This window comes from Sciurus vulgaris (genome assembly GCF_902686455.1).
Source record: "Sciurus vulgaris genome assembly, chromosome: 1".
Classification (NCBI taxonomy): domain Eukaryota; kingdom Metazoa; phylum Chordata; class Mammalia; order Rodentia; family Sciuridae; genus Sciurus; species Sciurus vulgaris.
Genome location: NC_136461.1, coordinates 200,589,643 through 200,878,000, shown reverse-complemented (window position 1 = coordinate 200,878,000; position 288,358 = coordinate 200,589,643). Strand labels below are relative to the sequence as shown.

Genomic DNA, 288,358 nt, shown 5'->3' with positions numbered 1-288,358 from the left:
CCAAGAGCACACAGCTCTGCTGGGAGCCTCACTTCCCAGCCTCCCCCCCTGTGTTGGCCTCTGGCCTAAAAAACTCCTCTACTCTTCCCTTGCTCAGTCCTACTCATCGCTCCAATCCCAACTCCAACGCCACTTCCTTAGGGATACTTTCTCTGGCTTTCCAAATGAGTTTAACATCCCCTTTATGGAGATTTGTAGAGCACCCTTGAATTTTATTTCTTACTTTTCATATTTATTTGTGTGATAATTTTATAAATATCTGCCTTCCTCTAGGTTGTCCACACTGAGGCCAGAGCCCATGTCAGTATTGCTCAGTAAGATCGCCAGTCCTTCCCACAGTGTTTAGCATATAGCTGACACTCTAAAAAGGTAGTTATTATCGTTGGCAATGCAATATATCTGCATACATACATATTTACATATACATGATAGATATTTGGCCTTGTCATTCACTAGCTGTGTGGTTATACACACACACACATATATAGATATATCTCTACATATATCTAACATCATTAGGTTCATCCAGCTCTTTCTCATTATTGCATTAATCACCGATATGTCAATTAGCAGCATGATTGTTGCAACTCCCTGTTACTTATTCTTGGCAGCTATTGCCAATTGATCATCATTCTCTCTCGCTGAGACCCAAAGGAGCCTTAAAATCCTTCTCAAGGCATTGGTCCAGGCAGCCTATCAATTAATTGGACTTGGCCCAACATGAGGAAAGCTTCTCTGATATTATGGGCAGCTGTAGTTTTCTGCAGTAGAAATCACCTGGGGTGCTGGGGGTATAGCTCTATGTAGCTCATTTGCCTAGCATGAGTGAGGCCCTGGGGTCTCTCTCCAGCTACACACACACACACACACACACACACACACACACACATCACTGGGGAACTAAAAAGAAACACACTGATGCTTGGTGTCCTCTTCCAGAGATCCTAAGTCACCCGTGTTTCTAATGGACTGAAAACCATGGCTAACCAAAGAGTGTCTATTATGATCGATGCTCATCTAGATTCCATTTTTCTTGTGTCATGCAAATTCTGTTCATGTTCTCTTATGTGTAGTGTGTGGTTATTCCACCATGGCAGCCTGGGCATTGAGGATACAGAGATGATGGAATGATCAGTCGTAACTGCCCAGCAGCTCTCACAGAAACAAAGGAGACAGGCTGGCAAAAGGAAGCATGGAAAGAGGCAGATTGTTAGGAGTTATTTGTGGAGGTATGGAAGTGCCAGGGGAAGTATGGCAGAGGAGGTTGCAGTTGAGCTGACTTAAGGGACAAGGAACCTGAACCTCACAGTGAATCTAGATCATGGAAGAGTTGGAAGGCCAAAGTCATGAGGAGTCAATAGTAAAGGAAAACATAATTTTTAGCATTGATCTTCAGGAACTGAAGTTTGGCAGCAGGGCAGAGGTGTGTTGGAGAGGATGCTCCACACCAGAGGCATGGTGGAGTCCTGGTCTGATTCGTGGCTGTGGACATAAAGGGGAAAGCTTATACATGAGTTGGAGGCGGAAGGAAATGTGATGATGTGAGGCAAACACTGAATATGATTCACAAGGGAAACCCATATTGCGTGCTCCCTGTGAGCTCCTTGGAAGACAGCAGTCACCATTTATTATATTCCTAATCTGGTACTTTTAAAAGCTTTATGTAATATACATATACCTTCTGTAATATATAAATATTACATATGCCTCCTCATTAATCTTCACAAAAATCCCACAGAGTATTCTCTTGTGTTATTTTCATTTTGTGAATGAGGATACCAAAGTTAGAAATATATTAAATAACTCTCCCAAGGTTATGAAGCCAGGGAGTGGCAGGGTCAGGTTGTAAACACAGTGAATTTAGCGCCAGAGCACATAATGAACTGTTATGATTCTGTCTTAATTGTTGCTCTATTGCAGTGGTTCTCAACCAGTGGGAACATTAAGCGATTTCTGTGGACAGTTTTGACTGGGCACGGGTGCTGCTACTGGTATTTAGTAGGTAGACACCATAGACACCAAGGGTCCTGCTCAAAGTCCTACAATGCATGGGATGGTGTCCATCTCAACCTCTTCAACAAGAGGGAATTACCTGGTCCCAGACGTCAATAGTGCTGAGGTTGAAGAATTCTGTTCTATTCCCAAGGCCTAGCTCAGGGTCTGGCACATGGTAGGCCCAATCTACGCTTGTTGAATTAAGTAAAGCTGCTAAATATGTGTTCATTGGCATATATTTATGTAAATTTAAATATGGATGAGAAAAGATCCTTACAGATTTTCATACTTTAATCCCGACCTGTTCTTCTGACCACACTAGTTTCACTGTGTATGTCATCTTTACTTCTTGCCAATTCTGTAGCTTTGGGTGATGTTTCGCATTTATCCTATTCCAAATCTTACCTCCTGTAATTATGCCGTCTCCTGGTGTGGCTATCATCCCCTGGATAGGAATTTCATGTTAAATCCTCCAGTTGCTGGACTGACTTAGAGAAGATTTGGGGTGTTTTAGTGTTTTTCTTTCTTGTTCCTACCCTATCCGGTTGGAATTCATTCCATCATTCCTATACTTTTCTAGCACGATTACATGATATGGGCTAGTCCAGGTGGGGGTGAGTATTTCCTTTGGAGGATGAGCTGCCTGCTCTGGCTCACCAAAGAAACTCCCTAAATAATCAGATCCATGTCAAAGTTACTGAATGAGGTGGTTGTGGCTAGAAGTCTCAGTTCCCATACAGAAGATTACACATTCCTAAACTTGGTTATGTGGGCTCAGAAAGTACTAACCCCTGCTGTAAACCAAATGGACTTTGCAAATCCAACCTGATCACGTTGCCCTATATCACATTTCCAGTGGACAGCTGTTGCTCAATCATTCCTACCCCCATCTGTGGTTATGCTCTTGGATTTGTTAATTAAACTTTTTTTTTTAAAGTGATACCCACTTAAGAGCTTTGCTCATTTCCTCACTTCCTAAATTCCTCATTTTTGGCCCATTTTGTCATAAGTGCCTTAGGTGCAGCTGCAGTTAGAGAGAGGAGAGAGGAATACCTACTTGCATGATCTGTTTTAGCAATGGAGACCTTTTTAGGAAAGAGCTGGGGTGTAGGCAGATCCAAATGATTTCCCTCATGATGAGAGGTGATTTTGTTTCTCCACTGAACCCTAATGTCTGCTTATAGTGGTGGGTGTTGATCTAGCCGGATTCTCCAAGATGCTCAAGAGGAACCTAGTGAGAATGAGTTTCCTACGATTCGTTCATCGCTGCTTCTTCACTTCTGTTTGACATTCTTGATCTTTTGAGCTGTTGGACACTGTTGAGTGGCAGCTCACCTGGGACCACTCCCACCAATTGCTCCAGATAGGACTTTATTTGATAAGTGGTGACAATATCAGTTTGGATTCATAATAGGATGGACAACAGGAAAACAAATAATATTTGAAAAGTTTAGAGACAAAGTTTCCATCTTAGATAATATTGTTACTAAAGACTATTTTCCCAACACATTTCTGCCTGGTTTCATGTTAAGTCTCTTCTCTTTGTTTCCAAGATACATATCAACAGATGGTTCCCAACTTACTGTGGTTCAATTTATGATTTTTTAACCTGGCAAAACACCAGTGAGGTGTTAAAGGGATAATCATTCAGATGAAATCATACTTCTAGTAGTGGATTTTGAGTCTTCTTGGGCTAGTTAATATAATGTACAATGCTCTTTCATAATAAAAAATTATGAAAAATGGGCAGTGAGCCACAGGGAAAGTAAGCTATTTACATTCTACAGTGTGCCATCTTACTGAGCTGTGATGTTCAGTAGGTTAGGTTTGTTAAGGACTTTTTTTTTTCTCAGTTCTGGGTATTGAACTCAAGGCCTCACACATGCCAGGCAAGTGGTCAATCATGGAGCTAAATCCTCAGCCCTACTAACTGCATTTTTGACTTAATATTTTTAACTTGCAATGGTTTTATTGGGATGTAACCCTTGTAAGTGGAAGCATCTGTAATTTCATTTCCTGTTTCTTCTTTCCTATTTCTTTCTTGTTTTGTCCCAGTCTACTCTCTGTATTAGAATGGGTCATAGTGGTGAGCAAGCTTTAGGCAGTGTCTTTTAGCATGGATACTATTATTTATCGTGGGATGTAAATGACTAAATAAATACTTATTAAAAAGTTTAAAATATATATACAGCCTACATAATTTTTATCATTAATCAAGTATGTTGCTATGAAAATGAACATAGCAAACGATGAGCCAGTTATCTTCTCAAAGTGACATATTTGAGCATATAGCTAATGAAGCTCTCAGTGTCCTAGTTGGCACTGCCCTGTTTGTAATGTTAGCAGACCCACAAAGAAGTAACTGTTGTCATTAAATGTAATGAAAGAAAACATTTATCCAGCAGATTCTATGAGCTAGGGGCTGTGCTATGTGCTTTCTGCTTTCACATATATATATTTTTAATCCTCTCTAATAAAATATTCTAGATTCTTGGACCTCCCTGTAAAGAGAAGAATGAGATATTGCTTATGCCTTTGAAGACTTTTCTGTTTCATTGCTGGTATCTTCAGCAGTTGTTGTGGGAAATCTCTCCAAAAAGCCAGGCATAACAATTGGTAATGCTTCACACATAATGGGCCTGTTTGCAGATGGAGTTACAATTTGCTTCTCACATCCGTTCAGAGAAATGCCAAGCTTTGCATCGTCTGTTTACGTATCTGAACTTCCACTTCCATGTTTATTAAACAAAATCTGAATTTGTAGCAATTTCTAAATATCTACTCTGTTCACAAAATACTATACTTTATAAGGTTCCCATTTCAATCATTTTATTACTCCTTTACTACAAATAAGGCAAATTCCATGAATTTAGCTAGCACCAAAGTTCTATGTTTCTTTTTTTCCGTCCTTTATGGTTCTTGCTGCCTAAAAATGTCTCCTAAATGTATTCACTTTTCTCCCTTCTCTCTGCTGCAGTTTTCATCTTTTTTCAGCTTTTATTTCTCACCACACTACTGCAATAGTAGAGATGTTTTGGGTGCATACTATGTGTGAGACTTGTTTGGGCTATTTATGCAAATACTTGCATTTAATTCTAATAACATCTTTGAAGATAGAAAGCATTTGCATACACATCTGCAGGTACAGAAACTGAGGCAAAACCCCAGTGAGGTTTTGATTTGCATTTCCCTGATTTTGACACTGAAATTTCATCTCACCCTACTTAGAATGGCAGCCATCAAGAATATAAATAATAATAAATGCTGGTGAAGAAGCGGAGACAAAGGAACACTTATACATTGTTATTGGGACTGCAAATTAGTACAACCAGTGTGGAAATCAGTATTCCACAAAGCTGCAAGGTGGAGATTTGAGGTTCCTCCAAAGACTGGGAATGGAAACCCAGCTATCCCACTCTGTGGTATTTATTCCAGAAGAACTGAAATCAGCACACTATAGTGATACGGGCATATCAATGTTTATAACAACACAATTCACAATATCCAAATTATGGTACCAGCCTACGTACCTGTCAACAGATGAATGGAAATGGAATGAGGTGTGTGTGCACGCGCACACACACACACACACACACACACACACACACACACACACACACCTAATGGAATCCTATTCAACTATAAAGAAGAATGAATCTGTCATTTGTTGGTCAATGGATGAAGCTGGAGAACATCTGCTAAGTGAGATAAACCAGACTCAAAAAGTCAAGGGTCAAGTTTTTTCTGTCGTATGTGGAAGCTAAAGAGAGACAAGGATGGCGGGATCTCACCAAAAGAGAAGGGGGGTAAGTAGAGTAGAGATAGGAGACCAAGAGAGGAGGAGGAAGGGTGGGGAAGAGGAAGAACTGGAGAATAAAAGTTGACCAAATCATGCTATCTGCCTGTATGGCTGTATCACAATAGATTGCACTTTTATGTGTAATTATAGTGTACCAATGGAGGAGTATATGTAAATAAATAGAAGGAAAATCAGAAGAGTAGAGAAGGGAAAAGGAAAGGGAGGAGGGGAGGGAAAGGGGAAGTACTGGGGAGTGAACTGAAGCAAATCTTGCTATGAGCTTATGTTACCTGAGCCCCACTATTATACATAAATATGGTGTACTAATGGAGATATAAAAAAGAAATGGAGGCACCAAGAAGCAACTTTTTTTTTTGCTCCCAACTTCTAAGTGTCAGAGGTGGGACTTCAACCCAGGCAGTCTGACCCTAGAGCTTGTGCTTTGGACAATCACCCACTTTTATCCCTTCAACATTCATTCAGGAGTCTCCCAACAGTGGGCCCTGCATTCGTACCCTTTGACATCTTCCTCCCTATTGCCTGCTTCCTGTGTTCAGAGAGTAGATTTTAGGTGCTCCTAAGTAGCAACCACTACTACCACCAAAGTTAACTATGAAAAGAGGTAGATAGGATAATTTGCTTGATGATAGCCATCATTGCATTATGAGGATTATTATCCAAACAATATGTTGTACACCTTGAATAAGTACCATAAAAGCTTTTATTCTGATGACATCATTCTCTTGCTTGAAACTCCTAGTGTCTTTTCTTTGCTTTAAGTATACATTTCAGATTCCTTGTATTATCATTAAGTATACATTCCTTGTGATTTGCTCCCCCCACAGCCTCTGCTTGCCATGGTCACTCTTCCCATGTGTCATGCTGACGTGTGAACTTTGTCATGCTCTGTCTCCCACAAGGACCATGCAAAAGCAGGTTTTCCACCTGGTTCCGATCACTCTCCTTGTGTTCTGAGTTTCAGTCCATACTGTCAATGGCTCTCTCCCAGTCTTGAACATCAACGACTCTTCTCTGTTTGCTTAACTCATACCGCCCCAGCTCTTCCTTTCCATCTCTGTGACTTCTTTTCCATGTACCCCAGTCCCACTCACCCCTTCTCAACTCATGAACTCTTCTGGGGTTAAGTCAACCTATAGCTTAACCTGATGCTGCTATGGATTGCTGCCAAGCCCATTGTCAAATTCCACCCTGGCCTTCAGACTCTAATATTCAGCTCACCTCTAGATGTCTCTCCTGGAAATGTGCCCAGGGACTTCTTGTTCAATGTGTCCCAAGCTTTGTCCATTATCTTCTCTTGCAAATTGCCAACCATTCTTATATTTCCACAATTATTGGCTTTTCCATTCACCCAGTCCTTCATACCAGAAACCTCAGGGTAGTCTTGAACTCTTCCCTTCTACATAGCAGGTCTTTGGGGCCCTTCAAATTAACCTTTAAAGTTTCTATTGAGTAAATCTTGCCTTCTCCATTCCTATTATCTTTGATCTGGTTCACACATATCGTCTCTCATCTGAAACATTGCAAAAATCCCTCAAGCGGCTTGTCTTCTGTTTCATTCTCTGTACTACTTATAACAAGAGACATCAAATTAATTTAGCATGATCTATGTATCTGCAAGGCAGGAGCACACCACTAAATTAGAAGTGGTATTGATATGCCATCAATGACTCAATGCAAGTTCTCCTTACCCAGTCTCGGTTGCTTCTTGGAGCCCTGTCACTTCTGTGTTGAGGATGACAAGAGGAGGAAGACAGCAATCCCAGCAGCTGCTACCACCACTTTCCTGCAGCAGTGTCTAGAATTGATAGCGCTCTCTAAATGGGGCACAATTCAGACTTTTTAACATCCCACTTAATCTATTCTTCACATGGAATTGACCTTTGAGGCTCTGGTGGAGCCTGTCTTTGAGAACTTGCTCCCACAGTGTGCAGCGTGAACCTGGACAAATTGGGCACCCTTCCTCCACTGGCAAGGCCGGGTAGACTTTCCAATGGGACTTGAAGTCATGAAGTTTAATGTAGAATAGAACATAACTTTAGGGGTTCACTGGCTTCTATGGTGGCACCCAAATGAGATGCCTTAGTGGTTTCTTCACCCAGACCCTTGGTGCTGTGCTGATCCCTGTCCTGATGCATGTTCTGCTACCAAACCTGGATCTCAGCCTCCAACATTCTGTCTATTCCGTGAGCTGCCAGAACATCTTGCTAATGTTCCTTCCTCCTTCCCTTCTTCCTCCTGTTCTTCCTTCTCTTCCTCTTCTCCTTTGGCTTACATTAACTGAAGTGGATTTCAGTTTTCTGTAACTGTATTACCCTAACTATACTAAAATAATATTTGATCAATTCTAGTCCAGTGGGCTTTGTAGAATAGTGGCTCGAGAGTGTCTCTAGGCCTGGAATGCTCTCGTCCACCATTTGTTTCCACCATTTGCGTCCACCCCTATTTTTCTGTGTGATTTCGGGCAAGTCACTTAATCTCTTTTTGCCTCAGTTTTTTTCACTTGCATAATGGGGATAGTAATAACTCACACTGTAGGGTTGTTGTTTAGATGAACCCTCTTAATATTGCATATGAGAAAATGAATTTATAATAGCTGGCATATATTAAGAAAAAAGGAAATGTTAGTAAAGGCTGCCGTGGTTATTTCCACTGGACCCCACCGACCATTTATGAACATTGTTGTTGTTTTAAATATTTGATTTCCAACACTGGTAAAGAAATACTTTAATTGTACTATTTGAGTTCTTTCTTAGTCTAGGAAGTCTAATTCAGATACCAAATGTCTCTTCAGCAGTTCACTAGGAAGGGTGCTTGTGGCTTGGTAGTTGACAGTTTATTCGCTCTCTCTTTACTTTGAAAAAAAATCATTAAAAAGACTTATTTTATTCTTTTTTCTGACCAATGTGAAGGACATCAAAGTATAACAGAGTGTTTGACAAGAGGGCCAGTTGGCTCCATTCAGGGACACTTTATGAGTTGCTCACTTTTGACAGGGGGCACAATTCATCACATTTTGTTTATGCTGCACCTCCTGAGGCTCCATTGCTAAGTGGTTCACAAAAGCCTTGTTCTCACTTGAACACACTTGTCCTTCAGCATTCCCAGGGCTTGAAGATCGTGTGTGCAAATAAAATAAACTCACCCTGAAGGCCAGTAATTGAGATTAATAAAGAGCTATGTTTATACAACTCTGTTAACAAAATTCTATGTGGAAAGTTAAATCCAATTTTCTCAGGCTGCACAACCACTTCTAAACCAGACTTCATGAAGAATATGTAGTTTGTGGGTATACAAAAGAAGGGGAACGTCTTTTCATAGTCTTAGACCCCTGAGACTAATTTTGTGAACTTTGTTTCTCAGGAGACCACTCAGGGGTTGAAGCAGCTTGAAGATGGATGATTCTGTAAGTGTAGGAATTAACTCAGGTCTGCCTATCTGTCTGTCTGTCTATCCGTCCATCCATCTACATACCTACTCACCCACTCACCCACTCACCCATCTATTCATCTCCATCCACCCGTCCTCCCATCCTTCCTTCACCCATCCATTCATGTGCTTATTTTTGAAAACGGCTCTCAGGTACATGGCCACACAAGCACCCCAGATCTTTTGTTTCTCTCTGACCCCACCAGTTGAAGAATCAGGCAGAGAAAAAGCATGTCAGGGTGGAGAGACACCTGGGTTACATAATACCGAGGAACTTTCATACCTGTACTCCTGACAGCCATGCGAGATAAGTAGGGCTTAGTTTTATCCTCTCTTCATTCCTAAAGAATAGAAGTTCAGAGCCTTTATCACAACTTTGAGCAGTTTTAAGACGTGCCCGAGGAGAGGATGCTCTGATTCACTGGGTACCTATTATATACTAGTCATGGCACCAAAGGTTTCCATGTTCGTGAGCCTGTTGCCTTGTCCAGAAAACACTGAGATTTATGTGTGTGTGTGTGTGTGCATGTGTGCATGCACACACAAGTGTGTCCTACCCCAGATCCTCTGTGACATCCTAGCTTTCTTCCTCTTTTCTTCCAGAGTTGCAATGAGAAGGAAAAGAAAGGAAAGCCACAGCACCGACACAGATAGCTGAGGAAGGGTCAGGGGAGAAGGCCTCGGGAACCTGTGGCGGCAGGAAGACAGGCTTTCCCTCCAGGCTGGGAGCCCTGGGCATGCGTGCCTTCCCAGCCTCCCTTTCCACTGGCATTTCCTCACCAGCTCTGGGCAAGCCCTCCCTTTCCATTTACACAGACTCAACAAGGTGGGACTTTGTGCTGACGGTCTTCACAAATTCCTCCTGCAAACCCAGTTCACCCTCTTTTGGCTTCTTTATTGGCTCTGATTATTTGCATTTCTTTCTGGATACGTGCTTCACTTGATTTCAGTTAGCATCTCTAGAAAGGCGATTCCAGATCTGAACTTCCAGCTTACATCAGTCTCTTGAGCACCACGCATTCCACCCACGAAGGTGCCCGAATGGGCCCTACCTCTACTGAAGTGCCCTTCTTTTGTACTCCCTTGTTCTGATAACTGCAAACTCTGCACCTACTGTCTTATTGCCATTGACATTTCTTCATTGACTGAGGTAGCTATTGATTGACTTATTCCACAGTCCTTTTTTAATTTTTTATTTTAAGCACCTAATTGGGTGTTTGGTAATGTGCTAAATGCTGGTGTACAAGACAGAAAATAACACCCTAATCCTCATGAAGCTTCCAGTCCATGATGTGTGTGTGTGTGTGTGTGTGTGTGTGTGTGTATAGATGGCACAAAGCAGTGAAGACATGCTTTAGTACTGTGTAATTGGTGCTATGATAAAGGTGAAGTCAGGGTTCACAGCAGCACCAGTATATCCACCCTATTACTAATGTCCAGGCTGGACAGAGATTCAACAGCACTCTTGACCAGTGAGATGTCGTTGCCTGGACATTAGTAATAGGGTGGACATACTGGTGCTGCTGGAATAGAGAGGTTTGATTATGCTACCCAAAGTGGTTGAATTACTGGCCACCACATAGCCACCTCTAATCCAGTGACTGGTACACAGCAGGCACTCCATAGATGTTTGAATAAATGAATGTGTTCAGAGATGAAAGCAAGAATGGGTAGGAAGCCCTCACTTAGGAATTGTCACTATGGCTGGAGTAGAGCCACTGGTCCCTTACTAACTCCCACCACCAGAAGGTTTGCCTTGATTTTAGGTGTGCTTTAAAAATGCTGCACATTTATACTATTTCTCTGGAAGGAATGGAGGACTGGAAACACAGCTAACACCTTTTATTTTTTATTTTTACAGTCTGCATTTTGATTCATTGTACACAAATGGAGCACATCATTTTGTTTCTATGGTTGTGCACGATCTAGATCCATACCATTTGTGTAATCATACATGTACACAGGGTAATGATGTCTGTCTCATTACACCACTTTTCATACCCCCCTCCCTCTCATTTCCTTCTACGTGATCTAAAGTTCCTCCATTCTTCTCTCACCCCCGACGCACTCACCCCCATTATATATCATCTCCCACTTATCAGGGAAAACTTTCAGCCTTTGTATTTTTTGGGATTGGCTTATTTCATTTAGCATGATAGTCTCCAACTCCATCCATTTATCTGCAAATGCCATAATATTATTCTTCTTTATGACTGAATAATACTCTATTTTTAAGGTCTTGTACTTATGTTAGATACTCTCTAAATACTCTTACATTAGGTCTTTTGATTTTACTACAGATCATAGGAGGTGGAGTCATTTATCCTTGCTTTAGCAGTAAAGATACTGAAGTACACAGAAGTTATCAAAGCCACGCAGGTATTGTGCATCAGAGCTAGAGTTTGATCTATGGATTTTCTTAACCCAGTGCTTACATGTTTTCAGGTCTCATCCTAAAAAGTTTCTAGTTCATTAAAAGCCGAAGTATCTACTTGGCTAAAAATCCAGCCATCATTTCATTTTAATGTTATTTTATCCCCCATCTTCCAAAAAACCTTTAATTGTCATGGTGAAGGAAATCTCAATTTTGTTAGACATGAATTTATTATCTCTAAATGTTACGTATTTGAAGCCACAAGTTTCCTAAGGAATGAGACAGACTTTTCAGCTCTCTGTGGGGACTGTGTATTGGCCTGGATGGTGCTGATTTGTTAGTATCCATGGGATGTCAGTTCTCCCCACAGGCTCTGTTTGTGGCCACCATCAATAAAGCCCTTTAAGCAAATCTGTACATTTGGGGGCCGGCTGGTGAGGCACGTGCCATGAAGCACCCCTTCCCAATAATCAAACTCTTGTAAGCTGCATTGAATGAGATTCTTTCTCCTGGGACCAGTATATGTTTGTTTGTTGGCATGTCCTAATGACTTAAAGAAAAATGCCGGAAACCAGTCCCGCGCTCTTCCCTGAAAGGAACATTGGCCCTTTGTTCAAGCAATGCATTTGCAGAACGTCTTCTGAGTAAGTCCTTGGAATTCCTCATGGTTTATATGTCTTTGTAAGCTCCTGGCATTGAAGAAGCAAGGTTTTTCTTTTGCTTTTTTCTCCCCAATGAATCCAACATTGTATTGAACACACTCACTCGATTTCAATAAAATCAACAACTCACAAAGCTAACTTGGGTGGAAAAAGCAGGAACATGAATAAAATTTGATATGTTGTAGACTGTTTGGCTTTAAAAGGTTAAGAATGTGGATAACAAGACTGGAGCCTCATTTCACTGCTGTGTGCTTACATTCTCTTTGTTCCGGAATAGAATCACATTTGTTATAATAACTACAATGCTGTTCAGATATACAGGGTTTAAAAATATTTTCCATGGCACCTACCCACAGTCTGCATTTTGGCTTTTGTCAATAGGCCCATTGGCCAACTTTGAAAGAGGCAATAAGGGGTAGTTTGGGCCATTGGGGATTTACGGTAGGTGGACCCAGACTACAAACCTGGCATCCTTGACTTCCATCTTTGGGATGTAGGCAAAGTTCTTTATTTTTCTGAGCCTCACTTTCCTCTATGTACACAATGGAAATACCAAGGTCACCTATCCTATGTGATGGTGGTGGGGATTAAATAAGCTAAGGGGAGTTGCCTAATAGGATCACACCTCAGTGTTTAACAATATCTGTTTTGCTTTCCTTGAGAGGTGAGCACCCAGAGTGGCAAAGAACAGGCCAATTGTGACAAAGTCACACTGTAGCTCTGAGCTTGTGTTTCACCAGGTGGGTGCCTGAGCAACACTTCAGAGTTGGTTCATTTTGCTCACCAGAGTATCCTGGGTGCCTTAGACACCAGACACTGATTTGCCCATCCTTCCGGAGGCTGGGAGTCCAAGATCAAGGCCTTGGCAGGGTTGTTTTCTTTAAGTGGCCTCTGTGGCTTGCAGGTGGCAATCTTCCTGCTGTGTCTTCAGATGTGTGTCTGTGTCATCAATGCCTCTCATAATGACACTAGTCGGACTGGATTAAGGCCCATCCTCAGGCCTCATTTTAACCTGATGACCTCTTCAAAGCTCTGTCTCTGAACGAGGTCGGATTCTGAGGTAGGGGAAAAACTTCAACATAAGCACGTGGTGGAGGGCCCTCAGTGTAACCGACGGGACCTGCTTGGCATGAGTGAAAATGGAGAAGATTCTCCACATGAGGTCCATTCATTTTCTCTCTCCCTTCTTGGAATTCTCCAGGTGAGCAGCTTGCCAGCGGCACGTGCTCTTCTCCCCAGTGACCACCTGGCCGGAGCATCTTAGGTCTTGTTGCCCCATCACACGGGCGTTCTCTGAGGCCAGCGTGCTTCGGTCACACTGTAGCTCTAGCCTGTGCTTCACCAGGTGGGTGCCTGAGCGGTACTTCAGAGTGGGTTCATTCCAGAGTCCTGGAAGGTAGCTAGACTCTCAGCAAACGCTCCTGCGTTCTTCCAGCAAACCGTATGGAGCATGCGCAGTGTCCTCCTCGCCCTGGAGGGGCTCACGGTCTGCTGGAGAAGGCAAACAAAATCACAGGATTTCTGATTATCAGACACCATCCCCGAAAGGTGGCAGAGGCAGTATTGTAGGCGGCCACAGAGGCACAGATGGGAGGGAGCTGGAGTTCGGGAGAGGAGGCAGGTGGTCCAGAAAGGCTAGAATCCTCAGGTCAGTCCTACAGGTGGGATCTCTGGGGTCTCCAGAGAGCTTGTTATGCACACAGAATCACAGGCTTGATCCAGACCTATGGTACCAGAGTCTTTGGTTTCTGGGGAATATAAAGTACCCATAATGAATAGAATATAAGTGAACACATAAGTGAAAGGTGTGTTTAAGGAAGACCATAGAGAGCTCAGTCTATATTTTATTTTCTCACTTTTTTTTTTTTTTCAGTTATGGGGGATCAAGCTCAGGATCATATGCATGTGAGGCAACTGCTTCACCAGGCCCTTTCCCACACTTTCCTTGAGCAGTGTCTTGGCAGAGATGGATGGCAACAAACTGTGACTGTTTCCCCTTCTGCATTCTAGAGTTACTGTTGGAGGTGGCTATCTAATGGAAATTCACATTCCCCTGTCCACCTTGCTTCCAGAGGCAGTGTTCAAGGGGGCGATGTATGTCTCCTCTGGGCCAGGCTTTTAGGAGACAGATGGGGTCTTTACATTCTCCTTTCCTTATTCTCTGGCCGAAGCCCTAAATAATGGCAAAACCACAAAATGGAAGGAGATGGGGTCCTGGAATTGCCACATGGAGAAAAGCCCCTGTCACCTAATGAAATAAACATTTATTTGCATTAAGCTCTGGATATTTGGGGGTTTGCTGGTCATAGCAGCTAGTGTCTCCTAACTCATGCACAGGGAAAATATTTACTATAGGGACAATGACAATATAATCCCAGTAACACATGGAACAGATCCTGAGCTGCAGTGTTGATGAGGCAATAGGGAGAGGTGGAGACTACCGTGAACTGGCCAGGAAGGCTCTGGTGGCCTCTACTTGATATTGCCTTGTAGGTAGGCTCGGTGTTTTCAGACTTCCAATTTTAAAATCTGGGCTTTTTTTTTTTTTTTTTTTTTTTTAATGTGTCAAATAAAACACACCGACGGGATCAGTCTCTCAGGTTGACAACCAAATTGCATACTCTGCAGTAACCAGTAGATAGCAATGAGACCATCTTTGGCGTCCCGACTGCTAGCCCCAGTCCTTTTCAGATGGAGCTATGAGGGTTCTGGAATAAGGCACTGCTCTAAGAAGCACACGTGAAGGATTTGCTGTAAGACTGGTGGAAGGGCTCTTGGTAAGATTGCTGCTCCTCCCTTTCTGCCAAGATGGGAGGAGCTATCTCCCCGGCCATTGTTTTCTTTCATTTGATCCTTCTGACACTCTGTGAGGTTTCGTCAGCATCCCCATTTTGCCAGGGAAAAATAGGGCACAGAGAGGTGACTTATGAAGTCACTTGGTTGCTTCCCTCGTACCTGGTCACTTGAGCATGGAGCTTCCTGGGTCACCTTATGTGGAATGACAAAGGCCAAGCCGAGTGCTTTGGAGCAGCATGGCATGGTATGAGTCTGGTCACCTTGAACTGTCAACCTGGTGACACACTCCATTTTTTATTTGATGGGATTATTTGATGTTGAGTTTGGTAAGAAGGGATTTGGGGGAGGGAAGGGAGAGTCAGTTATTTCTTCCTACTCATCCAGATGAAAGGTCATGGTGCCCAGCAAATGGGATGACTCCTCTGTGGTTTGGCTGAGGATAGGTATCTTTTAGAGGCCTCTGAACATCTCTGAAGCTGCCAGTGCCCCTGCACAGATGTCCGGAATGTTTTATCCATGTTGCCACATGCAAGTGACTTGACCATTTTGAGACTCAGTTTCCTCAGCTGTATGAAGAATAGTCCAGAGCCATACTCATGGTGGAGTGCAATCTCGGGGCTCAAGGATGGCTGGGCCCATGCTGGGCACAGAGTAGGTCCAACAGAAACGCTGGTCTAATGAGCCAGCAGTTCTGAAAGCGTTTTGTGAGGGGACATGAATGAGCTGTACACACGCCAGTGATGATGATTCTCCATGGGCTGGGGCATCCGCCAACTCGCCATGAATCTGTCCCCAGACAGCCAGGCCTGGGCTGTGGATGCACTTCTGGGTGCCCAGAGGCCGGCTTTGCAAAAAGAAGTGAACAACACCATCTATTCACAGGACCGCCAGCTTGGCCTGCCAGAGCCCACGGGCTTTGGACTCAGAGAGCGATTGAAGGGAAGCCACAAAGACACGTTCCCCCTGCGGCCTGGAGTGAAGACAGAGTGGGGCCGGCACAAGAAGAGGGTTGTTTTGCATCCGCCGGCGGCCGGCAAATTCTGTCAAAGCAGCTGAAGGAGAGAAGTCGTCAAAACGCCCAGGAAAACAAGAGCCGCGGCCGTGCCGGGCGGGAGATGGAAGATAAGGAGGCCGGCCAGGCACAGTGGACCCTTCACTGGGCGCTGGCAGCCACGCTCCTGCCATTGTCCCCACCCGCGGGCTGGGAGGATGGGGCCTTTCTTCTTTTTCTCCTTAAAGAAGGAATTTATGTCTGAGGAAAGAGAGCGAGCGTTGTATGAACAGTGACTGCCGAGTGAACGTCTTTGGTGTTAAAATTGGAGGCCGGAATTCAAACTGGCCCTTTGTCCCAGGGATGGAGAAGATAGGAGGGGCCCCTCCGCCTCAGACACCCCTTCTGCTCCTTGCTGAGCCCCGAGGTTCTTGCTGCTGTTTGTGCTGCTACAACGTGGAGGTCGAGGCGGCTTCCCTGGGTCAGGGCCGCTGGTGTTTCTCTGGGCACCTTCTCGCTCTTGTCATTGCTGTCCACTTGGTGCCTTCCTGGAGAGAGTGCTCAGCTCCTGGCCTCTCCAGGCATTGCCAACTGGTACCTCAAATTCACAATCTGCACAATGACCTTGGTATTTTTAGTCCCCCTTACCTGTGCCAGAAGCATCTCCTATTTCCACGCTGGAGAGGGTTAGGAGAAGCCGTGCATGTTGGCAAAGGGTGGGCTGGGGAGCAGGGGATCTCCTTACGTCTGTGCACAGCACCCTACTGGGTGCTCCCCACCCTGCAATTGGCCATATCAAAGAACTGGGGAGGAAGTGACTGAGGAGGATGGCTGAGAAAGAAAGGAGGGCTCCTTCTAAAAAAATCCATTGGAAATGATAATCCTGTCGCCATAATGGATCCTCCTGTGTTTCTTTAAGGCTGATGATATTGATTTGAGTGGAATCTGTGCAGAGGGGATGTTAAGCAAACCAGCTGGGTTTTTCAGCAAGCATTTAACACTTATTTCCTTCCTCCCTTCCTCCATTCCTTCCTTCCTTCCTTCCTTCCTTCCTTCCTTCCTTCCTTCCTTCCTTCCTTCCTTCCTTCCTCCCTGCTCCCTTTCTTGCTTTCTTTTGTTTGAGATAGGGGTCTTATTAGTTGGCTAGGCCGGCCTCCAGTTCCTGGGCTCAGGCCATCCTCCTGCCTCAGCCTCCCAGGTAGCTGGGACTACAGGTGTGCCCAGCACAGCAAGCAACTAACTGAAGGCATTCTATATGTCCTTTACCATCAGCTGGGGGAGGATCTGCAGACAGGTAAGCAAGGCCATCTGAACTTGGAAGTGTTCTGCTTCCTGTCCATGGAGGGCCAAGTTCTCAGAGTGTGCCTTGGGAGCAGAGGTGGCTGAGCAGGGGGTCTTCTAGTTTGGTTTGGAATCCAAACATTTTGTGAAATCCCTTAAAAATTTTTTTTTTAAACAAGGATAAAATCAGCATTGTAATCTTAGGATATAACATTTGCAGTATGTTCTTTGACTTCCGTGGGCAGACGAGGGGAGGAAGGGCAGTTCAGGTCGAGGATCTACCTGTGCAGGGAAGAGAATTATGTGGGGTGGTCAGGAGGCAGCATGTCACTGTGTGCTAAGAGCCTGGTGGTGGTGGTGAGAGGACACTCACACAGACGTGTCTGTGGCCCAATGGGTGACAAGTGAATCAGAGCTCTTTCCCCTTCTTTTCTTTTTCCCAAACCCTGCCTGACACTTCCCTGTCAGTCTGACTGATCATCAGCCTAACTGCTTCTTTGGTGTACAGACTGTAGTTAAGGCTTTAATTTTTTGAACTAGTATTTTAAATTATAGCATCATTGAATATGTTTGGCCAACAAAAATTAACCAATGCAAAACCTGTTATCATTTTTCCCAGAATAAAGTGCTACTAAAGTGCATATATTTTTTCTTTTCAAAGAAATCATATTATAAATACTCCTCTGTCCCTTGTGCTTCATTTGATAAAGTAACAGAGAGCTCTTTATTATCAGCACATAGAAATCTGCCTCATTCTATTAAACAGCTGCGTAGCTTTCTGTAATATATTTAGTTAATCTTTTGTTTTCAGTGATAGTCCATTAAAATTTGCATCGGTGAATATCATTATGCATATTTCTTTGCAAACGTATCTGTACAGAATATTTCAGGAAGTGGTATTTCTTGGCTAAATGGTTGTGCATTGCCATATTTGAGAGATGTGGCCAAATACTTTTCCAAGGAAGGAGTCTCTCACAGTGAATTGTTGTTTCCTTATACTCTCTGCAATATTGGGTATTATCTGACTTTTTAATTTTTTGGAGGGGGGTCCTGGGGGATCTAATCTAGGGCTTTATGCATGCTGAGCATGTGCTTTACCACTGAGCAGCACCCTCAGTCCAGATTTGAAAATTTTTGCCGATACGATAAGTGAAAACTGGCACTACATTGTTTTAACATACATTTCTTAAAATGTGAGATTTTATATCTGGGTTGATTGATTTTTAACCATATGTTTCTGACAGGCAGGGGCTCGGGGGTCCTTGCTTCCTGTTCTTCCCGATATTCACCATCTTGTGTAATTTTCTCCGCTTGAGTATAGGATTTGGTGATGTACTTGCAAGGAGTTCAGCAGCATAAAAGTGATTTGCTCTCATTGCTGATGTTGGGTTATAAAAAGACTGTGGCTTTTGTCTTGGATACTCATTCTGACTTGCTGTCATGCCCCCTAGCTCCGAGCTACTATGTAAAGAAGTCCAGATTATCCTGAAGGAGAGGTCAGGTGCAGAGGATGACCCTGGAAAATGGGATTCTCCAGGTACTCAGGCACCCCAGCTAGCCACCAGCACCAGACCTGCCATGTAAGTGAGCCTTGGAAGAGAGTCCTCAGCCCCTGTCAAGTCTTCTGAGGCCTGCAGCCCTCTGGCAGTCTGACGGCCAAGACTAGAAAGACTTTTTAAAAGAAGAATTAGGTTCTTTTGTTTATATTTGCAATTATAATCCCTTTAAAGTGTAATGTAGTTTGGGGGAATCCAGAAAAATACTGGGAAATAAAACAGATCTGCATTCAATCCCTGATTCTTCAATTGGCTGTATGACCTTAGGCAAGTTAATTAACCTCCCTAAACCTCATGTTCCTCAAAATGTTATTGTTGTGGGGATTAATAAGCAAACGCTAAACCTATTTCATATATACCCATTAAAAGACAGATCAAATGCATCTTGCAAGGGTGAAGACTACCTCCTTAAAGTTAACAATACTCCCTGATAGAAAAGGTGAGATTTCAGATCAAGGCTGGAATGAAAATATCATTTTAAATCAAGGAATGCTCACTTCTTAAGAAACAAAACCTATTTTGAGACTGGTACTGTACTGTTTTTTATATTCAACATTTTATATAATTCTCACCATAATTTTTCTAAATGGGTTTTACTGTCTTCATTTAACAGAGGAGGAAACTGGGTCTCAAGAGACTAATTAATTTGCTCGGGGGGGCCCCAGAGTACTGACCCTCTGCCAGAGTTTGAGCCTCATTCTGTTTAATTCCAAGCCCTCTGTTCCTTCCCCTGCCCTTCGTTCCTTCATTTAATGGAGACAATTCCATATTGACTTGTCATTCATAAGGCTTTATCCTCAATTCACTGTTAGTACTTCAGCCCTTGGTTTTCAGTGTCCCAAAGTCCCCCTTTCGGCATAGCATCCTACTTTGTTCTTCAGGTCAAGGGTGAGTACCTGAGGCAGAAGTTAGGGCGATTTAACTCTTGCCTTCCCAGGGCTTTGGACCAGCTACTAACACATTTCTTCCCATCCCTTCCTTCCCCTGAACACTTTGAAAACTAAAGGACTGCAACCTGACCTGCCTCTTCCTCTTTGATTCTCATGGCATTCTTTTTGGATTAAGGGTGTCCAGTTTCCTTGGGAGGAATAAATATGGCCATCTCAGCCAGCAGTGTGCAAGCCCCTGCCATGAACTCCTCAATGGGAGTTTTTATGGGATGTATTTTCACCTCATTGAACTTTTTATTTCACTAAGATTCTTTCATCTACACAAGCAGGTGAAGAAAATGGGAAAATGGTGGCAGAGGACAAAAAAAAAAAAAAAAAAAAAAAAAAAAAAAACTTTAGGAGCTTGAAAAGAAGGGGGAAAAAAAAAAACTGTCCCCAAGTTTGTTTACTAAAAGATCTGACAAATCATCATACCAGTAACAAGTGCTCCTTGAGGAGCACTGTGGGATATGAAGCAGGCCATTTATTAAGAGACCTGGTCAATTGAGTTAGCCATTCATTTCAACGTGCACTTTGCATCATTCATTCATTCACTTAATTGTTTGAGCATCCATCTGAGAAGTCCTGCCTTCACAATGCACAGGACCTCTATCTGACAGGTCAATCAGAATGAGTTGTAGAAAAGAGATTCACTTAACAAACATATACACAAAGACAAAGTTGTTTTAGAACCTACAACTTGCATCTGTTTATCCATTTATCCACCTTGTGATACAAGCCAAAGTTACATCAATCAAACCATGACAAATTACGTACCCATAGTGCACGGTCCATGTTTCTGGTTCTAGTTTCTTTAAAGTGGATCAGGAGTTTGGAGATATTTTCAAAACAATTTATTTTCAGACTTCTAACTTTCAACAGTTTTTTCCTCTGACATAATTGTTTTACCCACAATTAATTCAGTGAAGGATTTTTTGACCAATGTACCTTTATGGAGTATGAACAAGAGGTTGGGTTTGTCATTTTACTCAATTTCATTTTTTAAAAATTTAAGTAGTCAGTGACATGTCTTATGGCGGCCACAATTGACAGAACAGGTCTAGCCCGTCAAAGGGGCGACTCAGGTAGATGGGCTCATCAGTCTAAATTCTGCAAGAGATTTCAGTTTTCAAGGGATCACAGTGGGTATCAGAAAGATTTAAGTAGACTAAGACATAGATGGAGTCCAGCCTAATGAAACTTATGATTGGGGCAGGTTTTATGCTAAAAGCACTAAGAGGATATTAAAAAGTCAAAGTGTGCAACTACGTGCAATTTGTCATTGCAATTCTGGTGGCACACAACCCCAAATGCAACTGTGAAGACTGACCAAGAAAATGCTAGCCTTCATCCATGCAGTGGAATAAAATAAACAATGCAAAAGTATATTTAACAGAAAGGTATTTATTACCTTTGATGGAAAAATACATTTTAAATTGGTTAAGGAAAATATGCTTAAAGATATCACACACACATATATATGTGTAAAATATAAATAAGTGGTTAATTCTGAGGTGAGGGCAATTGTTTCATTTTTCTGTCTTTTTTTTGTCTTACCTATATTATACACATACTTCCGAAATGTATGTGTTACTTTTGTGAGATTAATAAGAAAACAATAAAAATACATGACTTTTTAGTGCGTGAAGGGGTAAGATAGTGAAATCGACTGTAGCTGGGAGAGAAGGGGTCCCAGTGGCGAGGGCTGGGGCCGGCAGGAAGCTCTTCTCCCTGGAGAGTAGCCTGATGTGGAGAGGACTGGGGCAGAAGGGAGCAGACACTTCCTGAGCACGTGCGTCTGGAGTGTCGATAGGTATTAGCTCCTTTCCCCTCACTGTGGCCAGATAAGGTCGGGGCTGTCATATCCCAGTTTACAATGAGGAAATCAAGACCTGTAGGTTAAGCAACGCTCTAGGTACAATTGGAGATCTTTTTTTCTTTGATTTATTTTTATTTTTTGAAGACTATATTTTGATTCACTGTACACAAATGAGGTACAACTTTTTGTTTCTATGGTTGTGCACAGTGTAGAGTCACACCATTCCTGTAATCACACAGGTACATAGGGTAAGGATGTCTGCCTCAGTCCACCATCTTTCATAGCCCCGCCCCCTCCCCCTCTCATTTCCCTCCACATAATCTAAAGTTCCCCCATTCTTCTCTTACCCCCCACCTTCCCACTCCCATTATGTATCATCACCCACTTATCAGGGAAAACATTCGGCCTTTGGGTTTTTGGACTTGGCTTATTCCACTTAGCGGGATGTTCTAGAATTGGAAATCTTGGAGACAGAAGACTGAGGATTTGCTTACTGGTGGGTGCTAGCTTTTGCTGCTGGTTTAGTTTCAGAAAGCACTGGCTCTCATTCCTTTTTTAACACGATGTTTGTGCCACGACGAGACCAGGAGCTCCATGGGGGCAGAACCTGTGCTGAGCTCCCACAACCCCTACCAGAGAACCAGACATACAGCAGGCTCCCCGCTAATACTGCTGCCTTGTGAAGCTGTATCTGGCTCCGTATTTCCTGCACTTTTAACCTCGTAGATTGTTTGGAGAGACTCAAGTGAGATAATAGGTCTGACATGACTCTAAACTGTGCAATAGTGTACCCACATCAGGGGTTTCTGAAGATTTTCCTTTATTGATTTTTTTTCAAGCCAAATAAAAATGTTTTTGGGTCAATGGCTCTTCTGCAAGGTAGAAATTTAACTTACAAATTCTTGGAAAATAGTGGGAAAATATACAGCATTTATTTGGTCCTAAATTAAGTTCTTAAAAGCCTTTTTAGAAATTCTTAATAGGAATATTAGGGCTTACTATTGGGCATTTTTTGAAATGTTTCTGAGTCATCTCTTATTTTAACCAAATTATGAGATAAGTTAGGACTTGTGAGGTGAGATTCATGTGTTCTTGTTGCATAATAACTTATCATCAGTCCCTAACACAATTATTAGGAAATGCTGGCTTTCTTATTTCTGTGGCCAAGCTACAGGTAGTCGATTGTCCTTTTAAAGAGACGGACAAGGGTGGGTGACAATGGGAGATATCCTGGTTATCAAATGGCTAATGGCATTCTGAAAAACTTAATTTTTGCTTGCTCAAGTGGCAAAAATGTTCTTTGTGTCACGTGGACTTGGCTTGAAGCTGACTTTGTCATTTTTGCCTGTATGACTCCAAAAGAGCTTCTTGCTTGCCACCAGCCTCAGTTTCTCCAGTTGTGAAATGAATCAAAATGCAGTCTTTTAAAAAAAAAAAAGCTAACTACAAGCATTGGTGAGAATATGGAGAAACTGGAACTTTTTACATAATGCTGGGGGAATGTGAAATGGTACAGTCACTTGATCTAGCAGTTCCTCAGATGGTCACACATGGAGCTACTGCAGGACCCAGCAAGTTCACTCCCTGCAACTTTATACCCAGGAGAAATGCAGACAAACATATGCTCATACAAAGACCTGTTCACAAATGTTTCTAGCAGCAGTATTTTTAGTATTCAAGAGGAGGAAATAATCCTAAAGACATCAAGTAGGAACATACAATGGGATGTTATTTAGCCACATAAGCAATGAAGAATTGTTGCTTACTACACCATGATGAATCTTGAAAACCTTGTGCTATGGAAGCCACACATGCTACAGTTCCATTTAAATGACACATTCAGAGCAGGCAATTTATAGAGGCAGAGAAATCTTAGGATTGCTTAGGGATGGAGAAAATGGGGAGGTAGGAGGGTGAGAGCAAAAGGGTATGGGGTTTCCTTTTGAGCTGATGAAAATATTCTAAAATTTACTGTGGTGATGGTCGTATACCTGGGAATATACTACAAGTCATTGAATTGCACTATTTTAAGAATTTTTTGTCTCCATACAACTATTAGACAAAGATAAATTCGTATGATGAGGAAGACCCAGAAAAGGGATTGGGTAGTGATGACTAGTGAGGTAGAAGAATATCCAGGGGATTGATTTGACCTAGAAGCTGCCTGTAACAGGTTCAGGAGTATTTTCCAGGATTTATTCTGAAAGCAATGAAGAGCGTCACTTGATTGAAGTATTGCTTTGAATATGGTCTATCCCTTCTGAAACTCAAGTTGAAGCTTAGTTCCCATTATGAGGCATTGCGAAGTGGACCAGGTGGGACCTGTATGAGGTGATTAAGATTCTGCCATCATAAATGTGTTAAACCATTCATGAGTCAATGGGTCATGTCTGATATAAACACCAGTTTGGCTAACTATCCTATCCACCTTGTTTCTCGCCATGTGATGCCCAGTGCCATTTTGGGATTCTGCCAGCAAGAAGGACATCATCAGGGTGTCTTCTTGACCTTTGACCAAAACCATGAGCCCAGATAAATCTTGCTGCTTTTAACTTATCCAGTCTGCACTATTGTGTTTCAGAACATATACTAAAATGAATTTTAAACACTGAGGTCAAATAGATTCCTCTTTTGAAGATTGCTGTAGAGAAAGAAGGAGCAGAAGCTGGAGGGAGAAGGGAATACATAAATTTTCTCCTCTAAATGCTTCTACTTCCTCAGTTCAGTAGTGTGCTAAGTGTTAATAGAGAAATGTACAGTGTGCTACCTGAGTTCAGAGGAGGGCCTGGGGATTTACAGATTATTTCCTAGAAAAGGTGATATCTGAGTCCAGTTTTCAAGGTTGAGTGGGAGTTTGCCATCAAAGAAGTGTGAAAAAATACCATGAGCAACACTGCAAAGTAGGAAACACTATGACATTTGTGGGAATTAAAAGAAGCTTGGTGTTAACAGACTAAAAAGAGCAACTGTGAGGTGCAGAGGGGTGAGGTCAGAACAGGCTCAAATTCCAGTAATGAAGAGCACATATCCTGGTTTGAATATGAAAGTGATGTGGGGCAACCAGGATGTCTCAAGTAGAGAGGTCAAGTTGACAAGTCCAAAGGCTGCGGAGGATGGATCTGCAGTGGGAAGAGGTGAGCAGGGTGGTGTAGGGCTAGTTATGGGCTTTTGTGGGATGCCCTAAACTAGGTCAGTTAGTCAAGAAAAGAGAATAAATAGAGAGGTGAAATTGTTAAGGTTTGGTGATTGAGAAGAAGCAGCGATGGCTGGTAGAGAGGATGGGTTTGATGGAGGCTAAGAAGATAGGAAGAGGGGCAAGAGTGATCCTGGGGAGGCTGTGGTATATCAAACTGGAGGTGTAGTGTGCCATTGAATGCAGGACTTAGGGAAGAGATTGGAGTGGGAAATGTGGTCTTGGGAGAAACCAACATATAGGTGGTTGTTAAAATAATGAGTGTTTTAGTTAGCCTTTTTGCTGCTGTGACTAACTGATCAGACCCGCACAATTGTAGAGGAGAAAAGGTTTATTTGAGGACTCACAGTGTCAGAAGTCTTATCCATAGAAGGCTGACTGCATTCCTCAGGGCTCAAGGTGAGGCAGAACATCATGGTGGAAGAGTGTGGCAGAGGAAAGCAGCTCACATTAACAGGAAGCAGAGAGTCTCCACTCTCCAGACACAAAATATATACCCCAAAGCCACACCCCAATTCCCACCTCCTCCAGCCACACCCCACCACTTCAATTAATCCTATTAGGGATTAGTTCTGATTGGGCTAAGACTTTTACAACCCAATCATTTCTCCTCTGAACCTTCCTGCACTATCTCACATGTGAGCTTTTGGGGGACACCTCACATCCAAACCATAACAATGAGAGTAGAGTATTTTACCTGAGCAGAGTGTCAATGGAGAGAAGAAAGTCAAGAACCTAATTCTTGAAGCATTCAAAAAGTGGATAGAGGAGAAGAGGCCTATGAATAACAATGGAAAGCAACAATTAGCAGGATATGAGGAGGATCAAGCAAGGGAAAGAGAGGTTCAAAAAAATCAGTGAGTCAACCACAGTCCAGTGCAGTGGAGTCTAGCTAGAATAGGACCGAGAGGTGTTTACTCTGTTGCTACTATCAGGGTCACTGGAGACTTTCATAAGAGCATTTCCATGGAGGGGTGGGAGGAAAGGGAGAGTGTAGTGGTTTGGCTCGTGAATGGCAGGTGAGAAGTAGAAACAAGGGAAGAGCGCTCCTTCCAGACTGTTCTAGAAGAAAAGTAGAGTAGAGGTTAGAGGTTGGACGGAAATGTTAGATTCAGACATAGTTTAATATGGAAGGTGCTTAATTACATTTATAGGCTCATGGGAACAAAACTAAATGTAGAGGTCAGGAAGAGGGGAGAAGCAAAGATCCTGAGGAGAGCAGGTAGAGGGGTGGTCTTGAAGATGTGGGGCCATACCTCACCTTCTGTGCTAGGCCAAATTATGGACCCCAAAGATATCGTGTCTTTCCAGAACCTACAAGTGTTTCCTTAGGGCAAAGGGGGCTTTGAAGATGTAATTAGGCTCTCCCATAGTGAGATTATTCTGGATTCTCTGGGTGAGCCTCAACTGTCGTCACAGTGTCCTTACAGGAAAGAATCAGAGGGAGATTTGACTGTAGAAGAGAAGGCAGTGCGACCATGGAGGAAGAGCTCAGAGGGACATGACCCTTAGCCAGGGAATGCTGGCCACCACCAGAGGCCATTGAAATGAGGAATGGAGTCTCTGCTGGGCCTTCTGAAGGACCCAACCTCCCTGGCACTGATTTCTAGTGCCCTTTGACTCATTCAGATATATTTGTGTCATTTTTACTTTTTGGGAGGTGGGTGTGCTGAGGATTGAACCCAAGGCCTCATGTGTCCTAGGCAAATGCTCTACTACTGAGCCACATCCCAGACCAATTTGTGTTATGTTAAGCCACTAAATGTAGGGGAGTTTGTCATAGCAGCAATAGGAAATTAATATGTCATTTGAATATGAGGGCAGAGAGGGAGTAGATACAGGAGTAAGAAATTTTGGGAGAGGGTAGGCAAGAATTTAAGTAGTGTGTTACTTAAACATTTGGTTTAGGAAGCCAGGTCATGTTCTAGAATGATGAGGATGAGATAAGAAAGATGTTAGAAGCAAATGGAAGAGGCTGCTAAGTTAGCAGAAGAAAAAGAATTGACCAGAGACCACGATTCCCAAACACTGAGTGTGTTACAGATCATTCCTTTGCAGCCGAGCTATGGAGATGTGGCGTTGCTTCACAGCTCTGGGATTTCCCCTGGCTCTGTGTAGCCACCCAGACTGAAGAGCAAAGAAGGTGACTGAACTTGACTCAGCTTTGAGATTTTGTCAGGCTGTGGAGTAGGGAGACGGACAGTTGTTCTGGGGACCCTCCTGACTCTCTGCCACCTGAGGCGCATGGGGTACGGAGGACGGGGCTGCTGCAGGGAGGAGAGGAGCAGCCGCCTCTGGGACTCTGGGTCAGGTTTAAGCGAAGGAAACAAAGGAGGAAGAAGAAGTGTTGGATGGAAAAGTTGAGGTTAAATGGAAATATGGCTCTGGGAACAGGGTGGGAATTGTGAGGAGATTAGAGAGTGGGAGGAGAGGACAGATCCAGGGCATGAACTGGTCAGGGCAAGAGAACAGGAGAAGACAAGACTGAAAGGGCTCACCTCGGGAGGTAGCCAGCAGACAGGGAGGAGAAGTGGCTGACTATCAGCACATACTCAGGCTGGAGACAGGACGGGCATGATGAGCATGTCCAGCGGGCAAGTCCATCATGGGCCCCAGGGGAATGAAGTGATGAGGCTTGTTTTGGTGGTGGGATGCCAAACCCTGTGCTGCTTTCATAGGGTTCCAGGATGGCTCACCCCCGCACTCTGGGTTGGATGGAATCCAGAGAAGATCCTGTCCATTGGATTCCATGGCAATGTGCATAGAGGGCCTTGATTTTACTGTGGCCATACTCTTCCTTTTCGCATGGCTATAGACCTTTTCTGGGCTGTGTTCCGTCTCCTTTCCTTGGCACAGGCTATCCACTCCTGCCAGAACAGCCTTTCCAACCTTGTCTGCCTGGTGAATTCTCCTTTCTAAACCCAGCTCAGCTGCCCTCTGCCCTCTGGGGAGGTGGTGGTTCTGCCTTCTGCCAACCTATGCTTTGCTATACTCCAGCTGTTACGTAGAATTTCAGGGTCTACTTTTCCCTCTCTTGACCGACCCTAAGCTCATTGTGTCTTGGTCTCCTGTGTCTCCAGTACTTGGCAGAGAAGATCCACAAACTGAAATCAGCACTGAGGGCTGCTTCAGTGAGGGAATGCTACTCCCTGGCCAAGGTTGGCAGCATAGAAGCTTCCAGCTCATTTGAGCCCTTCTTGGTGGAGTTGCCTCTTCTCTTTTTAAAAAGTCAATGTCCAAAGTGAAAAACCGTGGTGCTGTTTGGTTTTCCCAGGACCAGCCTGTCCAATTGCCAGGAAACTTCACTTTCTGAGTGGAATTGCCTCCATGTTCCCACTCTTCCCCTCGCCAAGCCAATGGCCAATATACTTATTTACTTGTCCCCACACCAGCGGACAATGTCCCCCACTTCTTCACATGACTTTGCCCTCCCAGATCTTGCCACCTGTTTCTTCTGGGCGTGAAAGAACTAAATTTTGGAGAAAGGCCTAAACTCTCTGTGAACCTCATGTCAAATCACATGGTTTTAGAAAACCCAGATGCAGTTTGAAATTACAGTTGAAATCCCATGGAAAATAAATGACACGAACAGCTGAAACCCCGCCCCCACCACCCTCAACTCCCCTCCCTCTGTTTTTTCATGCTTTCTCCCCTCTTGTCTCTTTAGAGCAAAATTTGTTCACTGGGGACATGAAACCGGAGCCTTGCACAAGAGTGGGGTGTTGATCTGGCCCATCCAGGGGTGGCAGCTGCTCAGAGCCAGTGGGGAGGGAGGGAGGGCCTGGAGGAGCTCACGGAAGTCCTCAGGAGAATTGCTGTTGGAGGGTCCTTGGGGGCTGCCCCCTCCTGTTTTGCGCAATCTATCTTTAGAGAACTGCAAGTTCATTTCTCAGAAGGGCCCCAGGGCTGAGATGACTTCTAAACGGACAAACCACTTCCTGCAATCTTTAACTGAATTGAGGCTGGGGGGTGTGACCATTGGAGCGGGGGGCTCCATTCAGACTTGTTCACACTTTTGTCTTTCCACAACCCACCCTGGCTCTGCGCCAAGAGAGATGGAGCAGAGTGGGTCCCAGAGCACAAATGGGAAGTCACAAACTTGAAACGCAGCTTGATACAGGCGCTGGTCACTCAGGGGACCTGGGAGAGGGGAGGATCCTGTCCTGATTCCCCATGTTGGCCTGGACCCTCCTGTAACGAATCTCTCAGGATCAACTCTGGACAGTCCTTTCCAGCTCTCAAGACCCTTCCTCAGGGGTCAGGAGGTTATTTCACACAGGAGTGGCAGACAGTCATTCAGAAGTGGTTTCTAGTCTGTCTCGCCATGGTGTCAGCACCTAGCGTGTTATCAAAAGGTGAAGATGCCCAAGGGATCTTTCCAAACAGGTGGGCACTGTGCAGAAGATAGACTTTCAGCACGAGCAGAGCAGGGCTCAGAACTCATCTCCACCACTTAGGATCTGAGGACTGGGGGAGGTGTCAACCTTTCTGGACTCTAGAAAGCTGCAGCGGTTAATGGTGGTAACATACTGAAGGATTGGTATGAAACTGGTGTGAGATATTATAACAGAGTGCTCATTTCAGGACTGGGGGTACACAATATGTGCAATGTATGCTTCTTCTCATTCTCTTGAAAATAAGAATAATAACAAAATCTACTTTAGATAGTTTGCTAAATACCAGACCCTAGCACAACACCTGCATTCTCTCATTTGATCACTGCAATGACCTCACGAGGTTGGTGATGTCAGTACTGAAACTTCATGCCCTCCCAGGATGGAAGAGGCAGTATGTTGGTGTGATTCTGGTTGTGACTACAAAGCGCTGTCCCCTCCTTCCCACCTGGACGGCTTCTCTTCACGCCTTTCTGGATGCTTCTTCCTGGGAACCTGAAGCAACTCTTCTGTGGCTTCAGGGATCCACACTTCCTACCTGGTGCCATTCTCTTCTTCCTTTGCCCCTCTGGCTTTCATGAAAAGTGCCTCCTGCTGAGGGCTACGGTCAGCGAGGTGAGCTGGGTTGATCTAAGTCTATGATGGAGTCTGGGAATAGAACTGCCACATTCAGAAAAATATACAGGACACCAGTTAAGTTTCAGATAAAAATGCATCTATTTCCATTATTGTGTTTGTCCTAATTATTGCGCAGGACACACTTTTGCCATGTGATTATTTGTGGTTTATTTGAAATTCAAATTTATCCAGGTCACCTCTCTGGAGAAGATACTTGGTATCTCCTATCCCGTGGAAGCAGGGCTGACCTTGGCTCGGGAGACCCCAGGCACCTTCTGGGCTCCACTGCCAGCTCTCTTTTCTTAGGAGAGCTATCGCTCCTTCCTAACCCTCACTGTCACTTTTAAAAGCGACATCATAAATCCTTCCTGGCACTAACGTTTAGTCACTAGGCAGTCATGTTTAGTACAATCTCAAGTCAATGACTTCAGCTAGCATTTATTGAATGATCTCTGCTGAGTGGTGGAGATGGAAGGATTCCTGAGATATGGCCCTTGCTTTGAGCTAATCACAGTCCAGTTGGGGGATTGTAGACAAGTAAATAGATGGTTCTAATGAAAGTGCTCTGTGTATTAAGAGAGTTCCCACTCAGCAGGGAGAGCCACAGAGGTCTGCTAGGCTATGCCTGATGGGTTTCCCAAGGAGATGATGTTTAAGCATATAATCACAAGGCCACAAATTTCTTATGAAACCTGACCTTTCTTTTCCTCAGAAGTTGTACTTATCCTTTAACCATGCCTGCATAAACCCTTCCAGGTGATTAGCATCCCTCACTTGCACATGTGTAAGCCTACGTTTGAGCTCGTAAATATCATTATTCCCATTATACAGAGGAGGAAGGAGAATCTCAGAGAGCCCTCTGCCAAATAACATAGTTAAAGGTGGTGGAATAAGAATGAGTGAGACTTGGAGTCCTAACTCTGAGAGCCTGTGAAGTCCCTAAACTTTCCAGTCCAGCCTGAAAGCCATAGCTGAGAAGAAATAAGAGAATTGAGGAGTTTTAAAACAAACTGCAAGTGGAAAAGCAGCTGGGTGTCGTTCAGAGGCCTGAGCTGCATTTCTGAGCCAGTCTGAGCCTTTCAGCATTCCACAGACCCCCTCTCCCTAGCAGGCAAGGGGGAGGCAGGCGCGGTGGCCTTTATTGTGTAATGAAATGTTATCTGATCACATCAGTTATTTGATCACAAAGCTCTCTGATGTTTTACTTTAAGCCAGAACCTTGGAAATGCAGAAAATAGATCCAATTGCAAGCCTGACCTTTTCTACGCACCAAATGCTGATGGAGGAATGAGCTAGGATTGTTCCTGAAAGGCAATTCCTCTCTGCAATTCAAAGTGAGGGCTGTCAGCTTAGGTGTGGGAGGGGCTACTGCCCAGGGAGCTTCCAGGGTTCCCAGGTCTAAAAGATGGGTGCATGGCATCCATCTAAACCGAGGGAACTGCTAACATCATGGTGATTGCTTTTATCTTTGTCGATTCCATGGTCCCTCTCTTTTGGACATGCATGCATGCGTTACAGTTTTAAGTGCACATACATTTAATATTTGAAACAACCACATTGAATTTGGAGAAATATATTTTTGACTTTAGGAACTATCATGTTCCTAGACAGTATCTGCAAATGAATCAATTTTAGCTCATTCATCCTCTGATTCCTGGGTCAGTTCATTCAATTAATGTGTAATGAACACCTATTGTGTGCTGAACTCCTCACTAAGCACTGGAGGATGGCAACAAGGGATGCGTGCAGCTCGAATAACTGGTATCAAACCCAACACTTTAGTGAAGACAGGCAGCATGGAAGGGCCTGAGAACGTGCAGCCACCTGTACCTGGATTTGGAACTGGACTCTGCTACTCACTGAGTTGTCCTTGGGAAATTCACTTAGTCCCTTGAGTCTGTTTCCTCATTTATAAACTAGGGCTAATGAAAACTATTTTATTAATATTATATGACAACTTGAAGAGTATTTGCACATTACCGTTGTCTGCACGTTATAGATGACAACTGTGACTATGAGAAGGTTGCCATGTCACTCAAGTTCACAACACTAGTAAGCAGCAGGACCTGGGGTGGAACCATAATCATCAAGTTCTAAGAATAGTACTCTTCCCAACTCAATTTTTAATACTAATTAATCAATCCTAATTAACCAATACTAATTAATACTTAATTAATCAATACTAATTAATAATTAATTATCTTTTTCTCCCTCTAAGCTGTTCTGCCAAACATTTCTTTGTTAGGGAATTATTGTCTGTTAGGAACAGAGCCTCTAGAGTCTGTTTATTCTAGAACTTCAGGAGGACAACAGCCATCACAACAGAATTGGCTTTTCATGCCAAGCACGGCCATGGTAGAACATTAAGTCAGGCAGACGTCGCCCATGACTGAGAAGTGCAGTTGGACAGTAACAGTCTCGGTTGGAGTAGGGGTGGGGCTGGGGCACCTACCCTCTTCCTCCACTGGAGTGCCACCTCCTAAATTTCCTGGTTCAGTTTTTCTTTTTCTTTTTTCTTTTTTTCCCCCTCAGCATTTACCTTGCGAAACCATAATCTCTTGGTGTTCTAGGGCAGAAATGGCAGTTCTAGATGTCATCAGTGCAGGTAAGTGAATGATGGCCTCTGAATGTCTTTGCGTCTCTGGATGATGGAAGAACCAGCAGAACCTCACTGTGGAGGCAGGTTGTTTGTCTAGTTGGCTACAGAAGCCTGTTCTTTTCCCACGACATCAAAGTCTGATGTCGGGAAGAGTTCCACATCTGTGCCTGTGCTTCCATGTTAGTTTTATCAGGCCTTGGTGCAATGGTAAACTCTCTGCGTTGTTATGTCTTTGGAGTGGAGGGGACTTCAGGGTCATTTTTGGGTCCAACACACTAACTGATATTTGGGTTCATATTTCTAAAACCCTGTCAACTGTTTGAATCCACAAAGGGTCCCATTTTGGAAGTTTTTAGCAGTGACTCGTCCTGGAAAAACAGAAGCTGGCTGCATGTTCCAGTGGACATTCCAAGTGTCCAGTAGAAAGGTAGTGAATTATAAGAAAAAATTAATGGCCAGTTACATATTTAGTAGATAAAAATCATTCTTATGTGGAAATACAGTAAATGGTCACAGGTCAGGTTGAAGTCCCTTTTAGACATTTCTCTGAGGAAACCACTATGAATATTTTGCCACGTTTCCTTCTGGAGTATAATCTGGGTCTCTGTATACATGTTTGGGTTTCTCAGTATGTAAATGTTTTAACATAAATAAAATCATTTTATCTTTTACGTCACTGAGACTTCTCTTTGAAACGACATCTAGATCTGCATTCTTTTAAGTAGATACTAAGTATTTATTAATGGGGATGTTATCATTTATTCCACCATGATAAATATTTATGTCAACTTTTCTTCTCCCATTAAAAATAATCTCGTATGTGACTCCTTGTGCAAAAAAGTGTACCTGTGTTTCTCCAAGGTGCATGTGCAGAGATGGAATTCCTGAGACGCGCTTCTGCCAGCAAGCTCCAGGGCTAGGAAACCCACTGGTCCCTGAGGTGGCACCTGTCCTCCCCTCCTCTCTTCTCTGTGGAAATGCTCCTAGAGTGAGCGGAAGGATTGACTCCTGGGGTCCTGAATCTATGCCCTGTGTGACAGGTCTAGGAGGTTTGCTCTTCAGATTTCATAGTCTTTTCCATCCTGTTGCTGTCACTGCGGGAAGGGAAAGAAGAGCAGGGAATCATGGGAAACTGAAAAGACAGCTCTGGGCAGGTCATAGTCCAACAGGAAAAATAGCCAAGTTTGTATTTTCAACTTCTGAAGATGCCATTGTGCGTAGTTCCTGTGACTACTTCCCACGCTTCCCGGGTCCTTGCCCCAGGACGACTCAGAACTGCACATCTCACCTATACTGTTAGGGGGGCAGGAGGCTTTAGGGGGAATCCTTTGCAGTCACTGAATTTTAAAGATAGGGACACTTTAAGGAGAGTCTTTCTGACCTTGAATAAGCCACTTTACTGTAGACTCACCTGTTTCAAATCATCTGTTAGAGGGGACAGTGACTGCTGCTCTGCTAGGCTATTGAGATTGTTGAAGGTATGGATTGAGATAATAAAGGTGAAATATTAAGTACTGGCTTGAAGCAATGGTGGCACAGTGTTTAAAAAATGTGTGCTTTGGAGGCACACGTGTGCTTGGTGCTTGATTTCAGACTATCTTGAGGCTGAAAAGTGGGAAGGGCCAGTAGAACAATTCCAGCTCTGGGCAGAAGGGGGCACTCTTGCACTTCCTCTAGATTGTCTTAATGCCATGAAGGGAGGGGCCAAATTTTTGTCTCCATTGTCCAATTTGGTTTTTGAATCATTGTGGGGATGGTGAATTACATAGTGTCCATTCCCTGGGATTGGTCATTTCATAAGTCCAGAAAATGCAAAAGGTCCTGATTCAGGTTGATTTTATCCATGTTTTGTCCAGGACAGACAGGAGCTGACCACATGGACCCAGAGGCATATGAAGAGCCCAGCGCAACAAATGACCATTATATGGTGCAAAAAGCACTAGGGACCAAATGGCCACCTGATTTCTGCATGATCTATGTGTGGCATGGTGCACTGCGGTAGAGATGTGTTCTGCTGCCTTTCATCTGTAATGCAAGAGACGACGTGGACTATGGGTTCCAGGAGATAAATTTTTAAGATCCTGGCTGGCCGGGCAATGATAGCTGGTTCTAACGACACTGCTGTTGTGTGGATGGGTAGTTATGGGAAGCCATCAATGAGGAAATGGACCCATTTAGCATCATCTCACATCTTGTCTCAAATATTGGACGCCTTGAAGATGCAAGATGGATGAGACATATTAGATATTTGTGGTTTCCAGAGGGCTCAGCCAGGCCTCTCAATTATACTTTGTGCTGGTTCTGGGCTGGGTAAGGGTATCAGCTTTGTACCCCTCTTTTGTTATTGTTTTAAATTATAATTGAAATCAAATTTTAGGCTTATAGAAACATTGAGACATCTTCTTCTCTAACTAACTAGTGCTAATCATCAAAACTAGGAAATGAACATTAACAGAAAAGCTACTCCCTAATCTGTAGACCTCATTTGGATTTCACCAATTATCCCAGTCACATGCCATATGGCAGAAGAAAATACAAAATGAAATGTTGACTTTGTGTCTCTTTAGCCTCCTTTAATCTGGAACAATTTTCCATCTTTTATGACAGTAGTATTTTAGAAAAGTATGGATATTTTGTAGACTGCCTGATTCTGAGTCTCTCCGCTGTCTCCCCATGATTAGATTCGGCTCACATGTTTTCGGCTGGAACATGGTAGAAGGGGCGCTATCTCATGTTCCATGTGTTTTAGCAGGAGGTGCAAGAGCCTGCTTTCCTCATTACAGGCCTGTTGGCTTTACTCGATTAAGGTAGTACCTGCCACTTTTCTATACTATAAAGTTACTGTTTTTTTCCTTTGTAATCAGTAAGCGTTTTGTTGGAAAATGCTTTATTATGTAAACTTCTGTTACTTCCCTCAGTTAAGCCACTAGTTTACCATACAGTGATGATTCTTATCTGAATCGATTACTATTATCAGAATTGCCAAATGGTTGTTTTCTTCCACTCTTTCACATTTATTAGCTTTCTGCTATAAGGAAGAGATTTCTCTTCTTCCATATTTATTTCATTGGAAGTTCTTTCCACAAGGTCCAAACCCCTTTGGCACAGGTAATTCGAGATGATAATCAGGTGCTAAAATTGTGCTTTGTAGTTTGTAAAGAATGTCAACATCCATTTTTCTCATTTGTGCCGCGTAACCAGACTGTGTGGAAGTTAGTGGAATCCTTCTGTTCATGAGGACGCTGAGGCTCAAGAAAGACCCTCCATCTCTCGTGTTTCACTATATGGTCAGAATTTGATTTTGTGGATACCATCAGAGAACATAGCGGGGTAAGCTGCTTTTAGATCTTCTAAATACCCAGCCGAGTAGGTGCTGAGTCTTGGTTTGTTATATGAATGAATAAATAAATGAGTAGAAAAGCGTTCTGATGCTATAAATGCTCCCTTGCCTCCTGTTGATCCATGGCGCTCTTTCCTTCCTGTGATAGCAAAGGCTAATGCTGGAACTTCCCCTGGGAGGCACCGAGCGTTAAGCACTAAGATCTAGAGCTTGCTGACGAGGGTGGGCATGGACAAACAGCAGAACAGCCTGGGTCTCTGTATCCAGGAAGGGGCCGGTGACATCATCCCCGTGGAAGCACAGAGAATGGTACTTCCAGGCCCCACAGATCTGTCCTCGTCTGGGAGAGCAGAGGGCACACTTATCACGTTTACTTGGGTCCATCCAGTGCCACTGGCCAGGCTGGAACCCTTCCTGGTGGCGTTGTGGTTTCTGTCTGAACTCTAGTGAGGCTTGGGGCCTAACTCAACTTGTGTAAACCTTCACCCCAAGGCAGCTCCAGGTGGGACGTGGCGTGAACAACCCAGTCAACAAGAATAAAAGTTAAAAGTCATTCTGAAACTTAAGCCAAAGCCTGGCCCCAGAGTACACTGGAGGCTCGGCTACCAGGGTGTGTTAGGAGGAAGGACTGGTCTCTGTAAATTTTATCCCCGTGAGGTTTTTATTTGTGGCTCACCCATTTCTGGAAGTGACTGATCTTGTGATCGAAGACTCAACTGCCTCCTGTTGACTAGGCCTTGGCCTTCAGCATTAAATAGAGGAGACCACAACTTGACCACTTCGGAGCCTTCATAAGGGAGATAGGATGTATTTCTGAGTGGTAGGCATTGGGGTGGAATGAATGCCATCTGCCCAGTCTACAGGGATAGTCGCATTTAGCTCTAGCCACATCGGAATACAGATAGTATTGCCAGATATCCTTGTTTTTAAAAAGAAGTAGGAAATGTAGCTTTTTTAAAATGTAAAATAGCTTTATATGCAAATGTTGGCAGCTATGTGAATATTTTTAAAAATTCCATACAGTTCAAATAAAACACATCTGCCAGTTTTATTTGAACTGGGGGACCATGGGTTAATGTCAGGATTGGTCAGTCTCTGCATTGACTCCTTGCTCTGAAGTTCAAAGGTCAGTGATTTTCCTGGGCTGATTTCCCTACATCACCTGTAACCTCACCTTCTTGCTATCATCTGTTGGAATTGGGGTGAGGGATGCAGCCGTTGTGGTATTTCTGTTCACTATGTCTGTACCCCCTGGTCTCATGCTCTGGGGAACATTGAACTTCCCCTTTCAGAGGCTGAAAGGGTCTCTCAAAATGAACTGATAGCTTTAAAAGAATTCTTCTGAAATAACAGTGCCCTGACTGTGTCCTTACTTTCAAAAAGAGAATGCATCCCATAAAGCACCGTGGGTGGCCAGGTCAGAGAGCTAGAGCGTGAGTTAAAGTCCCCAGGGTCCTGAGTAGACATGTAGCTTTGCTGTTTTGTGTGTGGAGAGTGCATCATGCTGTAGTCTCTGGAATCTGACTCTTCGGTCACCAGGAAGTTTGAGGAAAGGAGAAGGGAATGACTTAAGGTAAAGCCATTCCTTCTGCACCCTCAAAATTGCTTTCTGAACTCTTGATGGTGGTTGAATGATTTAAGTCTTCTTGTTAAAAGCACGGCTGTTGCCCACTCTCCCCCCACGCCCGCTTGCAGGCCAGCGAGGGTGGACTTGGCCCATAGGTCATCTGGCTTGACCCAGAAGCTTAAAGGGGTCTCCAGAGTGGACAGCTGTTAATAACATTTAGAGGATGTTTCTGTTTGCTCTCACCCCAGAGCGAGCTTGAGGGTGAGTGATCTGATTCTGTTACTCTGCTCAGAACAGCAATGACTACCACTTTATTTACTCTAAAAGCAAAGTCTGCACAGTCACTTGCCAATCCCACCTGCCCTCCCCCTCACACCACCCTCCCACCCTTCTCTGCCTCCCTCTCTGTGCGCCTTGGACCCTGATGCACTGGGGATACTGCTGCCTGGGGCCTGTGCTGCCCGCCACCTAATCACATAGCCACCCTCCCCGTCTCCTCCAGGGAGCCCTCTGGACTTTGTTTAAAATCGCAACCAGCCCTCCCCGCCACCCCTGCCCGCCTCTCACTTTGCCCATCCGCCTTTCTCGAAGGCACTTATCACCTTCTAACACACTTACTTATTATGGTTCCCTGTCTGCCAGCACCACAACGTGAGTTCACCAGGGTGGAGTTAATTCTTTCTTTCTTTCTTTTTTTTTTATAATCTATTTATTTTGATTCATTGTACACAAATGGGGTACAACTGTTGTTCTCTGGTTGTACCCCAAGTAGAGTCGCACCATTTGCGCAATCATACATGTACGTAGGGTAATGATGTTTGTCTCATTCTGTTATCTTTCCTTCCCCACCCTCTCCCCACCCCTCTTTTCCTCTATACAATCCATCCTTCCTCCATTCTTGCCTCCCCCTGCCATTATATATCATCATCCACTTATCAGAGAGATCACTCGGCTTTTGGTTTTTGGGGAGCTATTTCTTTTGTTTCATGATGGTTTCCAAATGCTGACAAGGGAGGACACTCGGTAAACATTTGCTAGATGAATGAATGGCTGCCATTTCCTGCCCTGCTAGTCCAGAGACTGTTGCAATAATACTACCACAACTGTAGGGGCCCTGCTCTGCCTCCTAGGGGTGAGCAGCCCATTCACCTTTTCATGGGAAACCACCCCAAAGGAAGGAGATTATGTAACCCTGAAGCTTTTCCTAATCAGTTGTACCCTAGAAGGGTGAAGAAACCCGACAGATCGGAAGAGTGTCTCCCTCCTAAATTTCTCCAGCTTCCTGTTCTAGGAATGGTCCACCACAGCAGTCAGAGAGAAACCAACGGAAAAACAAGTTTCCTCCAATCTCCCTCTGCACCTTGAGTATTGAGGTTTACGAAGATTATGGTAAAGCTTATCCAAGAGAACGGTGACCACTGCCAGCCACGGCTCCTTCCCCTGGCTGGTGGTGATGCAAGGGCCAGGGCTGAGCAGAGGGCGCTGGGGTATCCGGAGTGGGGGACCTCAAAGAAAATGCATCTTGAAAAAACACGAGTTGCTCTCAAAGATCCAGCCTAGCAACTTCCTGAAAGTGAACCACAGTGTGTTGGTTTCCCATCCCCTAACTCTCCTCCTTTCCAGTGCTGTTCTGCCACTTTCCTTAACCCTCACTAGAAAAAAAGAGTTGTCCTGTTTCAAAACGAGGTTCTGTTGCAAGGGCGTAGTCTCAGGGGCTAGGAATCCAGGGCAGATCAGATAGACATTTGGAATGGTGTCCCTGCTGAGCTTCCTTGGGCACATTAAACAGCTATATATGGGCTGCCCAGCGGGTAGAGGGTGCGGCAGGGCTTCAGATGAGAGGAGAATTTGGTGCTCTTCTGTGCTTAGGTGTAGAAGACTCTAGCTGCTGCTGGGGCATGCCTGCTAGTCTGCCAGTCTGCAGCCCCTGCAGGAAATGAGCAATTTGCAGTTGAGGACTCACTACTCAAGGAGCAGAAGAGACGATATCCTGACTTTACTACCTTTTCCTTCTTTTAAAATTTTTAGTGAGGTCCTGAATTAGATCAGGAGAGTTGAAGCTAGGGGTCCCAGCACATAATTCAGGAAAAAACACTTCCACAACTTTAAAAATTTCTGCATATTGTTCTTAATTTCCTAACATTTTTTACCATTTGTTGTTGTCCTTTTATTAAATCTTAGCTTTTTAGAAAAATATTACTTTCCATGCAATCTTTTAAATATGCAGGGTAATTGAGATATTGAATTTGTTCTAGGTGAACACAGTTTTCCATTCTTTACAAAATAGTTATGAGACCCTTTCTCCTACTTAATAGCACAATAACACCACACCGTGGATTTAGTTAGGAGGATGTCTTGAACAAAGAAAATTAAAAAATGGATTAAACGTTAAATAGTCCCAGAACTGGACAGTAGTTTTGGTGAGGTTTTGCAATGCTACACAAATTTATAAACCATTTGCTAAGAAGATCTTTTTATAAAACAATACCAGAAAGTTACACAAATCAAAAGAGTATGGTTTTGATACTGGGCAATGGTACTTGATAACTCAGATCTAGTACTAGATACTAGATCAATAAAAAACCTGCGGCCAAAGCTCCAGATGACTCCTCAAACTTCCTTCCCATCGTTACATCTCCCAAGGGAGAGAAACACTCCCCTGGCTTTTAATTTTGCTTGTTTTTGAACTTCACATAAATGGAATCATGGAACACATACAGTTTAGTGTCTAACTTCCTTCGCTTGACTTTATGTTGGTGATATTTAACTCTATGACTGTGTGCAAAAATGGATTTTGTATCCTCCTTACTACATATGATTTCATTATATGAATACATGACATTTTATTCATTTGTTCTATTGTTGAAGACATTCAGGTTGTTTCCAGTTTTTTACAACAATTACCATATGGACACTGTTGTTCACATTCTTTAGGGTACTCATGTATTCATTCCTGTTTGGTATATAGTTTGATAACCTACTAGAAGTGAAAATTCTGCATCAGAGTTCATGTGTGTTCAGTTTTGGAAGACAGCACTGAATGGTTTTCTTAAGTTGTACCAACTTAAATCCCACCAGTCTTGCAGGAATGTTTTGCTGGTTCCATGTCCTCATAGTGGGTATGCAGTGGTATCACATTAAAGTTTTTTTTTTTTTTTTTTTTTGGGTGCTGGGGATCGAACCCAGGGCCTTATGCTTGCAAGGCAAGCACTCTACCGACTGAGCTATCTCCCCAGCCCCCACATTAAAGTTTTAATTTACATTTTCCTGCTGATTAATGAATTTCAGCACCTTTTCTTATTGGTCTTCCAATTGGGGATCTTCTGCTGTGGAGTGTCTGTTTAATATTTTATTGATTTTTCTATTGCTTGTCTTTTTCTTATTAACCAAGGGAGGTCTTTACAAAGTCTGAAGTGAGTCCTTTGTCAGAAACATGAATTGCAGACCACGGGTTGGCTCCAAAGCACTCTTTATGGCTTTGTTCGATGCAAAGATTTTAAATTTTATTGCTTTGCGTGAGTTGAACTACCCTCGCATCCCTGTAATGAAACCATCTTCATCGTGGTGCATGAGCTTTTTGATTTACTGTTGAATTCAATTTGCTGGTATTTTGCCACAGAATTTTGCATCATGTTCATCAGGGATGTTGGTATATTATTTTTTCTGTTATATCCTTGGCAGGTTTTGGCAACAGGATGATGCTGATCTTATAAGGTGAAATTAGAAGGATTTCCTTTCTTTCAATTCCTTGGAATAGTTCCAGCAGCATTTAGTTCTTTAAAAGTTTGGTGAAATTCAGCACCGAAGCAGTTCAGTCTTAGGCTTTGCTTTGCTGGGTAACTTTCTTACAGGTCTCCTCTTGATTGGCTTATGCAGGTTTTCTGCACCCTTTTGGTTAAATTTGGGAAGCTCACATGTGCTAGAAGTTTGTCCATTTCTTCTAGATTTTCCCATTTCTTAGCATATTGTTTTTCAAATTAATCCCTAGTGATCCTCTGAGTTTCTGTGGTATTGGTTATAATGTCTCCTTTTCATCTTTGATTTTATTTGTGTCTTCTCTTCCTCTCAATTAGTCAGTCTATCTAAAGTTTTGTATATGTTCATCTTTTTAAAGAACCAACTTTTTGTTTCATGAATTCATTGTATTGTTTTTTTTTAGATTGTATTTCATTTATTTCTACTCTAATCTTTATTGTTCCTTTTTTCTTTTAATTTAGAGTTTGGCCTGTTCTTGATTTTCTAAGTTCCTGTGATACACCATTAATGGTTTATTTGAAATCTTCCTATTATTTTGATGTAGGTATTTGCATTTATATCAGGAAAATACAAATCAAAACTACGATGAGCTGGCACAGTGCACACCTGTAATCCCAGTGATGGGGGAGGCTGAGGCAGGAGGATTCTGAGTTCAAAGTCAGCCTCAGCAACAGTGAGGCACTAAGCAACTCAGTGAGACCCTGACTCTAAATAAAATACAAAATAGGGCTGGGGATGTGACTCAGTGGTTGAGTGCCCCTGAGTTCAATCCCTGGTACCCCCTCCACCCCCACCCCCCCCCAAAAAAACAACCCAAATTGCAATGAGATACCAGTTCACTAATTAGATTGGTTATTATCAAAAAACCAACCACCACCACCAACAAAGATCCAGAAAATAAACCCTGCTGAGTATTTGGAGGAAATGTAACTCTTATACACCGTTGGTGGGAATGTAAATTAGGATAGCCACTATGGAAAATAGCATGGAGTTTCCTCAAAAAAAAAAAAAAAATAGAACTACCATATGACCCAGCTATCACACTCCTGGGTATATGTCCAAAGGAAATGAAGTCAGCATACAAAAGAGACCAGCATGCCCCATTAATTATGACACTATTCACAACAGCTAAGATGTGGGCCAGCCTAGATGCCCGTCAACCTATGATCACTCTCTCTCTCTTTCTCTCTCCTTCTCTCTCTCTCTCTCTCTCTCTCTCTCTCTCTCACACACACACACACACACACACACACACACACACACACACACACTGGAATATTCAGCCATAAAGAAATATGAAATGTTGTCATTTACAGAAAAATGGATGGAACCGGAGGTCATTATGGTAAGCAAAATAAGTTGGACACAGAAAGAGAGTTTCACATGTTCTTTCTCAAATGTAGATACTCAAAATATAAAAAAATCAACAAGGAAGTAGAAGAGTGATAACTGGGGACTTGAAAAGGGTGGGGGCTGGCTGATAAGAATAAAGGAAGTTCAGATGGATATGATCAATGCATGCTATATGCAAATATCATAGTGAATTCCATTGATTTGTTAATTAACAAAATATGTTAGTTAATAAAAATATATAAATATTCAAAAGATTTAAAATTTTAATTCGTCAATCTTTTCTACATGATTAATTTTTGAATGTATGTCCTGTAGTAGAAATTTTTGTCCAGTGAAAGTGTCAACATGTTTTTCTAGGTTATCTTGTAGAAACTGGTGTTTTTACCATTTTCATTTAGGTCTATAACACATCTAGGAATTTCATACCTTTTTAAAGATAGGGAGTCAGGATTATAAAGGCACAGGCCATTGAACTGTAGTACCAACTTTGTAATGAATTAAGGAACTACATATGGAGTCTGTTTCTGTGTGCTATTTTTGGTTTTATTGGTGTGTTTGTTAGTATTGACTTAATTAACTGTAACTCTGTCATCAATCCTAATATCTGTAATGTACTTCCTTTAACTGTTCTTTGTGAGTATCTTAGTCCTTCTCAGACTTTTTAATTCCCTATAAATTTGCAATCAACTTGTTAATATTCATGAACAAATCTGGAGTTTTGATAGGAACTGCAGAGAATATCCATCAATTTGGAAAACTTGATATCTTTACATACTGAGTGTTGTGGCCTATAACTGTGGTCTATCCCTCTACAGAGGTCTTTCAAAATTTGTCTAAATAACATTATGTTGTTTTCAGCTTTGAAGTCTGTCACATCCATCATCAAGTTTACTACCATGTATGATTTTTTTTTTTTTTTTGGTAAATGGTATTTTAAAGACTTTTATGTAACAAAATCTATTAATTCTAATAGTTTATAAATTTTAGATTTGAATATACTCAATCACATTGTCCATGAATAATTATATTATCTCTTTCTTATAATCTTTGCCATCCATTCTGTTTTCTTGCTTGAGTATATGGCTATAGGTCTCCCAGTACAATGCTGGATAGAAATACTGACTGTGGATAATTTTGTCTCAGTTTTGAGATCAGAGGTTATCTTCTAAAATCTCACCATGAATATACAGTTTTTCAGACCAAAGTGGTAAAGCTACTTGTGGATTTTCATAGATACTCTTCCTCAGATTAAGAATAATCTTGCACATTTCTAGCTCACTGAGAGATGTTATCATTTTTTTCATCTCTACAGAGATAAACATAAGATTTTTCCATTTTGTCAAGGTGACTAGCATTGTTAATTCCATTGATGACATCTATAGAATAAGAAATTTGGTTGTGATATATTATACATTTCATACACCTTTGAGTTTGAAATGCCATTAAGATTTCACAAGATTTTTTCTTCTGAGAAATGATTTCCCCACAATATTATTTATCTTAATATCCTCTCAGGTTTGAGGAATAAATTACACTGGTTTCATAAAATATGCTGGGAATTGTTTTCTGTCTTTCTGTTTTCTGTTAGAGTTTATGTGAAATTGGTGTTCTTTCTTCCCTAAGTGTCTGAGAGAACTCAGAAGTGACCAATCAGGTCCTACAATATAAAGGCTGCAGACTCTTTTGTGAGATTTTTCACTTATGAGTTCCATTTCTTTCATGGTTATATCATTATTTAGACTTTCTATCTTATTTTGTGTGTTTTTGTAATTGGTTCATTTTGTTTAAACTGTTAAATTTTTTGTCACAAAATTCTTATAATTTATTGAATTTTATTATCTTATGTATAAAATGATATCCATATTTTTATTCCTTATCTTGATAATTTGCTTTATGTCTTTGTCTCTTGATTAATCTTGCTGTGGATTCATTATTTTTTTCAAAGAATCAACTTTTGAGATTATTGATTTCTCTGTTCCATGTTTGGGTTTTATTTTGTTAATTTTGGTGCTTACGCTACTTCTTTTTCTTTTCTTTTGTTTAACTGATATTCATTTTAATATTTATACTTCTTGGGTGAATAAACTGCTGATTTTTCAACCTTTTGTCCTTTATAATATATGCACAGATTTAGCTGATTGCCACAAGTTTTAAAATGTCATATTTTCAGTAACACTCAACATATTTTCTAATATCCTTTGATTTATCACTGATGTATGTGTTATTTAGTAGGGTACTGCTTAATTTTCAAACATTTGAGGATTTTCTGGTCATCTATTATTAATTTTTTATTTATAACCGGTGTCATTATAAAACATATTTGAAGTGATTTAAGTCCTTCAGAATGTGCTGAAGCTTGTTTTATGACATGGTATAACATCAATTTTGGTAAATCTTTTGGTTCTTGAAAGAATGCTATTGTTGCTTGCAGGGTTCTATAAATGGAAATTAGGTCACAGTATTCTTCTGGTCTTTAATATCTTTGCAGATATTTCGCCTGCTTTTTCCATCAATTATGGAGAGAGGGTGTTTTAAATCTTCTACTATGATTGCAATTTTGCATGTTTCTCTTTATAGTTCTTTTGGTTTTTGTTTTATATAAAATAATGTTATCTTTTAGTATATGTACATGTAAAATGATCATGTTTTTCTGGATTGATTTTCTAATCATTACAAAGTATCATTTTTATCTCTAAGGCTGCTTCTTGCGGAAGGGAACCCTTGGACTAACTTAGGATGGCTATAACATCTAGTTAATTCATTATGGTGTTTTTTTTTTTTCCTCAATTCCTTTGTTGGATTTTCAATACTTTTCCCTCACTATAGGTTTCAATATGGCCATATGTTTACTGATGTGTCTTCCAGGTCACTAATTCTTTTATGAGCTGTTTTGGATCTATAGTTCCTAGTTGTTTTAACATTTAGCAATTGTATTTTTCAGTTCTAGAATTTCTTTTTGATTCTTACAGTATCAGTTTTCTGAGAATGTCCTACATCCTGTCTCCTATATTCTTGAGCCCATTAACACAATGAGTTCTATGTCAAATCCAACAGTAGGTCACATGTATTTGTTTCTGATATCAGTTCCTTTTTTTCTTGTTCCTGTTTCTTATTCTTCCTAGTAATTATTGAATAAAGGCTGAGCAATTTGTACCAAAAAAAAAAAGGAGTACAGGTTCCAACTGCGTACTGAGTTTGTGTTTTTTCTTCTGCTTGAACTGCTTGGCAAAATTAACAATTGCTTTGGGAATATTGTGTTAGGGAAGGAAGGTAAAATTTCAGTCAATCCTGGAGATAAAGAGGAGTTATTTTACTTGCACATATTCTACCTTTTCCCCATCTTCACTGCTTGCTACCCTTGGTTGGACCCTAATTATATGTTAGCTGGATTCCTGGCCCATATTTCCCACCTTCAGTCTTTCAATTGATTGCAATTTTGCCATATTTATTAGATCCAGATTGGCTAAACTCCCCTCTGGTAACTTCATTCCTTCCATTCAAAGCTTTTGATGACTGAATTCAGAGGACTAAGATGCAGCAAGGAAAGATCCACCATGTTTTCCTTCCCAATGAATTTCCATGTATGAGGGGGAAATAAAGGAACAAAATTAGAAGCTAGACAAAGTCCTGCTGTCCAGCTTTGCTTTTTTCCATGCAATCATGACTGGAACTAGTCCATCCATATCATTTCTGATTATTTGTCCAATAAAAATTCCTACTGGAAATTTTCATTTGATGTAAAATATCATTATTCAAATTTGTTATAATGAGTATTATTTTTAAGTAATGACAAAGAAAAAATTTCCTAATAAAATGTAGGAATGTCTCCTCATTGCATAGATCATATAGAGTTTAGAACAGTTCCATGATTGCACGTAATATCTTGATTTTAATGTCTCCCTCCCCCAAGTAATGGGAAGAGTTGTACCGAAGGAAAAAAAATGCAATTCGAGGTAACTTTTTCCTTTTCATAAAAGCATGCTCCTCTCCTTACCTTTATGAGTATAAATTTGGTGCTGTATGTAAATGTGCCTTGTAAACTCTAAAGTGCTATAAAAATGGAAGCTATTACACTTAATAATTAACATTAATGCTAATAAAATATTGTTCCCTATTAAAATGCAAATGCTCTTGGGAGACTGAGACATGAAACCAATTATGCATGACTTGGTGAGAAATATTTCATCAGCAACTTTCCCAAGCAATAAATGAAGTGATGTGATGGAGTCAAGGAGGGTGCGTGTGTGGGGGGAGGAAGGAAGGGCAGGAGGTCAGGCCCAGTGATCCTCTTCCAGGCAGACCTGGACTGACAACCTGGGTTCAGTGATTACTGTGACCACCTGGTAGGTTGCTTTGCTGAAGTCCCTGCGAAAGGGCCTGGAATTCACAGCCTGCCTCTAACACTTCAGTTTTTGTCTTTTGAGGGCTTCCTACCCAGGAAACACCCTGAGAAGGTTTTTTTCCAACATGGGTCACCTGCTTATTGTCCATGGGTCGAAAATGTCAATAAAGGAGTCAAAAATGGAAGCTGCTGGTGCAAAGAAATCTCACCTTCATGATTCGCCCCCTCCCTCCTTTCATTGTCTTATTCCCTTCTTTCTGATTACCCTGGGTTCTATTTTCCCCATATTTCTACTTTTGATAAATTCTGAGATATAGTAAATATTGAGCAAAACAGGGCACTGAGAGTTGGATGAGAGACAGAGCAAGTAAAATATTCTGCTACGATGCTTTGCCCATAATCAGGAAAGCATGGTGTCCATGGGATGGTCAAATGCAGCCCTGATTTCCCAAGAAAGGGGAAGCTGAAGCTCAGGTCTGAAAAGGTGGTTATTTAAGTTAATGTGTGAGGGGGTGGGACACCAGGGAGAGGGGGAAATGAGAGAGGGGGGAAAGCATAATATCGTGTGCGTCCAAAGCATGCAATATTAAAGGACCAACTGGTCAAAAACAGGAGTTAGAAAAGGTAAGTAGGGACCAAATCACATCAGGCTTTTGGGTTATTGTAAGCAGTTGGTTTACAGTCTAGGAGAGGTGGTGGACTGTGTGTGGCAGTGTTTTGAAATATGGAATGATTCAATCCAGCTAATTAACATATGAATTACTTTACATAGTTATTATTTTTGTGGTGAGAACATTTTGCATCCATTCTGAGTATTTTTCAAGACTACCATTGCCATGCTGTAGAATGGATCTCTTGGCCACATTCCTCCAACCTAAATGAAATTTGGTACCTTTGACCAGCATCTCCCCACCTCAACCACCCACCTCTTGTATCCACCAGTCTACCCTCTACTTCCATGAGTTCAACATTTCTGTATTCCACATACGAACACAGATCGACTGTGCCTGACTTATTTCCTTAACCATGGAGGACCAACGTTCTCCAGGTTTACCCATTTTGTATGTTATAAATACATATAGTTTTACCCATCAATTGAAAAAGACAGTACTACCACATTAAAAAAATGATGAACCCTGGTGGGTTTCAAGTAGAGGCATTTGGCACTATGGGACTCATTAAGGGGATCAGAGTGATTGCAATGGAGAGCTGTCATATTTTAATATAGGAATAAAATTTTCATATTTTTGGGTACAAGTTTAGAAGTCTTCTTTCCTTTAATAATAAAAATTAGGAAGTCCTAGTTGTGGTCCATGACTCAAATGTAATTAGGTTAAATAAAATGCTTAATGTCAAAATAAAGTTTAGTGCTTGTTTTATAAAAGTCTTTCAAGAAAAGACAACAGACCATGAGGGCAGCAAGTGGAGCCACTTGGTCCGTCTCAACCTCTACCCTACTTCTTGCCTCTTACCCCTCAGGAAGGCAGGGAGGACTCATTTTGAGGATTCTTCCTTCCTCTCTTTGGTTCTTAACATTCCTGACCCACACATTTCTGTTCCTTAACACCTCTCTCTTTCTTCAAGGTGAAGACTTCATATGAATTCTGTGTTAAAACCTGAGAATGTCAGACTCCCAATTTTCTGTGTAAGTCTTCCTTCCACAGGGGCATTAACACCTCCCCACCCCCAGCACACCTTGATTTGGCAATGGGAGAGGGTAGTCACTGGGCAGGCCATTAACCGTTATTTCCCCTGGGAGCCTGCATGGAGTGAGAATAGAAATGTCTGGAAAAGTTACTGGTTCATTCCACTCCCATAAGCACATAAGATGCTTTCAGTAGAATTTTAGAGAAAAGGAGGTTGATAAATGTTTGAGAAATGTCAAAGGGAAGTGATATTTCTGATGCAAATTTATGTGGGTTATAACTATTTTCAGCTTTATCTGCTGCTCCCTATGGGATTTGTTTGCTTTGTGGGTTTTTATTGACCGATCAATGTGAACTTTATTTGGATTTGTGGTCACAGATGATTTCAAGTGTTGGTGGCTCTTTTGGGAGGGATTGTAGTTGAAAGACAGACACGACACCCAAACCTTTAGGTCTTATACATAGCAGACCGGCAGGCAAGAGGCAAGGGAGAGGGAAAGGAAGGAACACATTGTGTCTCTACTACCACGTTCATGTTGAAGCTCTTAACATGTGTTAGCCTGATTAATCATTACAACATCTGGGAACGTGGATGCTTTTACCCATTCATTACAGATGAGAACACGGGGGTTCAGACAGGTTAAGAGACAGCCCAAATTTACATAGGAAGAAACAGAAGTGGGATCTGATCTGATGTCTGTTTTGAGTAGAAATCCATGTTCTTCCACTGTCAATTTGGGAAGAACCATTTGGATGCTAGAGAAGGAGATTTCTGTGCCAAAAGATGGGATTCAACTATATATTTTTTACATTTTGTGGGGGATAATATCCCATCATTTAAAAATTATTTCATTGGAATTCAATTAAAGTTCCTGGGATTCTCTGAGTCTCAGTTTTCTCATCAGTGAAAAGAAATGGTGGAATGAAACTAGTAATTTTTAACCTGTCTTATGTGGAATGCTCGTTGACCAAAGGCCCTCACAGGACATTAGAAGAACAGGTGTGCACGTGAGGAGGTCCAGGAATGGGAGGGCTTAGTGACTCTCAGGTCAGCAAGAGCTTATCTTCCCCTGCATACATTAGAAGTGGGTGACTTTGGAGACAGGGTTTCATGACTATTGAGAAGGAAAGGGGACAAATGGTCTACATAGTATCTCATATTATCTTGCTTACACCCTTTACCTTTGTTATGACCCTGAACTGACACACTCTCAAAATCTTGGAAACTCCGAAGAGACTCCAATGATGCAGACATGTGATCGTCAATGGACCCATTTATGAGGACAGAGAATGAAGCTGCAAGGAGCAGGGTGTCCAGGAGGATTAGGAAGTTGTTCAGTGGCCCTCGGTCAATTTACTAAAAATCCATCTGCCAAAAAAGCAAGTCACCAAAACACCAATTCCCTGAAAACGTATTCAGTGAAAATAATTTTGCCAAGATTAATTGGGCCTAATTCCATGAAAACTGGTAAGCAAGTACTTTAAATCAGACCTCGGACACTTAGCTGTAACAAGGGTGGGTGAGATTTGCTTAAGGACTATGCAGAGGAAAGGGGTGGGTGGGGCAGGATCAAGCAGGGCAGAAGTCTGCAAAAATAACTGTCAGTGAGAGAAAAGTTCAATCTTTTGTTACATTGCTGAAGATTTCAAGTGTTCACAAACAAATGTAAAATGCAAGAGAAACTGACATTCAAATTGGTGAGATCAACAAATCCACGTAAAGACTGTGCAGTGATATTTGATTTTTATCCATGTCTCTACTATTATGAATAATGCTGCTCTAAACATTTGTTTGTGTGTGTGTGTTTTCCTTTGTAGACACGTCTTCATTTCTCTTGGTCAGATACCTAGCAATGGCATTGTTGGGTCACATGGTAAGTCAATGTTTATCTTTTTACTAAACTGTGAAACTGCTTTCTGATATGGCTGGGCCATTGTCTGTTTTCACAAACAATGAATGAGAGTTCTGATTTAACATCCTTGTCAACATTTGTCTTCTGACTTTTAGATTCTAACCATACTAATGAGCATGAAATGGTATCTTGTGTTGATTTGCGTTTCCTAATGACTAATGACATTGAGCATATTTTCATGAGTTTATTGGCTACTTGGATATCTTCTTTGGAGAAATGTTTATTCAAATACTTTACCCATTTTTAAATTGGGTCATTTGTCTATTATTATTGAATTTTAAGAGCTCTTAATACATTTATACACAATTCCCTTTGCAGGTATGTGATCTGCAAATACATGTCTATCTTCTATTCTGTGGTTGTCTTTCACTCTCTCTGTGGTGTCTTTTGAAGCACAGAAGTTTTATGGTCCCTTTCCTCTACCGATCTCTCTGATTTTCATGAGTACCCCGTCCCCCAACCCCATGATGTATCTTAATCTTTTTTCAGGTAAATATTCAATTACCCCAGCAATATTTGGCAAAAAGAATACTTCTTTCCTCTTGAATTTTCTTGACACCTTTGCTGAATTGGGATCCCAATTCCATTGATCTATGCTTATCCTTACCCTAGTACTACACTGTGTTGACTAATTTAGCTTTATAGGAAAATTTCAAATTGAGCAGTGTATTATCTCCAATTCCGTTTTTATTTTCCAATATTCTTTCAGTATTCTGGTTCCCTTGCAATCTATATGAATTGTAAGATCAGTTTGTCAACTTTTGAAAATAACCCACTGGGAATTTTAATCTATAGAGAAATTTGAGTAGAATTATCATCTTAACAATATTGAGTCTTCCCATACATGGGATATCTTTCCATATATTTAGATCTTTAACTTCTTTTGCCAATGTTTTATAATTGTACATGTATAAGTCTTGCACATTTTAACTATTTTTCATAAGTAATTATTTAGCCCCACTGTGTATTCCACTGTTAATTTTATTTTCAGATTGTTCTTTGCTTGTATAAATACAATTGATTTTGTATGCTGGTTTTCTATCATGCAACCTTGCTGAACGTTACTATTTCTAGTATTTTTTTAGAACACCTTGGATTTGGTACACACAGGATTATGTTATCTGTGAATAAAACAATTTTGCTTCCAAACTGGAGTCTTTTATTTAATTTTCTTGCCTGATTGCAATGACTAGAAACTCTAGTATAATGTAACATAGAGTAGAACAGGTGAGAGCAAACCTGGCTTTTTTCTGGATCTGATGGGGAAGTACATACTCTTTCACTACTAAGTGTGACTTTGGTTGTGTTTTTCTTGTAGATGCTCTATTCTTGATGAGAATGTCTCCTTCTATTTCAAGTTTGAGTTATTATTATAAATGCATACTGAATTTTGTCAAAAGTTTTTTCTGTGTCTTTTGAGATGATTATGTGTTTCTAAAATTGTCAATGTTAAAAAAAAAACTCCTGTGTTCCTTGGTAAATCCCACTTAGTTAAGATTTAATCCTTTCTATATGATGCAGTTTCTGGTTTGCTCATGTTTTATTGAGAATTTCTTCATTACTTCTTGGCAAGTCTTTTCTCACTTAACTTATTTCTCTGTGCTCTTAATAGTATCCTCATGAGAAACTAGTTGAAGATTCGCTGAGATGATCATGCTGAAAGAAACTTTTCTAGAATACCCATGAGCACTGAGGTGAGGTGCATGAGACTGTGTCATAACTTTTCAGAGCCTACCTCTCTCAACCAAATTAAGAGTCCTGGGCTTCCGGGAAGTGTCCTGTAGTATGTAATGCAGAATCATAAAGGAACATTTAGGTAAACTCTGCTTAAAGATGAATGAGTGACATTGAGCAGATTTTTATTTTTCATAAAAATAATTTTTTTTCTTCTTCATCTTACTTGTGGTGGGCCAAGTACTCTGTAAATGCTTTATGTATCTGATCCATCAGAAAACTTACACTTGGAGGCTGAATAACTTGCCCAAGATCACCTAACCTTCGAGCAATGAGGCAAAGGTTCAAATTTGCCTGACTCTAAAACTTGAGCTCTTATCATGTGACCAAGGTCTTCTTTCTCCTTCCCTTCTTTCCATCCCCTCTATTTTGCCCTTGCTATGCCACTAAAATTAATATTAGCTAATATTATTAAACATTACAGTGAACCAGAAAATATGTTTTTTCTTTAATACTTATTAATGTTTTATAATTATGAACACCCAGAAAGCATATACTTTCAGATTGCAGTTGGGATAATGGATACAGTTTTCCCATAATCTGTCCAATACCAGAATGATAATAAATGGTGATATAAATCCAAGTATTTCCTTCAATGACACATGCTATCATTATAAAGAAAATGTGACAAATACACTAGACTTAAACTGGGTAAATATTTTTAAATACTATTAAAGAGAGTGAAGAAAATGAGTATATATAGAAGTTTCCCAGAACAATTAACTCTGCTTGGAGAAGCTGTGGAAGGTTCTACCAGATTGATATTTATCTTTGATATTAAAGGAAGAGCAGGAATCTGCCAATACCTGGGAGAGGGAGGGAAGGGTGACACATTTCATGTCAAGGAGGCAGCATGGACTAAGGCAGAGGAAGGTGGAAATGGCCCTCACCTTCAAAGACAGGTGAGAAGCTCAGAGCAAAGCAGTGTGGGGTGTGGTGGGAGAACAGTGAGGAAGGCCCAGTGGTGGCTGCTGGAGTCAGGCTGCGGAGGGTCAAGCAAGGTTTCAGCCCCAGGGCACTGTTCTGAGCTCAGGAATGACACTTCGATTTGCAGCACCTGCCCAAGGCAGGGGCCAGGAAGCCAGGGGAGCAGACTCTGACCCCAGGAAGATGGGAGGCAGGAACAGGTGAGCCCAACTTTGGTATGGTGATTATACTGTGTGAATCCTGGGCAATTACTTCTATTTTGGAGGTCATGATGAAATAAATTGTGTGCAGGATTTTGAGATGGACACAACTGGATTTCACTTCTAACTCAAGTAGTTTCGGGGTGGGTGTCCCTGGGCTAATCTCATTGTCCCTTTGGAGGTGATTTCAGGAAGAGAGATTAAAGTACCTGACTCCAGAGGCTTATTCAGTGTAAGATAGCTTCAACTCCAACACTTCCTATCTATCTGGATGAACAATAAGTGAAGCACAGATTCCTGATAGCACCACCTTGGTGTGCATTGTGTCCGTGAATGCATGAAGGGGTGTGTGTGTGCTCATGCGTCTGTTTTACTAGCTTCATGGGGCTATAATTTCTATATCATAAAATTCACCCAGTGTAAATATTCATTTAATTATTTTAGTAAATTTGTATAGTTGGTAAATCATCATCACAATCCATTTTTCCTTACTCCATCAAATTCCCTTGTACCTAATTGCAGTTAACCTTTTTTTTTTTTTTTTTTTTTTTTTTTTTTTGAGGGACCGGAGATGCAACCCAGGGACTTATACATGTGTGTGGACAAGTACTCTACCACTGAGCTACACTGACAGCCCTTTTTATCATTTCAAAAAAATTCATTTTGAGCCGATCTTGCTAAGTTGCCCCCAGGCTGTCCCTGAATTTGCCATCCTCTGCCTCAGCCTCCAGAGGCGCTAGGATTACAGGTAGGCACCACCACGCCCAGAGAGCAGTTAATTCTTACTCTTTCTCCCAAACATAAGCAACAATGATTTTTTTTTTCTGTCTCTATGGAATTTGGCTTTCATAGTGGTCTCTTGTAAATGAAATACGTAGTCATTCTAGACATATCATGTAAATGATATGTACAGTGTTTTGCATTTGGATTCTTAAACTCAGTTTACTTTTCTTGAGGTGCATCTATGCTGTGATATATTTGGGTAGTTTGTTGCTTTTAATTGCTGAGTAGCATTCCATTACGTGCAGATGCCACACTTTATAAATATATTCCTTAGTTGATGCACATTTGTACGGCATGTTTTGTACAACATTTTTGTATGCCATTATATAACTCACCCAATTTTTTGATTAAATATCCTAAAGAAAGCAAACAAAAATGCAGCAATGACCATACAAGAGATATAGAAGGGGAGTTTGATGGGTATTGTATCTAGCAACCCACCTATGTATCTTTGAGTACCTATGTATGTCTTTATTTTGACATCGAAGAGCAAAGCAGCAAATAGGCTATTCTATGTCACAAATTATGGAAACAAAATTCTATTAGTCATATGACAACCATCACAGAAAATTCAATGTACTCATTTTGCTAGAACTGTTGATTAGAATAGTGGTCTTGTTCACCCTTAGAAATATTTTTAACAACGGATTTGGAACCGATGACATGGTCGATGTTGAGGAAAGATGGAAATGAAATACAACAGAAGTGTTACATTTTTCAAACTCAAGCTAGCAACATTTGACTGTAAAAAGAAGCATATTCTGAAGAAATTACCTTCAGGTGTGGCTTCCCAGGGTCGCTGAAGTCAGTAGTCTTCGCTTACATCAGACAAAGCTCTCTCTCCTGTGTTCGCCTCCATCAGAGCATCCATCACTCTGTCCTAATCTCCTGCTTGCTTATCTGTCTCATTTATCAGGTCTTTACTTCCTTGAGGACTAATTTTTAAGTTTTTTAAACCTAAAGTAGAGTTCAGTTCCTGACAGAATACATGCTTAATAAAGTCTGCCGAATGAATAGACGTGCATTAAGTAGACTGTTAGAATTTGGAGATTTGCTTTAGGAAGTGATAGCTGTTTCAAATGTATTGCAGGTGAATTGAAGTGAAATGACCACTTCCTGGCCCCATTTATAATTTCCACACTGGTCAGTTGTTGGGAAGAAACACCTTGTGGTCCCTTCATTTACCTAGGGAAGTTCATGGGAACCTGCCACTTCCCACCTCCGGCTTTCTGTGGTTGGAGAACCTAGATCTTGTATAGCTTACTTTTATGCACAGGGTTTTAAAGATGATGTCTGTTTCCTCCATTGGACCTAAAACTTTCACATCCAATTCATGTAATGCTTGACCTCTCAAGGAGGACTCAGAAAAGAAGCAGATTTAAACACTGTGATGGCAACCACCTACTTACTCATTTGTATTCTTACACCCACCCAAATCCCCACAGCTACCAGGACATTCTGTTTCTTTTTTGCAGTGCTGGGGATTGAACCCAGGGCCTTGTGCTTGCAAGGCAAGCACTCTACCAACTGAGCTATGTCCCCAGCCCTACCAGGACATCCTTAACAATGAAGCCAGAGAAGTCTTGACTGTCTCCCTCCCTCCCTCCCTCCCTTCCTTCCTTCCTTCCTTCCTTCCTTCCTTCCTTTTTCATTAGTTCAATTTAGTTATACATAATATTAGTGTTCATGTTGACATAAATCTACAACATGAATATAATTTTCTCAATTCAGTCCCCAATACTTCCTCTTTCCCTCTTTTCCGCCCTCCCCATTTTCTCTTACCCTCTATTCTGCTGATCTTTCTTTTATTTACTTATAGTTTTAAAAAATTAGTGCCTTGTGTATATACAGGAAGGTGAGATTCACTGTGGTATATTCATATAAGCAAGAAGATTGATGGCGGAGGTATCACGATACCAGACCTCAAATTATACCACAGAGCTATAGTAACAAAAACAGCATGGTATTGGCACTAAGACATGAAGATGAATGGAATAGAATAGAAGACATAGAGACCAACCCACAAAACCACATAGCTATAGCCATCTGATACTTGATAGGGGTACCAAACACATGCATTAATGACAAGAGCCTTTTTAGCAAATGGTGCTGGGATAATTGAATATTCATATATAGAAGAATGAAACTTGATCCCTGTCTCTGAACTCTGCACAAAAGTCAACTCAAAGTGAATCAAAGACCTAGGAATTAGACCAGAAACTCTACCAGTATTAGAAAAAACAAAAGGTCAATTTTCCAACATATTGGTGCAGGCATTGACTTTCTTAATAAGACTCCTTAAAGAATCAATAAGTGGGATGGTTTCAACTTAAAAAGTTTCTGTACAACAAATGAAACAACAACATGAAGAAAGAACTTACAGAATGGAAGAACTTCTGATAGAGAATTAATATCCAAAATATATAAACAACTCAGAAAACTTAACACACACACACACACACACAAAAAAAAAACAACCTAATCAATAAATGGGCAAAAGAACTAATAAGACTTCTTTTTAAAATTTTATTTTTATTTTATTTGTTCTTTTTGGTTATATATAACATAGTATACATACATAGAGTACAACTTCCCATTCTCCTGGTTGTACATGACGTGGAATTACGTTGGTTTTGTATTCATGTATGAATATAGGAGAGTAATATCTGATTCATTCTACCATCTTTGCTATTCCCAATTCCCATCCCTTCCCTTCAGTCCCTTTTGTCTAATCCAAAGAACTTCTATTCTACCTTCTCACCATACCCTTTTGTGAGTTAGCATCCACATTTCAGAGAGAACATTCAGCCTTTTGTTTTTGGGGATTGGCTTATTTCACTTAGCATGATAGTCTCCAGTTCTATCCATTTACTGGCGAGTGCCATAATTTCATTTCTCTTTATTGCTGAGTAATATTCCACTGTTTATATTTTCTTTATCTATTCATCTATTGAAGGGCACATAGACTACTTCCATAGTTTAGCTATTGTGAATGGAGCTGCTATAAACATTGATGTGGTAGTGTCACTGTAGTATGCTGATTTTAAGTCTGTATATAAACCAAGGAGTGGGATAACTGGGTCAAATGGTGGTTCCATTCCAAGTTTTCTGAGGAATCTCCATGCTTTCTAGGTAGTTGCACCAATTTGCAATCCCATCAGCAATGTATGAGTGTACCTTTTCCCCCACATCCTCACCAACATTTATTGTTACTTGTATTCTTAATCATTGCCATTCTGACTGGAGTGAGATGAAATCTCAGTGTAGGTTTTAAAAACATTTTTACAGACTGCGATGTGATTCATTTACACAAATGGGGTACAACTTTTTGTTTCTATGGTTGTACATGATGTAGATTCTTGTAATCACACATGTACATAGGGTCATAATGTCTGCTCATTCCACCATCTTTCATACCCCTGCCCCCTCCTCCCTCTCATTTCCCTCTATATAATCATTCTCTAATTGCTAGTGATGTTGAACATTTTTTCATATATTTGTTTTTCTACATATTCTTTGTATACTGATTTGTATATCTTTGTATATTGATTGTATATTTTCTTCTGTGAAGTGTCTGTTCCATTCTTTTGCCTGTTTATTGGTTGGGTTTCTTTTTTTTTTTTTTTTTTTGGTGTCTTTGGATTTCTTTATATCCTGAAGATTAATGCTCTGAGGTGCAGGCGGCAAAGAATTTTCTCCCATTCTGTAGGCTCTCTCTTCGTGTTCTTGATTGTTTCCTTTGCTGTGAAGAAGCTTTTTAGTTTGATACCATCCTATTTCTTGATTCTTGATTTTACTTCTTGTGCTTTAGGAGTGTTGTTAAAGAATTTAGTTCCTAAGCCGACATGATGGAAGGTTGGGTCTACCTTTTCTTCTGGTAGGCACAGGGTCTCTGGTCTATTGCCTAGAACCTTGATTCATTTTAAGTTGAGTTTTGTGCAGAGTGGGAGATAGGGGTCTAATTTCATTTTGTTGTTGTACATATGGATTTCTGGTTTTCCCAGCACCATTTGTTGAATAGGCTATCTTTTCTCCAGTGTAGGTTTTTGGCACCTTTGTCTAATATGAGATAATTGTATTTATGTGTGTCTCTATGTCTTTTAATCTGTGCCATTGGTCTACATGTCTGTGGGTGTCCATACCATGCTGTTTTTGTTACTAAAGCTCTGTAGTATACTTTAAGGTCTGGTAGTGTGTTGCCTCTTGCTTCACTCTTCTTGCTAAGGATTGCTTTGGGTATTCTGGGTCTGTTATTTTTCCAAATGAATTTCATGACTGCTTTTTCTTTTTCTATGAAGAAAGTCATTGGAATTGTAATAGGAATTGCATTAAATCTGTATAGCACATTTGGTAGCATGACCATCTTGACAATATTAATTCTGCTTATCCAGGAGCATGGGAGGTCTTTCTATCTTCTATGGTCTTCTTCAGTTTCTTTGTTCAGTTTCTTTCTTTCCCCTCTTCTGTTAGATTGATTCCCAAATATTTTATTTTTTTTTCGAGCCTATTGTGAATGAGCTAGTTTTCCTAATTTCTCTTTCAGTTGATTCATCACTGATGTATAGGAATGCAATTGATTCATTTGTGTTAATTTTATATTCTGCTACTTTGCTGAATTCATTTATGAGCTCTAGAAGTTTTTGGTTAGTTTTTTGGGTCTTCTAAATATAGATTCACTTTGTCAGCAATAGGGATAGTTTGAGTTCTTCTTTTCCTCTTCATATCCTTTTAATTTCTTTCTTCTGTCTAATTGCTCAGACTTGAGTTTCAAGGATGATGCTGAATAGAAGCCGTGAGAGAGCTCATCCTTGTTTTGTTAACAGACACTTCTTGAAAGAAAGAAACACAAATGACCAATAAACACATAAAAAATGTTTAACACCTCTAGAAATCAGGGAAATGCAAATCAAAATTACACTAAGATTTCATCTCATTCCAGTCAGAATAGTAATTATCAAGAATACAAGTAGCAATAAATGTTGGGAAGGGTGTGGGAAAAATGTACACTCAAACATTATTGGTGGGACTGCACATTAATAAAACCACTCTGGAAAGCAGTATGGACATTCCTCAAAAAACTAGGAATGGAACCACTATATGACTCAGCCATCCTACTCCTTCAGAAGTTCTAAAATCAGCATACTATATTGATACAGCCACATTAATATTTTCAACAGCACAATTCACAGCAGTCAAGCTATGGAGCCAACCTAGATGCCCTTCGACAGATGAGTGGAAAGAAAATGGGGCATATATACACAATGGAATATTATCCTGCCATAAAGAAGAATGAAATTATTGCATTTGCAGGAAAATGAATGAGCTGGAGAGGGTTATACTAAGCGAAGTAAGCCAGACCCAGAAAGTGAAAGGTTGAATGTTTTCTCTGATATGCAGAAGCTAGAGCAAAACAAGGGGTAAGGGGATTCCATGAAAATAGAAGAGAGATCAATGAGTAGAGGAAGGGGATTGAGGGGCAAAGACAGAATGGTAGAATAAATCGGATCTAACTTGCCTATGTACATATGTGAATATACGCAGATCTATAACCTTTTCAAAGCACAGGTCTTACCATGCCATGCCCTTTTGGAAATGCTTTCCAGTGTCTTCCTTCTATCCCAAAGTCAAAATTGCTTAGTCTAGCAAAACAGCTCCTTCTCAAGGTGAGCCCTGTCCACTTCTCTGGTTTCTCACATGGCCTCCCACTCCATTCCCAAGTACATTTGCATCACATATACTCTGCAACAGATAGGTTGACTACATGGATCTTTTCAAGAAAACTGAGAAAGGATGGAAATAAAGAGGAAGAGAGTATTAAGCGGTCTTGGGGAGCACATCTGCAGAAGGTGCCACACAGCCCCTTGGAGCCAAAGAAGGAAGGCAGGACTTTGTTTTCCCCTCAGTTGGTTCCAGTCTCCACTTACTCCTCAGAGTGGCAGCATCTCAGAGCATGCTGCCTTGTACAACATCGCCTCCATGGCTCACTGTTACAAAGTCCATGGGGAAGCAGACGGGCTTACTGAGAGACTGGGTATTGGGTCATAGCAAAGCTCCTTCCCATGAGATTTTCTAAGGGTACTTTTGATTTTGGACTATTTCAGTTCTTGTACTGACTCTGGATCTAAGTGGATAATGATCCTCTCCAATACAATTTAGGCGCAATGGCCAAGCTTTCCCAGAATTCCTTGCACATCCTCCAGTGGACGAGTCCTTCTGCATTCTTGCTTTGCTGACTCTGTTTACCCTTCCACCTTAGCACCCATTGCCCCATTGCCTCTCCTTGAAAGCTTTCTCTGATCCCATTCAGGCTGCACTTGATTATTTACTCTGAAGGTCTAACAGAGGGTTCTATGCCTGAAACAAGAATTTCATTAGGAGTGGTAAATTGCTGACTTTGTAATTTGAACACTTGCATTTATTGTGTGACATTCTTCCTTAAAATGATCTTTCCATCATAAACATATCTGTTTGCCTTGAAGAAGAGTTTTTATTGAAAAGGGAGGAAAAATACCTCATTACTTCTCTTTAATTACCAGTTTGCAAAGGAGGAAATTGTATTAATACCACTTCAAATGATAAAAGTGCATTTTTGTTTCTGCTCTTCTCAGCTTTGAATGTCATTGTGGACATGGCTCAGCACAGACAGCACATTTTAATCCACATAGTCACTGTGCTTTTAGTGTGCTCCACTAGTCACAATTTTGGGCAGCACTGTCTTTCTGGATGGTCATTTTGTCCTTTTGACATACCTAATTGCTGTCTGAAAGCTTCTGAGCATGCCGACACCTGCTAGGCTCACCTTTACCTTCCTTGATCCCATCTCCAAAGCAGCCAGTTCTACACGAAGTCTCAATTCAGGAGAAAATCTGAGTGTGGGCAGTAAGTACTGCTGTGGAGGTGACATTGCTACCAGGTTATTTCAGGGGAATAAGAAAATATAAGGCCAATAAAACCATGTATTCATTGAACTATTATCACATCAATATCAACATTGGTTTTATACTTAAATTTTGATTTTATGATTGAGTGGCCTATTCTCTTAGATCATTAATATAATTCCTCCTTGCTTTATTATTCATATCAATAAAGTAGTTTCAAAATAACAATATGAATGTTAGGTTTACTGTAGGTTTCTGTGTAGTGCCTTTGGTCCAGGGAGCACATCCCACTAAAGAAGTACAAAGTACTATGTTATAAAAAATTTTTATTGGTGCATTTAATTGTACATAATAGTGGGATTTGTTGTCACACATTCCCACATGCATAGGATATAACAGTACTGTTGCCTTCCCTCCCCTCCTCTTCTCCCCAGAGGACTTCTTTCTAAAGCCTCCTGGGGGAAAATAACTCTTGGTCTGTGTGGCTATGTCTCTAAGTTAATGTGTGGTTAGGCTTATTGTCCTCATTTATTTTTGATTTTAGAAATGTTTTTAAAACTTAGCTTTACTTTTACCAGGTGATGAACTTACATTACTAAGAGCACACCTTGGCCCAGAGAGGTCTACACAAGGATATTTTTTTTTTTTTTTTTTTTTTGCGGTACTGGGGATCAAACCCAGGGCCTCATGCTTGCAAGGAAAGCACTACCGACTGAGCTATCTCCCCAGTCCTACACAAGGACATTCTGCTACAATCTCTTTCCCCTCTACACATTCCCAGAGCATTCCTATGAGGTAACCACTCTGATCAGTTTCTTGTTTACAGTTCCTGTGTTCTTATTTTTGCAAATATGGGAAATATATATTCTATTTTATTCCCTTCCACAGAATGTGCCGTGTTACAGCTGTTCTGTGTGTCCTGTTTTCCCTCAGAGGCAGCCCTGGTGAGCTGTCCACATCTGCCAGAGCCGCTGTCCTTGTCCTCCATGGTTCTGCCGCAGTCCGTTCCTGGACGGGCCACAGCTTAGCCGTCCCTGGTGCTGGGCACTTTGGTTGTTCCTGGTGTTTTGATTTATAAGCATCACTACTGTCACCACCTCACACATCTGCTATCTTGCACTTTTGTGGATGTTTCAGTAGCATAGATTTCTATAAGTAGAATGAACGGGTCCAAGGGGGAGTGAGCAGTAACTCTGTCAAAACTCACGGGCATTTTATCTCTACACGGTATCAGCCACCTTTGTCACTCATGACATAGTGAATGAGCAAGTTAATTTAGTTTAAAAAGATATTTTGAAAAAAGGATACAGCATAGCAGATATATAAGATGAGCAAGTCTGGCAATCTAACGTACGATATAGGATAACAGTGGATAAATGGTACTGAATTAGGGATTTTTGTTAAATAAATAGATTTTAGTTGTTCTTGTCAAAAAAGGAAGCATATTAGATGATGGATATGCTAATTTACTTCACTATTGTTTTACCATCTATAGGTATCACATGTTGTAAACCTATCACATAACGTCATGTCGTAAACCTCAAACGTACACAAGATTTATTGAAAAAGAAAGCAGGCATTTCAATATTTGTAATACCTGGTTGTTGTTAGAAATTTAGTCTAGCACTGTTCCTTTTCTAAGAAATAAAATAAAACCAAAAATAAACTCTGTCATACCAAAATACCTCACACCCTTATGCAACTGTTGAGTTATGTAAACATGACACTAATTAATGGCAATCATATCCCAGGGTTGCACAAGGTTGGGGGTACAGGTGAGCTTGCCTCGTGGAGCTGAGAGGCTGAGAAAGGGATCAGACACCCAACGACCCAATGATAGCTTAATTTGAGCTGTGGTGTGGTGCCTGGCCCTGGGCTGGTTCAGCTTGAGTCCAGCACTTTACTGTCTGCATGACCTCATCCAGACACGTAGAACTCTCTGGATACTGTGGCTGATATGTGTAGAGATAAATCCATGGAGTGGGAGACAGGTCCTTGCCTGGGGTGGGCAAGGCCGTCCTATGGGATGTCTGTGCTGAGACTGGAGAGGTGAGTGGCAGTTAGTGAGAGAAGTGGTGGGGGTGCAGGGAAGGGGCAGGAGACACTTGGAAAGAGGAAAGCAAGTTTACAGATCTCCAAGTCAGGAAAGAGGTGGTTGCAAGGAAGCAAAAGGTCAGTGTCGCGGGAATGTGCAGGACCAGGGAGCTGCCTGTGTTGCTGCTGAGGACCAGGCAGGCGGGCCAGTTCTCTACCCAGCTCCAGAGAGACACTGTGCTTTTGGATGGCTGCTTTGCCCACAGTGTCGAGAGCACAGCTGGCTACACAGCTGGAGAGCAGCAGGGCATTGGTGAGCTCACTTGGGGAGGTCATTTGAGCATCAGCCCCTGGGTTACAATTGGGACGCCTCACATCTTCAGCGGGCTCATTGGGGGCACTGCTGTCCAAGTGTCATGCTCTAAAAGTACCATTTCAAGCCAACATAGAAACAAACGTGCATCCGGGAGATCTTGCACACATACTGTTGGAGTGCTGAACCTACAGTTCATGGAGACACTGTCCTACAAATCTCCGCCAGCGCCTCCTGCCACCACCGCTGTCTTCCACTCACTGCTCTTTTCTTCCTCTCTGGGAGGAGCTCAAAGTGGGTGAAGCTTGTCTTTCTGTGTCCTTAGCAAGTTGGACCCTCTCCACTATTGGGGTCAGGAGTAGTCTTGACTCTCCTCTCCTGGCGAGTCAGTGTCTCAGGAAAGGAACCAAAACCAAGAAACAAAAGCCACTCGGTTAAGGTGTGACGGTGTAATCATGACCTCTGGAGGATTATTTCTCCTGGGAGATTTGTCCTTTGCTGACTTACTAAAAATGCCATCACTTTTACCACCAGAAAGACAAGTGACATTTCCTGAGTGCTTCCCAAATAGATGCCTGCATCAACACTAAACGTTTCCTGTGGGCTGTCATTTAATATTCACAATCATTGTGGAAGGTAGGGAGCGGTATTACAGTCATACAAAGATAATAGAAGCTGGCTTCAGAAAGGTTAAATAATGCCCAGCACAGCCCTTTCCTAACAATAGCTTATTTAGCACTTGAAGACAAGTGAGGAGCCACCGCCATCCCTGGTCCACCCACGAGGTGGATGCTAAGAGGCAGGGCTGGCTCTGGACCTAGACCACTGTGATGGGGATTCTTCATAGCAGGAGTGCCACAGCTGGGTGAGCTGAGGGGAGACTACGCTCGCCCTGGTTCTGATGTGTGAGCCCCTGGGCTCTGGCCACCTCCCTCCTCTGAGCTGGCTCCTTGCTTAGGACCTCCAGAGCTCCCCACCAGTTGACCACTTCTGAGGATCATGGGATTGAAGGGAAAGTCTGCAGTGCTGGCCCCAGGCTGCTTCAGCCTGAGTCTGGCACTTTACTGTCTGCATGCCTCATCCAGACACATAGAACTCTCTGGATGCTACTTGCTTGTTTCTTCTGGCACTGCAGAGGGAACTTCCACATTGCATGAATTAGCCACTCACAACTACGCTCTGCACTCTCTGCAATCTCACTTACTTTTCATGCTGTTTATGAAATAGGTCCTATGACAGTATCTATAGATGAGACCACCAACCAGGGAGAAATTTAAGAAACTTGCCCCAGCTATGTCCTACTTGGTATAGGAGCCAGAATTTGAGCCCAGGCAGACCTACCTCCCACCTGCCCCACGGAAACCAGACAACTCCAGGTTTGAATCCAAGCTTTGCCACATAGCTGACCTGTGTGGGGATAAGCGAGTCACCTCTCTGGGCTCCAGTCTGCAGCTCTGTAAAACAGCAGGAGTGATACGGTCGCTGGGAGGAGGCAGGGGGAGAGTCTGTAAACGCTGCCCTTGGAACCTGGAGCACAGCCTCTGATTACGGATGTTACTTCCTTCCAGTTGGAATCTTGGTGAGATGGCTCCCGAAAGGCTGCAGGACGAGAACTGCTTACCTCAGTCCACCAAATGAGACTTCAAGGAATTAAGCCGGGCAGCTTTAATTGATCATCTTGTCATTTCCACAACTGGGTGCAGAGTAGCTGCACTATATCGTAGGCTAATTACATTCGTCATTCCCTGGGACCCAATGAATACCTTGTTGATCTTTCCTATTAAAATGGGGTTCATCTCATTAAAACCACAGAGTTCTGCAAACAGCCTGTGGCGTTTTAATTCTGCCAGGCTGTATTTAATCAGAACAATGGCCTGTGTGCCTACCGAGTGTGCTTCTTTTGGATCAGATTCTCCACTTAATGTGCCATTGGATTACTCCATTGACGGAAGATGATGGGAGACTAGTCAGGGAGAGTAGGACTGTTTCTGAAGCTGAATGGTTACTGTTTCCATGGCTAGTTATTTGGGGGTGCTTGCTTGCTATTTAAATAGAGCCTTACTGGGTAGAGGACGAATGTCCTCTTTTCCCAGTGATTTGCCCCTGAGTGAATCTGTTCACTTATCTGACATCGGTTTACTGGGAATTCCCTATAGACAGACACCATCTGAGCCACTGGATGGGACAGGGATATTGCTTCAGAGCTGGTTCCTGATGTCCTGGGGAAAAGATCTCAGGTTGCAGGTCAGGGTAATGCAACGAGTCACAGTGTTACCACAAACATGAAGCTAAACATTTTAATGACTTTTGGCCCAATGGAAAGGGTCCTACGAGGTGTCAGCCTGACCTCAATTGATATTCCCACTGTCCCATATTTTAGCTCTGTGTTCTTGGGCAAGTTACAACTTCACTTAACTTCAGATACCTCAATAGTAATTTTGGGATGATAATGCCTACTTCATAATGTTGATGAAAAGGTTCAAGGAGATAAAGTAGGCCAAATGTAAATGTTGAAATTTATATATTTAAGCTGGGTGTGGTGGTTCATGCCTGTAGCCCTAGCTACTCAGGAGGCTGAGGTGGGAGGATCCCTTGAGCCATGAGTTCAAGACCAGCCTGGGCAACACATTGAGATCCCATGTCAGAAAAAAAAAAAAATGTATGTATTTACTTCTATTAGTATTGGTATTAACTAGCTAATGCTGGGTAAGCTATTTAATCTTGTGATGTTGCAATTTTCTTATCAGAGGAACATCATTCTTTCCTAGTAGGCATCAGGTACTTTACATATATTTCCCCCTTTAATCTTAGTAGCTGTTTCTATGATGTGGGAGTTAACATTTTCATTGTATTTTTAGGATCATGTGGATAGCCCTTCCTTCTCTTTTCTGTGAGTTCCTCTCAGAACAAGGAATCTCTTGTTAAAGGTGTATGTAATCCCCCTGGTCTAAAACACATAACAAATCTTCCATAAATATTTATACAATGAATATGCTGAGAGGTTTGAGGAAGACCATATGTTTAACCCTTGCCAAGTACTAAGCACTATCCTATGGCACAGTCATTATCTAATTCACTTCTTGTATAACACCAATCATATGAAATAAAATGAAGGTATATGCCTATTTTTCAAAGGGAGAAACTGAGATGCAGGGAAGCTAATATGGCACTGTTAGTTAGTGGCAGAGCCAGGGTTTGAACCCTGAGAGATGGCTCCAGAGAGGGTTTGCTTCCAGTCACTGTAGAATACTCCATGCTATGGATGGGAATGGAGTTTAGAAGGTTCTTTGCATTGGTCTAGGGCTGCAGATAAAGAACGTATCCTCCTGATCTTTAGCAAAGGCATAGCAAGTATTATGATCTTCCCTTGACAGCTGTGGAAACCTATATTCAAAGTTAACTGACGTGCCCGAAGTGATATACATCTTTGCAATTTTCATTTTGGCAAATTATAACATTTAATATATGATTTGGCATCTTGCATTTTTACTTTAGTCATGATAATTTTGCCATGTCATTAACTAATTGTAAAGAAAACATGATGTGAATAAGCTGTATGATGTATTTAATGGACACACCTTAATGTGAAAGCAGTTCCCTGTTGTTGAGCTTCTGGGTCCTTGTCTGCTTGGGAAGATCTTGCCTTTGCTCTCGTTTACATCCTTTTGCGTAGCCCTGGGTCTGGGTCTGCACTGGTGACTGCTTCCCTGGGACAGACTGACACTCAGAAGTGGGTGACTGGTCACAGATCGAGTGCCCTTCCCTGACGGTTGCTCAACAGTTCTCCGAGACAGGTAACCACTTACTCAATGTTTGCTGAATGTTGAACGAAGGAGAATGGTGACTTAGCAGTGTAAGAAAGCCCTTGCCTACCATTTTCTCTGATCAAGAAAACGGAACCACTGCAAGGTTTTTAGGGAAATGAGTTCAGTATGGGAATTAGGGCTGGAGAGAGGGCGGAAGAGTAGGGAGTGGAAGCTGCAGCTGGGATACTGGAAAAACCATCACTAGCATCTCCAGTCCTAGGCACAGGCTCTGGTGAAATAGGTGGAGCTTGTGGAGATGTCCCAAAGTGGTCACAGCAGGTCCCCGTGATCACCAGTTGGGAACTCCTAGAGTGGTCTAACATGCTACGCTCTCTGGCTACGAGAATTTTTGGCTTCTGCTTCCGTCATGCTTTTAAATCTCCTTTGAGTTCTTCTCATTGAGAAACTGTGACTGGACCCTACGGGAGGGAACTGTACACCCTGCAATGCCAGCTTTAGGAGGGGAGGTCGCAGAGCTGAGCCTATCGCTGGCAGCCCGGCCCGTTCCTTTAGTTCCCAATAGATCTTGATGGAACCTGTTATGACCCTTTGCAGTTGGAAAGGGTGTGTTTGTCTTATTTTAATTCTCATGTTTTGATTGTGTGACTTTCTTTCTCGTTCATGTTCTTATTGGTCACCTACTCACTTGACAAATTTCCCCCAGCACTTAGTATGAATCATAGTTTGGGCTTTGGGCCCTTGGTGAATAAGGCAGGCAGTCTCTGCTTTCCTGAAGCTTATTTTCCAGGGCAGAGAGGTTCGGAACAGGAACGAGTAAAGAAGCAAGGTTCTCTCAGAAAGAAAGAAATGGTAAGCCAAGTACTGTGGGTGATTCTGAATGGGCAGGAGAGATCGCTGGACATCCTTCCATGCATCTGGAGCCTCTGGAGGTAATTTGACATTAGGGGGTGTGGGTCTTTGTTTATCTTTAACTAGTTCATTTTATAACTCAGTGAAATAGCATTTAATTTATAGAAAAGTAGTCATATAATTAATTCATGTCCTTAGAAATGTCTGGTGAAATATAGTTATCACCCAAAGATAGTGAGCATTTTTGTCCTTTTGGCTAAGATTTGTAAATTCATTCCTGCATTTCTTATCTGAATATCTGGGTGTGGCTGGTTGTAACCTCTCCTTGGTTACCTCATTGAATTATAGAAAATATTTCATATATGTTCGCATTGTATAAGAATCGTGTCTTCTTTTGAAATGTACCCTTTAAGAGTACATTGGAAACGATGAACAAAACAATTTCAGATAGTAATAAATACCTTGCAGAAGTCAGTGACTGCGAGGAGGATGCTAATTTGGATGGGGTATTGGAAGGCTTTACCAAGGTGGCATTTGAATTGAGACTTGAGTGGATAAAGGAAATGCCCACATGCAGAGGAGGGTTTCATGCAGGTGGACAGCTCAAAGGCTGTGAGATGGCAAATGGCTGTTGTGTCAAGAAACCAATTGCAGTGAGTAAGGAGGAGAATGACCAGAGACATGACCAAAAGGACGCTGGGACCAGATTATATAGGGCCATTTAGGCTGTGATGAGGAACTAGAATTCTGTTCTATACACTGTGAAACTCTATTGTAGTTCTCTGTGGTGAAGTGTCATGATCTGATGTATTTGAGAATGGATTTGTATATAGTTTTCAATGAGTGTTCTTTTCTCATTTTCTCCTCAAATTACCATTATTAAGCCTGACATTTTAATTAGCTTCTCATGTTTCATTAGGAGTAAAATTATAATTTTATTTTGATTAATAATTATAAACAAATATAATCAGGAAAGTAACATATAATAATTGAAGAAACACTTGAAAAATAAAAAAAATGCATCAAAAGAAAATTCTTAAAAGGTGTTTAGCTTTCAGAAATGTGGAACTTAGCTTATGGATCACTGTTTTTAGTTTTGGGAGCATCTCAGGGTCTTGGCCACTTCTTGCAGATGAGATAACTCAGATAATGTCTTCTAAGATGACCAGTCCACTAACATTTAGTGATCCAGTCTTCTGTGACATCTGCTCACACAGCCACAGCATATGGTATGTACCGCCTCCCAGCAACTGGGTCAGAGGCACCTGAGGCTGTCACGCCAAACCCAGTCCCTTTCAGGTCTCACATCTGCTCTTCCTTCCTCTGAGAGGCACCCTCTGGGAAGGCTCTTCCGGCCTGCCAGTCCCAGGGGTAGGTGGTGAACCTCTTTCCCCACCTCCCAAGAGGAACACACCTGGGAAGAAATGAACCAGGGGAAAAAAGGCTTGTACGAAGAAAGCAAGGGGAAATTCAGTGGAGATGTCCAGAGGCCTGTGTGATAGATGTGCAGGAAATGGGCTTTTATGTTCTAGACTTGCTATGAAGTCAAGGCCAGTTCTTTACTCAAGGACTGCTATTGCAGTCAACGGAGTTCAGTGCCTCTCATATTGGAACAGAGTTTGAGATATAAAGTCAGGAAAAGATCTACCTCTTGTTGGGACACTGATTTCATCTTATAATAAGTAAGAACAACCAATGACAAAGGGATAGAGACTCTCAGTGGGACCTCTGGGGTCCAGACTTCTACAGTAGAAGTGCTGCATTATAGACCATGTCCAGTTTCTTTGGACTTGAGTCTTTCAGGCAAGAGATGGCATCTTTCTGGATAATCTTCCCTTGTCTGTAAAGGATGTCATGAAAAGGGAAGCCATTAGCATCAGAAAACTGCGAATGACTGGCCCTGATTATTATTAGTCAGACCTAGGCCATGATTATGAAGAGCTGGGACTCAGCAATTTTAAAAAAAGGGTCAAGAACCTGGGGAATGAAGTTGGGCAGACCCAAGAGGTCAAATCTTAGCTTTTTGTAGTAGTCATAGTACCCTGAGCACCAATTAATTAACTTCTCTGAACCTTGATTTACTCATTTGTAAAATGGGGATACTCATGGTGGGTATCTGTCTCATAGAGTTCCTACAAGGTTAAGCAGAGAAAGTGTATTCTGCATGTTTAGCACAGCAGCAGAACAAACGTATCTGCACTAAGGAAAAGGAATGAAGTTGTCAGAGCTGAGTAAGGCTTGTGTCATCCCATGCAGGAGGCACCCAGAATAGAGTAGGCAAAAGCATTCTAAAGACCCCGGACAAGTGTATTTTATTGTGGTGAGGATAGAATGAATTCTTCAGTTGGGACAAATGTTATGCAGAACTACCAAGACCATTCATTGTACTGATGAATTCTGCATTAAGCTGTTTTCTTATTCCTAATTTGATAATCCAGGAATTTCCACTCAGGTGGGAGGGAGTTTCTGGAGAATGACTCAAGTAATATGGTCACTGAAAATATGCATCCCCCATTCTAAATATATTTATAATGTCAGGTTAAGCAGTGGGTATTGTGACAGTGTCAACAACAACAAACATGCCTTCATTTTGTTTGTTGTGTATGGTAAACTAGAGAGACCCTAGGCACTTGATAGGCATTTGCTCAAATACCTCTAAAGTAAACTGATATAATCCCCATTTTACAGAAGAGGGAACTGAAGCTCAGAAGTCCCATGACTTACCCAAAGTCACAAGAAGCATTTGGAGGAAACAGGATGCTATGATGGGTTTTTCACTAGTGCAGGTTCTATATCAATGTTTTGTTTATGCCTCTACATCAGTCCCTCTAAGTCTTTGGGGTGGTTGCTCACGAGAGCTGACTGTCAGTGACCACAGGCCAACCCCTTTCAGCTGCAATAAAGCCCACCAGGCTAATGGAAAATCCAGCTGATCCTCTGTGGGCTGCATCTTTGGAAGTTGATTTGTTTATCACAAACATCACTACCCTCAGACTAGATGCACTTTGCACAGGCTAAATACTTTGAAGAATCTCAGTTTCCTTATAAGTTTCAGATAAGTTTTCTTATCTGTAATTTGGAAGCTATGTTTATTTCCCAGAGTATCTGTGAGGATTAAGTGACACATAGTAGGTGTTTATTAAGTTCAGCTTCTTTACCTTTTCAATGGGCTACTTCTTTCTATTAAGAATTCTGTTTGGCAAGCACTATACCTTGTGTCCTGGGCGCATAGCAATGGACAGAAGAAATGTACTTTCTGCTTTACTTGTTCATGAAACATATTGTAGAGGAAGATGAACTAAAAGAAGCCATTCAAGAAAATACTTAGATGAGCTATTTTATAAGTGTTATGAAAGATACCATACAAGGTACGTTGACAGACCGTATTTAGGCTGGGGTTGTGTGGAAGTGGTCAGATAAAGTCCTTATCTGAAAAATTGTGATGTTTTAATTAGATACTTGATAATAAATAGGAATTAACCTGATGCAAAAAAATCCAGAGTTGAAGAGGGAATTTCAGGAAAGGAAAATAGCAAAAACTCCACAGTGGGAAGGGACTTATTGGCTACAGTGGAAATGAGCAAGTAGATAGGAGTCCCTGTGGGCTGGAGGGAGATTTAAATCTCAGTAGCCTCTGGAACACAGGGTCAAAGACTCACTCCTAGGTACTGAAAGGATCTCACTAAGGACGTATCCTTTCTCTTCACCCAGGCTCACTACTTGAAAAAATACTGCACTGTTTTCTCGGGACTCCAGATCTGAATTGCTTAAATAGGTCCTGGTTCGCACATCCCAGTCCTGACGTAGCTATGGGATCCTGGGATCATTATTTACAGTACTCTTTTTCATTCTGAAATCTGTCCTGGTTTGGTTGATACATTGTGTGGTCATCCTACCCTTAACACGTGGGCTCTGCCCTGAGCCCGAGGGAAACTTACTCTTTGTGTTTCTGTTTGTCAGTCTGAGTGGAGAGATGTGCCTTTTTGTGCTATTTCTCTTCCTCTTCGGTCAATTGGGATGTCAGTGTACTTAAGGCTTTGAGAACGACAATGGTCTGATAATGACAGTCTAACCGAGTGGCAAGTATTGTTATTTTTGTCATTATGGTCGTCATCGTCTTTCGTGGGGATAAAGATTTTGCTGATGAAAGAGCCTGCAGTATGGCAAAACCACCAATTAGCCAGAATGTTTTCCTTTTCTATGGGAGGAAGGGAAATAATTTTTGAGTGCCTCCTCTGAGCCATGCTCTGGGCTCGGCACTCGTACAGTTCAGTTCCTCCATGTTTTCAATTTTCTATTTCCAGACAAGGCTTAGCCTCCTCTTGGTTGCAGTTATTGCTCCAGCATTTCTTAACTGGGTGACTCTGGGCAGACAGATCACTGACCTCTGAGGACATCAATTTTCTCATTTGGAGGGGGTTGTTTAAATGGGGGTCCAAATTCAATTGAGATGATCAGAGGGTGAGCTGAGAACGGGACTGTAATTAAGGAAAGCTATAATCGGACTGTTTCTCTTGTTGTCTGATAAAAGACTGCAGAACAGGCTTTGAGATAATGTCATTGAGCACCACCTCCAAGACAGCTATTTCATGACCTCGTGTAGAAGACTTCCCACGCCGATCCTATTCGTGAATCATAACCAGAGCTAGGGTCTTAACCACAAAGCCTGTAGCACCCGTGGACGCTGGATTCAGAAGTTGGTGTGAGTGAGAAGTGGTTTTTCTGCTGGCTGCTCTGTTTTTTGCTTTGTGTAGCACATGACAGGATCTGGCAGAGGTAGCAGTCAGGGGAGTATGATGGAGGAAGTAACCTTTTCTCTCATTGGGGAGATTTGCTCCATTGAGAAATAAAGTGCAACTTCACAGGGCTGGCCGTAGCAGGCTGGCAAAGGGCAGTGTGTTGGCAAACAAAAGTGTTCTTATTTTTTGTCAATGAAAACTCAGTTACCCGCAGGAAGCGATGACAGCATTTTTCCCATTTCGTTCACATGAATGATAATGAGCTCCATTGTAGAGCAGGCCTTTGGGCATTATCTGGTGCTGCTATTTTTGCTGGTTAGAGTTTGCACATCTCCCACATGACTTGGGGCCGCACAGCCTCCTTCCCAGTGGGTGACTCTGACTGCTTAGCATTTTGCAGATTCTCAACTCTGGCCTGGATATTCAGTCCCTCAAAATGAGCATAGCTAAGTGGACCTCAAACCTTATGACGTGGGAAATAATTTCAGAGGGGATTTAGGCTACAAAAGTCTTTTCTTATGCTTTTAAATATCCAGTGATTTTCTGGCAAATGAAGTTCACGTGTATATGTGAAGGCGTATACACTCACACTCAATGGATAAAATTTCCAGTGAACCAGAATTCGTAGACCCAGTTCTAGGGGGTGCAGGGAAATAGCAGTGTTTGAGTGTCTACCATGCTACAGCCCCTGTGCTTGACATGTTTGCTAGTTCCCATGTGCCATCTTGTTAACCATTGACCAAATCTTCTCAGGGAGGTGTTATCATCCCTATGGGGCAAATCAAGATCCAGAAAGATGAAATTATTGACTTAATATTACCACAGCTGCAAAGTTTGGGCCAGGAAGTCAGCTTTAACTGAGTATCAATCATATACCAGGCTCCATTACCTCATAGAACGTGCCCAACAATCTTCTGAGGTGGCTAGAACTGTCTTCATTGCAGAGAACAAGTCAGAGTCCTAGGAGAGCAGGTCAAGGTGCTCTTGTTGCACTGGAACAGTCAGGGTTGGAGCAGGTTTCTGTCTACACCACACTGCCTTGTGATTCCACTTTTGGGAGCCTGGACCATTGATAGCAAACAGGCTTATCGCAAGATGTAAGCAAATAAGGGAAGCCAAGAGGAGCTGTCGAGCACAGCTCCCACATGGGGCGGTGTCCCAATCTGTGTCCCATCATGCCTTGACTTCCTCAGAAAACCCTGAAGGCGTTCTGCAGACAAAATATTTTGACAGACGTCATTACCCTATGTACATGTATGATTACACAAATGGTATGAATCTACATCATTTACCATAGAAACGAAAAGATGTACCCCATTTGTGTACAACGAATCAAAATGCAGTCTGTAAAAAAATAAAAAATAAATAATTTAAAAAATTACGTAAAAAATAATTTTAGCCATTTGAAAATAAAAGCATGTAACCAGTTTTTCAATGTGGAAAAAAAAAAAAAAAGACAGTGTTTACTATCCTTCGTTCAAAAAGATAAAACCATGTCTGATAACGCACGCTGGAAATATTTCTAAGTGAATGTTCAGGAAACGCTGCTCCTGTGTCAGGATTTGCACACCCTCTCTCAGGCAGTCAGTGACCCACAGGGAGAGGGAACATTCCTGGTTTCCAGGTCAATGGCACAGGATAGTCCTTTTGATTGTGAGGTTCGTAATGAGTGACCACAGCTGCCAAACATTTCTGGAAGACAGAGCACCATGAGTAGTGTGCCATGGATACACCCCGGCTTTATTTCTGTGCGTGCTAAAAAGTGGAGAGAAGTCGCCCGTGAACACTACACATTGCGTAGTCTGGATTTCATTTTAAATTTGAGGTGATCTGATGCTGCTTTCTGATTATTTGTGTTCATTTTCCATCTAAAAACCTTCAAGTGGATATTTCCAATGTTAAAAATTAGAGGAGGCCTGTGTCTCTGTGTGTGTGTGGCTTCTTTGTTGGGGAGTCACTTGGCAAGCATTGCAAGCTAATGATAGCAGCCGTTGAGATTTGACCACTCTGGCATGAGTTTTTCCCAAAGATATGCAACACTGATCATCCAAAGACTACTCATTTACCAGAAAGAAAAAAAAGAAAAATGTCTTGAAGAGAAGAGCTTAAGTAAGCCATAAGCCTGCAAGGACTTTTTATTGCCCAAATTTCCTTCTGCAAGAGACACCTTCTTGAAAGTGATATGGGAGAGCTGAGGTTCTATTTTTTTCTATTTTTTTTTTTTATACTGCACTCTTGGGAAGTTGAAAAACTGAACAGAAAGTGTGAAATCTGGAAGTTTAAAAAAAGGCACAAAACCTCCCCATCGTGGTCCAAAAGTGGCTGATATTGAGAAACAGGACATTTTTTCTCACTTTTAACTGTTCCAAATCTCATTTAGTTTATTTATTTTTTTTCTTAGTGATATAGACAATTAAGAAAACTTATTAATTATTGTCCTTACAAATTGTTTGTATATCATGCGAATTGTTTTTGTGATCTACCATTAATAACAAAGTTCCAGAAATACTACTTTGAACAGAGCAAGTCCTGTGGATGTTGTCTCTCATGTTTGGGAGATGGAGGCAGATGTATTTGAGCAAGATTCAAGGGACATCCACCCTGAGGCCAGGGAGAGTGCTGGTAACTTCGGCCAGAGCTGGTAGGCTGCAGACACTGAGCTCATCTCAGCCTCATCTCCGCAAGTGGCTGCCTTTGTAGGATCTGAGTGTCATGGTCGTCACAGCTTTGCCACTCACCTGGCTAAGTGAACTTGGACTTCACTTTAACTCTCTGAGCTGTGGAACTCAACTGTAAAATGGAGATGCATAACTTCTAGCTGCCTCACTGAGTTGTTGTGAAAGTTAAATGAGGAAACATAGGCAAGGGATTTGATATGTAGTAAACACTCTCTTTGTCCCTTGCCCATCAACTATTAGCAGACTCCATGGAATTAGGTGGAGGTTGATAGATACTTAAAACAAGAGGAGCTAGTCTAGCTTTGGCCTCTGAGTCACTGTGATATGTCTGAGAACATTGCTAACCTCTTAAAAGGTTCACCTTTACCTCCATGCTGTAGGCCTTTGCTTGTGCACAACTTGTCTACATTTTTACTCTTCTATGATCAGAAGACTCTCAGAATAGCTCCAACTGATGACTATTTTTGCCCAAACTGTACTTTGTTGATGTCTATTCTCTGCCTGGGACTCTTGGGGATTCTGATTTAATTGGTTTGGGCCCTTGTCTCACACAGCGAGATGTTTAAATATAACCAGCACCACAGAAGACACTTAGGCTAGAGCTCTGGGATCCCAGTGTTTGAGGAAGAAACACACATGCGTGCAAGAGAGAAACCATTCATCAATGCTGGGGATGGGGGTGGGAGAGCAGTTGAGAAGGATGTGGAAGCCACTTCCCTTTCTCATGTGAGTAGAAACCCCAGCAGAAGTTATCAGGACTACTTATCTATATGATCATTCATTCATTGTGGATAGCCTAGGCTATTGCAGGAACCCCCTCAGTGGTCTCTTCCTCTCTTCTGAACCCTGTCCAGACCATCTTAGCAGCAATGACCATGACCATTCTATGGTTCTGTTATTCAAAAGGAAAGTGCAAGCTCCTTAGCATAGCATCCAAGATAGCCAATCTAGTTTCTGCTCACCGGTCCCTCTCATATCCTGTAGACCCACGCCTTGCGAAGCTCTAGCAATATCAGACTCGGGAAGATCCCATGAAAATGTCCCCATCCGTTTCAGTGTGCTATTCCTTGTCTTTCCTTTTAGATCAGCCCAGCCTCATCTCTACGGTAAGGCTTTCCCTGAGCCTGCCAATCAGAAGGAGGCACGAGGCCTTTTCCTGCCTGTGGTGCTGCGGGCACACACTGCATCACTCCGCTCACAATGTACTGAGCCTTGCTGACCTTCGTCTTTCTGTCCACTGGTCTGTGGTCTTTTCAGAGTCAAGGCCCACACATTCTTCCAGATAAGAACAGTTTCTGACTTATACCGGTGCTGAATAAATACATGTTGAGTGAACACATTAATTGCGAGCTGTCTGCTAGGGAGTTGAAAGGTTCCTCTGAATGTGAATCAAATTGCCTCTAGGTTCTGAGCAGAGGCAGTAGTGGGGCTGGGCTTGTGCGCAGGGACAGAGTGGAGAATGAATGGGCTGGACAACGCGGGAGGCTGGGAGCCGCCTGTCTTCTCAGCCCCACGGTTTCCCTCCCACTGTTGTTCTGCACTCTGCCTGCTCTGTTTTAACAGTGAGAACATCATCTTCTTCCAGGAGATGTCTTTTATAGTGCTCTCAATGGTACTATAGCACATCTAATATTTATTGAGCTTTTTAGTAAGTGTTGAGCAATTTATACTTAAAAAAAAATCAGTCATCGCAGCAACCCAATGAGACATTATTAACCTTCTTTGAAGTTTCTGGGGCCCCTGAGGCTCCATGAGCTTAAGACTCTTTCCCAAATTCCGCAGCTAGAAGTAGAAGGGGCTGTGACTGTCAGTCTGACTCAGTCACTGCTCTTTCCTGAGCAGTGTCTTATGACGGTTTCTGTTTGCCCACTCCTCCTATTGCAGTAGTGAACCTGGTGGATGCTGTTCTTTTGGCCTTAGTTCTACATTTCTACCAGGTTGGTGGTTGGTGTGGGGGCACCTGAAGGCCTTCAGCTTGTCTGCAGCCTTTCTCTTCTTGGTTCCTCTCCTGTCTCCAGAGTCCTTGGCACTTCTACTTTTCCAGTTTTCAGCTGTGTTGGTCATGTGTCTCCCTTCCTCTGAAGCTTTCTTCTTCGCCGTCTTCCTGCTCCTGTCATGAGGCTGCTGTCCTTTTTGATGATGAGCTGGTTGTTCTGATGGGGTGAGTTGTGAGCCGCACATCAAAGCCAGAGTACCGTGGTCATTTTGATAGCAGGTCCACACTCCCAAATGTTCCTTTTCTGCAAGGCCATGACCTTCAGGCTGAAGAAGAGAGGAAAGTGTTATGTGGGCCAGCAAGTCTTCTAATTCCTTTGCTAGGGCTTAATGGGATTTGGATCCTGATGGACTCTAGACAGGCTAGGGCTCAAACTTTGCCTCTAGTACTCTGGTAAAATGGCAGCATTGAAGCCTGCCTTCCTGAACTGTGGGAAGGTGCGGTGTGAAAACGGGCAAAAGCTCTTGATTTAGACCCTGGCTCCAAGTCCTACTGAGCACCAAGGACTTCCTTTTTCTTCACCATTAAGTCAACTCTGAGAGTCCATGTAACTAGTTATGTTGCGTGGACTAGCTCAGGAATTAGACGCTCATGGGCTAATTCAGGGAAAACTGAATGGTCTCTTTATTTACTATGTGCCAGACACTGACCAGGTGTTTTCACATTTGTCCTGTGTCCCTCAACCTTACTGCAGGATTGGACCAACATCTACAATGGGCCTATAAAGATGGTCAATGTTTTAGCCTTGGTGGGTCATGTGATTTCTATCACTTCTACTGAACTCTGCTTTTGCAGTGTTAAAGCAGCCTTAGACAATACATAAGTGAATCAACATGAATGTGTTTTAATAAAACTATTAACAAAGCAGGTTGTGAGTTAGGATTGGCTTAGAGGTCATAGTTTGCCAACCCCTGTGTTACCAAAATGTTCTTGATCAATTCTCATTCCTTCATATGGTAGCCACCAACTCTGGGAAGACAGCACATTCCTCCAGTAGCTTCATTAGTCTTCATATGGTCATCCCTGTCCTCTTGGTAGGTAGACAACAAACACCATGGTGATTGGTGGCTGGAGCCCTCTCACACAACTCATCAGGGCCTATGTCTCCTCTTTTGTTTGTCTTGAAAATCACCTGCTGCTTCCTGAGTAGGCCCTGCCTCACCCTCTGGGAAGTCTCCTTTTCTCTCTCATTCCAATATGGAAGCCTTCGTGTTCTTTTACTTGGTCTCCTCCTGGTTTTCCTCCCTCCTATCAGGATGTTCTGCTCCTGATTTTCTGCTAGTGTTATTTTTTTCCTATCCCTATCATGTATAAGAATAGTTCATTCTCAAACGGGTTTGAGATTCTGTTTTTGGAGTGGGACAGATTGGATTTAAGTTTTGACTTCCCTACTCACCAGCTGTGTGACCTTATGCAAGCTATGTAATCTCTCTAAACCCCATTTTTCTTATTTGTAAAACAGGAGCCATAGTAGTACCTACCTCATAGAGTGTAGGACACTGTCTGGCCCACAGTAAGCATTTACTCATTCATCCTTCTAGTATCTACTAAGTACCTTTAATGTGCTAGGCACTCCAGGGTCCCCCATTGTATAAGTAGCAGAGCCAAGACAAAAGTCAGATACACTGGATCTCCAAAACCCCATATTTCTTACCAAATAATAACCTTAGAAATAAATATTTTCAGAAAATTTATGGAGTTCACCAGTATTAGAATCTTTGGCAAACGCTCTTCACCAAATCTCTCATGACATCAAGCTTTTGTAGCTTGCATAGCTTTGCACACATGCATAGACTGCAGCCTGGATAAATACTCGCTGAATGAGTAAGTTTGGTGAGCCAGTCAATATTGAGTCTACAAAGCCCTTGTGTATTCTTTGCCTATCCCTACCGTCTCTGACCACTGATATTTCACCCATCATGCATTTCCACTTTGGGATTGATCTTTTCAACCATTTCTCACATTTACTCAAATCCTACTCAGAACTTTTGCTCCTTCCCAAACCATGATGTTCAAACCACACTTCGCACGCCATGCATTTGAATATTCAGTGGCTTAGGTTGGTGCCAAGCCTAACTTTCCAATGTCCATTGCAACCTCCCTCATTGCTTTTGACAGGAGCCAGGCTCACCACATCACACTTGGCCTGTCAGAAAGGCTAACGAAGCTTCCCCAGACCCAAATATTTGGTGGCTGAACTGGTGTTTCTTTGCCTTACAAAGCCTTTAATCGAAGATAACACATGAATTCTAACTTGTTTAAAATGTCTCCAAGTCCTGGCATAAATTGAGTCAAATCAAGGCCCCAAGAGCTATCATCCCTAGAGAAACACAGCATTAGAGGGGACAGACCTTAGGGTGGGGAGACCTATAGGAATGCAGAGGTCTGTAAAATGGATAAAATATGTTCTATGAGGTTTGGCAAAACCCAGAACTCTTGTAGCCAGACACGTTCTGCATGAAGTTTAAACTGAATTGACACTGTGGTAGGGGAAGTCCTTGCTCTCAGGGTCAAATAATTTATGATTCACTCCTCAGGACTGTATTTTGAGTAAGGTGTCCAAGATATCTAATGGCTCCTGCTGAAATTCTGTGAATGCTTTGCTTTCCTTCTCTTTCTCGTCACATATTTGGTCAACATCAAATAGTTTTTGAATCTGGTATGTCGATTTCTATTTAGGAATTGGAAGCCAAATCATATAACACTGTACAAACCTAGCAAGAGCTATTGCTCTCACTCTCAAATGACCAATGCAAAACCCTATTCTAGTTATTCATTTGAGTTCTCCACTTAGGTTCAGATATCTCATGTAATAGAAATCTCAAAAACATTATTCTCCTTTTAAAAATGATTTAACAAAGACACTGTTCTGAACTCCAGGTCTTCATGTTCTGAGGGACTTACACTATATACTATATACTTGTCTTGTTGAGCACCCCATTATACCACCAGTGACCCATGTTGGAAAGTTGGGAATTATTCTTGACTTCCTCTTTGTCAATGTTGAATCAATCTCCAAGACATGCTGATGCCACTTGCATCTGATCCGATCTGATTGCACCTAATTCTCCCAAGCTTATAGCTCATGTCCTTCTTATTCTTCATCTAGAATATTGCCATAACCAGCTGGCTAATCTCCCTGATTACAGTTATCCTTTTCCATTCCATCCCCAGTCGGCATCCATAGGGATCTATCCAAAGAGTGCACTTAGATCATTCAGTTGTGTAAACATCCACAGTGGTATGCTTTGCCCTTAGGATAATGCCCCAAATAATAAGCAGAGCCTATATGGTCCAGCAAGATCAAGTCTTTGCCTTTTACACCAGTCTGGTATTATATCATTAACTCTTTTTTTTTTTATTTGTTGTTTTTAGGTATGCATATCTCAAAATACACCATGAACTCTTCAAGCCAAGACAAAACACACCCTCTCTTGCTGTCTTTGACAGGATTCTCCTTTTGTTGTGAATGCTTTGTCTTGACTTTCTATCAGTCTTACTCAACCTTCAGGATCCTGCTTAGTTGGCAATTTTTTCAAGAAAACTTGCTTTGCCTGGATAAGAAGCTCCTGCTCTGTGCTTTATGCAACTCCTTGGACTCATGCCTACCACATCACATAGTATTTTAAGTACCTTTTCCTTTTTTGGTTTAAGTGATTAGACTACAAGTTTCTTGAAGCCTGGCCTATGTTGCCATTTTATTTCCATGCTCTAGAGGGTTTGAGGGGAAGAATAATTTATTCTACCCCTCTCCACCCTTGCTGGGTCTGTTATGGTACACCACATGGATTCCCTTTTCTGAACACACTGAACTGGATTTCTTTCATGACTTGGTTTGGATTCTTGATGTTCCTTAGCCAGAAATGTCTTTCTTTCTCCATTTGAATTCATTCTGAGACAATCACATAGTGATCACATAACTGTTGTTTTTTTCATATTTTATTTATACTATTTATCATAACCAGATAAGCTGATTATATAAACACTTTACGGGTAGGAGAAATGCTGTATTCTTTCAAATTAGGGGATTTTCAAAGATGGGGAAGGGGAAATATATACTTTGGAAACATCTGTCTATCATCTATCTACCTATCTGTCTGTCTATCTATCTACCATCTACTTTGTGACTGGGGGATTAAACCAAAGGGTGCTCTATTGCTGAGTTATGTCCCCAGTCCTTTCAGTAATTATTTTGAGATAGGGTCTTGCTAAGTTGCTGAGGCTGGCTTTGAACTTGTCATGCTCCTGCCTGGGCCTCCCAGGTTGCTGGGAGTTTACAGGCATACTCCACCATGCCTGGCTGTCTCTGGTAGTCATAATAACCCTGTACGGCCTTATACGTCTTTTCATTCCTGGCTTCCTCCAGCTTTGGAGGAGTTGAACATTCATCTCTATGGAGTAGCTGCCTCATGCCAGGAACTCTTGGAGAGCTTTCCATGAAGCATGTTAACCCTCAGTAAGTCCTACCAAGTACCTATTATAATTTTAATCTTAACATGAGGAAGTGGGTGCTCAAAGAGAGCCCTTGATCTGAACTGATGGATATGCACTTTAATTGGGTCTGTTTATTCTTAAACTCCATTCTGTTTTTATTCTAACATGTGGATCCTTTATCAGGAGTGAGGCTTCTGCAAGAGAAGCTCTGAGGAGTTGAAGGCTACAGGTACGTAGTGAGGAAGTGGCCCTTGGGACCACCTGCAGGTCCAGGGTGTGGTCCTGCACATTAGGGGTGCTTTCCTTTATGGGTAGGTCAGACCGTCTCAGGTCCTTCAGGATATAGAACAGCAAAGGCAACAGACTGATGGAAATGAGGAATTGGGAATTATTCAGTGCTGGTTTGGCATCCAGCTCAACAGCAGATTGTCTATAAAGCCTCACATTATGTACTCACCAAGGTGCTAGAGAGATGGGATTTAGACTCTGACCCCAGCGACCCCTCCCAGGTTCTCGTGTCGGTGAATTTCAGGACAATATAATTCCTCAGCAGACATTATTGATCTGATACTGTGTGCCAGGCAGTGCCTGTCCTCTGGGCATACCCGAAGGAGTTCAGAGTTTATAACATCACTTCTTAATCTTGACTGATACTAGAGTTATCTAGAAAGCTTTGAAAAAGCATCAATATTTAGGCCTCAGTTCCCCAACATTTTTAAAAAATTGGGTTAAAATGGGGCCTGGACATCAGCATTCTTGGAAGCTTCTGGTGTACACCCAGAGTTGAGAGGTTCTGGTCTAACGAGAAGCGCAGGAAGCGGGGAAGAATTCATGGGGCACGCACCGCTTCTCAGATACAGCCAGCTGTGTGTCGCACACATTGATACGTGTACCCACGTATCAATCATTCTATATATCCATAACAGATTTCTCTAAAAGTCTCATAAAAAATCATCTCTTTAAGTAGGAACTTTAACATCCCCACCCTAATATGAGAAACAGTATCACTTGCCATTAATTGAAGACAAAGCACAGAAATATGCACACCAGAGCAGAGGATATCTATAATTTACATATGGTATCCTTTGACGTGCTGGTAAAGAAACCAGGCTTTGGGAGAGGTAGGCAGGGTTAACAAACCATTCTACTGCTCGTCACCTGAATTTCCCTAAGAAAGTGACCTAGCCTCCTAAAAATAATTTTCTTCATGTGTAAATGGGAGCTAATAACACCTATTGTGGAATGTTTTTAGAATAAGTAAAAGATCATTCTGAGAAAGTGCCTTGTTCAGTGCTGGGCACACAGTTGTACTCACCAATATGCTAGAGAGATTGGCTTTAATAAGACATCCATGACCCATCTAAGGGTTCTAGTCTTAGTGAAGTCCAGGACAATGTAATACTTCAACGAACATCCATCTTCTAACATGTGCCAGGCAGTTTGCTCATGAAATCATAGCTTTTTCTTGCAATAGTTGGTCTTCCCTGTAAAAACTTAATGACTAGAGGCCTGGGCCATGCACTGGTTGGGGTAGGCTAACATTTCAAGGGTGGTGGAGTGCCGTCGAGCTCAAGGTGTAATTTGTCCAAAATCTTAGAGAGTAACTAAAAGAGTTCTATCTAGGTCTCTAGGATCAAAGGGGCATGCTGCAACCTGAGGATACCATGACTTTTCATCTAAAACTGGTTACATATAAAAACCATCTTGGAGACTGCAGTAGATTATTACCCAATATTGTGGGTGTGTGTGTATAAATTGAATATACTCCGACAAGTTTCTGTTCGTCTAAGATAAGTCTTTGGACATTACCCCCATTCCTGGAACAGAGGGCTACATTGAGGGAGCTATTTCCAATAGTTATAGTCAGATTTTAGTTTTAGCAAAGATATATATGTATATAATTTATTATTAGAGCGTTATGGTTATACATAGTGGCGTACTCCTTGTTGAGACCCCTCAAGCATGTTATAGCTATTTATGTAAATTCTCATCTCCTGCTCTGGACAGTATCCAGCATCATTTCTGACAGATTGCTTATGTAATAAATGAAAAATGACTTGCAGTGGTATGCTCGAATGGAAGCATGTAACTTGAAAATTTTCTTTGCCCATTAATAACTGTGTCTAGAATTTCATGCATTAAAAATAAGGCTTTATGGATGTGTTTCTATTAGCAGTATTTGAAACGGATTGAATAAATCCAAATCTTTCACGTATTAATTAAAAGTTCAAGCAGTAGTAGAAATGGGATATCTTGAGATAAATAAGAATTTTCCCCTGACCTCAAGAAGCTGAAAGTCTTTTGAGTATACAGATAAGTGTTAACTGTCACAAAAGGCAAACAAAATCAAGGCAAAAATTGAAAAACACAGTCAAAGAACATTGAGTAAAACTCAAAGAAAATTGTCCACAGGATGCTGTGGGCGTAAAGGGAGTGACACACGTTCAGTTTCACTCTGCAGTTGATCAATCCTAGATGCCTATTCAGAGGGGCCGTCCTTTGCCTTTCCAGGGATCATAGTATCTCAACTTGATTATCTGGATGATAATCTGGATGTCACCCCAGCTCCATGCTGGCAGCAGTTGTGTATCCCTCGTTCATTACTGTATCCTCGAAGCTTTGCTTAGCATAGCACCTGGCATGCAGTAGGTGCAGAATGCATGCTCATTTACCAACTGTGAGATTGAGTTAACACTGGCCATGAATGCAGTAATGAGCTATGACATAGGGCATAGTGTTTGTGTGATGTTTAGTATCCTGGAGTACATTCCTGCTTCTGGAAATGAGATTTCCTTTCCAATTTAAATGTCCTGAATGTATGTAGCCACATTGCCACCTTTCAAAAGCTACAGCATTCTTAGACTATAAGCACAATTCCAAATGTACAGACATTCCCGGCAACTGAAGGAACACCCATGAAAATCGGGAACTTTCTCCAAATGGACCAAATTTATAGAGTGAGAAGAGCTATGTGAATCTAGGCCAGAAGCCAAAGTTCCTTACTTACTCCATTGTTGGCAAGTGAGGGCCTCAACAAGATATTAATTACTGACTTCTGCAAGCCTGCCTTTGCACCATGATCAGTCCAGAAAACTGCTTGCACACCTTTCTGTTCACTCTGCTCTGGGATCTGGCTGCTTAAGGCATAGGTCAATCCCTTGGTGTCAGAAGGAATGAAGGCATTGTGAGAGTAGCTTCCTGGTCAAGCTCCACTACCTTCTGGTATGTGGGCCTAGTCTACTGGCTTTACCTCACTTTGGCTGTGTAATGTCCAACTCGGCCTGAATGTCCTGAAAATTGGAAACAAGTCCTCGAGAGCAAACCTTAGCTCAGCCACTCTGCTTTCTGGCTGTGTGATTTACCAGTGGGCAAATACATTCTGTACTTTAGAGGGGGACTGTTCCTCCTTCTGGAAATCAGACCTCACTTCAGACACAAGACTGTGAGCTCAGTGAAGTCAGCGATGGTGTTGTGCCCTGTCCTTGCAGTACCTGGGTCACAGCAGATCCTCACCAAATGTTTGTCAGAGGAGTGGTTTCATCTCTGTTCCAGGTGCCCAGAGTGTCATTGCTGAAGCTTGGGTGTGCCTGCCTGTCTGCTGGTGTCCTCTAGATGGCAAACTCAGCTCAATTTTGGACAAGAGTCAGCATGTCTGGCTGGGCGATGCCCTGGCATGGAGTGAGTTATTGGAAATCCAGTTTCATCCAGTGCGCACGGAATCCTTGGAATGGCCGCAGGCTCTGGAAATGCCAGGCAGCCGGGACAAATCTCTTCTTTTCCAGGGAGATCATGGGTGTGGACTTGTCATCTCCCATCTCCCTGCCAAGGCATTTTTTGAACAGGAGAATTGGATCGGATGGTCTTGTGACGGATGGGGAGGGTGGAGAAGGGTATCACTGGTGGCCTCACATGGATTTTTTCATTCGATTCTCATCACATCCTACAAAATAAGCAGTGTTATCATTTCCCCTATGTAAGTGACATCAGTGCTCCTGATCAAAGCCAGTCAGCTATTTTGGCAGAGCTGGGTTGCCAAGCCATGCTCACGAAACCCTAATGTCTCAGCCAATTTACCTCTTCTCACTGTTTCACTCAGGCAAGAAGAGGGCAAAAATCAGGGGTGAGGGAAGAAGAAGCCCGAGAGTTTCAATCAATTCTTTGGATGTGTGGCAGGACAGAGCAGTCAGCTCTAGCCCGTGAGGCCTGGGTTAGCCTGAGCAGATGGCCAGAGCCTCAAGGTCTTGTTAGGGTGGGGCTTCACGTGTCAGTGGAATTCTGTTGCTGAGTCCAAGGATTCCATTTTGCAAGACACAGTCCACTACAGAAGTCAGAGACTTTCTGGCTTGGGAAACTGTTGTCTGAAATGGGGCTCATTTTCTGCAAAAAACAGACTTCTATTTCTCTCTCACACACATATTTTAGAGCTGGCTGGCCCTTTTGGGAAAAAGGTAACTGGGAAAATTCATCATTCACTTATTTAATATTTATTGAGCTCCCATTACGGTTTGGTCCCTGTTCTGTCAGACATAATCTATGCAAAGTCGAAGTGCGTGGAAGCCCTGCCTTAATAAAAGAAGAACTAAATACATGTGCAAAAACAATTAGAATTTGTGGTTGAAATAGTCAAGAAACTTGAATGAATTTCTGAATTTTGAAGTGGGAGCAATTACATATTTTCAAACACAGGACTCGGAATGCTTCTTGGAGGAGGTGATACTTGAGCTGAGCCTTGGAGGTTACATAGGATAAGGGCTTTCAGAGATCGGTTGTGGGGACAGAAAGAAGCAACACAGTAAGAGCCCCAAGCAAAATGCATAGAAGGGAAATAATGAGCCCAGGAATTCTGTTGGGATATAGAGTAATTGGGGAGTTGGAGTCAGGGAGGAAAGAATGGCTTTGCATTGGAGGGCTTTCTCTGCCATGCTTGGGTCCTATTTTGATAATATGGTTCATGCAAATGTACAATGTCACATCTGGTGAATTGATCCGTGTACCACGAACTACTCCAACCCAAATGATGCTTCTTACACTAAAGTCTGTATTGGATGTTACTGAGATAGCCACACCAGAGTCCTGTAGTTGAATTTCTGTGGAGCTCATTTTTTAAAATTTCTTTTACCTTCAACCTTTCTGTCCTTTTATTTAAGGACATGTAAGCAATATACAGGTTTTTCCAGTCTGACCATGTATCTTTTAATTGGATATTTAGTCCATTAGCCTGAAATATCATTACTGATAAATTCATGCTAAAATTCATAATTTTATTTTATTTTTAAAATTATCCATTTTTGGTACTGAGAATTGAACCTAGGGACACTTTATCACTGAGCAACATCCCCAGTACTTTTTATACTTTATTTGAGGCATAGTCTTGCGAAGTTGCTTAGGTCCTCACTAAATTGCTGAGGCTGGCTTTGAACTTGTGATCCTCTTGCTTCAGCTTCTGAGCTGCTGGGATTACAGGTGTGCATCACCATGCCTGGCTAAAATTTGTAATTTTAAAATTATTTATTTTTCTATTTGACTCACTTTTGATGTTTGATTATTTTTATTTCTTGCTTTAATAAAAATATGCAAATATTTCTAAATCCCATTTTTCTTCTTTAATAGAATTTTAGTCATACATGCTTTTAATATACTTCGATTGGTTACCCTAAACAATATAAGATTGATTCGAAATTTATAAAATTTAACACAAACTAGTATTTTTGCCAGCTTCCCAACAATGTCAAACCTTTAAACCCTTCAAGATTCATTTGCCCTTTATCGATTTTTAAATATTCTTCTTAGGACTGGACTGGGATGTATCCTAGTGATAGAGTGCTTGTGTTGTATGTGTGAGACCTGGGATTCAATCTGCAGCATGACAAAAAATTATAATTTCACATATATAACACATATATACTTATATATAATATATATGTATATATTAGTATATAATATGTATACGTACATAATATATAGTATATATATATGAATACATCCATATTATATGTATATATGAATACATGTATATATGTATATGAATATATAGTATATATAATATATATACTTGGGTACTGAACATTGAACCCAGGGGCATATTACCACTGAACTATATTTCCAATCCTTTTTATTTTTTATTTTGAGGCAGGGCTTTGATCTTTTTCCAACAGTCTCCTGAGTTGCTGGGATTGCTAGCATGAGTCACTGTACCCAGTTTTACATACATTTAACCCTTAAAGCTTAAATTATTTGTATAGTCTGTATACATTTATCAACATTTTTGCCATTTCTATAATTCTTTGTTTCTGTCTCCACTTCTGTGTTTCCATCTGAAATCATTTTTCTTCTGCCTAAAAATTTCTTTGAGGTTTTCTTTTTGTACAGATCTGCTAGATATGAATATTTTAGTTTTTTCTTGTTTGGAAATCTCTTTATCTTACTACCTTAACTTTGAATAATTTGTTTGATGGATATAAAGTTCTATATTTGTGTTTTTATTTTCTTTTAACAGATCTTTAAAGATGTTCTTTCATTGTTCTTCGGCTTAATATTTTGTCTTATTTCTTTTTTTGCCTGTCTTAATTTTTCTTCTTTTGTTTTTTTGCCATTTGACTATGATTTGCTTGGCTTCTTTCTTATTCATCCTGCTGGATTACTTAAATATTTATTCTCTTCAAATACTTACTGTTTCATTATTTCTTGAAAATCTTCTAGGACTTCAGTTATATCTATATTTGAAAAAAACACATATCCTACCCTCTGTATTTTTCACACTTGTTTCAGTCTATATTTTCTACTGATCTACATTCCATTAGACTAATTCTTTCTTTTGTTGCATTGAATTTGCTGCTACACTCACCTATCAGGTTCTTAATTTCACTTATTGCATTTTTAGTTGTAATATTTAAATATAAATTTTATTGGTTTAATTTCTTTGGTGAAATTGCTTAATTTGCTATACATTTCTTTTATACATCAGTTATAGATAAAACCAATATTGGATCAGTTGGTAGGCAGAATTGTAAGATGGTCTTCCAAGATCTTTCTTCCACTTCCTTATCTGTTATAAACCAAACTGCCTCCCCTCAATGGGAGTGCTACCCGGGAGCAATCATGGGCTAAGACTCAATGATTAGGTTATGTTATTTCGCAAAGGCCATGAAATTGTTGCTTTTTCATAGCAGACTAAAGAAAAGGGATTCTCTTGCTATCTTTGAAGAAGTAAGCTGCCTATTTGTGAGAAGGTGACATGGTGAGACCTAAGCAGCCAGCAAGAAAATGGGGTTCTGAACAACTTTCTAACAACTTGAATGAACTTAGAAGAGAACCCAAACTCCAGACCAGAAGGCAATCTCTTCTAATTTCAGTCCTGTGAGATCCAGAGTAGAGAATCAATTATATTGATATGTGGCCCTTGTAACCTTTAGAATCTATGGGATAATAAGTGAGCTGTAATCAGTCTCTGAATTTGTGGTAATTCGTTTTATTAGAAAAGTAATGTGGGTCATTTATCCATCTACTTCTATGTTTTCTTATTCATCTTGTTTTTTGTCACACTTGTTATTTTTATGTTGACACCATGCCATTTTTGTGGACCATTACAGAGGCTCTGGATGATGCTCTTCCTTCATGGAGTTTCTTTCTACTCTCTAGTAAGCATCCATGATGTGTGTGTGGGGGTCATAATCCAATCAAGAATGGAGCCCATTAAAGCTAGGTTGCAATGTTTATACAGCTATATCTGAATTGTATCCACCCCACTCCTAGACACTACTCTTCTGGAGTTCCAACTCTGAGCCAGAGAGACTTTCCTTGAAGCAGATCTTGAGTTTCAATTTTGGATCCTTCAACATCTTGAAATTGCAAAAAAATCTGCTCTGCTTTACAGTGGCTTGCTTACTTGTATACTTAGCTTCCTGCTCTCTAACAGTGCTTTTTATTTCCTCTTCAATTCTTGCTAGTATGGTCTTTAGCATCTGACTACTGACAGTTTGCTGAAGGCAATGTAAGTCTTTTCTGTGGTTCTCCTTGAAATTGCTCCAACTTCTACCCATTACCTGATTCCAAAGCCATTTCCATATTTTTAAGTATTTGATACACCAGCACCCACTTCTAGGTATCAAAATCGACCTCAGTTGGAGGTCAATCAGGGGAGCAGGACCAAAAGAAAATAAATGTTCAGAGATTTATTGCAATGAATTGGCTTATGTCATTATAGAGATTGGCTAGGCAAGTCCAAAATCTGCTGATTATCAGAAAGAAAAAATAGAACTTTTAGACACAGACTGGAGCTTCTCTCCCCAGTTGGGATTTTCCTTTCCTCAAGGAAATCTAAGTACAGATTTTCATTCAACCAATCAAATTATGCCCACCCAGATTCTCTAGGCTAATCTCCTTTGCTTAATGTCAACTGATTAGGAAGTCTAATCACATCTATAAACCAGAACACCTAGATTAGTGTTTTACTGAATAACTGGGGACTGTAGACAGTCAAATTGATACATGCAATAGACCATCAACAAAGTGTGCCTTTGCACATGTCGGATATTTGTTTTGCTTTCTCTGCTTGATGAAATGTCCTCAGCTCTTGGCTAAGTCACTGTCCACTGCTCTACCTTCCCTTTTCTACATAAGGTTACTTGTTTTCTTGTCTGTATTCCTGTGGTATTTCACGTACTATTCTGTTAGAGCATTTACTACTCTTTCTTATAACGAAGCCTAGCTTTTACCCACTCACTGAATTTTGAGTTCTGAAAGGCAGAGTCCAGGCTATTATATTCAAATATCTGACACAAGTAATGTTTCACAAATATCATTGAAATGTTTACTGATCTATACCAAAGTAGAGATTTGCTTTATTATTTTTCTGAAATTTTAATTGAAGGTGGCCAACTTTCTCATGAGTCTTGTTTTAGTGGGTTACCTAATTATGCAAATGTACAGTGAGGGTATAACAGCCATTGTATTGAGGTAATATACATCAAACTTTTATAACTTTATCAAGAGTGTGACTCTCTAGAACAGTGGCATGCAGCCTTGATATCTGCAGAAAATGTGAATAAATTTGCATCAGGATCCCATAGCTTTTTACAAGAGAAGGGGCAATAGGTCTGTCCCTTTTATCTGAGGCTCTCATAAAGAGAATTATTGGAGTAAAGCTGGGTGGGAGCGCTAAAGATCCAGATGCAGGAAAAGGCAATGATACTCTTCAAATAAAATTCTCCTTCAGGATGGGAAGGTACAAACTGATGGCCCGTTTCCTCCAACTGTTGATGTGGGAATGTCTTCCAAAACAGCCACCTCCACACAGTGCTGGCCTGACTTCCTTTGGCTAATCTTGTGGGGTTGTTCTACTTGAAGAACAGCGGTACTCTGAGCGAGGAGTACCAGTACTGCGGTGACCCGTGTTCCACTACAGCAATCTAGAAAGAGAAGAGGTTGTGCAGGTGGTAGCGGCAGGCTAGAATTTGGTTCTCTGCCCCTCTGATGTAATTTCAAAAGAACAACCCTTTTCGATGACACAGTCTTTGGGTGTTAGTGTGATTTAGTGAGAGAACAGAATTTCATGTATTTTTCAAGTCTGGCAAGGGTGGGGATCAAGTATCCATAATTGTATCTGAAGTTGGTAGAACTTTTCTTGACATTTTCAGATGAGGTAAGTGAACTGAAGGAAGACGTGAATGAACAAGGGTGCTGTTCTGTGCTGCAAGGATTAACAGGGAGAACACAGATTTGGGGTCAGAAAGACCAGCGCTGGGAACAGGATTCCAGCAGTCACTGCCTGTGTGAATGTGGGCAGTGGGCAGTGCTGTAACTAGAGTGTCAGTGTCCCCTCTGTCTCATGTGGCTGTTCATGGTGATTTCAGAAGAAATTTAAAAAAATTTTTTTGCAAGACAATCCAGATCTTTTGAATTCCAGCTAGACCCACTTTGCTCTCTTTGTATGTCATTGCCATGACATACAAAGTCCTCAGAGACAATGAGTTTTTCAAATCCCACCCTAGATTAGGGCAAAGCATTAAATACAATTAGACTCTTTGCTGCCCCTATGCAGGCATCTGTTCTGCATTGAGGCGGGCGTGAGAACATCTCCTCACACATCTTCTACCAAGTCCCATTTCCTCTCTGCAGCTAAGATTACCCTTCCCTGTCAGATGGAGACGGTAGTTGGAATCAAAAGAAGATCAGAATTCAGAAGGAAACAAACCAGAAGTTGAAGAGAAAGTGTTCTCAAAAGGAAGTGAAAATACAAGAAGCTCTAGATTGCTCAGGACTGTGGTTCCAGATATTAGAAAATCTATTCATAGGTGTCGTGTCTTATTTATTTTAATAGGGAAAAAGTTTGGTGGGAATTGGTTATGCAGAACTATTTTTGAATGGAACTGAATTCATGGAGTAGCTGATTCTCAAGTTTTTATCCTGTGGTTCTTATGGTTCATTTTGCTCTGTGAATAATGGAACCCATGGAAGGGAGGGGTCTGGTGTTTATGGTGTGATTGTTGGGACCCCTATCAGATCACTGACTCGCCCACTCATTCAGAAATATTTTTGTGCCCCTGCTCAACAATGGAATCGTCCGACATACCATGAAATTACCCTACTGTCGCAGAACTTTTATTGTAACACTGGAGGTAGAAAATGATCTAAAAAAATGTATTTTCTAATGTTACTTCCTAATTGCTATAGATGACTTTGGGGATGGTTTACTTTAGATAGAGTGGTAGTGGAAAGAATCAGAAGTTCAAAACACTTTGAAAAAATACCCAGAGCAGAAGGATCAGGAGGCATAAAATCTTGAGACTGTCAAGTTCTAAGAACAGCAGCACAGCATGGAGGATGTTGGGAAATGACCTGTGGTCTGCCATTAGTACAGACTCAGTAGACAATCTATTATTAAAAACTTTTGTTACTTTTATTTAAAAATTTATTATTCATATTATTTCTGATTGACAAATCATAATTATATACATTCATGGGTACAAAATAACGTTTTAATGTATGTGCATGATGTGGCATGATTAAATCAAGCTACATATCCATTACCTCTCTTATCTATCAGTTTTTGGATATTTGTAATTTACTTTCTTAGTAATTTAAAAATATTATACATTCTTATTGACCATAGCCACCCTGGTGCATGACGGATCTCCGACCTTTTCCTGCTGACTGTCTAAAACTTGGAACCCTTGATCAAAAATTCCCCATTCTCTCCTCCTGTATTCCCTGCCTCACTTCTGGTAATTATTGTTCTACTCTCTACTTCTGTGTGTTAAATTTTATTAGATTCTTCATGTAAATTAGATCACATGGTATTTGTCTGTGCCTGACTTATTTCAATTTGTATAGTTTCTCCACATCCATCCAAGTTTTTGCAAATAGTAGGATTATACCCTTTTAAAGGCTGAGTAGTATTTTACTATGGATATTACCATTTTTAAAAATCTAGTCATTCCCTGATGGACATTAATAGGCATGGTGGAATTTCACGTCAGCTATTATGAATTGTGTTACGGTGAACACAGGAATGCAGATGTCCTTTTAACATATTTATTTCAGTTCTTTGGCTAGGTACCCAGAAACAGGATTAATGGGCTGTACAGTTATTCTATTTTTAGTTTCTTGAAGAAATTTCATGCAGCTCTCTACACTAATTTACATCCTCACCAAGCATATATGAGTTCCGTTTTCTCCAACACTTACCTCTCATCTTTTTGATAAAAGCTATTCTAACAGAGGTGAGGTGATGTCTCATTGTGGTTTCAGTTTGCATTTCCACAGTGATTTGTGATGCTGAGCGTTTCTTCCTGGACCTACGGCCCCTTTGTATGTCTTCTTTTCAGAAAGTCCTTTGAGTCCTTTGCCCATTTTCCAGTGGGGCTCTTTTCTCACTTTTGAGTTGTTTCACACAGTTTGGATATTGATCCTTATCAGATAAATGATTTGCTATTATTTCGTCCCATCCTGTGGCTTGTCTTCTTACTGTGACAATTTTTCTCTTTGCTGTGCAGATGTTTTGAGTTTTATGCTTTCTCGTATGTTTATTGCTACTTTTTTTGGCACGCTTTTTGAATCAATTCCAAAAAATCATTGCCTAGACCCATGTTATGGAGTGTTTTCTCCTAGCACTTGAACAGTTTCAGGTCTTATATTTGAGTCTTGAAAGCATTTTGAGTGAATTTTCTATATGGTGTAAGATAAAGGTCCAATTTCATTCTCCATGTGGATGTTCAGTTTCCCGTTACCATTTGTTGCAAAGACTGACCTTTCTTCTTTGTGTGTCCTGGGCACTTTTGTCAAACATCAACTAAGAAGAAATTCATGAGTTTCCTTCTGGGTTTTCTGTCCATGTCCATGTCCATGTCTGTTTTTATGCCAGTACTGTGATTTTTAAAATACAATTTCGTTATCATTAATTCTGAAGCAAGGGAATGTGATGTTTTAAGTTTTGTTCCTCCCTCAAGATTATTTTAGCTTTTTGGAGTCTTTGGTGGCGCTGCATACATTTGAAGATTTTTTTTTTTTTCTATTTTGGTGAAAAATAACATTGGATGTTTGATACAGATTGCATTGAATCTATAGATTGCTTTAGGTAGTATGGACATTTCTACAATATTAATTCTTCCAATTCATGAATATAAGACATCTTTCCATCTTTTGTATTTTCTTCAGTTTCTTTCATCACTATTTAATAGTTTTCAGTGTAAGGCTTTTACTTCCTTGATTAAAAATTAGTACTATTTTAAATGGGATTATTTTCTTAAAATTTTTTTTGAGGTTGTTTATCATTTGTATGTAGCAACACTACTGATTTTTGTATGGTTATTTAATATTGTGCAAGATCACTGATTTTGTTATTGGATTTAATAGTTTTTTGGTGGAGGCTATAAAATCATATCATTGTCAAACAGAAACAATTTTACTTCTTCCTTTTCTGTTAGGATGCCTTTTACTTATTCATTTTACCTAACTGCACTGGTAAGGAGTGACGAGCGTAGCCATCTTTGTCTTGTCTTTGACCTTAAAAAGATTTCATCTTTTCACCACGGAGAGTGATGCTTGCTATGGGTTTGCCACATGTGGCTGTTACTGTGTTGAGGAAGATTTCATCTATTCTGTTGAGAATTTTATCATGAGAAGGTGTTGAATTTTTTTTCCTGTGTTTTCTGAGATTTCAGATGATTTTCATCCCTCATTTAGTTAATTTGGTGTATCACATTTATTTGCTGGCACCTGTTGAGCCACCCTTGCATCAAAGGCATAAATCCCATTTGATTATAGTAGATGACTTCCAGTGTGTTCTTAATATTAAATAGATTAATTCACTTGATGGAATAATAATTTGTGTGCTAATATTTTGTTGAAGTTTTTTGCACCTATGTTTATCAGGGATGTTCTCTAATTTTGTTTTCTTCTAGTGTCCTTCTCTGGCTTTGATATCAGGGTTCTGCCAGCTGTATGTGAGTTAGCTTTTCATTGCTGTGACCAAAATATCTGATAAGAACAACTTAGGGGAGCAAAAATTCATTTTGGGCTCATGGTTTCAGAAGTTCAGTCTAAGGTTGGCTGACTCTACTGTTCTGGGCCTGAGGTGAGTCAGAACAACATGGCAGAAACACCCGGAGGAGGAGAAATGCTCAGCTCATGGCAGTCTGGAAGGAGGAGAGAGAGACGGGGAGATAGAGTGGGGGAGAGAGAGCAGAACAAGGCATAGTATGTACAAGGCATTCCCTCAATGACCTACTTCCTCCAACCATGTCCCTTATGCCTATAGTTACCACCCAGTAGTCAATTCAAATTATTATTCCATCAAGTGAATTAATCTAATAATTCCACCTCTGAAAATTCCTGCATTGCCTAACATATGAACATTCAGGTGACACCTCATTTCCAAATCATAACACCTTGTAAAATAAACTTGGAAGTATTCTTTCTATTAGATTTTTTGGAAAGAGGCTGGGAAAGTTTAGTATTAATTCTTTAAATGTTTGGCAGAATTCAGCAGTGAAGTTTTCAAAGTTCTGGGCATTTCTTTTTTTATTTTCTGGTTAGGTAATATTTAAAAAAATTTGTTCTAATTAGTTATACATGACAGAATGCACTTTGATACATCATACATAGAGGTAGTATAATTTCTCATTCTTCTGGTTGTATATGATGTAGAATCCCACCAGTCATATAGTTGTATATGTACATAGGGTAATAGTGTCTGATTCATTCTACTATCTTACCTGCCCCCTTCCCCCCTTTCTCCCTTCATTCTCCTCTACCTAATCTAAGGTAACTCTATTCTTCCCTAGCCCCCCATTTATTGTGAATTAGCATCTGCAAATCAGAGAAAACATTTGGCCTTTGGTTTTTTTGTAATTGACTTATTTCACTTAGCATGATATTTTCCAGTTCCATCCGTTTACCAACAAATGCCATAATTCTTTCTTCTTTGAGGCTGAATAATATTCTATCATGTATTATATATATAATACATATAATATAATATATACAATATATACAATTATATATATATATATCTATATATATCACATTTTCTTATTTTTTTTCTTCAAGTCTACAACAATCTTTTTTTTGAGGGTGCCAAACTCATAGCTTTGTGGCCAATACAAGTGTCAAATACCCAGTAAACTTCAGTTCCAATTTCCCCCGTGTACAGTGAACATACCCAGAGCTTTCTGTCTTCTTTGGCTCTTCTTTTTCATTCTATCAGTCATTATCTCAGTGTAACCAGATTACAAAGAAATTGTTTGAATTTCCCAGGAAAGCCACATTTAATGTGATCTCTGTTTTAAGTCATTATACCAAATTCTTGAAAGCCACATTCTTAACCTATTCTTTGCTTTAAGCCAATTTACTCTATTAGGAAAATATTACTGAATATTATTCTGTAAAGATTTTTTCACATTTATTGTTTGTTAGGTCATGCAGCAATTTGTTCCAACACCGGAAGTCTCAGTATTGGGATCTCTCTACCTCTTTACTTCTACTTTCAAACTAGTCAGTTCTACTCTAAGCCATTTTTTCATACTATACCTTGTCAAATATTCTTTTTTTAATTCATTTTTATTGTTTCTTGTTTTTCTTGTTTCTCTGTTTGTACATGAAGTAGAGGCATACCATTTGTGTAATCATACATTTACTTAGGGTGATAGATTTTATTCGTTCTGTTATTTTTTTTCTTCCCCCTACCCCTCCCACCCCTCTTATCCTTCTATACAGTCCCTCCTTCCTCCATTCTTGCCCCACTGCCACCCCCCATTATGTGTCATCATCTGCTTATCAGTGAGATCATTCGTCCTTTGGTTTTTTGAGATTGGCTTATCTCACTTAGCATGATATTCTCCAAGTTCATCCATTTGCCTGCAAATGCCATAATTTTATTATTTTTTATGGCTGAGTAATATTCCATTGTATATATATATACCACAGTTTCTTTATCCATTCATGAATTGAAGGGCATCTAGGTTGGTTCCACAATCTGGCTTTTGTGAATTGAGTGGCTATGAACATTGTTGTGGCTGTATCTCAATGTAGTATGCTGATTTTAAGTCCTTTGGGTATAGGCCAAGGAGTGGGATAGCTTGGTCAAATCGTGGTTCTATTCCAAGGTTTCTAAGGAATCTCCATACTACTTTCCAGAGTGGCTGCACTAATTTTCTTTATCCATTTATCTGTTAAAGGGCACCTAGTTTGGTTCATAGTTTAGCTATTGTGAGTTGAGCTGCTATAAACAGTGATGTGGCTGTGTCATGTATTATACAGCTGCTTCTCAGAAAAGGAGACAATCATGAGAAGAGAGATCGGCAGAATGGAAGAAAATATTTACCACATACACCTCAGATAGAGCATTATCTTCAGGATATATAAAGAACCTCTAAAATCTAAGCCAAAAAACAGCCTTTCTTTGGTCAGTTGATTATCTCAGGTATTATAATAATGGAAAATTGGCTAATGCAGATCTGTCTCCCATAGATCTATCTAAAATGTTTCTTTTTTTTTTTTGAATTTCATTGTAAACAAATGGGATACATGTTGCTTCTCTGGTTGTACATGGCGTAAAGGCATGCCATTTGTGTAATCATAAATTTACATAGAGCAATGTTGTTTGATTCATTCTGTTATTTTTTCCCTTCCCCCCACCCCTCCCGCCCCTCTTTTCCCTCTATACAGAGATTCATTCCTCCATACTTGCCCCCCTCCCTAACCCTAACTCTAACCCTAACACTAACCCTTCCCTCCACCCATTATGTGTCATCATCCACTTATTAGCGATATCATTCGACCTTTGGCTTTTTGAGATTGGCTTCTCTCACTTAGCACAATATTCTCCAATTTCATTCATTTGCCTGCAAATGCCATAATTTTATCATTCTTTATGGCTGAGTAATATTCCATTGTATATATATATACCACAGTTTCTTCATCCACTCATCAATTGAAGGGCATCTAGGTTGGTTCCACAATCTGGCTATTGTGATTTGAGCAGCTATGAACATTGATGTGGCTGTATCTCTGTAGTATGCTGATTTTAAGTCCTTTGGGTATAGGCCAAGGAGTGGGATAGCTGGGTCAAATGGAGGGTCCATTCCAAGTTTTCTAAGGAATCTCCACACTGCTTTCCAGAGCGGCAGCAGTAATTTGCAGCCCCACCAGCAATGTATGAGTGTACCTTTCTCCCCACATCCTCGCCAACACCTGTTGTTGCTTGTATTCTTGATAATCGCATTCTAATTGGGGTGAGATGGAATCTTAGGGTGGTTTTGATTTGCATTTCTCTTATTACTAGAGATGTTGAACATTTTTCCATATGTTTGTTGATTGCTTGTAGATCCTCTTCTGTGAAGTGTCTGTTCATTTCCTGAGCCCATTTGTCCACTGGATTATTTGAATTCTTGGAGTAGAGTTTTTTGAGTTCTTTATAGATTCTGGAGATTAGTGCTCTATCTGAAGTATGATTGGTAAAGATATTCTCCCACTCTGTAGTCTCTTTCTTCGCATTGCTGATAGTTTCCTTTGCTGAGAGAAAGCTTTTTAGTTTGAATCTATCCCAGTGGTTGATTCTAGCTTTTATTTCTTGTGCTATGGGAGTCCTGTTAAGGAAGTCTGATCCTAGACCAACAAGTTGAAGATTTGGACCTACTTTTTCTTCTATAATCTGCAGGGTCTCTGGTCTGATTCCCAGGTCCTTAATCCATTTTGAGTTTAGTTTCGTGCATGGTGAGAGATATGGGTTTAGTTTCATTCTGTTGCATATGGATTTCCAATTCTCCCAGCACCATTTGTTGAAGAGGCTATCTTTCCTCCATTGCATATTTTTGGCCCCTTTGTCTAGTATGAGAAAATTGTATTTATTTGGGTTTGTGTCCGTGTCCTCTATTCTGTACCATTGATCTACCTTTCTATTTTGGTACCAATACCATGCCGTTTTTGTTACTATTGCTTTGTAGTAGAGTTGAAGATCTGGTATTGCAATACCCCCTGTTTCACTCTTCCTGCTAAGGATTGCTTTAGCTATTCTGGGTTTCTTATTCTTCCAGATGAATTTCATAATTGCTTGCTCTATTTCTGTAAGGTACGTCATTGGGATTTTAATTGGAATTGCATTGAATTTGTATAGCACTTTAGGTAGTATGGCCATTTTGACAATATTAATTCTTCCTATCCAAGAACATGGAAGTTCTTTCCATCTTCTAAGGTGTTCTTTAATTTCTTTCTTTAGTGTTGTATAGTTCTCATTGTAGAGGTCTTTCACCTCTTTTGTGAGATTGATTCCCAAGTATTTTATTTTTTTCGAGGCTATTTTGAATGGGGTAGTTTTCCTAATTTCTCTTTCTGAAGATTCATCACTTATGTATAAAAATGCGTTGGATTTATGGGCATTGATCTTGTAACCTGCTACTTTACTGAATTCACTTATGAGTTCTAAGAGTTTTCTGGTGGAATTTTCAGGTTCCTCTAAATATATAATCATCTCATCAGCGAACAGGGATAGTTTGAGTTCTTCTTTTCTAATTCGTATCCCTTTAATTTCTTTGGTTTGTCTAATTGCTCTGGCCAGAGTCTCAAGAACGATGTTGAATAGAAGTGGTGAAAGAGGGCATCCCTGCCTTGTACCAGTTTTTAGGGGGAATGCTTTCAGTTTTTCACCATTTAGAATGATATTAGCCATGGGCTTAGCATAAATGGCCTTTACAATGTTAAGGAATGTTCCCACTATCCCTATTTTTTGTAGTGTTTTGAGCATGAAGGGATGCTGTATTTTATCAAATGCTTTTTCTGCATCTATTGAAATAATCATGTGATTCTTGACTTTAAGTCTATTAATATGGTGAATTACGTTTATTGATTTCCTGATGTTGAACCAACCTTGCATCCCTGGGATGAAACCCACTTGATCATGGTGCACTATCTTTTTAATATGTTTTTGTATGCGATTTGCTAAAATTTTGTTGAGAATTTTTGCGTCGATGTTCATTAAGGATATTGGTCTGAAATTTTCTTTCCTTGATGAGTCTCTGTCTGGTTTAGGTATCAGTGTGATATTGGCTTCATAGAATGAGTTTGGGAGGGTTCCCTCCTCTTCTATTTTATGGAATACTTTGAGAAGTATTGGAATGAGCTCTTCTTTAAAGGTTTTGTAGAACTCGGCTGAGAACCCATCTGGTCCCGGACTTTTCTTTGTTGGTAGGCTTTTGATGGCTTCTTCTATTTCAGTACTTGAAATTGGTCTATTTAAATTGTGTATGTCCTCCTCGTTCAGTTTAGGCAATTCATATGTCTCTAGAAACCTGTTGATGTCTTCAAAATTTTCTATTTTGTTGGAGTATAGATTTTCAGAATAGCTTCTAATTATGTTTTGTATTTCAATCCTGTCTGTTCTGATATTTCCTTGTTTATTCCGAATTTTAGTGATTTGGGTTTTCTCTCGTCTTCTCTTTGTTAGTGTGGCTAAAGGTTTATCGATTTTGTTTATTTTTTCGAAGAACCAGCTATTTATTTTGTCAATTTTTTGTATTGTTTCTTTTGTTTCAATTTCATTGATTTCAGCTCTGAATTTAACTATTTCCTGTCTTCTACTACTTTTGGTGCTGGTCTGTTCTTCTTTTTCTAGGGCTTTGAGCTGTAGTGTTAGGTCGTTTATTTGTTGAGTTTTACTTCTTTTATTAAATGCGCTCCATGAAATAAATTTCCCTCTAAGTACTGCTTTCATACTGTCCCAGAGATTTTGATATGATGTTTCTTTGTTCTCATTTACCTCTAAGAATTTTTTAATTTCCTTCCTAATATCTTCTGTTATCCATTCATCATATAATAGCATATTGTTTAATCTCCAGATGTTGGAATAGTTTCTGTGGTTTACTCTTTCATTTATTTCTAACTTCAATCCATTACGATCCGATAGAATACATGGTAGTGTCTCTATCTTCTTGTATTTGCTAACATTAGCTTTATGGCATAATATATGGTCTATTTTAGAGAAGGATCGATGTGCTGCTGAGAAGAAAGTGTATTCGCTCTTGGTTGGATGGTATATTCTATAAATGTCCGTTAAGTCTAAATTATTGATTGTGTTATTGAGATCTATGGTTTCTTTGTTCAATTTTTGTCTGGAAGATCTGTCCAGTGGTGAAAGAGGCGTGTTAAAATCACCTAGTATTATTGTGTTATGATCTATTTGGTTTCTGAAATTGAGAAGGATTTGTTTGACATACGTGGATGAGCCACTGTTTGGGGCATAGATGTTTATGATTGTTATATCTTGCTGATTTATGCTTCTCTTAAGCAGTATGAAATGACCTTCTTTATCCCTACTGACTAACTTTGGCTTGAAGTCCACATTATCTGAAATGTGGATGGATACTCCAGCTTTTTTGCCGAGTCCATGTGCATGGTATGTTTTTCCCCATCCTTTCACCTTTAGTCTATGGGTATCTTTTTCGATGAGGTGAGTCTCTTGTAGGCAACATATTGTTGGATCTTTCTTTTTAATCCAATCTGCCAGTCTATGTCTTTTGATTGATGAATTCAGGCCATTAACGTTCAGGGTTATTATTGAGATATGATTTGGTTTCCTGGTCATTTGGTTCATTTTTTAAATTTTATTTATCTATTTGTTTGACACAACTTGTTTCCTCCTTTATTTGACAATTCCTTTAGGATAATTCCTCCCTTTGCTGATTTGCTTCTTTGTTTTTCATCTCTTCCTCATGGAATATTTTGCTGAGAATGTTCTGTAATGCTGGCTTTCTTTTTGTAAATTCTTTTAGCTTTTGTTTATCATGGAAGGATTTTATTTCATCGTCAAATTTGAAGGTAAGTTTTGCTGGGTATAAGATTCTTGGTTGGCATCCATTTTCCTTCAGGGCTTGAAAAATGTAGTTCCAGGCCCTTCTAGCTTTTAGTGTCTGGAATGAAAAATCTGCTGATATCCCTATTGGTTTCCCCCTGAATGTAATTTGGTTCTTTTCTCTCACAGCCTTTAAAATTCTGTCTTTATTTTGCATGTTAGGTATTTTCATTATAATGTGCCTTGGTGTGGGTCTGTTGTTATTTTGTGTATTTGGAGTCCTATAAGCCTCTTGAACGTGATTTTCCATTTCATTCTTCAGATTTGGGAAATTTTCTGATATTATTTCATTGAATAGATTGTTCATTCCTTTGGTTTGTTTCTCTAGGCCTTCCTCAATCCCAATAATTCTTAAATTTGGCCTTTTCATGATATCCCATAGTTCTTGTAGATTCTGTTCATGATTTCTTACTATCTTCTCTGTTTGTTCAACTTTGTTTTCAAGGTTAAATATTTTGTCTTCAATGTCTGAGGTTCTGTGTTCCAGGTGTTCTATCCTACTGGATATGCTTTCTATGGAGTTCTTAATTTGGTTTATTGTTTCCTTTATGTCAAGGATTTCTGTTTGGTTTTTTTTCAATATCTCTAACTCTTTATTGAAATGATCTTTTGCTTCCTGTATTTGCTCTTTTAACTGTCGATTGGTGCGATCATTCAATGCCTGCATTTGCTCTTTCATCTCATTGTTTGCTTCCCTGATCATTTTAATTATGTACATTCTGAACTCCTTTTCTGTCATTTCTTCTGCCATGCTGTCATTGGGTTTTATTGATGTAACATCTAGATTTGTTTGCAGCATTTTCTTTCCTTGTTTTCTCATATTGTTCAGGTATCAGTGGACCGCTGAGATATTGTAGGTTTCCTCTATTGACTTACAATGTCCCTGAAGATTTCTATATATATCCCCTCTTAGCCTTTAGTAGGCTGAAGTCTTGGAGGAAGTTGATAATGCAGTGCTCCACAAGGAAGCTGCCTCTCTAGGAGTCGTGGCCTTCAGGTGGGGTATAATCCCTGCTAGTGGGCAGAGGTGCCTCCACTTGTTGACCAATGGTCATCCAAAGGGGAACTCGACTGCAGGCTGAGGCAAGGCCTGTTTGGGCCTGTGTCTCTGGTTTTACCGTCCTTGTGGGGAAACCTCACCCGGCAGGGAAGACTCACCTGGTGGGGAGGTCTCGTTGGTCAGTTCCCTCCTTGAGGTTCCCTCAGTTTACAGCTACCGCCTGGGCTGTGCTGCCTTCCTCTGCAAAGTTCCCAGGGGCCCGGCCCTACCTCCTGTGCCTGGGAGCCTCACCCTTCGCAGATGAATCTCCTTAGGCTGCCTCTCCTCAGAGAATCTGCCCCCAGTCCTGGAACCTTTGCTGCGCCCCTAAGCATGCCTCTGTGGGGCTCTTCCATCAAGAAGCCTCCTAGATCCTGGGACCCTGTTCTGCACCTAATCGCCTGGCTATGCGGCCCCTCCTCTGAGCAGCCACCTGGGGCCCCATACAATCGCTCTGAGTCCCAGAGATCCGCCACACGCCTCTTCCTCCAGACAGCCGCCCAGTATTCTGGTGTGGTCACTAGGAGTCCAAGAAACTCACTGCGTGCCTCCTCCTCCCACCAACCACCTGTAGCCCTGGGCAATCAATCACTCCGAGTCGAAATGACCCACCCCGTTCCTCCTCCTCCTCCTGGTAACCCCCCCCCCCCCGGGTGTTCAGGAGCGGTCGCTCTGAGTGGCTCTGAATCCACGTGACCCGCTGCACGTGTCCTCTGGGCAACCGCCCGGAGCTCTGGTGCGGCCACTCGAGACCAAGCGACCCACCGCGCTTCTCCTCCAGGCAGCACCCCTGTGTTCAGGAGCTGTCACTTTAAGTCCAAACAACTCACCACTCGCCTTCTCCTCTGAGCAGCCGCCTGGAGCGCTAATGCAGTCACTGCGAGTCCAAACCCCCTGCCGCGCTCCTCCTCCTTCTCCTTCTACTCCTCCGGGCAGGCCCCGGTGTTCAGAAGTGTTCTGAGTCCAAACAGCTCGCCACGCAGCTTCTCCTCTGGCAACCGCCTGTAGCTCTGGTGCAGTCACTCCGAATCCAAGTGGCCGTGCTCCTCTCCTCCTCCTCAGGGCAGGCCCCAGTGTTCTGAGTCCACACAGCTCTCCTCGCCTCCCCTCCCCCGGGCAGCCACCGGAGCCCCAGTGGTTGCTCCGAGTCCCAGCGCTGTGCTGAGCGGCCTCCTCTCCGATGCTCCCAGTTGTCTGAGTTCATTGCTCCAGCGGGGGGAGGGGCGTCTCGCCGGCAGCTCTACTTCACAAAGTTCCCTGCGTTCCGGGACCACAGTTCCATCCGGGATGCCTCCCCAACGGGAGAGACTCACCCGGCTGCTTTGAGTTGGTCCCAAGTGTCTCAATATCTCCTCTTTTGAATCCTGAGTCCTGGAGCAACATGAAATGCAGCCACCCTCCAGGCCGCCATCTTGAAACCCTCCCTAAAATCTTTCTTGATAATTAAAAATGTAATTGGTCTCTCCACTGTCAATTGGTCTTCTCTAAGTTATCCTGATGTCTGATAAAAGGTGTATAACAGCCAACAAAACCCAAATTTTCTTTGATTCTGGAATATTCTCTGAGTAGTCTCACAACCAGTTTCTTGCTATGCCATCACTTCTTCCTTGAATGCCTTTGACACCTTTCTCCATCATTTGTGAAAGTCCTATTTACGTGTCAAACTTCTTCACACGTGCAGTCTTTTCTGGATGGTATCCCAGATTCCCTACCACCATCCCTGCTAGGGTTACTCTCCTTGGTCTTTGCCATCCTGTGTTTCTTCCTGTCCCTTCTTAGTTCCTTCACAATCTTCCTGCTGTTGGAATTTCCTGGCGATATGTCTACTCCTGAGAAGTTGCTCTGATGTGGGCCTGTGTCTATTGTGATCAAGGTGGAAAAGTTGTACCTCTAAAAGCCCTTGGTTCATGGGGCTGTTGTGAAGGGTCAATGAGCCCAGATCACTTTATAAACTCAACAGTAGGGTGTTAAAAAAAAACCCTGAAATTAAATCCCAAACCCAACTGACTCCTTCATTTGTTCTGTTGAGATCTTTAACTTGAAATTTCCCCAGAGACTCTATTGCTTACATTTCCCCTTTTAAAAATTTTAGTGCCTTTTAATTATATTAACACAATTGTCTCTGAGGTTTTTTGGTCAGGTTTTGCTCTCACTTCATTCCCTCCTGGAATCAAGATTCCTACCCTACAAGTATGTCAGTCCAAGTAGGCTGGGTTGTGCTGTGGTAACAAATTGCATCCACATTGCAATAGCTTAAGATGATGAAACTGTATTAGTCATTCATACTGCATATCTACCAGCAATTAGCGCCATCTTTACACTACGGAACCCAGGGCCACAAAACAGCTACCACCTATGGTACTGGAAGGAAACTTTCAGCACGGAAGACTGTAACCAGTCTTGCAGCAGTAACGAGGTACTATAGGCTGGCACAGACACGTTCTTTATGCTCACCTTTATTAGTCAGAAATATCTGTGTAGCTTGCTGTGAGCTGAATTTCATCCTCTAGAAAGATGTGGTGTCGTCCTGACCTTCAGTGCCTGAGAATTCAATCTCGTTTGGAATAGGGTCTTCGGGATGTAATCAGGTTATGATGAGGTCATACTCCATGACAGTGGGCCCTAATCCAGGATGAATGGGGTTCTTAGAAGCAGGGAAAACAGGCATAGACACCAAGGGAGGAGGCCCTGTGAGGATGGAGGCTCACACTGCAGGTGCTGCAGCTGCCAGCAAAGGATTCCTTGCATTCCAGTGCCATTGAAAGGCATTCCAATGCCAGTGGAACAACCAGCAGCTTGAAAGAAGCAAGAAGAGGCTCTTCTCTAAGTGTTTTAGAGGGAGCATGGCCTACAGACACCAGAACTGTGAGACTAAAAACTCCCATTGTTTCCAGCTCTCCAGTTTGCGGTAATTTGTTAGAGCAGTCTTAGGAAGCTAATGCACAAAGAGGTCAGGAAATTCATATGACATTTGCCAGCAAAGGGATGGATCTGGAGACTATCATGCTGAGTGAAGTAAGCCAGTGCCCCCAACCAAAGGTTGAATGTTTTCTCTGATAGTTGGAAGCTAACCCATAATAAGGGGGGATGAGGGGGAAGAATAGAAGTGCAGTGGATTGGACAATGGGGAATGGAGGGAAGGGAGGGGGAATAGGAAAAGGAAAGACAGTGGAATGAATCTGAAATAGTTTTCCCATGTACATATATGAAAACAGCACAGTGAATCCCACCACCATGTGCGTCCATAAGAATGGGACTGTAACCAGAATAAGATATATTTCATGCTTATATAATATATCAAAATGGATTCTGCTGTCAAATGTAACTAAAAAGAACCAAGAAAAAAAATAAAAAGAATGAAAAAGAAATCCAGTCTTCAGTGTACCTGGAAAGAAAGAAGACAATATGTCAGTTATGAGCACTAACGACTGTAAAAAGAAGCATCATAAGTCGGTTTTACTGAAGATTTTGAAGGTGTTATCATATGGTGCAGCAAAATGTCAAATTTTCTGCTGGAGAATTCTCTTTTCTCTTTTTCAGTACTTTCCTCAGTGATTCCTGGCTTCCCTTCTCTTACAACCTGCAAACAACCCCCCTCTACTTTTTTGGCAACTCATCTGTCAACTCATTCAGTTAAATTAAAAAGCTCATGGATGAGGCCAACATCAGTACGACGCTTCTCCCATGGAAGCAATCCTCTCATTGGGGGAATCTCATGCTAATCTGGAGCACTCCAGACCGTCACTGTTCTGGGGTTTAATATCCATGTTCCATCCAGTCATGTTCCAAGTACATTTTCATCTTCTGAACTTTGGGTCTTCAGATTTCACCCCTTATATGCATGAGTTAAGTCTATAGCCTAGCAACAACTTCTCCACCATGTGCTCCTGTTACCTTCAACATCACTGGCACATGGTACCAGTTTGACTAAATTATTATCATTTTTATTTTATATTTTTGCTATAGCGCCTTGCCTCAAATTTGAATGTTGTCTAATGAATGAGATTTTGTTGCAGGACACCCATACTTATAATAGATATGCAAGCAATTATGCCGTAAAGTAAAATATTTTATTGATTGCAGATACAGGAATTCTGTCCTTGGTATGTTGAGATTTTAAGAAAGATCTGGTTATTCTTACTTCCTACAACAGGACAACCTAGCATCTGGAGCAGATATCAAGGAGCTGCAGATATGATTTGAGGTCAGGTCTCACATTAGCTAATTGGACATCTGAGGCCAGGTGGTCAAGGGGTGCAAGAGAGATAACCCCTCCTCTTCTTACTCTTTTCAACATACAAAATGTTATTAGCACATTTTTAGTTGAAGGGATAGCTTAGAAGCACAGAATGCTTTAATTTCTTCAGGTAGCATAATACATAAATATTTCATATGTACTAAGCAATCGCAAGTCTTTGCTTCTTTCTAGCATGTCAAGTGGCATAAATTAGTTAATGTTTGACTTGGATTAATATTTATTAGATTAGCATTTACATTAAATTATATTAAAATATCAATTTAAGCATACATCTAACAAATCCAATTCCCAACTGTGGGATATTTGCAATGTGTTTGTTGAGTAATCAGACATTTATAAATAATTATAAGCCATTCATTTATATATAGCCAGATATGCCAAAGGTATCCTTTGAGGAAAACAAATCATGTTCTCTGAAGGTGCTTTTGGCCTCTTGCTACATATTAAAAATGCTAGAAGATGCAATTACTAAGGTGTGTATTGCTTCTAAAAAATGCTAATAGGCTAATCCAAGCATTGGTTTATATATATATGAATGTTCATATATAGGTAACTGAACTATATGTATGCAGTATACACACACATGATACATATATACACAGAGATGGAATTCTAATGCTTTAAGTACCTGTACATGGTAAGCTTTGCCATGTACAAGTTCATACTAGTTTCATCTTAAATACTTATAACACCCCCTTAATGAAGATTTTGATAATCCTGCTTTTTATAAGAGGTTACTAAAGTTTAAAAAAATTAAGTAACTTGGTGAAAGATAATTAGTGGTAAATGATTAGTAATAAAGCTTTACTTGGAACAACAGCCTTTGACTTCACAGCCTTTACTTTATAATAAATCCTCACATATTAAGTCTACTTATCATTTTCTCCTTAATTTGTAAAATGTTCCCAGGAAAGAACCTTAACAATCTTGTCTAATGCTTTAATTTTACAGAGGTAAGACCTGAAGCCTAGAGAGGAATAATTCACTCGAAAATAATTGAAAAGACTATACCATAAATGTAATTCAAAACCTATATAATATAGGGGTTATGTCTTTTTCATATTTCTTTTTCACTCTGTAGTTAAAAATAAAAACACTTAATACAACAAATAGACTTGCTGTTTGAGTGAGTACTTGAATGAATGGGTGAATGAAATAATTTCCTACTTATATTTTTTTGATGATTCCCCCAACACCCTCAGGACAAATCTGAACTTATTTAGAAGTTGATGCAGCCCCTGTGACTGACCAGGGCTGCTTAACTCTCCAAATGATTGTCCTTACCTAAGTACTGGGACTTTCCACTCCAGCAGGTGAGCTCACCACACTCGGAGCAGGTGGTCTTTCCTGTCTTTCTTCACACATGCTGGTAATGCTGAATTGAGGGTCCCTTCCTCCTCGTGTCGGGTTGATGAAACCTCCAACTTCTGGAGATGTTCCCAGACCCAAAGGGACCCCTCAATCCTCAGGGTCTCCATGGTGCCCTCTCATACTTGACCAGAGCTTATAGAGGGCCAGGTTCAGGACTCAGCAACAAGAAAAATAAATATAAACCCTACCTTCTGAGTACCTACTAAGTGTTAAAACCTCTACATAAATGGTCTCATTCTCTCAGAACACTGAAAAGAATGCATCTACCTTTTAACAAGTTGTCTACCTAAACACCAGTGTGTTTTATATCTCTAAATCCAGACACTTAAAACTGTGTTTTTAAGTTAATTAGTAATCATAAATGTAATCATACTATTACATTTTTACTCATTCCATTGATAAATGTGTTCTTGAAAGATATAAGTAGCAGGGTACATAAATAAAACGTGAAATTCTTTCTTTATGAAATGTTTATTCAGCAACCAATAAATGCCCCAAACTATGTTAGACACTGATATTCTTACAAAGGCTAGTTTTAAACAAAGAATGCATTATGGGGAAGAGCTTACTGACAGATGGGGAGAAAAAAGTTGTAGGGTAAGGTTGAAAGTCAAAGCTAGAGAGGGAAAGGAAGAAAATGGGAGTCCAGCCATTTTTGAGCACCTAGAGGGTACTCACCATTTTACACACTTTGGAACATTTAATCTTTAGGAGAATGTAATGGAGTTGACTATTTTGGATTCAATCTTGTCACCTCAAAAAGTTATGTTGAAGTTCTAACTTCCAGCACCTCCAAATGTGACCTTATTCAGAAATGGGGTCTTTGTAGAAGTAATCAAGTTAAAGTGGTATTATTAGGGTGGTCTTAATCTAAACTGGCAGACATCTCAAAAGGGGAAGCTTAGACATGGATGTGCACAGAAGGAAGACAATGTGAAGGAGATACGATCCATAAACCACTGGTTGCTGAGACTATCGGAAGTTAGGAGATTCTCTTTGCCCTCAGAAGCAGCCCACCCTACTGGCACTTTGATCTTGAATTTCTGTCCTCTAGAACTGGTGGTGGATAACTTTTGTTGGATAAGGTATTCAGTTTGTGGCACTTAGTTATGGCAGCCCTAGGAAACCAATGCATTGGCATTTTACAGTCTGTTTTTTAGATGTCTAAACAGAGGTCCAAAGTAATATAACACATACGTACCAAAGCCTAGGTTGGAACAGACTTTTGGAGCTGCTGGAGATAGGCTCTTAGCTGTAAAGAACATGAAAAAATAGGACAAGCATAGAACATTGAAGAATCATGTAGAAGAAGAGGAAGGGGCGGCCCCGGGAGGAAGAAACTCCAGGGAGCATACCTGGCTTTAATCATTTTTCTTTCTTCCAATGTGGTAGATTAGAACCAACCTGATCCTGGGTGTTGCCTCTTAGAGGATTTGCCTCTTTCTGGGTCACATATTGACCCTTTCCTGTGTTTCTGGGGATTCTCTGTGTCAAAGGAAATTCAAGCCATTTATTCAAATGTGACTCATTTGCAGGGGAAGTCAGCCTGAAGGACAGCAGTACAAACCTGAGGAGATCCCCTCCAGTTAATCACACGAGTTAGGGGGGACCTTCCCAGAGTGCCACAGAACAGATCCCAACCACAGCTGTTGGCAGGTGCTACATCTCTAAATGCTTCAAGTGAGAGAAAGGAATGGATCCTGTGTTCTCAATGCCACCAAGTATTCAGACTCTTTAAAGGGTAAGAGAAGTGAACTGTTTATTCAGTTCACTTCTTGTTGAGGAGAATGACACTTTATTTTCTCAGCCAAATGCAGTCTGAGTTCAGTTTTTATTTCAGCATTATCCTTAGGCTATTTATCCAATCTCTAGGATTAAGCCAAGGTCTTATTTACATACTGGGACATTGAGATGATCCCTGTGGTGGTCATCTAATTGCCTCTTTTTGTTCTGACACTTCTGTACCCTTAGCAGGGAGCATATAGCCATATACATAGCAGATTCCTGAAAGAAAGTCATTGAATAAGTGAAAGATTCCAGGATTTGGGATAATGTAGGTTGAGTTCAAGTTAACTCCAGGTATTCTGTTCCAGTCACTGTGCGGAGTGCAGGGAAATCAAGATGAATAAGATTTGATTCCTGTCTTCAGAGAGCTCACACTGGGGGTGGGTAGGTGAGTGGAGGTAAGGAGACAGGTATGCAAATAGACCTCTAGGTCTATAGGTAAACTGAGGGGATTTGTGGGCATTTTAGCATGTCCTTTTTGCTGGTTCATGGAAACTGCATCAGAAATACCATTAAGAGTCTCAACTGTACTTGACTGACTGTACTCTGAAAAGAAATTCCTACAATACTTAGAAATAGGCACGAACACATTGCCAAGGACTGGTGAATAGGTGTTTCAATGGGTCATGGCTAAGAGCTGCTGTCAGCAATCTGGTATCCTTAAGCTCCTGGCGTTTGCTCTTGGTCCTTAGTGTCAGCACTGTTTTTATAATTCGACTTAGCTCTGCAGGAGACTGTGTTGGTATTAGAGCCGGAGCCATTGTTATTCTGTTCTTTCTATGAGGATTTATTACTCACTTCCTATGAACATAGACTGCTTAGGACTAGAGGGACAGAGGTGGAAAACAATTCCTGCCTTCAAGACTCACAGTGTAGTCAATGAATAAATAGTGAGCACGTGATTTCATGTTGCAAGCTTCAAAATAGCTCCTCATGAGGTTAAAAAGGAATAGTTTATGAAGCAGGGTATAAGCACAGTTTATTTCCTACATTTGGAATGTGGAAATGATATGAATCTAGTGAATGACTCTAAATACTCAATTGATATAAATACACACAGTCCTTATTGGAAAATGCTCATTAGAATAATAGACTGCAAAAAGGCATAACATTACATACAGAATATTAGAGGATTGAAAAAATATCTAAGAAAAAAAAAGATGAAAGATTGCAATTAGTTATGCAGAAAAGGTAGCTGATTATTTCTTGGTGTGAGACTATTTTCAAAATTGTATAACTAGCTTTCAATAATTTAAAAATGAGACTAAAATGTCAATCAACTTTTGTTTTCTAATTTTTTGTTTAGTATAAATCAAAAAAGCATTCTAGGTGTGAGGCTGCTTTTGACACGCATGAAATGGATGATGTGAATTTGCTGATCCATGATTATCAGCATTAAAGAAGACTCATCAGACACACATGAGGTCATACTGGGAAAAGAAATTATTTGATGTCACTGTCTCTCCAAGAACGATTGCTAAGCTTGCCATATCAGGAAAAACAAATCTGCTAAGGAGGGAGAAACATGATGAAATCTGCTCTATCCGTTAAATCATGATCTGTCTCACTCTCTCATTCTCTCTCTTCCTCCTCCCTGTTTATTTTCTCACCCTGAAGAGAGGGAGTAAAATATTCAAGGATTCGATATACTAATAAACACCAAGACTTATCTATGTTTAACTTGAAATTGGACATTGTCTAACCAAACTTTTCTATTGCTCACGTACACATTTATTTACTATTGTAAGGGGCATAAAAAGTTATCTCTGAATCTGTGAAAATTGTGGCAAATCATATTTTCCATGCTTTGCTTACCCTGGTTCTTCTGTTTGGCATTCACATTATTTATGACTGTAAGCGTTACCTGAAAAACATTTATTTAGTTTTTTTCTGAGGTGCACAGTGTTGCTCACCTGTTTTCTTTCTTCTGGCTTTCAGACTACATTGGTGAGCCAGTGACAAGGTCAGTGAGTCGAAATTGCTTTGGGGAAAGAGAGTTCTACTGAGTTAAGGAGAGAGCTACAGAGAGGCTGGGTGGAGCTTGGAGATTGATTCTTCTGATATTTGGTCAAATGGGCCCATAACATTTTATTTAGCCTCTTGGCTTCTTGAGATCAAGGAAAATATCATTCACATTTACCTCCTTTGAAAAAACCCTTGATTTGTTTCTGGGACCTAGTCCCAAATATGAGCTGCCCATCATGAAAAGCTGATACCTGATCTACTAAGACATAAGTTTGGATGGGTCCAGTAGGGCTCCATCATTAGTGGAAATGGAAGACTTGGCATTGGGCTGGAGGAAGTCAAGAAGGACAAGAGAATTGTGTACACAGGTAGCTGAGAGATACTTGTTCCAACCACATTTTTGCTCCCCTTCCCAAACCTCTGGCTCAAGGAACATTTCCTATGATCAGTTAAACTTGAATCCTGAGTAATGATGAAGTTGTTTGGCTGATCTATACTTCCAACAAATAAAAACGATAAAATATAGGCCAAAGTGTTTGTGTGTGAGTAGCACTAGAGGAGGAAGACAATTCATAGCAGGCAGAAGAGCCAAAAAGGAAATGGAGAAATCCTGAACTGGAAGCAGCACCAGAAGTATCAAGTCCTAAAATCTGTGCATAAAATGTTCCCTAATCCATAGTAGACTGCTGAACCACACATTTGTGGGTGGGTGTTTTAGCCAGTTTTTTCATGACCGTGAGCCCCCAAGTTTATTTGGGATGTCACAGTTTTAGAGGTCTCAGTTCATAGACAGCCAGCTCCATTCCTTGGGGTGAGGCAGAACCTCATGGCAGAATAATGTGGTGGAGGAAAGACGGTCAGGACATGACCACCAAGAAGCAGAAATGGGGGAGGGCTCTGCTTAACAAGGACAAAATATAAACCCCAAAGCACACACACTCCCAGGGACCCACCTCCTCCAGCCATACCCTACCTGCCTGTAGTTACCACCCAGTTGATCCCTATCAAGGGATTGATTCATTGGTTGGATTAAGGCTCTCTAAACCCAATCTTTTTATTTTTAAACCTTCTTGCACTGTCTTACACATGAACTTTTGGGGGAAACCTAATCTAAACCATAACAGTAGGATACCAGAAAGCCTAGTGAAGAGCTATAGCTGAAAGTTGAAAGTTCTGAATAGAGATTTCAGGGTTTACAATCTGCAGGGAAGATGATTGGGAACTTGAATCCAGCCTAAGTAACTGCCTGGTAGAATAAAGACCATATCATTTGCCATGTCCAGCATTTAATCTGACATTCAAGAAAGGCAGAAAATGTGATTCATAGTCTTTAATCAAGTAATCAGCAGGTGGTTAAGGCTTGTGTTGGTGTTGGGGTTAGGAGCAGGTTGGTGTTAGGATTACAGTGAATGTATGGATGAGAGTAATAGTGAGTTAGGTCAAAGTGAGTGTTAAGGGTCAATGTCATTTGCACTAGAATCAGCAATGGCTAATCTCTCCTTTCACACTCAAGTCTTGAAATAATTGGGTAAAAGGCAAAAGGATAAGGCAAGGGGAGGACTATATTAATGATGAAAGCTGCTGTGTTTGATGATGTCTTGTTCCTGTAGTCAAGCGCTCTTGCTGGCACTCTGCTTGAGAACTAGACACACCTGCAGCAGACACAATTGGTGCCCGCATACTCCAGACCCTCAGCTCCCTGCAACTTCAGCTGAAGCTGATGTTGACCACATGGGACACACTGATGACTTTCCATCTAACTGCCAGCAACATCTCCCAGTTTTTCTACTTATGACTTCTTTTAAAACCTCAGGAGGTCAGGCAACTCTCAGGTTCAGCCCTGAGTGCAAGTGGATCTAACTCAGCTGAGGGCAATGCTCCACCAATGGTCTCAGGCATCATAATAGAAATAGCACTATCTTTTGTATCCTGAAGGACAATTTTGAAACTCATTCTGGACTCTGTCTGCAAGAGTCTGGAGAGATTCAGCTGCAGTGGCTCCCAGTGGTCGATAGTCTAATAATTCAATATCAACCCCCCCTTCCTTTCCCCCTTCCTTCCTTCCTTCCTTCCTTCCTTCCTTCCTTCCTCCCTCCCTCCCTCCCTCCCTTCCTTCTTCTACACCCTCAGCTTGACTTCATGGATCAACTACTGGTATCCATGTCCTTGTCTCAGATTTTCAACTCTTAAAAATCAATGAGGTATATTTGTGTGGGTCTCTTTTAGGGTTCTATATTCTGTTACACTTTCCTGTGTGTTGAAGGCTGTGCCAATTCCACACAATATAGTAAGACTCCTTTAGCAATATAGTAAGAATTTCCATGGCAAAGAAAAGGTCATTTGTTCCATTTTATTATCTGTCAAGATTGTTTAGCTATCTTTGGACTGGGACCTTCTCATATAAATTTTAGAATAATATTGGCCATATTTTTTAAAAAAAGTTTTGTTAAGATATTGATAGGATTGCATTAGGCCTGTGTATGAATAGAAGAAGAATTGAAATCAATAGGATATTCAGGGGAGTTTCAAGATGGCGGCCTAGAGGGTGGCTGCATTTCATGTTGCTCCAGGACTCAGGATTCAAAAGAGGAGATATTGAGAGACTTGGGACCAACTCAAAGCAGCCAGGTGAGTCTCTCCCATTGGGGAGGCGTCCCGGATGGGACGGTGGTCCCGGAACGCAGGGAACTTTGTGAAGTAGAGCTGCCGGCGAGACGCCCCTCCCCCCGCTGGAGCAGTGAACTCGGACAACTGGGAGCATCGGAGAGGAGGCCGCTCAGACAGCGCTGGGACTCGGAGCAACCACTGGGGCTCCGGTGGCTGCCCGGGGGAGGGGAGGCGAGGAGAGCTGTGTGGACTCAGAACACCGGGGCCTGCCCTGAGGACGAGGAGGAGGAGCGCGGCCGCTTGGATTCGGAGTGACAGCACCAGAGCTACAGGCGGTTGCCAGAGGAGGGGCTGCGTGGCGAGCTGTTTGGACTCAGACCACTTCTGAACACCGGGGCCTGCCCGGAGGAGTAGAAGGAGGAGGAGGAGGAGCGCGGCGGGGCGTTTGGACTCGCAGTGACTGCATTAGCGCTCCGCGCGGCTGCTCAGAGGAGAAGGCGAGTGGTGAGTTGTTTGGACTTAAAGTGACAGCTCCTGAACACAGGGGTGCTGCCTGGAGGAGAAGCGCGGTGGGTCGCTTGGTCTTGAGTGGCCGCATCAGAGCTCCGGGTGGTTGCCCAGAGGACACGTGCAGCGGGTCACGTGGATTCAGAGCCACTCAGAGCGACCGCTCCTGAACACCCGGGGGGGGGGTACCAGGAGGAGGAGGAGGAATGGGGCAGGTCATTTCGACTCGGAGTGATTGATTGCCCAGGGCTACAGGTGGTTGGTGGGAGGAGGAGGCACGCAGTGAGTTGCTTGGACTCCTAGTGACCACACCGGAATACAGGGTGGCTGTCTGGAGGAAGAGGCGTGTGGCGGGTCTCTGGGACTCAGAGCGATTGTATGGGGCCCCAGGTGGCTGCTCAGAGGAGGGGCCGCATAGCCAGGCGATTAGGTGCACAGCAGGGTCCCAGGATCTAGGAGGCTTCTTGGTGGAAGAGCCCCACAGAGGCATGCTTAGGGGCGCAGCAAAGGTTCCAGGACTGGGGGCAGATTCTCTGAGGAGGGGCAGCCTAAGGAGATTCATCTGCGAAGGGTGAGGCTCCCAGGCACAGGAGGGAGGGCCAGGCCCCTGGGAACTTTGCAGAGGAAGGCAGCCCAGCCCAGGCGGTAGCTGTAAACTGAGGGAACCTCAAGGAGGGAACTGACCAACGAGACCTCCCCACCGGGTGAGTCTTCCCTGGCGGGTGAGGTTTCCCTACAAGGACGGTAAAACCAGAGACACAGGCCCAAACAGGCCTTGCCTCAGCCCGCAGCCTAGTTCCCCTTTGGATGACCATTGGTCAACAAGTGGAGGCACCTCTGCCCACTAGCAGGGATTATACCCCACCTGAAGGCCACGACTCCTAGAGAGGCAGCTTCCTTGTGGAGCACCGCATTATCAACTTCCTACAAGACTTCAGCCTACTGAAGGCTAAGAGGGGATATATATAGAAATCTTCAGGGACATTGTAAGTCAATAGAGGAAACCTACAATATCTCAGAGGTCCACTGATACCTGAACAATATGAGAAAACAAGGAAAGAAAATGCTGCAAACAAATCTAGATGTTACATCAATAAAACCCAATGACAGCATGGCAGAAAAAATGACAGAAAAGGAGTTCAGAATGTACATAATTAAAATGATCAGGGAAGCAAACGATGAGATGAAAGAGCAAATGCAGGCATTGAATGATCGCACCAATCGACAGTTAAAAGAGCAAATACAGGAAGCAAAAGATCATTTCAATAAAGAGTTGGAGATATTGAAAAAAAAACAAACAGAAATCCTTGACATAAAGGAAACAATAAACCAAATTAAGAACTCCATAGAAAGCATATCCAGTAGGATAGAACACCTGGAACACAGAACCTCAGACATTGAAGACAAAATATTTAACCTTGAAAACAAAGTTGAACAAACAGAGAAGATAGTAAGAAATCATGAACAGAATCTACAAGAACTATGGGATATCATGAAAAGGCCAAATTTAAGAATTATTGGGATTGAGGAAGGCCTAGAGAAACAAACCAAAGGAATGAACAATCTATTCAATGAAATAATATCAGAAAATTTCCCAAATCTGAAGAATGAAATGGAAAATCACGTTCAAGAGGCTTATAGGACTCCAAATACACAAAATTACAACAGACCCACACCAAGGCATATTATAATGAAAATACCTAACATACAAAATAAAGACAGAATTTTAAAGGCTGTGAGAGAAAAGAACCAAATTACATACAGGGGGAAACCAATACGGATATCAGCAGATTTTTCAGTCAAGACCCTAAAAGCTAGAAGGGCCTGGAACTACATTTTTCAAGCCCTGAAAAAAAATGGATGCCAACCAAGAATCTTATACCCAGCAAAACTTACCTTGAAAGTTGACGATGAAATAAAATCCTTCCATGATAAACAAAAGCTAAAAGAATTTACAAAAAGAAAGCCAGCATTACAGAACATTCTCAGCAAAATATTCCATGAGGAAGAGATGAAAAACAAAGAAGCAAATCAGCAAAGGGAGGAATTATCCTAAAGGAATTGTCAAATAAAGGAGGAAACAAGTTGTGTCAAACAAATAGATAAATAAAATTTAAAAAATGAACCAAATGACCAGGAAACCAAATCATATCTCAATAATAACCCTGAACATTAATGGCCTGAATTCATCAATCAAAAGACATAGCTGGCAGATTGGATTAAAAAGAAAGATCCAACAATATGTTGCCTACAAGAGACTCACCTCATAGAAAAAGATACCCATAGACTAAAGGTGAAAGGATGGGGAAAAACATACCATGCACATGGACTCAGCAAAAAAGCTGGAGTATCCATCCTCATTTCAGATAATGTGGACTTCAAGCCAAAGTTAGTCAGTAGGGATAAAGAAGGTCATTTCATACTGCTTAAGAGAAGCATAAATCAGCAAGATATAACAATCATAAACATCTATGCCCCAAACAGTGGCTCATCCATGTATGTCAAACAAATCCTTCTCAATTTCAGACACCAAATAGACCATAACACAATAATACTAGGTGATTTTAACATGCCTCTTTCACCACTGGACAGATCTTCCAGACAAAAATTGAACACAGAAGCCATAGATCTCAATAACACAATCAATAATTTAGACTTAACGGACATTTATACAATATACCATCCAACCAAGAGCGAATACACTTTCTTCTCAGCAGCACATGGATCCTTCTCTAAAATAGACCATATATTATGCCATAAAGCTAATGTTAGCAAATACAAGAAGATAGAGACACTACCATGTATTCTATCAGATCATAATGGATTGAAGTTAGAAATAAATGAAAGAGTAAAACACAGAAACTATTCCAACATCTGGAGATTAAACACTATGCTATTATATGATGAATGGATAACAGAAGATATTAGGAAGGAAATTAAAAAATTCTTCGAGGTAAATGAGAACAGAGAAACATCATATCAAAATCTCTGGGACACTAGGAAAGCAGTACTTAGAGGGAAATTTATTTCATGGAGCACATTTAATAAAAGAAGTAAAACTCAACAAATAAACGACCTAACACTACAGCTCAAAGCCCTAGAAAAAGAAGAACAGACCAGCACCAAAAGTAGTAGAAGACAGGAAATAGTTAAACTCAGAGCTGAAATCAATGAAATTGAAACAAAAGAAACAATACAAAAAATTGACAAAATAAATAGCTGGTTCTTTGAAAAAATAAACAAAATTGATAAACCTTTAGCCACACTAACAAAGAGAAGAGGAGAGAAAACCCAAATCACTAAAATTCGGAATGAACAAGGAAATATCACAACAGACAGGATTGAAATACAAAACATAATTAGAAGCTATTTTGAAAACCTATACTCCAACAAAATAGAAAATTTCAAAGACATCAACAGGTTTCTAGAGACATATGAATTGCCTAAACTGAACGAGGAGGATATACACAATTTAAATAGACCAATTTCAAGTACTGAAATAGAAGAAGCCATCAAAAGCCTACCAACAAAGAAAGTTCGGGACCAGATGGGTTCTCAGCTGAGTTCTACAAAACCTTTAAAGAAGAGCTCATTCCAATACTTCTCAAAGTATTCCATAAAATAGAAGAGGAGGGAACCCTCCCAAACTCATTCTATGAAGCCAATATCACACTGATACCTAAACCAGACAGAGACTCATCAAGGAAAGAAAATTTCAGACCAATATCCTTAATGAACATCGACGCAAAAATTCTCAACAAAATTTTAGCAAATCGCATACAAAAACATATTTAAAAGATAGTGCACCATGATCAAGTGGGTTTCATCCCAGGGATGCAAGGTTGGTTCAACATCCGGAAATCAATAAATGTCATTCACCATATCAATAGACTTAAAGTCAAGAATCACATGATTATTTCAATAGATGCAGAAAAAGCATTTGATAAAATATAGCACCCCTTCATGCTCAAAACACTAGAAAAAATAGGGATAGTGGGAACATTCCTTAACAGTGTAAAGGGCATTTATGCTAAGCCCATGGCTAATATCATTCTAAATGGTGAAAAACTGAAAGCATTCCCCCTAAAAACTGGAACAAGGCAGGGATGCCCTCTTTCACCACTTCTATTCAACATCATTCTTGAGACTCTGGCCAGAGCAATTAGACAAACCAAAGAAATTAAAGGGATACGAATTAGAAAAGAAGAACTCAAACTATCCCTGTTCGCTGATGACATGATTATATATTTAGAGGAACCTGGAAATTCCACCAGAAAACTCTTAGAACTCATAAGTGAATTCAGTAAAGTAGCAGGTTACAAGATCAATGCCCATAAATCCAACGCATTTTTATACATAAGTGATGAATCTTCAGAAAGAGAAATTAGGAAAACTACCCCATTCACAATAACCTCAAAAAAAATAAAATACTTGGGAATCAATCTCACAAAAGAGGTGAAAGACCTCTACAATGAGAACTATACAACACTAAAGAAAGAAATTAAAGAACACCTTAGAAGATGGAAAGATCTTCCATGTTCTTGGATAGGAAGAATTAATATTGTCAAAATGGCCATACTACCTAAAGTGCTATAGAGATTCAATGCAATTCCAATTAAAATCCCAATGACGTACCTTACAGAAATAGAGCAAGCAATTATGAAATTCATCTGGAAGAATAAAAAACCCAGAATAGCTAAAGCAATCCTTAGCAGGAAGAGTGAAACAGGGGGTATTGCAATACCAGATCTTCAACTCTACTACAAAGCAATAGTAACAAAAACAGCATGGTATTGGTACCAAAATAGAAAGGTAGATCAATGGTACAGAATAGAGGACACGGACACAAACCCAAATAAATACAATTTTCTCATACTAGACAAAGGTGCCAAAAATATGCAATGGAGAAAAGATAGCCTCTTCAACAAATGGTGCTAGGAGAATTGGAAATCCATATGCAACAGAATGAAACTAAACCCATATCTCTCACCATGCACGAAACTGAACTCAAAATGGATTAAGGACCTCGGAATCAGACCAGAGACCCTGCAGATTATAGAAAAGAAGTAGGTCCAAATCTTCACCTTGTTGGTCTAGGATCAGACTTCCTCAACAGGACTCCCATAGCACAAGAAATAAAAGCTAGAATCAACCTCTGGGATAGATTCAAACTAAAAAGCTTTCTCTCAGCAAAGGAAACTATCAGCAATGCGAAGAAAGAGCCTACAGAGTGGGAGAATATCTTTGCCAATCATACTTCAGATAGAGTACTAATCTCCAGAATCTATAAAGAACTCAAAAAACTCTACTCCAAGAATTCAAATAATCCAGTCGACAAATGGGCTAAGGAAATGAATAGACACTTCACAGAAGAAGATCTACAAGCAATCAACAAACATATGGAAAAATGTTCAACATCTCTAGTAATAAGAGAAATGCAAATCAAAACCACCGTAAGATTCCATCTCACCCCAATTAGAATGGCGATTATCAAGAATACGAGCAACAACAGGTGCTGGTGAGGATGTGGGGAGAAAGGTACACTCATACATTGCTGGTGGGGCTGCAAATTAGTGCAGCCACTCTGGAAAGCAGTGTGGAGATTCCTTAGAAAACTTGGAATGGACCCTCCATTTGACCCAGGTATCCCACTCCTTGGCCTATACCCAAAGAACTTAAAATCAGCATACTACAGAGATACAGCCACATCAATGTTCATAGCTGCTCAATTCACAATAGCCAGACTGTGGAACCAACCTAGATGCCCTTCAATTGATGAGTGGATAAAGAAACTGTGGTATATATATACAATGGAATATTACTCAGCCATAAAGAATGATAAAATTATGGCATTTGCAGGCAAATGGATGAAATTGGAGAATATCATGCTAAGTGAGATAAGCCAATCTCAAAATGCCAAAGGACGAATGATATCGCTAATAAGTGGATGATGACACATAATGGAGGGGGAGGGAGGGGTTAGTATTAGGGTTAGAGTTAGGGTTAGGGAGGGGGGCAAGTATGGAGTAAGGAAGCACTGTATAGAGGGAAAAGAGGGGTGGGAGTGGTGGAGGGAAGGGAAAAAATAACAGAATGAATCAAACAACATTGCTCTATGTAAATTTATGATTACACAAATGGTATGCCTTTACTCCATGTACAAACAGAGAAACAACATGTATCCCATTTGTTTACAATAAAATAAAAAAAAATATATAAAGGATATTCAGTATTTTAGTCCATGAACTCAGCACATCTCATCATTTATTTGTATCTTCTTTGCTATCCTTCATCAGACTTTTGCAAATGTCAACATACAAGTCCTATATATTTTTTGTTAGATCTTCATCCCAAGTATTTCAAGTTGTCATCTTCTGGTTTCACTTAAATATATAAATATTATTTTCCTTTACTCTCCCTTGTTTAAAATCTTTTTGAAATACTTCCTTGATGTACATTTCAAACCCACATTAACAATTTTTTCCTCACTATTAAACATAATTTGGGAAATTATGTATTTGACCATATTTTCCTGTGTCCTATATCCTTCTCAGTTTTCAAGATTCCTTGTTGTGTTTCCTGTTTAAAGAACTTCCTATACCTCTTTTTTTCTATGCTTATTAGTGACAAATTCTTAGTTTCTTTTCTTTTCTTTTCTTTTTTTAATACTTCTGAGAATATTCTGAGTTCCTCTTCATTCCAGAAGTGTACTTTTCCTGAATATGTGATCTGGTTTGACAATTCAGTTCTTCCACTTGATAGATACAGTTACATTTCCTTCTGTTCCCAATAGTTTCTGATAAGAAATCTGCTGTCATTAAAAAATTTTTTCCATAGGTAAGATGTCATTTCTCTCAACCCTGATTTCAAATTGTTTTTCTTGTTTTCGAGTTTCAGAATCTTGACTAATAGATTTTGTTGTGTGTGTATCATTTGGATTGGGAATCAATCAGCTTCTTGAATTTGTGGGTTTATGCATTTAGCAAATTTGGGATATGTTCAGCCATTATATATGTGTTTTGACTATCTTCTAGACACTACTTTCTCCACCTTTCCTTCCAGAGCTCCAATATCATGGATGCTAACTCTTTTTAAAATAGTCGTACAAGTACCTCAGGTTCTACACTTTATGTATATATAACATTTTTTTTTCTATTGTTCAGATTGGGAAATTTCTGTTCTTTTATCTTTAAGTTTATTGCCTCTCTTTTCTGTCCTCACTATTCATTTGTAGAGTCTATCCGTTATGTAGTTAATTTTGATCATTGTGTTTTTCAGTTTCAGAATTTCATTTTGGTTCTTTTGTATATCTTCTCTTTTTATTTTCTGCCTAGACTTTCTATTTTTTCATCATTTGAACATGTTTGCAATTCCTATTTGAATCATTTTTATAATGATTTCCTTTAAATTTTTTGTGTTTCTCTGTATAGTCAGTGTTTGCATCTGTTGATTGCCTTTTTAAAATTCAGCCTGAGGTCTACTGGTTCTTGGTGTGATAAGTATCTTTTTTAAAAATCAAGACTTTGGCATGTTTGGGGGTTATAACTGGTATTATTTCAATCACTATTTTATCTGGTATCTTAATCAGCTTATGCTGTTATCACAAAAATGCATAGAAATTTATTTCTTGAAGTTGTGGAGCTGGGAAGACCTATATCAAAACTCTGGCAGCTGGACACAATTAGCAAGACCCTATTTCAGAAATAAAAAATAATGATGGATGGGGATGTAGCTCAGTGGTAAAATGCCTCCGGGTTCAATCTCCAGTATCAACCAACTAACCAACAAAAACCCTAAAAAGAAACAAAGAACCCCAAACAAAAATGACAGCCAAGGAGAGTTTAGTCAATGGGTAAAAAGTTACAGAAGTAGTGAGAGTAGTTAAAAACATCATATAATATAAAATAACTAGAAGAAAGGATTGTGGATTTTCTTATAAAAATGACAAATATTTGTGGTTATTGATAATCTAAGTATTAGAGTGATCAATGCACAATGTATAAATGTACTGGAACATTCTACCAAAAAGATGTTCAGATATTATCTGACAGGAAAAATAAGGTCAAAATGATGAAAAAACAAAAACAAAACCAAAACAACAACAACAACAACAAAAACATCCCAAACAAAAAACTCTGGCATACTTGGGTATCTAGTGAGGGCCCTTCCTGGTTCATGTGTGGCCATCTTCTCGCTGTGTCCTTAACAGTAGAAGAAGAAGCAAGGTCACATAAGGAGACTAATTCACTCATGAAGATGCCGCCTGCATCACCTCATCTAATCTGAATTATTTCTCAAAGACCTCTCCGTATAAGTCTATCACATTAAGGGTGAAGGTCCAACATATATGTTGAAGAAGGATGCATCATTTTTGGTCATAACATCTGAATTTCTCTCACACTGTTCAGGTCACTTCATAAATGTCAGGTGGGAGTTGAAGACCAGGTTCCCTACTTTACAATGGAGGGTAAATTCCTTATTATTTCTGGGCAGGAGTGAGAATTCTGAGTCTTAACTAGGCCTCTACTGATACTTCTCCCAAATATTCTTATTATGTAAGAATAATGATACAATTTTGGGGCCAATTCCTAGATTTCATCATAATTGTGAACCCAGAGATTATTTGAAGAGGCCAGGGGAAAAGATGGCAAATTTCGTATCCTGTTTCTTCAATGCATTGGTTACCTTAGTCATGCTTGGTTCCATGGGTTGAAGGCAAGTTGACAGAGTAGGAGGTAGAGAGGGAGGAGTTAAGACATAAGAAAGAAGTGGTGATGATTAACTGAAGACTAAGTTCCCACAGATAGGTGCATAAACTGGAGGCATGTTTTGTGTGACATGTGCAAAGGCAAGAATTGAGAGTTAATATGGAGAACTTGGACTTATAGGCTTAGGAATTCAGGTTTCTTTGGAGAGAGCTAATATTTTGCTGTTTTATTATCCAGTATGTTATCATGTCAGGTTTCATAGGCTAACCTGATCAACAAGGATCTCTGGTCTCAGTGAGTTTTAATGACCTCTGTCTAAGATCTCCCACTTTGTTAATACATGCTAGAAAAGCAGGTAATAAATGATTTCAGTGTATGAGTGAGTTACTTAGTGTTCTGATCTCTCAAGTTCTAGAGGTCTGATAGTCACAATAGTTCTGGTCACAGTGAGTGAAGGCACTTTTTAAAAAAATTATTGTAAACAAATGGGATACATGTTGTTTCTCTGTACATGGAGTCAAGGCATACCATTTGTGTCATCATAAATTTACAGAGTAATGTTGTTTGATTCATTCTGTTATTTTTTCCCTTCCCCCCTCCCCTCCCACCCCTCTTTTCCCTCTATACAGTCCTTCCTACCACCATTCTTGCCACCCTCCTTAACCTTAACCCTAAACCTAATCCTAACCCTAACGCTAACCCCTCCCACACCCCATTATATGTCCTCATCCACTTATCAGCAAGATCATTCGTCCTTTAGTTTCTTGAGATTGGCTTATCTCACTTAGCATGATATTCTCCAATTTCATCCATTTGCCTGCAAATGCCATAATTTTATCATTCTTTATGGCGGTGTAATATTCTATTGTATATATATGCCACAGTTTCTTTATCCATTCATCAATAGAAGGACATTTAGGTTGGTTCCACAATCTGGCTATGGTGAATTGAGCAGCAATGAACATTGATGTGGCTGTATCTCTGTAGTATGTGGATTTTAAGTCCTTTGGGTATAGGCCAAAGACTGGGTTAGCTGGGTCAAATGGTGGTTCCATTCCAAGCTTTCTGAGTAATCTCCATACTGCTTTCCAGAGTGATTGCACTAATTTGCAACCCCACCAGCAATGCATGAGTGTACCTTTTTCCCCACATCCTCCCCAACACCTATTGTTGCTTGTGTTCTTGATAATCGCCATTGTAATTGGGGTGAGATGGAATCTTAGGGTAGTTTTGATTTGCATTTCTCTTATTACTAGAGATGTTGAACATTTTTTCATATATCTGTTGATTGCTTGTACATCTCCTTCTGTGAAGTGTCTGTTCATTTCCTTAGCCCATTTGTTGATTGGGTTATTTGTATTCTTGGTGTAGAGTTTTTTGTTTTTATATATTCTGGAGATTAGTGCTCTATCTGAAGTATGAGTGGCAAAGATATTCTCCCACTCTGTAGGCTCTCTCTTCACATTACTGATAGTTTCCTTTGCTGAGAGAAAGCTTTTTAGTTTGAATCTATCCCAGTGGTTGATTCTTGCTTTTATTTCTTGTGCTATGGGAATCCTGTTAAGGAAGTCTGATCCTAAGCCAATAAGTTGAAGGTTTGGACCTACTTTTTCTTCTGTAAGATGCAGGGTCTCTGATCTGATTCCGAGGTCCTTGATCCATTTTGAGTTGAGTTTTGTGCAGGGTGAGAGATAGGGGTTTAGTTTCATTCTGTTGCATATGGTTTTCCAGTTTTCCCAGCACCATTTGTTGAAGAGGCTATCTTTTCTCCATTGCATATTTTTGGCCCCTTTGTCTAGTATGAGAAAATTGTATTTATTTGGGTTTGTGTCCGTGTCCTCTATTCTGTACCATTGATCTACCTTTCTATTTTGGTACCAATACCATGCCGTTTTTGTTACTATTGCTTTGTAGTAGAGTTGAAGATCTGGTATTGCAATACCCCCTGTTTCACTCTTCCTGCTAAGGATTGATTTAGCTATTCTGGGTTTTTTATTCTTCCAGATGAATTTCATAATTGCTTGCTCTATTTCTGTAAGGTACGTCATTGGGATTTTAATTGGAATTGCATTGAATCTGTATAGCACTTTTGGTAGTATGGCCATTTTGACAATATTAATTCTGCCTATCCAAGAACATGGGAGATCTTTCCATCTTCTAAGATTTTCTTTAATTTCTTTCTTTAGTGTTCTGTAGTTCTCATTGTAGAGGTCTTTCACCTTTTTTGTGAGATTGATTCCCAAGTATTTTATTTTTTTCGATGCTATTGTGAACGGGGTAGTTTTCCTACCTTCTCTTTCTGAAGATTCATCACTTATGTATAAAAATGCATTGGATTTATGAGCATTGATCTTGTAACCTGCTACTTTACTGAATTCACTTATGAGTTCTAAAGGATTTCTGGTGGAATTTCCAGGTTCCTCTAAATATATAATCATGTCATCAGCAAACAGGGATAGTTTGAGTTCTTCTTTTCCAATTCGTATCCCTTTAATATCTTTGGTTTGTCTAATTGCTCTGGCTAGAGTTTCAAGGACGATGTTGAATAGAAGTGGTGAAAGAGGGCATCTCTGCCTTGTTCCAGTTTTTCGGGGGAATGCTTTCAGTTTTTCACCATTTAGAATGATATTGGCCATGGGCTTAGCGTAGACGGCCTTTACAATGTTAAGGAATGTTCTCACTATCCCTATTTTTTCTAGTGTTTTGAGCATGAAGGGATGCTGTATTTTATCAAATGCTTTTTCTGCATCTATTGAAATAATCATGTGATTCTTAACTTTTTTAAGTCTATTGATATGGTGAATGACATTTATTGATTTCCTGATGTTGAACCAACCTTGCATCCCTGGGATGAAACCCATTTGATTATGGTGCACTATCTTTTTAATATGTTTTTGTATGCGATTTGCTAAAATTTTGTTGAGAATTTTTGCATTGATGTTCATTAAGGATATTGGTCTGAAATTTTCTTTCCTCGATGTGTCTCTGTCTGGTTTAGGTATCAGTGTGATATTGGCTTCATAGAATGAGTTTGGGAGGGTTCCCTCCTCTTCTATTTTATGGAATACTTTGAGAAGTATTGGAATGAGCTCTTCTTTAAAGGTTTTGTAGAACTCGGCTGAGAACCCATCTGGTCTCGGACTTTTCTTTGTTGGTAGGCTTTTGATGACCTCTTCTATTTCATTGCTTGAAATTGATTTATTTAAGTTGTGTATGTCCTCCTCGTTCAGTTTAGGTAATTCATATGTCTCTAGAAACTTGTTGATGTCTTCGAGGTTTTCTGTTTTGTTGGAGTATAGGTTTTCAAAATAGCTTCTAATTATGTTTTGTATTTCACTCATGTCTGTTGTGATATTTCCTTGTTCATTCTGAATTTTAGTAATTTGAGTTTTCTCCCTCTTTCTCTTTTCTAGTGTGGCTAAGGGTTTATCAATTTTGTTTATTTTTTCAAAGAACCATCTATTTATTTTCTTAATTTTTCCGATTGTTTCTTTTGTTTCAATTTCGTTGATTTCGGCTCTGATTTTAACTATTTCCTGTCTTCTACTACTTTTGGTGTTGGTCTGCTCTTCTTTTTCTAGGGCTTTAAGCTGTAGTGTTAAGTCGTTTATTTGTTGATTTCTACTTCTTTTGTTGAATGCGCCCCATGAAATAAATCTTCCTCTAAGTACTGCTTTCATAGTCTCCCAGAGATTTTGATATGATGTGTCTTTGTTCTCGTTTACTTCTAAGAATTTTTTAATTTCCCTCCTGATGTCTTCTGTTATCCATTCATCATATAATAGTGTATTATTTAATCTCCAGGTATTGGAGAAGTTTCTGATTTTTATTCTGTCATTTATTTCTAATTTCAATCCATTATGACCTGATAGAGTACAAGGTAGTATCTCTATCTTCTTGTATTTTCTAACAGTAGCGTTGTGGCATAAAATATGGTCTATTTTAGAGAAGGATCCATGTGCTGCTGAGAAGAAAGTGTATTCGTTCTTTGTTGGATGGTATATTCTATATAAGTCGGTTAAGTCTAAATTGTTGATTGTGTTATTGAGATCTATGGTTTCTTTATTCAATTTTTTTTTTTGGAGGATCTATGCAGTGGTGAGAGAGGTGTGCTAAAATTGCCTAGTATTATTGTGTTATGATCTCTTTGATTTCTGGAATTGAGAAGGATTTCTTTGATGTACATGGATGAGCCAATGTTTGGGGCATAGATGTTTATGTCTTGCTGATTTATGCTTCCCTTAAGCAGTATGTAATGTCCTTTTTATCCCTTCTGACTAGTTTTGGCTTGACGTCCACATTATCTGAAATAAGGATGGATACTCCAGCTTTTTTGCTGTGTCCATGTGCATGATATGTTTTTTCCCATCCTTTCACCTTTAGTCTATGGGTATCTCTTTCTATGAGATGAGTCTCTTACAGGCAGCATATTGTTGGATTTTTCTTTTTAATCCAATCTGCCAGTCTATGTCTTTTGATTGATGAGTTCAGGCCATTAACATTCAGGGTTATTATTGTGATATGATTTGTATTCCCAATCATTTGACTCATTTTTGTTTTTTGACATGATTTGTTTTCTCCTTTATTTGGCTATTCCTTTAGGCTAGTGCCTCCCGTTGCTGATTCGCATCATTGTTTTTCATCTCTTCCTCATGGAATATTTTGCTGAGAATGTTCTGTAATGCTGGCTTTCTTTTTGTAAATTCCTTTAACTTTTGTTTATCATGGAAGGATCCTATTTCATTGTTAAATCTGAAAGTAAGTTTTGCTGGGTATAAGATTCTTGGTTGGCATCCGTTTTCTTTCAGGGCTTGGTAAATGTTGTTCCAGGCCCTTCTATGTTTTAGGATCTGGATTGAAAAATCTGCTGATAATATTATTGGATTCCCCCTGAATGTCATTTGATTCTTTTCTCTTGCGGCCTTTAAAATTCTGTCTTTATTTTGTATGTTATGTATTTTCATAATAATGTGCCTTGGTGTGGGTCTGTTGTAATTTTGTATATTTGGGGTCCTATAAGCCTCTTGTACTTGGTTTTCCATTTCATTCTTCAGATTTGGGAAATTTTCTGATATTATTTCATTGAATAGATTGTTCATTCCTTTGGTTTGTTTCTCTAAGCCTTCCTCAATCCCAATAATTCTTAAATTTGGCCTTTTCATGATATCCCATAGTTCTTGTAGATTCTGTTCATGATTTCTTACCATCTTCTCTGTTTGGTCAACTGTGATTTCAAGATTAAACATTTTGTCTTCAATGTCTGAGGTTCTGTCTTCCAGGTGTTCTTTCCTATAGGTTATGCTTTCTATGGAGTTTTTAACTTGGTTTATTGATTCCTTCATTTTAAGGATTTCTGTTTGTTGTTTTTTCAGTATCTCTAACTCTTTATTGAAATGATCTCTTGATTCCCATATTTGCTCTTTTAACTGTTGATTGGTGCGATCATTTAATGCCTACATTTGCTCTTTCATCTCCTCGTTTGCTTCCCTGATTGTTTTAATTATGTACATTCTGAACTTCCTGTCTGACATTTTTTCTGCTGTGCTGTCATTGGGTTTTATTGATATAGTATCTAGGTTTGTTTGGGACATTTTCTTCCATTGTTTTCTCATATTGGTCAGATGTCAGTGGGACTTTGAGATATTGCAGATTTTCTCTGTTGGCTTATAGCGTCCCTGTAGATTTCCAGTATATCACCTCCTAGCCTTCAGTAGCCTGAAGTCATGGAGAAACTTGATAATGCAGTGCTTCCGAAGAAAGCTGCCCCTAGCCCGCTACTGGTTCCAGGGCTTCGAGCTGGCTCTGTGTGGAAAGGCTCTCACTGGGCGTTCTGCTCCGAGAAGCTGGCTGTGAAAGGAGCCTGTTGCCGGAGGGAGCAGGGCTGCTTGGGGAAGTCCCTGGCTGCCCTGTCCTGGTCCCTGAAGTTGCCTGCAGGCCGGAGCTCACCACTGGCTGTGGGACTTGGAGCTGGTTCTGTGCAGAAAGGCTCTCACTGGGGGGCCTGCTCTGAGAAGCTGGCCGTGTGGGAGAAGCCCACCGCCAGAGGCATCAGGGCTACCTGGGGAAGACTCTAGCCCTGCCCTGTTCTGAGAAGCCGCCCCTATCTGGGCCTGCCACCCGGGCTGAGCTTCACCAGGTGGGGGAGACTCACCCCGTGGCTCTATTTTAGTCTGAGTCTCTCAATGCCTCACCCTCTTGAATCCTGGATTCTGGAGCGACAGGAGATGCCGTCACCCTCTAGTCCGCCATCTTGGATTGCCCATTGAAGGCACTTTGTTCTGCCAGGGTTGTAGAACTTCTCCTACATTTCATAAATGACTGAGGAGACTTTGAAAAATACAGTGGTTTAATGGAAATTTTTTTTACCAGTTCTCTCTCAGAGTATGTAGGTGCTTCCATTTATTTTATAAGGTCTTTGACATTTACAAACATGAACAACATTCTTCAACTGAGTGCTGATGTGACACCATACATTTCAGCAGTAACCAAAAATAGACAATTGCAGAGGGTCAGACCAGGGTAAAGTGCATTGCCATCCCTGGACCCACTCCCAAGGAGGAGCGAGTTCTCTGCAGTAAATCCTGAAAACTGAGGGGGCCGAGACCTCAGGGTCCTGAAAGACTGTATGTTAAAAATACATCCGATGAATACCCTTCACGTCACTGTCACCTGCACTTCTGGAACTTGCTTGAAGACAGAAATTTCCTTCAAGTCTTCTTGTAAGTGGCACACTGCACCCCGAGTTCCTCCTGGAGACCCAGGAGCTACCAGCGAGGGAGCCCAGGTCCCGTCATGGTTCTCATCTCAGTTCTCCGTTGTCCACTGTCTCTCTCTCCTGGTCATCATCATGGCCCAGATCTTACATCTGGAACTCCAAGTGCCATTGTGTATTCCTTGCTTCCAGTTCTTTCCCTTTCCCTCTGCCTTCCATCTTTTTGACCTCCAGACCCTGGGCTCTTCTGTTTCCTTCCAGTTGCCTGCTTCTGGCTTCACATTCCTGGCGGTCCAGCTTAGCCCGCGGTCCCCTCACCTCCACGCTCGGCCTTTCCTCGCCCCTTGTCTTTGTGGCAAAGCTCAGCTTGCCCCACTTCAGCCTCTCAGTGTCCCCTTTCAAAATCTGCCCATCTGCACTCTGACAGAAATCACGCTACGATGGGCTTCGGGGTTTGTTACGCGGTCAGGGTCTCTGGTGGTTTAGGCCCGTTCTCCATCTCTCCGTGGAAGCAGCCTCTTTCCTTTCCCTTTTTCTAATTTTCACCTTTTTACCCCAAACTCCAGCTTATCACCACTCTCATCATGCTTCCATGCCTGCACACTCAATTTTACTGAGAAAACCAACCAACCAACCAACCAACCAACCAACCAAGGCCAAAGGTGAGATTTGTATTGGTTTTCATATTTTTAAAAATTATTGATTCTTTTTAGTTTTTCATGACAGAAGAATTTATTTGGATGTAATCATACCAGCTTGTAGCAGATCTTATTCTAATTAGGACCTCATGCCTGTGGATATACACAAAGGGGATTCATTGTGCTGTGTTCATAATATGTAGATAGGAAGATTATGTCAGATTCATTCCACTATCGTTCTTTTTCCTCTCCCGTCCCTTCCCTTCAATCTCCTTTATCTAATCTACTGAATGTCTATTCTCCTTGCCCCCCACCTCTTATTGTGGGTTAGCTTCCACATATCAGAGAAAACATTTGACCTTTGGCTATTGGGGAGGGGCTTATTTCACTTAGCATGATAGTCTCCAGATTCACTCATTTACTGGCAAATGTCATAAAATCATTCTTCTTAATGGCCGAGTAATACTCCAGTGTGTAATACTCCTTGGATTTAATCTCTAACGTGAGAATTCATCTTTGTTTACATTCTCATTCACTTCTCTTCTTTCCTCTCTTGGTGAATGTGGTATCATTCCCTCTGATTCAGGTATTTCTGTTAAACTGTATTTCAGATTTTATGCCCTCCTGCTTCCACAGGAACCTCATACTTTACCAAAAACCCCTATTTTCTTGTTAGTATTTTATGGTTTCTGTCTTCAGAATAGAAACATGCACATATTAAAGAAAAGCAGCCAGTGGACAAACCAACCAAATCTTCACCTTCTCACCTTCCTTTTACCTTCTGTCAATTTTCTTGAAAATTCAGTCTACATTCAAGGTCCTGATACCTCTCCCTTTCCTCTCCTCCCCTCCTCCTCTTTCTCTTTCTTCTCTAAACTTACCAACTATAATTTGGTCCTTGTCCTTGCCTTATCATTGAACTTTCTTTTTAAAGGACGCCAGTGATCTTAATACTATTCCTCAAAAAATTCTTTTTTGTTTTTAATTTTTCTTTATATTTCAGTAGCGTATGGAAGTGTTATATATGCTCCCTTGACTCAATTAATTGACTTATGAAGAGGTAATGAATTCACATAGCTAGAAGTTCACAAAGTGCTGCAAGGGAAGACTGAGGAAGCTCTCCTTTTTGCTCTTGTCCTCTGGCCACTGACTTCCATTTCTGGAGACCACCAATGGTATCAATTTCACAAGTAGCTTTCTCCTGCATGAGCAAACACACTCACTCACACTCATTCACATATCTGCACATATCACCCTGACTTTTTAAAAACAGAAATAAACACTTGTTAGCTTGGCACTGTACAAATGATGAGAGTATATGCATTAATATTTTAATAGATCTTCAAGAAGCATTTCAGGGAATTTGTGCAGTTTATAATGCAACCAACCAGCAATTTAAGAATGCTGATCTCGCTGCTGCCAATGCCATGTTATCAAATTTTGAAATTTTGCTCATCTAATTAGGTAAAAATTCCATCTCAGTGCACTTTTAGTTTGCACTTATTTTATGAGGGAGGTGAACCATTTTTTTCATGTGTTTAAGTGAGATGTACATTTTTCTCGTTGAATATTTGTATATTTTACATATATGTCTAAGTTTTTAATCTTTCTCATATTCACTTGGGAGATTTTCAGAGAAATCCATGTTCATCTGTTACGTGATTCCCAAATACTGCTTTCTTCCCACAATAGTAAATCATTCCTTGGGTCTCTCCTCTTCCTCGTCTTTTGAGGCTCATTCTCTTCTGATTTTTCTCATTGTTTTTTTTTTTTTTTTCTCTCTCTCCCTTGAAGTATTTCCCTACTTTATTCTTGGTGGGCTCCTTTCTTTTGCATGTTAGAATTTCCAGAGCTTCATTTATAGCCCTGTCTTCTTATCCTTTATTAATCTTTCAGAATGACGGTAGTAATCAGGCTTTCACATGGGTTCAGTACCCTCTGACGTGCTGACATCATTTGGATCAAGTTTTCTTGACATCCTTGCTAAGCTTCAGAATTAAATCACCTCCCACTGCCCAGCTGCTTATCTCCATGAGATGTCCTCTAGGCATCTAAGACCCAGCTGGTTCACAGGAGAACTCACCATCCCCAGCTCCCCTCCTCCTCCAAAGCTCCAATAACTAGCCACAAACTGCTGATCTCTTGTACATCAAGTCGATGTGAACATCCTCAATATTAGCCAGGTACTCCAGCAGAACACCGAGTCTTCTCAGGGGTCTACTTCCTTCAATTCCCTAGATTCTAAGTCTGCAGGTCTTCTCCCTTTAGGTGTAAAATCTGTCCTATCAATTCCTCCTCTGTTTCCAATCCCTTTCCTTAGTTAAATTTTCATCCCTTTTTAACCATTTACAGATGGTTAGAAGTTTTGCTGCCCACTTCCCTTCTTGGCCCCTGGATTCAGCCTCCACAAGGTGGCTTCAGGATGAGATGTACATAACAGATAACAAATCTGTTATGTCGCGTTCCTGCAAAAAACTTTACTATGACTTTTGTAGATTTTAAAGTCAAAATTCTCATTTTAGCTCACATCGTTCTTATGGTAAGTGGAATAATGACCCCTGAAGATATAAATATACACATCCTAGTCCTTGGAGCCTGTGAATTTTACCTCACATGGCAAAGGGGACTTTGCCAATGTGATTGAAGTTAGCATCTTGCAGTGGAGAGATTACCCTGGATTGTACAGGTGGGCCCTAAGTGTGATCTCAACTTGGGTTGTATGGAGTCAGAGGGAGGCTTGCCTGCCGAGAAGGCAAAATGATGATGGAAGACAGGGTCGAAGTCCTGTGCCCTAGAAATGTTGGCAGCTTTGAAACCTGGAAGAAAGAAGAAAGGCTCTCTACCCTAAACCTTCCAGAAGGAGCCAGCTCTGCCTACACCTTGATTTTAGCTCCATAAGACTTATTTTGGACTTTTCACCTCCAGAAATGTAAGAAAAGACATTTTTATTTGTTTAGGACCCTAAATTTGTGATACCCTTTAATAATAGTGGCAGGAAATGAGTACAGTCATCTTTGCTCTTAAGTTTTGCCCCTTTCCATCATAAATCCATCAATACCACCATACTGAATTTCTCTTCTAATTCATGAACACGTGTGCTCTTTTAAACCTTCTTTCCTTTGTTTATAAAGTCACTTCCCCGGCAGGCTTTCCCTACCTCTGTCAAAATAAACTTTACTTCATCTCCAATGCTAACTCACTCTAATCTGACTTAAATTCCATGAATCTGGGTTCCCTGGAAGGCACCTACTTCCATCCATCTGCAGGTGTGGACTCACCTTTGTCTCCTCATCAGCCAGGCAGCTCCCTAGGAGCGGGTGCTACTTCCATTCTGGCTTTGGAACCTGTGTACCTGGTGCAGTGCGTTGCTCATACCTGGCCCTTCATTAACATTTGTGGAGAAAAGAAATCAGTATAACTGAGCTGGGTATATTCCGATGCTGTCCTTTATAGCTGTTGTCATCTTCCCTTCTGCTTGGGTAGGCAAACTGGGAGTGAAATAAGTCACCTGTGGCATAAATACACTCACTCTTCCAAGCAGTGGTACTACCATGAGATCAGGTTAAAAGAGAGGCAGTCCATTGTCTGGAATGTCGGTGATCTACTGTAAAATCCAATGGGTCATGGGTAAAGTTATGTAGGGAAAGTGTTGGGCTGAGGGCCAAGTCCTAGTTGTGAATTTGCCATAGGCCTACTGAATAACTTACTTAGGTGAAAATGGTCTCTTTGTTCCTCTATAGCCTATTATTTTAATCTTGAGGTAGAATATAATTTCATCAAGATTTAAGATTTAATTTATATTTATTCTATTTATTCAGCTAGCCTGGGGCATCTGGATGAAATTAAATATTTACATATTTTCCCCAAAGTCTTTAATGAGGCGAACACAGTCGCCCTTTGTTTAACAGATTCTCTCTAGTTTCTTCTGTTTCCTCTAAAGTGTCATGTTCCACCTTCTCCACTTTTCTAATGATTTTCAGAAGTTCTTTTCCTTTTCAATGCCGGGAGATTTGAAGGAGAAACTTTATTCCTGGTTCCTTCTTTTGCATTGCTCTCTCCCTTCTTCCTGTGTCGCCTTTGATCCCCTACACGTCCAATCGAGAACTCATCTCTCAGAAGCCTTGAACTGACGTTCATGTGCTTACATTATTTTATGATAAGAGTACTTTGGGGTATCATCAGGGTTTTATTTTAAATTCCTAGAGGTCTATGTGGTAGGTTGTCTCCAAGACTGTGCTCAGACTTCTTGCCTCTTGGTATTCATGCTGGTGTCCAGCTGAAGTCCTCTCCCTGGACTTGGGCTGGACCTTCTGACGTGTTTCTAATCAGCAAAGAAGACAGGATGCCACTTCTATGATTAGGTTACAAAAAGACAGTGGCTTCTCTCTTGCTTCTGTCCTCTCTGTCCTGCTCACGGGCTCCTTCTGCAGGGTATCAGGTGCTCTGTTGTGAGCTGCCTTGCAAACAAGCCCACAGGACGAGGAACTGGTGTCTTTGGCCAAAAGTCAGTGAGGATCTGTAGTTGGCTAACAGACGTGAGAATGAGCTTGGAAAGGCACCTCCTCCAGTCAAGCCTTGATGTGACAGCTGCTTGGGCATGGCTTCTGACCTAGCACAACTGTCAGGCAATGAGTGTTGCTTTAAGCCACTGTGTTTGGGAATAATTTATTATGCAGCAGTTAATCACAAATATGTGCATATAGCAGTGTTTATTATGGGAAAATACAGGAGTTTCTTGTTCAAACCTGTCACCTAGTCCAGTCTCCTAAGCACTTTCACTTTGTCTGAGAGTCAGTGTTCACGAGTGAAGCAGAAAGAGCCCCCAGTGGGAGACAGAAGACTCAGGACTAGACACTGTACTGACATCAGTCTTGATTTTTCTCACCTGGAAAATATATTGGTTGTCAAAATTGACTGCATGTTGGAATCACCTGGAGGTAGATACTGGGTCGTAACCTTGATTTCCCAGATGCTAAAGGTTGAGCTCCAACTCTGTATCGTCATTGTCCACACCTGTTGACAGCAGCACTCAGGGATTTTGAATGACCTGAGTCATGTGGTGCCTTCCCAGGTCCCCTCCCGCAGCCTGCCTTCTGTCCCTCTTACCAGGGACAATATCCTAGCTTTTCCCCCACTACCCTGCCTCCAGCACTTTTGCCTTCTCCCTGTTCATCTGAGACTGAGCAACAGTCCGTGCCAGGAGACAGTGGGACGAAGTCAATAAAGTTCTGAGAAGAACTGGGGCTGAGGAGTTTAGAACCAGCCAGTTTGTCTTTTTAGTAGCAAGGTGACAGGCAGATGTCTTCAGGCATTTGGAAATGTTTGGAATGCAATACCAATGAGTATTTCCTGAAAAAACTCATCCACCAGTTTTTAACTTGAGGAAAATCCAAACAAACTAAAGGTTCCAGGAAGCAAGGAACCACTCTGAAAAGCCTGCTTTTGGACTCACTCTTCCAGTTTCCCAGCACGTTCTCAAGTTCGCAGACCACCTGGCTGAAACACCACGCCCCACTGGTACCCGCCTCTCTTCCTTCTTCACCCTCTGCTTTTATTCCTGGCCTTTGTCCTACCTGACTTACACACAGACGGGTGTAGATTGTCGTCTGTCTCTCACCGTGGTGGAAGTTCTGGGACAGCTGGGACTTGTTCCGTTCACCAACACGTGGACTAGCCCTTGGCGCCAGGATACCCACTGAATAGTGGTCATACTCATTTTAATATGAAATTAAAATCAGATATGGTTATAATTGTGGTTTTGGAATAAAAGACAAACTCAACCCTGACAAATTAAAAATAGTAATATAGCTAATAAATGTGGGAGGAGGAAAATGGGGTTGAGAAGGGATTATGCTAATCCTCCGGAGAACCAAAGGTGCAGCATAATGCTGAATGCCTGCTTCCAAGGGACTTCTGGAAGTACAGTTTGTAGACTTAGATTTCTTTCACATCTCAAATTTAGAGAAATCTTTCATAAATTAACAAATCTTTCAGGTCAGAAAATGCAGTGTTAGTAGTTTGTTTCCATTTTTCCTTAGGTTCTTTCTTTGGTCTTAAATTCAGGTAAATTTAAATGTAGAACTATTATTCAAAATAGTACTTGTGGTACCTGAAGTAAGTTCCATCAATGTACCTATGTGTTGGTGATCCTTCATCTTCTTTATTGTCTTAAAAAAATCTATTTATATGCATAATAAGAGTGGTGACTGACTTTTCATGAAGTACTTGCAATGCTTATTTTTGGGTGATGTGATACTGGATGGTTTTTCAAAATTATCTTTACGTAGGTGAGTGACCGTGATGTGAATTTTTCAGAGTCAGCACTTTTAAAAATAAAAGACTAAAGTCACTATTCTAAGAAAGCATGATTAATTCATTAACAGTTATTTCCGGGTCAGTAAGTATCAGGAAAGCACTGTTGGTAGTCACTTTGGATATTTGGTTTCCCAAGAGGATGGCAGTCCCTTGAGGTGAACATTTGAGTTTTCTTTTACATTCACCCTAAATGGTAAACTTTATTAGGATATGATGCACCAGCCTCTGCTCATACTAATAGTCTCAAATCATCAAAAAAAAAAAAAATAGAATGATTTTTTTCTTTTGATGAATAAATTTGCAAAGCATTTCCCACACGCATCTCCTCTGTCAGCTTTGGGAAGTGCATAATTTAACACGGCAGCAAACTGATGCCCAAAGACACCCTGTGTTTTTCTCAGGGTCCCCAGCTACTGTGTGATAACCAAAACCTCATATTTGTTTATTACAAATGCTGTGTTCTTTTGTTATATCCACTCCTCAGGGTGTGAGGTTGTGTACGGTGTGTTTCATAAGATTACTTCTAAGACAAAAGATTAGGTCTCAGTTTTCTGGAGAATACAGTTATGCTGAAGACATCATTTCTGGTATAAATATGAAGTTATAATTAATGCCAACATAGCACTTCCTACGTTTCTCCTCTTTAATTTCACATACCCCACATTCCATGAGGAATGTGATATGACTGACCCCGGACTAAAGACAAAAAAACAGAAGGTTGAAGAACTCAAGGCCAGGGAGAAAGGATGTACCAGGGCTGGGATCCAACCTCAAGTGAGCTGACCCTCTTTTCCTGTCCCTTCCCAGGACAGGCATTGCCTCCTTCACGTCACACCTGCAAAATAGAACTTCAACTAATGACCTCTTTTCTCTTATTCTGTGGCTCTTTTCAACCCATCTTGTTGGCTGGATTTGGGAAAACATTCTGAAAGCTGGCCCTTATCCTTCCTTTGGTTTTAATTGAAAATCAGTTGGTCTTCCCTCCCAGCGTCCAGCTCATGTGTCCAGGTTCTTCCTCTCGTGAATGGCAGTGATCGAAACTGAACCAAACCCAGCCTCTGTGCTGTTCTGCACTCTGGAGAAGCGCTGGCTGCAGAGCCCGGTGTGGAGACACTGGCTGGGTCCTGCTGCCTCCCAGAATCAGAGTCTTATTTGGAAGATACTGATTTTCAGTGTTTCCTGGCCTCCAAGTGCAGATTAAGTGCAATTATGTAATTTATTACTGTGCAATCATTTTTTACCTGGGGCTTTCCAAACAATAAACCCTAAATTTCATTTCCCAAAGGTCAAAAGCAATTTTTCTCATCCTTGCAATGTGCTTGATCACTCCGTACAGAACAGAACACAGGTAAGTGAACGTGGAAAATGACGGGTCATTCCGAAATGTGAATTTATTACATCCCTGATTTAAAAAATAAGATCCATAAGAAGTCTGCTATAGGGACGCATCATGCTAGACAATGATGCTGACATATTTCATTTCAATATAGTAAGGATTTATTAATTTTATTATCAATGTTCGATCATCTAGTTTAATGTGGAACATGGACGGGACAAGGAAACTGAGCCCAGCTAGGGGAAGTGGCAGGCAAGCAGGAAGCCTCAGGCAGAGACAGAGTGCCTTGAGCGTTGTTGATCCTGTTTAGAACCAGCCCTGCATCTCCTGGGATGGTGGAGGGATTGTGGAAAGTAGCAGCAAAGAGGCCAGTTCCTAAGAGGAAGTGACGGGTTCGGAATTGGAAGACTCACGTTCCCGCAGGCCTCCAAGCAGAGAATACCTTCAGAAGGAAAGGTGAGGGGGGAGCAGGTGAGCCAGTCATTCCCTCCTCTCACACCTGGGATGGCCACTGCTAAAGCTCTGTGCAATACAGATTGCTGTCACTCCCTATGCAACCGCAGGACAGTTCTCAAACCAGTTCTCCAGCTATTATCCTGTAACAGAGGCCATAGGTGACATTTTCTTGCAACTGGGTCCCAGATTGAGTAAGAGAACAGTGTTTCTGCATCATTCCCTACACAATAACGTGTCAACATTCATTCAAATCCTTCCCTCCTGGTTCCTTAGCAGACTGCTCTGGCCCTGTGCCTTTGCTTTGGGATGGTGGTGACTGGCTGCAGTCTTCAGCTCAAGGCCTCCTGACTTTCAGCATGTCACACTCACTTCCAGCTCTGAGCAAGTAGAATGTTCAGTGCCTTTGAGTCACTGTTTTCCTTACACAACTGCAAGCTCAGTGGTGAACCTGCTGAGCCATGAGAATGCCTTTTACCCCTCCCCTTGCTTTCCCCTGGAATACTAGAAAACAATGAAAAGGGATGAGTAATTAGCGTGACATAGACAAATCATAAAATCATTCTACCAAAAGCAGTTTTTTTAAAGGAAGAACATATGCTGTTTGATTCTATTTCTGCAAAGTTGTGAAAAATGCAAACTAATGTATAGTGAGGAGAAACAGTATTATTTTCCTTGAGATAGGAGGAGGGGCTTGGCAGAGTGGGGAGTAATTGTCAGAGGGCAGGAGGAAACTTTTGGGGTGATGTCATATACATTAGGTGTATATGTTCACCAACAAATTGGTCCTTATGAGTTTTGTTTTTAAGTATTTTTAAGCAAGACAGAATGACAGTTCATCTAGGCTACTTCTCTCCATTACTGAGGTGAAACTATTCTGAATATATTACCCATGACTCCATGAAATATGAAGTTTTCCACTGAGGCTACTGGGAAAAAGAATTATCCCTGGCCCTGTGTCAGCGGCAGGGAATGTTTTCTCTAATCCTTGTTGGTCGTCCTCCCTCTTGCGTGGCCTCCCCAGGAACATCTCTGGAATTCTCTGTGCATGCCATTCTCTGCTGCAATGCTCTGTCCTCCCAACCACGGCCGCTTTGGTTTCCCCATCATCTCAGCTCGGTGAGCTGACGGGCTCTGCTGGGAGTCTCCTTCTTGTGTCAAGGCCTGGAAACCCAGGCCATAAGCTGGGTAATGGTAGGCCTTGCCCAGTTATTTCTTGCATCTCACAGATGTCTGTCCTGCATTACCTTGTGTTCAATGTCCCCCAAATGTTGTTTTATGTACTCTCACACCCTTCCCACATGCAAAACCTACGTGTGTCTGTTTTATAGTTGTTTCAGGTGGGAAAATACATCTCCTCTCTTTGGACTTATGAAGTGGTTTGGACCATTTGATATTTCCTTTGGATTCTGCTCCTAGAAATTGCCTTGAAACAGTAGTCTCCAAATACTTTTTCACTGGGCTGATAGCACATCTTTCTGCTTTTCTGTCTCTCTCTCTCCTAGAGAAGGGAGTTTGGACAAGGCACTAAAAATATCCCTTTTCTTTGAACAGACAGTGTAAGGCAGTATTCTCAAGCTGGGAGTCTGGAGACTAATGCTGACCCAAAGATAGGGTGTATGTGTGTGTGTGTGTGTGTGTGTGTAAGTGTGTGTGCGTTTTTGCCTGCACAATGATTTAAAAACCTAAACACATTTTTAACACTGAAGCATCGGAGTTTTCCCATGGCTTTCTGTGTTTCTGGCTTCCCTTGAGCCGTCAGAAGACCTGACGTTTTTGGCTCATGTCCCACACAGCGCCATTTGTCTCAAATGCATTAGCAGCTGCCCCCTTTTGAAAGGCCGTGTGCTCTCCACTTGGACGTGGGCCTCTGCAGGCACCCGACTCTCATGTCTATGGCTTGACTGCTCCCAGGAGGGAAGGGGATCCGTGGCTCTCAGTGTGGCAGTCAAGAACGCAAACGGGACTTCAAGAGGTCCTGGCTCATGTTTCTGCTCTGACGTTTTGGTGACTTGGCTGCGGTTCTTTCTTCTCTCTGCAGCTATTGCTCTGTGTGCTACAGCTGTTCTCCCGCTCTGTCCCCTTCCCCTCCTGCTTCCCCTCTTCTTCCTCCTCTCCCTCCTTCCAGGCCCTTCCATCTGTTCTCTGCTCCCTTACAGGTTCTGGCCCTGTTGCCCTATAGGTCTGCTTCTGGTCCCTGAGCACTGGGGTGTCCAGTTACTGATCTCTCTTTTTACATATTTTATATCCAAACTCCCTTTGAAAAGAGTTTTTGATGAATTCAGTAAATCATTATTTTCCATTTTGGGCCAAGTCTTGGTACCAGGAGAACTCGGAAGCCAGAAGTCATTGTAGGTGACAGTTCATGGGCGAAGTTCCCATTCTTGGGTTGCTCAGCTCTGTACACAGTATTGTGGGTCCTGTGATTGGCTTTCTTTGGAAAAGACTGGGCTTGCCGGGTACTCGGCGTGCAGGTCTCTCTACATGCTGCCTCGCTTAAAAGTGCACAGATAGTGCTTTATTGTAAGGACGATAACACAAGCGATGTCAACGACTATGGCGGTAGCGACCCTTTGTCCAGCACTTAGGAATTTTCTAGGCATCCTGTGAAGCACCATACTTGAATTTGCTCATTTGATTTATCAGTTATTTAAGAAAAACTCTAATAATTGTGCACCCCTCCCCCATTTCAGGTAGGGGAAAGCACTCTTGAAGAAGTGAAGTGACTTTCTCAAGCTCCTACTTGGGTCAGAAATAAAATTTAACCCCAGACAAGTCTGAAACTCTGTGTAAGAAAGCACAGAAAAACCCAAGGACCAGCCGCAGAAATCTGTGAGGTGAGACTTATCATTTTCATGTGGAGCCTCTTGGGGAAATGAGAGGGCCTTGGGACTGAGACAGGAACAGGCAGGAAGGGCGTCCATGGAATCCAAGTGGCTCCCAAGAAAAACAGCAGTGTTACATCATGGGAATAACAGCCTCTGTTGCTGACAGAGGTGACCCAGCCCTACCATTGACTTTCCCCACAACCTTGTGAGAGTTACTTAACCTTCATGAACCTCAGCTTCCTTTCCTTAAAATAGAGAGAACTGCATTTTTCAGTGAGGTTATGAGGCTCACTTAAGGAGGTTTATGTGAAAAAAAAATACCAGGTAGTGTGTTTTGTATCACTCAAGAGTCAGGAGGGCTTTGAAGGGCTCTTTGGAAGGTAAGAGAGGTTAAGACATGTCAACTTCCCAGGACAAAGTAAACACTCAATAAACTAAAATTATAAGAACCCCAGGAAACCCATATCTAAATTCTAAAACCAAGAAGCCTCCAAAATAGAAAATATCCTGCCAAAATAAAATTTTGGAGCGAAATCTCATTGGAACCAATGTGCAATTGTTGGCAAATCTTATACAACTTAGACCCGATTTGGGGGTTCTGTGAAATATACAATATATACATCACATCATGTCTCTGAGGTCTGAAAACCTGGATTCCAAAGCTCCTCTGGCATTGAGGATTTTGGGTAGGGAACTATGAACTGGTATTATTATCTCACATCCATCTCCCGGTTGTTTTAGGAGTCCCTGCAGAAAGAGTCCCTGTCTTGTTTAGCTTATTCTCTCCAAACTTTAACATAAATGCCCGGGACACAATAGCTCAGTTATAAGTGTGTGCTGATTAAACGGAGGGGAGAGTGATAGGGTCTTGGTGGTGAAGAAGATAAAAATGGAGTCCTAGGGAATGAGCCAGGAAGGGAGGATGTTATCCCCCCACCCTTTTTCCTGAGGCCTTTTAAAGGACTGTGAGCTGTTCCAGGGGCCCCACATCATTAACTGGTGAGTGGGGAGGAGGTCCTGGAGGCTGCCCACCAAATCCTGAATAGGCCGTGGGGGAGCAGAGCTGGCAGCCTCCCTGGCTGCGCCATCCTGTCGGAGCCCAGTGGCCTGTTTTGGAGGGTTGGCTTGGACACAGCTGCTGTGCCGGCTTTGCAACCATGATGCAGAAGAAGCTGGGAAAATCCCACAGAGTGAAATCGTATCTGCTTGTGGTCAAGTTGGGACTCCAAATTTGGACAGTGGAATTTGGTGGGAAAATGTGAAATGCATCAGGGGTTATATGGTGAACCTAAGATTTATCGCTATGGCAAATGCCTATTTCCAGATAGAACCAGCACGTTGTGGTAATATTTCTGTGGGGGAGGGACCCTGGGCTTACTGCTGATGTGATCAACCTGTTAAAATCTTCAAGCAAATGGAAAAATCAAAGTTGTTCCATGATACTCTTCTGATCAGTACACACACCAGGGTATAGATAAACATTTAAAAAGCATGAAACCAATTGATTAGAACATAAAACACTAGAGACAGTCAAAGCAGTTGGACTAGACGCCAAAATTGTATGTTGCTAAGCTTCTGTTTTCAAGCTATTTAAAGTGAGACAGTTGGAAGCCAGAAACCGCCAGCTCAAGCCAGGGCTGGCTCTTAACTGACCACCTAGTTTGGCTTCTCCAGAGAGGTGCAGAGGCAAAGCATTGTAGTATGAGATCATCTGAAATTCAGCCCAGCTCAGCAACTCTCTGTGTGGTGCTGAGCTTGTTGAGCCTCGGTTTCTAATTTGTAGAATGGAGCCCCTAACATCCACCTTATCTCTTTAATGGCAATAGGATCATGAATGTGAAAGAACCTTAGCAAATGATCTTCAGATGTTGTACCCAAGAAGAATTGTGGAAGCTATCATCAAAATCATCTGCTCTTGGGCTGGGGTCGTAGCTCAGTGGTAGAGCTCTTGCCTAGCATGTGTGAGGTCCTGGGTGCCATCCCTGGCATGCTTAGCCCAGGAGTGCCCTTGAGCCTTGCACTCCTACATTAAGTTACAGGAAAGCCTCAGTTAATAAGCCAATGGACTGGGTGCAGCGGCACATGCCTGTAATCCTAGCAGCTTGGGAGGCCGAGGCAGGAAGATCGTCAGCTCAAAGCCAGCCTCAGCAAAGGTGAGGTGCTAAGCAACTCAGTGAGACCCTGTCTCTAAGTAAAAAACAAAATAGGGCTGGGGATGTGGCTCAGTGTTGAGTGCCCCTGAGTTCAATCCCTAGTAATCCCCATCTGAAAAAAAAAAAGATACCAATGGTATGGAGAAAGTTAAAACATCAAACAATTATGAAATATGGACATCTTAACTCAGGTCTGTTGAATTAAAAGGCTGGCAAATTTGCTGGGGTTCCAGATGCAGGAGGCAATAGAAGGCCCAACTTTCACCTAGAGGCTAAAATGGGCTAAAAGATGAGAATTTTGTCGATGGTCTTTTTAGCACTCTAAGCAGCAGTGCAGATTGTGGACTGCATAGTGGAGAACTCAGAGTCTCAGCTTGGACCCAGCAAGAAAACATTTGTGCATTACCCTTACACCAGAATTTTTATTCAAGAACATGTAGACAGTGAAGAGCCCTAACCCACAAATACTCCTTCCCACATAGAAACACACTCCTCTGGCAATATCGCCCAAGTCCCCCAAGCTTCTTCTAGCCCTTCCTGCTATTGTCCCTGCTTCCTGACTCTTGGATGGCTACTTTGAATCTATTTCACTATGACTTTGTGCTTTTGTGCTGGGTTCTTGAGAACCAGTGTGAGGGATGGGTGTTAGCAATCGAAATTTAACTCTTGCTGCAGAGGTTCTAAACCACCTCTTCTCTGGAACATTTTGGTGATCAGCTAAAGTCTATGAACCCCTTTTTAAAAACAAAAATTTTAAATGCATCCAATAATGGCTATTATTATAATAAGTATAAAATTATAGGCATTAGGCTATGTATCATATTAAATATGTGCTACAAAATTGAAAGTAAACTGATTAATATTTAAATAGTTATGCAAATATTTAAAAAGAATTTATGTGATAGTAATATGTATTAATGCATCAAATGTAGCAGCAAGTTTAAAAATTACTATAATTTTGAAGTGGTTATGAGTGTAAATGACATTTGTGGTATGTACTGTAATGGTAGATATGAAAACACCTGTGTGCTTTGGTTTGGATGTGTCTGTCCTGCAAATGTTCAGGATTAGGCGATTGGTCTTTGCTGTGGCCATATGAGAGGAGGTGGAGTGTATCTGGAGGTGCTTAGGTCTTTGAGCGTTCTGCCTTTGGAGGGACTAAGGTAACTCTGTGGGCCCTTAATTCTTGCTAGAAGGTTGTTTTAAAAGAACAAGTCTGGCCTTGCCCTGGCCTCTTTGCTTGGCCTCATCTTGTCATGGGATCTCTCCCCACACTATGAAGCCATCTGCCAGGAGGCTGTGCTTCCAGGGAGGCCCTTGCCAGAGTTGGCACCATGCTGTTGGAACTGTAAGTTAAATCAATCCCTCTTCTTTTTAAGTTATCCAACCTTAGTTATTGCAATATAGTCATGAAAAACAGCCTACTGCACTGTGATTTGTACTGATGACGGTGCAGTTACTGTTAATAGTACTTTGGTTTGCTGCTTACATTCTTGAAGGAAAGGCTCAGTTAGAGGTGAATGAAAAGGAAAATGTAATTATTTCCCACCCAAGAACACGCATCCTCTAAAATTCTCTCCCTTCTCCCTAAGACATAAGACCATGGGCTTTCTGGTCAGTACTTGTGCCTAGCTGTTATTTCTAGCCACATGACCTTGGCTGTGGTGCTTGATTGTGCCTCAGTTTCCTCATCTTTAACTTAGGATGTGGGTGCCATGCCCACTGCAGCAGCTCAGTAGTTACTAGTTTGCTTTGTGTATGCCTGAGTATGATGTTGTGCTCCATTTACAGGAATCCAAGGTGCAAGTTGGCATTAACAACTTGCAGAGCTCACCACTGATGAGGACCTGGGTGTGTGAATCCTCAGGCTGGGTGGATGGTGGGGATCCAGCTTTAATGTGTAACTACCTCAGAGATTCCCGGATGAGCAACTGGAGTCTGTGGGCCTGAATTAAGAATCAGAAATGGTGGGCATTCCTAATGTGCAGAGGTGTAAAAATTAATTAATATGACGTTGCTTTGTTTTGTTTATATCAGACTTTTTCTGGTTCTTTTTGGGGCTAAAGGAAGAAGATGGTGTGTGTGTGTGTGTGTGTGTGTGTGTGAGCACACGATGCATTTGGTGGGGGGGCGGAGAGAAAGAGAGAGAGAGAGAGAGAGAGAGAGAGAGAGAGAGAGAGAGAGAGAGAAAGAACTGTCCCTGCCTGACTGTGGGAGACCCAGGCTGGGACAGCATGGTTCCATTGCAGGAATGGGTCCCTGCCCCAGTGGTGAGTCCCGAGCACTGTGTTGTCTTCTTTGGCTGCTAGAAGAATACCACAGGCATACGGCTTAACCAACAGCCATTTATTTCTTAGAGTTATGGAGGCAAGAAAGTCCAAGATTAGAGGCCAGTGTCGCCGCCCACAGCAACAATCCCGCAGGTATTTATGGGAGGTGGACTGGAAATAAACTACTTCTGTTCCTGAGCTGCTTCCTTGCTTGCTTGCTTGCTTATTCTCTAGCTTATAGAGGAAAAGAGGCTTGCTTGATTTTAGAGGAAGAGAGGCTTTGAGAGGGAGTTTTAGAGAAAGAGGCTTGCTATGCTTTCAGAGATCTATTTCTTCTTAGAGGTGCGTCCTGCATCCTGCGAACTAAAGGTAAGTGCTAGAGGTGCATGCTAAAGGTGCTGTCTATCAGAGGTGCTTCTTAGTGGTGCGTCCCGCGTACTGCGATCTGTGATCTGCAAACTAGAGGTGTGTTCTTAGTCCTCCGCTCTGCGATCTGCCATCTGCCTGCTGCTTTCTGCCTACTGCTGCTGCTGCTTCTTCTTACTACTTTTTGCCTTCTGCCTACTGCCCGCTTATATTCCCTCCAGGAGGCGGAGGGTAGGGCCACACCAGTTAAGTGAAGATCAGGTGAGGAGCCAGCTGCTCAATCACGGCAAAGGTCAAAATGAGCAGGCACGAGCAGGAGCACTTGGGAACACATGTGCACGCGTTGTGTGCGTACACTCACTTGAATACGGCCAATGATAAAGCACCTGAGTGTGTCTATGTTAACCGACTTCCTCACTGCTGATGTGATCAAAACAACTTCTGCCTGGCTGCCAGGTGCCATCTTGGCGTAGTCCGTGTGGCATAGCCGCCAACAGGCTAGCATGGTCATGGACCTCCTCTTGGTCTCCAGGTGACCTCATCCTTGTGGATAGTCACATGGCTGACAGGGAAATGGTCTTTCTCTTGTATGTCCTCACAAGGGTGTCAGTCCACTTCCTGAGCCTGAACAGCTTCCCACAGCCCCACCTCTAAAGGCCAACATGCTGGGGATTTGGGCTTGGGCTTGTCCAGTGTTGTCATTCCTGGAAAAGAAGGTAAGGGAGGACAGAGGTGTCCATGCAGATGAGCACCCTCTCTGTTCCAAATGCATTTGCACATTTTCCCATTTATTGCTCATTCCAGCTCAGGGAAGTAGATATTTCTCATCCTTTCTTTAACTAGGAAAAGAAGGCATGAACTACCCTGCATGAGGTTCCAGCTAGTAAGTGGTGGGAAACATTGGTCTGGTGATCCTCCAGCACATGAAAGAGCTGCTCTGCTCCATGGATGCTGGCAGCTTCAGGAGCCCTGGACGAAGACCTTACCACTCTGCTGGGGCGCTGGCTGCAGAAGCAGCAGCCAGGCCTCCTCTGTGGTTCCACATCCAGCAGCTCGGGCAAGGGCACCCTTGATGGCTGTGGGGCCAGAGGTGTCATGAGCAGTGGAGGTGGCTTCCTTCTAGAGCAGTGTGAGATGCCTACAGGGTCTCAGTCATGACTGGCGGCCTTTTGAATAGAGCTGAAGTACGATGTGCACAAGGAAGGTCATAGAGTGAAACAGGAGTTGTTATTGCCCAATCCCATCTGTGCCCAAGAGAGGAGAGGAGCAGCCAGCTGGAGCTGCAGACACTTAGAGCCAGCTAGGTTAAGTCCTTTCATGGATAATATTTGCTTTCAACCTTAGGACAACACTGCAAGATGGGAATTATAGCCCCCAGTTTACAGCAAGGAAACTGAGGCCCTGATCCTCAGTCAAGTAACTAGGAGGCAGAGAGAGGAAGAAATGCTCAGTTATGGGGACCAAGGGTGCAGGTGAGGAGAAAAGCCCGAGTCTCCCGCTCAGCAGTACCCAGATGGGGCTGGGGCTCAGTGGTGGAGTGCTTGTCTAGCACGTGTGAGGCGCGGGGTTCCATTCTCAGCACCACATATAAATAAACAAAAATAAAGGTCCATCGACACCTAAAATAATATTTGAAAGCAAGACAAAAAGCTCTGGTTTAGTGATGGTTTGCCAGAGTTAGGGGTAGCAGAGGTCCAGACTCTGTGTGAGGCTGGTGGTTTGCACTGGTGTGTGTGTGTGTGTGTGTGTGTGCGCACGCGTGTGCACATGCACGTGCAGAGGGCAGGATGGCTTTGTATCCACCTTGCGATTGCTGTGTTTATATTTGTGAACATACATGGCTATCACAGTATGTGGCCGCTTCCCAGGGAGCACAGGTCCTGGGGCTGTCAGGGGATCTGCTCTGGCTGCCCCTGTGCGTGGCAGGATTCAGATGGTGTGAGTTGACTTGCTCTGCACTATCCTCAGCACGTCCTGCCTCACAAGCAGCCACCTCTTCTTCCCTTTTGCCCTTTGCATTTCCCGCTCCTCCGTGTTGCAGCCCAACTTCAGCACTGCGTCCCACTTCTTCCGGCATCCAGGGACCTGCTGTTGCCTGCTGTCTCCTGATAGCTGGGGCTGTGTGGCTGTCACAGTGGGGAAGGTGGGGTTCGAATGTGTGTCTCACAGGTGGCCAAGTCTGAGCCGTCTCCCTTCTTCCAGTGCTGCGGCTGAAGCACCAACTACTGCGAGTCAGTCATGCTTCTGGGCTCAAGCAGGCAATCTAGCTTTCTGAGTACAAACAGCTCATCACTAACTAGTCAACACAGTTACTGAGCACTGTTTGTTATGTACACACTGTTCCAGGTATGAGGCAGTGACAGTAACAAGACAGATAAGTTCCTATTCCCAAGGAGTTTACCTTCTGATGGAGAAATGCATAAAAATGCCTGTGATGGTTAATTAGTGTCTACTGGGCTAGGCCATGGTATCCAGATTTCAGTCAAGTACTAGTTTAGATGTTGTTATGAAGGTATTTCTTTTAGATGTGAATACAGTTTAAATCAGTAAACTTTCAGTAAGCAGATTACCCTCCACAATGTGTGTGAGGGCCTTGCCCCATTGTTAGGGCTGTAAAGGAAAGGACTGAGGTTCTCCAAGGGAGAAGGAATTTTTCCTCCATTAGAGCTTCCCTGGGTCTCCAGTCTTCCTACCTGTTCAACAGATTTTGGACTTGCCTGTACCCATAATTGTGTGAGCCAATTCCTTTAAATAAACCAGTTTCTCTTTGTCTGTCTGTCTGTCTGTCTGTCTCATATTTGTTGCTTCAGAGAACCCTGATTAACACATGCATATATATGTACACACACATGTGTATATATCATACCTGTTTTTGTGTTGCATATACAAGATTCCAAAGCAATATGAAAATAAACAAGGCAGAAAAACAGAATGAGGGTGAGTCAATGTCAGACGGGAAAATCATGAAAGTTTTTGAATGGAGTGGCCTTTGAGCAGATTTCTGAATGAAAGAAAAATAGGCCTTGAGATAATCCAGTGAAAGCTTTGCTGGATAGCCAGAATATTTAAGCACAAACTCCCAAGCTTGCATGTGCTTGGTCTATTCAGGAAACGGAAGGAGGTGACCAGCATGGCCATGGCAGTTTGAACAGTGCAGCCTACTGTCTTCGCTGATGGACAACCAGGTCAGAAACTTGGCTTTGCTAAATGACTTCGGTTTTTATTCTAAGTGCAATTGGAAACCACAGAGGACATCTGAACCAAGCAGTGACAAGATTTGACCCCCTTTCATCTGCTGTGGAGAGAACAGACCAAAGGAAAAAGTTAGAGAATCAGGAGGCTGCAGCAAAAATCCAGGTGAGAGGTGTTGGCTGCTAGGTCTAGAACAGGGTTTCTCAAACTCTCAAACTCTTGATTGACGTTTTTGGCAGGATAAGGATTGTTCTCTGTTGCAATGCCCTGCGTACCTAAGAATACTTACCAGCAACCTGATCTCTTGCTTCCAGATGCCAGGAATATCCCTTCCCCCCAGGGTGACAACCCAGATGTCTCTAGACAAAGCCAAATGTCACCTAGGTGCAAAATCACTCACTGCTGAGAACCACTGGAGTAGGATGTTGGTTTTGGAGAGGTAGAAAGTGGTTGGATTTGAGCAGTTTCCCCCAAATTAAACAATTCTTTATTTATGTGTTTATACTACAAATATTCCTCAATTTAGAAAAATTTGAAATTATAATAAGAGAATCACTCATAAACCATTACCTTGAAGCAACATTGATACAATTTTTATCTCCAGTATTTTCTATGCATGTGATCATCATAGTAATATTAACAGTGATTATTGAGAATCTAGGACTCTGGCTATGATTATCTTCCCTGATCAAACATCACCATGTTAGCTTCTTATGGCTGCTGTTACAAATGACCTCAAATTTAGTGGCTTCCAAAGGCTCAGATTTATCTCCTTAGAGTTCTGGAGGTTAGAAGTCCATGATGGGTCTTCCTGGGCTGAAATCCTTGCTGTTGGCACGATTGTGTCCTTTTGGCAGGCTTGGGGAGATGCTTCTTTCCCACCTTCTAAAGTTTTCCATGTCCCTTGCCTGATGTATTCCTTCCTCCATCTTCAAAACCATTAGCAAGGGTTGGTCTCATGTCCCATCACTCTGCCCTGCCTTCCAACCTCCTCTTCCGCTGCTAAATACCCTTGAGTAAGCATTGGGTCCATCTGGACAATTCAGGATAATCTCCCCATCTTAAGGTCAGCTAATTAGCAAGCTTAATTCCATCTGCCACCTTCCTTCCCTTGTGCCATTTAACCCATCCATGTGTTCTGGAGACTAGGACTTGGGCATATTCTTCCTGTGTATCGTGTATAATGGGAAACAGGACTGGGTCCCACCAGTTTGATCACTGTTAATATAAGTACATGTAATCCACTATATCCAATTTCAATTCTAAAATATCTTTGAAAACCAATAGGTTGTTTTGTTTTCTTAAACGTGGCAATAAAACTGGCCAAATTCATTTGCAGCAAAACCTGAACTGAACTGATGTGAGGATAATTGTGGTTTGACTATTTCTGTTACACTAAATATTCATGTTTCATTATCAAAATATTGATGCAGCTTCCCAGAGCACAGTGCCCGGGGGATGTGAGGTAACAGGCATCTGTGCCACCTTACCTTTCTAACACCTGAAGGAATGCTGAATCTTGAGACATACCTGGTTCTGACACCAAGACCTGTAAGGGAGGCATGACCCCAGCCTGCTGTTTGCTGCATGGGTGCTGAAGGGGGGTGATGTATTTCCATGGTGTCATGGTTCATTTTATGGGTAACTTGACTAAGCCATGGGTGCTCAGACATTTGACCAAACACTGTGACTGTTGGGATGATTCTGGAGGAGATTAATATTTGAATTTTAGGCTGAGTCAAGCAGATTCCCCTTCCTAATTATATGTGGGAGCCTTATCCAATCAGCTGGATACCTGAATACAAAAAAAAAAAAAAAAAAAAAAAAAAAAAAAATGGCTGAATCAGAGGAAACTCCTGCTGACTGCTCAGTGGGACATTGTTCTTTTCCAGCCTTTGGACTGGACTGAAACATTGGCTCTTGGGTCTTCAACCTGCTGGCTGTTGGAATGGAACTGCACCTGGGCTCTCCTGGGTCTCTAGTTGCCAGCTGCAGATCTTGGGCCTTCTGAGCCTCCGTAATTGCATGAACCAATTCCTTATCCTCCCTCTCTCACTCTCTCTCAAATGACATGAATGAATGATTGAAGCAGGGCTTGTGAGTGCTTGCAAAATACTCCCAGGCTGTCTCAGCAACTTTGCAGTGGATGAAGGCTCATATTGAGTGGTACTGGGGGTCAAAACTGGAGGGCCCATACTCACAAGAGAGTAGTGAGACGTGCAGGACCCTGGCCCAGAGCAGCTGGGGGAAGCGTCTCCCGGCTCCCTGAGCAGGCCCTGTGACTTGGTGATGGTGCAGACCCACAGGGCAAAGCAGCCTTCCCACGGGAGGCAGCGGAGGTCCAGGACTTGGTTCCACAGCCAGAGGACCTGCTTTGAAGCCGAGCTCTGCCTTGAACTAGCCTGTGATCGTGGGCTAGATGGCTAACACCTAAGGGCCTCAGAGTTCTCGCGGATAAAACAGGGACCCAATGTCACCTGCAAGATAGAGAATCTGTGATGTTTCAATGCCACACACAAAACATAGTACAGCACCTGAAACATACTCAGAGAATGGTGAAGATGATTATTACATTTTTTCTCATTCTGTCACTTTTATAATGGTATACCTATGGCACTTGTCTGCCATTTTTTCACATTTCTTAAATTGGAAAGCATCTAAAAAATTGATGGTATCTCAGATATAATGAAATATAGTATTATTATTTGAGTTGAGTCAGGAGAAATCACTTAGGGAAACAGTGATGAGGAACTGTCTGAGGAACAAGAGAAAAGAAAGAAAGATTCTCCCTCCCTCTCTCTCTGGAATTTTATGTTGCATCCTAAGCTTCTATTTATGTTTATATTTATAATTGTAATTTGTATTATTATTATCTACCTATAGATAGGTAGATAAAGAGATACAGTTTTATTTTTTATCCAGATATAGCTGACATGTATAGCTCTATGTATATTTCAAAGACCTATTCAACCTGTTTAAGATTAGTTTTTTTCCCATACCATGGATTTATGGATAAAGTTCACCTTCTAGTTTATACTATGAACTTAATGACTGGCACATCAGAGACATTCAATGACATTCTGTTCAGTGAATTAAATAATGAACCTTAAAAATAATTTTCCCAATAAAATTGTAATTGTAATTGTAATTTGGAATTATAATTTAAGTGAGTGTATTTTCAGATTTTAGCAACAACTTTATATATATAAAAAAAAAATAACTGACCCCTCTTTCTCAGTTCTATTGCTCATTTCTAACTCGCTTTCTTCCTCTGACCTTTCCTTTTCGCCAGATTCTCCTCTTTCCCTACACAATACGCCTCTCCATCCACTGCTGCTGTCTGCCGCTCTCAATAATCCCACACAACTTCAGTTTGTTTTTGAGTCAGGACAAAGAAGATAAAATATGAATGGGCTTAGGAAATGTTCTTTCACTTTCATAAAAGAAAAAAAAAAAAAGTAGCAGTGCTGCCAGGTCACCCAGAACAAGTTCCAATTCCCAAGAGACAGGGAAGAATTTTTAAAGTAAAAAATCAATGGCTATGAAATTACACATTAGTCCAGGGGAGAGCTCTCCGTCTGTTTTCCCAGGGAACATCCATCTTCCTATAGTAATAGTGGCACAGACAATTTGCTGCAGTGCAGTTGATCTGTAAGTGTTTTAATTAAAGTTCTGACAGCCAATTGAAGACTTTTTTATTTTTTTGGATGTGTTGTATCAATCTTTCTCCATCTGTGAACGTCGGTGCCTGGGGAGTTCGATCTATTAGGGAGGTGTAAGTTAATGCCCTGCATGTATTAATCAGGAGGGCAGGTACACCATGGTTGCTTTCCTTCTGCGCTGCTCAAGCGCGAAGCCATGTCTTAATAGATGTGTGTTGAACACAGAGTTGATGGGAAGTGCCTTGGGATGTGGTCGGGGAGGGAGTGACATGGGAGTTTACTCATCTTTAGTCAATGTGCTGGCCTCATCTGTTAGAAGCTGCATACTATTGGGCAAGATACTCACATCTTCAAGTTTGTTTATTTTTCACTTTTAAATGGGAACAATTAATACCTACTTTATAGGATTGTTATGCATCTAGCACTTCTGTCTCTGCCATTGCCCACCCATCCCAGGTTATACAGCTCACGGACTGTTCCTTGGGGACATAATAGTTCTTTATCAGTTGCTAATGTCTGAAATGTTCCCTAAAGGCCCATATATTAAAGTGGTATGGGGTTGGACTCTACAAGTTTTCTTGCCTTTTTGGTTGTGGCCCTATTATTTTCTGCCTGTAGGGGCACTGGAGAGAAACCAGAAGGCAAGAGGGAACTGAGACACCTTCCCCCGCTATTCCTGCCAGTAGCACTTCATCTCAGTAGCAGTAGTTTGTCATGGTTTGGCTGTGAGGTGTCCCCCAAAAGCTCATGTGTGAGACAATGCGAGAAGGTTCGGAGGAGAAATGATTGCCCAATCAATGAATTCATCCCCTGATGGGATGGAGTGGTAACTGAAGGCAAGTGGGTGTGGCTGGAGGAGGTGGGGCATTAGGGGTGTGGCTTTGAGGTACATATTCGTATCTGGCAAGCGGAGTCTCTGCTTCCTGACCATCTGGCGAGCTGCTTCTCTCTGCCATACTCTTCCGCCATGATGTTCTGCCTCACTCAAGCCGGCTGTCTAAGGACTGAGACCTCTGAAACTGTGAGTGCCAAATAAACCTTTCCTCCTCTGCAGTTGTTCTGGTCAGGTCTTCTAGCAGTGGAAAAACTGACTAAAACACAGTTAATTGCAGTTTCCAGCTTCTTGCCCAATCTTTCATTATGCTCCTCAGAGGGAACCTGCAACATCCTCCCTGGGAGGACTGGAAACTGTTCTATGGGGCTCTTCTTACAAACCTGGCAACTCCCCTTCCTCGCAGGTTCTGTGTCCCAGCTCCCTGGAGCCACTTGGCAGTGCAGCTTCTTGCTTTGACGTCCCAGCCTCTTCTCTTCGCTCATCCCACGGCAGTGGTGTGCAGCTCTCTCTCCATTGTATTATTTCATCATTGCCATTTTTATTTGCAAGTTCTCCAAGAATGTTTTAACCCGTTCCGCAAATTATATTCTCTCTGTTCATGTAACTAGTGTGGCTCTGTTTTCTGTAGTGACCTGACTGGTCAGGGAAGTACTGCACACCTAGAAAGCACCTTTGACTTCTCCCAGTAAACGGTGCTGGTGTGCTGCGGCTATCAGGTCCTAGTCCATGAGCTCTATCTCTGCTGCCCTCCCTTCCTTTCTACCCATAACAAGGTCTCTGTCATTTTTTCTGCTGAACCTTTTTCAAAGTTGATGATTTAAGGTTATCTTATCATTTCAAATGGTTATCAATGGCGTTTCTTGCCCTAGGTCAGTTTGGTAAGTTGGCCAGAAGGTAGACAAAAATCAAGCCACGATTTATGCGAATGGCTCATAGGTAGTGTTTGAGCTTCCAGATCACAGCAGACTGTTTTTGGTTGTTCTTAATTATTTTCCTTTCTGTGAATTATATAGCTGTACCATATAAGACTCTTTCTAGTTTAAGTGACCAAGACTCAACTCAGACCCAACTCTTTTTTAATGTAAAGAGAGACCTTTTTTTTTTTTTTTTGTACCAGGGATAGGACTTTTTTTTGCACCCAGGGGTGCTCAACCACTGACCCACATTCCCAGCCCTTTCTTTTGTTTTATTTTGAAACAGGGTCTTGTTAAGTTGCTGAGGCTGGCTTTGAACTTGGGATCTTCCTGCCTCAGCCTTCCTAGTCTCTGGATTACAGGTGTGTGCCACCAGGCCTGGCAAGAGACTTTCTTAACTGAAAATTTCAGGACATTTTACTGAAATGATGCCTCCAGAATTCGCGTCTCATGTACATAACTAAAGCAGGGAAAGAAACACTCTCATTGGCTGAACCTTGGTCCTGTTACTGAGATGTGGAAGGAGTGGCGCATCAAACTGGCTGTCTTCAGAATGAGGAGGAGTGGACTCTGGGCATGGAAATACCTGTGGCGGTTTTTGCACAATTGTCTGAAGAATCTGGGGATTAGCCCTGCAGCTTGAAGATTTTGCTTGTCCGGATGGGATGCCTTACTCCCTGCAGGATGGTTACTGCTGCCCCTGTCACTGGGGCAGAGAAGCAACCTTGATATTGGCTACAAGGAGCAATTGCTTGAGATGGCTCACTTGCCTGTTCTTGTACTCCATAAGGTTCTTTCCTTCCTCTTCCTGGAAAATGATATGGTGAACCAGTCTAGGCTCTGAAGCTGGACTGCCTGGGTTTGAATCCTGGTTCCCATCTATCAACCCTGTGACTTGGGCAGGTACCTCTTCCTCTTTTTGTGCACCTGGCTAACAGTACCTTTCTCCACCTGTGTTTTTCCACTCACTTTCTTCTCTTCATCAGATCCCATAATGGCATATTTCCCATGAGGCTGTAATGAAATGATAAGTGCTCAAAGAGTGCTGGACATATGGTTAATGGTCATATAGTTGGTATTGGTCATATTTCTTCTCACCCTCTTGCAGCAAGGATTTTCTTAGAGCTGAACTGGTGGGTGGGACAGATTGATGTCATGGATGTTTGATCAGATCTCTCCTCCTCTCTTGGCAGCCTCCAGATTTTCTCAGGTTGAAGAAAATCAAGCTCTTTATTCTCAGGAATGAATGCATCTGGTTGAGTCTGAGTTTGGGAGTTAGGCATCCCCTGGAATAAATCCTACCCTTACCAGAAGTAATAAACATTTAACAACTGATGGTTGTTAACATTTAACAGCTGTTGGTCCTGGCCATGAGGCAGCAAACTATGGACTCTTTGATGTTCCTGGTGTTCACCCTTGACTTAGTGTCAGGAAGGTCCAGGTATCCTGGTTTAGGGAACTAAGTATATGTGAGTCTGCTGCTTTTGCATGGAGGAATCCCTCAGAGGCCTGGGACATTGGTTCATTGAAGATTAAAGTAAGTTTTCTGAGATTCCTGCTAGGCATACCTTATGGTGATTAGTCCTGACTATTTGCTTTTGTATTTTGTGATCCTTTTACAGTTTCAGGGTTCACAGCATTCAGCATCAAATGGGTTATCCTATAGTAAGTGCAATACATATCATCTGTTGTTATTAAAATATCTCCCTCTACCCCTATCCCCAGTTTGTATCAGCTTGGACTTACATCCTAGGTTTCCTTTGCCATTTTGCTACCAGGTGGCCTAGCTTTTACCTTAGAGACGAGAATTAATCCCCAATGATGGCAATTGATTCTTCAGAAACAGGAGCTCATGCTCAGTGTATCAAATTTTGGTTCAGTCCTCCTGCATGACAATTAGCATGCACTGCTGTCCTGAGTCTTTGTCCCTCCTGGGTCCCTGGTATACTGCCCAGTCCAAGCTGCATGTGCAGAACACTCTCAAGATAAATCTCTGCCATTGTCGCGCTGTTAGCTGCTAATAAAGAGAGCAGGCAGTCATTGTGGCAGGGCTTTCTCTGGTGAGAGGGAGGCCTAATGGTGTGTCAGGATTATATAATTCACCCTCTAAGAGCATCCAAAAGAGAGATAAATTGTTTGGTTGAGAGAAATTAACCGCGGATTGATCCTATCTGTTTTAATTTAGCACAGGATGGCTTAGACCACTCCAAGGAGCAGATGGGCTATTGATCTGACAACAGGATAATCAGAGCGTCAAAGCTGGGGTTGGGGAGTGAGGGGAGGAGGATTTGGAGCACTTGGGACTTTGCCAGGGTGGCCTTCTTGGAATGAAAGCCTTCCCTTCACTGAGCATATGCCTTGGCCCGCTTGCAGGCCTTATTGTAGGCAAGAGCGCTGCGGCCCAGACCTGGACCCGCTTGGAGCTCTCCTGTAGAGATGCCGCCTTACACTGGGTGTGCTGGCTGGCAGAGAGGCAGCCTGACTGGGGACGGGGATGAGCCATGGGGGAGGGGATATCAGGAACAGACTCTGCTCTGGGCGGGCATTGTGAAAGATGGAGGTGGAGATAGAAGGAGAGCTGAAATTAGCCTCAGCTGGTAGAACTTGGAGACTACAGGGTATCTTTTCCTCCCTCTCTTCCGGTTTGCTTTGTCGTCTTCTAAGAAAAGTCCTGCTTTCCTTTCCCCAGTTTGTTTCACTTCTGCCTTGTCTCTGGGTTCACACCATCCTGCTTCTATCCCACCCCCACCCCCACCCCCCTGCAGTAATAACCCTGTCCTTGGCCTTAGGAAGCATATTTACCCCAGAAACATGGTGAAAAGACCCAAGGAGGCTGAGTATCTCTGGGGGCCCAGAGGTCCAGTATGAGTGGGGTCATACGGTCCCATTGTCCTGAAGCTTTGTTTGTGGGTTAGGTCGGTTTCTCCTCTGGCCCACAGAGAGGGAGTTAGAAATCCATTTTGCCCTGATGAGCTCACATGGGCCAGGCAGAATTCTTCGGATGCCATGGTGACTGCTAAGTCAGGGTGCCCTGACACATGCACCAGCTGAGACCCAGCCAAGGCCTAAGGATCAAAGGGCAGATGGAGACACACAGGGGGCAGGGAAAGGATGATGGATTCCAGAAAGCGACACTTGGAAGGGAGTTTTACAAGTGCTCTCTGATTGGTTTTGATGGGACGGTGGCTTCTCTTATTCTAAGGACCTCTTTTGGGGGATGAGGACAAGAGCAGGTCCCGAGCTGCAGTCCACTCTGGGTGGATGTCCATCAGTGGGTTTCTAAGGAGCGTGCAGTGCCTCTACTCCTTCCAGGGGAATTCAGTCACAGGAAGAGAAGCTGAACTCCTTTGGCTAAGGAAAGTGTCGACAATGAGCTAAACGGAGGCCTTCAGCTGGAGGTAGAGGGATTGGTGGACCCCTTCTTTTTCCAAGCTCTCCTCCTCTTCCTCGCCCCCATCTTGGCTCTCACCCCACACCATCCCAGAATCCTCAGTGATCTCCCTCACCCACCACGAATTTGGTTAGAAAGAAAAAATATCAAAGATAAAATCAACACCCGCTGAGCATTTGGCCTAATATGAGGAGCTGGAGAGACTGATGCTTACTATAAATCAGGCCACATGTATCTGCAAATAAATTTCTAGTTGAGATAATGAGTACCACTCCTCTATTACTGAGAACATCTTGATCTTAGGAGAGGCAGAGGACAGACAAGGCTTCATGGAAAAGATCATTTGTTCATTCAGTCACCTTCCTCCCTCCCTCCCTCCCTCCCTCCCTCCCTCCCTCCCTTCCTTCCTTCCTTCCTTCCTTCCTTCCTTCCTTCCTTCCTTCCTTCCTTCCTTCCTTCCTTCCTTCCTTCCCCCTTCACTATCCTTACTGTGTACCTACTAACTATCAGGCCCCTTCCCTTCCCATTTAAGGGTCTACTATGCCAGAATTCTAGACTCTGGGAACCAGTCATGACTTCACTAGAGTCAAGGAATTTGCATCCCAGAAGAGGGAGAATGACAATAAGAAAATGCATCTCAGATATTGAGTGCTAGAAAGAATTTTTTAAAAAGGTTCTAATTATGTAAGATTTGTGCTCTTCATTTTAATGTCAAAATGAAACTTTGAAATGAGGTAGCGGTCACTCACCCCCAGGACTTTCTGTATCTCTGTTACTCAGGGTCAGTTGAACGGGCAGTTTGGTCATTTGTCTTTCCTGACTCTTAATTTGTGTAGATGGGACAATAGAATCATGATGTAACCTACATATTCAGTTTGGATTTTTCACACAGCAAAGCCTGCTTTTTTAAAATTTAATTTAATTTTTTTACTCAAATGGGGTACATCATTTCGTTTCTATGGTTGTGCACCATGTAGATTCACACCATTCGTGTAATCATACATGTGCATAGGGTGATGTCTGTCTCATTCCACCATTTTTCATACTCCTCCCTCTCATTTCCCTCTACATAAAATAAATTTCCTCTTTCCATTTTGTGTTCATTTGAGGGAAAGTAGGATTTTCAATGCCTGCAATGATAATGATTTCTTTTTTTCCATCTAAGAGAAATATCAACTACAGGAACAGCTAGGTTCTTGCTGTAGTGGAAAAATAATAAAGAATATTAATAGCTGAACAAATGGATCTTGCTGGGAAATATTTTAGACTTTCAATGGTCTTATGGAGATACAATAGTAGTGAATCTAAAAAAGATTTTGTTTTTTGGTATTTTTACAAAAAAAAAAAAAAAAAAAAAAGACTAAAATGCCTTTCAATTAAAATTGCTGAATCATTTGAAGTTAAGTGCTGGAATTCCAGAGGATTAGAAGCCCTGAGCGAGTGGATGACTGAAGGCCTCAGGTTGATGTCCTCTTGTTAGACGGCAGGCCTGGCCTCCCTCTGTTCTTCCTGCAGATGCACTGCTGCCACACTAACTGTGGCTCAGACTCCACCTGTGGCTGACAAAACAATAATTCCTATACAAGCATGGCAGATGAAAGAATTTACCCAGATTTTAAGATGACCTAATAGTGAAGGGGATTGCCGGTCGGATGCTTTCAAGCTTGGTGCTCTAGGGGGAAAATGCCAGTCAAGCCCATTTGCAGGCACAGTTCTGTGCATAAGAGCTTCCTGTGCAATCAGTAATCGGTCTGGGGATCTAGGGAGCGCTGAGGCAGGGGAGACACATTCTGGCCTCAACAGATCTGGTTTGAGTTTTGGCTCTAGACTGACCAGCTCTGTGACTTTGGTTTTCTGGCCTTGGACAGTCTTCGTTGTGTACCATCTTAGGAATGGAAGTAACGGTACCTATCTCTTGGGATTCTAAAGATTATTGAGTTCACATATTTAAAACATGTAATGGTGACTACTACATGGCATAGTAAACATGATGTGACTGTGTGTTAGTAATAACCCTGGATCTTAGTTTTCTGACTCATGAAATGAGATTCACAATGATGTCTTATGCAGTTCAGGTTGTTTAAACATCATAAAATAGTGCAGTGTTTTATAGATAGTAATGTACTCAGTAAATGGAAACCAGAGTAGCCCAGGTGACTTTTTTTTTTAAGTTTGTAATTTCCCATTTAGACAGTCTGATTTTTTTTTCAGTAATTTAGTCACTATTCAATTAATTAAAAGAAAAATAACTCTCAAATAGTCCTCCGTCTATTTTAACATTGCTGGCAGTTGGCTTTGAGAGACTTCAGAAAGGATTTTTATTAAAAACATTATGCAAAAATCAATACAGTGCATTAAAACAATTATGAAAAATATGACAAATAGTAAGGCAGCTCATTATTTATGAGTATACTTGGGAGGTGTGGGAGGTCCTTTTGGAATACCTAGAGAGAGACGATGGAATGATTTGGTACAATGTAATCCAATTTAATTGAAATATTTACTGTGTACCTACTAACTCGGGGATGCCATACCAGCACAGGAGAGGGTGACATTTAAATTCTCTCTCCTTGATGAGTTCTCAGTTTCAGAGGGAGATTAGAGAATTACAAGTATAACTGTAATACAAAGCAGAATAACAGGTGGCCAATTCTTGATGATTTCACTGAATGAATAGAAATATAATCCTAGTTTTTTAAATTTGGAAGAGAATTTCAAAGTGACATCATCTCACCTTTCGTGCAATTAGAAATTCTTTCCATAACATCAGTCATTTATCATTTCATCGTCGAAGTACTTACTTGTTCTGTAATTCCTGAGTGCCCACTGCATCACAGTTGTAGAAGAGACGAAGGTAAGTGCCATTTTATTAGTTGGGGTTCCTTCTTCCTCTGGGGAAGTCAATCTTTTCCTGTTAAGGCCCTCAGCTAATTGGTTGAGGCCTGTTATGGAGATTCATCTGCTTTACTCAAAGTGTATTGATTTAAATGTTAATCTTATCTAAAAATAGTTTCACATAAAAATCTAGAGTAATTATTGACCAAAAATCTGGGTTCTATGCCCTAAGTAATTTAACATATAAAATTACCCTTTCCAGACATCACCTTTGCTCCTGAAATCTTCACAATATTGGGAAAGATCCATAAGTGAAAGAATTTACTGCTCTGTGCAATCGTTGTTAATGACAGAGGGAAATGCCAGGTACTAGGAGGCAGAAAGGAGGAAACAGCTTGTCTAAGCTGAGGGTGTCGGGAGGACTTCTTAGAAAATGAACATCCCAGCTGGATTCTGAAGGCCAAGGTGCATAGGTCTTAGCCAGATTGAGAAAAAAAACAGTATACTGAAAAAACACAAAGAGGATACACACACACACACACACACACACACACACACACACACACCACCACCACCACCACCACCACTGTACTCACAGATTGAAAGCTGAGGGTTGCCAAAGACAGTCTGACTCTTGTAATAGACTATTATTTATTTGTATTTATCATTGAAATTCTAGTTGCAAGTAAATTGTCTGCCATGGAGTTCATGGTGAGTGTATTCTAATTGCTCTACCTGAAAATATCTTTTTCCACTCTTAAATTTCCACCATTATATACACCTTCCTATTGCCACAATTGGTATGTATTCCATTTCAAATAATATGGCATCTTTTAATGATTTTATATATATGTCTGATGCTGTATAAACACTATATGGAACTCTTACAAAAATCTTCCCACTAGATAATTTTATGTTCATATCAAAACTGTGAGAAGATGGAGAGTCTCAGGTTAATTACCTGTTCATGGTTAAATAGGCATCAAACAGAAAAGCCAGATTTCCAGCAGAGCATTTTCTCATTCTGCCTATTTCAGCTATTTCACCTGGAGGGTCACAAGAACATTGGCTACTGGATCCAGACCAAGGACTTGCAGTGAGGGAAACAGGTTTGGTAAAAGCATTTTTACTGCCCAAAGGGCAGGTGCCTCTTAGCTGTAGCCAAATGCTGCCTCTTAGGAGAACTAACCTCTTGTAACCAGATCTCCAGTGTCCCAGAGAAACTGGAATTCCGTTTTTGTTTTGCCTTTCTGTTTTTTAAAAATATAAAATCTCTTTATTTTTAAGTGCTGGCCCTGGTACATAAGAATGTCGTGCAGGCCAAGTGAAACACATCTACTGGCTGGGTGGTTCCCTGGAGTCACCAGTTTGACTTTTGATCCATACTTATTCCTCCCAATATGTAAATATTTCTAACACATTAACATTGCAGCACCTCAGAGTGTTTAAATATGCAGTAATAATATTTGTGGAGCTAAATGTGGTCTCATATGACTTTCATCATAACCATGGAGCAGACAGGGAAATCATCATTATACTCTTATTATCCCTGAAGAAACGGAAGCTTCAGGGAGTTAGAGAACCTATCCTAGTTTGCACATGATGGAAAAAGAGTCCTTACCCTCTGGCCAAATGTAGTCCTCTTTATATTACATAACTTTCTTCAACACTAGATGAGAAAAGAAGATTTAAGCCAAGTGGGTATCTGGAATGAAAAGGAAAATTTTCAATGACTTTTCATAGGCTGGTATTTAAGGAACTTAAAGAAGTAGAAAGGCAGGAAGAAAGCTGGAGAGTCAGGTTGTGGCTGCTCTTAACCTCCATAGAAAGGTGAGGGGCAGGACACGCTGTACCCCAACCCACTCCCGACAGCAGTGGACATCTGTCAGTCCAGGAGTCTGACGAGCTCCTCCGATCATAATGACATCGAAGCTGAAAGAACCTTTGAGGTTATCTGATGATTCATTTGTTGAATACTCAGTTCCCAAGAACCTACTGTGTTGTTAGTGGAAGTGGTTTCTCTGCTTCCCACCCTGAGATGAGAGCAGGAAGCCCTGAGCCTAGAACTGGGTATGTTGAAGAGCCATTTATTTATTTGAAAATATAAACTCTTTGTTCTGTTGACTCATCATGGAAACGGTTGTCCTTAGGAGGAAGTGAAGAGACAGGAATTGGGTCCTGAAAACCATCCATTCTTCTTTTGGAGTCTGTGGTACCTCCAGCGTTTTTTTTTTTTTTTTTTTTTTTTTTAAATCAGATCCTGTAGGCCCAAATGAATAGATGGGTATTTAAAAATTTGAATACTATATAAAAGACAAATAATTCATGGCATTAACTGGCATGCACCCTCATCTCTGCCTTCTGTAAAATATAGTTCGATATGATACAATGCCATACCATATAATACAGGGAGATACGATTTGGGTTATGGTGTTTGAAGAGATGCCAGGGATCTACAGAGGTGACTGGTTGGTTTAGACAACCAAGTTGTGCTAGATGTCACCTATTTTCCACTCCTGTGGATCTTGAGCACACAGTGTGGGGGGGGGGGCAAGACTTCTCTCTACCCTCAAATAGAGGTAGACTGTAAAGCCTAGTTAGTATGACAGACCTGTAAAGCAGGCTTCTCAAAGCTCATAGACTTTGGACATCTACAGGAGGCTGTTGCACCTGGAAGATCAGAGAAGACTTCTAGAAGAGGTAATTCTGGATCTTGGAAATGACAGTTGTGTCATCATTTGCAATTTTGAGGGAGGAGATTGCAACCTTTGGATTGCTTTAAAGTAATGTTGGAGCCAGGTATGGTGTTAATATCTATAATCCCAGTTACCTGGGAGACTGAGAGGGGAGGATCTTGAATTTGAGGCCAGCCTGGGCAACATAGTGGGACTCTATTTTAAAAAAAATGCCTTAGGGACAGTGATGCACTGAGGAGGTAGGGCACGACCAGGGCAAGACAGGGCTGTGTAAGCAAATACGAAGCAGACACAGTGACAGAAGAAAGGACATGAAGAGGCTGGGAGGGGTGTGGTGCTCAGGTGCTCTTGGGTCTCTGGCTAAGGTACAGAGGGTGCTAAGGGGACAAGTTGTCAAGATAAAGAACCATGGAGAAACTAGTAGGGCAGGAGAAATCACAGAAATGGGCACAACATGAGCACAAAGCAACTATTTACCAATTAGACAGGTGGTTTCAGTGTCGGCCTCTCTAGGACCTGATCCTAAGGAATTGCTCCTCCTTATGTCCTTCTCAGGGTTAAAGGAGAGGTGCTAATTCCTTGGCTAAAATCGGAGGAGCTGGTGGGAAGACAGGGCTTTGCAGGCCTGGAGTGGCAGGAGTGGCAGGGTTAAAAGAAGATGCCTAATGTTCCTGATCTAACATGGCAATGATTGATTTCAGGCTGTGTGAGACCTCTCCAATGATATCCCATGGTTTAGCCAACGAAGTATTTTTTTTCTTTAATTCTTTGCCACATGGCATGAACTGTTTGTGGACACAATACCCAAATTCAATTTGTCTCCAGCACTTTTACCCATAAATATCCACAAACGATCCATGTAACTATGGAAGTTGGTCTTCTGAGTTGACGGGGTCTTCATCTCCAGTTGCGCCATGTGCTTACAGATGGAGCACCAAAGCCAACTAACGCCTCCCTCTCCTTGTATCACTGCAGAGGAAAGTTACAGGAAATATACACAGAAAGCATTAAAAATACTGCAAAGGCTAGAGGATGACCAGAGGAGGCAGAGAGTACATAATACGTGCTGCCCTCTCTTCTCATACCAGCTGCCATTTTTTGAATTTATTGGGGCATTTTTCTCTATGTTGATGACTGGAAGTCTTTAAGTTAGAAAGTTTTAAAAACAGCATTAGGTAGTTGGAAATCCTCTCCTAGGGAAAATGTGTAAATTATGTAACTAACATGAGTAATCATCTACAAGGTTGGCACTCTTTTTTTCTGGGGTACAGATGAGGAAACTGAAGCTCAGATTAGTGGAAACAGTACATCATGGGAAAGTTCTAGGACTTTGAAGTTCCACTAGCTGATTAAAGCTCAGCTCTGTTGGGAGGAGGAGAGGGACAGGGACAGGGAAGGTACTGAGGAATGAGATTGATCAAATTATGTTATGTGCATGTATAAATATGGCATAACAAATTCCACCATTATGCATAGTTATAATACACAAATTAAAAACTACATTTAAGTCTCAGTTTTGCCTTCATCAGCTGTACAACCCTGGGTAGTTTACCCTTCACTTAGCTTCAGTCTTCTTTCTTCACATCCACTGTCCTCCTTTCCCCCTCCACTAGCACCCTGTTACTTGAGTATTATTTCCCATGTCAGTTAATGAGACCCCCAGTCACCCAGCTGCTCAAGTTGTCCCTTGGGGGTCATTTCTGCCTTTTCTCCAGAGCTTTCTCATTTCTGCTACCATCAACCAAGTCCTGCTGCTGCTGGTCCCAGAAACTTCCATGTATGTTCACTTCTCTCTGTCCCGACTGTTTCCATCGTGATTGATCTTGTTACTTCTGGTCTCCTTACATCATTGTGGTCACCTTGCTTCAAAGCCATTCTCTACATGTGTCCCAACGGAAGATCTTAAATTTCAAATTGAACCCCATGACTCCCCCATTTAGACTTTTTCATGGCTTTCTAGAACTATGAGGATCAAATTGAAAATTTCTCATATGATTAACAAGCTTGGTACCTAAATCTCTGGCCATGTATCCTTCCATGCTCCTTCTTTTCCATGTTTCAGCTGTTCTGGATTTTTTTAGTATTCAAATAGGCTATTCACTTTTTCCCTGTCACCTAACCTTCATGCTTTCTTTGCCCTCCACATATAATCTTCTGCTCCTCCTCCAGATGTTTTTTTCTTTGCTTAGCTAATTTCTACTCATCTCCTGGGTCTTCAAGTCCAGTCATCAGGAATAATTTCATGACTTTGAACTGACTTAGATACCCACAGGATATGGTCCCACAGAACTTGAACTTCTCCCTTCTGACACTCATCACATTTGTGGTTTCTTGTTCAGTATGTTCTTCTAAATGGATTGTAAGTCCCAGGCTCAGGATCGAAGCTCCAGTGCTTGCCACATAGCAGCTTCTCAGCAAATATTTACTGAATGAATGGATATTTAAATGGAGGTATAGTAAAATTAGTTAGGTAAATAGTACTGTAGACCCCAGAACAGAGTCAGCATTCAATAAAAATTTGCTCTTTTACAACATACTTCCATCTCAAAGTTTGTAAGTGCAGAACTGAGACTGGAAGCTTGGTTTTCTTAGTTCCAACGTTCATGCCCTTTCCACCATACCACCTTTTCTTGCTTGTTTTAGTTTTCCAAACTTAGTGGAGTATAATCCTCTTATTGTTGAAAGATTTCCATGAATTAGGCTTTTTTATTGAGGAGAACAAATGACCTACCTTTAAATAAATTTCAGTAAATTGCTGGGTCCAGGTCAAGATGACCAGATTCCCTAACACACAGACAGAGAATGGCGATATTGTCCAAAACTGTAGAAGATAGAAGTGAGGTTCTGTTGGCCCAAGGAGGGTCAAATCCAAAGGGTTAGGGTCAAGTTGAACAGACGAAGAGTGGAGATAACAATCTCTAAAGCAGACACAAGGATAATTTAAGCATAGCTGGAAGTGTCTGGCTCTCAATGCTTCTAGCAAAACATCTTCTCTGATCTGGCTTGCAATTGCTTAATTGTTCCATGAAGCCTGGCTTCTCTCAGACTCGACAAATGTGAAACCCACAGACAAACAATGAAATCAGTTAACTAAAACTTCACCAGTGTTGTAAAGCTTGGGGCATGTCTCGGGAACATAAGACATCTGAGTGAAGAACAAGGGGTGATGTTGTCGTACACATGTTCAGCAGTTTTTAGTTATAAATAACCTCAGCCTTTCCAAAAAACCCAGGGGATTAGATTCATATAGTCTAAGGGTGCTTACTGGATATTACTGTTTCACTTATGGTGAGGTGGGGTGTGTTCCCAGGAGGGGACAATGGAATGAGCTTGTCATTTAAGAGAGAGCATTTAAAAAGGAGTCTGAAGGCCAGACTTTGGTCCTGCTTTACAGTTTTATTTTAGTTGAGCAGCCCTCAAAGATGACATCACCTCTTTGAAGTTCAATTTCTTCCTGACTTAGGATCATAACTTCCTGACCTAGCAAAGCTGAGATTTGAATAAGTTAATGAATGAGAACCATTTTATAACAGTAAAATACTATACAAAACCCAAATGTTATTTTGGTGATTATTAAAATTATAGAGGATATCTGACATAATGGCAATTCTTATTAATAATTAAAAACAATGACCGGAAATAATAATATGACTGTTCACAAGCATTAATCATTAATTCTTATTCAAGAGAGAGGGAGAAAGAAAAGCTCACCCATTCACTATTCCCAAGTGGCCTCTGCAGGCAGGTGGCTGTGGCCTCAGATGGAGCACTACCTAAGGCAGGGTAGCTGTGGGCAATTAATCCCCAAAAAGAAAGGTGAGGGGGCTGGAGAATGTGGCAGGGCCCAGGGGACCTCCTCATATAGTCCCTGACAAGGAGAGGCCTTTCCTCAAAGGCCCTGAAAGCATAGAAAAGCAACGAATGCTTCCATGAGGAGAACGTGCAAGGGCTGGTTGTGTGGCTTGCTTCTCCCGACTCACTGCTCTTCTCAGAGACTGGGTGGGGGCTCATGAGGAGAGAGTGAATGAGAAGTAGGGAAAGGTCAGGACTGTTACCATAGATGTCCCTTCTAGTTGAAGGAGACAAGAAATGAGGACTTGCAATTTCCCTTTACAATGTTATTTCAACATCTTTGCTCTTCCCATCACAAACATCATGTTTGGAATTTATTTCATGGACAATTAGGACTCACTGCACCATCAACTTTTGTGACCCTTCCTTGGAAAACATTTTGCCAGCCTTCCCTCCCTCTCCCTCCCTTCTCCCTCCCTTCCTCCTCAAATCCTCCTCCCTCCCTCCCACCCTCCTCCCACCCTCCCTCTTCCCATCCTCCCTCCCTTTCTTCCTTCCCTTGTCCCTAATTTCCTTCTCTACTTTCAAAGCACATTCACATTAATTTGATCCCAGTGACAACTCTCAGGAGAGAGAAATTGCAGCTGATATTATCCTCATTTTTATAAGAGAAGAAAATGAGACACAGAATTGAGTGATTATCCTCAGATCATAGAAAGTGGCCATGGCTGAGTTGGAACAAGAACATAAATCTCTGCCTCCTGGTCCGGCATCCTTCTCAGTAATCATGCTACTTCTTAGTGGAATCATAGCTTAAGGACAGTGTGGCTTTAAAGGGAACCCTTATGGGGGAAATCACATATACAAAATGACCTTGATCCCCCTGTGTTTGCATGTAAAAGCACTGTTATGGTTTGGCTATGAGGTGTCCCCCCAAATCTCCTGTGTTCTTGTGGAAATAGTCAAAGGTGAAATGATTAGATTTTGAGAGCTATAACTTAGTCTGGGTGGTAACTGTAGGTGGCTGGGGCATGGTAAGATGGGAGTGTACCCTGGAAAGGTTCATCTTTCCTCCAGTCCCTTTCCAATCTCTCTCTGCCACGGACAACCATGTCCTTCTGCCATGATGTTCTAACTCATCTTGGACCCAGAGCTATGGAGTTGGCTGACCATAGTCTGAATGTCTGATGATATGAGTCAAAATAAACTTTTGCTCCTCTAAGTTGGTCTTGTGGGGTAGTTTGATCACAGTGATCTAAAACTGACTAACACAGGCACAATGTATCTTTAGACCACAAGATTATACTCCCAGGGGTTTCCCTACCAGGAAACAAACTGGAGCTGAGAAAGACTTGAGAGAGCTACTGATTTCCATAGCCTGCTTCATCCTTGTTCAAGGAGTATGATCTTGGGGTAGAATGAAGGTCAGACATCTATGATTGGAATCATAGTAGATGTCCCACAATTTACACGTGGGAATTAAGAAAGAAAAGGTTATGATACCTGTCAGACGGTTTGCACTCAATGGGGCTGAGATTTGTACCCAAAATATCTGGGTTTGGGGTTAATAAACATACTACTGAGCTTTGCTGCTGCATATGTATGTACACACCTGTGTTTGGATTGTTTTTTTTTTTGTACCAGGGATTGAACTCAGGGGCACTCCACCACTGAGCCACCTCCCCAGCCCTATTTTGTATTTCATTTAGAGACAGGGTCTCACTGAGTTGCTTAGCACCTCACCTTTGCTGAGGCTGGCTTTGATCCTCATGCCTCAGCCTCCCGAACTGCTAGGATTAGAGGCATGTGCCACTGCTCCCGGCTATTCTGGATATTTTTGAATTAAACAAATGTAATGTATTTATAATGTATCTTCATTCTTAGCCCTATTGTTTTCCTGTTTTTAAAGGCCTAGATTTCATATTCTTTATGCTCTCTGAATAAATTCGTTGATAATAACTTCTGTGCCGGGCAGCAGTGACCTCTTCTTTATCTTCGAAACCCTATCGGCTCCTCTAACTCTGTGCCTGCCTCATAGTGTATGTGTGTGAGATATTCGTGGGATGAGATTCTGACACTTTTTTCTATTATAATTTTTGCAGACTTTAGAAAAAAATGCACAGATATATTTCTTAGAAGCTGCCTTTGCTTTAAAAAGCTTGATTAGAAGGAAACCAGTCTCCCTTGGAAGGGTTACTTTATTGATCTCTGAAACTCTGGTTTTATTTGTATCACTGCCTGCACCTGGGTGTTTGGAAATAAGCAGAGGAATTATTAACATCTTCAAAAGAATCAATAAATGTTTGATCATTTAAAATTTCTGGGTCTCATCACACCTGTAAAATATGAAATTTAAATTAGATGACAATTTACCAACATTAAGATTTTATGATCTCAGATAATTTAGATATCTACAAACACCCCAATTTTTGGTATTACAAAGCTCAACTCTCTGGATATCAAATTGACTTTCCCAATTTTTTATGCATTATTAATGATTTTACTGTCTAAGGGGTCACACAAGGTGACTTCTGCCTGGATGTGCTTCCTCAGCAAAGTAACAGTCATTCTTGAAGACCCAGGTCTGACGTTGCCTGCTCTGAAGAGCTTCTTCTAGTCCTCTGCATTCACCCATAACACATTCCTCCCTGAATTCTTTGGGTTGTATAGGTTTCTTGTCATCTCAGGTGACCATTGCGCACCGAATGTTAATGTGTTATTGGATTTACATCTTTGCCTAGGAATGGTTTAACTTGTTCGTTAGTCTACGATCACTTGGAAAAGAGAATATTTCTCCCTTTCAAGGTTTCTGAACTCAGGACTTTTGCATCCTAATGATGAAGCTTAAATGAACAGAGCAGAACCAAGAGAGAATTAGAGACTTGTACTGAGAGCACCATGGATCCTTCTGTGTCTGAAACTAGATATTTCCAGACTTTTTGTTTTGGTTCATTGAGCCAAAACATTCTGGTTCTTTATCCTCATTCATGTGTCAGGTATTTATCAGTTGTAAGGAGCCCTGTCTAGGCATATAATCAAAGCATTGTAAAAAAATTCTAGGGGAGACTCTGTGCCCAGAGTACTATAAAGTCTTGGCAGAAGAACCCCTTACTTGTGGTACCCAAACTGTGGACCATAGACGGCACATCAACAGCACTTGAAAAATGTCTGGAAATGCAGACCCCTTCTCAGCCGTACTAAATGGGAATCTACACATTAACAAGATCCCCAGGTGATTTGTTTGACACAATAGTGAGAAGAGCTGCTGTAAAGCACATAGAGAAGGATGTCATAGGTATATGTTTCCATAAAGGGTGACTTGTAAGTTGTATCTTGAGAGCTGATCAAGACCCTCTCTAGAAAGGAGTGTGGGGACAGGGTGAGTGGACCTGAGTTTCTTGGCAGATAAGGTAGTGGTAAGAGAAACTGGAGTAAGAGCAACTTCAAACACAAGGTGAGCAGGGGATGGTGGGAAGGAGGCTGAATAAGCAGAGGAATTGTGGTTTAGCTGTGAGCCACAGAAGGCCCTTTACAATTGCAACACAATATTTTGAGGGGTCTTCAGGCCAATGTGATGACTTCAGTGACTGGAAATCTGTGGTGGAGAGAGGAACTTGCTATGTGAGTCTTAACAGCCATCACCTTGAGGAATGATTCACTTCCTGGATTTACCACCGCCATGTTAGAAAACTACAAATTACCATTGATCTCCCAGACACAAACTGCCCATAAGATAGTCACATTCCTCCTTTTCCAAGATTGCTGGGGTTTTCCTCTTAATGGCCTGGTTTGAATTGATTGAAGACAGGGCATCAGTGGCAAATCTCCTGCCATACCCTGAACCCACTTCCAGTGGTGTTCTGATCTTAACATGGGTTCCTGCATTTCCCTGAGTCATCCTCATTGTTTTCCAAAGAGATGGATTGACAGACAATGTCTCTTCTTAAAGTCCTTTGAACACTTCTTTTGGAGTTAGGAGTAAGATGGGAGAAGATGGAAATTGGAGTAAAACTGGCTAAAAAAATGGAGCAAGATGAGACTACATTAAATTTATGATGTGACAAGGCAGACTCATTTTGCTTCATGAATAATGGTTAATCACTGTTTGAATCAGAGACTATTTACTAGCTGATTCTCATAAATCAAGACAAGGGAATAGAAATATTTATCATGGGCTAATGTCATGTGACTTTAATATAGCCAAATATTTTAATAAGATTGAAGATTTTTAGACACAAATATTTTAAATGATGACAGATCTGAGGACATCAAAAAAAGGACCTCAATTTTTTTTAAACCAAGCACTGCCCTTTAAAATTCAACTTTAATGATTTCCCAACCTGCCTTCTCTGCCCCTAGCACATGAGAGGTGGCCAGATTTATGATACTTAGGTCATTTTCTTGACTACTTTTTCCATTTTATATAAGCTATTAAGTATAATTTATGAGAGTGAAGAACATGTTCCAAATATGAGCACGTTTACAACTACTGGGGTGGGTCAAATGAAGGTGGTAACTTGCTGGAGAAGAGGAATCTTGCGGGTGAGTTGACAGTCAACAGATTTAATTTCAGTCCTGAAACTTGCAGTGTGACCTTGAGCAAGTCACTGCTCATCTCTAGTCTTCATCCTTAAAACAAAGGAACTCGATTCTATAACTATATGTTCTATGCAATTTTTATGCCAATAGGATACTGGCTTTTAACTTGCAAGTGGTACCCTAACACATTTTAGGGAGAAGGGGGCTGTGTATCCAAAGAGCATTCTTGGATGGTGCTCATAGAAGTTAATTGAAGACACAAAAATATGTTGTTTAGGATTTATAGGGGAAAAACGAATTGGATAAGGACTGCATCAGTGAATTAATTTACTGGCTCATGTTCAGCATGCATCTCTCCAACTGCATGCTATGTGCAGGGCACTAAATGAACAAGACATTTGTGTGTGTGATCTAAGGGGAGGTTGCTGGGACATGCTCTATACTATCATTATTTCTAGTATATGATAATTGGTATGGTAGAATTGATTTAACAGGAGCCTGTGGGAACTTGCAGCTAATTCTGGGGAATCTGGAAGAAGCCTTCAAAGTTAGCTGAGAATTGATCTGGTTCTTGAAAGAGGAGCAAGAGTTTATGATCCTGGTCTATGGCAGGAGGACAGAAGCTGGAGCAGTAACTGAAGCTCCCTGCTGGACCAGCCTTCTCTTGTTGTGGTACAGGTGCACTTCTAGAAATGCACAACTGTTTTTGTCTTCATAAAATGTAAGGTGAAAGGCCAACACTGAGCTGGGATCAATTTGCTATCCCTCCAATATAAAAATTCTGCAGCAGTCCTTGTGGGAGCGTAAGAGTGACTTGGACTAGCTGACTGAAAACGTGGGCTATTGAGGGACATCCTGGTGAAAGCAGTGCAAACCTTGTTTCTTCATTATGACCTCAAGAAGTGCAAAGCAAAGGGACCTTACGGTCTTAGACTATGAACTCAATGCAATGAACTTTCCTCTTAGTACTGCCTTCATAATTTTCCAGAGATTTTTGGTATGTTGTATCAGTATTCTCATTTACCTCTAAGACATTCTTTTTATTTCATCCTTGATTTCTTCTCCTAACCATTCATCATTCAACAGTGTGTTACTTAGTCTTTAGGTGTTAGAATAGCTTCTATTTTTTATTTTATCATTGATTTTTAATTTCAGTCTGTTATGACCTGATAGAATGCAGTATTATCTGCATTTTTTTTTTTTTTGTATTTACTAAGAGGGGTTTTGTGGCATAAGATATGGTCTATTTTAGAGAAGGATCCATGTGCGCTGAGAAAAATATGTATTTCTAGTTGATGGATGAAATATTCTACATATGTCTGTTAAGTCTAAATTATTGATTGTATTATTTATTTCTATAGTTTCCGTATTTGGTTTTTGTTAGGAAGATCTGTCCAGTAGTGAGAAAGGTGTGATAAAGTCACCCAGTATTATTGTGTTGTGGTCTATTTGATTCTTGAAATTGAGAAAGGTTTGTTTGATGTACATAGATGCTCCATTGTTTGGGTCATAAATATTTACAATTGTTATATCTTGCTGATATAAAATTACCTTCAGTAGTATGAAATGTCCTTATTTGTCCCTTTTGATTAACTTTGACTTGAAGTCCATTTTATCTGATGTGAGGATAGGAAACCCTGCTTGTTTACAAGATCGATGTGAGTGATGTGTTTTTTCCCATTCTTTCACCTTCAGTCTGTGCCTATGAGGTAAGTCTTGGAGACAGCATATTGTTGGGTCTTGTTTTTAAAATCCAATCTGCCAGTCTGTATCTTTTGATTGATGAGTTTATGCCATTAATATTTAAGGTTATTGAGAGATGATTTGTATTCCTAGTCATTTTGGTTTATTTCTGGTTTTTAATTTGATTTAGTTTCTCCTTTGATTGACTGTTCCTTTAGTGTAGTTCCTCCCTTTGCTGGTTTTCACTTTTTTTTTTCCTACTTCATCCTCATGGAATATTCTGTTGATGTTCTGTAGTGCAGGTTTTGTAATTGTGAATTCTTTTAACTTTTGTTTATCATGGAAGGTTTTTATTTCATCTTCAAATCTGAAACTTAATTTTTCTGTATATAAATTTTTTGGTCAGCATCCATTTTCTTTCAGAACTTGAAATATGTTGTCCCATGACCTCCTAGCTTTGAGGGTCTGGGTTGAGAAATCAGTTGAGATCTGAATTGGTTTCCCCCTTTATGTAATATACTTTTTTCTCTGTCACAGCCTATAAGACTTTATCCTTAGTATTTTAGTCATTCTCATGATAATGTGTTTTGGTGTGGGTCTGCTGTAATTTTGTACAATTGGGGTAGTGTAAGCCTCCTTATTTGATTTTCCATTTCATTCTTTAGGCTTGGGAAATTTTCTGATATTATGTCATTGAAAAGATCGTGCATTTCTTTGGTTTGTATCTCTGCTCCTTCGTCTATCCTGATAACTCATAAATTTGGTCTTTTCATGTAAAAAAAAAACCCCAAAATCCCCCAAAACTATGAATTTTCAGTCCATATATACCACCCTTCCCTTCTGAGATGTTAAAGCCATGGTGGTGGAAAGAGTTGATCTTTCCCCCTCACCCTCTGCCCTATCCGGACTCCTCCATCTCAAGAGAATAGCTCTGTGCCCATGACCTGTGGGTATATAAAGTCTACACATAAGCTTTTGAAAAAACTCAGGTATGTAAGGAAGGAGTGATAATATATCCTACTCAAAAGGTACATGGGTTTGGGATACATTTTTTATTAGTTCATCTTAATTATATAGAATAATGGGTTTCATTGTAGCCTATTTGTCCAGGATACATTTTTTTTTAAAAGATGGGATAAATCAAAATATATTCATATGATAAAGGATCTGGTAGAATATTTCATGTAGGGAGAAAACATTGCTAATAGCATGGGACCATCTGAGAAGGAGGGGAATGAGATCTAGAAAGTCCAAAGAGGAAGTGGTCCTGGATGAGAGGAGCTGCTCATCCATCATGGCAGGAACAGGGCTGAAGAGGATGGCTGGGATGGCCGCTGTGGATCCATAGCATGGAGGTTGAATGTGTTCTCATGGCTGTTGTTTCCTCTGAGGAACCCAGTGCCAGGCCACTTGCTAAGAGTGAATAGGGAAAAGGTGAGGAGTGGGGTCCTTAAGAGAATAGGAGCACTTTGAAATAATTGTGAAAAGTTGGAGAAAGTGTTAGCCAGAGACACATATAAGTGATTTCAAGGTCCAGTGGGGTTGGGAATCATTAATTTAGAGTTGTGGATGATTGCCACCTGCTCACTGTACTTGACAAATGCTCTCAAGCCCCATCCCCCAACCTTCTTGAAGCTGACAATATAGCTGTGTCAACCATCTCTTTAACTCATTGGGATGTTTTATCAGTGTCAAGGACTGGTGGGGGATCAGGGGCAGGAGAAGAAAGTGGTGGTTTTCAATAATAAGATTTTTATAGTAAAATAGAAAAAAGGGACAGAAGAGAAATGAGGGAAGGAAACATTTGGAATTTTATTTTTTGTTCTGAAGTTATTGGAATGATGAGCCATATGAACTACTTAGAGTGGGAAATGAGTAGAAAAATGGCTTGTGGTTTTAGATGATGGTTTTTAGTTTATAGCAAATATCAATATTGAAAAATAGGAGTGGTACGAAGAAGTGACTAACAAGATGGAGAAGTGGTGATTGGGGAGTGGAGTGGTGAGTCATGGTGCCCTAAGTGCCAGAGGATCGCCTTGCTCTTGTGGCAGTGGTGGGCGGAGCACGAGGTAGCTTGAAGCAGAAATTCAAGCTGCTGAGAAGCACACTTGCTGGATAACTCATAGATGTTTTCCATGGAGGCATCTGTGATGAAGGTGGGAATTGGAATTTGAGGGAAAACACTGTGTTGTGTCAAAGTCTTTTGTGAAGGAGATGTAGTAGGTAGTAGTTCAATAGAAGACAAAAAATGGTCAAAGAGACGAAGTAGGAGGCACCAGAGGGAACGGAGAACCACATATTAACCTGTTCTACAACTGTGGGAGAAAAATGGCTGTTGAGAGAGCTGTTGGAGAAGCGAGGTCCTCTGAGGAGAGCCAGGTCTCTGTGAGTGCAAGAAGGTGTTAGAGCTCTGGTGATGGAGTCAAATTTCTTGAGGGCAGAGGAGAAAGATGTGAAGGGAATAAGAAATGGAGGAAGCTGGGCTGTGGAGCAAAGACAAAATTGGAATCTTGAAGGTGTTGCCTCAGCTTGGAACTTTTACCTAAGAAACAGTCCATCTGCGGCAAGATGGAGCTCATTGGGTTGTTATTTGTGGAGGGCATTGAGCATGGTGGAAGGAGGGCCTGGCTTGCTCTACTCTGGGAGCTCTGCTCAATCTCAATATCCAGGGCTTCCAGGGACGTGGGAGTGGAATGTCCTTCCAGGTAGTGGGGCTCCACCTCCAGAAATTAAAATCCTCTCAACTAATCTGCCTTGGGATAAGGCACTCATGCATCAATCCATTTTTTTCCAATTATCAATTTGCTAAATGTATTAAGCATCACCAGGTACTAAGTAAGTTCATTAGTAGAAATTATAGAAGTTTGACTTTGGTTCAACTAAAAACATATCTTGAATTTCACCCACTCTATTCTATCACTGGCTTGCTTTCTGTCACTGGAACAATCCAAGTTTGTTTTCTTTTTAGACTTTTGTATTTGCCATTCCGTCTGTGTGGAATGTTCTCTTCAACTTTGGGTCTGACACATTCCTTTGCTGAAGGTGAAATTTCTGCTCCAATGTCACCTCCATAGGGAAACTTTCCTTGACAAGCCTATTAAAGCTCTCTTACTAAGCTCTCTTTTCTTAGAATGCTTTATTTTTCTTTGCTTTTATTACATATTTATTGGCTCAGTTACTTTTTGTCTGTTTTTCATATCAGAATGCAAGTTCATGAAGTTCCTGAAGATAGGGACTCTTGTCTTGTTTATTTCTTATCTGTCATGCCTAGAAGAGTCTTGATAAACAACAGGTGCTCAATAAATGTTTCTTGAGTGACTATTAATGAATGAATGAATAAACTGGTGCTCTTTTATGAGTTATGAAGTTTGTCATCTCCAGGTATTCAAATCTTCACTTGATCATCTTTGAGGTATTTGTCAATATCACTTTTGCTTTGTGTTAGAGATTTGATGAGATCTTTTAATCTCCATTATGATTTACTCTGAATATACCATTGTCTATTTTTAGCATTATTTCTTAGGCAAGTGGAAACAGCTGTATGAATTTAAAGGAATGCTTGAGATTTGGTATTCTTTTTTCATAATGAAAAAAGAAAGGAAACTAAGAAATAGTCTCATCTGGTCTCTCATCCCATGCAAAAGTCATGTGTCGCTATGGCCAACTGCATGCTATAAAATGTATGAATGGCTTGAAAAGTACTCATGTCTTGTGGATTCTCAGGGGAAGCCTGGAAATACCAGCTCTGCTGAAAACCAGCTACCTGTCAGACATCACATGAGGTCATCAGCTACCAGACTGGCAGTGCCTGAGTGAGCTCTGGCATCACCATGTGAACAGAGGGGAATTGTCCTGGTTAAGCCCAATGCCAGTTGACAAATCACAGACACAGGCAAAAAAAAAAAAAAGTTATTTTTTAAATCTATTAATTTTTGGAGTGCTTTTTAGACAGCAAAACCAAACTGATATAAACTGTATAACTAGGTTACTTATTTTTCAGAACAAAAAGAAATCCAAGGCAGAAAACACCAAGGAAAAGAATGAGTGGGCCTATCAATTGTGAACAGTTTGTGTGAGATCTGTCCTGTCTCTCATGAAAAATACATCAGACAATACGGAAGCATTTTTTAAAAAGAAAACCTCAAGCTACTGGAAAGAATAATCTAAAATACTTGAAAATGAACTTTCAATTTTGAAACTTTGAAATAATACTTTTAATGGGTCTATTTTGCTAGTGCCCACCAAGAGCAAGGAGGATTACTTTTGAAGAGGCAGTGGATTGCTGTTCACTGAGTGTCTCTGAGTCTGCTCACTAAAACAAGGCAAGAAACCTGTCCATGCACATAAGGCTTTTAAAGTAGCAGAAGTAGGATTTTATTCCCAGGAGTCTTTCATTTGGGCATTCTGGGCTGTTTTCTCTTTCCGTGCTCTCTGTGGCATACAGTAAGGAAGTAAGGATGAAATTCTTCCTCCTTCATTCTCTCTGCCTATTTAACAGATAGATGGACAGATAGAGGCACCTGATTCTGAGTCTGACTTCATCACCTCCACCTGGGAAATTTGTGTAACTCATTTTACTTTGTTTTAAAAAGGAGATTAAAATCTACATCAGAGGGTTGTTATCTGGTTTGTACAAGAAGAGTGGCTTGTTGAAAAGTCCTTTATAAACTGTGTCCTGCCATCCAGGAGGCCGATGAGGAACACTGGCTCTGCTGTCCCAGGATCCTTCTTCCACATGCTATCATCACATGCCTCAGTTTCCTGATTTGTTAAATGAAGACAATATTATACCTAACTGGTGGGTTTGTTGATTAAAAAGAAACGAGACAATGGAATAAAAAGTGTACAAATACATGGCATAAAATGAGCCCGCAACATGTTACTATTATCATCAGCACCATTACATGATATTATTGTTATTATTATTGGCTTGATGTGTATATTGATGTTCAAGCGGTATGGACTTTATACAGAACACAATCAAAGCTGTCGCTTTCCAGAGAGAGAAAAACTAAAAATCAACTTGCCTCAGGTCACATAGCTGGTCTGTGGCTAAGCTGAGTCTAGGTGCTGAGGTAGTGAATTATTGTGTTTATTTTCAAACACACACACACACACACTCACCCCACATAGAATTAAACTGGAGAGTTTGATTTTGAAATATACTCAGAAAAATGAGGTTTCTGTTCATGACTGGTTGGCAGTGCAAATGACAAGTACCATAATTGTTACATGCCCCTGTTGAAACTGGAACACAGGCCACCAGGTTTAGAAAAGGCCACATGTCAACAACTTCTTATTTTTCTCCATTCCAAGATAAAGTCTTTCAAGTTATATATCACCCTGGAAAGGCCATCTGTCTAAAATTGCTTAGGCTTGGGAAAGAGGTTTTTAGGTCAGATGTATTACTCTTATTCCACTTGAACTTTAGTTTTTTCTCTCCTCTCGTGATTTGAAACTCCATGATCTTTATTGCAATTCGTGATCCCAAGAAGAATACTTACCTTTCAATGACATAGAAGCAGAACCTCTAGGAGAAAGATTTCTGTATTTGTAACTCTGGAAGGTTCACAAAAGAGAGAGCTGGGCCGTCTTCAGTAGAGAGGGGGATGGAGAGGATTTGTCTGTGTCCTTGCTTGGTGACTCCTTTGGAGCCACAGCTACCATGCTCTGAGAGCTGGCGGTTCCAAGCCCACTGTAAAAAGTGGTCCAGGGTAGCTCCTTCGGAACTGCCAACCCACCTCTGCAGCTAGCCGCTTAGATCAGTGACAGCTGCTTGACATGGATGGCCGGTCATCCTCTCCTGGGGGAACTTACACTCCCTGGGGAGTCACAATACTAGTCAGTCCCCCCGGCTGCTTGAAAGCAGAAGCTGAGTGTCAGTCATCTTCTTTGAGCATCAAGAAGCAACACAAGATGATGAGCAAAGGAGGAGAAGCATGATCTCTGTTCAGTCAGATGATTCTGAGGCTGTTTATTACTGTAGTTAGTATACTCTCACTGTGCAGTTGAAGAAAAATGTGCTAGTAAGTAAGCTAAGGTGATTTCTACCTATAACCCACAATTCCAGTTCTAGGTATACACCCAATTTACAAGTTCTAGGTATTTGTGTATTCTTAGAATGAAATGCAGTTGAGATAAAAAAGAAGAAACTTAGTGTTAATCAACAGAAGAATGGATTCCTAAGTTGTGATGCAGATGGATCGCTGTCCAACAGCTGGATGAAACAGGTGTATCTATTGACTTGATTAAGTGAAAGTAGTTACAAAAAGATATACGAGGGCACTAATTATTAATTTTAATATGTGAGGAACAAGTATACCATAATCAAATATTTCATATCTTAAGAATGAACAAAATAAAGCCATCTTCAATGTTTATCTGTGCTCTTTCTTGTCTACAGTCTCACTTAAGGACAACTCTTTTGGGGTTTGGGTCAATGTTTACCCACTGTATTTTATGAACTATATATATATTTTTTTTTAAAATAATTATCAGTAGTAGAGTTTGGCTCTAGAGTCAGAGTTGGATTGAGGCTGATTTAGACTATTTTGCAAGTATTTGATGACATTCTTTGACTATTCTAGTTCTAATTAGGTCATCATCTCACATAATATGTCGAAAATTAAATATGGATGAATAGATACAGCACATAAGTAAATACTGTGCATTTTACATAATGCATGTATATCATTCAGTGGTTGGTATGCATGTTCAGGGGAGGTTTCAAGATGGTGGCCTAGAGGGTGGCTGCATTTCATGTTGCTCCAGGAATCAGGATTCAAAAGAGGAGATATTGAGACACTTGGGACCAACTCAAAGCAGCCGGGTGACTCTCACCCATTGGGAAGGCGTCCTGGATGGGACTGTGGTCCCGAAACGCAGGGAACTTTGTGAAGTAGAGCTGCCGGTGAGACGCCCCTCCCCCCACTGGAGCAGTGAACGCAGACAACTGGGAGCGCCGTAAAGAAGGCCGCTCGGCACAGCGCTGGGACTCGGAGCAACCACTGGGGCTCCGGCGGCTGCCCAGGGGAGGAGTGGCGAGGAGAGCTGTGTGGACTCAGGACACCGGGGCCTGCCCTGAGGAGGAGGAGGAGGAGCGTGGCCACTTGGATTTGGAGTGATTGCACCAGAGCTACAGGCGGTTGCCAGAGGAGAAGCTCCGCGGCGAGCTGTTTGGACTCAGACCGCTTCTGAACCCCGGGGCCTGCCCGGAGGAGTAGGAGGAGGAGGAGGAGGAGGAGGAGCACAGTGGGGCGTTTGGACTTGCAGTGACTGCATTAGCGCTCCAAGCGGCTGCTCCGAGGAGAAGGCGAGTGGTGAGTTGTTTGGACTTAAAGTGACAGCACCTGAACACAGGGGGGCTGCCTGGAGGAGAAGCGTGGTGGGTCGCTTGGTCTCGAGTGGCCGCACCAGAGCTCCGGGCGGTTGCCCAGAGGACCCGTGCAGCGGGTCACGTGGATTCAGAGCCACTCAGAGTGACCGCTCCTGAACACCCGGGGGGTTACCAGGAGGAGGAGGAGGAACAGGGAGGGTCATTTCGACTCGGAGTGATTGATTGCCCAGGGCTACGGGTGGTTGGTAGGAGGTGGAGGCACGCAGTGAGTTTCTTGGACTCCTAGTGACCGCACTGGAATACTGGGCGGCTGTCTGGAGGAAGAGGCGTGTGGTGGGTCTCTGGGACTCAGAGCGATTGTACGGAGCCCCAGGTGGCTGCTCAGAGGAGGGGCCGCATAGCCAGGCGATTAGGTGCTGAGCAGGGTCCCAGGATCTAGGAGGCTTCTTGGTGGAAGAGCCGCACAGAGACAGGCTTAGGGCGGAGCGAAGGTTCCAGGACTGCGGGCAGATTCTCTGAGGAGGGGCAGCCTAAGGAGATTCATCTGCGAAGGGTGAGGCTGCCAGGCCCAGGAGGTAGGGCCGGGCCCCTGGGAACTTTGCAGAGGAAGGCAGCCCAGCCCAGGCGATAGCTGTAAATTGAGGGGAACCTCTAGGAGGGAACTGACCAGCAAGACCTCACCACCGGGTGAGTCTTCCCTGTCGGGTGAGGTTTCCCCACAAGGACGGTAAAACCAGAGACTCAGGCCCAAACAGGCCTTGCCTCAGCCTGCAGCCTAGGTCCCCTTTGGATGACCATTGGTCAACAAGTGGAGGCACCTCTGCCCACTAGCAGGGATTATACAACACCTGAAGGCCACCACTCCTAGAGAGGCAGCTTCCTTGTGGAGCACCGCATTATCAACTTCCTCCAAGACTTCAGCCTACTGAAGGCTAAGGGGGGATATATATAGAAATCTTCAGGGACATTGTAAGTCAATAGAGGAAACCTACAATATCTCAGCGGTCCACTGATACCTGAACAACATGAGAAAACAAGGAAAGAAAATGCTGCAAACAAATCTAGATGTTACATCAATAAAACCCAATGACAGCGTGGCAGAAGAAATGACAGAAAAGGAGTTCAGAATGTACATAATTAAAATGATCAGAGAAGCAAATGATGAGATGAAAGAGCAAATGCATGCACTGAATGATGAGATGAAAGAGCAAATGCAAGCATTGAATGATCGCACCAATTGACAATTAAAAGAGCAAATACAGGAAGCAAAAGATCATTTCAATAAAGAGTTAGAGATATTGAAAAAAAACCAAACAGAAATCCTTGACATGAAGGAAACAATAAACCAAATTAAGAACTCCATAGAAAGCATATCCACTAGGAGAGAACACCTGGAAGACAGAACCTCAGACATTGAAGACAAAATATTTAACCTTGAAAACAAAGTTGAACAAACAGAGAAGATGGTAAGAAATCATGAACAGAATCTACAAGAACTATGGGATATTATGAAAAGGCCAAATTTAAGAATTATTGGGATTGAGGAAGGCCTAAAGAAACAAGCCAAAGGAATGAACAATTTATTCAATGAAATAATATCAGAAAATTTCCCAAACCTGAAGAATGAAATGGAAAATAACGTTCAAGAGGATTATAGGACTCCAAATACACAAAATAACAACAGACCCACACCAAGGCACATTATAATGAAAATACCTAACATACAAAATAAAGACAGAATTTTAAAGGCTGTGAGAGAAAAGAACCAAATTACATTCAGGGGGAAACCAATACGGATATCAGCAGATTTTTCAATCCAGACCCTAAAAGCTAGAAGGGCCTGGAATAACATTTTTCAAGCCCTGAAAGAAAATGGATGCCAACCAAGAATCTTATACCCAGCAAAACTTACCTTCCAATTTGATGATGAAATAAAATCCTTCCATGATAAACAAAAGCTAAAAGAATTTACAAAAAGAAAGCCAGCATTACAGAACATTCTCAGCAAAATATTCCATGAGGAAGAGATGAAAAACAAAGAAGCAAATCAGCAAAGGGAGGAATTATGCTAAAGGAATTGTCAAATAAAGGAGGAGCCAAGTTGTGTCAAACAAATAAATAAATAAAATTTAAAAAATGAACCAAATGACCGGGAAACCGAATCATATCTCTGTAATAACCCTGAATGTTAATGGCATGAATTCACCAATCAAAAGACATAGACTGGCAAATTGGATTAAAAAGAAAGATCCAACAATATGTTGCCTGCAAGAGACTCACCTCATAGAAAAAGATACCCATAGACTAAAGGTGAAAGGATGGGGAAACACATACCATGAACATGGACTCAGCAAAAAAGCTGGAGTATCCATCCTCATTTCCGATAATGTGGACTTCAAGCCAAAGTTAGTCAGAAGGGATAAAGAAGGTCATTTCATACTGCTTAAGGGAAGCATAAATCAGCAAGATATAACAATCATAAACATCTATGCCCCAAACAGTGGCTCATCCATGTATGTCAAACAAATCCTTCTCAATTTCAGAAACCAAATAGACCATACACAATAATACTAGGTGATTTTAACACGCCTCTCTCACCACTGGACAGATCTTCCAGACAAAAATTGAACAAAGAAGCCATAGATCTCAATAACACAATCAATAATTTAGACTTAACGGACATTTATAGAATATACCATCCAACCAAGAGCGAATACACTTTCTTCTCAGCAGCACATGGATCCTTCTCTAAAATAGACCATATATTATGCCACAAAGCTAATGTTAGCAAATACAAGAAGATAGAGACACTGCCATGAATTCTATCAGATCATAATGGATTGGAGTTAGAAATAAATGAAAGAGTAAAACACAGAAACTATTCCAACATCTGGAGATTAAATAATATGCTATTATATGATGAATGGATAACAGAAGATATTAGGAAGGAAATTAAAAAATTCTTAGAGGTAAATGAGAACAAAGAAACATCATATCAAAATCTCTGGGACACTATGAAAGCAGTACTTAGAGGGAAATTTATTTCATGGAGCACATTTAATAAAAGAAGTAAAACTCAACAAATAAACGACCTAACACTACAGCTCAAAGCCCTAGAAAAAGAAGAACAGAACAGCACCAAAAGTAGTAGAAGACAGGAAATAGTTAAACTCAGAGCTGAAATCAATGAAATTGAAACAAAAGAAACAATACAAAAAATTGACAAAATAAATAGTTGGTTCTTCGAAAAAATAAACAAAATTGATAAACCCTTAGCCACACTAACAAAGAGAAGACGAGAGAAAACCCAAATCACTAAAATTCGGAATGAACAAGGAAATATCAGAACAGACAGGATTGAAATACAAAACATAATTAGAAGCTATTTTGAAAATCTATATTCCAACAAAATAGAAAATTTCGAAGACATCAACAGTTTCTAGAGACATATGAATTGCCTAAACTGAACGAGGAGGACATAAACAATTTAAATAGACCAATTTCAAGTACTGAAATAGAAGGTCATCAAAAGCCTACCAACAAAGAAAAGTCCGGGACCAGATGGGTTCTCAACCGAGTTCTACAAAACCTTTAAAGAAGAGCTCATTCCAATACTTCTCAAAGTATTCCATAAAATAGAAGAGGAGGGAACCCTCCCAAACTCATTCTATGAGGCCAATATCACCCTGATACCTAAACCAGACAGAGACTCATCAAGGAAAGAAAATTTCAGACCAATATCCTTAATGAACATCGACACAAAAATTCTCAACAAAATTTTAGCAAATCGCATACAAAAACATATTAAAAAGATAGTGCACCATGATCAAGTGGGTTTCATCCCAGGGATGCAAGGTTGGTTCAACATCAGGAAATCAATAAACGTAATTCACCATATTAATAGACTTAAAGTCAAGAATCACATGATTATTTCAATAGATGCAGAAAAAGCATTTGATAAAGCACAGCACCCCTTCATGCTCAAAACACTAGAAAAAATAGGGATAGTGGGAACATTCCTTAACATTGTAAAGGCCATTTATGCTAAGCCCATGGCTAATAACATCTAAATGGTGAAAAACTGAAAGCATTCCCCCTAAAAACTGGAACAAGGCAGGGATGCCCTCTTTCACCACTTCTATTCAACATCGTTCTTGAGACTCTGGCCAGAGCAATTAGACAAACCAAAGAAATTAAAGGGATACAAATTGGAAAAGAAGAACTCAAACTATCCTTGTTCGCTGATGACATGATTATATATTTAGAGGAACCTGGAAATTCCACCAGAAAACTCTTAGAACTCATAAGTGAATTCAGTAAAGTAGCAGGTTACAAGATCAATGCCCATAAATCCAACGCATTTTTATACATAAGTGATGAATCTTCAGAAAGAGAAATTAGGAAGAGTACCCCATTCACAATAGCCTCGAAAAAAATAAAATACTTGGGAATCAATCTCACAAAAGAGGTGAAAGACCTCTACAATGAGAACTATACAACACTAAAGAAAGAAATTAAAGAACACCTTAGAAGATGGAAAGATCTTCCATGTTCTTGGATAGGAAGAATTAATATTGTCAAAATGGCCATACTACCTAAAGTAGTATACAAATTCAATGCAATTCCAATTAAAATCCCAATGACGTACCTTACAGAAATAGAGCAAGCGATTATGAAATTCATCTGGAAGAATAAGAAACCCAGAATAGCTAAAGCAATCCTTAGCAGGAAGAGTGAAACAGGGGGTATCACAATACGAGATCTTCAACTCTACTACATAGCAATAGTAACAAAAACGGCATGGTATTGGTACCAAAATAGAAAGGTAGATCAATGGTACAGAATAGAGGACATGGACACAAACCCAAATAAGTACAATTTTCTCATACTAGACAAAGGTGCCAAAAATATGCAATGGAGAAAAGATAGCCTCTTCAACAAATGGTGCTGGGAGAATTGGAAATCCATATGCAACAGAATGAAACTAAACCCATATCTCTCACCATGTACGAAACTGAACTCAAAATGGATTAAGGACCTCGGAATCAGACCAGAGACCCTGCAGATTATAGAAGAAAAAGTAGGTCCAAATCTTCACCTTGTTGGTCTAGGATCAGACTTCCTCAACAGGACTCCCATAGCACAAGAAATAAAAGCTAGAATCAACCTCTGGGATAGATTCAAACTAAAAAGCTTTCTCTCAGCAAAGGAAACTATCAGAAATGCGAAGAAAGAGCCTACAGAGTGGAAGAATATCTTTGCCAATCATACTTCAGATAGAGCACTAATCTCCAGAATCTATAAAGAACTCAAAAAACTCTACTCCAAGAATTCAAATAATCCAGTCGACAAATGGGCTAAGGAAATGAATAGACACTTCACAGAAGAAGGTCTACAAGCAATCAACAAACATATGGAAAAATGTTCAACATCTCTAGTAATAAGAGAAATGCAAATCAAAACCACCCTAAGATTCCATCTCACCCCAATTAGAATGGCGATTATCAAGAATACGAGCAACAACAGGTGCTGGCGAGGATGTGGGGAGAAAGGTACACTCATACATTGCTGGTGGGGCTGCAAATTAGTGCAGCCACTCTGGAAAGCAGTGTGGAGATTCCTTAGAAAACTTGGAATGGACCCTCCATTTGACCCAGCTATCCCACTCCTTGGCCTATACCCAAAGGACTTAAAATCAGCATACTACAGAGACACAGCCACATCAATGTTCATAGCTGCTCAATTCACAATAGCCAGACTGTGGAACCAACCTAGATGCCCTTCAATTGATGAGTGGATAAAGAAACTGTGGTATATATATACAATGGAATATTACTCAGCCATAAAGAATGATAAAATTATGGCATTTGCAGGCAAATGGATGAAATTGGAGAATATCATGCTAAGTGAGATAAGCCAATCTCAAAAAGCCAAAGGACGAATGATATCGCTAATAAGTGGAGGATGACACACAATGGGGGGGAGGAAGGGTTAGTGTTAGGGTTAGAGTTAGGGTTAGGGAGGGGGGCAAGTATGGAGGAAGGAAGTACTGTATAGAGGGTAAAGAGGGGTGGGGGGGTGGGGGGAAGGGAAAAAAATAACAGAATGAATCAAACAACATTACTCTATGTAAATTTATGATTACACAAATGGTATGCCTTTACGCCATGTACAAACAGAGAAAGAACATGTATCTCATTTGTTTACAATAAAAATAAATAAAAAAAAATAAAAGATATGCATGTTCAATATAACATAGGGATAGTGTGTGTCAGTTTTTTTCTCCCAAATTTACAATAGAAATATTTTTCCATGTTGTTAAAAACTCCTCACTAATAGTCTCTTGAGAACTGAATAGCTTCATTCAATAAATATTATATAATTTGCTTAACCCCTCTGAACATTTTATTTCTGAGCATTTCCTGCATAAATTTCTCCTTAAGGAACATTTTTTTGAGCAAGTAATTGTTTTTTTACATTATATATAGCCATACTAAGTAATTACTAATGGGGCAAATGTTACACATTTTAAAGCCTGTGGTATATATTTTCAAGTGTATAATAGTGCTGGGTATCTTCTAAGTTGTGAGGTCCTAAGTAAATTATTTAATAGTTTCAGTCCTCGGGCATTATTTCTCTTCATCTAAAGTGAAGTTCAAGTAGCAGCTCCATCATAAGATTGATACAAGACCAAATTAGACAACGCATGCAAAGAACTTACAATGGCTGATAAGATATAGTTAGGTCTCAAGAATTACTAGCTCTTTTATTAACACTTTGCTTTGATAGCAGTGTGCATCTTTCACACCACTTTCTAGCTAATGTAATGGAGAAAAGTAATCTCACTCTAATTTTAATGTGCCTTTCACTCTAATTTTAACATGCATTTCTCTCATTACAAAAGAGTGAATATATTTTACGTTATTGGATGACTCGAATTAGTTTATACAAAAAAAGTGAATTTTAAATTTATGTCTATTCAACTACTAAGGAGTTAGTGTTTTTCTTGATTGATTCTATCTGCTTTTTATATATGAGCCTATTAATACTTTATTAGATATATTAATGTAAATTCTTTCCCTTAGAATATAGTTTAGAATTTTTTAAAAATCTAAAAGAACTTTAAAAATACAGGAAATACAATTATAAGGAAATAAATTTCATTTTTCAATGCAATTATGTTCTTCTCAGCCCTTGTTAGCCTCCTTTCTTTCCATTCTCCATGTTAGTTAGATGCATCTTTCTCTACTCTATCCAAATTATTCTCTAGTACTGCATTAATTGATCTTGCCATATTTCTGAAGGAGAATAATAGACCTATTCTTATAATATCATAGTTTGATTGCATGATGCTCCTCTAGATTCCTTATGCTTATTTATAGTTTCACTCCTTCCCTTTCCAAGAATATATCTCAATTACAATTGACTAATAGCACAAAAGAGGCTGATACCCAGGACATTTGTTATGGGCTGTAGGGGTCAGTACTTCAGGATTAATGTAAAAGCCTCTGATTTGGCTCATGAGTCTACGTGTGAGGTGATATCAATCTGGGATCTCAGTATGAAGTGCCCAGAGGTGGAAGTGTGAGAATGGAGGGGACTGTATTAATTTCCTGTTCTATCATCAATTTAGTGGCTAAAACCATTACAAATGTATTATCATACATTTCTGGATGTTAAAAGTGTGAAATAAGTTTTACTGGCTTAAAACAAGGATAAATATTTTAATGCAAAACAGTGATATTCTACCCTAAACTCCTCTGGAATAAGTGAAATCCAGAGTCTAAGAAACTAAGGGGAGAAAAATCTGTTCCATGTTTGGACAAAGACAGATTTTTAAGATCTTTACTTAATGTTTACCCCAGTTCTCTATTAGTGAAATAACATCAATATGTCCCATATACAACCTATAGTGTGTTGCATACAAGTGTGTTTAGGCAAAAATATAGTAAATAACACATATTCTTCATTTCTGAGTAAAGATTTATTCATGAATAATACAATCTTTTGCGGGAAATTCATTTATTTTCTTTTAAACATGTTTTTATTTTGCATTATAGGTATACATAGTAGAGGGGTTCATTTTGACATAATCATAAAGCATAGAATATAATTTGCTCCATTTCAGTCCCCAGTACTTTCTCTTTCTGCCCTGCTCCCTCCTCCTGTCCCCCTTCCTCTACTCTACCGGTCTTTTTTCTATTTATTTGTTGTTTTTTAGTTGGTGCTTTTTAGATATACTTGCAAGTGGGATTCACTGTGGTATATTCATATAGGCACATAGCACAATTTGGTCAATTTCATTCCACCGTTCATTCCTTTCCCCATCACTCCTTCCTCCCACTCTATTCCCTTCCTCTGTTCTACTGATCTCCCTTCTGTTTTCATAGGAAAACTACCCTTGTCCCTTATTTTACTCTAGTTTCTGCGTAAGAGAAAACATTTGACCCTTGACTTTCTGAGTCTGGTTTATTTCACGCAGTGTGATGTTTTCCAGTTCCAACCATTTACCAGCAAATGCCATAATTTCATTCCTCTCTCTGACTGGGTGAAATTCCATTGTGTATATGTACCACATTTTCTTGAGGAAGAAAAACGAATGGATGATACAATCTTTCGTTGGCTTCATAAAGTGTAGGTTGAAATCTCCCTAAGTATTGAAAGGTCATTGCAACCATCATTTTTATGATCCTTCTTACCATGATGGCTTGCCAGTAACTCTGAAACATGCTTTTGCTATGTTGTCTCATTTGTCTGTTTACAATATGAGGGTTTGGGTTCTTTATTTACCAGCTGAGGCCACAGAGGAATGGATAGACTGAGTAAATTTCTGAGGCCTCACAAGCAGCAAATGGCAGAACCAGAATTTGGACATTCATGGGGCTAACTTTGGGACCACTGTTTGTCTACAAAATAGATTTTACTCCTTTGATGCAATTTACTTATCTGGGATTTTATTACTGAACATTTAATGAGCCTCCATTATACCCTTCTACAAATAAGTGGACTAACTTGTATCTGCTTTTGTCATTTCTTCCCTGCTATGCTGTCCACTCGTGGTTCCTCTAATGCATTGAGCTTGATTCCTGCCTCTGGGGCTCTGTCCTTTCCATTTGGCTGGAACTGTCTCCTCCAGGCAACACATATTCTGATCCCTCATGCATTCACTTTGTTCAGTATCACCTGCTTTGTGCTCCTGTTATATTCTCTAATTTCTTGCTCTGACTTATTTTTTCTAGCACCTGTCAATGGTTGATATTATAGGTTGACCATCCATAATCTGAATATATGAAATTGAAACGCTGCAGAATAGAAAACTTTCTATGTACTGGTATGACTTCACAAATGGAGACTTCCACACTTGAGCTCATGTGACAGATTGCAGCCAAAATGCAGGTATGTTAAAAAAATTATATGAAATTACTTCAGACTATGTGTGTAAGGTCTATATGAAACGTAACTGAATTTTGTGTTTAGACTTGGATCCTCATGTCATTATATGCATACAGATATTCTAAAATCTGAAAAAATCCTAAATCTGAAATACTTCTGGTCCTTAGTATTTCAGATAAGGTGTACTCAACCTGTAGTATGTATTTAATTATGCATTTCTCATCTGTTTCTTTCCCTAGAGATTAATTTCCATGAGGACTGAGCTTGGTCTTTCTTGTTCAGCTTTGCTTCTAGTTCTCCTGAATACATCTGCTTCAGTAGAAGGTGCTCAACTGATATTCAATAAATCAACAGGTAAGAGAAACTTTTTTTCTGTACTCTACAACTTTGGCTACAGTGATTAGAAGCTCTGTTAATAGGTACAGACAGGAGAAGGATCACAATGCATTCTGCACAATTAATTTCCAAGGAGTGTCCATTGGTTTAAATTTCCACCAACATTGTAGGAAACTGCTCCTTTGGTAGGTCCCCTGTAGACCCAACCATGACAGTCAAGATTGTAGTATTCTGAAGAAGCAGAATTTTATGCGCATCCCGTCCCTGAAGGAGTTGTCTTGTGCAGCCGCTGGTTTTTCTTTGTCACATGTGACAAGTTACACCTAATCTCTCTTACATTTTTTCCCTTCTTTCCAGGAAAGAAACACCGGGAGTTATAAATAGTCTTGGGGAAGGTTTGCAGTAAAATTTCAGTTACAGAGTAAACTGGGGTGCTAATTTAAAGTCCAAACTTTGGAGTCAGGTGGGTTAGGATTCTATCCCTGTCCCGCCCTGGAACTCGTTGGGCCTGGAGTTCTGCATTTAGAAGTAGGGTATATTTCCCCTGATGTCTACTTTATGGGATCGATGTGAGGAATAATTGCAGTAATACGTGGCATTTGTAGTGTAAGAGCAGGTTCATGTAAACCTGCAATTCATCTCAAAATAAAAAAACAAAAACTCCGAAGAAACTCCTGAGCAGTGTGTTTGGTCCCAGCTAGCTGTCTGACTGTGGCACAGATGGCAGACCACGTGATCTTTCTGTTGCACAGCCGGCAGGAAGGGCAGGAAGCTGGCAGTGTGTGTCCAGCTCACTCCTTGTAATGGGGAGAAGACTTGACAGTGACAAATGATGGGAAACGGGAAGTCAGTGAGGTTTGACATCCAAAACGGGTCTCCAGAGTGGGCAGAGAGGAAATGCAGGGTCCGCTGTGGTGCTGAGTTGGAAAGTCTGTTAACAGAGCCATTTTCCAGGAAAGAGCTTTTTGAGAAGGGAAGTTCCCTGAAGCCATGCCCTGGAAGCATTTCAGCCGCAAGTTTGAAAGCAACCTTTCTCTGACTGGTGAGAATAGCTCATGTGGTCACCTCTCTTTTGCCAGTTTCATCCGGCTAAATTTCTATGAAAAAACAATAATCATGGGTAACAAGAAGAGCTTCCTACCTGACGGATGATAGTGAAGGGTTTTCAATGAATGAATTCATTCATTGAGGCTTTACCTACTGTGCACATACTCTGTCCCAAGCATCGTGCTAAGTGCTGGGGATGCCACAGGTGAAAGGAGGCACTGTCTTCACCATCATGGAAGCACCGTCTGCTCCCAGACACTCCACCATGCAACAAATACAAGTTTGAACATGAAATTTAAAGAGCCATTCTGAATAGTGCTCTCTATGCAATCCCAGAGATCTTCACACATTAGGACAAACAGATCACGAATGTGTCATGTGAAGACACAGGGATTCCACTCTATCTCTCTATTGCAATTTATTTAACCATGGCCTTATTGATGGAAATATGGGTTGCTTTCTGTCTCTTGATACTAGTCGACATCCTTGAAAAATTTCTTTGGACAGTTTTGGATGGTTACTATTGTATAACAAACCATCCTTCCTATTTTGTAACCCTTTAGCCATTTGCTGTGAAGTAGTTTTACTTTGGCCCCATGGCAGGTTCCAAAGTCTTGTTTCCAATTTGAACTGCTTCCTTCCTGTCCAGTCCCAGGTGGAACAATTCTTTAATAATGTTATTTGTTTATTTAAGTGAAGACTACCCCCACATAACTCTTTGAGACTGGTCTTTTCTACCTTGAGTTCTATGAAAAAGGTCCTTATAATTCTTAAAAAACATTTTCTCACTTAGAGTGTCTATTGGGTAGGCATCACTTTACATCTTTGCCTCAAAAGCTTTATAATGCAAATCTTGATGATTTTTACTAATTTTTAAATTAACAAATGAGATTCTTTTACATTGTATGTTCTGATTGCTTTTTGTACTTAGGAAACTCTTCAGTGATCATATTATATTCTACTGACTTTAACGGTATAGCACTTTTGTACTTTAGTAGATTCTTTTAGGTTTCCCAGACATATAATATTTATAAATGATACTAATCCTGTCTCTCTTCCTTTGAGTTGAATTTTTTTCCTTTTCCTGTCAATCCTGTTCTTTGATATTGGGATAGAACACAGCTAAGCAGTGGGGTGGTGTGGCATCACGTTGGCCCCGCTGTGGGTGGATGAGATGTACATGCTGGATTCCACAGAACTGGAGGACATGGTGTTTCTCCCAAGACCCCAAGGCCTGGAGATACTTTGTAACATGGTTTGGGAAAGCTTGGATGCCTTCAACAATTTTTGAACACAGAATGCCTTTGGCAAGAGCTCTGAGCTCTCTGCTCTGTGTCCTCTCCTATGCCTTTTGTCTAATTATGTCATCAGACTTTCTGTGCCCTGCTGCAATCATTTGTTCAGTTGTCAATCATTTTTTTTGTCATCATTTGCTCAACTGGACACTGAGAGTAGGGATTACTTTCTTCCTCTCTGTACCTCTAGTTAGTAGCAGGAAGCCTAGTAAAAGTACAGACTCTTTGCAAATGCTTATTAAATGGATTACCAAATTGCTAAATTTGTGAATGGATATATGTATAGATAAAGATATATATTTTTGTTAGAGGCTGAATGAATGACTAAGTAAAGTCATGACTCCATTGGGTTGCTCACTCCCCCAAACAGAAAGACTAATGAGGCGAAAACCTTATTTTCTGGGTTCAGAGTTGAGGCATCGAATGGGTACAATGAACTGGCTTGGTTCCTCTGTTGGACTTCCTTTCTTTGTTGGGAGATTGATGGTATGGTAAACACATGACTTAGCAAGAACATATTCTTTGTAGTTTTCTCAGGAATTATTTGTTCTTCTGAAAGTTGAGTCAAGCATGAATTGTTCTTTTGAAGAATCTTAAACAAGTCCTTAAAGATCTCATTTTTTAATTACACTAGTCCTCTTTAGGGATCAATGTCAGCTATTTTCGGGAAAGACATATCAGCTCAGGGAATGATGGGTCTGAAAACATATTTCTCCTGCTGTTTGTGAAGAGTATCGCGTAAGTATTTTGCAATTACCTGACTCTCTTTTGGTGGTATATATAGATAGAGACATGTAGCCATGTAGCATATAGTTAGAGTTGGAAACACACATATTGAGGCTATGAGAGAGAGTTGTGTCCTAAATGTTTAAATGGGGTCCTCATGAATTTCATCAAACAATAGCTTTGCCTGTCTTCATTTAATTTAACATTTTTTTCTACCAGAGAGACCAAATCATTGAGCTCCTTTAGTGCCTTATAAATTCAGTTTCTAATCCAGGGATAGTGAATGTAGATTCCATCTTGTAGCTAAGTGTGACTGACTGTTAACGTCTGTGAATTGCTGTGTTTTGAAAGATCTTGAGGTTGTATCTGGGATTAGTGAACAAGAGTAATGCTATGGTTTATGAAGAGGCAAATGCAGTTCGTACAACAGTTGCTGATTTGCCTGTGTTCTAACAGTTGAGGAAAGGAAATATTTCCCAACACAATTTGACCACTCTTCTTATCTTCTGCCTACCCTATTGCATGATTGATGTCTTTTTTCTCAGAACCATGTAGTATGTTCTGTCTGACCCATTCAGTCATAGCCTCCCAAGAATTTTAGTGATCTGGTCAGGTGTACATGCTTCTTTTCCCCCCGCAAGTGGGTTGTATTGGAAATGAAATACCAATGGATATCCCAAATTAACTTTAAATGACTCAGGTAGAGTCCTCATTTTACCATCTAACACTTGAGCAAGTCATTTTGTATATCTAAAACCTCGTCTACTTCTCTGCAAATGAACAAAACACTTCCCACCCAAACTTCACATAATTGTGAGGATTAAATGAGATAATGTAGATGTTTAGCCCACAATATGCTCTCAAAGAACATTGTCATGATCAGCTTTAAAGAATATAATGACCTTCAGTTGTATGAAATGTGACTGTAATTTGAATAGAAATAAAAAATCAAAGACTAGGAATTATATCAGAAACCTCGCAAACTTGAGAACAAAACAGAGTTCACACTCCAACATATTGGTGCATCTACTGCTATAAGACTCCTAAAACTCAAGAAATAAAACCAAGAATCAACAAGTAAGATGACTAAGTTTAAAAAAAAAAAAAACAAAAACTTCTGTGCCGCAAAAGAAATAAAACATAAAAAGAGCCTACAGAATGGAGAATTTTTTTGGATTAATATTCATAATGTATAAAGAACTCAAAAAGCTCAACACCAAAGCAACACCACCAAAAATAAAGGGCTGGGGTTGTAGCTCAGTGGTAAAGCACATGCGTAGCATGTGTGAGGTGCTGGGTTTGATCCTCTGCCTCACTTAAGAATAAAAAGTATTGTGTCTATCTACAACTAAAAAAAATTTTAGAAATCCAATAAAAATAACAAAAAATAAGTCAATCAATAAATGGGCAAAAGAACTAAAAACAGACATCTCTCTAAAGAAGAAATGCAATGGCCAACAATATCTGTAAAATGTTCAGTAACCTTAGCAATCATGGAAATGTAAATCAAAACTACCCTGGTTAGAATGGAAATCAAGAATACAAATAATAATAAATGCTGGTGAGGATGTGGGGGAATAAGCACACTTAGTTAGACATTGTTGATGGGACTGCAAATTAGTCCCACTTTGGAAACACATTAGTCCCACAACCACTTTGGAAAGCTGTATGAAGATTACTCAGAAAACCAGGAATGGAAATACTACATGACCCAACTATTCCTTGGTATTTATTCAAAAGAACTAAAATTAGCACACTATAGTGATTCAGCAACATCAATGTTTACAGAAATACAATTCACAATAGCCAAGTTATGAAATCAGTGCAGGTGTCCCTTAATAGATGAATGGATAAAGAAAATGTAGTATATATACACAATTAGTTTTACTCAGCTATAAAGAACAATGAAATTATGTCATTTGCTAGTAAATGCATGGAACTGGAGAATATCTTGGGAAGTGAAATGTCAGACTCAAAGTCAAGGGCTTGTTTTCTCTCCTATGCAGAAGCTAGAGAGAGATAAGGAATTAAAAAGAAGGGAGATCTTATGAAAATAGAAGGGAGAATACTGGAGTAGAGGAAGGGAACTGAAGGAGAGGGAATAGGAATGGGAAAGGGGAGGAAATCTAGAATAAAATTCACCAAATTACGCTATGTGCATGTATGAATACATCATGATGAATTCCACTTTTACCTTTACCTCCAATGCACCAATAAAAATTAATGGAAGAACATAGAGTAGAGGAGGGGGAACAGAGGGAGGGAAAGAGGTAGTACTGGGGATTGAAATGAAGCAAATTATGTCATATGCATTTATGAATATGTCAAAATGAACCCCATGATTATGTAAAATTATAATGTACTCATAAAACATAAAAAATAAAGAAATTGGAAGCAAAGAGGAAGTCTATCCAGGAGATAGTGCCTTAGCTAATGGCCTTGGATTTTTTTTCCCTTTATGGGGCCATAGGTAAGGTGACAAAGTATGTAGTATACTTTGGTCCCACTGGAACAAATACCAGTGGAGAGAAGAATATACCAGGCATTTTAACCTGAGTTCCATTAAGCATTTAGCCTTTAACTTCTTACACTGATTCCATGCCCTCTTAGGATTTCTGCTTTCATACAGGGAGAAAATAGTCTTAGGATGGGGACATGAATGTTCTGGTCACCATGACAATTATTTGTAACTGTAATTTACTAAATTGGCAAAGATAGAACAGGCTGGTCATGAAAAGTGAATATTGTAGTTTCTATAGTGGTGATTTCTTATTATGAATTCATCAAATGTTATTCTAGCATTTTCACAGCTCAGCTAATGTAGAGTCCTGAGTGATAGACTTTTTTTTGTTTTTGTTTTTGATAAACCCACAAAGACATAGATGAGCCCCTGAGCTATGATGAATTTACTGAAGCACTAAATACCCTACTATGGGTATATGTAGGGGCAGACTATTGCCTCTCCCCCCTAGTGTATTTGTATAACTATGGAAGAGTCGACTGAGATTTTTTTCTTGGGTGGTCTACAGATCAAAATTCTATGGGATCTTAGACTGTGAATTTGTTTCTCTGTGCATTCGCTTGCTCTCTCTGGAATACTTCCCTTCTTTTTCTCTTAAGCATAGTTGTTCAGGAGAATCAAAATTGACAAGGGATTTAATGTCACAAAGGTATTTTGGGAATAAAGTAGTGCATAGGATGGATATGTCCTTGCTTTTATGAAATGTACAATCTAGGAGGATAGATCTTTAGATTTTTTTTAGATGTTCTTCAGATGTAGCTATTATTAGAACTCATCTTTCATAACTCAGTCCAAATGTTGGATCTTTGATACTATCTCTGACTGTCCTTGGAAAGCTGAAATCCTTTCTGTTTCCACAAAACTTCATGCTCCTTTCTAACAGAACAAGAAAATTCTGTATTTTGATTATCTATTTATGTGTCTTTCTTCTCCTTTACTTTTAAATTTTATTATGGATTAAAAACTTTGCCTGGTTCTTATTAAATCATTGGCAGCCAGCAGAGTTTCTGGAAACATAGTAGATGCTATCACATTCTTACAAGTTTAAGGGTGAGATTTCAGTCCTATTATGGTCAATGATCCAACTATTTGCAAATCATGACAACCAATCACCATTTTACCCACAAGATCCTGCATAAGGAACAAATAGTAACTGAAATCTTACTGAGCATAGTTGAATAAGTGCTTGACTGCCCTCACTGGAGGGTCCTCTGAGTGGAGGGTCCTCTGGTCAAAGTTGGAATGTTGTAGATACTGTAGAAATTGAAACGGATGTGGAACCAACTTTTTCTCCTACTAGCACATGCATACCACCGTTTACATACTGAATTCAAACAGGAAGGATACGATATTTGTGTTTACAAAGAAAGGGAAAAGGTCAGGTCCCATGAAAATCCCTTAGCCCAAATACATACCTGGCCAGATGCAATGAACACAAGAGAGATTACTGACCAACAGTGCGTGGCCAGCACTGTCCTAGGTCTGAGAGAGGAACCCTAAGGGAAAGGTAGCCCTTGGGTGCTGTGGTTTAACAGTTTCCCCATATGGCTGTGGTTGCACATCAAGTCAATGACTGACATTCAATGGTTAGATTGGCCAAACCGTCTCACCAGTGCCAGAGCCCTCTAAACAATTCACTTAAGATCCTCTCAGTTTTTTGTCTCAGGATATTTGGCCAATAATTTCAATCAAGTCTGTCATGGGTTCCTGCCAACTTCACATGACCCCGCCTGGTAGAACCTTGTTTCAGTGCCCCAACTCTTCTTACCTCCTGTAGAACCCACCGGAGAATCAATCCTCCCTCTGACCATGCACTGCCTTTGATGAAACTGTTCATCAGCCTCTCTTAGGACAGTTTCCAAAGATGGACTAATCAATTGTGCTTCCACCAAAATGGGGGCCAGTTCAGGAATGGTTTATTGCCTCTTCCACCTTTTCTGCCGTAAGCTTTGAGAAGCTATGAAGGCAGAAGCCTGGCTTGGGTAGAGAAGGCTAGAGTATTCTCTCTCTAGAGTTGGTGAATTGTTTAATGATAAGAACAATATTTATTGGAGTTTCTGAACTTGTCTGGACATTAGAATCACCTAGGTGGTCTTTAAAAAATCCTAGAGCCCAGGCTACCCCCAGATTACTTCAATTACTATTTCAATTACTATGGTTGTGGAACACAGGCAGTGATTCTCTTGTGCAGACAAACTAGAGAACCATTGAGTTTGACAGTAGCAGAAATAACCCAAAATAAATAATTCACTGCAAGTTCTAATCAGGTTATTATTGCTGAAAGACTTTGAAGGCAGTATAAGTTCCCCATTTTTGTATACAATGTAAGGAGAAATGCACTGACCACTGACTGGAGAAAACTCTTTGAGGACAGGAGTCTGAAAAGGCCCTGAGCCTGAAAAGGAAAGTCTGTCACTGGTGCTTTCTCAGGGTGACCTTTGGTGTGGACAAAGGAGGGGCCTACCGAGAAGCCTAAGTGCCTTAGGATGTCTGTGGCTTCTTTTAACATTTGGAAATGCCCGTTTTAGACTCTCCTCTGGTACTTGGCATTCAGGAAAGACACCTTCATTAAAAATCACTTGATAAGATCTCTTGGCCAGGTCATCTGCTCTCATGTCTCCATGGCAGCTGGCTGTGCTAGAGAAGGCACTGTAAAGCTGTGTGTCTGCAAACAGAGAGAGCGGGAGAAATCAAGCTGGGCTTGAAGATGACATTTTGTATTTGTGGACAGGAAGACCTGGGAGGATGAGAGTCCATTTTATCCACCCTACAGCCTTTAGGGAACTCTGAATCCAACTATAATTTACCTAATGATTAATGTTTGGAATATAGAGAATCCATACCATTCAGAGCAGAGGTAATATTCTCTAGGCTTAGGAGCCAACATACCCTGGCATAGTGTAACATCCTTCATTTCCTGGTGGTGTGACCTTAAGCAAGTACCTTGACCCTTTTGTGCCTCAGTTTTCTCATCTGTCAAATGAGGGTTAGCCTTTCCCTCAAATTGCTGTTGGGATAATTAACTAGGTCAATACCTATAAAGAACATGGCATGCTTAGGAAGAGTTAACTCTCATCCTTAAGCTTTATCTTTCAATCTCCTGTCTAGCGAATATGAGACAGTAAATATTTGTTAAGCATATGAATGAGCTATTTTAAAATATGCCTGCAGAGACTGTATGTCTTATATAAAGCATGTGACTTTTGATATGAAAGACTCGATCAGATAATCAGGACTCAGGAATTTCTGGCAATCTATGAACTCACAGATTCAGAAGCCATGTTGGAGGCCAAGAGGTTTTCACCTGACCGTCAGCAATGGGACTGTACAGACTGAGTCAGTCCACCAGGGAAAGACCTGGGCTTCTGGCCTGTTGGCTGTTCCACCCACGTACACTGCTGTCAGACTGTGTTGAGAGGAGTCTGAGTGCAGGGAGTGAAAGTCAGTGACTTAACTGGAAGAGAATGGCGTGGACAGCTCTTCCTTCCTGGGGTACAGTATTGCCTCTCTCCATTCCAAGCCCATTTCTTGCAGTTCATTTGGTTACCAACTGCTCCACAATGTACTCAAATCACCGATGCCAATTTCTGGTCTGACTGTGGGTGTTCATGAATGTGTGCAGTTTAGAGAAGTAAAGAAGCTTCTTTAAAAAATAGCTTTATGAAGTTATAATTCATGTACCATAAAATCCACTTTCTTAAAGTGCTCAACTGAATAATTTTTAGTATATTCACAGAGTTGTACAACTCTCATTATAATTGATTTTAGAACCTTTTTATCAACCCCTTAAAGATACCTCATGCCCATTTGGAGTCATCCTCTATCTAATGCAATGGCTTTGTAAAATACATCTCAAATCCCTCTATAAAGTGCTCCTACAATGGAAACGTTCAGTAAGTCATCTAATATTTATTGGAACTACTATGAGTGAAAGACTTCTAGGCTCTAGCAATAGGGAGAGAACTGAGCAAGACAGCTAAGCTATCACAGTTCTCTGGGAACTTATGTTTTGACTGGGGTCTACAAATGGGCCCTGAATTAAAAAGCAAAGCAGAGTGTTATGGTTTAGAGATGAGGTGTTCCCCAAAAGCTCCTGTATTAATACAGGAATGTCTGGAGGGGAAATGATTGGATTGTGGGAGCTGTAATGTAATCAGTCCTTCTGAGGTTGAAGGCACTGACTGGGTGGTGATTGTGGGCAGGTGGGATGTGGCTAGGGGAGGGGTTAGGTCCCTGGGGGAATGCCTTAAAGGTGCCACTTCCTTGTGGCTTCCCTCACCACCCCTCTGCTTCCTGACTGCCATGGGCTGAGCAGCTTTGCTCAGCTGGGTCCTTCGCCTGTCATGCTGTGCCTTATCTTGGGACTAGAGCAATGGATTTGGCCGTCTATGGACTGAGACCTCTGAAACCATGAGCCCCAAGTAAACTTTCTCTCCTCTAAGTTGCTCTTTTTGGTTATTTTGGTCACAGTGACAAAAAAACCTAAAACACAGAGCAAACTCATGTTAGTGGCAGAAGGGAGCAAGAAGTTATATGCCTACTATGTGCTAGATCACTAGTAAGTGGGGACTTGGCATCTGTTTGACTGCACACACTGTATTCTTTAAAAATGAACATGACTGATAGAAACTCAGTTGAATAAGACTACCAGATATTTCACTTCAACCAGCTGTGCAAATCCCTGGATTTGCTGTCTCCCAAGCCAGCTGCCTCCTAAAACATTACTTCCTGTTGTTTTGTACAAAAATATAAAGCAAACAACCCCAAGACCTTTGGTCATCAGTTGCCAGTGTGAAGCTTTTCTGCCCTGGATACAGTTGGCTTAGCCAATGGCATCCTCGTTAGCAGGATCATGGTTGGGAGTGGGAGGGAGGAGTCAAAGGGTAATTAAAGTGACTCACAGTTCTCTTTTTTCCTGCCATAATCCTGAGGATTTGAATTCTCCAACAAATCAAATTCAGTTTGAGTTTTAACCTTCTTACACTGAAAAGCCAGGTTTAAAAATAGCTGTTCATGCTCCAATGATTGTAAACCAACATTGGAGTATGGAGTCGACTGAAGGGCAACAGACATTACGTATCCCTGCAGGAATGTGGAATTTAACATAAACGGAGAAACTTTTGTACATATGTGCTATGTCTTTGCTCTGGATTGCCAGCAGAGTTCTTTGGGGGAAGAATCATCATAAAATGTTAGAGCCGAAAAGGGCTTTAGAAATCATGTAGGCTCACTGCTTCGCTTCAGAGATGGGAGAACTGAGGTCAAGAGAAAGTGGTTTCATAGCTAGTTAATGGCAGAAATGGGCAGAAACCAGTTGTCCAGTAACTCTAAAGATATTTTAAAAAATATGGAACATACATTCACATACCTATGAGCATATTTCCTGAATAACTGAGATACTCATGAGATGTGTCAGTGCAATGGGTTTGTGATCAGGGGACCTGAATTTAAATCTTAGTTCTGTCATTTATTGTATGGTGAATTTGAAAAAAAAATGATTCATTTCTCTAAGCCCAATTTATTTTTCTTGGGAGAAAAAGTGTTGGATCTTTGATATTGAGTTATTGGAGTGATTCAGTGGGATAAATAAGTTGATCTTTTAGTTCATAGTTGGTGTTTAATAGATGTCCATTACTATTACTAATGATGTTAACACACACACACGCACACACACGTATTCTATTCTGTTTCTTTGAGATGAAATTTGCTCATCAAAATATTATCCCTTGCTTTCCTGTTACCTGGTCAGTTCTGAGGCAGGAAAAAGACCAAATTGAGCCTGCCCCTCATCCTAATGACTCTTCACTTAGGATAGTGTCTCATATGTGTTAGTTGCTCACAAAGTGTTTGTTTAGTGAATGAATAATAATGGTGGTGTAAATCATACATAGCAGACACTATGCTCATGGAATTCACAGAGACTATCATCTTTAACCCTCATAAAAATCTCATGAGTAAAGAATCAAGATTATTACTGCTTTTTTATAGATAAAGGAATTGAAGTATGGAAAGATTGAGTAACTTGATGTTAGTGTATAACAGAGACTACAGTCTTGTCTTGGGGTAGAATGAAAGAATAAAGGAATAAATGAATTAATAAATAGGAAACAGGTTTCTCTGCAATACCAGGTGTTAATTGAGAAGATGAAGGGGTATGGATCATCTGGAATAGTACCAGTTGTAGAGTTACCTAATATCTGTGGCCCTCTGGTGGATAACAGGGCGACCCAGTGATGGGAATCCCTATAATCAGAGGTCCTCCTGGGGTGTCAGAAACAAAAACTGAATTGTTGAAAACTGATGTTTCTTCAGTGCAAGAGCTGCAGATGTACCTTTCAAGTCCATTCTTCTAGTTTCTTTGTCCACTCCTCCATCTCAGTGATACCAGGGAATTTTGGAGAAAGCTGAAATGCTTCTCAGAGGTTATGAATCTTGTATAATTCATTTATTCAGGGGCCCATAAAAGGCATTAAAATTTAAAGGGCTGATATATAAACGAGTGTAATTACACCTGGTTTGAGATTCCGATCTATCCTGCAGCTCCATTTTAATTTTACTACCACTTAACTTCGCATTGTTTAATTGGAGCTCTGCGTACCCATCGCCGTGGCCTGTGGACTTGCAAGGGAACGGCCCCCTTTATAAATACCTGGCGGCCTCCATGCCATCCTCCTCTGCCTCGCAGAGAGCAGAGCATCATGCAGAAAAGGAAGAGTGACTGGTTCTCACTGTCCTCGCTGAGGTTGGGGAGACGTTGTTTGCAGTGAACAAATGGGGTGCATCCCGACCTTGCGAGCCGTCCCATCTCAGTCACCTTGCTTCAGTGCCTCTGTCTTCAGTAACCCAACAGAACATATTGTGTGCAAACATTTCCTGCTCTCTCAGCTCCCCGAGCCATCTGGCAAGGCGTTTGTCTATTGCTTTTACAAATGGCAGGGAGGCTCAGGAGCAAATTGTCATGGGAGAAAGCCGCTGACAACTTTGAGGGCTCCTGGATGCCTGGCTGTATTAAATGAGATAACATACAAGAGGGAGCCAGCAGAACCCAGCCGAGCAGGGAGTGGAGTTAGCGGCGGGATGGATGGAGGCATCTTTGAGTCTTTGTAACATTAAGCACAAAGATGAGCGGTTTCCCACTGAACCGTGCAGACCTTGCCTGTGCAATATGTGCTCAAAGTTCCGTGACGATTCGATTTGTTGTAAGGTGATGGGGTTAAAACCTCAGCTCTATTGACCTTTAATTTATAAGGAGGGAAGTGCCATTTCTTTCCAGCCATATCTTTCTCATACTCGGAAAAAAGAGCCATATATGAAATCAGAGGATTTTCCACACATCGAGATGTGAAACTGATTAATATCTTCAACATGTAATTCCTTAAAGTGATCCCAAATTCCGCAGGGCACCTAAACCGCTTGCAGGAGGGTGAGCTCTTCAGCCATTTTGGGGAGCAGGTATTCCAGGGAGCTAATGTCAAAGGAGGTGAGCCTGAGGGAACACTTCCCACCCACCTGGCTCAGGTGAATCCTTTGCTCTGAGTCCTCTGTAACAGAGGTCACAAAGGCATCCGTGTATAGGTAGGAAAACAAGATTCCCCTGCTCAGCCTGTAATTATCTGGTGAAGACACAGAACAGGGACATTCATAGGGAAGCCACCTTGACAAAGTATATAGAGCATAGTTCTGCAATCCCAAAGACCCAGGCAGGAGTGTGGGGTTCCTGTGGTCTTTGAGTGCCTGTCAGCATCACCGACTTTGCTGCCAGGCTGCAGTGAGACTGATTTGTGTTGTGTCCAGCTCCCGTCATGAGGTGGGCAAGTGCCCTTCTGCAGCCCCTGCCATTTTTGGTTGCTGACAGTTCATAGCCACATACCTCTGTGTTCTGCTAAGGGAAACTGCTTTGACTGGATATTTCTGGGATGTGATTTTCTCCTTCTGGGTTTGGAGGACTTTGCAGTAGCCTGTAGCTAATACCTAACTATTTTGGGAGTTCAAAATGCCCAACCTCCCTCTTTAAGGAAAGCATGTCATTCATATTTCAGGGTCCCCCGTGGGGTGGGCTGAGGCTATAGGTCCACTAAGCTCGCCTCTGGGCCTGACTTCCTCCTTCCTGTCCTGGTACTCCTGGACCTCTGGGCCCTGTCTCAGGCTGTGTCCAGGCAACCCGAGAGAGCCTAGAAGATGTTCCCACAAGGCAGCTGTTCAAACTATTTCTTAGTACCAGATTTGTTTTGCTTGTGTAAAAATTACCCTAAACTAATAGAAAGTTAAAATCAGTCTTAAGTAAACTGGGGCCCTTTAAAAAAGTAAGAGTCTGTGAAATTATTTATCACACAAATAATACAGGATTTGTGTCCAATATCAGGAAATACAAGAAAAAGAAAATCCAAAACATGGGGGCATAAATTCTATTAATTCAAAGAAGGGAAAACTGTAATGGCCAATATATACAGAAAAGGACACTTAATCTCAGCAGGAAAAAATGAGATTTGGAGCCCATTTCATAGGCACAATTAAGACATCTGGTAATATAACGTTGGAAAAAACATGAAACATCATTAATACTCCTGGTGGGAATCCTCACTAGCATCAGCATTTTGGGTAGCAATCGCTCCATTTTTTTGTAAGTTTAAAGATAAGCATAACTTATAGTTTATTAATTATATTTTCAAGAATTTACTACTCACATCGTATTTACTACTCTTACACAGGAATGTTCCTGGCAAGAATATATAAAGTAAAACAAACTAAGAAAACTTAGAAACACCCTTAATGCCCACTGTCAGGAGAATCAATAAGGCGATTGTAGCATATTTGTGGAATGAACCCCACCGAGCTCTAAAGATGGATGGATTTGAATGATAAACCTGGGGAAGCATAATGCTGAACAATTAATACAGGGTGCAGAGGGATGTAATCAGTATAAGATCATTAATTAGTTCTTCAACTTGAAAAAGTACCATACCTTTTATATGAATATTTGCAAATGCTGTAAAGTACAAATATCGACTTGAAGGGAAACACTAACCTTATCAGACATTAACTTGGAAATGCAAGAAAGGATCCTCAGATCAGTGATGGGAGACACATGCCTTTCAAATACATTTAGAATGTTTTAATTCTTTAAAATACAATTCTGAAGCAAAATAGGAAAATATTAAAATGTACTCTATCTTGGCTATAGGGATAAAAGTGTTATTTTTCTTTAAGCTTTCTTTCTGTTTTATTAAAAATAGAAGGTAATTTTTGAGGTCTGTTTGAGAATGGCAGGCTTATAATAATGCAGTGATATTCCAATGTGCTTGCTCACAGCACACACCTGGCCTCAGGCTTGGCTTTGCTGAGTCCCTGGCCTCTTCACTGCTTCTTCAAACTTTACAAGCCCTAGTTTAGGTCCAACCTCTTCCATGAAACTTTCTGGATGATCATAGCTCAAATTGAATGAATCCCTTTATAAAGGAAATAGTATTTATCCCGTCTGAATACTGATATGTTTATGATAAATTTCACACTTGATTGTACATCATCAACTTAATGTTTAAGTGTTTAAATATCACCTACCATGCATTTTAACTCATAGAAGTCTATAATCTCTCCTGTTTCTCATAAAATTGGCTCCTTAATATGCCCCTAAACTTAAGTTACAACCAGCACAAATTTTGCTCAAGAAATTAATATTTAGTAAATATAATTGGTTAATTCAGCAATTTTGAGGGTCATTTATGGGCTAGTCATTGAGAATACACAAAGAAAAAGATATGGGGTAATACTCCATGTACTCACAGCTTGCCTGAATTCAGCAATAGTGTGTATGTTTTTTTTTTTTATTCATACAGCTATCCAGCTATAAATGATCATAAACACGAACTCTGAAACAGTCACTCCGTTTAAAACTTGGGTATGATGAAAAAAACGAGAAAAGCTATTACTCTTGTGTTTGCAATTGATCCTGCCTAGAACTAAAAATAGACCTGATCTGACAAAAGACGTCCAGCCTGTGTCCAGTACAAAAGGCCTTTTGGAGATTTGATTTATAAATTGAATTCATGTAATTTTCAGAATCCTATGTGGATGACACATAGGATTGCCATGTGTCATGAACTTACGGAAGATGTGGGAAATGTGGCTGTGATAGTCATATTCATTAATTTACTGTTAATTTACTTTCGATTTTCAGTGAATCTAGATTCAGTAATATCATTGAATAATATTTTTGATAACCTTTTCATCAAACATGTATTATTCTTTTCAAGTATGATCCTTAAGCCAAGCTTGGCAGTGCACACCTGTCATTTAGCAACTGGTGAGGTTGAGGCAGAAGGATTGCAAGTTTGGGGCCAGCCTAGGAAACTTAGCAAGAATCTTTCTCAAAATAAAAAAGGGCTGCAGATGTAGCTCAGTGGCAAACCACTTTCAAGTACATTTAGAATATATTTCAAATACATTTAGAATGTATTTCAAATACATTTAGAATAGGCTCAACTCCTGGGACTAAGAAAAAAAAATAAAGAAGAAAGAAAATAGGTACGGTTGTCAAAACTATATCATTAATGGACTCTTAACCTTGTAAATAAACTTTAGATATCTACAGCTGATCCTTAAAGAAATTTTCAGGACAACTAGAGAAGTCTAGTTCTCTCTATACTGTGAATAAAGAGTGTCAGAAAACATGAATGACTTGGACAAAGAAGAGCTTAAATAAGAACCAGGAACTTCTGACTCTTAGACTAGAGCTTGCTGTGCTCTAAGATGCTATTCTCTATACCACACTGAATTGCAGCATCGTGTACATCCACAAGAGACTAATTAAAAAAGGTAGGTAAATAGAAAATAGAAAGATCAGTAGAGTGGAGGGAAGGGAAAAGTGAGTGGGAGAATGGGAGGAAGGGGAAATACTGGGGACCGAATTAGAACAAATTGTATTCCATGCTTTTATAATTTTGTCAGAATGAATTCTATTGTCATGTATAATTTAAAAGAATCAATAAAAAAGATACTATTCTCTATGTATCCGGAATCCCAGAGCGGGAGATTTGGAGCAGGGCTTCTCAACCTCAAAGGGGTGGTGTCATAAGCACAGTGGGCTATCCAGCACCAGCGCTTGCCTCTGTCACCCGTAGCAACTTCCAGGTTCTGGCGTCGGACAAGGCCGAGAGTCCCTGGGAGAAAGAAAATTGCCTCCTGCTTGAGAATCCCTGCCTGAGGGCACTCCCCGACAGAATTTTATATTTTTATAAATGCCCTATGTAAAGACAGTACACATGCTCACAGACCTGAGCACGGAGAAAGATGGCAGATCCTAGCCTCACTAGGAAATGCATTAGGATCCTATCATGCATTCTGACAGGTGGGATTTGAGTAGAAGTGACGTCCACCACTTCCAGCCTGGTCATTACCCGCTCCCCATGTTGACCCTCTTGTTCCCTTTCCATTCTTCAGCAAACTTGGAAGGCATATTTTAATGATCCAGGAGCCTAGAGGTGGGACAGTGTGGGTTGCTTGGTGATGGGGCTTGGGAGAGGTGGCTGAACTGTGACTTGCCTAACAAAGAAACCTTCAGTGTGCTAAAGCAACCAGAACTTGGGGCTTGTTATAGAGGTTAGCATGTTCCTGTCATTAGAATGAATTTGTGTTTTTAAATATTTTTATGCCTCAATTTAAAGTTTTACCAAAGTAACACATAGGAGTAAGAGAGGTCAAATAATATTAAAGATATTTAACTTAGTCTCCTGTTCCACAGGTTGCTTTTGGTGTCTTCCATTTTTTCCATCATCATTCCAACATCCTGCTAGCATGTGTTTTCCCCCATTATCATTATGCACATATTTTTGCTACAAAAGCAGATGGTACAGAATAATCTTGCCTCCTTCATCATACACCATTTTCCTTTTTCCTGGTCAATAATTCTGGTCTTATATTATTTCTCTGAATTGTCTTGGTATTCCAGTTTGATATTTTGTTTCCCAAAGGTCAGAACATCTCTGCTATAACCCCATTAATAAGCTAAAAATATCAACTAAAAGTGTTCCAAAAACTCTCTCCTAATGCCCCTTGTCTGTACTGTAGAATTTGGGTTTATTTTTAGGTCAGCTGCACAACTACTTTCTAAGCATTCTCTTCATTTCCACCCCTTGTGGAATCTCCTGTTCTGTGGGCCACACGTCTCTCCTTACTATCTTGCAGATGTTAACTAGATCACATCCTCAAGTAGCTTTCTAGAAATAGGCGTATGGAAACTAAAATTTTTGAGATACTACAGATGTAAATATATCTTTACACTCCCTCACAGTCGATTGGGAGTTTGAATATCTACAACATTGTAGATTTGTTGACAATTAGAATTTTAATAATTTATAAGCTCTTATAAATATTTATAATTTATAAGTTTTATAGTATAACTGTTGAGAAATTTGCCTTTTCCCTCCTTGGGTTCTCATATCCTTCTGTTTTGGGAAGTTTATTTTTTTAATCACATTTTTAAGAATTCCCTACCTATCATTTCCTCTTTTTTTTTTTTCTTTCAGAACTCATAATTTCTAAAAAAAAAAAAAAAAAAAAAAAAAAGAACTCATAATTTCTCCTAAAGCCTCTGATTCTCCTAGATAATTTATTTTGACTGCAATGTTCTTAATTTCTCAGAGCTTTTTATGGTTCTCTGAGTGTTCCTTTTCAGTGACATGCTGTTCTTGTTTCAGGCAGTATAATCTCTCTCCAGATAGTCTACTACCGTCCCAGTTTCACAGGTCAGAATTGAGACCTTCATTTAATTTCCTGCTTAAAGTAATTTTACCTAGGCTTAGCTAAGTTTGATGGTCTGAAGTTCAAGGTGATCATCTTTGGTTCAGTTATAAACCTCTGGTATTCCTCAGCATGAAGGAGGGTCCTGAATACTCTATATTCAGTCTTCACAGCAGTTTTTCTGTGTTTAGACCAGAACTCAAATGACCAGCCCTTTTATCGTCCCTGCTGTTTCTAAATGTTGAGATTCAGGAATTCAGCAGGCCAAACTGGCTCCCTTCTGGATGGTAATTTCATCTGTAGACATTTAGGTTGAGATGTTTTCTGATCTGCTGAGTCAGATACTAACTTATCTACTTACTTTTACTTGTGCAGAATTTCACAGAAATCACTGATCTGCTGTTTCCTTTCCTGATCGATTTGTCTTATATTCCTTATCATCTCTGCTTTCATTTTGAATGGGTTTTGGGAAGAAGGAGAGATAAATACCTGTAGTCTATTCCCCATTTTAAACCTGAAGTCCCCCTCAGGGAAGTAATTTCTTTGATTTACTCTATAACGTGAAGTGGATCAGAAAAAATGGAGTTTTGATGTTCTTTGTGCTCCTAAATGGCTGTTTTCCTTCTCAATGACTAGTTTATTCAAACCATCTTGAATAAATAAGACTTTCATACTGTAACGTCCAAAGCAAAGTAACTTTTTGGACCTGTGACCTGTGTAGTGTCACAGGTCCCTGCTCTCAAAAGGAAGGGTCCTCACCTTGGATTTGCTGTACATCTTGAAATACTTTTCAAGTACTGTGTCCCATTTTCTTTTGCTCTGAGTCCTTCATACTATGAAGCTGGTCCCTGTTCTGAAGTGTAAACCTCCTGAGGTTTAAATACAATTTGTATTTTTTATTTGTTCTTTTTAGATAGACTGTCCCTGGTCTATTCAGCTCAGTTTTCCTTTTTATAAATTTCTTCCGGTTGGCTCCTGTCAAGAATGGGTAACTCACTGGCCTCTTTGCAAATCCTTTTCTCTCTGGACTTAACTCACTAGAAGAGATGAAATATATATCCTTCTTTTTATCTCTGTTTACTCTGTATTTTATATGAAAAATTATGTTTGTTATAATTGAATATATATTCATGTTTCTATTCTAAAGAATCAGAAAAAGCTGAAAAGCGTAAGAAATAATTACCAGCAGTGCCTTTATTGAGAAATAACCTTTGTTAACTTGTTAACATATTTAGTTTTTATCTCTTTGTATGCATAGATAGTAATACTGACAATGTTGAGGATGCTAGCTGATTAACTTTGTGCTTATAATGTGCTAGCATTAAGTGCTTTAAGTGAATTTTTATACTCAGTAGACTGATACAATTAGAGAGAAATGAGTATATCACATGAACAAGTGTTAAGATTGTAATGTATATCCAGTTTTTTGCTTTGTTCCACTTAAGATTATATCATCAGCACTTTTTCTTGCAAAAAGTGGAGACTTTAAAACAAAATGTAAAAACTTCACGGGCAGATATCCACGAAGGGTCATTTCTTTTGCAGAGAATGCCAAGAAATTGATCTTGAGTGAGTCCTTTTCTTCTTAAAATTTCAGTCTCTTCTTTTGTAGAATGCATAATGCCTGTCTTATGAGATTATGAAGGTTAACAACAACAACCACGATCACAAAAACAACCACAATCACAACAACAAACACAACCACAACAACCAGTTGCTACTATTGAGGCCCTAGTCTTTGTTAGATTTTTCTCACATTTTTCTCACATACTGTGGTTATTTTATCAGTCTGATAAAGTTGGTGATGAACTGTTTTCTAGATGAACAAACTGAGGCTTAAAGTAGTGATGTGGCTTGCCCAAGGCCATGTGGCAGCAGGTGGTCACCCCAGAGCCCTCCACTACACCGTTTCCTGGACCCTGTGAATTCTGAGTCTGCAGCAGCTGCCTCCCCTCAAAGGGCACATCTGAGCCACAAGCAGTTTTAAGGTGAACTTTCGAAAGTTCTAGCCCTTCAGAAGGCCTTTTCTTGTGTGTGCTGTTTGGCTTTAGATTCTATATTATCCTTTGTCAGAATTCTGGAGCTCTATTTAAGAAGCACCCATGGAGAGAGGAATACAGCAAAACTGAATACATTAAAATTGGAGATTTTGCACCTGTTAGAAGACTGAGGAGAGGGAAGAGCAAATGTTCACTTTTACCTGGGCTTCACACTCTTACTCTTGCCCCCATTTCCTTGGTATTTCCCTCCAAGTTCCTCATAAAATATGACTTGGGTGAGTACTCTTTGTGACATTGTGAGAGATGTGGCAAAGCTTTGTCCTTAACCTTCTGCTCTGCTTTTACCTTGAAAAACAGAGGTTATCTTTTTCTTGAAGACAAACCTGCATTAACTTTGTCAAGTAACTGATCCAGCTTTGGTGTCCAGAGTACTCTTGTGAGAATACTGCAGTTTCTCATGCCCTAGGCTGCATCTGGCCTTGCTTTGGCCAGTGAAATGTAAGAAGTCACGTAGACCAGACTTCAGCTTAACAGAAGCTTTAAGAACCATTGCATGGTCCTGTGAATTCCTTATACTTTCTGCTCCTAGACCAAGTTCCAGGTAAGGGATGTTCCTTCAGCCATTTCTGGAATGAGGAGATGAGAATCAGAGGGACAGTTCTCTGCAAAGGGCATGAAACATGGGTGAGAAATAAACCTTTACTGTTGTAAAGGGAAATATTGGACTTATTTGTTACTGTTTCGAGGCTTCTACAATGCTGACTAATATAGGGAGTTGTACCTCTGTCTCTCTCACTCAATCAGGCAATGAGCAACCATGTTAGTACTACAGCTTTAGAATATTTACAACTGTTCAGCACAGAATGCTCTGTGCAGTAGTAATGGTTCTTAACCCTGGTGCTCATTAGAATCGTCTGAGGAAGTCCTATTTTGTTTAATATGGGTCCCCAGGCTACATTCAGGAGCAATTGAATTAGAATCATGGGGCATAGATCCCAGGCACTGGTATCTGAAAAGCTCTTTAGGGGTTTGTAAAGTGAAACCAGTTATGAGAACTATTGTTAGAGGGAATGAAATCTGGATTCTTCAGAGATAAAGGCTGTCACTGAAACAGACCATGCACTTGACAGAAGGGGGTTCCAGTGGAAAAGCTCCTTGGGCAAAGGCAAACTAAAAGACTGCTAGCACAGCTGAAGAAAGAGTAGCAGGCTTCTGTCGCTAGGTCAGCCTCGCAGAAAGAAGACAATCCAAAGCCACTGAGACATCTGGAGTGGAAAGGAAAGGTGATGGACTTAGGCAGGTAGGAACTAGAGTTCTCATGGAACTACCATAGAACAGCTAGAATTCACTCAGGAAATTAGTAGCATGGGGAGAAAAATAGGTTTTCCAACTTCACATATCAGTCATATAGTGTTGTTTCATGTTAAACATTAATCATGTAATTTTGGATTAAAGTTCCTGCTGTGCATTTCCAATATTCACAAAAAGTGTTGGAGAAGGGATGAGTAGTGTATTCCAGATGACAACTTTCTATCGTTATTACTTTTGGAAGTGAGTGTACACATGCATTAACATTAATATTTTCAGATTCTTGAGAGCAAGGCACTAAGTTATACATTTTGACATATATATTGTTTAATATTCACTCAATCCTTAGAAGAGGGTAGAAACCAAGTCGGGGAGATAAGATGGTCCTAAAACATTGAAGTATATTCCTTTTACTCTTGAGTAAATTATATATATTCATCCACCCATGCGAACTTGTATCCATCCATCCCTCTTTCCAACATTTAGTGAGCACTTAATATTTATTAATTTGATTATTTCATTCAACATTTCTTGAAGGCATACCTCATGCCAAACACTAATGCCAGGTTTAAAAACATCCCAGTATACGCTTATCGCATGAGATAGTGGGAAAATCAAATAAGCTAATATTGATGGAAAGGGTATATGTATGCTTTGGCATGCTATTAAGACATGATTGATTATTATTATCCAATCTTTATTATCACTGCTTTGTAATCCAATGTTATGATATTTTTCAACCTGCTGACAGGCACAAATATTTCCCAGGACTCCACAGGCCTGCAATTAAGAAACTGGAAACATTCATAAATATACAAGTTGACTAATTAGCCCTAATTAGTTAGCAGATTGAGTATTGTAATCACCTAAGATATATTGGCTAATGTCTTGGAATGGAAAGAAGAGTTTGGCTACATTATATTACGTCAAAATTTGCATATGGATTTCATTAAAATATTTAATGGGATCTGCTACTCTGAGCCATGGCCAGCCAGGCAGCCAATGCCATTTATAAGATCTCGCTTCTGTTTGGCAGTTTGGATATCAAATTTACAGGTGATCTTTTAATTCAGTCAAGGAAAACTGGAACATTTTAGACATCTACAATCTTGTAAGTTCTTTCTTGATCACTCAATTAAGAAATAGAGCATTATTAGCAAGTGTTGCATTTGAAGATACAAAGTTTAAGAGAACTAGCCTGCTGGTATCCAGATGGACCCCAGGTTGAGTGGTCTTATGTGTGGCTTAAAACTCTCCACTTTGGACCTCTGTTTTATCCTAATGACCAGATAATCCCAAAAGCCAATGGTTCTGACATCATTTTCACTTTTACTGTGTTATGATAAATTTGGAGATTCTTACTTTTGTTTTTAAGCCACAGACTCTGTGACTTTCCAAATAATGCCAGAGAATGTCTAAAAGATAAGACAATAGTTTCCATATATATCGAAATAGTTTATATGGATTTCTTGAAGGAGTCTTAGTTATTGTTTCCTTGGAACTCACACATTTCTTTCTGTTTTAAATGTTTTTTTATTCAAGTATTATAGCTATACATAGTGGGTCATAGGGTTCATTTTGACATATTCAAACACACATGGAACATGATTTGCTCCACTTCAGTCCCCAGGACTTCCACTGTTACTCCTCTCCTCCCTCCTTGATCCCCTTTCTTTACTCTCCTAGTCTTCTATTTATTTATTGTTTTAAAATTGATGTTTTAAAGATATACATAAAGTTAGAGTTCACTGTGGTTCATTCACACATAAATATAGCATAATTTCGTCAATTTGTTCCACAATTTCTCCTTTTCCCCATTCCTCCTCTCTCCCCCTTTATTCCCTATTTTACTCCACTGATCTCCCTTCTGTTTGCATGGGATCTCTCTTAGGCTTTTTTCTTCTTATTTTCCTCTGTCTTCCACACATAGAGAGTAAACTTTTGACCCTTGACTTTCTGAGCCTGTTTTATTTCACTTAGCATGAAGTTCTTCAGTTCCATCCATTTACCAACAAATTTCTATAATTTCATTCCTTTTTATGATGAAGGAAAACTCCATTGTGTATGTATATTTTATCCATTCACCTGTCGATGGGCTCCTGGGCTGGTTCTATACTTGACTATTGTGAATTACAAAGCCGTAAACATGGGTAAGTCCCTATAGTATTCTGATTTTAGTTCTTTCAGATTCGTACCAAGGAGTGGAATAACTGAGTCATATGGTGGTTACATTTCTAGTCTTTTGAGGAATTTCCATACCACTTTCCAAAGTGGTTGTACTGATTTTCAGTCCCACAAACAATGTGTGAGTGTACCTTTCCCCACATTCTCTCCAACACTACTACTACTAGATCTTCTTTTTCTTTTTCCTCCTCCTCCTCTCCTCCTCCTCCTCCTCCTCTCCTCCTCCTCCTTCTTGTTCTTCTTCTTCTTATTAATGGTTACTATTCTGACTGGAGTAAGATGAAATCTCAATACAGTTTTGATTTTCATTTCCCTGATTGATAGAGATGTTGAACATATATTTCTTTATTTATTGAACATTTGTATTTCTTTTTTTGAGAAATGTCTGTTTAGTTCTTTTGCCCATTTATTGATCAGGTTTTTCATTTTTTGTGTTAAGTTTTTTGAGTTCTTTATGTATTCTGGATAATAATCTGTCAGAAGAGTAGGTGACAAAGGTTTTCTCCATTCTTTAGGTTTTCTCTTTATGCTTTCAATTATTTCTTTTGCTGTGCTGAAGCTTTTTAAATTGAAGTCATCTTACATATTGATTCTTGGTTTTATTTCTTGGGCTTTAAAGGTCATGTTAAGAGAGTCAGTATGTTGGCATCAAAATGTAGTCTGTAAAAATTAAAAAAAAATTTAAAAAGTTAAAAAAATATGTTGGCATGTTGAACCTATATTTTCTTGTAGCAGTTGCAAAGTTTCTGGTCTAATTCATAACTCTTAGATTTGAATTTTGTATAGGTGAGAGATTGGGGTTTAGCTTTGTTCTTTTATATGGGTGCCCAGTTTTCCCAGCACCATTTGTTAGGCTATCTTTTCTCCGACATACGTCTTTGGCATCTTTGTCAAGTATCAGATGACTATATCTCGATGGATTTGTTTTCTATTCTATTTCATTAGTCTTCATATCTGTTCTGATGCCAATACCATGCTGCTTTTGTTACTACAGCTCTAAGTATGATTTGAGATCTGGTATTGTGACACCTCCAGCATTGTTCTTTTTGCTCAGATTGCTTAGACTATTCTGGTCTTTCATCTTTCAAATGAATTTTAGGATTTTTTAAAATAATTCTGTGAATAATGTCATTGGTATTTTAATGGGGATTGCATTGTATCTGTATGGTGCTTTTTGTATATAGTCATTTTGACAGTATAAATTCTGCTCATCCATGAAGATGGGAGGTCTTTCCATCTTCTAAGAGCTTCTTCAATTTCTTTCTTCAGTATTCTATAGTGTTCAATGTAGAGGTCTTTTACTTCCTTAGTCAGATTTATTTCCAAGTATTTTATTATGTATTTTGAGGTTATTGTGAGTGGGATAATTGTCCTGATTTCTTTCTCAGCAGATTCATTATTGGAGTAAAAGAAAGCTATTGATTTATGAATGTGGATCCTGTATTCTGCTACTTTGCTGAATTTGTTTATCAGCTCTAGAAGTCTTCTGGCAGAATTTTTAGGTTGTCTAGATATAGGATCATGTCATCAGCAAACAGATATAATATGAATTCTTCTTTTCCTATTTATACCATTTAATTTTCTTCTCTTGCCTGATTGCTCTGGCTAGAGTTTCAAAAACTATATTGAATGAGTGATGAACGCACTTATTTCACTCTTCCCTGGTAGTATGTCTAGATTTCAAAATGACACATTGGTATCTTTAAGTTAAAGCCCGATGATACTTGGATTTTAGTTTTTAATGATGCTTGAATAATCACTGGGCTTACATAGCTTCACTGAAAGGCAAATCTTGTCCCTGTGGACTTATTGTGAAGTACTGACAGAGCTGTTGCCTGGACCCTGGCTTCCAAAGTGGCTGTACCCCTGTGTTGCTTACCTCCTTTTCCTAGCTTTTCGTTCTTGGTTTTCCACATTTGGACATTTTGCTGATTTATAACATGTATCCACATGAACCAATGCAAATACGAAGATGCATATTTACTAATTTGAAGTGAAACACACATACGCACACACACATACACCCCAAAACCAATGTCCTGACAACACAAGATTCTTAGATGCCATTGTGAATGTTTCTTGCTGAAGCAGTGAAGCAAACAAATCTGGAGGGTCTTTAATGCATTTAGAGTATCTTAATTGCTCTTGAGATCAAGGTACATGCATTGGATATGACTCTTTAAAATGGGGAGATATATGTTAAGGGGGCTGAATAGCTAACCTTTTAATCAAAAGACCCTTCCTTTGGACAGAGCTGGAAAATCAATTATTGCTGCTGGTCCTTTGTGACCTTGTATTTACACTGTGCTGATGGTGGCAAGGAAAGTCAGGATGGGACAATATTGAATTACTTGTAGCATCTCACTTCTGATTAAGTCTGCTTGCATTTAGACCCTTTCAATTTCATTTCCAATTTAGTTAATTCATATCTTGCTTGCTGTTGGTCTTTGAACTAATTTTGGATGTTTCAACTCTATCCTGGGTTCTCTCTAGGACTGCATTTCTGAAATACAATTTTAACCAACTTTTCTGGACTTGACTTCAGTCCTGAGCATTGAGCTTCCGTTAGTAACATGTAGCACTAGATTTCCCTTCACTGGAAGAGTCAAGTACTCATCTTCCCTCTCCCAAGTTTCTCCTTGCATGAGTCCATTTTATTTAAGCAAACTTTAAAATAAATCAGTACATTATTTATTTTTCCTTTATTTTTATTGGTGCAACATTTGTTTTCTGATGCTATTGCTTGATTTATAAAGGAGTTTTATCCTATCATTTGCTTAAAATATTTACAACAAAGACCTAGGAATTAGACTTGGAACTCTGAAACTGCTAGAAGAAAATGTAGGCCCGACACTCTAACATGTTGGCCCAGGCAACAACTTCCTTAACAAGGCTTCTAAAATTCACAGAATATAACCAAGAACCAATGAGTGGGACAGCATTAAATTAAAAAGCTTCTACACAGCAAAGAACAGTATTAAGAACAGGAAGAGAGAGCGTACAGAATGGGAGATCTTTGCCAACTGCTCCTCAGATAGGGGATTAAATTCCAGAATATATAAAGAACTCTAGGGGCTGGGGAGATAGCTCAGTTGGTAGAGTGCTCACCTCGCAAGCACAGGGCCCTGGGTTCAATCCCCAGCACCGCAAACAAAACAAAACAAAACACCTCTAAATACTTAACATGAAAAAAATGCAGCATGTTTTAGAAAGAAACTTTCATGCTTTTGATTTTCACCAGATTTTCTTATAGCTCAGAGTACATTTAACTGGGTTACTGAGGTCGGGTTCCTTTCGTATAATGCCCTAAAGATGGTTTGATTCAGTTGAATGGGACTGCAGAAGCTGCTGATCTCAATCATCACATGTTCATTCTACATGATGAAATCTCAGTGTTTAGGGATGCTGCAGTTTTGCCTTTATGCCAATTTAATAATTAGAATAGTACCTTTGGGATATTCCCTTGCAGCATACGAAGCATTTCATGCCAGTTTTCTCATCTCCTGCCAGCAGCCCTGTGAGGAAGAGGTGAGGAGCAAATGGCCCATTTAGGCAATTTTCTGGATCTTTCTTCTATGCCTTTGCGGCTTGGTTGGAGAAATCAGAGCAACTGACAGAGGTCACATGGTATGTCTGATGAAGGAGGTTGAAGAAAGGTGAAACAATGTAAAAATAAAATCGACAGTGAGAACAAAAGCTTGTGGAAGAAAGCAAGCTGGCGGTGTGGCAGGACCCTGTGCAGTTGTCTTTGCCTCTGAGAGAAGTCCTATCAATTCAAGGGCAGATTCTGATCCTTTGCCAAGGGAGTGAGGCAAGTGAGGTTTTGGACACATGATAGCATTGCCAGTGAGTTACGGGCATGACACTGTGCATTTTGGGCCTCTGGAATTTCTCCTCCAAAGATGAATTTTTCTTCAACAGTCCAAGCCAGGCTGTGATGGTGGCCTTGGCCCCACAGGATGTGAAGAGACCCTTCTCTTCCTCCTGCTACTCACATGTCACACCTGGGCCCCCAGCAGAAGGCAGCTGCTGTATCCTCCCTTTCTCACTGCTTCTTATTCTCCTGGTGGGCTCTCTCCCACTTCAGGTCACCGGCACAGGTATATCAGTTGACAGTGGTTACAGTCAATTGTGGAAACACATCCATCCCTTATTCTTACCTGCTTTGGGGGTGAGTATTCAGAGTCTGCTGCCTTCCAAAGCAGGCAGTACATTACCCTTCCATGAAGCTTGTGCGGCTGGCTTGTCTCTGCTTCTGGTCTCTGTTCTTCCTTACAAACACACTGCTTCAATAATATTAAACAGCAGAATGAATCAGACCTAACTTTCCGATGTACATATGTGAATATACCACAGTGAGTTTCACCATCATGTACATCCAGAAGATACTAACTACTAAAAAAAACCCACTAAAAGTAAATAGCAGAAAGATCAGTCGAGGAGAGGGAAGGAGCAGGGGGAGGGAGGAAGGGAAGGAAAGGGGAAGTACTGGGGACTGAATCAGAGCAAATTATATTCCATGCTTTATAATTATATCAAAATGAATCCTAATGTTATACATAACTAAAAAGAACCAATAAAAAAGGTATTGCATTAAAAAACTAACAAATAAAGTCTCCCTATTCATACACCTTCAGTGACTTTCCATTATTATCTTTAGGTGCCAGTCCCACATCCTGGGCATTGAGTGTTCAAACAGGTGGCCCGAGAATCCCTCTTGGCAAATGCCATTCCTCATTGTGTGTGATGTAGTTTGTGAGTCATCTCTGTTGCCTGGTTTTAAGCCTCTTGAGGGCTCAGTCCATGCCTGCATGTCTTAGTGAGTCTGAGACTTCCTGCAGCACCAGCCACAACTCTGGACTTAGAGCTCAGCAAATATTTGCTGCAGGCAATAAAAACTGAGTTCTCTGGGTAACATTTTCAGTCCAAGCAAAGTAGTAGCTTCAGTGTTGAATCAATGATTTGGTTGATGCTTTATTTTTATGTTTTCTTTTATTTGGGGAATAGTTTTAAAAAGCAGAAAATGATGAAGGACAATAAAAACAAACTATCATGTACCCATTATCTGAAATTGAATATTTTTAATACCTGTTTCTGATCTTTAATGGAAAACATGAGACATTCCAAAGAAATCTTGTCCTACCTTCCATTCCTGTGTGCTCCTTGGGGGAAATTACTACTAAGAATCTTCTATGTGTGCATTTTATATTTTCTTATAGTTTTACATATGCATATGTGCATTAATCCCACAAGCATATGCATTAGTCCTACTTAGCAAACTGGTCCATAGGGCGAATCCAGTCCATGGCCTGTTTCTGTAAGGACTGCAAGCCAACAATGGCTTTTGTACTTTAAAGAGTTGTAAAACAAGCAAGTGAGGAGCAGTGGCACATGCCTGTATTCCCAGTGGCTCCTGAAGTTGAGGCAGGAGGGTCGTGAGTTCAAAGCCAGCCTCAACAACTTAGAGAGGCCCTAAGCAACTTAGCAAGGCCCTGTCTCAAGATAAAACATAAAATGGCCTGGAGATGTGGTTCAGTGGTTAAGTGCCCCTGGGTTCAATACCCAGTAGCCCTGTCCCCCAAAAAGGAGTGTAAAACGAACAAACAAAAATGATACCTAAAAGACACCATCGGTGGCCCACAAAGCCTAAAATATTTACTATTTGTCTTATTCAGAAAGATTTTATCAACACCTAATATATAATATGGCTTTATTTTAAGGTGCAAAGTGGTACCATAGCCTACAATTATTCTGAAACTTCCTTTAGTTCTCAGCCCTGTATTTCCTGAATTCTGTCCTTCTGGATATATACGTCTGCTTTAGTCCTTTTGATGGATTCATAGTGTTCCATAAGATTAATTTAGTACACTTTTAAAAAATTAATTCCCCACTGGAGGGGCAGTTATTCAGGTTGTTTCTATGTTTTTCACCATTAAAAAAAAAAAAAAAAGAATGAAACATTGCTTTCCCTGTGTATGTGAGTTTTCCATGGATACATTCCTGGAAATGGACTCAGTGGTTTATAGAGAATATCTATTCTCAGTGTTATTGGACAGGACCAAACTATGCTTGGCAGTAGTTGTAAATATCTCAGCAGTTATTTTGAGATAAATTCTCAATCCCCACAAGCTTAAGCTCTCCCATTGTCCAAGCAAATAGGAACGATAACCCCTGCCCTTATGGCCTTCAGCATTCTACAGCCTCATGCAACAGACCAGACATTGTGAGCAACAGTCGTTCCGAGAGCTGTAAAGTGCTCGTGAAACTGCAACTTTGAAGAGGTCTGTAGCTAGCCTGATTGGAAATGACAGGGCAGAAGGCGCTCTCCATGGCACCGTGTCAATACAATGTGGCAAGGCATTCCACTTCAAAACAACGTCTACTGACAGGTGTTCTATTCTGCGGCAGCTTGGCCCACCATACACTTTCTCCAGATGCTGTTGGTGAAAGTTGTGGCCAAGGACCACTTCCCTCTGGGTCCCCAACTCCAGAAACGAAGACTGACAGGAAGGATCCCCTTGAAGCCAGTTGTGATTGCACTGAAGTAGAATGTGTTGAGCATTTACTCTATAATTCACCCTGGACTCTAGGCTGGGGACAAGGCAGGAGAAAGGAAGTCACAGGAAAGGCGAATGAATGAAGTGAGATCCTTGCATCAAGTTGCCAGAGGGCTCGCCACTGTCTGGCTTGAGAACCAGTAAGTGCTTAGCTCTTTCGGGATCTCCATGATCCATGTGATAGAAAAGATCATCACACATGATCTGAACACAAAGTGGAATGAACCCACATGACTGGGTCTGAGCTGTAGGTCCCTTGGACATATTCCTTAAATGTTGCAGATATTTTTTCTCACCTGCAAAATTAAAGGATCGGAACAAATGGTTTTTCCTACTAAATACATCCATCCCTTATTCTGTAGCTGCTTCTGCACCATCACCTCTCACCTGGACTATTGCAGCAGGCAGCTGGTGGGCTTCTCTGACTCGAGTCTCTGTAGTGCCACCAGAAAGATGTTTCTTACGTATGAGGCTGGGCATTTAAGAAACTCATTGTCTCAGCTGATGTCCAATCATATTGCAGACTGTGGCTTTTGTTACCTCCCTCCTGGTTCTCCAGACTCAAGTCAATCACTCCTCAAATGCTTATGCTCTTTGTGGTCCTAAGAGGTACCATGCTGTTCCATATTTCCTGCTGCTTCTCACACTCCCAGAGCAAGGGTTTTGAGATCAGAGCAGGGACCGTCTCACATGCACTCTTGTAACCAGGGTGTTCATGTGGATGATTGGCTCCTCCCGACTCCACAACATGTTCTTTACATTAATGAAGCCCATGATGCCTGAGTGTCCTTGTTCTGTAAGGTGGCTTTGGCTTCAGTATCAGGCAAGAAGAACAACAAACTCGGGCATCTCGACTAGATTCTCAAAACTCTGCCAAAAGCTATTGCTGAGGAGAATGGGATTATCAAAGGTCTCATCCTGGATATCTTTACTTTAAATGGTAAATGTGGGGGCCATGGGAGAAGAAAGGGCTTAGATATCGAGACACAAGTGCCATACAACTTGCAGGAGTGACTGTCCTGTGATCATGTACCCCTCTGCCGTGGACCTCAGCTCAGGCACCCGTTAGTGAACAACAGGGCAGGGCTGGGCCAGAATTCAAGAGTCCTTCTGCCTTCTCCCATCTCCTTGACAGATCCATGTCGATCTTGTTCCACAACATCCTCCCAAGAAGCCTCTCCAGTCAGGAGCCAGAGGTGGCTCCTGAGATGATCCTGTTCAAGGTTCCTTACAACTTTGGTGCCCTGTGAATCTCATGAAAAACAAGGCTAGCATTTCAGCTATGATAGTTGCTCCAATTATCTACTTCAGCTTTGCTGGGATGACACATCCTCTCCAGATTGTCACTCAAGTGCCAGACCAGCGTGACAGAGCAGAGGCATCTGATAGCACTACCATGACTTGTGATAGTCTTTGCCACTGGGCAAAATGCCTAATACGTACGGCTCCTGCTGACACACTGCATTGATAACCAGTCCAGAAACTGTTAAAAAACCAGATAACACAGCACAACACTAAACCAATAACCAATCAACCACACATACTCATGGAGCCAAAACCACCAAAAATGCAGTCTGTAGTTCTTCTTAAACTGATACTCAGTTAAAAATTTGGCATTTTAACTACAGTCAATACATGAGTAGTAATAGGAGGTAACCTGGGCGCCTACTCTAATTGTGTTTCTCCTGGAATTCTGTGTCACGTTCGTACTCACCTATGCTGGGAAATGTTTATGTGCCACAAGTCTGAAGAGAGTGGAGGTGACAGAGAGGAGGCCAATGTTCTAATTTAAACTCATCTGTTCCAGAGCAGCAATGCCTCTCGGGACAGCACGAGACAATTTTCTAGCACTTTCACAAAGAACTGCATCTTGTAGCACCCTGGAAAAGAAGGCAGGGTGAAGAACGTGTGTCTGTATTAGAGAAAATCAACTCTCCTTTTACTCAGGAAAGTTGTTGGGGCTTACTGCGTGCGGGGCTCCGGGAGCGCACCTGTGGACCGAAGACTGATCCAGGGCGGTGGGGAGAAGACCGGGAGCTCCGCGGGTGCCCGTGGGCATGCCTCGCTGGGGTGACGCAGGTGGGGCTACTTAGAATCTCTGCCACACCGGCTCTTAAGTCCTTTCAGTACCCTGTCTGCAGTTAAGCCACAGTGGTAACCTGTCCATGAAATCAAGGAGGGAGGACATTCTGGACAAGACGGTAGGCAGTCCAAAGGCTGCTCAGGGTCTCAAGGGGCCACATGCACTCTACCGTGGCTGTGTTATAAAGTACATTTCTCTATGCTAACCAGCAACTGTTATAAGGGCAGGTATGGTGCAGACTTGCCTTGGGCCACGCCCTGAATGTACTTGCTATTAATTCTTTCTTGAATGATTGACCTAATGAATGAGGAGGTGGTAGGAAATGCAGACAGAAAACATTGGGAACCAGGTGAGAAAGGGTCACATTTGGCCTTTCCCAGATCTGGTTCTATACTTTATCCTGAAGCTTATAAGGAGCTCTGGTTATGGATGTGCCAGTGAAACAGAGGCCATGAACAATTAGGACATGGTGCAAGATAATAGGTGGGCAGTAAGAGAGATGTGGCCTCCAGAACCATCCACCCGAAAGACCTTTTGCTTTTGCCTTAGCGTGGTATGAATTCTAAGGTGGGCTTGGATGGATCATGTCTCCATTCTCCACCTACTCAGTTTCTCCCAGTTGAAATGTTCTCTGTCCTAAAACTCATCCCTCTACTACTCTCTCATAACTCAGCTCAGTTCTTTCACCGCATACGATATGTATGAGTTGTTGCCTCCATTACCAACCCAGCTCTTCCTGGTAGATCTGAGGATTTCCTTGAGTTCCCCTGGTACCTAACATGGTCTGCCCTGGCATTAACTCAAAGCAGTAGTTGATTCTCTGGATTTCTTATTTCATGATAAGCCTTAGACATTGGGGGCCATTCTATATCCAAATTTATAGCCAACTTCAATACAAAGCATAGTGCATGCCAATCATTAAACCCTTGACAGCTGATTATATTAGGTAGGATAGATCAGCAGTTTGCAAGGGGACTGTTTGGCTCCCCTCCCCCTGAGAACATTTGGCACTATCTGCTGATATTTTTGATTGTTAGAATTTGAGGAGGGGTTGCTAATGGTGCTTAGAGATTAGAGGCCAAGGGCGCTGCTGAACATTTTGTGATGTGCAGGACAGTCTTCCATAACAAAGAATTATCTTGGCTAAAATGTCAATGGTGTTGATATTGTGTTTTTGGAATACATTATGGAATTCCTCATGGAACAGAGAGGTGGCATTTGTTTTTAGAAAGGGGAAGAGATGTAAATCTGGAGGTTGGGACATTATATAAGATAATGCGTGCCTGGGTACCTTTGGAAAAAGACCTGATATGGGTTGGGTTTCTAAGGAAGCAAACTCTGAGATGTATATGTTAGCAGGTCGGAGGTTTATTAGAAGTGCCCTTGGAATCATTGACCAAGGCAGTCGTCTGGGAGGCCTGGAAGATAGGACAACCTCAGAGGTGTCTTTAGTTGGAGCACGAGGGACTAGCCTTTACCATTTGGGTTCGAGCTTTCCCGAAGGGGTCATTATTTTTGGTAGAACTGCTCTGAGGGAGGCCAGAGTGGGTGCTGTCTCTCAGTAGCACTCCACACAACTAGGAGGATGTGTCCTTTGTTACCAAAGGGGGTCTGGGGGCTGCATCTGAACATCCTCCACAAGACCTGACTAAAGGTAGGTTGGTCCCTTCATAACATGACCAGAGATTCTCCCGTGACATTGGTTTTATATCTCTACAAAAATTTTGGATTAACGAGTCTCATCAGCTACTCTCAGTGACACTTCTTGTTTGTAAGGAAGCTGAAGTGCAGAAAAGATACTTTGCGGGCTCAAGGTCACACAAAAAGTGATGAGAATTGTTAACAATACTCAAATCTCGGATTTCCTCCTTTCCAATGCACCAGCCTCTTCTGTAATATCTTCTTTAAAAAACGGCTGTTATACTGAAGGCCACCCATGCTTCCATCACTATTTCACTCTTCTCTTCTTTAGCTGTTCCTTTTTTTTTTTAAAGAGGGTTAAAGGTCAAGACCAGTATGGCCCGGAACCTTTGCACCACGACTTGGAGCAGAGCTAGCCTCTCCCATTTCCTGTTCATGTTTTGGTTAGTTGTGGTGCTCTCCACCCAGTTTTCCGAGTGGAGACACTTCTGGCCATCCTCAACCCCTTTCTCTGCCTCCCTCCACACAGCAGTCGAACCTCCCTCCTGCTCGCCTCTGCCCTTTCCATCACCATGTCCTCATCTTCAGCTTCAGGGAACCGTGGAACTGATTATCCCCAATTCCCCTCCCTTGGTTTCATTTTTGCATAATCACTAGAGCGTATTCCAAGAAGACAGACTTGGGGATGCATCTCCGTGTCCTGAAGCCTTCAGGCTTTATCAGCTATAAGATAAAGTCCAAACGTCTTAGCATGGCTACAAAGCCTCCCTCAACCTGGATCACTTGGTTGGTCTGACCTGTGCATCTTGCTCCTCCTAATTGGATGCTGAACTTCAATCTCCTCATGCATTAAATATTAGAAACATTTTTAGGACTCAGAATTTGCTCCTCCTATTCCTAGGTTTGGAATACTTTCTCCTTTGGCTTAAAATTCCTTCATCCTTCAAAACTCAAATAAAAATTTTTATATAATGCTTCCCAAATCCTACTTAATACATTGTTTTATAGCTAGCTAGAAGTGTCTCCACTTCCCTTCCTTGACTCAAAACTCCTTGATGGCAGAGACCAGGTGTCTTTTAGCTTAATAGGTCCAGAAACCAGACCAGAGCCGGAACAAGTACGTGCCTACTAAATGCTTACAGGAAGAGTGGTTTAATAGCACATGTTGCAAAGTCCAACCACCCCTTCGTTCTCCTGTAAAGGCATCAGTGGTTTATTCTTGTTCTCTTGCCAGGAGAGCAAATGTGAATAAGACTGAGAGGGATGTGCTAGAGAACAGCATGAGAGGTTCCCTAGGCCTGTCGCCCTGTCCTTCCTGAACATGTAGTTAAAATACTTCTATGTCTTTTCAAACAGGATAAAGATAAGCAATTTTACTAAATCAAGGCAAAGAAGTCATTTGATTAAGATCTGGGACGTCATCTAAATACCTGCTACTGCCCTCTTTTACTCTCCATCGGCCACAGAACCATGTCCTTTGAGATGGGTTTACCTTAAATTTCCAGCCTTTGAACATTAGCTTGTGTGCATGTGTCTATGTTATATCTCAACGAATATTTTTGCTTTAGAAAATTCGGGGAGCCTTTATTTAAAAGTGATAATACTTAGTCCCCATCTGGGTGTTATTGGGGATGTAGTAGAGGTGAAGCCACAGGCTCTGCCTTCCAAGGGAATTCACTAATCAGATGATGAAATATTTCATAATATGATGGGAGTTTATTAAATGTGTTTTCTACAGAGACTTGTTCTTTTATAATATTTTCTAGAGGAAGTGCCTAAGGCCACCAAGAACCGTCAGCCATTTCCTCTAGCAAAAAGAGGTCAGAGTTTGGAATCACAAGTCTTGATTTGAAATTCTGGACCAGTTACTTAATATCTATATACACAGTGGTATGTTTAATTTTCTCCTGTGTTATTCTACTCACTGGAAATTCATTATAGTAAGAACTTTCATTTTCTTTTGGCTTTTAAAATTTTTTTTCTAATTAGTTATACATGACAGTAAAATGCATTCTGACATACATACCTAAGTGAAGTATAAATTCTCATTCTTCTGGTTGTACATGATGTAGGATCACTGGTTGTGTAAGCATATATGCACATAGGGTACTAATGTCTGACACATTCTATTATCTTTCCTACCCCCATACTCCTCCCCTTCCTTCACTCCCCTCTGCCCAATCCAGAATACCTCTATTATTTCCTATACCCCCCTCATTATTGTGAATTAGCATCCACATATCATAGAAAACATTTAGTCTTTAGTTCTTTGGGATTGGTTTATTTTGCTTAGCATGCTATTTTCCAGCTCCATCCATTTACCAGCAAATGTCATAATTTCATTCTTCTTTAAGGTTGAGTAATATTCCATTGTGTATATATACCACATTTTCTTTATCCATTCATTTGTTGAAGGGCACCTAGGCTAGTTCCATAGTTTAGCTATTGTGAATTGTGCTGCTATAAACATTGATGTGGCTGCATCACTGCATTATGCTGATTTTAAGTCCTTTGGGTATAAAGTGAGGAGTGGGATAGCTGGGTCAAATGGTGGTTCCATTCCAAATTTTCTGAGGAATCTCCACACTGCTTTCCAGAGTGGTTGCACCAATGTGCAGTCCCACCAGCAATGTATGAGTATGCCTTTTTCCCCATGTCCTCGCCAACACTTATTATTGCTTATATTTTTGATAATTATCATTCTGACTGGAGTGAGATGAAATCTTAGAGCAGTTTTGATTTGCATTTCTCTAATTGCAAGAAATGGAACATTTTTTCATATATTTGTTGACTGTATTTCTTCTTCTGTGAAGTGTTTGAGAACGACCTTCTTAGGCAGATATAAGGATTAGATGCAAAAATGCATAAAAGGTCTGCAGAATGGTGACTGTCTTCTAGTTAAATATGCAACAGAGTTGAGTTCCTTCCTCTTACAGAATTTTTGCAAAGTTTGTAACACTTTGTTATATTGAGAGTGCTTGACAAATATTATTGTTCATAGAAATTTGATATAGAGGAGCAAGCCCATTCCCATGGCTCTGCTTTAAGTCAAACCAAACACATGAATAGCTCTTCATGGAGATTCTATTCAACTTAGTAAGAGGGAATGCAAAATAGGTCCCTGGAAATCTTTTCCTTACTTTTTCCCAGCCCTAACATTGTCTGATAGATCTGTTCATTTTCGAGCTATCAAGAGTTACTGCCAACATTGAAACATAAAGAGGAAGAAACGTCACAATGTTACCTAACAGCATTAGGCATTAATTAGGGATGAGCTGGTGCTTTAAATGTGACCTTTACTCAGGTGAATAGACGCATGTTACTGAGGAGCCACACAGAGACAAGCAATTATTTTGATGGGAGCATAGTTTGGGTCACACATGAAATGCAAAATTCTAATCCTCAGAACTATTTTTACAGAAACAGGTTGCTTGATGCAAGGAGTTTCAGATTCTGTCACGGGCTGTGGTGGTTACTTTCACCTTCCCTCATTCAGTGTTCTTGGCAATACCATGGGGTAGGTGTTGGTGTCTCAGGTCTGCAGGGTTGAGTGGTTAGTAAGTGACAAGCTGAGATGCACCCCAGGTGTTCTGACTTTTGGGTGGCTATTGGATTGGGACCTCACTTTATAAGGTTTGTATGCAATCAGGGGCTTGAGTCTGCAGACATCCTGATCTCATGCCTGGTTAGTACATCTCAAAGTGCAGAGCACCCTAGAATCACCTATCAGTAAAAAAGTGTTTCTATAGCCCAACATTTTCTGATCATTTCTTTATGAGGAATACTCATATTTGAAATGTGGAACTGCTAATTTTTCTCATTGATTACATCTGACACTCAGAAGCAGGAGCGTGAGTTGTGCTGGGGAGAAGCAGAGAGTGCTGTAAACGTGTTTGTGCAGGCGCCATGTTGGGGTGATGTTAGAGTGGTGTGTGTTTCCCAGGGCCTGAGGTTGGGATTTGGGGGGGAAGGTTCGGGGAGCAGGTGGGTATTCTCAGGAGTGACAGCATTTTTTTTTCCTGATGTGGGAACTTCAAGATGTTGTCTGTGCCTTTCCCGCCCCCAGGCCACCACCTGTTCATAAAATCTCAATGGCCACTCGTTTCAGGAGTTGTAACTGAGAACCTTTAAGTTGAGAAACTTTAGGGAACTCATAGGGCTTCTGAGAGGTAAAATGAGTAAACATGATGTCACTTTTTGATCCCTTCAACTGAGATGTAAGACTTGGGAAACTCTGAAAGGAGGGAATGTTCTGCAGGCTGAACCTCATTTGATATGCTCCCAGCGGGAGACAGAGCTGGCATATCCCAACCCCAGAGGCCTCTCTGCACTGCAAATCGTGAACCCTAGAATCGGCAGGACTTTAGCCCAGTTGTATTACTGTAACAAACTACCACAAATCTATGGGCTTAAAATAACATCTATTTGTTACCCAGAGTTCCTATGGATCAGGAGTGCAGGCATGGTTTAACTGGGTCCCTGTGCAGAGTGTCATGTGGTTGAGATCAAGGTGGCCTTTTTTTCTTCTGGATCTTGGGGTTCTCTTTCAAGCTTATGCAGGTTGTTGGCAGAATTCAGGTCCTTTTGGTTTTAGGAGTGAGGTCCTCTGGTCCTAAATGCTGCTCTATTTTGTAGGCAGGTCACAACATGCCTTCTTCAAAGCCAGCAGGAGAACCTCTCTGAGTCTGACCTTCTCTGAGTTTCTTTGAGTCTGTTCTTCCAGAGGAGACTTGGACCTTCTTTTAAAGAGCTCATCTCCCAAGATAATCTCCTTTTGATTAATTAAAGACTACTGACTAGGGACCTTAATTATATATGCAAAATTCCATCTCCTTTACCACATTCTCTTGGGCAGGATATTCACAGGGTTGGTGTAACCATCATGTCAGTCTAATTTGAGAATATCCAGAATATGTTATCTTCCCATTTTCTGTCTATAATTGAGAAGGGATTCAGTCTTTTAGGCATAATTATATTAATAATTATTGAACAATATATTTTTGTTTGCTGCCAGTTTAAATCAATATGATATAAATATATTGCTTGGCTATTATATTTATTATGGGTTAAAATAAATCATAAAACTACATGCTTTTAAAAATATTCTTTTCAACATCACCCTGGTAAAATATTTTAAAATGGTCCCCAGTGCCTGTTCTTTCTCTTCCAGGAACAAATTTCACAAATAAAACGAAGATGTTTATAGGTACCCAGCTGCTCAGGAACATGGTGACATAGTGCAGACATTATTGCTTAGACCTGTGTGCAGTAGAAGCAGGATACAGGACTGCTACTGACTTAATTTTGAGCAAAGTTATAAGTGCTGGATGCTGAACCGACTTTCAGCCACCTTTAGTAAAAGAGGAGGATGATAGAAAAACAGACTCGCATCCAGTGTCCCAAGGAAAAGAGTTTCAGAGCCACTGCTAAGTTCAACCCTTAGAGCTGTACAAGCCTGTTTCTCAGGACCCTGCCATGGCTGCCCAGCCCGCAGCTTGTCTGAGCCTCTCTCTGGAAACTTCTTCCTCTTGCCCTTTCTCTTTCTTACTATTGTGATGGAAAGAACCAATCTTGGTAGGCAGATTCTTTTTTCCATCACCAATAAGATTTGCAATATCACACAAGTACTCTCTTTGAGCTCGATTACTCAGCACAAGGGGGGAATAAGACTAGATGTCTAAGAGTGTTATTACAGAGGTCATGCCATATGCTTATCAGACACAATAAACAGTAGACGTAGGTCTTCCTCCGTTTTATCAGTAAGTCGATATTTAACAGTTATTCACTAGCCAAGACTAATTTAGTGTTCAGACAAGCTAAATTGTGGTTCATGTGAAGCAAGAAGAGAAATGTTACTATTACTAGTATTTTTTTTTTTAGAACTAAGTCCATCGAGGATTAGACAGTTTGCAATTGAAAGCAAAATTTCTTAAAGCAAACGTAAAATTTGACTGCATGGATTGATTCACTTTCTCAAGGGTCAGAATAGCAAGTATGTTTGGGGAATGGTAGGGGCAGGGACTGAGAGTATAGATTCAAAAATAATAGAGAGAACTTAGCTAATGCTCAGTTACCAGCTCAATACATTCTGCCAGTTAGGTAAAACATTCTATTTGATGCTCAATGTCATATTTTGTCACATAATTTGAGGTTTTTAATATGTCTGTAATCTGCAACCAATTTATGCATTTTTTCCTAATTCTTCTATGCAGTACTTTGGCAAGCACCTGCATCTAACCTCTGAGCTTATGATTCTTTTGAAAAACACAAGTACACCAAATAAGAAATTTATCTAAAACACTCACCAAAAAATTGAGTTGATGTTATCTAGTTCAACAATCCCAGTCTCAGTGCATCTTCTGATGGTAACAAGACGTTTCTTTCAGCAGAGTCCTTGCCAGTGTCCTTTGATGGTAAGTTCAATGAAGCCTCCTGCATGTGTTAAATGAAAAGCACTTGAAACTAAAGAACCGAGCCAAATGGGTTTGTTCGCCTCCCCGATGTAACTTCTCAGAGCATAGTGCAAGGAGCATCTGACCATTAACGGAAATAACAATGGTGGGGTTACCAAGCCAGATGAAATATGCAGAACTTCTGCAAGTGTGTGCACACACACGCATGCATGTCTTCTTGCACCTGCCTACCACAGCCAGATGGAGCCTCTCGTTAACAGACTTTTGCTGCCACAGAGAGGTACTGGAGTCTCCCCTGAGTTAGCTCTAGCTCTGTGTCCCCATTCAAAAGAACCCTTTTGAAGTATTAGAGCGTTTTTGACCCACAAGACACCTGTGACAATTGTGTAAATCAGTAGTTATGGGGCCTTTAATAGGAGGTAGATGCAGAGGGAGGGTTTGCTTAATTCCTGAGCACTGAGATCAATGCCATTCAGATTTTCCTTTGCTTCAGCATGTACTCAGGAGAAAAGACACAATCTTGTTGACTGTACCAGACCATCCAGAAATACCAAGTGGAAAGACAAAATGAACCACCCCAAATGTATACTAACATTTATTCACTTTTTAAATGTTTCTTGAACTTTCTGAATCAGAAACAACCAACTGGTAGCTCAGGCCCAACCTCAGTTAATTAAAACTAATTTCTTAAAAAAGGAGATGAGGAAGGTGAAGAGACTCTGGTTTCTTACTTGAGTACACAAGTGATAGTTGTCAGTTGTTATGGTAACTTTCCTTCTTCTGGAGCCAGTAGCTTTCAAACTTGCATTCCAACAAAAACAGGTTTCCTTTAGTTAAGCATATGTTAGATGAATGCCTTTTCTTAATGTAAATGGATTGTCAATTGTTTCTGTCACCCACAGACCTCTTCTATTTAAACATTCTTGCTGAATTTGTTTATTCCACGGTAAGCCATGGCAACTAAGAATTTATTTTCCTATTTTTCTGAGTGCTACTGGATGTTAGGACACCAGGATTCACTAGAAATGAAGGGTTTAATATAGAGCCAAGTTTTAACTCTATGTCAAGAAGATGAATTGTGACCAGTCATCTGCGAAGTGAGTTGCAGGGACTATAGCAGCAGAGAACCAGGTGTCTCTACCCAGCTCTGACCCTGGATGTACCCAGTCACTGCCCCTTCCAGGGGCTCAGTTTGCTAATCAGTAAAACATGATGATTTCCAACAGCTTTCTGGTGTTTCAGGAGACACTCATGAGGTTTTTACATGGATTCTTGAATGTAGCCTGAGGAAAATGATGTAAGGAATCTGGTACTAGGTGCTTCAGTCTGTTTAGGATGCTAGTAAAAAATGTCATATATTAAGCAGCTTCTGAACAACAGAAGTTTGTTTTTTAGTTCCTAAGTCTAGGTGGTTCATGATAGAGGCACCACCAGAGTTGATGTCTGATGTTTCCTGGTTCATAGTTGTGACCATCTTGCTGTGTCCTTGCATATGAGAAGGTCATGTGAGAGAACTCTCAGGGGTCTCTTTTATAAAGGTATCAATCACATCCATGTGGGCTTGACCTTCATGACCTAGTCAACCTCCCAAAGGCCCCACTTCTTAGCCTCCCCTCATCACATTGGGAATTAAGGTCTCAACACGTGAATTTTTTGGGTGATTTGTGCATTTGGTCCACGGCACTTGGGCACCATATTGAAAGAGTTCTTCACAAGTTAATCCAGATGAGGTTTTTAAGTACTACCTTGATGCACAATTGTGGTACTTAAGACATTACAGAATAGAATTGTAGATTTCATAGATCTATCATGTTTTAGAGAGCTTATCTTCTGGAGAAAAAGATAGTTCTTTGGTCTGTGAGGACATTTAGGAGACACCAAGTTTTCCCCTTCCCGAACTTTTCTTTGTACCTCTCTCTCCCTTCTTCTCAGCACGCTGAGGAACAAGCCAGCCTCCCTGGAGGAACCTGATGAATACAAGGCTGCATTTTACTCTTGGACAATTGGCTTGGGTCATCCTGTGAAGATTTAAGTAGAATCACACCCAATGTATTCAAATAGTATTTTCTGTCTTTATCCCGACTCTTCTTGGTCTCTATTTCCATTTTTGCCTCGAGTTCCTTGTAAAGCAACCTAAGAATGCAGGAACTTTTTCAGAATTTAAAAGAAAAATTTTCCTATTCTTCTTGGTCTCTTGTGTGTGTGTGTGTGTGTGTGTGTGTGTGTGTGTGTGTGTGTGTGTGGTAATGAGGATTGAATCTTTTGGGTCTTTCTGGAATCTTTGATATAATTATGCGAACGGTTGGCATCTTATTCTCATTGCTTTAACTGACCTTTACCCAACCACCTCTCCTGTTTCTATGAAGTAGGGACTGGGCTTTGAAAGAAGCAAATTGTATTCAAACCAGTCTATAGCAAAGTCAGCACCATACCATTGGAATCAGAGACCCATGAATTGAAATGTGAAAGCCTCGATATATTTTTCGAGTCACACCTCACTTGTGGTCTGTTTCTTTATCTGTAACATAAGTAAATTGTATTGTATGCCATGTCAGGCCACACTCATTTCAATCTTTTCTAAATTTATTTTTAAATAATGGTATATCCCCAAAAGTAATTTGACTTAATATATATTTAGTTTTCTTATCTTTTAAAGGACCAGCTTAATTGCCTATGAAATATTTCAAGTCATTGAAGACTTTTTCCCAAAGTATTATTATTTATTTTTCTAATTAACTATGATCAGGGAGCAAAGAATACTTGAAGTACTCCCAGGGTTCTGGAAAACAACCAGTGAAGTCACAGGATGATGGTCAAAGAAGTTTGTTGGATCTTGGAGGTATCCTTACTTTCTCCTTTATTTTTGACTTCTGGAAGACAGTACAGTCCCAAGAAGCCCAGAAGGAATGGAATAGTTCGATGTAGGTGGTCCCATCTCTCAGAATGTCCAAGGCTCTTCAGTAAAACCTGTGACTGGCAACCAGGCCCACAATGGGTTTCCAGTTTTTTCCTTTCTATATAAATGTCAGAATCTGACTTAGGACTACTTGGGTCTGCAAAGTACAGTTTTTGTTTCCCACTTGTGTGGAGGATTCAGGATATGGCCTAAACTCTCAGTCTCTTGTAGAATCAAGTATTCCAGAGAAAAGACCAGTCTTTTCTATAAAGTGGCTCTACCTAGTTTATAAATAAAAAAAAAAATAGTTCAATGGATTTTGGATTGGTCCCTTGTAGATTATCTCTTTTCATGAGGAATAATGAACATGGGGCAGAGGGAGAGATCAGGAGAACCAGGAAGGAGGTGACTTCCTACATAGGAAAAGGAGGCCTGAGAGTCCCTACTAGCAGGCTTGGAGTTTGATGATCTGGACTTGAGTCCTTGTTGTGCTATTTATTCTTTGGGTAACATGGGACAATATTCTTTGTATTATTTTAGTTATTTCACTTCCCAAGGTAAATTTTTCCCACATATGTAATCTTAAGAAAGTGTTGTCTGTTTTTGTAGGGAGTCCTGGGGGAACTAAGTAAGATTATGTGTATCAACTACTTACTTAAGCAGTTGGCACATGGGAAGTTCTCAACATGCTATAGCTTTTTCTTTAGGCAAAATATATCACAGTACAAGGTCTCAATAATTCTACCTAAAAATGAAGCAACTCAAGATTCATTCAAGTCTTCTCTAAAACAACTATTACAAAATTTCCCAAACATATTTGGCCATAGGAAATTTTAAAAATTATGACATGCTAATAAAAGCAAGGATGTAAATGAGGATATGAATGTTTGATGGATAATAAATACTTAAGCATGTTCAAATATGTTGAAAAGATGCCTCATGCAGCCTCTGATGACCATATGCACAGTGCTAGAGCTAGCTCAGTGTCACACAGCAGGAAATTACAGGCAATTTCTTTTTTATATTTTTGTTTTTCATTCTTAAAAATTTTCATATTTTTTCTTTTATTAGTGCATCATATTATATACAATAATTGGGTTCATTTTGACAAAATCATGCACATCAAATTTGATTTACTCCATTTCAAGCCCAAGTCCCCCTCTATCCCTCTTCTCTGCCCTCTCCCTATTCTCCTTCCTCTACTGCTCATCCTTTTGGTTCATTTATTGATGCCAATTTTTTTTTTTTTAAGGAAACCATCTCATTTCTTATAATGCCAATTATAATTATATACATGCAGTTAGATTTAAAACATAATTATATTTTAACAGAGTCATACTTTAGAAGAAACGTGCTAGGATTAATTTCATTTTGTTAAATCTCTATTAACATCATTTCCCACAAAAATGAGTCAACTAAACTCCGCATCCTGCTTTAGCAAGAGTGATGTTTTTCATACTTTTGTACAGAGACTCACAGCAAGAAATTCATGTTACCTTGCAACCTGCTACGCATATACATACAAATGTGTATAATTGGAGTCAAGTACTTCCTAAAGCCAAGCAATCTTTTATCCTATCCTACCTCTCCAAAGAATTCTTTTCTTTAATACTTTTTTTATTGTAGATGAACATGTAGATGAACATAATGGCTTTATTTATTTGTTTTTATGTGGTGCTGAGGATCGAACCCAGGGCCTCACATGTACTAGGCGAGTGTATTACCTCTGAGTCATAACCCCAGTCCCCTATTCAAATAATTCTGATCACAGTCTACTACCTTGATTTTCAGACAGCTAATGGGCAGTACTCTAAGCTTGAGAGATCTAGGATTAAGCTAGGAAATGCCTATAGCTCATGGATCTCCTTTTCCCAGGTGGGAGGGCTTCTTACGTTACACTTCAAGTGTACTGAAACAGAACCTTTTCTAACCTCCAAAAAGCCTTTGCGGGGAGCGTTACCTAGGAAGGGTCAGATTGCCTGGTGTGAGCAGAGGCAGCTGCTGACTCCCTAGCTAGCAAAGGCAAGAAAGCACTGGAGCAAACTTCCTAGTAGAAAGACCCAGGGCTGGCAGGCATTCCTTCTACAAGCTTTGCTAGCTTCTCCATAGTCCAGTGGTTGGTTCCATCCACCCCACCTGCCCACTCCCTTCTGGCTTTCCTTTGCCAAGGCTTTTCCATGTGTGTGTGTGTCTCACTTTGGAAACTTCTTTCTCTGATTTTTTCATCTTTCATGTCAAATGTCTGATTCCTATTAACTGTCATACCTCCCCTGGAAACTCCTTTCTCAATCCCCCAAGACCAACCTCAGTCCCCCATACCTGAAATAGGTGCTTCATCTCCATGGCAGCCTGCTCCCGCTGTGGCATGTGCGGCGCTGTATTTGAGTTGTTTAACTCTTTATTTCCCACTAAACTGTATGCTTCCATGGAACAGATACCCACCTCTTTGTTATTATTTAATCCTCACTTTCTAGCTCAGTTCTTGGCCTATTATCATGTCCAAGGTATTTGCCAAGTAAATAAAGTTATGAACAAAACACACTTATTTTATAAATTACAGGCTGATTTTACATGTTTTGATCCATGTGTTCCCACATATATTACCTCATTCAAACATTACAAAAACCTACAAGGTGGGGAGGGAACACATGATTATCTGCTGATGATACATTATGAAACTGAGGTTCAGAGAGGAGAGGAAATTTTTGGAGGTGCCACAGCAGCCTGGTGGAGAGGGGCAGGCACAGTGGCTTTGTATTCTGAGCACCCCAGTGTTCACCCTCCCAGGTGCCTCTCCTACAGCACCGTTCTCACCGTGACCTTCAAAGACTCCCAAGTCTCACGGATTTGTCCTCATGTTTGGAGGCTCTGCTGGAAAGGTGAGCCAAAGGGCGGACCCAGACACATAAACCTGGGTCCAAGATCAGGCACATTTTATTGATAGTGGCGATTGCATCCTCATCTAATCCTAGAGATGTTGAATAGAGGGGAGGGATTTCAGAAATAGGATTTCTCCTTCAAATTTGGTTAACCCTGACACCTGACTGCATCGAATTTGGAGTAGGCATACTGTGAACATTAAGGAGACAAAGTGCTTCGTGTTGACACACATCCTGCATCAGTAAAGTTCAGATACATGAAGAGATGCTTTGGTATAATGTATGTTATTTACTAGTGCAGTTTTTCTGGCCTTGCAAACATCATTGTGCTTTCCACTATAAATATGCATTCACCCCCTTTCCAAACCACTAGTCATTTGCCCAGCGGGCCATAAAAGCAATGTATCATGTAACCATGTATTGGGATGAAATTTCAAAAGCTCTCCATTTAGGCAGCAGGCCTTAGTGGGTTTGGGGAGCTGTAACATTATCCATTTAATTATACATTTGGACACACTGAAGAAAAAAACCTGTATTATTTACACAATTGCCTGTAATATTCTCTCCAAGCTGTTAGACCTGAGTCAGAAGCCATTAGAATGCTAATCAAGAGAAGAATATGAAATATATTTCCTTGGTGCAGTTGCAGCAAGTTTCCTGGATACTTTTATTTCAGCCATATGTATTTTCTCCCCAGGTCTGCTCTCTGAAGAAGGCCTGCTTTAGTCCTGGTGGGAATATGAGGCCGCTAATTTGGAAACACAGTACAATCTGCCAATATTGACTCTATTTCTCAAAGATGATGTCTTGTACAAGACACAGCACCTTATGTTTGAGGAGAATCAAGTTGCTGGAATGGGAGTTGTATTTGGGGAAAAAGTTGCTCAGGGAGATGATCCTGAAGCCCATAAAGAATGTCTTTATCTGAGTCTCAAGTATTCTAGAGTGTGACAGTGTAGGATAAGTGTGTGGAAAAAACTTGAACTGCTTATATTCCTTTACCGATATTTTTGTGTAGCTACAGAGTCGTGTGCACTGTGTAAGTGCTGGCTACCCAGAGGTGAATAAGACATACTTCCTGCCTTATAGAAATGCAGCCCTCAGGGAACAAGCAGGCACTAGTGAGATGGATAAGCCACAGGGCAGAAGAATCAAGACCTGGGTGTCATCGCCAAGGCCCAGAGGTCTTTAGATGGGGCCCTGCCACTGCCGATGTGTCCAGGATCTCAACGGACCAGCTCTGCCCTCCCTTGCCTGCGTCCTTCTCCGCTCCGCCACTCCCTTGTCTGGGATTTACACCTCAGGTGTAGCACATTACTGTCTGGCCCTGCATCAAGCTTCAACCCTTCCCGACTCATCCTTCACCCAAGTACTCGATTTGTCCTTCCTTCACTTCCTATGAAGGGATTCAGTACACTAAGCTTCAAGGGCTTCGTGCTACTGGAAACAGGTAATCTAATATCAAGTGAGACCTTGAGAAATCAGGCAAAGTCTACTTCTAATATCTGATTGATCTCTTCTAAGCTATAATTGTTTTGAATGACTTTGGATGACCTGGCAGGCATTTCCACAACAGATAGCTTGGCCCTTGGTCTTGGATTTTGTGGTCAGTCTTCATTCTTTATATGGCTACATAATGCAGCTGAGGTATCCCACAGTCTCTAGATGAAAAACAGTTTCACTGACATGGAACAACAGGTTCATCAAAGCAACCTGTTGTTCTTTGGAAATTCCTGGAATGTAAGAGACCTGAACCATGGGCGTAAAAATATCAGGAACTCTTCTTTCCACCTCTGCTGCTGTGTGGATTGTCAGTGCTGCCAGAAAAGTACACTGAACTTAGGAGAGTAGCAAACGTTGACTCATGGGTGATGAAGAGAGAATAGATTTTGTTGAACATATTATACGTTTTATTCTGTTTAATGTTAATGAAGGGAGCTTCACGGTTGCACATCAAATGTAGTCCTTGAGGAAATTTGGGTAGATCGTCTGTCTGTCCTTGCTGGAAGCTTTCTGAACTCAAGTGGTTTCATGCCATCATCAAAATTTGTTTTTATGGGAATTTTAGAGCTCTGAAAACCAATCAATGGACCAGTAAATGCATCCTCATTTCTACTATTAAATGTATCCTATGATTCCATGGCTGTGTGATGAAACAGAAATAGTTCAGAAATTTTCTAAGAGTCAGTTTTCTTCTGTGTGGTAGGAATAGCAACAACCACCTTGCAAGGTAGAATTAAGTGAGATGACCTCAGTAAATTACCACATCGAGTTGCATACAGTCCATGCTAGATACTTGATGTTGTTAAAATCATGCTTCCCGAGATTCCTAGGCTGCCCAAATTCTGTTGATGACTCCAGGAGATGGTTTTGCTCTCCAATACTTTTCTCTTAACTTTGCTCCAAGGGGAGAGGAGGAAGGAGGACAGGAAAAAAGGAAGGAGGACTGGAAGAAAGAAAGGAAAAGGAGGAGGAAGGGAAGGACAAAGAAAGGGGAAGGAAGAAGGTATCAGACAGCAGTAAGAACAGGAAGCGTTTCCAAGTGTGTGACGAGTCACGTCTCTTTGCACAGGAACCTAGTGTTGCTCCTTCGGGCTCCTGGGCCAGGCCGAATGTGCTGTAGGGATCAGAGCCCCGTGTCTATTTGTGCAGTCCTCACTTCACTGGCAGCTGCTCCAGTCCAGGAATTTTATGGCAGGAAATATAAAGTGCTGTTGGATCTGGGTGCTTTAGAGTCCTCGGTAGAATGATACTTTCTTTGGGAAAAAAAAAAAAAAAAAAAAAAAAAAGAGTGACAATCAGCTAAGGACTATTAAGCTTCATGGCCTTGATCTTATCTTATTGCATCTACTCTTACCAGTTCTTAATCACTACGATGTAATAACATTTTTAAAATTTATTGAGACAATTAGAAGCAAACAGTTCTTTTGACCCCCAGCTCTTTCAAAGGCACATGACACTGTGAAAGAGAGCGGAGCCCTGAGACTGAAGTGCTTTCCAAGGTATGTGCAGGTGGGTGTCTTTTACATTTCAATGTGCAGGAGGAAGAGAGTCCAGGCTGGAGACCAAGAAACTAGAATTCTGCTCTTGGCTTTCACGTTAATTTGTGAGGTGGTCTTGAGCCTGAAGCCTGGTTCCTTGAGCCACCATGTGGTCATATGTTGACTTCATATATAGCAGGACCCCATGGTGTCCACTGCACTTGCTGCATGAGCAGTGGAATTTCTGTCCTCTGCTCCAAGACAGAGTTAATTGGTCATCAAGGCTAAGATCAAGAGGCTGTGGCCTACAGCCAGAAGGATGTGGTCTTAACAGAGACCAAAGCTAAGAGAGTCTTCTCCAGGGAGTCCAGGATTAGAAAAATGAGAGAAAAGACTGACCCACTTGGAAGCTGAATCCAGAGACCATGTGGTCACTTCAGGACTTGGAAGGACAGTATGGTTCCCAGAGAGCTGGCTGGTAGTGAGAGTCTGGTAGGGCCAAAGGTGTCCCAGAAGGGGTAACTGCATGTTTAGAGGCTTGGAGGAATGAACTAACTGTGTGCTGAGGCACCTCTGGGAATCTCATGCACTGGAGCTTGAGATGTGCATGGAAGACAGCAGGAGAGAAACAGAAAAGACCAGGCAGAATCCGAGCTGGGGGCTTTGGGTGTCAGATGTTGCAAGTTGCATCTGTGACTAGGAGATGCCAGGAGGCATTTCAAGTTCTCAGGCTGCTCCTGACTTGCTGTTCATTTTCCATCCATCACTTAAGTACTCTGAGGCTCAGTCTATCTGACGGTGACACATTCTGCTACTTCATGTGGGTTCATGGACCCAGAACTACACACTACCAGCACATGCTGATTGTAATTGCTATGCATATGCAAATGTTTTCAAGTAAATGTTGCTTCATGTCAAAGTATTATGTTAAAAAGGACACATCATCTATCACTGAGATATTTTTATTAATATATGTAGATATTTGAAACAATAGTAACAATAGCAATACCATAATGGCAACCATCTTTTGAGCATTTACTATGTGACACTAAAATGAACACACACACACACACACACACACACACACACACAAATCATCACATCAACTCCATGAGATAAATATTGCAATGATTTTATTTTTACTTTATGGGTGAGATCATTGAACCTTAGAATGGTTAAAAAATTGACTACAGTCACAAAAGTGACAATGCATTGAGACTGAAATCTGGCCAACCTGAGTTTTTGGTTTGGAAATGTAAAAATTGAGAGCCTGAATATTCTAAAATATATGCAAAAGTATCTGTGAAAATACAGGGAGAGAAAGTGTCAGGGTGACACAGTCTGTCAAGGCAGATATTTGTAAAATGACTGATTTTAGTGACTGCAAGCATAATTACCTGATACACTCTATTTTCCTCTTAGCCTTCACCCCTTCCTGTCCCTCTGTTAGCTTTAGAATGTAACCATAGAAATAAAGAAAGAGATATTCTGTGCTCACAACAACCATTTAAGATAGACACATAATTCCCATGTTGCCTAGGAGAAAATTGAGACTTAAAGACTCCCCAAGGTCACAGAGTGGGCCATGACTGAGCTAGCATCTGAACCCCAGTGCCAAGGCTTTCCTGCACAGAGTGCTCTTTCCTCAAAAGTCAGATCGTCTCAAACGTCCCTGTTCTCACGGTCAAGCACCTCTGTTTCTCTGATCCCCCAATTTTTGTTTGAAATACATACCATCTCTGTTATACTGAAAGCTGATATTGCCATTTCCTAAGTGGGAAAATCAAATTCATTATTAATGCTTAAAACTCGATTCAGGTATGCTCAGCTACCGACCTGAGAACTGAAGCGAGACACCTATAATCATCTCTTTATTGTTTGCTCATTTTATGGGGCCTTCCCCTCCCTCCCTGCCTCCCTCCCCTCCCAGCTGCCAGCAGGAATTCACATCGTGGAGACTCCTTTGTGGCAGCATGGGCAAGCATCTCAATTTCCAAACATCTGGCTGGTTTCAATCAATAAGGCTCTAAACGCACTGCCCCTGGGGCCATGGTGGTGTTGTGGGGATAGCTAAACTCAGGATGTAGAGCCCATAATAAGCAACCAGCCGGTCTCGCCATTCTTTTGTTCATGAAAACCTAGATATTTGCAACTCAAGTTGAGCTGGGTGGGGGGGACATGAAAACCAAGCCTAACACCACTAACAGGTTCAACAGCAAGCTTAGTGAAGGGGGAGTTTGCCCCTTCCCTCAAAACCTCTTGTAGTGACTCCAAGAGAGCGGAATGCAAAGAGATTTGTAGGCAATCAGAGCGAGGATTCAGTGTTCAAAACAGAGGAAGCATTCTTTTATTTGAGTAGTGCTTTAGAGTTGAGAAAATACTGCCACACAAATGATCAGAGAATAACAGGTAGGACCTTTTAGACAAATAAGTGGGTTCAAATCCAGCTTCTCCATCATGAGCTGAGTGAACTTGGGCAAGTCATTTAATGAAGTCTCTAACCTTGCAGGCATTTTTCTGGGGATGGTAAGTCCTACTGCTACCTTCCTATTTAGAGTTTCATGCACATAGCATAAACTACATAAAGTGCTTAGAGTCTGCCTGCTGCACAGTAAAACTACACGTTTGCCATCATTCTCTCACCTGCTCTATGCAAAAGGCCTGCCAAGAAGCTAGAGTAAATATCTGCATTGGCAAAGTGGAAAACAAGCCCAAAGTGGTTAGGAAGTTTATCTACGATCACACTAGTAGTGAGCTGTAGAGCTGGAGTTCAAACTCAGTTCCATTGCTCTCCTTCACTTGCTAGCCCATTCATTCATTCCTTGGATCATTTTCCCCCTTTACATAAAGTGTGTCTTTGCTCTGCGCTAGCCGCACTGTTATAATTTCCTAAAAGATGTCAGAGGGCAATGATCACTCCAAGACATTTGGCAAAATTGTTGATTTGGGGACATATGGAAGCAAGTAGGGGCGGGGATGGGGAAGTTGTCAGTTAACCTCAGGCCTTCCGGAAGTTCCTAAGCCAGGGATGCTCAAACATTCTCAGACTGGATGTCAGGAAGTGCTGCTCTTCTTTGGATATAAGCTATTGACCTGTTCAGTTAATGAAGGGGACACTATCAAGGTCATATTATGCATGGGGAGTTTAGAGTTTAAATTTCAGGCTCAGGAGTTGAAGTCTTTGGATCAAAACCCATCCCATCTTTTATTGGCTGTGTAATTTTCTGTAGATTAATTAACCCCTCTGAGTCTCTGTTTACAACTCTATTAAATGCAGACAGTAGTTGGACCTCCTGGTGAAGGTTAAATGAGATAATGCAGAACCTCTTAATCTTGTTTTTGAACGTGGAACCTTTTTTTTTTTTTCCTTTCTGAGAGTACCTATTGACATCCTGCGTATAGCCTGAAAAACACCAGCATTGGGAAATGACTGTGCATTTAAAAAAAAAAAAATTGAGTGATATCTGTTTTAAGTTTTTTTTCCTTGCGACTGTCTGAGGAGGGGAATAAACAATGAAGTTCTAGGCTGCAGCCCCTTCCTGCCCAGTCGTGGGTAAAAACAAATTGGTGCCCCCAAGTAGTTGGAGTCTGTTACTGTGCAGATAAGCTAAAATCACCTATTTGGTGAATTTTCCCCACAAGTGTTTATTTGATGCTAACTGTGTGCTAAACACTGTTCTAGGCAATGCAGAAACAAGTGGTGAATGTGGGCAAGGCACGTGCCCATCCTCTCCTACATTTTATGGAGTGACAGATAGATGTGATAATTTAAATCGGTAATACGTACGTGCTAAGCAGCCTGGCATACATGCTGTTATGATGTCTGCAATGGAAATAACCGTGACAGCCATCGCCAGCAAGAGAGCACAGGCAGCACGGTGGGCTACATCTGCTCACTCATCACACATCTCTCTTTTTCACGGAGCACCTAGGAACATCTCGGGACTGGTTTCCTGTGGGTTGTGGTTTGGAACACATTGCTGTTTATTTTGAACAATAAATTTTCAAACACTGTTTTCAGTCTGCTTGCCCTTGATATTTGCAGGGCCTAGTGCAAGAGTGCAAATAGGCCTCACACTGGATGTATAAATATTTAAACATTACAAACGGAGCTAATAAACCTAAATTAAATCTTTCCTCCTACCTTGACAAATATGCTGTCATAATAATCTGGGAGGTCAGGTTTGGATTCAGAATTCTCAAACTCTTGGGTTCGTATGTTGGAAAGTGGCAGACTGGGATGAAGGGGTTTCAGAGGACCAGCTGACTTTCTTCCCACCTCAGCTCTGTCCTGCACTGTGAGGGGCTTTGCCCTAGGGGTGTGGACTCCATGAACCCTACAAGCAGCTGCCCCAGGGATACCTCTTGGTGTGAGTCTTTGGCAATCTGGGCAAGGAATTCCAGAATTCCCAGTACCTAGGACACAAAGAAACATAAAGTGTAGATAGATTGACTTAGTTATACTCAAATTCACTTTCAATTCTGATATGAGTTGATCCAGTTTCTACAACTGGCATTTGAATGACCTGAAACTGGGAAAATATTGATACAATGCTCTACATGCACAAGATGTTTGGTCTAGAAAGCAGTGTATCTTGTGGGAATTTCTAAACAATGGCATAGGAACAGAGAGTCAGGAAACATTATGTGGACAGGTCTTGATGGTAATATTGTTAAATGATCACATAAGGCTTTAGAATCCAAACAAATGTCAATTCTTAGAGCAAGTAGGAGTAACCAAGTACAGGATTATGAGCAAAACATTTCCCTTCCTTGGATTTTAGTTTCCTTTCTGAAAATTTCAAGTTTTGGATTCTAACTTTCCTTTCTAGCACATTCTTTTGTGATTTCATGATGTGGCTTCAAGAGATGTTTCTCTCTATTAGAAAGCAGGGTTCCTTGTTAAGGGAAAGAGTCTGAACAATGGGATGTTTACCAGGAGCAGATTACCTCTTACGTTCTAGTCCTTTACTGTTTGTATAAAATATTTTTTAATGTATCATCATCTGGGATTTTTATCCCCAGCCTGTGACACTGATTCTCTTCTCCCTTTGCCATTGGAGAAACTGAAGCTAGAGAGGATAGGTGAATACCCACAATCTTTTCACCTCTGAGTGACAGAGCTAGGTGTCAACTCCCTATCACAGCCTAGAATTTTAAGGTAGTGTGCAGTTTTTAAACACACTGCACTGGGAAAGATGGTGTTGCAGGTGTAAAATCCATCCTTTAGGAAGGAAGAGGCAGATAAAAAACGACACACATAGCATGTCTCTTATGTCTCATTAGTGAACCTAAGGAGGCCCTTCATGGCAGATGGGGAGGCTTGGTTGCAGCTGCTGCCAGCCTGACGCATGGATGCACATGCTCTGCCGCAGCATCCAGACACCCAGGCTCTGGAATAATGTCGCCAGCAGGACACTTCCCCGCGTATATGTTCTAAATGCATAAAAGCTCCAAGTGTGTCTCCCAGTGCTGCTTCTGTCCCTTAAACAGAGTGTGCATGCAGCCTGGCTTGTTGCCCACAGTGATCTACCTGACACTACAGGAGCAGAGACGGAGAGGAAAGGGAAGCTCCACTTTTCAGAATGCTCTCCCATGAGCTCTCACTGAGAGATTCATGCCAGGCAAGGAACACAAAGTATTCCAAAAAGCATCAAAGGTGATGGACGAAAATAAAGAGGAGGAGGTGTATGGAAAACCAAACGTGCAAGGCATTGCAAAGAAAGCAAACCAACATGCCGGCTCTCTGGAAACAGATCCAATAAAAGAGAATAAGTTGAAACAAGCCCAGAGAAGAGAGCTCACATCATCAAATGAGAACATGCATTTGTTTTTTTGGGGAGGATAAACTATTGCTGTGCTCAGCCACAACTGATGGCCAGCAGAGATGAATCTGTACTTTCTTCACACTGTGTGCTCTTGGGTAGTTGACCTACATGGATTTTGAAGTCAATCTCTGCTCCCCTCCTCCATATCTACAGGACTTTTGGTCAATTAATTAAATGTCCTAAGCTTTGGATTATTTCTTCTGCAAAATGGGGATAGTTATACCAATTGCACAGTTTCTTTGTGATGAATATTTTGGATATCATGTGCGCAATGGTTTAGGTCAGCTTTGGAACATCGTACGTTCTTAACTGGAACACAGTAGCTGCCCAAAGCAGACTCTTCGGCGTTACATGCACATATTAAAAATGTTTATGTTAAGTATAATGGGGCATAATTTACATAATAAAACACTAATTTCAAGGGTAAAACACAATAAGTTTTGATAACCCTATGTATCCATGTACTCACCACCACAACTGAAATATAGAAAAGTTCCCATACCCTGAAACGTTCTCTATTATCCCTTTGTGGTCGACCTTCAACTCCAGCCCCAACGGCCAATCTGCTTTCTGTCACTGTAGATTAGATTGTCAATTTCCAAAATTTGTATTAATGGAATCATGAATTCTGTATCAATGGGATCATGGGCTCCTTTGTTTCTGGCTTCTTCTACATGGTGTTAATGGGCTTACAATGTATCCATGTTATCATCACTCAAATTTATAGTTTATTCTTTATTGTTGCGAAGAAATCATTGTGTTGCCTTACATCATTGTAAGGATACACTAAATTTTGTTTATAGATGTATCTGTTGTTGGATACTTTGTATTTTTCTGCCAAGTTTTGACTATTATGGGTAAAACTACAATGATCATTTATGCACAAGTATTTATGCGGACAAATGTTTTTGTTCTTCTTAGATAAATGCATAATAGTTTGTGGATTTCCATGATAGTGATATGCAGGAAAATGACCTCTCTGCCAGAGTTCCCAAAGTAGGGGACCACTCACTGTCCATTACCAGTCACACGCATGGGATTTCTAGTTCCATTCTTTGTTGCCAGAACAAAATGGTATTGTCACTAAAAATCTTCAGCCATTCTAGGTGGTATGTAGTGGGATTTCCTGGTTTTGGTTTGTTATCTCTCTCCTAATTATGGAAAAAAATATTTCCGTGTTCTAATTAGTCATTTCTAAATTTATTATACAAGAAATCTATTAAAGTATTTGGGCCAATGTCATGTTGTCTGTCTCCTTTCTGTTGAACTCTGTTTCTATATGTATGAGTCTTTGGTCTGATTTAGTTATCATAATATTTTAGTTCATTTTGGCTTGCTGTTTCATTTTCTTGAGGGTTTTTTACAAAGAGTAAAAATGCACAACTTTTGAAGATAAATTTGTCAGTATTTTCTTTTATGGCATATGTTTTTATCTGTTCTACTATGAAATCTTTGTCTATCCATATTCTCCATAAATTTTTTCCCAGAAGTTTTAGACTTTTATTTTTTTCAATTAGGTCGATGAAGTTGTTTTGTATAATGTGAGAAAAGTTTTGCAGTTAGTTTACCTCTAAATGTGTTATTATTCTTGTTTATTTGCTGAAAAGACCTTTTAAGTCATTGGAGTCATTTTGTGCCTTTGTTGAAATCACCCAATTGACTGTATACACATAGGTTGATTTTAACCCTCTACTGGGCTCCTTGGGTTCAATGTGTACTTTTGACAGGGTCATAGAGTGTTGATGAGTGTACCTTTACAGTAACAAAAATTAAACAATATGAATCATTTTGCTTTTCATTCAAGATTGTTTGACTTTTCTGCTTCCTTTGAATATCTATAAAAACTTTAGAATCAGTTTTTAAATTTCTACAAAAAAGACTATAGGATTGTGATTAGAATTGTATTAAATTTATAGATTTTTTTTTTCAGGGAGAATCCACATTTTAACAATGTGAGACTTCATATCCATAAATATGGCATATGAATCCATTCATTTAGGTATTCAGTTCTTATGATATTGGTATGCATAGATATTGCATATTTTATGCTTACGGTTTAATACTTTTGATACAAAGGTAAATTTTATTTAAAGAAGTTTTAAGATAGTTTTGTGCTAGAATTACAGATTATGGCACTTTGTCTTGTATTCTCAACTTTGTTAAGGGCCACCTATTCATTCTAGTACTTTATTCTAGATTTCTTAAAATATTCTAGGGAATATTCTTACAGAGAATACTGATAAACTGTCATTTGTAAACAAAGATAGATTTATTCCTCCCTTTCCGGTCTTTATGTCTATCACTTTTTTCTTGCCTTATTGAATTGGCTAGGGCATCCAGTACCATGTTCAAAATATGTGGTGAGAATATCTCATCTTTGCCTAACAGAAAATATTTAGTATTTCACCAATAAGTCAGTGCCAATTTTTAAATGGATGCTTTTTTTGTGAGGTTGAGAGAAAGTTTCCTTTCTCTCTTGAGTTAGACAAGTCTTTTTCTTTTAAAAATGTGTTGAAGTTTTAGCAAATTATTTTCATGTATTGAATAGTCATATGACTTCTTTTATTATTCTGCCAGTACAGTGAAAGATACTGATTAACATTCAATGTGATGTGTACCTAGCGTTCTTGGAATGATCTCCACTTGGTCATTGTATATTATGCTTCTTGTATATTGCCAGATCCAATTTGCCAATATGGCTAAGAATTTCTCTCTTTATGAGAAATTTCAGATGGTAGACTTTCATGTATTTTTTTATGATTCTATTTTCAATGCTATTTTCACAAAATAGACTTAAAATTAGTGTGAATATGTTTACTCAGTCACTGTTTCTTGAATAAATTTCTCTACCATTTTCAATTTTTCCTTAAATGTTTTATAAAATTCACTGAATTGGATTTTTCTTTACATGAATATTTGTAATCAATTTTCTTTAATTGATAAGCATTTTTGTGTCATTTTGGTATTTTTATTATTTTGGTATTATTATTCATTATATTTGAGTTGTCAAATTTGGTGAGCTGTAGTTATTCATAACAGACCATAGTGATTTAATTCTCTTCAGTTCAAATTATATTCTAATTTCCCTTCTGACTTCTATGATATGTGGCTTATTCAGTAATTCATTGTTTGTTTTCCAAATATTGCAAATTTTCAAGATATCTTTCTGATAATAACTGCTATTTTAATTTCATGGTGGTCAGACCACATACTCTGTTTGATTTCAGTGGTTTAGAATTTATTGAGTGTTTTTTCTAGTTGGTAATACCATGGTAAAAAATGTATAGTCTTTTGCTCTTTGTTCTATAAATTGCAACCAGGTCAAATTCTATGACAGTGTTATTCAAGTCTTCTATTTTCTACTTGTTCTACCCTATTTTTTGAGATATGAATGTTGAGATTCCAACTACAACTGTGGATTTGTCTCTTTCTTTAGCTCTGTCTTTTTGCTGCACTTAAGACTTTGTAATTGGGTGTATATACATTTAGGATTTTTATGTCTTCTTAGTTAATTGATCTCTTTATCATTAAGAAATATTTCAATTTATCTCTAGTAATATTTCTTATTCTGAATCCTATTTTTCCTGATTTTATGTAACCATTTTGGTATAATTGAGGCTTGGTTAATTTCTTTTAATCCTCAAGTTTTAAAATGGTTGTGCTTTATATATAAAATGAGTGTCATATGACCTGCATACTTGTTCAATCTGATAATTTTTGTCTTTGATACTCTGATCAATTACATTCGGTGTAATTATTAATTATATCTGGGTTTGCCTCTATAATATTGCTATTTTTAAAAATCATCTTTTCACTTTTCTTTCTGGAAAATTTTTGATAATACACGTTATTTAGTGTATTAACATATTAACTTTTCGTTTTGTTTAATAGCTACACTTGGTTTACAATATGTAATTTAAAATGATAATAGCACATCTTTAAGTAATATTTATACTACTTTATATTTAATGCAAGAGAGTTCTTAATAGGATACTTCCTTTCCCTTCTTGCCTTTTTTTTTGCTATTGTTATCAGAGATTTTAATTCAAATATAGAATAAACTCCAAAGTATTTTGTTCTATTTTTTCTTTAAACAATCACTTATACTTCCAACAAATTAAAAGTTTCATTTGTATTTGCCCATCTATTTATCATTTCTAGCATTCCTCATTCTTTTGTGTTGATCTAACTTTCTTTTTGGCATCAGTTACCCTCTTCCTGAGGAAATTCCTTAAGTGTTTTTTTTTGTATAGCACAACTACTAGCAACTACATTTTCTTAGCCTTTGTTTGTCTGAAAGTTATTATTGTTTTTAATGCCCTACATTTTCAAAATCATTCTTCTGTATGCTGTTTTCTTGTGCTTTTCATTTAGCAGTGTAGAGGCCATAAGACATTTTTTCCACCTTATATAATTTTAATTTATGTATATGGCTTTCTAAAATTTTTTTGTACAGAGTGTTGAACTTAGGGGCAATCTAATACTGATTGACATCCCTAGTCCTTTTAATTTTGTATTTTGAAATTGGGGCTTACTAAGTTGTCCAGGCTAGCCTCCACCTTGTGATCCTCCTAACTTGGTCTCCCCAGTTGCTGGGTTATCGGTGTGCACCACAATGCCCAGCTCTAGTTTACGTAATTTTAGATGAGAAGTCTTCATTCATTTTAATCTGTGTTCCTATGAACATATCACCTATTTTCTTCTGTGGAAAATTTTGAGCTTTTAACATGATTTTGAACAATGGCATTATGGTTCGTCAGGGTTTCCTTATCGTTCTTATAAACTGTAGACCTTAATTAAATTTGTGGCTTAACACATTTCAACGAATTTGAAATTGTTTCATCCATTACTTTTCACAAAAACTTTACCTGCCTCTCTTTTCACTCTGTGCCTTCTAGTCACCAAAAAGGGATGATATCACGTTGTGCTTCTTTATATTGTCCCATGGGTCACTGAAGCCCTGTTGATTGCTTTCCAATTATTTTTCCCTCTGTGCTTATTGTGAAGAGCATTTGTGGCTACATTTTCAAATATTCAACATTTTATTCTTCAGTATCTAATTGCCTGTTAATGGCAAATGAAATTTCCATTCCAAATATAGTGTTTTTCATTTTCAAAGGTATACTTTCCATGTTTGTCTCTTTTCTGTTCAATACTTGAGCATGTGGTACATATTTACAATAGCTATTCAAGGCCCTTGTCTATTCTATCATCTCTGCTATTTATGAGTCTGTTGTTATTGATTGATTTTTTTGAAATATGGGTCCAGTATTCAAAATCGTGCTTGGCATGACCAGCAATTTTTTTAAAATTTATTTTTATTATAAACAAATGGGCTACATCTTGTTTCTCTGTTTGTACATGAAGTAGAGTCATGCCATTTGTGTAATCATACATTTACCTAGGGTAATAGTTTTTGATTCATTCTGTTATATTCCCCCCCACCCCTCTCACCCCTCTTTTCCCCCTATACAGTCCCTCCTTCCTCCATTCTTGCCCCCCTCCCACCCCCGATTATGTGTCATCATTTGCTTATCAGTGAGATCATTGGTCCTTTGGTTTTTTGAGATTGGCTTATCTCACTTAGCATGATATTCTCCAGTTTCATCCATTTACCTGCAAATATGGCCAACAATATGGTAAAATCACTTTTATTATAGTTATTAGTGCTCCTAATAAGTAATCCTACTTATATGACCTTTTCTACATGCCCCTCGTTTTCCTTAAGGACACTTTGCTGTGATTGGCTTGAGCTTGAAGGTCTTGTAGACTTGGGTAATACTTTTTAGCTTGTATCTTCCTAGTTAGTCTTCACCTTGCTTCTTGTATTCTTACTGACTAACCATATATCTTTATATTTAGCTATTGATGCAAGGTGGCAATTGTGCATCTGTGTAGTAATTTTAAAAATTTGCTAGTGTCAGCCACACAAACCTCTTTGAAATCTAGTTTGAGTCTCTTCAGTTTACTGGGAACTACATGTTCTTTTGTGCTTTTTGATTATCCTTCCTTTCACTACAGACAGAAAAGTATGTTAAGGTAGAAATTTGGGGCAACTGTAGGTCCTTCCTTCCTCATGGGGATCCAAGTCCTGTGTTACTTATTGTCAAATGCTGGAAAAGATTAGTTTCATCTGTTGTTCTGGTTTTGTGTTCTTTTAAGGCAGGTGGGTAGATCTGGTCCCAGTCATTCATCATGACTGCATGAGTTGATGTCCTTCCCTTCAAACAGTTGACAGCTTTATCAAGATCAAATGATTCAGTGGGAAGCTGTAATGAGAGCTCAAGCTAGTGATCAAGGGCTTTTAATTTCTATCTCTGCCACAGGTCAAACCTCATCCCTCACTGGGACTTTATCATGGTGCCTCCTTTCTTTAATGCATCCAACTCAAGTCTGTGGGCCATTGCCAATCGAACTGTTTTTAGTTTTCTTCCAACATTTTTTATATTCAAGCTCTTAAGCCGTTTTCACTCATTCCTACATACTTCAACCTTGATGGAGAATTTAGGTAAAGGGATGTTTCTGTCCCAGACATCTTGTAACACTAGAATTTTCTGCCTGTTTCTGATCTCTGCTAAACTGTGATCTTTTTGAGGAAAAGGTCCAATTGTAATATTCCTTATTTTGATGTCATCTAGCACAGTACTTGACTTATACTATGTCTTATAATACCAATTAATTGAATAAACAAAAATATCTTTAAAATCATTTTGGTGTGATATATTAGAAGGAGATAGATACTAAGTAAGACAGGTTACCTTAAAACTCAGCTCATTATTATTTTTTTCCTTTTTAATCAATGATATAAAATATATAATTATAGCAGCAATAACCCCTCAGTATCTATGAGAAGTTGGTTCCAGAATGTATGAGAACACACCAAAGGTGAATTTGTGCCCAGCTCTCAAATTCATGCATTAAAGTCCCAGCCCCCAATGGGACTGATTTTGGAAACAGGACTTTTCAAATCTCTCTGAAAATCAAAATTGGGTCACATGTTGTAGAGGAAAATGGTACATTTTCAGGACTGAAGAACTTACCTTTTTCCAGCTTTCAGGAGTGTTCAGATCTGATGGGTCTCACCTGCCAGTCCTCTCCTCAGGAATTGCCCTTGGCAGAAGAGGGTTACTTCTTCAAGGTCACAACTCCTTCCTGCAGTAGCTAACATCCAATGACTGATTGATTTAGGGGAATCAAGATTTGCTTCCTGGTCCCAAGTTTGAGACAATTCTAAGGGTCCATCAAAGTTTCAGAAGTTCCCAGGGAGTCAGCTGAACTCCTGTGGTGACGGACACTACATCCCCTCGTCTCTCCCCGCCCACTTCTGCTTCTTTCCCTTCCCACCTTTGTCATTTTGGGAGCATTCCCCAGTGAGTATTCCATCTGCCAATCTCAGTCTCAGACACTATTTCCAGGGAAGCATACTCAAAATAGCTCAAGGAGCAGCTCTCAAATTCCAGTAGCTTAACAAAGCTGGTATTTATCCACGATACAGTTCAGCAGAGACATTTTTTCCACGTGACCGTTCGGTCATTCAGGGTCCTCAAGCTTCTATTTCATCCCCACGGCGTCTGGAACAAGAGGACGCCAGGTCTGAATTTTCACCTCCGCTGAGTGGCACCAGGTTTACTATTCATTGGCCTGAAGATGATGGCGACTCTTCTGCCTCAGTTCCTTGGCCATCACCAGTTATATCATTCTAACTGTGGGGGGAGAGACGGAATGCTGGGTGAGTACCATCTCCCTGCCATTTTCCCGGAGCCTGGATTTCTTCTGTAAAAGAGCAATAATCTTACTGAAAACTGCAGCACAAGGGTATCATACAAAAAAGGCACTTAAGTCTTAGAGATCAAACTCTCTAAGTGAAGGTAGGCATCTTACCCAACCCAACACTGCCCTAAATGGGGATCATTCTTAACTCCCTGATAGGAGATGGAAACCTCCCTATGTCTCTCCGAATCACTGCTCAGAATTACATAGGAACATGTGGTTTTGTGCAAAGTTAAAAATTATCACAATTAGATCATTTGACCTCTGCCTTAGGTAGAAGGAAAGGTAGTTAGACAGCCCCCTGCCATATAACATACAAAGTCTCCACGCATGACCGCTATTACCAAAGTGATTGGACAAACAAATGGGAGAACTTTAAGTGGATGGGTTAAGCTTGAAAGACTGGTTCAAGTTTTCATTGAGGGAAACTATTTCCACATGAGAGGTGTTAGGGTGCATATTTATCTATCATAATCATCATTATTATAAATACCATCAATCTATCCTTTCCATACATCCATCATCTATCTATCCATTATCTATCAACTACCTGTCTGTCTGTCTGTCTATCTATCTATCTATCTATCTATCTATCTATCTATCTATCTATCTATCCATGCATCTATCCGTCTATCTAATCCATCTACATGTACTACACTTCCCTATTTTTATAGCATATTCAAGAGTTTTTCCATACTGGCATGCTTTTCTGAATGATTACTTATTATTTTAAAAGCTTTGTGTAAAGTACTATAGAAAGAAGACCAGAATTATCCCCTATAGGTATGACTTGACAAAGAAATAAATACAAAAAAAGTAGATGATAAGTATACTTTTTTGTTGAATGAATGGGTCTGGGTATAAATTATATTTTACAAAAAATGAGAATACAGGAAAAACATACCATTCACATGGACTCAGCAAAAAAGCTGGAGTATCCATCCTCATTTCGGATAATGTGGAATTCAAGCCAAAGTTAGTCAGAAGGGATAAAGAAGGACATTTCATACTGCTTAAGGAAGAATAAATCAACAAGATATAACAATCATAAACATCTATTCCCCAAACAGTGGCTCATCCATGTATGTCAAACAAATCCTTCTCAATTTCAGAAACCAAATAGACCATAACACAATAATACTAGGTGATTTTAACATGCCTCTCTCACCAATGGACAGATCTTCCAAACAAAAATTGAACAAAGAAACCATAGATCTCAATAACACAATCAATAATTTAGACTTAATGGACATATATAGAATATATCATCCAACCAAGAGCGAATACACTTTTTTCCCAGCAGCACATGGATCCTTCTCTAAAAAGGACCATATATTATGCCACAAAGCTAATGTTAGCAAATACAAGAAGATAGAGACACTACCTTGTATTCTATCAGATCATAATGGATTGAAGTTAGAAATAAATGAAAGAGTACAAAACAGAAACTATTCCAACACCTGGAGATTAAATAATATGCTATTATATGATAAATGGATAACAGAAGATATTAGGAAGGAAATTAAAAAATTCTTAGAGGTAAATGAGAACAAAGAAACATCATATCAAAATCTCTGGGACACTATGAAAGCAGTACTTAGAGGGAAATTTATTTCATGGAGCGCATTTAATAAAAGAAGTAAAACTTAACAAATAAACGACCTAACACTACAGCTCAAAGCCCTAGAAAAAGAAGAACAGACCAACACCAAAAGAAGTAGAAGACAGGAAATAGTTAAACTCAGAGCTGAAATCAATGAAATTGAAACAAAAGAAACAATACAAAAAATTGACAAAATAAATAGTTGGTTCTTCGAAAAAATAAACAAAATTGATAAACCTTAAGCCACACTAACAAAGAGAAGACGAGAGAAAACCCAAATCACTAAAATTCTAAATGAACAAGGAAATATCACAACAGACAGGATTGAAATACAAAACATAATTAGAAGCTATTTTGAAAATCTATACTCCAACAAAATAGAAAATTTCAAAGACATCAACAGGTTTCTAGAGACATATGAATTGCCTAAACTGAACGAGGAGGACATACACAATTTAAATAGACCAATTTCAAGTACTGAAATAGAAGAAGTCATCAAAAGCCTACCAACAAAGAAAAATCCGGGACCAGATGGGTTCTCAGCCGAGTTCTACAAAACCTTTAAAGAAGAGCTCATTCCAATACTTCTCAAAGTATTCCATAAAATAGAAGAGGAGGGAACCCTTCCAAACTCATTCTATGAAGCCAATATCACCCTGATACCTAAACCAGACAGAAACAAATCGAGGAAAGAAAATTTCAGACCAATATCCTTAATGAACATCGACACAAAAATTCTCAACAAAATTTTAGCAAATCGCATACAAAAACATATTAAAAAGATAGTGCACCATGATCAAGTGGGTTTCATCCCAGGGATGCAAGGTTGGTTCAACATCCGGAAATCAATAAATGTAATTCACCATATCAATAGACTTAAAGTCAAGAATCACATGATTATTTCAATAGATGCAGAAAAAGCATTTGATAAAGTACAGCACCCCTTCATGCTCAAAACACTAGAAAAAATAGGGATAGTGGGAACATTCCTTAACATTGTAAAGGCCATTTATGCTAAGCCCATGGCTAATATCATTCTAAATGGTGAAAAACTGGAAGCATTCCCCCGAAAAACTGGAAGAAGCCAGGGATGCCCTCTTTCACCACTTCTATTCAACATCATTCTTGAGACTCTGGCCAGAGCAATTAGACAAACCAAAGAAATTAAAGGGATACGAATAGGAAAAGAAGAACTCAAACTATCCCTATTTGCTGATGATATGATTATATACTTAGAGGAACCTGGAAATTCCACCAGAAAACTTTTAGAACTCACAAGTGAATTCAGTAAAGTGGTGGGATATAAGATCAATGCACATAAATCTAATGCATTTTTATACATAAGTGATGAATCTTTGGAAAGAATAATCAGGAAAACTACCCCATTCACAATAGCCTCAAAAAAAATAAAATACTTGGGAATCAATCTCACAAAAGAGGTGAAAGACCTCTACAATGAGAACTATACAACACTAAAGAAAGAAATTAAAGAAAACCTTAGAAGATGGAAAGATCTCCCATGTTCTTGGATAGGAAGAATTAATATTGTCAAGATGGCCATACTACCTAAAGTGCTATACAAATTCAATGCAATTCCAATTAAAATCCCAATGACGTACCTTACAGAAATAGAGCAAGCAATTATGAAATTCATCTGGAAGATTAAAAAACCCAGAATAGCTAAAGCAATCCTTCGCAGGAAGAGTGAAACAAGGGGTATCACAATACCAGATCTTCAACTCTACTACAAAGCAATAGTAACAAAAATGGCATGGTATTGGTACCAAAATAGAAAGGTAGATTAATGGTACAGAATAGAGGACACGGACACAAACCCAAATAAATACAATTTTCTCATACTAGACAAAGGGGCCAAAAATATACAATGGAGAAAAGATAGCTTCTTCAACAAATGGTGCTGGGAGAATTGGAAGTCCATATGCAACAGAATGAAACTAAACCCATATCTCTCACCATGCACGAAACTAAACTCAAAATGGATTAAGGACCTCAGAATCAGACCAGAGACCCTGCAGCTTATAGAAGAAAAAGTAGGTCCAGATCTTCAACATGTCAGCTTAGGACCAGACTTCCTCAACAGGACTCCCATAGCATAAGAAATAAAAGGAAGAATCAAGAACTGGGATAGATTCAAACTAAAAAGCTTTCTCTCAGCAAAGGAAACTATCAGCAATGTGAAGAGAGAGCCTACAGAGTGGGAGAAAATCTTTGCCAATCATACTTCAGATAGAGCACTAATCTCCAGAATCTATAAAGAACTCAAAAAACTCTACACCAAGAATGCAAATAACCCAATTGACAAATGGGCTAAGGAAATGAATAGACACTTCACAGAAGATCTACAAGCAATCAACAAACATATGGAAAAATGTTCAACATCTCTAGTAATAAGAGAAATGCAAATCAAAACCACCCTAAGATTCCATCTCACCCCAATTAGAATGGCGATTATCAAGAATACAAGCAACAACAGGTATTGGCGAGGATGTGGGGAGAAAGGTGTACTCATACATTGCTGGTGGGGCTGCAAATTAGTGCAGCCACTCTGGAAAGCAGTGTGGAGATTCCTTCGAAAACTTGGAATGGAACCACCATTTGACCCAGCTATCCCACTCCTTGGCCTATACCCAAAGGACTTAAAATCAGCATACTACAGAGATACAGCCACATCAATGTTCATAGCTCCTCAATTCACAGTAGCCAGATTGTGGAACCAACCTAGATGTCCTTCAATTGATGAATGGATAAAGAAACTGTGATATATATATATATACAATGGAATATTAGCCACAAAGAATGATAAAATTATGGCATTTGCAGGCAAATGGATGAAATTAAAGAATATCATGCTAAGTGAGATAAGCCAATCTCAAAAAACCAAAGGACGAATGATATCGCTAATAAGTGGATGATGACACATAATGGGGGGAGGTAGGGGTTAGTGTTAGGGTTAGAGAGGGGGGCAAGAATGGAGGAAGGAAGGACTGTATAGAGGGAAAAAAGGGGTGGGAGGTGTGGGGGGAAGGGAAAAAATAACAGAATGAATCAAACAACATTACCCTATGTAAATTTATGAGTACACAAATGGTATGCCTTTACTCCATGTACAGAGAAACAACATGTATCCCATTTGTTTACAATAAAAAAAAATTAGAATACATTATAATCATATAGAGTATGTTGTACCCTAATTGTTTCCACTTAATAGTGCATCATGTACTTCTAACCATATTAATACATACACATTTGCATAAGTTTTTAAATACCAAATACTAGGTTATATTTTGCCTCCATGTACATATCTTACTTTAAAAATCCTTCATTTATGTATATCTCAGTTGTTTCCACATTTTCATTGTTATAATTGGTATTACAAGTTGAAAATACTTTTGCAATTTTCTGATTATTTTCTTGGGATAACTTTCTAGATGTAGAATCACAGGACGAAAATGACGTATCTTAAAGTTTTAAATTCACACTGTCAAAGGGCCTTCCAAATAGATTGAACCAATTTACTTTTCCAACAGCTGCATAAGCAAGTATATTTCTTCAGCAGCCTCAATGAAAAATAGGACTTACCAATATTTTTAAGTATGTCTTTCTATGACTTCTGGTAAAATACAACTTTAGTTTTATCCGTTATCCTTTATTTTTTTTCTTTCTTCTTGCTATTTGCATTTTTTTTTTTTTGTGGTTACTTTTTTATTCTTTCTTTTGTTTTTTTTTTTTTTTTTTTTTTTTTGTGCTGGAGATTGAACCCAGGGGCATTTGACCACTAAGCCACATCCCCAGCCCATTTGATTTAGAGACAGGGCCTTGCTGAGTTGCTGACTTTGAACTCATGATCCTCCTGCCTCAGCCTCCCATGTCACTGGGATTATAGGCATGTGCTACCATGCCCTGCTTTCTTTCATGGTTTTTAAATCCATATCTGTATCTTTCTTTATTAATTTTAGAACTCTGAGTATATTTAGAACTTTAATCTTTTTATATCTTATGTGTTGCAAATAGTTTTCATATTCACGCCACTTGCCTTTTTAAAGTGTAGTGATGGTGATGGTATTTATGCTACTAGTGTTGTTGGTAGTGCTGGTACTGTTGCTGTTGGTGGCAATGCTGCTTTCGGTGGGGTGGTACTGGTGCTGCTGTTGTTGATAGCACTGTCACGTTGATGTCTTATTGTGTGTAACTCAAGTTTAAATTCTACCCATATTTCCTGCTATACATTTTGCCTCTGGTGTCATGTAAACAAACACACAAGTCCATGGCTATAGCAAAGGCATGTTTTTCAAACACGTTTTGTTCTAATGCTCTTATGATTATACATACCCATACTTACATACAGTTTAATCTTCATATATGTGGAGCTAATTTGATATCAAATATTTTTTATGGTCAAAGGATCTTGAGACCAGCTCTCATTATTTCAGATTAAAAGACAAAGTTGACTTGGCTGTTCCCTATTAGGGAGAGCTATGCTGTGAGACACAGAGTCCCCAAATGCAGCAGGCCTTACACAGGGTGTTGAGGTCATATGCGGGTCAGTGGCTGGTGGATGCTTAGGAGCGTCAGTGTTCTGTGCAGAAGGGAAGTTACTTGGGAAATTGGCATTCAGAGACGTCCTTCTCAGAACAAGTCAGTTCCAGATAAGCAATTTTTCCAAAGCTAGGTATTGCCACTGATTGGTGGTTTGTAAAAGCAGGGTCACTAAAAGGAGTTGGTATTGATCAGTGAACAGGTTCTGGCATTTGCCTGTTACCATAGCTACAGAAAAATCAGTCTTTTCCTTGGATTTTGGGAACTTTTACAATTTTCAATAGGAATTTAATTCTTTTCCCCCTAAACAATGAGAAGGAAGGAAGGATTGGACTGTGGTCTGATTTTTTTTTTTTTTTTTTAATCTTCAATGTGAGTTCCTTGAGTGCAGGAACTTGTTTACTTCTCTCTAGTCCCAGTCCTGAAGAGAATGCTTGAACCAGGAGGCACTTACTAAGTTGAATTTCAGAAGTGAGGCTTTGGAGCACCAGCCCAGGTCAGCGCCATAAACAGCCATTGAGATGATAATGGATTTATAGGCTGTTTGGATTTTGGTGGTGGGAGATGCTCAAGATTATCTACAGACACTTCTTCACACACCACTGACACTCATGTTTATAGCTTAGAAGTCAGGCATAGCTGAAAAGAATCAGAAATATTAGTAACAGTGTTTTCCATCATCTTTACAGCTAATGGTATTTAGTGCTTACTATGTCAGTTGGGTTTAAATCCTTTCTATGGGCTACTTTCCTGGAATCTTCATAATAATCCTATGAAGTACCTATTATTACTGCCTCTACTTTACAGATAAGGGGATTAGGGCTTGAGGAGTAACCAGGTGAGTCACAAGGGGCTAGACTTGAGCATTCGTTTTATGTGTATTTTATGTACATTATCTAACGGAGGTTTTTAAAATTTACAGACCTATATTTCTACTTAGATTATCTTGTACTGACCTATAATTGAGGAGAGAATGATTGTAGATAAAGGTATGGAGCTACTGTCAATGGGCACCATTCATACGCATGGATATATCCCAAACATAAGTTCGTCTACACAATAACTCTGCTAGGTGGCTCTTACCACCTTCTACCTTTTACAAATGTGGAGCCTGAGGCACAGAGAAATGAATTAAGTTACGGAGGTCATGAGCTGGTACGTGGTTGTGAAAAGATTTCAGACTGTTGTAGTGCTGTTTGGTTCCAGTAAGCAATTACCTTGTCTGCTCCTCTTCCTCTTGTGTCTACAAACCAGCAACCCTGTATGCTTGATTTTGAGGAGCTGACATGATTATGAGCAATCTCAGTTGAGAGAGTTGCAGGAATAGTTTTTAAAATCTTAATCTCTATTCAGAACTTTAACCTGTAATCTGAGTTTGGCTAATTCAAGCAAGGTTGTGACTAATCTGAAAACCACTTCTGTGCAACCCAATTCCTCATCCTGTGGCTTTGATTCCTATAAGGGAAATGATGAGTTTTCCAATTCAAGGTTACATTATTTTCTAATTCGCTTATGGTTGTAAGAGTAAGTAATCAAGGATGCTAACACAGGAAAGAGGTGTGATGGGTCTTCATGAGCAGCCTGAGCCAAGGAGGAGGGGATGACGCCCACCATTAAGAGACTCTTCTCATGAGAAGTAGCTGGAGTCTTGAGATGCTAGGCTTCTCTGAAATCTCATTTCTGTCCTCTAAGTAATTTCCATTTGGCCCATTCTTGATGACCATATAATTTATTCCAGTAAGTGGGGTATTTTGCCACATGTACAATCAAGGAAATGACACTAAAAGTCTATTAATACCATGATGGTCATTAACTTGAGGTAAAAAGATTTTTTTCCTCCTGTGGAACACCCTTTGCTTTGTGAAATTTAAATTGTGCTTTGGCAAACATAAATAGAACTTATTTCTATGAAGTCTTTTAGAATAATAGTGATTGTTAGGTTTGAGAGGAGAAAGAAGTATAAATATGATTAGAGGTTGATATAGGCTATCTACTTAAAAGTTATTGTGCAAAGACTTTCACTGAGAATCCATCACCTAGAATGATCCAGCTCAGTGAATATTTGTTGAATGAACGAGTCTCTGAGTTCTTTTTCCTGGATAGGTTAAATTTCTTTGCTGTGTATTTACATGGTACTTTCAATCTGGAAGAAGGGGACAATTAATATGTATTCAATATGTATTAACATTAAGGGATGAACAGAGCAGATTCGTATGCTTAGGCTTCAGTTTAGTAATGAAGAACGTCACGAGTAAACCAATGACTAACGACACCTGGTGTGTTCTGACCATCTCTCACACACCCTGCTTTAAACTCTAAGATTTAATTGACTAAAGAGTTTCTTGAAATTCACATATTCTCTCACTTTATGCTGTCCCTTCTGCCCCCCGGGTTCTTACACGCTCTGTGAGTCCCAACTTTTTAACCCCTTTAATGCCCTCCAAGCAAATTAGGTAGATTGTCTAGGCTCTGTATTCCCAAAGCACATACAATGACATTCCCATAGTCATTGTTATGTCAGATAGGTAAGCAAGTTCAAGGTGGGGGGACGCCTTCCTTGTTGCCTGAGGACCAGGACAGGTGGTAGGAAGTGAGATTCGAGTCAACGGTTGTAGCAGGAGATGGAAACCAAAGGTTCAATCAACCAGACGGGCATTGGAAAAAAGGAGCAGAACTATGGAGGGGTGGGTAAAGAAACGAAAAAGAAAGAGGGAAGGATTGAGGTGAAGGGAGAAGAGCTTTCTGAATGTCCTCCAATGATGATGCCATCTGTCTTCAATTTAATTTAAAGTGCCAATATCTGTGTGTCATTCTGCCGAGCACTCAGGATACTGAAAATCACAGCTACCCGATTTCTGCCCTCACACATTTTCTTTTAGTCCAGAAAACAGAAAAGCAAATTAAGCGAGTAATTCCAATCAACCACGCTGAGGACCATGGAAGAGGACAGGGTGCTTTGGGAATACAGAGCCTGGACAATCCACCCAATTTGCTTGGGGGAGGGCATTAAAGGGGTTAAAAAGTTGGGACTCACAGAGCGTGTAGGAACCCGGGGGGCAGAAGGGACAGCATAAAGTGAGAGAATATGTGAATTTCAAGAAACTCTTTAGTCGATTAAATCTTAGAGTTTAAAGTAGGGCGTGTGAGAGATGGTCAGAACACGCCAGGTGTCATTAGTCATGCACTTAATGATAGTGAATATTTCCACAAATGTCCACAGATGTCAAGGGCGCCATATAAGGACATTGAGTGGGTGAAGGAAATTAATTTTGTACTTTTCATTTTTTTCTGGGGGTTGAGTTTTTATACATAGTTTCAGGAACTAAATGGCGGAGTGATTACTCAGCACACAGATCCTGGCCTTGAAGGGTCAGGAACCTTTGTGTGACAAAGCACATTGCAATTGAAGTGAGCACTCCTGCTTTCAAAATGCCTTTGCATCTGTGATCTCTTGCAGTTGGGAGTCAAGGGAGAGCATCGTTCTCCCACTGGGCTGATGCACAGACTGCATCTCTGGTCGCTTCAGACACATGGCCACAATTAAGCACTGGGAGCTGGTTCTGCAGTTGAGGCTGGCGCTCTGCCCTGCTGCACTGCCTTTGCCTGGGCATTTACTGTGTGGGTTTTCAAAGGCCTGTGCAAAGCCAAGTATTTCCATGAGAGATTGATTCCTTTCTCTATTTCAGCCCTCAAAATGACACAATCTTCCATTCCTGACTGCCCAGGCTTTTCTTAATCATACGTCCACCATGTTACTAATTACAGCAACATGTGGAGTAGGAAGCTCCCCTGGCCATAACGGAAAGGTCTCTGAGTCGGTGCCACTGTCCTTACAATCTTTCTAAATCTGTACCCCCATGACATGAAGCATTTTTTTTCTCTTCCATTTTTATTTGTTTCAATGATAGTAGCAATGTGAGTGGTTACGTTGTCAGTTTTTATTACCATCCAAGCTGGGGATGCTTGCTCAATCCATGGCAGGGGCCAGAGGATAGAAGACCTGCAGGGAATCATGTGTTGAGAAATGACAGAACTGGAAAGGACTTTAGAAATAAAATCCTATTGTTTGATTTCCCCCATTTTATAGACAAAGTAATTGGAGGTTTGAAAGAGGGTAGGACAAATCTAATTTGACATATATTACTAGACCTGGGTAATGACTGTACCCCTGATGTTCTGACCCTCAGAGATGATTGTCCTCATATTGTGTTAGGTTATAGCATTCAGCCAACTTTCAATATGCGTCAGGCACTGTTCATAGTGCCTCAGGTGTATTAAATCATTGAATTCTCATAAAGACCTCATGACATATACATGATGCAAAAATACATTAAATGAGTTTCTAAACCCTACAGAGTTGGCAAATGCAGAGCTGGGATATGACCCTGGGTAGGCTGGCTCCACAGACCAGGATCTCAACCCACACAGGAAAGTAGAATGACCTTTGAGTAGAGGGCTGGCTGGCAGGCAGGTTGGGAGTGGAGGAGGCTACAGAAGGTATGTGAACAGGAGAAGGGATGGAACTGTCCAAAATACAATCTGGGCTGACTTAATGAGATTCATGACCACCCAGGAGAGGTAAAGGAATTATGTGTGCATATGGGGAAAAGAAGATGTTTGCAGCTCACTACACATCCTTGAAGAACAGTCCTGCAGTCACAGAAGAAAGGCTCCCTGCCTTGTTCCAACTGGCTGAAGGTAGCATACTTCATTTGAATAACTAGAGCTGTGGCAGAAAATACTGTGGGGTGAATCATAAAATAAAGGTCTGTTGGTGGCTTCAGTAGAGGTTAGATATGACTCTTCCAGGGATTATTTCAGGTGGCATGAAATGGTGATACAGGGAGAGGGCAGGATGTGAGAGTGGCTTACATGATTACCCAGTTTCCTTGAAATTTTCAGAGTCTGGGAAACAATTTGTAAATGTGATGTCTTCAGAATTCCTTTCCGATTATTGAATGTTTGTTATTGTAAACCAAAGACACGTAATGAAGAGGAGTTTGCTTTCTAGTGTGGAATATCCATGATGCCTAGCTTCATATGTTGCAGTTAATTAACCACCACTTACTCTTAGACACAGGGCAGCCTCTGCAGATGATTGGGTTTCACTTTTGTGGGTGGCAAGACAGAAAAGAAAAGGGAAAAGCAGCATTAAGCAAAATAGATGTGTTGGCAACTGGTGGAGTTGCTTCTTTTTCTGCTGCCTTGGTATCTTGGGAGTAGAAGCATCTCTTGTCAGTGGTGAACAGAAGCAGACATGAGTTATTATTATGGTCTCTGCCTCATAATTTCTGTGTCACCAAGATGTGCTCTGGTTATTACTGCACTTAGAAGGCTTTGGAATATTAGCCACATAAAGTTTTTCTCCATGGATTCTATTACCACACTCATCAGTTGTTCCAGGAAACTGAGACCGTAGAATAACATTTCTGGGGAGAAAGAGCTCTCAAGCTTGTCCCTTTCTGCTTCTAACAGTGTCCACTGGGAAAGCTTTGTTATAGGTCATTAAAGCAGGAGTGATCCTTGCAGATCCTCTGGTTGGTTTATCATCCTATCCCCCCATTGCACATTTGAGGAACTGAAACCCAGGGAGAAAGATGATACATTCAAAATCATAGAACACAATAGATTTGGATTTCACATATTCTCTTTTTAGTGGATGAACTCTTCTGGAATCGACCCAGTCTCCTTTGGAAGTTCCAAACACACATAAGTGGGGAGAAAGTCCTAAGTGGTGACTTGTTTACCCAATGGACCGACTTTGTGAATGATAAGAAAGAGGTTTCAGTGTCCACATGATAAAATCAGTGAAGGTAGACGGAGAACTTGAACATGGGAGACAGTGTGAAAATGCTTCTGATGCTGTCAAAGCTCCTTGAGAGTGGTCCAACCTTTTCTCTCTTTTTAAGGAAGATAAATAGGCCTTCCCAAAGGTAGCACATGGAGCCTCAGTTTCCTCATAGCTAGAAATGGGATCAGGCCTTACAGGATTGCTATCAAGATAAAACGAGAACAGATTCACAGGATACCTAGCCCTCTTTCCTGCTCAGGAAGAACCTCTCTTCTTCCTGTCCTATTGAAAGGTGACCAGCAGTATCTCCAAAGACTGGTCATGATATTCCTATCTGTGCATAATGCTGAGGGGTGGGGCACGCTAGGGACCGTTTTTTGGGGGATGGAGAGTTTCCCCTGATTTTAACCTCTTTATTAAGATTTTTTAAAGATTCCCAAAGGACAAGAATTGAATGAAATGGTTCATTTGCCTTGCGACGGCTCTCCATAGCATTTAGAATTAAAGCCAAAATCCTAACCAGGGCTCAAAAAAACCTTATGGGTTCAGAGCCCCAGTAAGTCTCTCCTCTTTGTGCTTCTTTTGCTCTGCTGCTCTTGCTACATGGTGTGAGAGCAAAGTTAATGCTCAAGAAGTATTTATTAAAGGACTCATCTCCACAGCTTCTATGTGGGATCCGTTAGTAGTAGTGGGATAGTTCATTACAGTTAAAAAATTTCAGATTATTGTATATACCTGTGTTTTAGTCAGCTTTTTGTTGTTGTGAATGAGAGACCTGACAAGAACAACCAGGAGGAGGAAAAGTTTATTTTGGCTCATGGTAGCGGAGGTTCAGTTCATGGTTGGCCAATTCCATAACCCTGGGCTTGAGGTAAGGCAGAAGATCATGGTAGAAGGATGTGGCTGAGGAAATAGCTCAAGACATGGCAGTCAGGAAGCAGAAACTTTCACTCTCCAGGACAGAACATAAACCCTAAAAGGCAGACCTCCAGTGATCTACTTCCTCCAACCACACCCTACCTGCCTAAAATTATCACCCAGTTAATCCCTATCAGTGAATTAATCCACCAATTAGGTTACACCTCTCATAATCTCATCATTTTACCTCTGAGGTGCATTGTCTACATATGAGCTTTTAAGGGACACCTCATATTGAAACCATAACAAGCTATTAAGTTATTCAACAATTTAAAAAATACAGTAGTACCCAAAGCAGGCAGGTCTTCATGAAATTAATACACCCATATACTACTGGTTGGTGTAACTAGTAATTGCTTTGTGGTTGCAATTGTTAATACATATCAAAAACCATAAGAAAAATTGAATCCTTTGATCTTGTAATGTTACTCATGGAGTGAAACCTAAAGAAAAAAAACAGCTGAAATAAAAAAGTCATATGAATAAGAATACTCTTTGCAAAGTCATATATAATGGGAAAAGTACTGAAATATTTGACTGGTTCAACCAAATAATGGTTTATACATTTGAAGGGATATTATGAATGATTTTATTTGATAATTAATAGGGTAATGGTAAAATTTATTTATAAAATAATGTTAAGAAAGAATATCTACCCTATCATTACAATTATATAAATGCAAATTTATATGAAAAGAGTAGTAGGAATATATGAAAACCAAAAGTTGCATTGTATAAAATTATATTAATTGAAAATCAAGTATATTCCCATTATTTTTCTAACTTAAATATGTCTTTAAAAAGAAAAGGAATAATAAATTAATAACAAAATGTCATTCATCAGAAACTAATTTTAAGAACTCTTCTGATATTTATTTGGAAAAAAAAATCTTCTTTCTTCCTGTTGCATGTGCAGGTGATGAGGATGGTAGTTGTTCTTCCTTTAGGAAATGAAGTTGCATTTTCTTTAGTCCTCTCTATGTTTTTCGGTTTTTCTTTTAATCAAAATGATCTTTTCCTCAAACTTCACCAGCAATTACTCATCCTGCATTCCTTTCTCCAAGAAACCTGAAACCCTCTTCTGTTATGATTGTTGATTTATACATATGAGATTTAAAAAAATCATAAATGCTCACCTTTCTACCTACCCATTATCTGTTGATCCATCCATCCATGCATTCATCCATCCATCCATCTGTGCGTCCACAAATTAAAAAGAACACTAGAATTCCCTAATCCCTCAATTGTCATTTAGAATTTAAGATGATCATTTGAGACTTCAGGTCTGTTTTTCAAAGACCTTGGTAAGATGGAGAATGGCAGCAAATTGTCATTTTTTAAATTCTCTATCTTTTTAAGGTGAATGTATTCTGGTCACAATTCCTTGTGGAGCATTTATTTAATTCAACTCTATTTCTCATCATACCATGAGCCAATGGCTAGGTGAATTGCCTGCATTGCACTAGAGTCCAGCTTTAGCATTTTCCCAATATCTGGCAAAAATATTCATTCATATAAACAGAAACTCCATAAGAGCTACATGTGGAAGTTCTGAGGTAATGTCTCCTTTCTCAAAAAAGCTTCAATTTGGAATTTTCCAGAGTGACCCATGAAGCAGCTGGTTTTATGTCTGAGATTCTCCATTCCCATTGGAGAGCAGACAGGGGAGAGTTTGAATGGCTGCCATATTCCAATCAATGCAAAATTTTTAGTTTCTAGTTCACAAAAGGATTCCTAATCATGCATGGAAAGGAAAATAATAGAAGTTCCCTCAGATAAGTGGGAGGGGAAGAATAAATTGAAATAGCATTTCATGAGTGACTACAACAAAACAGATCTTTGCACATTAGTTTTAATATCACACTGTCTGATCAAAAAAGTCACATGATTTCTCAGGTGCTATTATACAAGCTGAAAGAAACAAAACAAAACAAAAAAAAAACATTGTGATTGTTAATTTGATGTGTCACTTGACTGGATTAAGGGACACCTAGATAACTGGCAATACATTATTTCTGGGTGTGCATGAAGGTGTTTCCAGAAGAGATCAGTATTCAAATCAGTGGACTGAATAAGGAAGATTTGCTTTCAAATGTGGAGAGGCATCATCCAATCAAGTGAGGATCTGTACAGACCAAAAAGCCAGAGGAAAGGTGAATTAGCTCTATGCTCTGGAGCTAGAGACTCTATCTTCTCCTGCACTTGGACATCAGATCTTCAGGTTCTTGGGTCTTTGGACTCAGGACCTTAATACCAGTAGACCCCAGATTCCCAAGACTTCTGCCTCAGATTGGGGTTTTGCCATTGGCTCCTCTGGTTCCCAGATCTTTGGACTCCAACTAAATGACACCTCTGGTTTCCCTGGTTCTCTAGCTTTCAGAAGGCCTATAGTGGGACTTCTCAGCACCCATAATCATGTCAGCCAATTCCCATAATAAATCCCATCTCTCTGGCTGCTACTCTATCTACTATTGGTTTTGTTTCTCCGAAGAAACATGACTAATACAAATTTTGAACAAAAACCAAAATCACCCAGCAAGTGACAGAACCTTTCATCCTGCTGAGAAGGTAGTTCATAAGAGGGATGTTCTCTGCATGCCCCAGGAAAATGGTTTTGACATCGAGAACAAATAGGATAGAGTGAATAGGTAGCAAATGAAGAGACGGTTTACTGAAGACCAGGCTAATTCATGTGAGACATTTTATTCAGTCATTTTTATGTCACTCTGATGTAGATATTATAAATCCATTTAGTTGAAGCTCTTGATTCTGAGTGCATTAATTTCCATCTTCCTAGAGAACTTTTTTCATTTTTTTTCCCTGGCAGCTGAAGCCTCTTTTTCCTAGTCACATATTAGGCACACTGAAAGCACTGAGAAATAATGACTGATGGAAGATGGTGTGTGAATTCTCCAGCTCCTTCACCCAGAGTAAAGTCTACACTTACTCCCAGAGTTTTAAGTGGAATTAGTTCTAGGTCCCCACAACAACTGACATAATAACATCTGCTTTAAAGTCTGCCTTACTTCTTCAATTTTGTCCCAACTTTCCTACATATGTTTGCTGGTATCAGGTCTCAAATAAACTACTTGCGCTCAAATAGCTTACATTAGGGTCAGCTTCTAGGAGAACCCAACCAAAGGTAATGCCATTTGGTAGCACAGAAGATGAGTTTGGAGCCTGTGAGCAGCAGAGCTCAAAAAACTTTCCTGTTACCTCCATGACAATGAAACCAAATTAATATATTGAGAATGAAATTGTGTCTTTTCTAATACAACATCTTATGATAGATGGGAATTTGCAAATGACAGCCCACTAGCTAAATCTGATCTTCTGCCTGTTTGTTTTTATAACCTGCAATCTAAGAAAGGTTTTTACAGTTTTAGTGGTTGTTATATAAGTAAGATATATAAATCATCATATAAATTATGTAAGTTGTTATGCCTACATAACTTATAGATGTTATATGGATCATTAGGTAAGTATCCTGAGTGTTACCTCTTGTTCTACAAAACCTCAAGTGTTTATTATCTGTTCTTTACAGAAAGTTTGCCAACCCCTGGGCTACACAGCAATTCATAAACCAAAAGCAATGATGGAGATACTTTATGCCCTTTTGTTCACCAATTCTGGGTAGTTATTAAATGCCCAATTAATATTTGCTATTTACTCATCAATGCATTTTATTTTTCTTTTGTTTTGTAAGAGGGGATGCAAGGCATATTTATAATGAAGCAGTATCTTCAGTAGTGTAAATGATCTTTCTCCCATATATAACTGTATCTCCACTACTTCTTCCCTAAGATATAATCTATGTGCAGTATCTGGTGACTTTGCTCATTTTTTTCATCTCCCTGGTGAATTATTTTCATCTCTCAAGGTTCATAAATTGTCTCTGGGATACAGTTTTAGACAATTACATTCCCTTTGATTCTCAGCACTACCATTACAAAAAGATCTCTAAAAATACTCTATCATCCCATGAAATAATAGGTCTTATATCAGTCAGAGGTGAAATGTTTTGTTTTGGAGCATAGATAGATAAAACAATGGTTTTTAATATGACAAGTACTCTTATTGCTCAACATGTACCTTCTAAAAGTGATTTACTTTGAGACAACACCATTCTAAAATATTTTATTGTGGCATTGATATTCTTGGAGCAAAATGGCGTGGCTGACTATCTGCAAAATGCTCTCGGAAAGCAGTCAGCTCACAAGAAAATGCACATGTATTTTTGTGGGGCTTTGGCCCTTGTTCTCGGTATGGGCACTCTTCTGGTCCCCTTCCCAGTTTCAGGAGGACTTGGTTTTGCATGTTCCAGGGAACACTGCTGCTCCCTGTGTTCAATCGTGTTGTCACCCACTTATTTAGATGGTTCTTGGGCACATCCAGTGAACAACCAACCACAAAAATGAACAGTTGCTGTTTATAAAATCCACACGTTGTTATTTAATCCAGAATTACAGCACAAGTGGGGAATGCTGTTAATGTTCAGCTTTAATCACTGTTTTAACACTTGCACATAGCAAATGTCTTAGTGGGGTGTTCAGTTTTTCATTAGGCAAACTCCTAGTAGAAATGGAATCCTTTGGAGCTGAGTATATTGCATTGAAATTTTATTGTGCCAGTTACATGCTGAGGTCCCAAGGGCTGAGAAATGGACTCATGCAAAGGGCCAAAGTCAGTTTTCCACACAGCCTTTGGTTGGTTCTGCCATCAGGCAGTACTCTGAGGTATTAAGCTATGTGCTTATTATGGCATAGAATCCTCTTCTAAATATGAAGCTGAATACATCTGTTATTGGGTCATTTATGGAACTAATTTTCATCTCTCAAGGAACATATCACCATTGCTGGAAAAACTTATGTAAATATGGGAGGAAAAACAACCCAAATAAAAATGCAACCTAAAACTTTCTAAAAAATAAAACCTAAAACTTTCGTTGACTTATGATGTCTCACATTCTTCAGTATTTACCACTTTCTATTTATCTGTAACTTATGTAATTTTACCAGATAGAAATGAGTTTGGATCCAAGTAACAGAAAGTGTGACTAATAGTGGCATTTTCTCACATCACAAGAAGCTTGGAGGTGGTACCAGTTCAGTGGTTTAATTCTATCCACGTTTAGCTATGATTTACTTGACTTTTCTCTAGTGGGCTTAGGTAGTTACTGAAGCTTCAGGCGGCATTTCCACGATCGTAGAAAAACACAGCCCTGACCATCCTTTTTGTCAGGAAAAACAAAGCATGCTTGAAAATATGTTCAGATATATCATAGGCTAAAATTTGACTAACCTAGCAGCAAGAAAAATAAAAAATAAGATGATAATGATTGACTTAGGCCAATAATGATCAAACACCCAGGAGTGACCACATCACTACTCATAACAAAATCCAGGTTCTGTTGGCAAAGAGGGAAGGTGTCCCAGGTACTGATGGGTGTGGGACAGTGTCTGCAAAAACAGCCTTCAAGGCCACTCAAGACTCTTCTTCCCTAATCCCATTGGTTTCCTCCATCTTTGTTTCTCCTTCTTGCTCTTGTACATTTGACCTATTCAATAAACATCTCAAGTAATTTTAAAGTAATACCCAACCCAACAAATTAATGAATACTGAATTAATTATAAAATAACACAAATTGAAGGGTGGAAGAGAAATGCATAGAAAAAAATGTGACTTTAAGACCAGGAATTTTGGAGTCGGTAGGAAAATCATATGTGATTCCTGGTTCAATCCTGCCTTTTATTACAAATATGATTTACATTTAGCATTCTTAAATCTCAGTTTTATTATTGTAAAATGAAAGCAATAATTATAATGCTCAATTCAAAAAAGGTATTGAGGATTAAATGCATAGTAAATGTTTGCCAAAGTGCTTCACCCATGGAAAAACACTCAATAAATATTACCTGTGGCAAAACAGTCATTGGCTAAGGCTTGAAGCTATATGTTGATGTCCCTAATTTATATAAAATTTAAGAAGCATCTAGGCTTAGATTATCCTAGGCTCCCTAATATGCAGGATTATTGTGATTCAGGTACATGGATTAGTTTATAGGTTTAACACACATGCTAGGCGTGATAGAAGCAGTCTCTGAGCCATGTATTGGAGACTCAAATATGACATAGTTGATGAGTTTAATATTTTGGAAAAAGTACATCTAAATTAATATATTTATACATACATAAGGTAGTTAATTTGAATGTGTATCACATTAGAGTGCTTAGATGTGTTTTGAAATAGATTAGTTCTATTTAAAACCTGATTTTATACACAGGTTTGTTGCAGAAATGTCACAGAAATACTTGGAATATATAATTGGTGCATATTAACTAATTGAAAAATACTGCTTACCAATTGTTTCTGTCTGCAAATGTTTAATCTCAATATATATGAGGTCGATGTAATATAATTTTACACTTAGTCCTAAAGGATAATAATATGTCATAAGCTGTTCATATAGGGAGTGAATACAAGCAATCATGATAAAAATGATGATAAAATAACTGATATTTATCAAGTGAATGTGCCAGTGCTGTGCAAAAGTCTCTATATGCTTATTTCACTGAATACTGACATCAACCATATGAGCTGAGTTACATTATTCTCCCATTTCAGAGATGAGAAAAATAGTATGTAGAAAGCATAGTTTATCACAGTTTAAAATCTAGTAAATAGTCCAAAAAATTTCATCAAAAAACTTGTAAACTAATAAATAAATTGAGCAAATTAGCAGGATATAAAATCAATACCCATAAATCAAATGCATTCCCATACATCAGTAATTAATCCACTGAAAGAGAGGTAAACTACCCATTCACAGTAACCTCAGGGAAAAAAAAAACAACTTGGGAATCAATCTAACAAAAGAGGTGAAAGACTTCTACAAAGAAAACTGCATAACAGTAAAGAAAGAAATTGAAGAAGACCTTAGAAAATGGAAAGACCTCCCATGCCTCAGGATAGGCAGAATTAGTATTGTCAAAATGGTCATACTACCAAAAGTGTTATATGAATTTAATTCATTTACTATTAAAATCCCAATGACATTCTACATAGAACTAGAAAAAGCAATCATGAAATTCATTTGGAAAAAATAAGAGAACCAAAATAGCCAAAGCAATCCTTAGCAAGAAAAGTAAAGCCAGAGGCATCACAATGCCAGATCTCAAACTATACTACAAAGCAACAGTAGTAAAAACAGCATAGTATTGGCACCAAAACAGACATGTAGATCAAGGGTACAGAATAGAAGACACAGACACAAACCCACATAAATACAGTTACCTCATACTGTACAAAGGGGCCAAAAACATTCACTGGGGAAAAGATAGCCTATTCAACAAATGGTCACAAAAAGAAATTAGACCATTCTCTCTCACCCTGCTTGAAACTCATCTCAAAGTGATTCAAAGACTTAGGCACTAGAACAGAGACCCTGTGCCTACTAGAAGAAAAAGTAGGCCCAAATCTTAACCATGTTGGCCTAGGATCTGACTTTCTTAACAAGACTCCTAAAACGCAAGAAGTTAAATCAAGAATCAATAAATGGGTTGTATTCAAACTAAAAATCTTCTCAGCAAAAGAAATAATAAAGTGAAGAGAGAGTTTCCAGATTGAGGGAAAAATCTTTACCACATGCACCTTAAATAAAGTATTAATCTCTAGGATATATAAGAACTCAAAAAACTTAACACCAAATAAAACAAATAACCCAATCAATAAATAAGCTAAGGAACTGAACAGACACTTCACAGAAGATATATAATTGATTGACAAATATATGAAAAAATGTTCATCATCTCTAGTAATTAGAAAAATGCAAATGAAAACTAAGATTTCATCTCACTTCAGTCAGAATGGCAATTATCAAGAATACAAGCAACAATAAATGTTGGTGAGGATGTGGGGGAAAAAGTGCACCCACACATTGCTGGTGGGAATGTAAATTGGTGCAACCATTATGGAAAGCAGTATGGAGATTCCTCAGAAAACTTGGAATGGAACCACCATTTGACCCAACTATCCCACTCCTCAGTTTGTATCCAAAGGTCTTAAAATCAACATACGATAGTGACATAGCCATATCAATATTTATAGCAGCTCAATTCACAAGAGCAAAAGTATGGAACCAACCTAGATGCCTTTCAACAGATGAATAGATAAAGAAAATGCAATATATATATATATATATATATATATATATATATATATATATATATATATAAAATTCAGCTTTAAAGAAGCTGAATAATGGCCTTTGCTGGTAAATGGACAGAGTTGGGGAATATCATGCTAAGTGAAATAAGCTAAATCCCCAAAAAACCAAAAGTTTTATGTTTTCTCTTATATGCCTATGCTAATTCACAATAAGGGGGGGCACTAGAGAGGAATAGAGTTAGTTTATATTAGGCAGTGGGGAGTGAAGGGAGGGGAGGGCATGGGGATAGGAAGGATGGTCAAGTGAAACAGACATTATTACCTCATGGACATATATGACTACCTGGCCAATGTAATTCTTTAATATGTACAATCAGAAAAATGAGAAATTACACTCCATTTATGTATGATTTATCAACATTTATAAATGCATTCTACTGTCATGTACAACTAATTAGAACAAATTAAAAAATCTGGTAAATATTTTAAGAAAAATGTAAATCTGGCTCTGTGCAACTCTGGTCTCCTGTGTCTATATCCAATATTTTTCTGTCTCCAATTGCCATTCTTTTCTCCTTACTTGATGGATTAATGTTAGTTCAATAAATGGATTCACAAAATAAAACCTAGGTAGAAATTTCCTAATGGAAGGTGTTGTGTTCACTATTTTACTAAAGCTACAGGACCGTCATGTCACTTTTATTTTTACATGACTCAAGAGGGAAAGCACAAATGAGCACATCTCTAATAAGTTCATCTCTTTTCTAAGGCAAGCTTGATTCGCCAACTTATTTTTCCCATCTTAACTTCAAAATGTAAGTAATGTCTATTCTTATTAACTATTGAAGAATATGAAAAATAGGTGTGAAACCAGAAAAATCATGTCTTATTCCTTGTTCAACTCTCTTTGGGACTTTATGATCTCTCAGTGCTTTTTATATTCACCTCTCTTAAAATGCCAGTCCCGGTGCCAGCCATTCATCTCTCTGAAGAGAGAGAGCAGGGCTGATTAGGATGCAGCAGTTCCTATGAACTGCTTCTACAGAAGCTTCCCAACTTCCACTAACTGACGGAAGAATTAGGGAAAGAATTTGGTAATCCTTGCATGTATTATTTTGTCAAAATGAACCAAAACACTATGTATAAATATAATGCTCTGACAAAAAAAAAAGATGGTTAGAAATTTGTGATGCTGCATATGGGTCATTTGGTGTTTACAATCTTCAAAATTAAGAGGGGATGGAGTCAAATCTGGCTTTCCTAGATTACCATATAGACAACACCCCACTCCATGTATCCATTAGGTTTTCCCATAAGCACCTAAAATCAAACTCTGAACCAAAACCAAACCCTGAACTTTCCACCTCTTCCCCATCCTCCAAACAAATGGTTTCTGTCTCCTGGATGCTCTTCTCCTGATTGGCATTCTAATCCATCTCATTTCCTATCTCAGATATCTGGACCCTGCCTTTGACTGCACTTTGCCTCACCCCCTATGTCTAACCAAGTGCCGAAGAGTCCCATGTTAACAATTCTTGATTCTCTGTTCTTGTCATTTACCTGCCACTTCCTTAATTCAGACCATCAGCCTCTATCAACTTCACTTGACTTGCTGAAATGGCCTGCGGTCTCCATTACTGAGATAAAGTTGTGAATATAATTGTGTGTGTGTGTGCACAAGTACATCTTTAACATGAGACATTAGTGTGAGGGTTACTGTCAAACTTTCCTTACCTAAATTTTCTCTATCTAAACTTGGCTTATTCAAAGGCCTGAGCACTTAATAAAACTTTTAGTATTTGTTTTTTCTCAACCTGTATGAGTTTTCTATCACTATGTGACAGAACTAGTGACTTAAAACAACATGTGTTAATTAGATCACAGTTCTCTAGGTCAGAATCCCAGTACATGCCTGGATTCTCTGTACAGGACACCACGAGGCTGGCATTAAGAGGAATTCTCATTTCTGGATTCATTAAAATGAAATCCTTCAAGCTCCTTCTTGTTGACAGAATTCAAATCTTAATGGTTGTGGAACCTAGTTCCTGTTTCCCTGCTGGCTGTCAGCTCTCGGCTTGTGGTGGTCTCTTGAATCCCTCGCCGTTTCCTTCCATCCTCAAGCAAGCAGCGATGTGCCTAACCACTCACACTTTGACTCTGATTTTCCTGCTTCCAACTTGAGAAAACTCTCTTTTTGCAAAAGGTGCAAATGTTTAGGTCAGGCCCATCTTCATACTTGGTTTCTCTGAAAGTCAACTGATGTGGGACGGGACTTTGGTGACATCCATGAAATCGCTTCACAGTGACATCACAGTGTTTGGACAAAAGGGAGATATGAATGTACCAGGGGCCAGGGATCATGGAGTTTATTTTAAAATTCTGCCTATCACACCTCCAACTGAAATGCAAAAAAAAAAAAAATGAAAGTAAGTGAAAACAAAATAGATTATCCACCACAAAATTTGGTGATGATAATTGGGTTTGAGTGGGGGGGGAGACATGCTCTAATTTTTAAAATGAAATCCAGTTTCCTGATATGTCACACCTGATATTATGTGTTGTGAAACTTGTCCAATGTTACATTAATAAGTGGAAATCGGGAGCTGCTTTTTAGTTTTTGCTTCAGATTTCACGACTCCTGGTTCATAGTCCCTAATTGACCTGAGACACATGCTTTACTAATATCTCTTCTTTCTCCATTTTCATGCTATTATCATTGCTACCATGGCTTCTACCATGATTGAACACTTAATGTGTACCATTGTGAGAGGGACCTAATGCCACCCAATTTCTGCAGTAATTCTTACCTACTTACTGGTGTGCCCAATTCATGACTATGCACAAGATCTCAACACATAGGTAGCTGAGACTCTGCTCCTCTGATTCTAAAGTCTGTATGCTTTATCTCAGTTTTATACTTGTCCTTTGGGACTGTATGCCAGATCCACTCAGGAGCATGTGTTGGACAGGTCAGGATTAGAATTCAGCACCTCCCATTTCCGAGTTCATCTTTCCACTGTAGTCAGTAACTGAAGAGAAGCCCAGCCTGCCTTTCCAGCAATTGGCTCCTGTGGGCAAGCTACACAATCCACATCTATTTCCTCTGACATTATGAGTTAATTGTGAACTAAGTGACCAAATCATCTTCACAAAACTGGCCTTTAAATAGCAAATTATAAACTTGCATGAATCAGGATCATGTGTCCTATATGATTTTTTTCTTTCTCTCTTAATTGAGTTTCACTCTAACATTCTCAGTAAAACCTAACAATGGGATGCTCTGTTTCAAGAGTTAGTCAGGCCCAGCTGCTATGAAAATAATATGTTTGAGAAAATTGACTTGACATTTGATGGCCTTACGATTCTTCTGACAGGATATAATCAACTCATTAGGGGAAACAGAAGCCTTCCTTGTACAGCCATGTTACTCTGGGCATGACGGAATCCCTCAAAGTGGGCCCAGTGAGCTTGCAGGGCAAACGGGGCCTGCGTCGCCTGGGGGGCCAGCAGTCAAAGTGACTGGATTTACTCTCTTCCTCTGTCCACTGCCCTTGATCTGATGAAAGGGAAACATTACTTTCTTAAGCCAACAATTTCTTCTTTTTCCTTCTCTTCCTCCCCTGAACACTAAATTTATTACAAGGGCTTGGGTTTTAAAAGATTCTCTCAGCCTGCCTTCCCCTCAGGAACAGCTGGGGCAGCTCTCTTGGGAGCGTGATCAGAAGCAGGAAGTGGACTTTGGGATTCTGGACTCCAGTTCCCAGGCTTGGCCCGGGTTGTCTGTGGGCTTCTCAAGAGCTCATCTCAACCTCTTTACTCATTTCCCTGCTATGAAACTCCAGCTTCCAGCACTGCTGCTCTGTCTATGTTATTCCCCCAACAGGCAAGTGAAAGGAAGGGCCAGAGCCATCTTTACAGTCTAACTCCCAGCTCTCCGTGACCTAGGAAGTGATCAGACTTCTTTAGGTCAGATTTTAACATGTGTAAAAAGGGAACAGTAACAGCCACCTTTAAAGGGTATTGCCAATGTCAGACGACAGTATGCATAGGAAATACCAGACAGGAGGATGTTTCTTAAATTCTACATTAAATTAATTTACCTGGAACATTCTGTAATTTCTGTAAATCTTTCTCTTCAATCTTCAGTAAATTTGTGCTTGACATTGTTTTTTTTTAAATGTCTTTTAATAAAAAGTTATATTAAATATTAAATTGCATCATTACACTGATGATGATTTATGCACATTTGATGAATTTCAGCTAACCACACTTATTCATTATTCTAATTCACTGCACTGCAATCCCCACCAGCAAAGGAACTGTCTGTCCTGTCATCACTGTGTCCCAAACATCTGAAAGTACATTTGCCCATAGAAAACATTCCCTATAAATTTGCTAAAAGATTGAATTATGTAATTAAATATAGATATTTTCCCAGATATTTTCTCATCTCTATGCTTGGCTTCCTCCTCTAAAGTTTATAGCAGGAATTGGCAAATTAACTCCTATAGGCTAAATGCTGCCTGTTGTCTGTAAATTGAAATTTAACTGGCCCATTTATTAAATATTGTCTATGTTTTCTTTTGTGCTGCAATAAAATAACTGAATAGCTGTGATTTATACTACATGGATTAAAAAGTAGAAAACATTTGCTACCTTGCCCTTTGCAAAGTAGCCTGCTGACCTCTGGTTTTTCCTGGAGATAGCATATTTCAAAATATAAATCTATTTCACTACCCCTGTTTTAAACCCTCAATGGGTTCTACATGTTCTTATAAAGAAGTCTAAGATTTTTCTGCAATCAAAAATGTGATCTGAACCCTGTCAATTTTTGCTGCTTTCCTCTTCAATCATGTAATTTTTCATCCTGTCAAACATACCAGTCCTATTTACAAGCTATCACTGGTGCCGAGAACACTATTCCTTCCCAGTTTTGCTTGGTAACCTCTATCCATCCTTCTTAAGTTTGCTTAAACATTTCTGCTAGAGTGCTTTCTCTGAAGTTCCCCAGCTAGGCTTGTTGCTTTTGGTTCTTGGTCTAATTGCATCATGTACTTTTCTTGTTTCACCACTGCTCGACACTTTGCTAATACCAAAACCCAGGCTCCAAGAGATTATTTGATCTGATCAGTGTCACACTAGGGAATAGAGAGACTGGGCTCTGAATTGGGATCTGTCTGAATCAAATGACCCTTCTATCGCTTCTATACTTTGCTTCTGAATTATTAACATGTAAAGTAATTTTCATAGCACTTGGAGCCTGTATAGGATGGCAAATAGGTCTAATAGAGTAGAACTTTGGGAGTTTTCAATAAATATACAATCCTGGTCATGGAAATAGTGAAAATAGTAATGGTAAAAGGAATATGACTGTTGATTTGGTTGGCAAGTGCCAAGAGTTATAGATGTCACTGACTATATAAGTAATCTGTTCCATGACAATTACCCCAACATGTAGATACTTGTAAGAATAAACATGTCATTTCACAGTTCTATGAGTTGGAGATTGGGTGTGGGGTGACCTAGGCCTAACATCTCTCATGAGGTTATAGGCTAGGCATTACCCACGCAATGGTCTCAGGCTGACTTGGGAGACACCTGCTTCTGACTTGAGCTCATGATTGTCTTAAGTTCTAATTTCTTCTCTTATGATTCTCTCTACTGAACAACCTCCCCTCAAAGTAGCTGGCCTTCCCCAAGGTGGGTTATCTGAGAGGTTGAGAGAGAACGTCCAACATGGAAGTTGTAGTCTTTTTATAACTTGATTTAAAGACTGAGACCACCTCATTTTTAACATATTTTATTTGCTAGCAGTGAGTCAACAGGCCCGGCCCTGACTCAAGTAAAAGAAACATGGACATAACAGATTCCTTTATCTGTACTTTAAAAATATTAAATTAAAAAAATCCAGAAGTAAACAATTCATAAGTTTGAAATTGCATGCCATTTTGGTAGCATGATGAAATCTTGTGCTATCCTGATTTAGTCCCTCCAGGGACATAGTAGTCTAATGATAAGTCACATTCACATTACTTAATCTCATCACATAGACACCATATCATTGCACACCATCACCATAAGGGTGAGTACAGAACAAGTTATTATGAAAGAGAGAGAGAGAGAGAGAGAGAGAGAGAGAGAGAGAGAGAGAGAGAGAGTGAGAGAGAGAGGGAGAGAATTCATGTAACTTTTAATAACAAGACTGACCAACATTACCATCCACAATGAGCTATCAAGAACAAGATTTATCTTCTTGTTTGAAAAATTTAAAACAGGGCAACATTGATGAAAAGGAGGTTTTTAAGACCTCAACATCAGTTCACAAAGAACAGTGTTGCCTGAAAATGGGACATAGGTTTCTATGAGAGACAGTCCAGCCTGAAGCATATGGAAGCAAACTTCCCGGATTGAAGACATACCTATGAGTGCTCGGGAGACAGAGGTCACTAGAGTTTGCAAGATGTGAAACCGGAAAGGAGAGAGCTGTACAAAGATAGAACTCGGGAAATCTGCAGAGATCCTTCCCTGAGCCTTCAGCTGAGCGCTTATCTGTTTAGGAGTATGAAGCCTGGGGGTAAATAGAAACACATAAAAGGATGAGCTCAGAGTGTCTTGCCCACATGTAGTGCTGGGATTAGTGCTGTTCCCACCAGCAGGCTAGAAAACCTCGTGATTCACATGGTATTGGACAAAGCATACTGAGTGGCCTTGCCTCAGTATTGGTGAACAGCTATTCCTAGAATGAGAGCTGCTTTGGTCTCACCCACAATCCAGCAGTCACAATCCAAAGGATGAAACTATTTGAAAATAGCTTAATTGAATTTCAGAACAAAGTGCAAGGGTATTTATAGAAAATAAACCTGTCTACCACTGAACAAGGTAAAATTCACACACATACATACACACTCACACAAAATGCAAAGAAGTGAAAAATATGATCCATAATACAGAGAAAAACCATCCAATTGAAGCTAGTCTAGAAGTGACACAGATGTTAGTATTATCTGGAAAAGACATTAAAACAGTTATTATAGCATATTTCTATTGTGTTTGAAAATTCATTGGAAATAAGGGAGACATCTAGAAGATCCAAATCAAAAATCTTGTTATAAATTCTACTGTATGTATAATGAAAAAAAAGCTACATGGAATAATTAAGTATAGATATTGCATAATAAAAGATCAGTAAATTTCAAGGCATAGAATTAAAACTATTTGTTATGAAACACAAGTAAAAAAGACTAAAATTAATAAAAAACACAACACTTAGTTGTAGGACAGACTTCAAGTCACTATATTTACAGTTAAGCACATTTGGCAAAATAAAGAGGAAAGAAAGGGTAACAGAAAAAACTTCCAGAAATAATTGCTAGAAAAAAATTCTGATTTTGATGTAAAGTATAAATCTACAGATCCCACAAGCTCAATGGCACCCAAGTGAAAGAAGCATCAAGAAAGTTACAAAGTTACAAAGAACATCATGATCACATTGCCTTAAAGTAGTAATAAAGGAAAACATCTCAAAGAGCAGTCAGAGAAAAAACCCATTTTGTATACAGAACAAGGACATGAATTGCAGCAACATATATAATAAAACTCATGCAAAAAAACTCATGCAAATGTGTAGATAATGGAGGATCTTTAAAGTACTGATACTGGATTCAACAAGGGGGTAGGAGATGGGGGACGGGAATGGGAAAGACAGTAGAGTGAATCGGACATCACTGTCCTATGTTCTTACATGAATACGTGACCAGTGTAACTCCATATCATGTACAACCACAAAAATGGGAATTGACACTCCATGAATGTATGAGATGTCAAAATACATTCTACTGTCATGTATTACTGAAGAGAACAAATAAAAAATTTCAAAGTTCTGACAGACAAAAATCAGAAAATCTAAAGCATATCAAGCTATAATTCTAAACCTAGTGAAAAGCTCTTCAAAATTAAGGAAAATTTATTTAAACAAAGAGCAGATGGAAGAATTCTAAAGCAAATCTAAACTACAAGTAATATAATAGAAAGCTTTTCAAGCAGAAGGGAAATGATACCTAATAGAAGTGTCAATCTACACAGAGAAATGAGGTTGCAGAAATATTAACTACATGAGTAAATATACAATATTTTCCTTTATTATTTAAGTCTCTTTAGAAGGGAATTGACTGTTTAAACAAAAATATAACAATGATGTGTGATATTTATAGCAGGTTACGTTAAAATTGTATGATAGAAAGGGTACAAAGGTGGGGGAGGAAGAAATAGGATTATATTAATTGCAAATTTCCTTATCCTTTATAGGAGGTTGACTAATATCACTGGAAATTTGATTGCGATAAATTGTAGATAGATTTTAAACCCTAAGGCAACCACACAAAAAAAGAGGAATAGCTAACAAGTCCACAAAAGAGAGAAATGGTGTTTTAAAAGTAGACATAAAAAGAGAAAAAGGGAAATAAAGATTACATGGGGCAGCTAAAAGATAATGAGGATGATAGATATAAATCCAAACATGCTAATGTCCACATTAAATGTAATGACCTAAATGCTGCAATTAGAAGCCAGAGGTTGTCAAATTGGATTTTAAAAAGGCAAAACCTAACTATAGTCTCTCTAAAGAAAAAAACACTTTAATTCTGAAGACAGAAGATGTTAAAAGTAAAGGCATAGAAAAAGATATACTCTGCTAACATCCATCAGAAGAGTGTTCTGGTAGCTATATTTATATTAGACATACACACGGAGATTTTACAGCATATTACCAGGAATAAATGGTAATTTCATAATGATGAATAAGTTAATGAGCAATGAGACTATAATAATTCTAAACATTTTGTGCACCTAATAATGATAGACAAACAAACCAGTTAAAATGGATAAAAGACTTGGCAAAAATGTGAAGCAACTCTTCCAAAAGGGCTCAACACTATTAGTTTTCTGGGAAATGCAAATTAAATCCGTGATGAAATGCTGCTGCATATGCATTAGAATAACTGAAATTAAAAAGTCAAATTTCATCTCTAGATATTTACATAAGAGAAAAGAAAATTTATTTCCACAGAAAGATTTGTACATGAATTTTTATAGCAGCTATATTCCTAATAGCCAAACACTAGAAATGACCTACACGCCAGTCAAGAGGTGAAAATGTGAATTGATGTGCTATCTCCATACAAAGGAATACTTTTCTACAATAAAAAGGAATGGTCTGCTTACACAGGAAACAACACGAATGAACTGCAGAAGCATATTTAATGAAAAAAGTTTAAAAGATATGAATACTATATAATTTCATTTCTATTGAGTCCAAAGATACATTCAAAATATCCTGTCCTACAATAATCAGAATCAGTGTTTGGCTCCATCGTGGTAGGCTATTTACTATAAGTAAATTTGATTCATTTGCTATAATCATTTAGTATATGTGGGAACCTTCAGTAGTAATGGACATGGTACAGATCTTGCTTTGGGTAACAGTCACACATTTGTATAAATTTCTCAAAACTCATCCAGCTGTACAATTCAGATTTAAGAACTTTATAAAATGTGTATCAATTTAAAATAATTTTATGTAGATTATTGCACAGGGTTGTGTAATTATGTCACCATCAAACAGTAGAAAAATCTATGAAAACGAAGAACTGAGATTGTTATGTTTTTAGCCTCTAGAAGAGGGAAGGTTATATCTTAAGAATTTGAAGTGGATTATGTTAGTTAATTTCCAGAACAAGTGTGATGAGACACCAGTCTGAGGAGGGTGACAGACTCTCCACCGTGTGAAACACAGTTTAAGTACTGAAAATCACAACAGCCCTGTAAAGTCTCTGGAAATTTTTGTTATTCAAAACATCTATATAATCTGGGTGAGAAAGTGAGAGTCTGTGCATTTGATTCTTGTCCCACTTACATACCTCTCCCCATCTTACTTTGTCTGAAGCTACACTCTGGGCAGGTGCACTCAAGAATACAGTCTCAAGCCAGATTATGCCTGTAATCCCAGTGGCTTGGGAGGCTGAGAGAGGAGAATCACAAGTTCAAAGCCAGCTTTAGCAACTTAGTGAGGCCCTAAGCAACTCAGTGAGACCCTGCCTCAAAATTAAAAAAAAATGAAAAAGGGCTGGAATGTGGCTCAGTGGGTTAAGCCCCTGGATTGAATCCCTGGTTAAAAACAAAACAAAACAAAACAAACAAACAAAAAAACCCTCTCTGCCCACCTAGTTCCCAGTCCAGGGCAATGGTTTCAATCCAAGAAGGAGTGACCATCGTCATCTCTTATGCCTGCAGCTCAATGCCACATTACATAAACTGTTCTAGGCAAGTGCAGGCCAGAGGTTCTCTCTCCCTTCCCCAGTCAGCTCTAAACTCACTGCGACAATGGCAACTTAAAAATGTTAGATCCTGAATACCACTTCCTTACCTTGTGCGCAGGGCATAAGTTTCATGGTGGGAGGGGCAAGTCATGAATACCACGTGCTACTGTCTCTACCCAAAGCATTGCTCATAGAGCAGGGATATCACTATGGGGGAAAGGTAATCACTTTCCCACCCTCAACTCTGGTACAGTGATGAATTATACAGATTTTTGGTCTGGATGAACAAATAGGTGTCAGAGATAGAGAACTCCAGAGATCTCCCTAAGGGTGCTGACTCTTTTGGAATGGATGTTGAGGTAATGCATGAGTGAAGACATGACTGAGCGCACAAGAAATGGTGGTGGTGATCAATTTTGAGAAGATTGGTAGCGCCATGATACTCAAAGCAAAATGGAAAATGTTATGAGTCAAAAGCTTCACAGATGAAGTCAGGAAAAGAGACAGTTAAGAAGAGCTCAAATAGGGCTAAAGCATCTTCCAAGACTGGCAATATCCTGCCACCACAAAGGAAGAGACTTTGAGTAATTTATGCCCGGACCTTGCCATAAGCAACAGCAATCAGGTAGCAACTAGTGGGAGACTGACAGCTGAGAGCACTACCAATATGAGCAACCCAGACTGCACATGCCCAGATCCTCTCAGAAGGAGAGCTGTATACTAGGGAAAAGACCTCACCCAGCTGGCCCCATAAGCATTAAAAAGTAAAAAAGTAAACAATCACACACCAAAACCAGTAAGTTGTGGTTAGGGTATCAGTATCCAGTTATGTTATAATATGTCATCTAAAGTGTCTACTTTTCAGCAAAATAGGATGGCACATTTAAATGGATGGGAACATGTGACCCACACACAGGGAAAGCAAAAGGGGTTGAGCAAGAGGAATGGCCTTAAAGGGGCCTAGAAGTCAGACTCCACAGGTAAGGACTTCAAAGCAGGTGGCTTCACTGGTGCGTTCTGCTGACCTAAAGAAGTACTTAAAGATTTTCTAATGTACAACTAATTAGAACAAGTAAAATTAATGAAATAAAAAAAGATGTTTTAGTAGCAGTTCTTTAAAAATTATTTAAAAAATTCAAAGAAGAAATACTTCCTCTTCTAAGCCAGTATTACCAGATATCAAAAGTAGACAAAGATCATAAGAAAAATGAACTATAGAATAATATCACTTATGAATACATATTTAAAAAATCCTCAGTAAAAAGGAAAGCTGAATCTAGCATCGTTGATAAAGGTACACACACTATGACAAAGTGGAATTTATCCTAGGAATGGAAGAATGACTTAAATTCTGAACTCAATTAGGTAATGCTCAGCATCAATAGAATAAAGGATAAACACTGCATGATCATCTTGGTAGATCAAGAAGAAGGACTTGACAAAATTCAGTGCACTTTCATAATAGAAATACTTAAGAGACTAAGAAGGTAATTCCTCAGCTCAGTAAAGGACTTGTATAAGTCCATAGCTAACATAATACCTAATGGTGAACTACTGAGTTAGTTTCTGTGTATGTGTTCTCCTTATCATCAGAGAAAAGATAAGATGTCCACTTCATCAATTCTGTTCAACACAGTAGGGAAATTAGACTAGAAAAATTAAAAGATATCCAATTTTCAAATGAAGAAGTAAAACCATGTCTCTTTGCAGGTGATGTAATCTTACATAGGAAAGAGCATAAGAAATCTACTAAAAATCTGTTAAAGCCAATAGACATGTCCTGTATGGTTTCAGTATACAAGATTATCATACAGAGATCAAAACAACTGAAAATTATATTACTGTACACTGACATTGAACATTCTGAAAATAAAATTAGGAAACAATTCATTTTAGAATACTTAAGTATATAAGTTTGACATAAAATAGTGCATTACTTGTAAGTCAAAAACTGAACATCAATGCTAAAGGTAATTAAAAGTCTAATAAATAGAAAGAGAATCCCATGATTATGGATCGTAGAATGCAATATTCCTAAAATTCAATACTCTCAAATTGATCTACACATTAAGCATAAACTTTATCAAAATCCCATCTGATATTTTTTGCAGCATTTGACACACTGACTCAGGAAGCCATGTGGTAGTAAGTCTCGTGGCAATACAAGGAACCCTGAATAGTCAAATC

General features: G+C 40.3%; 1 long non-coding RNA gene across 1 annotated transcript; it reads left to right on the top strand.

Moving 5' to 3' along the window:
- The first annotated feature begins 50,290 nt into the window (after positions 1 to 50,290).
- On the top strand, positions 50,291 to 287,142 carry LOC306645156. The gene is made up of 3 exons (XR_013759556.1): positions 50,291 to 50,331; positions 191,862 to 191,976; positions 287,037 to 287,142. It is a non-coding gene; the product is annotated as an uncharacterized lncRNA (long non-coding RNA).
- The last annotated feature ends 1,216 nt before the right edge of the window (positions 287,143 to 288,358 follow it).